Source organism: Oryctolagus cuniculus, chromosome 6, assembly GCF_051225735.1.
Source record: "Oryctolagus cuniculus isolate XC-2025 breed Fujian yellow rabbit chromosome 6, ASM5122573v1, whole genome shotgun sequence".
NCBI classification, from domain to species: Eukaryota; Metazoa; Chordata; class Mammalia; order Lagomorpha; family Leporidae; genus Oryctolagus; species Oryctolagus cuniculus.
Genome location: NC_142872.1, coordinates 115,359,355 through 115,647,712, shown reverse-complemented (window position 1 = coordinate 115,647,712; position 288,358 = coordinate 115,359,355). Strand labels below are relative to the sequence as shown.

Genomic DNA, 288,358 nt, shown 5'->3' with positions numbered 1-288,358 from the left:
CTTCCGGGTCTCCCACATGGGTGCAGGGGCCCAAAGACTTGAGCCATCTTCTGCTGCTTTCTCAGGCCACAGCTGAGAGCTGGATAGGAAGTGGAGCAGCCAGGTCTCAAACCGGCACCCATATGGGATGCCAGCACTTCAGGCTAGGGAGTTAACCCACTGTGCCACAGCGCCGGCCCTGGTTTGAAATATTTTGTAAGTTGCTAAAGAGCTTATTTTCTATGAGGTATTAACATGCCTAAAGAATGAGCTACTTAAAAAAAGGTCAGAGTAGTGACCCTTGAAGTATCCACTCAAGCATTTCTTGGGCAAGAGAGTGTCCAAGGTAAAGCCTCTCTCAGTTGGAGAGATGACCAGACATCTCCTATTCAGTGTTCTTTTGTTTACAGTTAAGGTTTGAGCAGAGATGTGATTACTCCAAGAGAATTTCCTCAAGAAATCATGGAGACTTGGTAGTGGATCTATTTCTTGTCCTTAAAAATATTGCCGGGGCTCGTGCATAGCGGTTAAAGCCACTGCCTGTAGTGCTGGTTTCTTAATGGGCTCTTGTTCGAGTCCCAGCTGCTCCACTTCTAATCCAGCTCTCTGCCATGGCCTAGGAAAGCAGATGGCCCAAGTCCTTGGGCCCTGCACCTGCATGAGAGACATGGAAGACGCTTCTGGCTCCTGGCTTTGAATTTGCCCAGCTCCGGCCTTTGCAGCCCTTTAGGGAGTGAACCAGAGGATGGAAGACCTCACTCTTTCTCTCTGCCTTTGCCTCTCTGTTACTCTGTTTTTCAAATAAATAAATAAGTAATAAATCTTTTTTTAAAAGTCATTGCATTCTAATTTTATTTGCCAGTTTTGGGATTATGGATCTACTCTCAGTTTACTACCAAAATCTATGTTTGAACACACAAAATAGAGAGCTAGAACCCTAAATTCCATTAGGTAATGTAAGAATGCCATCTTAGGACTCTTGGGAAACAATTAACTGGCCTTTTCTTGGCAATATTTGAATTCCAACCTCTTCCATCTTCCTTCTAAATCCCATATTGTATTTGATGAAGCTTTTACAGCTCACCTTTGCTTAATTGTTCTTTGGTAAACATTACATTTTGGTTGATGGTTTTGGTTTTAGTTGTCATTTTTAAAATTCTGAATCTGATCTCTTTGTGGGCAAGAATGTTTCTTTTTCATTTTTCCCTCTGAGAATCCACACATTTGTTTAAAAACTAATATTGTGAAAGTTCTTATTTATGGAGGTGTTTGAGCTTTGAGTGGCACTAATTTGCAGGTCTTACCTTTGAAATATTATAGTACTTGTTTCTAAATTTCTGATGGAATATAATTTTTACTTAAGGCATTAATTCATATCAGACTCAATAAAATACATGTGAGTTGATCAAGATTTTATGTCTTCACAGTTTATAGCATATAGAAAGCTTGTCATAGAATGGGGTTTTACAGAATAAGACTGTCAAACTTTAGATTTTTATTGTAGATTCATCACCTATTAATTATAAACTGTTAATGCATGATGGACTTAAAGTTTCCAATCATTTTCCACAAGATTCATGAGTAAAATCAACCTGAAGTAAATGAACATCACTTTAGGATGATAAAAGGCCCTAACTTTAAAAAAATGGGTATTACCAGAAATAGAAATGATTCTGTCTCAAAAATAGATTGACCTACAGCTAAATTTGAACTACTGGATTGATAGGGCTTTAAAAATAGCCCACAAAGTCCCCTTGATTAGAATCTGAAGGACAAAGTACTCACATATGCAGGCAGCAGCGATCAACTTTGTTGCCTCATATTGGGGCTCACAGTTTGGGTGTTATACCATGTTTTGCAAATTGTGGATCCTGTTGCCTTAATGAGGAGTCAAGATTATCAAAGTTGGATGAAGGCAGAGAATCCACCAAAAGCTTTTAGGATGCATGCATAGCTTGTTCCTGACTTCTGTATGGGAGTTCCTAGCTTTGCATAACATAACACCTCAATCAGTGAAAAACCTCCATCAATGGTCCAAATAACCAGAGAGAGCTTCCAGATGATGCTATGCATTCAGACTCCCTCTTGGGAGAAACAAGTCCACTTGAGCCAATCATACACCTCACTATCAAACACAGGCCATTCGGTAAAGTGATGTTCAGCTATATTCAGACTTTTTATTTCCTTCTTGATTGTTGTCTTGCTTTCATCTTCTGGGTCTCCATTCCTGGTGTAGCATGTTTATCACAGCATATAGAAAAAGGGCCAGCCATCTCATGGTGGGATCACAACCGTGGGGTTGATGAGAGGAAAGGGAAATGCTGTCACTAAAATGTCACAAGAGGATACAAAAACAATTCTTGGCAATTCTCAAACCAACAATACATGTGAAGAGTGGTTAAAGAATACTCAGAAGTTTCTGATTGCTGCCCCTAAATGAATTCAGCAAAAGACTTTGTTTTTACCATGATTCACACTTTCATTTAATCATTTCCACAAACAGTTAGTGAACTCAGAAGAAATGGGTTCTAGTAATACAAATACCAGAGCAGAATACTAGCCCTCAGGGATCTCAGCCAACTCAGAAAATTAGATTTCAATGCAAAGATCATTTGGGCCACAATGAACTCATGGAGAGAACAGCAACTAACTTGTCTCTGGAATTATGAGAGTCTCTTTTAGGCTGGGAAAAATAACCTGGAGTTCCTCAGTACATGAAGGAAGAGAAAATGACAGAGCAGGTAAAGTTCACAGCACATGTAAGGCAATGATGCAATAAAGACTTGGTAGTCTGGTGCAGGCAAGGTTTAGGCACAGGAAAGGTGGCTCCAGGAGCGGAACCTGAAAAGGTATATAAAACTGCTAACTATAAAGGGTTTCATGCAATAAAAAGATTAGCCTCTAGCCTATTATGGACCGCTGAAGATTAAACAGATATGGCATAATAAGCTCTATTTTAGAAAGATCAGGGAAGCCTGACATTTAATAACTGAACATTTCTTTATAGCAGTTTAAGAAATTTACTGTTACCAGCTTTGCTTTTGAAATCTGATCATTCCTCATCCACTACCGTAGTAAACAACTCTCCCAGCTCTTGCAAGTCATCAGTCATCCACTATACAGCAGCCTCAGTAGTCTTCAGCACATAGATCACCTGATACATTATCATGTCTGTGTTTAAATTTATCCTGTGGCATCCACTACATATAACAAGAAATTCAGAGAGACTCTTTTTTTTTTTTGATTCCAGAGCTATTGTACATAGCTATTGCTCCTTTGTCCTCATTCACTACCCTCCAATAACATGGGCCTCACTTTGGCCCTAAAACATGAGATGCTCATTTCATCTTAGAGTATTGGTCCTTGCTGTACTTTAAGAGCTCTTCCTCCAAATCTTCACTTGGTGTGCTCTGAACTTGCTTTTTAGAAAAGCACACTAACCAATTTTTTTTTTAAGTTCAAAAAAAAATTTTTTTTTTTGAGAGGCAGAGGGAGAGAGCAAGCACGCCCATCCACTGGTATATTCACCAAATGCCTGCATTGGCTGGGGCTGGGCCAGAACCAGAGAGTTAGGAGCTGAGAACTCAATCCAGGCCTTCCATGTGGATGGCAGCAATGCAATTATTTGAGCCAACATCTGCTGCTTCCCAGGATTTGTATAGTGGTAAGTTGGAGTCAGGTGCTATTAGGAGTTGGAGCCACAAATCCAATCCAGGCATTCCATCTGCTTTTAAAACTTTCAGTACCCCTAGCCATTAAAAAATAATTTGAATGTTGACTTGATCCTCCTAATCCTTCTGAAGCGCATTATTCTGCCTTGGTTTCTTCATAGGACTTCTCACTGATAGGATCTTGTTCACTTAAGTACATTCCTGCATTCCTTCCTTGTCTGGATGTCTTCTTCTCCCACTAGGGTATAAATCCTTTTAAGAGAGGAATTTTATTGTTTTCACTGAATTCCTACTCCCTTGTTTACTAGCAACTTTTAAAAGGAATGAATGGTAAATTTTACCATTAAAATTCCTCTAAAGAATCAATTGATTAACTTTTATTTATTTGAAAGGCAGAGAGAGAGGCAAAGAGAAAGAAGTCTTGCAGCCATTGGCCTACTCCTTAAATGCTCTCAACAGCCAGGGCTGGGCCAAATGGAAGATAGGATCACAGAACTCAATCCAATTCTCCCAAGTACTTGAATCATCACCTGTTTCCACCCAGCGTGCACATTATCAGGAGGCTGGAATTGGAAATGGAGCTAGTACTAGAACGCAAGTACTCCAGTATGGGACATGGGTGTCCTAACAGGTGTTTTAACCTCTGTGCCAAATGCTTACCCCTCATTGCGTTCTTTGTTGGGGAGGGGGGGGGGTGCAAGAAGTTAAGAGATCTAACAATGTGGGTAATGCTGGCAGAGGCACTTGTGTGTGTGTTTATGTGTGCGATTTTTCTTAGTGAAATGTGCCAATATGTCAGGGAAGCTACTACTTTATATATTTCTCCCTCTAGTACCACCTCTACCCTGGAGATTTCTGAAGTTTTTTTAGTAGAAAACTCACAAGCTCAAATGATAAGTTAGGTTTTGGTAGAGTTATAGGACATCCCATAGCTACTGAATGACAATTTTCCCATAAAAGATATTCAATTACTGTAATTCATTAATGGAATTGCATTTCTTCCATGTTAGCACATTAAATGCTTTATTATATTTAAAGCTCGGAATATTTAAAGAAATATTTTTTCTATACATGTCATTTAATTGAAGCATAATTATGCCAAAATGTGACTTTGCCTGGTTGCAGACATACAAAAGATTTTCCTTAAGTCCCTGAAAACATCCTGTATTTATTAGACTCAAAGATGCTTTGCCATGCCATATATGAAGACTCATTGAATGGGAAGGTATTGGGAAACAAATTGCTGCAATAAAAAGAACTTTTAAAATAGTGATAGAAGTGGTAAAGAAATAGTGAAGATAGTGGTATAGTTCTCATTTCATTTTATTAAGACAGACATTAAGGACTGAGAGCCTCTGCAAAGCATAGGTTCTTTCTGTGAAAATATAGAGTATGAGGTTACACAGTTTCATCCTAAAGAATTACATGGAAGTACAGTTCCACAGGATGCAATGTTATATCTGATTGGTAAAGTGCACGGAAATATATTTGTATTGCACCCAATATATTTATGTCCTTTCTGAATAATCAAAACACCTGATTATTTAAACTTCACCCTTGCTCTCTAAACACATGGTAAATCAATAAAGAACTATACATTTGAAAGCTAACCAAAGGCTTTATAGAATAAATACATAAAATTTGCTACTTTTTAAATTTTTTGCTTGTTTGTGTGTGTGTGTGTTTTAAGAAACGCTATTCCAGAAGGAAAATTATACTCATACTTTTCTTTCTCTTCAAACAATTGAAGAATTATGTTACTGGGTCTGGTATCTGATAGAAAAGTACCAACTTCCTTCTCTTGGGGAAAATCCAGGGATGCCCCCTCTACTTTGAGTATGCCATAAGCTGAGTCAGACAGCATTTTGGGGCCAACAGGGGAGTTCTTTGGTTAGTGGAAGTGAAGTTGCCTTCTCAGTCTTGGCCTGAGAAAAGCACTGGTTCTGCCCATGATGTGACTGGAAAGCCCAGGGCATGGCATCTAGTTGGTCCATATTATTTCAGTTACAGAAGACAGAGAGCATCTTGCATCCTACTTAGGGAAAACAGATAAGGTTGTGGTTTGGAGTGGGAAATAAGAGAGATAACCTTTTTGGGGGGCAGCAAGCACTCTTCACCCCAAATCCCACTGGGACCACCCTGACTGCTTATTAATCCATCTTACTCCTCACTTTCCCACCTCAAGAATAATGGACCCTAACATCCGTTAGGGGGACTGGGTGATGTTTGCTCTGGCTGCTTCATGCTGAAAAGGGGCATCTTTAGGAAGGGCAGTCAAGACAGGGTTCCAGCAGGATGTGGCTTCTCCAGGGGGATGCAGTGCCAGCTTGCAGAAACTGCTTCCATATGGGATTTCATGTGCATGCCACCTAAAATTTCACTGTTTAATCTGGAGAAAATAAGCAGTTTAAATTCATAGGATCTGGCCAGCGCTGTGGCTCACATGGCTAATATTCCACCTGTGGCACCAGCACACCGGGTTCTAGTCCCAGTTGGGGCGCTGGATTCTGTCCCGGTTGCTCCTCTTCCAGTCCAGCTCTCTGCTGTGGCCTGGGAGTGCAGTGGAGGATGGTCTAAGTGCTTGGGCCCTGTACCCACATGGGAGACCAGGAGGAAGCACCTGGCTCCTGGCTTTGGATTGGCACAGCGCGCCGGCCATAGTGGCCATTTGCGGGGTGAACCAATGGAAGGAAGACCTTTCTCTCCGTCTCTCTCTCTCACTGTCTAACTCTGCCTGTCAAAAAAAAAAAAAAAAATAAAATCATAGGATCTAAAACAAAAGACAGAGTCATTAGAGGACCAAAGAGAGGTGCTTTCTAAACCACGAGCCAGTTTTTCCATTGAGAGGCAAATAGAAACTGACAGAAGCAGCTTGATAATAATCAGGTGGACTTTAAGGCCTTGCCAGTTATGAGGCCCAGACCTATCTATACCTTCACGTGGGGTACATCCTAAAGGAGGTCTGAGCCTCGCTAGGGAGGGCCTCCTGTTGACTTCCAATACCTTCCTGGCCTGGGAGGAGAGCTGGCCAGGTGAAGGCAGGTTGCATCTCCAACAGGAAGTTTACAGCTCTGTCTGCACGTTACTGATCCTACTTGGCTGCCTCCTCAGCAGCAGTGGTCACTTTTGAAGATGGGCTGAGTGAAGGAATTTTCAGTTCACAGCCAACAAGGTCTGCAGCTCTGAACTGGGAGTCCTTTGACTCCAGGGCAGTTCCATTTCCAGTGACCCGGCTCTTGGCTGGCAGAGCTGCCAGGGCTCTTCATCTGCTGAAGCCCTTGCTTTCCACATCAAAAGCCAGTGCAATGGACTGGCCTGTTGGGTCTTCTTGATGGCAGACCACATTGTAAAGCAGCCATGTATCTTTCTTCTTTTTTTTTTTTTAATTAATTTATTTATTTGAAAGTTAGAGTTACACACAGAGAGAAGGAGAGGCAGAGAAAGAGAGGTCTTCCATCTGCTGGTTCACTCCCCAGTTGCCACAATGACTGGAGCTGTGCTGATCCGGAGCCAGAAACCAGCAACCTTTTCCAGGTCTCCCATGTGGGTTCAGGGACACAAGGACTTGGACCATCTTCTACTGCTTTCCCAGGCCATGCCAGAGAGCTGGATTGGAAGTGGAGCAGCTGGGACTTGAACCAGTGTCCATATGGGATGCTGGCATTGCAGGTGGCGGCTTTACCCGCTATGCCACAGTGCCAGCCCCTCCGCCTATCTTTACATTGCTTCTGCTGCCTGGCTTTCTTTTCCTCCTGGTTTTCATTAAAGCAGATCAGAAGAAACCTTTAAGAGGATGCAAGTCAAGGTGATGCTCCATCCCTAATATTTGGTGGCCTGAACTGGAAATCTATAGTCACTGGCACGTTCTGATAGTTGTTGTTCTATGAGGTAAACAATGCCCACGAGAAACGCTATGTCCTTGCTGTAACATCAAAATGATGACCACTGGGGCCGGGGCTGTGGCGCAGCAGGTTAATGCCTTGGCCTAAAGTGCCGGCATCCCATGTGGGTGCTGGTTTGAGTCCCAGCTGCTCCGCTTCCAATCTAGCTCTCTGCTATAGCCTGGGAAAGCAGTAGACGATGGCCCAATTCCTTGGGTTCCTGAACCCATGTGGGAGACCCAGAAGAAGCTCTTGGCTCCTAGCTTCAGATCGGTGTAGCTCTGGCCGTTGCAGCCAATTGGCGAGTGAACCATCGGATGGAAGACCTCTCTCTTTCTCTCTCTGTCTCTCTCTCTCTGCCTCTCCTCTCTCTGTGTAACTCTTTCAAATAAATAAATAAAAATCTTTAAAAAATGATGACCACCTTATTATAAAGTTTTAAACTCCCTCCCTTCATTTGGTTTCCAAAAGGAGGTTTTGCCTGTTCACTGTTCCCATGGCAAGGTAAATCTAGCTGTGAAATCATAATTTAAGTTCTCATTTTGGCTATGCTATTATTATAGAAAAATGTTAGCCATTCCTTTTATAAGGTCTAAATATCAAACTGTACATCCTGGAGAGTTCTTAGTTTCCCATCCTGGAGAGAACAGAGAAATGAGGGAACAAGTCAGCCATTGCAGATTGCTTACTTCAATAACTTAATATCCATTGACTTTTTTTAAAAAAAGACACTTATTTATTTGAAAGGCAAAGTTACAAAGGCAGAGAGAGAGAGAGAGAGGTCTTCCATCTGCTGGTTCACTCTCCAAATGGCCACAATGGTGGGAAATGTGCCGATCCGAACCAGGAGTCAGGAGATTCTTCCAGGTCTTCCAACAAGTACAGGGGCCCAAGGGTTTGGGCCACTTTCTACTGCTTTTCCAGGCCACAGCAGAGAGCTGGATTGAAAGTGGAGCAGCTTGGCCAGTGCCATGGCTCACTAGGCTAATCCTCCACCTTGTGGCGCTGGCACACCGGGTTCTAGTCCCAGTCGGGGCACCGGATTCTTTTCCAGAGGCCCCTCTTCCAGGCCAGCCCTCTGCTGTGGCCAGGGAGTGCAGTGGAGGATGGCCCAAGTCCTTGGGCCCTGCACCCCATGGGAGACCAGGATAAGTACCTGGCTCCTGCCATTGGATCAGCGCGGTGCGCTGGCCATAGTGCGCCGGCCGCGGCAGCCATTGGAGGGTGAACCAACGGCAAAGGAAGACCTTTCTCTCTGTCTCTCTCTCTCACTGTCCACTCTGCCTGTCAAAAAAAAAAAAAAAAAAAAAAAAAAAAGAAAGAAAGTGGAGCAGCCAAGACTAGAACTGGCATCCATATGGGATGCCAGCACTGCAGGCGGCAGCTTTACCTGCTACGACATAGGCCCAGCCCCTCTATTGACTTTTTTTATAGAAAGATTTTATTTAATAAATATAACTTTCATAAGTACAACTTTTGGATTATAGTGGTTCTTCCCCCCATACCCGCCCTCCCACCCATCCCACCTCCTACACCCTCTCTCATCCCATTGTTCATTAATATTCATTTTTAATTATCTTATATACAGAAGATCAACTCTATACTAAGTAAGGATTTCAACAGTTTGCACCCACACAGGCACACAAAATATGAAATACTGTTTGAAGACTAGTTTTACCATTAATTCTTGTAGTACAACAGATTAAGGACAGAGGTGCTACAAGCGGAGCAAGTGCACAGTGACTCCCGTTATTGATTTAACAATTGACTCTTATTTATGATGTCGGCGATCACCCAAGGCTCTTGTCATGAGCTGCCAAGGCTATGGAAGCTTCTTGAGTTCACAAACTCCGAACTTATTTAGACAAAGCCATAATCAAAGTGAAAGTTCTCTCCTCCCTTCAGAGAAAGTTGCCTCCTTCTTTGATGGCCCATTCTTTCTGCTAGGATCTTACTCACAGAGATCTTTCATATAGATCATTTTTTTGCCACAGTGTCTTGGCTTTCCATGCCTGAAATGCTCTTATGGATTTTTTTTAGCCAGATCCGAATGCCTTAAGGACTGATTCTGAGGCCAGAGTTCTATTTAGGGCATTTTTTTTTTGTCATTCTATGAGTCTGCTCTGTGTCCTACTTCCCATGTTGGATCATTCTCTCCTTTTTAATTCTATCAATTATTATTAGCAGACACTTGGTCTTATTTATATGATGCCTTTAACACTTAATCCTATTTTCATGATCAGTTATGAATTTAAGATCAACTAGTAAAATGGAATTGGTACCTTCTAGCTCAATGGGATTTGGAGTCCCATGGCAAGTTTTTAACTTTACCCTTAGGGGTAAGCTCTCCATTGTTGCAGTTGATTTCTCAACAATGTTGCAGTGGATTAGTTTCTGAGAGGAGGAGCGTGGTGAGGGCAAGAGGCGCGGAGTCACCACACAGACCCTGGGAGTCGAGTGAAAGCAGACCTGAGGTGAGCAGCCCGCAGACTCGTTTATTTGAGTTAGTACAATAGCTTATATAGCCAAGACCAGCCAATCTGGCCAAGGGGTGGTCTATGCCCCAATCAATCACAGCCTGTTGCCAGGCAGTTTCCAAAGCCATCCATCCAATCACAGCCTATTGCCAGTCAGGCTCTTGTCGCCAGGCAGTTTCTGAAACCATCCAATCACGGCCTGCTGTCAGTCAGGATCTGTTGTCATGTTTCCTCTGTTGTCATGTGGTTTCCGAAGCCATCCAATCATGGCCTGTTGCCAGGCAGTTTCTGTTGTCAGTGGCCATCTTGGCATGACCTTTTCACCTCAGCGGCCATCTTGATATGACCTTTTCACCTCATTCCACCACATTTCCCCCTTTTCGTTTATTTTAGAGCAATAGGAGGCATGATTCTTGGCCATACCATTGTTGACCCCGTTTCCATGTGGTCTCCGTACACAGCTATGCCTGTCTTAGGTTGTCCCCCAGGGGATCTTACCCATCATTGACTAACCAGTGCTCAAATCGAGAGACCACAGGATTGCTTGCTCAGATAGGGGTAGGAATGAGGAATAATGGTAATCGGGAATGACCACACACAGGCTGTGGGCTGTTTGAGTGGCTGACCAGAGTTAGTGGGGTACAAAACAGTAACAGATATGGCTATGGGCAGTTTCTCAGGGTAGGATAATAGGGCAAGTGCATCTGCTAACAAGGCGGATTCTCAGTCTTATTCAGCTGGTTCTGGTTGGCTGTCGGTTGCAGGCTTGATGTTTCTGGCTGGTACCCAAATGGGCTGTTCCACATTCTCTGGAAAGGCATAAGCATATCCTTGACCTTTGGTTAGCAGAGGATGTGGTCCTTTTCATTATCCTGTCAGGGGGTCTTTCCATCTAACCATAGGGGCTGGGGTCTGGGATGAAAAGGATCTCCAGTGTTTATAAGCTGGGCTTATCCCTTGGGAATCAAAAGTAAGAAAATTGATAGTGAAAAAGACCTCATTCAAAGCAAGCTGTGGATCTGAGGGCATATGATTTTTTTTTTTGTCTTTGTAATAGATCTTTAATCGTCCTATGAGTTCTTTCAATGATTGCCTGTCCCTGTGGGTTGTATGGGATACCTGTGGCAGACTGCATGTTCCAAGATTTCAGGAAGGAATTAAATTCCTGTGATGTATACGCTGGCCTGTTATCAGTCTTTATGGTCCAGGGGACACCAAGGACCAGCATGGCTGATTTAACTGCCTTTATCACATTACTAGCCTTTTCTCCGGATTGGGCTGTTGCAAATACAGCCTTTGAATAAGTATCTGCCACCACATGGACAAACTTAAGTTTACCAAAGGAGTTAATGTGGGTGATGTCCACTTGCCATAGATTATTAGGAGCAAGGCCTCACGGGTTCACTCCTGCTTGTTGCAGTGGGCCTAACGGGACGAGGGGTGCACAATTCTTGCAAGAGTGCACTAGATGTTTGCATTGTTAGCTCTGGGAAAAGCAATTTTATGTTGCTTGCTGACATATGAAATTTTTGGTGTAAAATACGAGCTTGTTCTAAGTATCCAATGGAAGCCATGTTACAGGAGATAAGACGATCAACCTTTCTGTTGCCTTGGAAAATAAAGCCAAGTAACCCAGTATGTGATCTTACGTGTGAGATATACCATGGGTATTTTCTGTTCTCAGTTAGCTCTTTAAGTGTTGTGAACGTCTGGTTAATTGGCTTATTGGTTGGGTTAAAGACTGCAAAAGGGATCGTCTTTGCTACCTGTACTGAGTATTTGCTGTCCGAAAATATATTTACCAGTCCATCTTGGCTAAGGAGTAGAACCTTGACTATTTCTCTCATTTCTCCCAACTGTACTGATCCCCCATGGGGTTCTACATGGATCTTATCTTTTTCTGTTAAAGATTTGACCACTATTCCAAACAGTGACCACACTCCGTTGACTTTTTTTTAATTTAATAAATGTAAATTTACAAAGTGCAACTTTTGCATTGTTGTGGCTTCCCCCCCCAACCTCCCTCCCACCCACAGCCATCCATCTCCCACTCCCTCTCCCATCCCACTCTTCATCACGTTTCATTTTCAATTATCTTTATATAAAGAAGATCAACTTAGTATATACTAAGCAAAGATTTCAACAGACTGCACCCACATAACCACACAAGATATAGAGTACTGTTCGACTAGTAGTTTTATTGTTAACTCTTATAGTAAAACACATTAAGGACAGAGATCCTGCGTGGGGAGCATGTGCACAATTGACACTCTTATTTATGATGTCAGTAATCACCCGAGGCTTTTGCTATGAGCTGTCGAGGCAATGGAAGCCCCTTGAGTTCAACAACTCTGAACTTATTTAGTCAAGGCCATATCACAGTGGAGGTTCCTTCCTCCCTTCAGCAAAAGGTGCCTCCTTCTTTGATGGCCGTTCTTTTTTTTTTTTTTTTTTTTTTTTTTTTTTTTTTTGACAGGCAGAGTGGATAGTGAGAGAGAAAGACAGAGAGAAAGGTCTTCCTTTTGCCATTGGTTCACCCTCCAATGGCCACCACGGTTGGTGCGCTGTGGCCAGTGCACCACGCTGATCTGAAGGCAGGAGCCAGGTGCTTCTCCTGGTCTCCCATGGGGTGCAGGGCCCAAGAACTTAGGCCATCCTCCACTGCATTCCCTGGCCACAGCAGAGAGCTGGCCTGGAAGAGGGGCAACCGGGAAAGAATCCGGTGCCCCAACTAGGACTAGAACCTGGTGTGCCAGCGCCACAAGGTGGAGGATTAGCCTAGTGAGACGCGGCACCAGCCTGATAGCTGTTCTTTCTGCTGGGATCTTGTTCATTGAGATCTTTCATTCAGGTCGTTTTTGCCACAGTGTCTTGGCTTTCCATGCCTGTGAGACTCTCATGGGCCTTTTAGCCAGATCCGAATGCCCCAAGGATTGATTCTGAGACCAGAGTGCTGTTTAGGGCATTTGCTATTCTATGAGTCTGCTGTGTGTCCTGCTTCCCCCTCAGGATCATTCTCTCCCTTTTAATTCTATCCTTCATTATTTGCAGACACTGGTCTTATTTGTGAAATCTCTTGACACTTACCCTATCTTTTTGATCAATTATGTACTTAAACTTATCACTTTAACAAGTGAGATGGCATTGGTACATGCCTCCTTGATAAGATTGAGTTGCAATCCCCTGGCACATTTCTAGCTGTACCATTGGAGATAAGTCTGAGTGAGCATGTGCTGGCCTGTATATCTCCTCCCTCTGTTATTCTCACTCTTATATTTAACAGAAATCATTTTTCTGTTAGTTTTAAATGCCTAAGAATAGTTGTGTATAAATTACAGAGTTCAACCTATGGTATTAAGTAGAATAAAAAAAATACTAAAATGAATAAAATAGTAAGTTGTTCATCGGCAGTCAGGGCAAGGGCTGATCAAGTCACTGTTTCTCATAGTGTCCATTTCACTTCAACAGGTTTCCTTTTAGGTGCTCAGTTAGTTGTCATCAATCAGGGAGAACATATGATATTTGTCCCTTTGGGACTGGCTTATTTCACTCAGCATGATTTGCAGATTCCTCCATTTTGTTGTAAATGACTGGATTTCATTGTTTTTTTTTTTTTTCACTGCTGTATAGTATTCTTTAGAGTACATATCCCATAATTTCTTTATCCAGTCTACTGTTGATGGGCATTTAGGTTGATTTCATGTCTTAGCTATTGTGAATTGAGCTGCAATAAACATTGAGGTGCAAACAGCTCTTTTTTCCCCATTTAATTCCCTTTGGGTAAATTCCAAGGAGTGGGATGGCTGGGTCATGTGGTAGGGTTATATTCAGGTTTCTGAGGACTCTCCAAACTGTATTCCATAGTGGTTTTACCAGTTTGCATTCCACCAACAGTGGATTAGTGTCCCTTTTTCCCCACATCCTCGCCAGCATCTGTTGTTGGTAGATTTCTATATGTAAGCCATTATAACCAGGGTGAGGTTAAACCTCATTGTGGTTTTGATTTGCATTTCCCTGATGGCTAGGGATCCTAAGCATTTTTCATGTGCCTGTTGGCCATTTGGATTTCCTCTTTTTAAAAATGTCTGTTAAGGTCCTTGGCCCATCTTTTTATTGGGTGGTTTGTTTTGTTGCTGTGGAGTTTCTTGATCATTTTATAGATTCTAGTTGTTAATCCTTTATCTGTTGTGTAGTTTGCGAATAACATCTCCCATTTTGTTGGTTGCCTCTTCACTTTCCTGTTTCTTTTGCTGTAAAGAAACTTTTCAATTTGAGGTAATCCCGTTTGTTTATTTTATCTTTGATTACCTGTGCCTCTGGGGCCTTCTCCAGGAATTCTTTGCCTGTTCCAATGTCTTGAAGGGTTTCCCATATGCTCTCAATTAGTTTCATGGTGTTGCGGCATATCTCTAGTTCTTTGATCCATGTTGAGTGGATTTTTGTATAAGGTGTAAGGTAGGGGTCTTGCTTCATACTTCAACATGTGGACATCCAGTTTTCCCAGCACCATTTGTTGAAGAGGCTGTCCTTGTTCCAGGAGTTGGTTTTAGGTCCTTTGTCGAATATGAGTTGGTTATAGATGTTTGGATTGATTTCTCGTGTTTCTATTCTGTTCCATTAGTCTATCCGTCTGTTTTTGTACCAGTACCAGGCTGCTTTGATTATAACTGCCCTATAGTATGTCTTGAAGTCTGGAATTGTGATGCCTGTGGCTTTGTTTTTATTGTAAAGGATTGCTTTAGCTATTCCTGGTCTCCTGTTTTCCATATGAATTTTAGCATCATTTTTTCTAGGTTTTTGAAGATTAACTTTGGTATATTGATTGGTATTGCATTGAACTTGTAAATTGCTTTTGGGAGAATGGATATTTTGATGATATTGATTCTTCCAATCCCTGAGCATGGCAGATTTTTCCATTTTTTGTGTCTTCTTCTATTTCTTTCTTTAATATTTTGCAATTTTCATCATAGAGATCTTTGACATCCTTGGTTAAATTTATCCAAGGTACTTGATTGTTTTTGTGGCTATTGTGAATGGGATTGATCTTAGAAGTTCTTCCTCAGCCATGGCATTGTCTGTGTATACAAAGGTTGTTGATTTCTGAGCATTGACTTTGTATCCTGCTACTTTACCAAACTCTTTTATGAGTTCCAATAGTCTCATAGGAATTTATTGAATCTCCTATATATAGGGTCATGTCATCTGCAAATAGGGATAGTTTAACTTCCTTCTTTGCCATTTGTATCCCTTTAATTTCTTTTTCTTGCCTGATGGCTCTGGCTAAAACTTCTAGAACTATATTGAATAGCAATGGTGAGAGTAGGCATCCCTGTCTGGTGCCAGTTTTCAATGGAAATGCCTCCAACTTTTCCCCATTCAATATGATGCTGGCCATTGTTTTATCATAAATTGCCTTAATTGTGTTGAGGAATGTTCCTTCTAACCCTAATTTGCTTAGAGTTTTCGTCGTGAAAGGGTGTTGTATTTTGTCAAATGCTCTCTCTGCATCTGTTGAGATAATCATATGATTTTTGTTTCTCAATTTGTTAATGTGATGTATCACATTCATTGACTTTCAAATATTGAACCATTCCTGCATACCAGGGATAAATCCCACTTGGTCCGGTTGAATGATCTTTCTGATATGCAGTAGGATTCAGTTTGCCAGAATTTTGTTGAGTATTTTTGCATCTCTGTTCATCAGGGAGATAGGTCTGTAGTTTTCTTTCTATGTTGTGTCTTTTCCGGGCTTAGGAATTAAGGTGATATTGGCTTCATAGAAAGAGCTTGGGAAGATTCCCTCCCTTTCAATTGTTTTGAATAATTTGAGAAGAACTGGAGTTAGTTGTTCTTTAAATGTCTGGTAGAATTCAGTGGTGAAGCCATCTGGTCCTGGGCTCTTCTTTTTTGGTAGAGTGTTTATTACTGATTCAATTTTTTTCATGGTTATGGGACTGTTTAGGTTTTCTATATCTTCACGGCTCAGTTTAGGAAGGCTGTATGTGTCCAGGAATCTATCCATTTCTTCCAGTTTCCCCAGTTTGTTAGCATACATCTCTTTGTAGTGGTTTCTGATGATTCTTTTTATTTCTGTTGTGTCTGTTGTTACATTTCCATTACTATCTTTGATTTTAAGGATTTGGGTCTTCTCTCTCCTTTTTTTGGTTAGTTAGGCCAATGGTGTGTCTATTTTGTTTATTTTTTCAAAGAACCATCTCTTGGTTTTGTTGATCTTTTGTATTTTTTTTTTTTGGTTTCAATTCTGTTTATTTCTTCTCTAATCTTTAGTATTTCTTCCCTTCTGCTGGGTTTGGGCTTGATTTGCTGCTGTTTTTCTAGATCCTTGAGGTGCATGGAGAGGTCATTTGTTTGTTTCCTTTCCAGTTTCTTGATATAGGCACCAACTGCTATAAACTTTCCTCTTAGCACTGCTTTTGTTGTATCCCACAGGTTTTGATAGGTTGTGTTGTCATTTTCATTTGTTTCTAGAAATCTTTTGATTTCTTCGATGACCCACTGTTCATTCAGAATCATGTTGTCCATTCTTCATGTGTTTGCATATGGTGTAGAGATTCTTGGGTTGTTGATTTTGAGTTTCACTGCGCTATGGTCTAAGAAGATGCATGGTATAGTTTCAATTTTTTTGAATTTGTTGAGGCTTTCTTTATGGCCTAGCATGTGGTCAATCCTAGAGTACAATCCATGTACTGCAGAGAAATATGTGAACTCTGTGGCTGTGGGGTGAAATGCTCTGAAGATATCTACTAGGTCTATTTGGTCTATAGCGTCAATTAGCTCTGTTGTTTCCTTGTTGATTTTCTGTCTGGTTGATCTGTCCATTGGTGAGAGTGGGGTGTTGAAGTCTCCTGTTACTATTGCATTTCTTTATCTCCCTTTATGTCCTTTAGTAATTCTTCCTAGTAGCCAGGCGCCCTGTAATTAGGTGCATATACATTTATAATAGTAATGTCTTCATGTTGAATTTAATCATTATATAATTCCCTTCCTTGTCTATTCTAATAGTTTTTATGTTAAAATCTATTTTGTCTGATATTAAGATGGCCACACCAGCTCTTTTTTGAGTTCTGTTAGCATGTAATATCTTTTTCTATCCTTTCACTTTCAGTCTGTGTGCATCTTTGTTGATAAGGTGTGTTTCCTGAAGGCAGCATATAGATGGATTCTCTTTTTTGATCCAATCAGCTAGTCTGTGCCTCTTGGTAGTAGAGTTAAGGCCATTCACATTCAGTGTGACTACTGTTAAGTACTGTCTTTTCCCAGTCATGTTTCCTGAAGGGAGCTGTTTATGTATTTTGAGATTAGTTTGTAGCTTATTCTACATTCACTTTTTTTTTTGTAGTGAAGTTCTTGTTTTGTATTTCTGTGTGCAGCATGTCTTTGAGCCACTGTTGTAGGGTTGGACGTGAGGATACAAATTCTTTCAGTTTCTGTTTGTCTTGGAAGATCTTTATTTCCCCTTCATTCATAAATGATAGCTTTGCAGGGTATAGTATTCTAGGTTGGCATTGTTTGTCTTTTAAAACTTGAAATATATATCATGCCATTGTCTCCTTGCCTGTAGTGTTCGCGATGAGAAGTCTGGGGTCAGTCTGATTAACTTACCCTTGAATGTGATTTGTTGTTTCTCTCTGGCACATTTTAGGATTTGTTCTTTGTTTTTCACTGAGCTGAGTGTTGCCACAATGTGTCCCGGTGAATTTCTCTTCTGTTCTAACTTGTTGGGGCTCCTGACTATTTGTTGAATTTGTTTGTTATTATCAATTTGCCTCTGTTGGAAGTTTTCTGATATTATTTCATTGAAAATGCCTTCTAATCCATTCTCTCTTTCCACACCCTCAGGGACCCCTATTATCTGAACATTACCATGCTTGACTGAATCTTGTAGGTATCCAACCGTATCTTTTAATTTTCTAATTTCTTCTTCCTGCATTTGAACTGACTGTATTATTTTTGAAAGTTTGTCTTCGAATTCTGATATTTGCTCTTCTATTTCATCTGTTCAATTTCTGAGAGATTCCATGGTGTTTTTTTTTTTTTCCACAAATAGGACATTTTATTTGTAACTATTAAAGTCTAAATTTTAAACAGATTCTTGGACGGGTGCTTCATAGCCATCAGCTCGTTCGACTTTTGCACCCGTCTCATCCCCAGTGGCTTTTCCAGAACTGCTACCTTCTCCGTGAAGCTCCATGAGTTTTCCCAATTCAAACTTGGGCTTCTTCAGCATCTTCACTTTTCTAACGAAGACATCATGGAGAGGATAAATAGATTGGCAAGCCTTCTCTATTTCTTTCCCAATGCTGTCTGGGATCAATTTATTGACTACTTCTTTCAAGTCGTTTGTTTGCACTTCCTGTGTCACGATTTCCATCACCTTCTTCCGGATCTGGCGGACCTGCTGGTGCTGAGCATAGGAAGTCTTCCGTATCTGATTGTTGCATTTTTTGGTAAAACCAACACAGAACAGACAAAGCAAATAGCCATCGGTAGTCTTGACATCAACATGAGCTTCAATCACAGTCTGCCATTTTTTGACCATGGAGCACATTTTGTCACAGGTAAGATCCATGCTGTGGAAGTTAGTCAGGCAGTTTTTGCCCTGAACATCCTCCGTAAGCAGTTTGAATTTTCTAAATGCAACTTCATCGTTCTGCAGGTCAGCAAGACTCACTTCAAAAACACGACCCTTGAGTCCATCAGACGCAATTTTGGTTCCTTGGGTCCTCGTGACCAGTGTTTTCCCAATATTTCGTATATTGAACATAGCAGGTGCCTTCACATCATACCAATCTTTCTTAGAAAATGGGTCCACCACTTTCTTCTTGGCTCCCTTTTTGCCGCCTTTTGTAAGGCGCTTGTTCTTGCCGACCACCATGGTGGTGCTGAGAGCCAAAAGGGCCATGGTGTTTTTCATATGTTTAATTGAGTTTTTAATTTCCAGTATTTCATTCTGGCCTTTCTTTAGGATCTCTAATCCTTGGGCGTACTTTTCGTTCAGATCTGTTTCTCCTATTTCTAAGTAATCTGATTATTAATTTTCTAAATTCCTTTTCTGGCATGGTTTCAAATTCTTCTTCAGTCTCTATTATGGATGGTTTAGCCTGCTCCATTGGCGAGTTCATAGGTTCTTCTATATTCTTATTCTGGATTTTTTCTTTGTTCTCCGGCATTTCTGTTTGGCTTAATTTTCAGGTTGATTTCCCTCTACTATGGGCTGCTGTGGGTTTGTATCAATATCCAGTGTAAGCAGGCAGCTCTACTTTCTAGAGTTTGTTTGTTTATTTATTTTTTATTTTTATTTTTTGGTAACTTGAGTGGGCTGGTGTCAGGGCTTTGAGGTGCCAAGCTTTGCCCCTTGGGGCTGGCTTCCCTGTTCCTTTGTTCGCCCTAATGTGCCTGGGCCTCATTGGTCAGCCACCCCACTCACTGCGCCCCCTATGTGAGGAGTGATGAGTAGCTCCAAACTACCTTTGGTCTCCGCCACTGAAGTTTCCTCCTTCAGAGTGCAAAAGCAGAGTCCACCCTCCTTTATGCCTGAATGTAAACAAACAAGATGGCTGCTTTCCGCCCACTGCAGTTCTGATTTGGGGGGGGGAGGCACCAAAGGATCCTGGTGTGTTCAATCCCTCATTTCATCCCCCTGGATCGTGCCCTCTTCCTGTGGGCACTATTCACTTTGTTTTGATATCGATTTCCTCCCCCACTCAGTCGTGCATGTCTCACCTGTCTGTCCCAGGGTGGGTCAGGGGTGGTGGCTGCAGTGGTGGCTGCAGCAGTGGCGGCTCCCTTGTCTCACCTCCCTTTCCAGCGCTGGTGCGTAGACTCAGTGGCTGGGGTCCTGAGCCGTGGGCGCCTGTGCCCTCCTCGTAGGCCACCATGTCCCACTAGTTCTGGAAGAGTTTCCTCTGCAGTTTTTTTCCCTAACTTTTCCCTGAAACTACAGAATGTCCACTTTTATTAAACTGTCTTTTCCTGGACAATCAGTGTGCTCCCTCCCTATTCCACCATCTTGGAGCCCCTCCTCCATTGACTTTTAAAAGCCAAACTCTATTAGAGGCTGCTGAGTATGGCTGTTATTGCCCAAGGTCATTCTACTGGGGTGAAGTGCATTTGTTCTGTCCTATAATAACTATGTTACATATGCATAAGACAAAAGAGTTAACGGCAAGGTGGAGCTTTTTTTTTTTTTGAGTAATCTTTTTTTTTTTTACTTTTATTTAATGAAATTTATTTTATTTCTTTGAAAGGCAAAGTGACAAAGTGATCTTCCATCCCTGGTTCACTCCCTAAATGACCACAATGGTGATGGCTGGACCAGGCCGAAGGAGCATCCAGGCCTCCTACATGGGTGGCAAGGGCACAAATGCTTGGGCCATCCTCTGCTGCTTTCCCAGGCGCATTATTAGGGAGCTGAATCAGAAGTAAAGCAGCCAGGATTCACACTGGTGCCCAATCCACTATTCTACCATGCCAGTCCCAAGCATTTCTCATTGTGATGGAGGTACTGTGTTTATTCGACCTTCTGTTTGCAGACTTGTATGTTCAGTCATCATTTATCACCCATGATCATGCAAATATTCAAAAGAGAACTGGAAAAAAAAACCACAGGAAAGCAAAGTTCTTCAAAGTTCATTATCTTTTCCACTGGACATCAGTGTCTACTCCTTATATAGATTCTTTTTCCATATTGAAAATATGTTACAAATAATATCATTCTGCTTTTCAAATTCTGTTATATGGTTCTGGAATCATGAGTAACTTAAAATTTTTTGAATAGTTTAACAGTGTATCAAAAGTATGTATTGACATTGGACAAGGAGTACTCTTCTGCTTCTTCCTGTGGATAGTCACAAGTCAGTCTATTTCAGTGAACTTATTTATTGAGTCTTTTCCATTCCTGATGATTTTGTCTGTTTACATAATATTAAATACTGTCAGTTGCCTATATATTGATATTTTTTATCTGGTTCAGACTTGTGCTTGGTATTTGGACTTCTCAGTGCAATTTCAAACTTAATGTATCCCAAGGTGAATGGTAGATATTTCTCATCTCAAACCTGATTGTTCCCATTGTTTTTTCTATCTCCAGTAATAATATTCAACCATATTTTGAAGCTATAACCATGAAAGTTATGTTGACCCCTCTTTCCTTCTCTCCTGTTATCTGTTCATAGTCATTATGTGTGCAAATCTTAATTGTTCTGTCTCCAAAGTCTATTTGGACTCTGCCATTTCTGTCTGCTCCCATTGCCGACTCCGTCATTCAAATTATCATCGAATCTTACCTGGACCATTGAAATGGACTTCTAACTGGTCCTCTTTCCTCTACTTCATATATACACATAGCAGCCTGAGTGATATTTTAAAAATTCAAATCATCACATCATTTCTCTTCTAAAAACCCTCCAAAATTTCCCTTGCATTTGGGATTATACACAGATTCTTCCCACAGTCTGGTAGCCCTTTATGATCTTTCTCTTTCCTACCTCCTCCTATTTACTGTTCCACTGGCCTCCTTTCCATTTCTCAGAAAAAAGCCATGCTTTTTCCATTTCAGAGATTTTGCATTTCTTGGTCTCTTATACTGAGTGGTCATGTCCCAGGGATGCTGACTTCTGCTTGTTTTTCAGGATTTAATTCCAATGACACCTCTTTAGAGAGGCTTTCCTGAATTATGCTACTTAATGTTAAGTCTTCCCTATTAGTCACTGCTACTACTTCTTCTTGATTGCCAAAGATCTAATAACCATTTGTAATTACTTCTTATGTTGAATGCATTTATTTTCTGTTTGTTCTATTTTAATGTAAGCTCCCTGAAGGCATAGCTTATTATTATTATTTCCTTATTACCACTGAAACCAAAACTGAGTAATAAATATTGGGTATTCAATAAATATTAATTAATAAATAATACTAGTATCCTCAACTCATGCCACAATCTTATATCACCTGGCTTGATTTTTTTCATCTTAGTAATTTTAGTGTGAATATAACAACATCTGCATATTTTCACCATGCTGTGTTTATATAGGCAATTCATATCCATCTTGTAGCTATGAAACTGAGGGGTTTGTAAAATTGCTAAAAACAATTTGATGATAATTGAAAACATAGACATTTTAATTAGCATTATTATTTGATGAGTAATATTATTTTGGTTTTGAACATATTGTATGCTTCTGGTTTCTTATTCTGTATATCAGTACTGTTACTCATGGCCAGCTTAAATTATTTTAGAGAGCATTTTTAAAATAGCATCCTTTTTCTCTTTTTTTTTTTATTTTAACAGGCAGAGTGGACAGTGAGAGAGAGACAGAGAGAAAGGTCTTCCTTTGCCGTTGGTTCACCCTCTAATGGCTGCTGTACTGCAGCCAGCGCACCACACTGATCCGAAGCCAGGAGCCAGGTGCTTCTCCTGGTCTCCCATGGGGTGCAGGGCCCAAGGACTTGGGCCATCCTCCACTGCACTCCCGGGCCACAGCAGAGAGCTGGCCTGGAAGAGGAGCAACCGGGACAGAATCCGGCGCCCCGACCGGGACTTGAACCCAGTGTGGTGGCGCCCCAACGCGGAGGATTAGCCTAGTGAGCCGCGGCGCCAGCCTGCATTCTTTTTCTATTATGAAACAAATATCGGTTCATAGTAGAAGCAAACTTAAATGCATATCATTTAAAAGGTTAAAATAAAATGATTATAATCCCAATACCTAGAGCTAACTGTTTTTCAGTTTTCTATATAGTCTCCACATAGTAGATACAAATTTATAACTTTTTTTTTTTTTAATTTGAGAGGCAGAGAGACAGAAAGACAGATAGTGCTTCCATCCAGGGGTTCACTCTTCAAATGTCTGAGGTTGGGCCAGGCTGAAGCTGGGAATCTGTAAGTCAATTCTGATCCCGTATGTGAGGAACAGAATGCAACTATTTGAGCCATCATGCTGCCTTTCAGAGTGCACATTAGCAGGGAAGTGGAATCAGGAGTGAAGCTGAGATTCAAACCCAGTCACTCCAATTTTGAATGCGGGCATCTCTACCAGTGATGTATCTACTAGGCCAAACTCTTGCCCCACACATTTTGAATTATATATTTTGTTTTGAAATTCACAGTTTTCACTAAATATATTTTATTAATTATTTCTTGTCATTAAATATTTTTCTATAATTCCATGTGAATGATTATACATATTCTATTATGGAGATATGTCATAATTTATTTAACAGTATTCAAGAAATATCAGTTGAACATAGCTGTGACAGGTCCTCTGCTAGGCTTATTGAAAGTCACTCTATATGAGACAGATTATTTGTCCTCAAAAAATTTGTATTCTAGTGGAAGATATAGCAATTGCAATACAGCATTACAAGTGTGATAGTGATGGATATATTAGTTTTCTTTTGAAGCAGCACAAGTGTATTCTTTTCTGCTTCTGGAAGCCAGAAGTCTATGATTGGATTCACTGAGCTATCTACAGTCAGGGTGCTGTCAGGGTTGATTCCCTCCAGAGGTTCTGAGGGGGAAAATCAGTTTCTTTGCCTGGTCTAGTTCTAGTGCTGCATTCTTGCATTCTCTGGCTCCTGCATAACATTATCAAATCTCTTTTTGCTTCCTTGGTCACAGGCTTGCTATCATTTGTTATAAAATCTCCTTCTCCCTCCTTCTTTAGGGAAAATTGTAATCACAATTGTAATCACAATTATATTTAGGTCCCATTCCACAAGTCTAAGGTAATCTCTCTATCCCAAAATCCTCAATTTAGTCACAGCTTCAAAATCCCTTTTGTCACATAAGATACATTCTCAGGCTTAAGTAATTTGGGATCTGGATAACTTTGGTGGCAATTATTTAGCAGTGGCTAAGGAGAGCTAGGGCAACAAACTGTAGACCCCTGTAGGGCCAGGGGAGATTGGGTTCAGTGGTAGATGTCAATGTTGCAACTTCTCAGGTAAGTCTAGGCTAGCATGAAAGGGAAAGAGAAGAATAATCTTATTAAAGTACTAGACACCAGCAAAGGCTGAGGCCCAGAGGATAGCTGGGTTTATGGAAACTACTGATAGCTTCAGTGAATCACATTCAAAAAGAAGAATTTGTGGAAAAGAAAGGAAGAAAAGGAAAGCAAAAGCTAGAATTTGAAGGCCTTTGTGTCCTGGAGCAATAGAAAACTACCAAAAGATTCTTAAAGAGGGAGGGATAGGTCCAGCTTGACCTCTGGAAAACTATCTCTGATTTCTATGTGGAAAACAGATTGGAGAAGGGAACAATGATCCTTCATTCAAATTCAACAAATAATTTTGCAAACTGCAAGGAAATGCAAACTTCTCCAAGTACTTAGACATGGTATTGTCTTACCTGATAACATTTATTTCAGTGGTGGTGAAACAAATAGACAAGAAATAATCAAACCCAGTATTTACACTTTGAGTAATGGTTACAAAAGTTTTTTTGGTATGTAGGTTGTTGGAAAAGTGAGTACCTAGTAACCCTAGTTTATTTATGGTGCTCAGGAAGGCCCTTTTGAGGAAAGCAAATTTGGGCTGAGACTTGAAGAGTAGGAAGAAGCCAGGAGAAGATTCCTGTCAAGGAAGACACTCCTGTGAAAGGAATAGGGAGGGAGCCAGTAAGCCCAAGGGGAGCGAACCAGGAGTAGATGTGACAGGTGTGACACAAGAGACAGGAGATCAAGATCAGCAGACCCTGATCTTGCAGGTTGTTTTCCTAAAGTATAATGGAGAAGCAGATGAAGTCTTTTAAGCCAGAGTATGGATAGTTTTGCTTTTTAAATATCAGAGGAAGGTTTAAGATAATACAGATTTTGATCTGAAGTATGGTAATGCAATGGGAATGAAAAATTTTTGTTTGGTTAAAAATGCATTTTAGAAGTAGGAATGACAAGATTTCTGATTAACTGAATGTGAATGGTGGGGAATCTGAGGGTAGAGGGGGGAGGACAAGAGGGACCAAAGAATTAAGTTTGTTGATAGATTGTGATATTACTTCTGAGATTGTGATACATAAGAAGGAAGGCAGATTTTGTGGGTATGGTGCAGTGAGGATTGAAGAGGTTAGCTTTGAAATGTGAGATTTCCTGGAAAGTGTTCAAGTGGGCAGGTCTTTTGGGAAGTGAATTTTGAGTTCAGGAGAAAGGCTGACTTTGGGATTCATTGATGACTAGATGACAGTGTGAAGGGGATGAGATAGATAGATTAGGGAAAGAGTATAGAATGAGAAGACTTGATAAGGAGAGAACAAAGAAGTAGGAGAAAAAAATAGGGATATGCGATCCCTAGGGAAGAGATTCATTAGATAGGGTGTCAGTCACATCAAGCAGAAGGGCTGAAAAGCCTCCCAGGGATTTAGAGACTAAGAAGATGTGTAAATCATTTTTGTTTAGAGCAATTTTAGGGGAGTGGTTCATACAGAAGCCAGACTAAGTAACTGAGAAGTGAATAGAGTGACTAAAGTATCATAGTGAGAATTGCTGCAGACAAGTCTTTCAAACAATCTGGCTATAATTCACGTAAGGCATTGGGGGAGAGTAAATTGATGCAAAATCTTAGGAGGAAATTTGCCAATATTTTAAAATGTTGAATGCTCAAGATCACTAGCAGACAGGGAAATGCAATTCAAAGCCATAATGAGGTTTCATCTCTCACTCCCCCCATTTGAATGGCTTACATACAGAAATCAACAAACATCAAATGCTCAGTCACAGAAACTACTACATAATTATTCGTTTTGTTTCTGATGGAAGAATGTTGGAAAAATTAAAACGTCCTTCAACAGGAAATAGATTAAATATTGGTAAATCTATATAGTGGAATACCATATCTTTGTTTAAAATAATGATACAAATCTTATTTCCTGACATGTAAATGGTTAGTAAACAGGTTTCAGAACAGTATGTGTACTTAGTTTTTGCAAAAGTAAAATCTGGAAGCCCAATCACTAGACTGTGAATTGTGCTTATTTTGGTGAGTGTTAGAGATTATGTGTGATCTTCTTGTAAATGATCTGGGAAGGTGAGCTGGCTATCAGGGAGTGAAAGGACAAACAATAGCGAAGAGGCTTCTTCCTGTAACTTTCTTCTCTCCTGATGTACCTATATACCAAGGCCTCGGACTATGCCAGAGGATATTCAGTAAATACTGTTCTGTGAATGAATGGTTTGTCTCTGCCACTCTTTTTTTTGTCATGGATGTTGCAGTAATTGTATATCTATATGTCTATCATTCCAGCTATTTTGTATGTATGTATTTTCCCCTATGAATAGAATATAAGCCACTTGAGGACAGAAGCCCATTTGGTGATTCTTCTTTCTAGGCAGTATAGCCTCAATCACAGAAACTTTTACATAAGGAGGCCTTAATAAACCAAATTCTCATATGACTCATGCTTGCTTTACCTTTAAGTCTTGTTCAGTCTTGTTTAGTCTTAGTGTAAAAGAACAAAATATTGGATTTCATTATAGCAGCTGCTTAAAATGCACCATTTGAGATTCAGCAAAGGAAAGAAGATGGCTGAATTTGGTAAGAGGAAGGGTGTAAGAGCTGATGAAGGAGGTCATGGTGGTTAACGGGACCAAAGGTGTACTCAGCAAAGTTCTTCCTAGATGGGGAAAACTGCTAGCAGTCACCTAGAGCGATCTCAATCCTCAATAACCACTCCTGCCCCAGTTTCCTCCAGTTAATAATAGTACCACCCTCATAGTATCATTTTCAGGATTAGATGATATATACAAAAGTACTTGGCAAAGGTTAATTGCACAGAGTAAGCATTCCCAAAATGTTAGCTTCTATATTATTAAACAACTCCAGTTTTTTTTTTTTTTCTTTTTAAGAAAAGTCTTTCTGCCAGTGACTCTTATATTTAAATCTCTGGGATCTCCAGACAACACTTACTATCTGATGCCCAAAAAGCTACTCAAATTTATTAAACCCAAAACAGATCTCTTCTTTCTGTTTCCTCACCAAATACAATAAAAACTAAACTCCTTCCTAGTCTTTTTCCCAGATACTAAGTTACCAACTGGTAGTAGTAATTCCCTAGTCCTTCCCCTCTCTCATAACTAATCTGTTTGCAAATTGTGCTGGTTATTACTCTAAAATACATATATGAATCTGTTCCTCTCTCTGTCTAAACTGCACCACTCCAGTCCAAACCTTCTAAATGGGGTCTCAGAGTCTACTGTCACCACTCTACTTCCAGACAATCCCTTTTATAGATCTGTCAAGTATTTTTTGTCGTGTTTTAAACAAAGTCTTCACCAGGGCCTGCATGCACCACGTGTTCCAGGATGTATTCTGTCTGCAACCGTCTCACACCTCCATTGACTTCCAGACGCGCCTCCCCCCATCACTTTTTCTTTTGCCTGGAAAGTTTCCCCCTCACCTCTTAGCTGGTGGCTCATTCTCCTTCCTGAAATTGAACTGGAAGCAGTCTGTTTTGAGCGAGTGTTTCCTACCACCTTGTGCAAATCAATTCTTACAAGCAAATCCATTTAATTGGCACTTTTTCCATAATCTGTAATTATCTTCTTTGTTTACTACAGCATTGTTTTGTGCAGTCATGAGTAGGTAATTGACAGTCTATGAAAAAAAGTTGTTTATATATTATGAAGCAAGCATCCCAGTTTCTATGCTTTCAGAAATGCCTAACTTTCTGTAATCCAGGTAAGAACAAATACAAATGAAAAATGAGGACTAATTCTCCTTGTTGAAAATATTTCCCTTCCTTATTTTTCTATTTTATTTTTGACACAGAACATTTATTTTAGAAAACTTTGTATTGCAAGTATTTTCTCATCTCTGTATGAATCCTTTAAGAGATTAGACATTCCTGCCCAGAAATGTCTTTCCTATAATCTGGGGACCACCTCTTTGAAATGCATTTATCAAGCAAGATTGGTCCCTCTTTCCTTGTTTCTGAGTAGGAGCCTTACTTCAGGGTACTGCCTGGTTCCAAGTTGCAATCTTACTTCCTATCATAAAGATATGAAATATTTATTTTTCTGTTGCACAAAATCAATTAGCTAACACAAATAATGGATCATCCTGTGAAATAAGCCAGTCCCAAAGGGACAAATTATCATATGTTCTCCCTGATCTGTGACAACTACTGAGCACCTAAAAGGAAACCTCTTGAAGTGAAATGGGCACTATAGGAAACAATGACTTGATCAGCCCTTGTCCTGACTGTTGAGGAACAACTTACTTTATTCCTTGTAGTATTTTTTTTTTGTTCTACTTAATACCATTGGTTGAACTCTTTAATTAACACACAATTATTCTTAGGTGTTTAAATTTAACTGAAATGTGATCCCCGTTAAATATAAGAGTGGGAATAAGAGAGGGAGGAGATGTACACTTTGGCACATGCTCAATCAGACTTATCCCTAATGATAGAGTTAGAACCGTGCCAGGGGATTCCAATTCAGTCTCATCAAGGAGGCATGTACCAATGCCATCTCACTAGTCAAAGTGATCAGTTTCAGTTCATAATTGATTATAAAGATAGGATTAAGTGTCAAAGGGATCACATAAACAAGACTAGTGTCTGCTAATAATAACTGATAGAATTAAAAAGGAAAGAATGATCCAACATGGGAAGCGGGATACATAGCAGACTCATAGAATGGCAGATGTCCTAAACAGCACTCTGGTCTCACAATCAGCCCTTAAGGCATTCAGATCTGGCTATAAAGCCCATGAGAGCATTTCAATAATGGAAAGCCAAGACACTGTGGCAAAAAACAAACAAAAACAAAAAAAACAAACATGACCTACATGAAAGATCTCTGTGAGTGAGATCCCAGCAGAAAGAATGGGTCATCAAAGAAGGAGGTACCTTTCCCTGAAGGGAGGAGAGAACTTTCACTTTGATTATGGCTTTGTCTAAATAAGGTCGGAGTTTGTGAACTCAAGAGGCTTCCATAGCCTTGGCAGCTCATGACAAGAGCCTGGGGTGATTACTGATGTCATAAATAAGAGTGTCAATCGTTAAATCAACAATGGGAGTCACTGTTCTCTTACTCCCCATGTAGGATCTCTGTCCTTAATGTGTTGCACTATGAGAATTAATGGTAAAACTAGTCTTCAAACAGTATTTTATACTTTGTGTGTCTGTGTGGGTGCAAACTGTTGAGATCCTTACTTAGTATAGAGTTGATCTTCTGTATATAAAGATAATTGCAAATGAATCTTGATGAAGAATTGATGGGAGAGGGCGTGGGAGATGGGATGGTTGCAGGTGGGAGGGAGGTTATGGGGGGAAAAGCCACTATAATCCAAAAGTTGTACTTCAGAAATTTATATTTATTAAATAAAAGTTTTAAAAAAATGGATCATCCAAATACCAGGTGAAGTTAAGATGAACTGTGTATGACAATGGGACTTAAAGTCAACACCTTTTACTGGAGGACTATTTACTGTTTGTCTTCTTTTAATTTTTTTTAAAGTTATTTGAAAGGCAGAATTAGAGAGAGATAGACAGACAGACAAGGAGATCTTCCATCTGTTGGTTCACTTCCCAAGTGGCTAGCACTTTGTCAGGCCCAAAGCCAGGAGCCAAAAACTTCTTCCTTCCCTCTCATATGGGTGACTGGGGCCCAAGCCTTTGGGCCATCTTCTGCTGCTTTCCCAGAAACAGCAGGGAGCTGGATCGGAAGTGGAGCAGCTAGGACAAGAATAGGCACTGATAAGGGATGCCAGCATCAGAGGTGGTGGCTTAACCTGCTGCGCCAGAATCCCAGCCTCTATTGTTTATCTTTAAAACATTTGCGAAATGGATTGTATCTGCTTGGTTAATATAACAATAGAAATTTTCTTCTAGCTTTGCAGTGTTCTAGCAGATTGCCTGTGATGGGCATCAATGTTCTGATAATGCTTCTTTAGCAAGTAAACTGTTTCCTTCTCTACTAACTTTATGGAGAGAATTTCTGAGTTGGGGCAAAATTTCGTCTTCATTCATATTTCCCCAACATCAATAGTAAATATACTTTATTTAAAAAATTTAATTAAGTGCTTAGTGTGGTAATGCCACTGTTATCAAATATAATATCTAGTTGATTGATTTTTTGAAAATTCTAATTGCCTCTAGTGGTCACTCTTTTTTTTCCTTTCACATTTTCTGATGGGAAACACTAATGCCAGTCTAGCTCCTTGATTTAAAGGTAATCATTCAAATAGCCAAAAAAAAAAAAAAATCTTCATGATATCATTCACAAATTTTTTTGAGTTATCTATAGAATAAACTTTTAAAGCAGCTTGCTTTAAACAGGGAATTTACTAGTAAACAAATTAGTAAAGAAGTATCTGGCATTCTCTACTTTTTTAATTTACAGAAATGTTAGACAGCTGGATTTATTTATTTTTGTTGAGCATAATAGACAATGTGGCAAGAATGACAATATGACATTTAATGAAGAAAGAGCAAAATAATCTAAAAGCTTTTATGTTGATCAATGCTTAAGAATACAGCATATTTTAGATAGACATTAATTCATTAATAAAACAACTAGATTATCTTATAAAATCTTGAAATCAATGCCTAAAATCAGAGAGCTTAGATGTCTTCAGTTTTCCTCCATGTTCAGAATTAGAAAACTACTTTTTTCCTCCATGCCAAGTACAATACTACTCTAGAGCAAGCCACTTGGGATTATGGTATCTAATGGAAGATATTTATTCTCTGCAATTCAATTTACTTCTAAAACTGTCTACTTCTTTATTTTTAAGGATTTATTTATTAATTTGAAAGTCAGAGTTACAAAGAAGAGGGCGAGATAGAGATAGAGAAAGAGAGAGAGAGAGAGAGAGAGAGAGAGATGTTCCATCTGCTGGTTCACTCCCCAGATGGCCACAGTAGTAGTGTGGAGACTCAGCTGGGTCGAATCTGAGATGTACATGAGAAGTCCTTCACACTTCAGGAGATGGGGACAAAAGTCACTGTGCATTATGTACTAGTCTGAGGTTGTGGTCGGATACCACAACCTCCCTTTCTCATGCAGCTGCAGGATATATCTGTCCTTGAAGGCAAATATTTTGGCCACCTTTTTAACACAAATTGCTCCTTCAGATTATATGAAACACTGATATTATCTCATTTGATAGAAAATATATTTCCTTGTACTAATATTGTTCTGCTAGTACTAAACCTCTGAGAAAAGAAGCATGCTGCAATTGTGCAAGTATAAAAGCCCTTGTAAAACTAATAAAATTTGACTATTGCTTTGACAATAATCCTTGCCCATCCTTTGACTCACGGTTCCAAACCTTGCTGGAAAACAGCACAGGCCAGAGCTGGGCCAGTGCAAAACCAGGAACCAGGACCTTCACTGGGTCTCCCAACTGGGTGGCAAGGACCCAAATACTTGGGCCATCTTCTGCTGCTTTTCCCAGGTTATTAGTAGGGAGCTGGATCAGAAACGGAGTGGCCAGGACATGAACCAGCGCCAATAAGGGATGCTGAATCGCAGCAGTAGCTTTACCCACTGTGCCACAATGCTACCCCTCCATTAAACTGTCTCTTACTGATAAAAAGATGCATTCATTTTTGTGTCTAAAGTTAAATCAGTATTAGGCTCTTACTAGATAGTGTTGGGTCATGGCGTTTGTATTTAAGCTGGCAGGTGGAATAAGGATTCTGCTCCTGCTCTAAAGACCCACCTTGGACCTGTACCCCTTGGTGTCATTTCAATAGCTCTTTCCTCAACTTGCTGGTGCTGTTGGGCACTAGTCCTTTCTGATGTAGACAGCCCCACTTTGCTGCCATTCAAATGCCCACCTGACCCAGACTCTTTCCAGACATCTGGAATGCTGTATGGTCCAAGCAGATTTTCCAAACCAACATCAGAGAAGCTGCATTAGGATGTTTGTAGGCCCTATGCACTTAGGCCTTCATGGGCTCCTTCCTCCATTAAAAAAAATAAAATATTATGTTTCACAACTTCATTCTAATGAAGACAAATATAATCAAAGCTGAATTCATTGTTATTATATTAATTGTTTTTGTTCCAATTTTAAAAGAAATTAAAGTTAAAATATTTTCATTTTGAGAGCCTGTATTGTGGCACAGCTTTGTAAGCTGCCATTACTTGGGACACCTGCATCCTTTATCAGAGTGCTTGGTTTAAGTCCTGGCTACTCCACTTTTTATCCTGCTTCCTGCTAATTTCACCCTGGGAGGTAGCAGATGATGGCTCAAGTGCTGGAATCCCTGCCACTCATATAGGAAACTTAGATGGATTTCCTGACTGCTGGCTTTGGCCTGGCCCAGCCCAGGCAGTGGCAGGCATATAGAAAGTGGATGAGAGGATGAAAGATTTTCTCTCTCTCCCTCTCTTTTTTTTAAAGATAGAGGTACAGAGAGAGGTAGAGACAGAGAGAGAGAGGTCTTCCATCTGTTGGTTTACTCCCCAGATGACTGCAACGCCTGGAGCTGCACTGATCCGAAGCTAGGAGCCAGGAGCTTCTTCTGGGTCTCCCACGTGGGTGCAGGGGGCCAAGGACTTGGGCCATCTTCTTCTGCTTTCCCAGGCCATAGCAGAGAGCTGGATCAGAAGTGGAGCATCTGGGACTAGAACCGGAGCCCATATGGGATGCTGGCGCTTCAGGCCAGGGCTTTAACCTGCTGTGCCACAGCGCTGGCCCCAGATTTTCTCTCTCTCTCTTTCTCTTCTTTCTCTCTCTCTCTTCTGTGCCTCTCCTGCTGTCTGTTGTAATGCCTTAAAAATTTATTTGAGTTAAACAAGTTTCATGTAGCTCATATATACAGATTTAGGAACATAATGACACTTCCTCCACAACCCTCCCTCCTGCCCATGCTCCAACCCTATTCCTTCTCCCTCTCACATTCCCACTCTTAATTTTACAAAGATCTAGTTTCACTTTACTTAATGATTGGATAATTAATCCTACACTAAGAAAAATAGTTCAACAAATAGTATGAAAAGAGAAAAAAATAACACTGTTCCTCAATGGACAAGACAAATTGTTTATTTCTCTCCAATATATTATATTTCAGGTACTATATTAGTTACTTCAGATCAGAAGGAACACATGATATCTGTCTTTCTGGGACTGGTGTATTTCACTAAGTATAATGATTTCCAGTTGTGTCCACCTTATTGCAAAACACAGCATTTCTTTTTTTTTACTATTTTTATTTTTTTCTCAAACAAGCCTTTAATTTAAGGAATACAAATTTTATAAATAAAATTTTAAGAATATAGTGATTCTCCCCACCATATCCGGCCCTCCACACACACTTCCACCCTCCTCCTCTCCCTCTCCCATTCCCAGTCCCATTCTCCATTAAGATTCATTTAATTAACTTAATACACAGAAGAACAACTCTTAAATAAAAAGTAAAGATTTCAACAACTTACATACACACACACACACACACACACACAACTGGGAAGAAGTTTTACAGTTAACTCTCATAGTACAATGCATTGAAGACAGAGATCCTGCATGGGAAGTTAGTGCACAGTGACTCCTGTTGCTAATGTAACAATTAACACTCTTATGCATGACATCAGGCTCTTGACATGAGCTGCCTAGGCTATGGAAGCCTTTTGAATCTACAAACTCCGTCAGTATTTGGACAAGGCCATAAGCAAAGTGGAAGTTCTTCTCCTGCCTTTAGAAAAAAGTACAACCTTCTTTGATGGCCACTTCTTTCTGCTGGGATTTCACTCACAGAGATCCTTCATGTAGAACATTTTTTCTCACAGAGTCTTGGCTTTCCATGCCTGAAATGCTCTCAAAGGCCTTTCAGCCAGACCAGGGTGCCTTAAGGGCTGATTATGAGGTCAGAGTGCTACTTAAAGCGATTGTCATTCTATGAGTCTGCTGTGTGTACTACTTCCCATGTTGGGACATTCTCTCCTTTATAATTCTATCATCTGTTATTATTACCAGACACTTGATCCTATTTATATGATCACTTTAACACTTAATGCTATCTATATGTTCACTTTAACACTGAATATGACCACTTTAACACTTAAGATGACATTTTTTACCACTCTGCTTAATGGGATTTTGGGTCCCATGGCACGTTTTTAAACTTAAACCTCAGAAGTAGGTCTATAGGGATGTATGCAGAACTAAACAGCTTTATAGTTACAGGCTGCCTCCTCCCTCTCTTATTCACACTCTTATTTTTTACTGAGATCTATTTTCAATTGACTTTATACACATATGATTAACTCTATGATATAAAGAGAGTTCAACAAATAGTATAAAGAAAAAAAAAACTGTTTCTGAACAGTCAAGACAAGTGCTGTTCAAGTTATCGTTTATTGAAGTGTTAATTTCACTTTACAGATTTCCTTTTAGGTGCTCTATCAGTTTTCACAGATCAGGGGAACATATGGTATTTGTCCCTTGGGACTGGCTTATTTCACAAAGTATAATGTTTTTCTAGATTCATCTATTTTGTTGTAAATGACCAGATTTCATGTTTTGTTTTTTTTTTACCACTGTGTAATATTCCATAGTGTACATATCCCATACTTTCATAATCCCATTTGTTAATTTTGGCTTTGATTGCCTGTGCCTCTGGGATCTTCTCCAAGAACTCTTTTCCTGTGCCAATGTCTTGTAGGATTTCCCCAATGTTCTCTAACAATTTGATGGTGTTTTATCATAGATTTAGGTCTTTAATCCATATTGAGTGAATTTTTGTGTAAGGAGTAAGGTAAGGATCTTCCTTCAAACTTCGTCATGTGGAAATTCAATTTTTTCAGCACCATTTGTTGAAGAGACTGCTATTGTACCAGGGATTGGTTTTAGCTCCTTTGTAAAATATAAGTTGGTTGTAGATGTTTGGATTGATTTCTGACATTTGTATTCTGTTCCATTGGTCTATCAATCTGTTTTTCTACGAGTACAAGGCTGTTTTAATTATAATATCCATGTAGTATGTCTTGAAATCTGGTATTCTGATGCCTCCAACTTTGATTTTGTTGTATAAAATTGCTTTAGCTAGTCAAGTTCTCCTGTGTTTCCATATGAATTTCAGCATAATTTTTTTGAGATCTGAGAAGAATATCTTTGGTATTTTGATTGATATTGCATTGAATCTGTAAATTGCTTTTGAAAAATGGACATTTTGATGATATTGATTCTTCCAATCCACGAACTGGGAAGATTTTTCCATTTTTTTGGTATCTTCCTCTAATTCTTTCTTTAATGTTTTGTAATTCTCATTGTAGAGATCTTTGACATACTTGGTTCAATTTATTCCTAGGTATTTGATCTTTTTATAGCTATTGTGAATGGGATTGAGTTTAGAAGTTCATTAACAGCCTTGGCATTGTCTGTGTCTACAGAGGCTATTGATTTTTGTATATTGATTTTATATCCTGCCACTTTACCAAATTCTTCTATGAGTTACAATAGTCTCTTTTTTTATTTTTTTTTATTTTTTTTTATTTATTTTTTATTTTTTTAGAAAGCCCATATATATAGCTATATATATATATATATATATATATATATGGGCTTTCTTTTTTTTTTTTTTTGTATTTTTTTTTTTTTTTTGACAGGCAGAGCGGATAGTGAGAGAGAGAGACAGACAGAAAGGTCTTCCTTTGCCGTTGGTTCACCCTCCAATGGCCGCCGCGGCCAGCGCGCTGCGGCCGGCGCACCGCGCTGATCCGATGGCAGGAGCCAGGAGCCAGGTGCTTTTCCTGGTCTCCCATGGGGTGCAGGGCCCAAGCACCTGGGCCATCCTCCACTGCACTCCCTGGCCACAGCAGAGGGCTGGCCTGGAAGAGGGGCAACCGGAACAGAATCCGGCGCCCCAACCGGGACTAGAACCCGGTGTGCCGGCGCCGCAAGGCGGAGGATTAGCCTAGTGAGCCTCGGTGCCGGCGAGTTACAATAGTCTCTTGGTGGAGTCTTTTGGATTCTCTCTATATAGAATCATGTCATCTGGAAATACGGATGGCTTAACTTCCTCATTCCCAATTTATATCCCTTTGATTTCTTTTCTTGCCTAGTGGCTCTGGCAAAAACTTCCAGGACTATACTGATTAGCATTGGTGAGAGTGGGCATCATTGTCTGATACCGAATCTCAGTGGGAATGCTTTCTGCTTTTCTCCATTCAATAGGATGCTGGCTGTGGGTTTGTCATAAATTGCCTTGATTGTTTTGAGGAATGTTCCTCCAATTTGCTTGGAGTTTTTATCATGAATGGGTGTTGTATTTTATCAAGTGCTTCTTGCATCTATTGAGAAAATCATTTAGTTTTGGTTCTTCAGTTTGTTAATGTGATGTATCACATTGATTGATTTGCAAATGTTGAACTATCCCTGCATACCAGGGATAAAACCCACTTGGTCCAGGTGAACAATATTTCTCATGTGTTGTTTGATGCAATTGGCTAGAATTTTGTTGAGGATTTTTTTGTCTATGTTCATCAGGGAAATTGGTCTGTAGTTCTCTTTCATTGTTGCATATTTTTTAGATTTAGGAATTAAGGTGATGCTGGCTTCATAGAAGGAATTTGGGAAGATTCCCTCTCTTTCAATTGTTTTGAGTAACTTGAGAAGAATTGAGTTAGTACTTCTTTACCTGTTTGGTAGAATTCAGCAGTGCAGCTATCCGATACTGGGCTTTTCTTTGTTGGGATAATGGTATTCATTACTGATTCAATTTCTGTGTTGGAAATAGGTCTGTTTAGATTTTCTTTGTCTTCATGGCTCAGTTTAGGTAGTTTGTATGTGTCCAGGAATCAGTCCATTTCCTCTAGGTTTCCTGGTTAGTGGGCATACAGATCTTTGTAGTAGTTTCTGATGATTCTTTTTATTTCTGTGGTGTCTTTTGTTACATTTCTTTTTTCATCTCTAATTTTATTGATTTGGATCTTCTTTCTTCTTTTTTTGGTTAGTTGGGCCAGTGGTGTGTCAATTTTGTTTATTTTTCCCAAAAACCAGCTGTTTGCTGATCTTTTGTATACTTTTTTATTTTCAACTTTATTTATTTATTCTTTGATTTTTATTATTTCTTTTACCAGCTAGATTTGGGTTTGGTTTGCTGTTATTTTTCTAGGTCACAAAATGCATTGATAGCTCATTTATTTGATGCCTTTACAATTTCTTGATTTACTCACTGATTGCTATATGCTTCTCTCTTAATACTACTTTTGCTGTATCCCATAAGTTTTGATATGTTGTGTTGTCATCTTCATTTGTTTTCAGCAATTTCTTGATTTCTCTTTTGATTTCTTCTATGACCCACTATTCATCAGGAGCATATTGTTCAGTCTCCATGTGTTTGCGTATATTCTGGAGATTCCTGAGTTGCTGATTTCCAGCTTCATTCCATTATGATCTGAGAAAATGCATTATGTGATTTTGATTTTTTTAATTTACTCAGACTTGCTTTATGGCCTCATATGTGGTTAATCCTTGAGAAAGTTCCATGAACTGCTGAGAAGAATGTGTATTCTGCATTTGTAGGATGAAAAGTTCTGTAGATATCTATGAGGTCCATTTGGTCTATGGTGGTGATTAACTCTGATGTTTCCTTGCTGATTTTCTGTCTGGTTGAGCTGTCCATTGCTGAAAGTGGGATATTGATGTCCCTCATTAATATTGTATTTGAGTCTGTGTCTCCCTTTAGATCCCTTACCATTTTTTAAAAATATCCAGGTGCCCTGTAGTTAGGTGCATATATGTTTATAATAGTTACATCTTCTTGTTGAGTTGATCCCTTAATCATTAAATAGTGCCCTTCTTTGCATTTTTTAACAGTTTTTTTTGTTAACATCTATTTTTTTTGTCTGATATTAAGACAGCTACACTGGCTCTTTTTTGTTTCTGTTAGCATGGAATATCCTTTTCCATCCTTTCACTTTCAGTCTGCATGCATCTTTGTTGGTGAGATGTGTTTCTTATAGACAGCAAATGGATGAGTTTTGTTTTTGAATCCATTCAGCCAGTCTGTGTCTTTCAACTGCAGAGTTGAGACCATTTACATTCAAGGTGACTATTGATGATTAACAATTTTGCACTGTCTTTTTAAATAAATATTCCTATTTTTTACTTTGGATTTCTTTTGTACTTTTACTGGGAATGTTTTTCTATGTGCAACTCATCCTTAAGCATCTTTTGCAGGGCTGGATGTGTGGTGAAATTCTTTCAATTTCTGTTTGTTATGGAAGATCTTTAATTCACCTTTTTAAATGAGAGCTTTGAAGGTAGAGTATTCTGAATTAACATTTTTTTCTCTTAAGATTTGAAATTTTTCTCACCATTCTCTCCTATTTTTTAGGGTTTCTGATGAGAAGTCAGTTGTGAGTCTAATTGGAGATCCTCTGAATGTAATCTGGCATTTCTCTTATGCACATTTTGGAATATTTTCTTTATGTTTTACTGTGGTGTGTTTGATCACAATGTGTTGTGGTGAATATCTTTTCTGTTCATGTCTATTTGTGTTCTGTGTGCTTCCTGTAATTAGATATCTCTTTCTTTCTCCAAGTTAAGGACATTTTCTGTCATTATTTCACTAAAAAGGCCTTCTAATTCTTTCTCTCTTTCCCTGTCTTCAGGAACTCCTAGGACCCACGATTCAATTGTTTGATAGTATCCTGCAGATTACCAACAGTGTTATTAACTTTTTTATTTCTTCTTGTTTTTTTTTGTCTCACTGAATAAAGTCAGATATTCTTCTTCTGCTTCACTGATTCTGTTTTCTGCTGCGTTTTTATTTGTTCTCTTGAATTCTTTCCCCAGATTTCATTTTGATTTCTCTTTATGATCTCAATTTTGTGGGAGAAATTTTCTTTCATGTAATGTAGATTTCATTTGTTCATGCATTTGATTCTGATTCCTTCCAAGTAATCTTATGATCAATTTTTTGAATTCCATTTCTAGCATTTCTTCAGTCTCATCATTTTACTGTCTAGTATTGAAGTGTGTCTTCTTTTGGAGTGTCATGTCATCTTCCTTATTCTTTTTTCTTAAATTGGTGCATTTTTTATTTGGCATTTGTGTAGATACTTGTTGGTTTCTTGTTTGTTTTATTTGTTCTGGTAGCTTTTATCTTTGGACTGTGTCTGTGTGGATTATTAGAGTGTCTGTTTTCAGGGAGTACCTAGAGGCATGTGGTATTTGTGGCCCAGGGTCTCTGTTCCATGCTCCAATGTTAAGTGTGTGTCTGAGGTGATACACCTAAGTTTGGTGTGACAAATCTCTCTCTCTTTTTTTAAATCAGGGGTGATGTTTGTTCTTGTCTGTTGGCATAGGCTCATCTGAGCTCCTCTCCTCAAAGGAGACTAGTGCTTGCATGCTAGCCCCAGTGGGTCTATTATTCATCTGCTCTGCCACAAGGACCACACAAAGCATCTGTGCAGTCCTCAGTGTATGCTCAGATTCCCTAGCAATGTCCTTCACCAGGTAACCAGAGAACCCTGATCATGTGGAGCTTCCCAAAGTGATTGCTTGAATTCCCAGCCATAGCCTGAGTCCTTCCCTATGGCCTCAGTGTTTTCATAGTCCCGGCACACAAACCTCCTACAGTAACTAACACCCAGCCCTGTGTGTTCTTCAGACTCAGGAGTCTCCACTTCGCTGGTTTCTGGGTGGGGATACGAGCTTGCTTAGCTATTATGTATGTCAAAAAAAGTCAGCTACTATCAACTTGTTATAGGATGCTGTTGCAGGGTTATCGGGGTGAGAGAAAACGTGCCCCACCCCCATGTTTTTTTCTCCTCTAGTTTGGCAGGTACACTATCCCCTAGAGGGCTCCAAGCTGGATTCCTTTTATACTCTTCTTGCAGCTTTTTCACCAGTGGTTTGGGCTGCTGCAATCTGGTCTCACCTTACTCTCCAGAGTTTCTCGGCTGCTAGGGTCCTGAGTTGTGCATGTCCTCCACGTAGGTCCACTGTGTCCCTCCAATTTGCATAGAGTTTCCTCTGCTGTTTTCTTCCTAACTCTTCCCTGAGATGGCACTCTTTCCACTTTTTTAAAACTATCTTCTCCTAGACTAGAGCAGCAAGCTCCATCCCTACTCCACCATCTTGAGTAATCCCTCTTCCTTATTCTTGTTTCTTGAATTTCTGTATTTGTTTTTAGGCATTTGTGGAGTTGATTTTTTTTTCCTCTGGTTGAGTTTATCTTTGAGCTAAGTCTCTGTGGCTTAGTGGAATGTCTGTACTTCCAGTTAATTCCAAGAGCTGTGTGATGAGTGTGGCCAGGTGGCTCTGGTCAGTGTTCCAGGGTGGTGTGAGTATCCAGGGTAATACCCAAGTTGGGTGTGGTGGTTTATCAATGCCTGACTGTTAACCCTCAGTGTGTTGTGTGCATCCGTGTGAACCACACAGATGATCTGTGCAGTCCTCACTATGAGCACAGTTCCCGACCTCAATGCCCTGCTCTAGGCAACCAAGGAACTCCAAGCATGTGAAGCTGCACCCAGTCATTGCCCAGAGACCTAGCTACATCCCACACCTCCTCATGTAGCCACTGAGTCCCCGTGGTCTCAGTGCACAAGCCTCCCACAGTCACAGTGTACAGACATTTCTCTTTGCCCTGCCAGCCTGTCTAGTCAATAGAGAGGCAGATGTTCTCCGAGACAGCTCCTCCAAAGCAGCTTGATCCTGAGAACTGAGAACATCCTTCTTTTCGTGTCTTTCACTGAGGGTTGAAAACCACTGGCAGAGTATACCAGACACAAGTGAGAAGGAAGGAGTGAGATGGGGAAAGCTCAGCAGTGTAAGACCTGAGTGAAGGGAAGCTGCTCCAAGCTAGCAGTGAACAATTTGGGAGCTCTGTTGTTGGTGGTTTCCATCTTTTCTCAGAGTCTCTAAATATCCACAAAAAGGAATCAAGTACAGAATACATAAGCTAAAGGTTTAAACTGTTTATCTACTATAACAAACATCCTGGTTAGTAGGACTGTGAAATTTTTTTCAAGAACATAAAGGTTCTGGGGAAACCATACTTATGTTTTTCTATCTTTCTGGTTGTTTCTTTTTTTTAAGATTTACTTATAAATTTATTTAAAGATTTAGTTATTTATTTGAAAGGCAGAATTACAGAGGAGCAGAGAGAAAGAGAGAGAGAGAGAGAGAGAGAGAATCTTCCACCCACTGCTTCACTCCCCAAATGGCTGCAATGGCCAGACCTCAGCCTATCTGAAGCCAGGAGCCAGGAGCTTCTTCTGGGCCTCTCACATGGGTGCAGGGGCCTGAGGACTTGGGTCATCTTCTGCTGCTTTCCCAGGCCATAGCAGAGAGCTGGATTGGAGGTGGAGCACGAATGACTTGAACTGGAGCCTATATGGGAGGCATCTTTACCAGCTATGCCACAGCGCCAGCCCCAAAACTGGGATTCTTCATGAATTTGGTGTCCCTGAGTCATGGAATTTTGACATGTAAATGCCTTGCACTGGATTTCATAAGCAGAGCCTCAGCAATATCATGTTGTTTTATATAAGGAGAGGAGGCAGCAATTCCTGTTTTAATATTTTAATGTACCCAGCAGAAAAAGGATACAGACATTGAAATATACATATTAGATGAAAAAACAAGCCAGTGTTTTAAAACTGATGAAAGAAGAGCTTATTCAGGTTAAACTTATGGGTTCTATATTCTTTGGCATTACAAAATTTAAGCAGCCTATAAATATTTCAATTATATTAATTAGTGATTAGGTGAATGATTATACTTAAACACTAAATAGTGATAATTAATTGAACTTTGTCAAGTTGCAAGGAAGCCTTATGACATTTTGTAGACTTTCACTTTAGATTTAACATTTTATTTAGAAACTTGGATGAAAATGATAGGCAAGCTGATTTTATTTGTGGATGACAAACTGGGGGATTCCAGATATAGAAAGAAAAAACATTGAATTATTAGAACTAAGGATTCATTTAGAAAAAAATAATTTAAGAAAAATAAAGGCAAAGAATTGCATACTCACCTAAAAACCCAATGGAAATCCTCAAGTGCAAAAAAGGAGAAATAAGGAGAAATAATGCAGCTGTAAAAGACAAAGGATTTTTTAGCTGGTAAATATTAATTCAACCTAATCACTGAAAAATGCACATTCAGTATATTATTTAAGTGCAAAGGACTCCTCAGCTGTTCTTGTCAGACCTAATTAGGAGCATCATGTTGAGTTATAGATACAGTATATTAAGAGGAATTTGGACCCTGTCTATTAACCTTAAAAAGGGTAGAGACTTTTCTGGAACCATTAGCACAAGAGTTGCCTGTAAATACATAAAGAGCTATGTTATGCTTGAGGGATTAGATTTGCCCTATGTACTCTTCGAAGATTTGGAACCAGGACCAAATACATATTCCAGAGAAATAGATTTTTAAATCAGTGTAAGAAAGTAAAAATGCCACAGTGTCTTGGCTTTCCATGCCTGAAATACTCTCATAGGCTTTATTGCCAGATCTGAATGCCTTAAGGGCTGATTGTGAGACCAGAGTGCTGTTTAGGACATCTGCCATTCTATGAGTCTGCTGTGTATCCTGCTTCCCATGTTGGATCATTCTCTCCTTTTTAATTCTATCAGTTATTATTAGCAGACACTAGTCTTGTTTATGTGATCCCTTTGACACTTAATCCTATCATTATGATCGATTGTGAACTGAAACTGATCACTTTGACTAGTGAGATGGCATTGGTACATGCCACCTTGAATTGGATTGAATTGGAATCCCCTGGCATGTTTCTAACTCTACCATTAGGGATAAGTCCGATTGAGCATGTGCCAAACTGTACATCTCCTCCCTCTCTTATTCCCACTGTTATATTTAACAGGGATCACTTTTCAGTTAAATTTAAACACCTAAGAATAATTGTGTGTTAATTAAAGAGTTCAACCAATGGTATTAAGTAAAACAAAAAAATACTAAAAGGAGTAAAGTATTAGGTTGTTCCTCAACAGTCAGGACAAGGGCTGATCAAGTCATTGTTTCTCATAGTGCCCATTTCACTTCAAGAGGTTTCTTTTTTGGTGCTCAGTTAGTTGTCACCGATCAAGAACATACGATATTTGTCCCTTTGGGACTGGCTTATTTCACTCAGCATGATGTTTTCCAGATTCCTCCAATTGTTGCAAATGACCGGATTTCTCCCAGCGGAATGAACGGGCCATCAAAGAAGGAGGTACCTTTCTCTGAAAGGAGGAGAGAACTTCCACTTTGACTATGGCCTTGTCTAAATAAGATCGGAGTTGACGAACTCAAGAGGCTTCCATGGCCTTGGCAGCTCATGACAAGAGCCTCGGGTGATTATTGACGCCATAAACAAGAGTGTCAATTGTTAAATCAACAAAAGGAGTCACTGTACACTTACTCCCCATGTAGGATCTCTGTCCTTAATGTATCGTACTATGTGAATTAATGTATAACTAGTACTCAAACAGTACTTTATATTTTGTGTTTCTGTGTGGGTTCAAATGTTGAAATCTTTACTTAGTATATACTAAATTGATCTTCTGTATATAAAGATAATTGAAAATGAATCTTGATGTGAATGGGATGGGAGAGAGAGTGGGAGATGGGAGCATTGCTGGTGGGAGGGAGGTCATGGGGGGAAAAAGCCGCTATAATCCAAGAATTGTACTTTGGAAATTTATATTTATTAAATAAAAGTTAAAAAAAAAGAAAGTAAAAATGCTGCTGTCTGAAAATGAAATAAGTTGCCTGAAGAGGTAAAGTTTTCCCTTCAGTGTTCCACCAGGAGATAGGTGTCTATTACGTCTTTTTTTTTTTTTTTTTTTTTTTTTTGACAGGCAGAGTGGACAGTGAGAGAGAGATACAGAGAGAAAGGTCTTCCTTTTTCGTTGGTTCACCCTCCAATGGCTGCCAAGGCCCTTGCGCTGCGGCCCGCGCACCGCGCTGATCCGATGGCAGGAGCCAGGTACTTATCCTGGTCTCCCATGGGGTGTAGGGCCCAAGGACTTGGGCCATCCTCCACTGCACTCCCTGGCCATAGCAGAGAGATGGCCTGGAAGAGGGGCAACCGGGACAGAATCTGGCGCCCCAACCGGGACTAGAACCCGGTGTGCCGGCGCTGCAAGGTGGGGAGGATTAGCCTAGTGAGCCGCGGCGCCGGCCTATTAACGTCTTTATCATAGAGGAAATTGAGGCATCAGACACATAAATTGCTTCTTTTAACTTATTTATTAATTCTATGGCATAGAAAGAAAGTGCTAGTAACAAATAGAAGCAATGTAGAATAATTTTCAAGAAAGAGACTGGACAGGATAAACAGGTCAAGCAAAGCAATTTTACTCTTTAATGGAAACCTGGATGTGTGACATGGAAGATAAGTGACATAGTAGAGATGAAGCAGGAGGCAATTTGAGAACTGGTCTTTGGGGAGATGAGAGGTGTGATTTTAGAGAAGAAACAAATTTCTGAAACCAAGGTGTTTGTGAATATGGCTCTTCGTGAAAGTTCACTGACTTTCCTTCTATCCCAACTGGCCATACTTTTTCTTCACAAATTAGGGTGGGCAAATTAGGTGGGCTTAGGACTAGAGGGAAACAAAAACCAGCTCCACTGCATGAAATTGCTGCTGCCTACACCATGTGTTCATAGCTTTGCCAATTCTTTCGTGTAACTTTCAGCACAATTGGGTCTTCTTTTATTCTTCTTACATTATTCCTCCTACATCAGCTCAACCCTCTTGCTATCATAATTCAAGTGTTTGTCTCTTCTGAGACAACTTAAACAACTTAGCTTAGGAACATAGTGACACTTCTATTAGTTTGATTATTATTATTAGTTTGATTATTGCAACCTTTCCAAAATGCAAAACATAACTAAAGTTGTTTGGGGCAATTTTAAACAAAAGTAAAATTTTCTAAATCAAACCATAATTGAGACTGTACATTCTAAAGACAAGTATGGTACCCAAACATAAGGAAAATAGATTATGAACCTCAAGAAAAATTATTTTATGCAGAATTCTATAGTATTTTTAAAAACAAAGGCTCTTGAACTTTACATGGTTAAAAATTTCTTGAAAGATTGAAAGAGATTCCTGGACCTCACCCTCCATGATCGATCCAGTAGGTTGAGATAGGGGCCATAAAAGTGCCTTTCCAATTAGTTGTAGGTGATGCTAATGCAGCTGATCTGTGGACTACATTTCCGGGTAGCACTGTCTTAAATTACACTATAAAGAAGGCCATATTGAGTGAAATAGACATTTTGAGATTCAATGATTGTTTACAGCCCTTGTCTCTTCAATTGAGGAAGTGTTTTTTCTTTCTTCATACTACTTGTTGAACTCTTTTACTTCATGTAGGGTTAACTGTACAATAATTAAGTAAACTGAAAATAGATCTTAGTAAAAATTAAGAGTGGGAATGTGAGAGGGAAGAGGAGGAAGGGTTGGAGCATGGGCAGGAGGGAGGGTACGGGGTGAAGTGTCGCTATGTTCCTAAATCTGTATATACGAAATATATGAAACCTGTATAACTTAAATAAAATTAAAAAGGCCATACCTAGCATTTTCTAGTGCTATATAGTTAAAAAATTATTAGATCCTTTCCTAGAATGATTTAATCTTAGTCTGTATTTCTCCCATGAATATTGACATACTCATGAACTACTTATTTACTAAACAGTACTTCAGATTCTCCAACTTGAATGTTATAAAACCTATGCGTTATAAATAGAAACAGTACCATTTATCATATAAAGGCATTTTTCAAAATAAATTTTAGATTTTAATTTTAAATTCTGCTATTGTTTGTGAAGGTCTGAGTCTGAGCCTAGTTTTTGCTAACAAGAATTTAAAAAGCACCTTTACTCAATTAGAAGGCTTGAAAAAACAGCTGACAAGAATGTCTTTCCTACGTGACTCAAATATTTACTCAGTGCCATCTGCACATTCCCTAAAATACAAGTACTTCAAAAAGTTCATAGAAAAATGAAATTAAAAGTTTGCTGCAAAATTTGTTTTTGAAATCCATGCAGTTTCTTCATAATAAGCATTTTTTTCATAACAAGCATTTTAAATAAATTCTTGAAGACCTTTCATGTGCATGGATGTCACGATCTTATTTTTTAATTCCATTTTACACACTTTCTGAGGTACACTCATAATCACATTAACAGTAGCTGTTCCTGCACTACACTTAGGGAAATGTGATTTAAAGGAAATTTCTTCTCATGCTTTCCTCCTACTGAACTATTCATTAAAGAAATATGAAGAAAGTGCAAGGCTCTGTTCAATACCAGCTGGTCCGATGTAGCACATTTTGTCTCAGCTTCTTCTAAACATCATTGTTGTTGCATGTATGTCATAATGAAAATACACGACTGAGACTGTGACATCTCTGAAGGGATGAAGGCTCATTGTATATTCATCTTGGTCCTTTACACTCTCTTCTTACTCATCAGTACGTTGTCATTCTTGTAGAAAAGTTTGCAGGGGCCGGTGCTGTGGCATAGCAGGTAGAACCGCTGCCTGCAGCGCTGGCATCTCATATAGGCACCAGTTCGAATCTTGGCTGCTCCATATCCAATTCAGCTCTCTGCTATGGCCTAGATAAGCAGTAGAAGATGGCTCAAGTCCTTGGGCCCGGGCACCTGCATGGGAGACCTGGAAGAAGCTCCTGGCTCCTGGCTTCGGATCGGGCATCTCCGGCCGTTGCGGCCAATTGGGGAGTGAACCAGCAGATGGGAGACTTCTTTCTGCCTTTCCTTCTCTCTCTGTGTAACTCTTTTAAGTAAAAATAAAAAAAAAAAAAGAGAGAAAAGTTTGCAGAGCTGTGGCGATAGGTAACCACGCATCTGTCTTAAATTATGAAAATGGCTGGAAGCATGTGGCCAGAAGCATACAGACTATGAGTTTTTTCTTTGTAGAAAATACAAAAAGCAGGGTAAAGTTCTCGATTTTATTAAGTCAAATATACATTGTCAATATAAAATTAAATTTGAAGCCATTAATATTCAAAAGAATTTTTAAAGAATATGTGTAGTGAAAAGGGAAAACCTAGAAAATATTTTTTCTACTTACATCCCAAGTTAAATCTTTATCTCAAAATATTCTAAAGCTTATTAGGAAACCCCTGTGTGTAGTTTTGATTTTTCCTTATAAACTTCTGCATTTCCCAAACAAAAAGAGGTACCGGGGCTAATGTCAAACTCCAAATTGAAGATTCAAATGCTTTATAATTTTAATAAAATGTCTAATTGCTTCAGTTCCATCAAATCTCCTCAACATGTTATTCTTGAAAGTTTTATACTTTCAAATTATTATATATCTCTTTTTGCTGATTGCTAAACATTTCTCTGAAAAAGGCTATTCCTTGTAGATTTTTATTAAGTAATAGAACCTATAAACAAAAAAGAAAAAAAAGAAAAGAGCTCCCATTGTACCTTTATTGTTTGAGGTAACCTTGGTATGATCAAGAAAATAAAATAAAAAATGCAGCATGGAAATTATGTAACAACGAAAAAGAATGCCTTAGATCGCTATCTGATCTGGAGGGCTGTACAAGCTACGCTATTAACTGCAAAAAGCAGGTTGCATTATGATATAACAATAGTGATAATGTTAAGGAATGGTCTTCTCCCAGATGAGTATATATTTTAAATATCAGCAGGAAGAAGGGTGCCAGAGGATACACTCGTACACATAGGCTAGTAATTTTGATTAGCTTTGTTGATGACAGTGGGAAGACTGAGATTAAAAATGGGGGCAGATAGCTGGTGTTAAAAGGCTAATTTTTTCTTTATGTACTTCATAGTCTCTGAAACAACTGTTAAACAATAATCCATAAACAAAATTTTAAAGTGTAATCTAAATACAGGAATTTAAAATAAATGAGCTCTTAGAGGACTTAATCCTGGCGTTATAAAATATGAACACTGTATTATCTCTGGAAAGGGCACATAATTCATAAAGTCAAACTGCATCTTAGACAAGTAATAAATAATCTGCAAAGAAAGTGAATGTGAAAATGCCTTCCAGTAGAAGCATGTGATATCTTAAGGCATGGTTATGTACTAGAATACAATTATTCCACTTAAAAAATTATAATTAATGAAAGACATAAAAAGTGAACTGTGTAGCAAAATGCAAACTTTTTACTTATATTAATTTAAAAAATACTGCAATGTCATGGAAGGAGACTAATATTTACTTAAGGAAGAATCTTCAGTAAAGCACTAATACTCTACTGGATTTAATAAAAAAACAGTATCAAGGCAACAGAGATAAATATCCTTTTATAAACTGACTTTTCTTCTTGAAAAAGACTCATTTATAAGCTTTTATTTGGAAGTAAATTTAAAGATGATTTAGAAACCACAGGTGTTTCTGGGTATGGCTGAAGACCCATTTGTTTGTTGTCTTTCAACTTTTGAACTATAACTTTGGCAAATTCTTCTCCTTGGATGTCAGAAGTGTCCAGTAATTGTCTGACTTTTGAGGTCCTTGTGGGTTTGGTACTAATAAGTTCATAGTCCTCCTTCATGATCAAGTCCCTGGATAGAAGGGCATCTAGTGACTGATTAAGGCACGCTTCAGTCATTTGGTTTACAATTTCTTCCCTTTTGCTCTGGATCCACTGTTGGGCTATACCAGGTTGCACACGTTCTGTAGACAAGGAATGGATGAACAGTTAACATGGTGATGACAGATTACAGCAATGAGTAAAATCACATGAAAAATAAATATGGCATAAACCAAATTTTCCCATGATTGTGCCAACATGGAACATTAGTGGTTTGGGTGCTGCTATTATTTTTCAGGAAACATTCAGAGGTTCAGGATATCACCTTCATCTTCCAGAAAAAGCATTGCATTTTTTATTATTATTAAAGATTTATTTATTTGAGAGACACAAAGAGACAGCGACAGACAGGCAGAGATCTTCCACCCATTGATTCACTCCCCATATGGTTCCAAGGGCTGGGGCTAGGCTAGACCGAAGCCTGGAGTCAGGGGCTTTTTCCAGGTCATCTTCCACATGAGTAGCAGGGGCTCAAGCACTTGAGCCATCTTCTGCTGCTTTCCCCAGGCCATTTAGTGGGGAGCTGGATCAGAAGTGGAACATCTAGATGTAAGCCGGCACACATAAAGGGTGCAAGCATACCAGGTGGCAGTTTTACCCAATATGCCACAATACCAGCCCCAAGTACTGCCTTTTTATATACTGTAAGCAATGGAGCAAAAACTATTTTACTTTTCAGGTTTTGGTTTGTTTGTTTCAAATATAATGCATACTTGTATAGTTGTTGTCAGCAAAAAGAACTTCAGTGATATATTAAATCTCTCCTAAGTTAAATGTTCATGGAATGCCACTTTAGTCTATTATATTTTGCATATTAATATTCCTATCTTCTGGGATTGGACTGGTGAGAGAGAGAGAGAGACAGAGAGAAAGGCCTTCCTTTGCCGTTGGTTCACCCTCCAATGGCTGCTGTGGCTGGCGTACCACGCTGATCCGAAGGCAGGAGCCAGGTGCTTCTCCTGGTCTCCCATGGGGTGTAGGGCCCAAGGCCTTGGGCCATCCTCCACTACACTCCTGGGCCATAGCAGAGAGCTGGCCTGGAAGAGGGGCAACCGGGACAGAATCCGGCGCCCCAACCGGGACTAGAACCCGGTGTGCCAGCACCGCTAGGCGGAGGATTAGCCTACTGAGCTGCGGCGCCGGCCCAGGTATACTATCTTACTGAAGAAATAAAGACAAATCTTGTTGTACGGCAAATCTACTAAATATGTCTTTGTGAAGTAAATGGCACCATTTACAATGTTTTCTTACAGTAAATACTTACCTGAATTTCCCTCAGTCAAGAGTGAATTTATTATTACTAAAGAACATGGGGAGGTTTTGTGATCACAGAAGGTTGCCTTTTGAGATGCAGAAACAGTACTATCCCAACTGTGATTTACTGGGCAGTGATGCAGCTTCACAGAATAGTCTTGTGTTTTTCCTGTAAAACATAACATCTTCATTCAGGGCAGAATATTCCTTAGGTATCTCTATCAGCTAAAATATCAACATTTGGGTCATATGGAAGGCTGTAATGCCTTTACTTTTTCACTATCAAAGCTGCTTCAGAAACTAATTCTCCAAGTAAATATTTTTTTAGAGCAAGGAAAGATTTATGTCGAATATTTTCACTGTACTTTTGTCTGTGCTTGTCTGTCCTATGTGTATAAATCATGGAAGTTCACTTCTTAACAAAGTCCTGTATTTTTCTGTGTCTTCCTCCTCCTGCACTTTAAATGTATCCTCTTAATCTGTTTATGATGTGTGTCTTCTATTTCCTTCACTGGCATTGTTTCCAATTTCAGAGTCTCAATTGTCACTTCTATTTGCAAATCCGTGTAAGTTTTCTGCCTTCATGAAAATTCTGCCCTGCATTTTCAACAGCCCGCTGGGTATCACCTCTATTGCACTAGTAGAAGCTCAAATTAAAAAAAAAAAAATAAAAACTTAAGTCATTATTCATCTTAATGGTAAAACCTGTTTTCACTCTTTTAACTCCTTCAGCGAAAAGTGACAAAGTCTTATCAGTGAGTCCCCTATAATCTCCTCATGCCACCCCTCCCTGCTTTTACTCTGCATCAGTTCTTACAATTTCTTACTCTTACTACCTGGTCTCCTCACCTAGAGTCTGCTTTTCCTTTCAAAACACCCTACCTCTTCCAGCCAGAATGTACTGTCCTAAAGCTAACAATTTTATCATATCACAGAATGTTTCAAGAGTCATTTCCCGATGAAGTGAAAACAAAGCTCAAATACTTGGCTGAGTATTAGAATTCATGACAACTCTACCCTACTTATTTTTTATTGTCTTTCATTCATTCACCCCCTTCATTGTTCTCTATGGCTTCTTGCTTTTTTCTTTCCCATGTACTGTTCTATTTGCCTAGAATTCTTACCCTTTATAACTACAGGTCCAGCCTTCAGCCAGAAGGCTTGATGCCAACACGGTGTAGTATAGTGACATGAGAGTATTTAGCAAAACTCCTGGCTTCAGGTCTTGGATTTGCCAGCGACTAGCTCTGTTATCCTGAGGGTTCTGAATCTGTAAAACAAGCTGTTGTGCCAGTACTTTGTGAAGAATAATTCTCCTACACTGTATGACCAAAGCTCCAAACCACATCTCTCTTAAAATACTTTTATATCTCATACTACACTTATTTAGAAATATTTTTCCTTTCTCATAGCATTTTACCTTTGTCTTTCCATAGTGTCTAATACTTAAATGTGTTTGTTGAATGTCCCACTCCTATTTTCACATCTTTCAAAAAGAGTCACAAATGCTAATCAAAGACACGTTCAACACAAACCATCAATGGTTGCCAAGAATACGATCTTGAAAGAAAACAGAAACCTTGGAGATCAATAATGATTGGAAAACTAACTTACTAGATACAAAGTCACTGTCCTGGGGAGCTGACAGGGACCTTGAGGTTCCAGGAGAAGCACCACTTCTATAGAGCTGAGAGGATCCACATGACTCCTAAGTAAATACAGATAAAATAAATAGACTTAGGAAACATACAGGTTAAAAAAAATCATTTCAGAAGCAACACAGCTTTAGTTTTTAAGTACTTGCTTTTGACTTATTACAAATGACTCAAAACTCTCACAAATTAAAGAACTACCTACATACACATGACAACCAACAAAAATAAACTCATCAACTCAAATAGGGAGATAAGACAATAACTGTTAGAAATATCATTTTTCAGATAAGATTGGGCATGTTCAGGGTGGTATGGCTATAGACAGAAATATCATTTTTCAGTTTTTTTTTCTACATGATCTTAAAAGTTCTGTCCAGTGGCTTGAATAGTCAATGAGAAATTTAAAACCACAGATTTAGAGCAAATGCCTGTTCTCAGAGCCCTAAGGATGGGAGGCCATGGAAAAAGCAATGGAGAACTTGAATTATCTTCCAGTTTTGTCACAGAATTACTAACTTTCAACAAAGGTTTATTATTGTAATATTTGTACTATCTATTTTAAATGCACATGTGTGGACCACAGGATCAAATGAGACAGTGTATATAAAAATGATTCAAACACTACGTATTATGCTTTGTGGTTCTTCTGAAGGAATTATTACTTTTCTGAATCTGTAAAGTGAAAATACATATTCTTAAAAGAAATGACTAATATGAAACAAGTTTGAATGAATGCTACTTAAGAAATTTCTTGGAAAGCAACAGAAATGGCTTTTTCCTCATTAATTATTAGAAAGGTAAGAACCACATGGCATAAATATATTACTAGAACTGTAATCAATGGTATTTCAGGAACATCATTCAGCCACAGCACTTAATGCCAAACTAAGAATCAATTATTGTTATTTGATGTGATGAACAATGAACTGAAAATTATGAGAGCTGGATTTAAAGTTGTAGATTACATGGACTACCTAACAAATACTACATACTACCCAGGCTTTAGTTTTCCACCTATAAAGAAGGTGTTAGACTGAATTTTTTGTCATATTCTTCCCAAATTTTGAGTTTGGTGTGTGTGCATGTGTGTGTGTATTTATTAAATTTACCTCTTGTGGACCATGATTTACAGATATGTTCAGGGATAATTCCATTTTCTTCTCATCACATAGGTGAACAGTACTTGAAGCACTCTGTAAGTTGAAAGAATACATTATATGTACTTTAATAGGAGGGGATTAGAAATACAGAGGTAAAAATACAATCTACTTGATTTTATATATTTATGCAAAAATCAATTAATCAATTGGTGGAGGATAAGAAACCAAGAAGCAGAGACAGTGTAGAGCAGCAGAAAAAGACTGGATCCTGTGTAATAGTAATTGGTTACCTGGAGCAAATTACTACCTCTCAGAGCTTCATCTTTTAAAATGTAATTAATACCTAAATATAAGATTGTCCTAAAGACTGAGAATTTAATGTATCTCATACAAACTGGGTACTTAATAAACTCTGGTGTGCATCTGTCTATTTCCATTATTGGAAATACAGGCATAAAAATTAACAGTTTTGGGACTGACACTGTGGTATAGTGGGTAAAACTGCTGCCTGCAATGCCAGCATCTCATATGTATGCCAGTTTGAATCCAGCTGTCCCATTTCCCATTCAGCTTCCTGCTAATGTGCCTGGGAAAGCAGTGGAAGGTGGTCCAAGTACTTGTGACCCTGCACAAGGGAGTTCGCAAAGAAGCTCCTGGCTTCGGATCAGCCCAACTCTGGTCATTGCAGCCATTTGGAGTGAACCAGTGAATGGAAGATATCTCTCTCTCTCCCTCTCTCTCTCTCTCTCTCTCTCTCCTCTATCTCTGTAACTTTGCCTTTCAAATAAATAAATAAACCTTCAAAAATTTAACAGTCTTAAATATAGGATCTAGTGTTAAAATTGTTTGGAGATTCCCTTTATAACCAAGAAAACAGGATCTTCCATCTACTTTTATTTGGTAGAATAAAAAGAAAAAAATGGTAGGAGAAAACATGAAACTGAAGAGGTTAAGTCAAAAGGAAATATTATCAGGCATTTGTATCTAACAGGAATTGGAGAAACAAATTAGTATGCTCTAGAAAAGACTGTACCTATTTAGAAGGGGGGGAGGAGTTAGTAAAAAGTTATCAAAAGAACTGGGTCGGCGCCGCGGCTCACTAGGCTAATCCTCCGCCTTGCGGCGCCGGCACACCGGGTTCTAGTCCCGGTTGGGGCACCGAATTCTGTCCCGGTTGCCCCTCTTCCAGGCCAGCTCTCTGCTGTGGCCAGGGAGTGCAGTGGAGGATGGCCCAGGTGCTTGGGCCCTGCACCCCATGGGAGACCAGGAAAAGCACCTGGCTCCTGGCTCCTGCCATCGGATCAGCGCGGTGCGCCAGCCGCAGCACGCTGGCAGCGGCGGCCATTGGAGGGTGAACCAACGGCAAAGGAAGACCTTTCTCTCTGTCTCTCTCTCTCACTGTCCACTCTGCCTGTCAAAAAATAAAAATAAAAAAATAAAAAAAAAAAAAAAAAAAAAAGAACTAAAATAAAGTTCCTGAGTTCATTACAAAACTCAGGCACTAAAATTGCTAACATAAATTTTTAGTTTGGTTATGGTTAGTGATTTCCTTTATGTACTTTCCTTAAAACTGAAGGTTAAGTCAATAGTTCCAGTAAACAGCAAGGGGCAAGCAAAGTCAGTTAGTGATAAGTAAACTGTAAATTGTGCAATTTACCTTTGTTTTTTTCAGCTGCATAACAGCTTCAAGAAAAGTTATCTCTTCAAATGTTCTCAGAACTGGTTCAAGTTCTATTAAACATTCTAGATCAGAAAAAAATTACATTTTGGGTTCAGATTGCTTTTAATCATTAAAACTTAAATGCTAAGTATTAACTGACAAAAATTAGTCAGTTTTCCCCCAAAGTAATGACATTCAACTATCTTCAGACTTCTTATTTCTGGTATAAAGACAGACATAGGATCAGTGGAAAAGAATTGAGAGTTTAAAAATAAATTCTTACAATTATGGTCAGTTGATTTTCAACAGATGGTGCTAAGACTGTTGGATATCCACAGAAGATAAATTCAGACTCTTATCTCACACCATATATAAAAACTTATTTGGAATGGATCACATATTTGGATGTAAGCATAGGAGAAAATTTTCTTGTCCTTGGGTTAGATTGAGTTCTTAGATATGACAATAAAAAAATAGGGTCCATAAAAAATTAGGGTGTTTTGTCTGGTGGTTAAGATGGTGGTTGGGATGCCTATATACTACACTGGAATGCCTAGGTTTGATGCCCAACTTTGCTCATGGCTCCAAGTTCCACCTAATGCAGACTCTGGAAGGCTGCAATGATGGCTGAAGTAATTGGGTTTCTGCCACTCTTGTGGGAAACCTGGATTGAGTTCTTGGCCAAGGCTTTGGTCTTAGCTGGGGACCACTGTGGGCACTGGGGCATGAACTAGTGGATGGGAGTGCACTCTCTCTCTCTCTCTGCCTCTCAAATAAATAAAAAGTTTTCTTCAAAAAAAATTTGTAACCGGACTTGAAATAAATTGAAAACTTTTGCATATCAAGACACTATTAACTAAAAATAAGATAAGCCAGACTCGGAGAATATCTGCATATCTCTGCTAACGCACTTGTATCTGGTATATATAAATTACTCTGAAAATTGAACAGGATAAATAATGTAACTACAAAGTGAATAAAGGATTCACAGTAATTACTCATACTTATTTCATTCCTTCTAATTAATATTTTAACATGTATCAATCTTCTGTTTTTATATCTCTACTAAAATTAGATTTTTTTTTTTGGTTTCCAATGATGACAATACTGAAAAATCTTGCTTATTTTACTCAGCTTCTTGGCAGATTAGATATAGCTGACTGCTCCTTCTCTGAAAATTTCCCTTTGGTGGCTTCCAAGACCCAAGAAATTGCATTCTTTATTGTCATCTGTTTCACAATCTCTTTTCCTCTTTCTCTACTCAATTTTTTTTCAAGATTTTTATTTTTTATAATTTTTAGTCTTTAACAGATTCAGTATATATGAATTCTAATATAATGATAGTCTCTCCTTTCTCTACTTAATTTTTAAAAAAATATTTTTATTTATTTGAAAGGTAGGGTTACAGACAGAGAAAGGGAAATACACAGAGAAAGGTCTTCCATCTGCTGGTTCACTCCCCAAATGGCTGCAACAGCTAGGGCTAATACAGGCTGAAACCAAGAGCCAGGAGCTTCTTCTGGGTCTCCCACACAGGTGCAGGGGCCCAAGCACTCAGGTCATCTTCCACTGCTTTCCCAGGTGATTAGCAGAAAGCTGGCTTAGAAGAAGGACAGCCGGGACACAAACTGGCAGCTATATGGGATGCTGGTGTACACAGGCTAGGCTTAGCCTACTGTGCCACAGTGCCAGCCCCTCTACTCAATTTCTAAGTGCTGGAATGCCTCAGAACTCTAATATGGTGCTCTATTCGTTGCTATCTATATTCTCTCTTTGGGTGATCCAGTCTATACCATCTCTGTGTTAATAATGCTCAATTTTGATTCAGGAAATCTGGCACCTCCTTTAAGTAACAAATCCATCTATTATCCTAGTAGTAGCAGTGATTATCACTGTTTCCACTTGCTGATTATCTGAATAATGCTCCAATGATGATTTACATACAAGTCACTGTGCAGGTGTATGTTTTCATTTAAGTAACTACCTGTAGGTACAATTTTGATTTGTATGGTAAATTTACCTTTCAAACTTTTTAAAATAAGTGCATCATTTTACAATCACATTAACTATGTTTCATTACTCCACATTATTGTTAAAACTTGTTATTTTGATACTTGCCTTTGTCTCAATAGCAATTCTAGTGGTTATACATAGGTATCTCATTATAGTTTTAAAATGCATTTCCTAATGGTATTAAGACACATTTAATGTCTTTTTTAGTCATTTGTATATTTCCTGCAGTGAAATTCAGACCTTTTACTATTTTTTATTGGGTTATTTGTCCTGAGTTGTCAGAGTTCTTACATTTCTAGATACAAATCTTTTAGCAGATATATGATACACAAATGTTTTCCCAGACTGTGGAGTGCTTTTTATTTTTTCTCAATAGTGTACTTTGAAGTGCAAAAGTTTCCAATTGTTTTGAAACTAATTAACCAATTATTTTGTTATGGGTCCTGATTTTATTATTTTTTCATGTATCCAAGAGCTCTGTTTAAACCAAGAATATGAAGATTTTCTCTTATGTTTACATCTAGATGTCTGATCATTCTACTTCTGAAACACATCTTAATTCTGTGCAATTGTTCTACCTCCAGAATTACTACCTTAATTAGAAAATTCCTGCAGCTCTTACCCAATTTCCACACAGCAGTGAATGATTTCATCTAAAATTAGATCATGTCAGTTCCCTTCAAAGCAAACTTTAATGGCCTTCCATTGCACTTGGACTGACTTTTTATGATGTCCAGCATCTCTTCTGTACCTCCCCAATCTCCTGACATTATGTCCTTCTTTGCAAGGTTTCCTCCCGCTATAAAGGCCTCTTTGTTCTTCACAAATAACATTTCCTGCTGTTCTAGTGAAGGCCCTTTAGCCTTGCTCTTTTCTCTGCCTGAAAAACTTGTTCTTCCGCTTTTGAATGATTAGCTCCTTTTCAGGCTTCAAATCTCAGCTCAAATGTTTGCTCCTTAAAACAAGCCTTTCCTCTCTCTCCCTTATTACCCTGCTTTCTTCCGGACCTCAGTGATCTCTTTCTTCTACATTTATGTTTTGCCTGAGTCTTCTCTATGAGGCTATGGGCTCCTGAAAGTTACTGCCTTATACTATCTTATTTACTAATCTTTCTCAGTGCTCACTCTGTACTCATGTGCTGTAGCACATGGTAGGTGTTCAATAAAGAGTTGTTGAATATATGAAAGCAATGAACACTCCTAGCTGATTTCTCTCTTCTGTTAGGAATTCTCAATTCTGCTCTCAAAACAGTTATTCAAAGGTAAATGTTATGAATAACAAGAATTAGAAGAATTTAAACAACACTTGCAACTAGTTATCCAATTTGTATAATTTTTCCAGGGATATTTTATTCACAGTGCATTAGGTACTTTACATAACTCAAATGGTCCAGATCAAAGCTGTATACTCACTTAAGAAAGATGGTCTTTCATCCGGATTTTGTGCCCATCCACTTTCTATCAGAGATATCATAAGTGCTCGATGAGGTATATCAAAAGGTAAACTTTCTTCATTAGTGTCAGGTCGATGTCCCTGTGACACACTATACATAATCTGCAATGGATTGGTGACTTCTGTCCAAAGAACGTATTTAATTTATTAGAAATACATTAAAATCTAGCACATTAAATACTAAAACTAGGCAGATGAAAATGAGTAATCTTAAAATTTTAGGAGTAATAAAATATATTACCCCTCCTTGGTTAAAGGAATACATATATATGAATCCAAGTCATTACCAGACTTGTCAGCCTTCCAGGAAAGGAGTTTACATCATCATTAATTCTGGACTTGATAATGTTATTTCACTTTGTTAATGGTATATGAGTAGAACAGAGTCAGGCAGAGCTCTGTATAGCTGAGTAAAATGTGACAGAGCCATGAAAGGCTACAGCAACCAATATCTAACTAACCTGAAGGAGAAATAAAAATATTGGCAAACTATGCAACCTAAAGGTTTAATAACCAGAATCTACAAAGAGATAAAGAAACTCCACGACATCAAAACAAACAACCCACTAAAGAGATGGGCCAAGGACCTCAATAGACATTTTTCAAAAGAGGAAATACAAACAGCTAACAGACACATGAAAAAATGTTCAGGATCACTAGCAATCAGGGAAATGCAAATCAAAACCACAATGAGGTTTCACCTCACCCCAGTTAGAATTCTGGCTCACATACAGAAATCTACCAACAACAGATGCTGGCGAGGATGTGGGGAAAAAGGGACACTAACCCACTGTTGGTGGGAATGCAAACTGGTAAAACCACTATGGAAGTCAGTTTGGAGATTCCTCAGAAGCCTAAATATAACCCTACCATACAACCCAGCCATCCCACTCCTTGGAATTTACCCAAAGGAAATTAAATTGGCAAATAAAAGAGCTGGCTGCATTTTAATGTTTATTGCAGCTCAATTCATAATAGCTAAGACATGGAATCAACCTAAATGCCCATCAACAGATGACTGGATAAAGAAATTATGGGATATGTACTGTATAGAATATATACAGCAGGAAAAAAATGAAATCTGGTCATTTGCAACAAAATGGAAGAATCAGGAAACCATCATGCTGAGTGAAATAAGCCAGTCCCAAAGGGACAAATATCATATGTTCTCCCTGATCGGTGACAACTACTGAGCACCTAAAAGGAAACCTCTTGAAGTGAAGGAACAATGACTTGATCAGCCCTTGTCCTGACTGTTGAGGAACAACTTAATACTTTATTCCCTTTAGTATTTTTTTGTTCTACTTAATACCATTGGTTGAACTCTTTAATTAACACACAATTATTCTTAGCTGTTTAAATTTAACTGAAAAGTGATCCCTGTTAAATATAACAGTGGGAATAAGAGAGGGAGGAAATGTACAGTTTGGCACATGCTCAATCGGACTTATCCCTAATGGTAGAGTTAAAACGGTGCCAGGGGATTCCAATTCAGTCTCATCAAGGTGGCATGTACCAATGCCATCCTACTAGTCCAAGTGATCAGTTTCAGTTCATAATTAATCATAATGATAGGATTAAGTGCTAAAGGGATCACATAAACAAGACTAGTGTCTGCTAATACTAACTGATAGAATTAAAAAGGAGAGAATGATCCAACATGGGAAGCGGGATACACAGCAGACTCACAGAATGGCAGATGTCCTAAACAGCACTCTGGCCTCATAATCAGCCCTTAAGGCATGTGGATCTGGTTAAAAAGCCTATGAGAGTATTTCAGGCATGGAAAGCCAAGACACTGTGGCAAAAAACAAACAAAAACAAAAAAAGAAAAACCTAAATGAAAGATCTCTGTGAGTGAGATCCCAGTGGAAAGAAGGGGCCATCAAAGAAGGAGGTACCTTTCTCTGAAGGGAGGAGAGAACTTCCACTTTCACTATGGCCTTGTCTAAATAAGATCAGAGTTGGCAAACTCAAGAGGCTTCCATAGCCTTGGCAGCTCATGACTAGAGCCTCAAGTGATTACATCATAAGTAAGAGTGTCAATTGTTAAATCAACGAAAGGAGTCACTGTGCATTTACTCCCCATTTAGGATCTCTGTCCTTAATGTGTTGTACTATGTGAATTAACGGTATAACTGGTACTCAAACAGTACTTTATACTTTGTGTTTCGGTGTGGGTGCAAACTGTTGAAATCTTTACTTTTATGGCCAGCGCCGTGGCTCACTAGGCTAATCCTCTGCCTGTGGTGCTGGCACACCGGGTTCTAGTCCTGGCTGGGGCGCTGGGTACTAGTCCCAGTTGCCCCTCTTCCAGTACAGCTCTCTGCTGTGGCCCAGGAAGGCAGTGGAGGATAGCCCAAGTGCTTGGGCCCTGCACCCACATGGGAGACCAGGAGGAAAGCACCTGGCTCCTGGCTTTGGATCCGTGCAGCACGCCGGCCATAGCAGCCATTGGGTGGTGAACCAATGGAAGGAAGACCTTTCTCTCTGTCTCTCTCTCATTGTCTAACTCTGCCTGTGAAAAAAAAAAAAAAAAAAAAAAAAAAAAAAGAAATTTTTACTAAATTGATCTTCTCTATATAAAGATAATTGAAAATGAATCTTGAAGTGAATGGGGTGGGAGATGGGATGGTTGTGCGTCGGAGGGAGTTTATGGGGGGAAAAAGCCGCTATAATCCAAAAGTTGTACTTTGAAAATATATTTATTAAATAAAAGTTAAAAAAAGAGTTTACTTTGTAAGCTACTGAGATTTTGAGGTTGTTACATTTGAGCAATATGACCTTATACAAATCTCAAAATAAAGAAATAAACAATATTATTAGGGAATGAAAAAGACAGATTATTCTTCATTGTTTACTGTTCTGTATAAAATAGTTAAGTACTGGAATGGGTGCCGGGGCACACTAAGTTAATCCTCTGCCTTTGTTGCCGGCATCCAATATGGGCGCTGGTTCTAGTCCCAGCTGCTCCTCTTCCAATCCAGCTCTCTGCTGTGGCCTGGGAAAGCAGCAGAGGATGGCCTGGGTCCTTGGGCCCCTGTACCCGTATGACAGACCAGGAAGAAGCACCTGGCTCCTGGCTTCGGATTGGCACAGCTCCGGCCGTTGCGGCCATTTGGGGAGTGAACCAACGGAAAGAAGGCTTTTATCTCTGTTTCTCTATCTCACTGTCTGTAACTCTACCTGTCAAATAAATAAATAAATAAAATCTTTAAAAAAAAGTTAAGTATTAAGTATTCATATAGTTTTAAAGCTGGAATGGATCTTGCAAATAGTAATTCAATACTTGTTTTGTCGATGAGGAAAATGAGGATTCTAGAAATTCAGTGACTTTATCATAGACTTAATTACTGTCAGAACAAGAATAAGGAAACTATATTTTTGGGACTGGCATGGTGATATAGTGGATAAAGCTGCTACCTGCAATGCTCACATCCAATGTGGGTGCTGGTTTGAGTCCCAGCTGCTCTACTTCGGATCCAGTTCCCTGCTAATGGCCTGGGAAAAATAGAGAAAGATGGCTCAAGTGTTTGGGGCCCTGCCACTAATGTGAGAGACCTAAATGAAGATCCTGGCTCTGGCCTGGCCCAGCCAGGAGGTAAAACCAGCAAATGGAAGACCTTTCTCTGTCTGCCTCTCCCACTCTGTTATTCCCAACTTTCAAGTAAATAAATGAATCTTTAAAAAAATAAAAAAAGATTCTAGATTCTTCCTGACCCTTAATCTGGTACACTTTGCTGTAAATGATAGATTCGTCATTGAAAAATGTTTGTTTTCATGCTGTTAGTTTGCACAAATGAATGACAGATACATTTAAAATAAGATGAATGTTGGATAGTTCTGAGTGCAGCCTGCCAAAATGTTGTTATTAAAAATAAGGAAGTCAAAGTATTCTTACCTTCAAAAGGCTGTTTTCTGGATAACACCTCCCATGTGATAATTGCATAGCTGTTTAAGATAAAAACAAAAATTACATACATTATGAATTTTATACATTATATATGAACTCTGCATAATAACCTAAAATAGTAACTAATTTTAAAAGCTAACTGTCAAGATACCATTTTTGAAAATGACAAGGTAGTCAAATGCTGCTTAAAGAATTACCACATAAAACCAAGATGATGAATGGTCAAGACAGTTTTGTTTGGAAAGGAAATTAATATTAATTTGAAAAATTAGGGGAGGGCATCTGGCCTCAGAGTTAAAATCATGGTTGAGGTACTGGTACCCAGGTCTGGTTTCTATCTTCAGCTTCCTGCCAATGCAGACCCTAGGCACAGTGGCAATGGATCTGATAGATAGAGTTCCTCTCACCCATGTGTGAAACCTGGATTGATTTCCCAGCTCCTGGCCTTGGCCTGGTCACGTCCTGGCTAATGCAGGCATCTGGAGATGGAGCTAGTGAATGGGATCACTGTCTTTCAAAAACATTTTTTTTAGAAAATCACGGTAATAAAACTGTGAAATTACATGCAAGGATATCCTTAGAAGGGTAACTCATTCTTGAATACTCAGATAAGCTATGCTCTTTAATTATGTGATCCTATTTTTCGCACAAAATAAAGAGCAATAAAAACACTGTCTCATGTGGTCCCATTCTAACGACTTTTTTTCCTGGTTTGAGTACTCTCTGCCTTCAGGTAGTAACATTCTGCCTACAATTAACATCAGTTTTAAATCACCTGGTTTAGTCACACAAAGTTTGTATTTGGGATAAATGATTAAATAGGATATAGAAATTTTTCTGCATCCCCAAATTAACAATGCATTCAATAGGGACACTTGGAATTGACTAGTTACCAACCAACACATAATCCTAGAGGGAGAGTAAGGGTTACACAGGGAATTCTCAACCAAATCAAGGAGTAATATTTCCTCATTTTCCCTGCTGTGGAATACAGGAGTAGAGTATAAAGGCATACTTCACAAAATCAATGATAAGCAGATTTAAATAGATCTTTGTTTATAGAATCAACCCCGCTTTCAAAAATTATTGGTTACAGTATGATTTTTACCTTAGAAGATATAAATTACCCTCCTATATCGTCACAGTACATCATTCAAAATGAACTAAAGATATCAGAGAATAGAAAATACAAAAGAACTTTTATTCATACAGTAATGTGAATGTAAAAGACACTTGCTCTAAGTGCCTTAGCATAGCTACTAAAACTAGTTAGTTGGTACTGGATTTAATGAGAAGTAATAAAAATTAAATCATTTGGAGAAAGGGATACACAATTTAAATATGTAATTCTCTGGTAGAGAAATAGCATTTATTGTTAAATGCACCTTAATTTTTATCGATTATTTATTAAATATAGCAAAAATACTTTAAAAGGTTATAAAATGTGTTCATAGTATATGCTATTAATTCTGGTTTACATTAATTATGCATGTTAAAAGAAACAAGTACAGTTTTACATGAAATGAATGATTGGTGCCACTCCCTAATTCTGTGAATTATAAATTATCACCTTCCTTTCCTCTGGTCAAATATCCAATATCAAGAATAATGTATTATACTCATTACTGTTTTATACTTATTATAAGGTTGTAAGTAATCTGTATGTTAAACATGAAAACATGATCTTAATAAACACATATGACATATGCAAACATTAGGGATTTTTAAAACAAAAATCTCAGTTGGTTTAAGGATTTGTTTATTTTTGTAAAAAAAAAAGTCTAGATATCAGACAATAAATGGTAGAACAGGATGGGAAACTTAAAAGTAAAATGTTAAGAACAACTATTTCTCCCAAGTTACATACAACAAATAGGACAAAAAGATGTACTTTAAAATCTTTTAAAGAATATAAAAGTTGCTTAAGCAAGGCATTTTTAAATTGAGTAATACTAAACACTGTGGCCTCTGTTATTTTTTCAGCAGAGTTATGAGAGCTGCAAAATCCTGGTTGACTAATCTTGTATTTTAAATTAACTCTGAACAAAGGAATACACTGTACCTATATATGTCGTGCTTGACACTGGCCCTTGATTTCTGTCCAGGTTCATAGTTTTCAGGTGGCATATAGATAATTGTGCCTCCTTCTGGTGCAGATTTACTATTTCGTGACTGTGAAAGGGACATCATTCGCCATTTGGATAAACCAAAATCTGCAATCTGTATGGGAAAAATAGTAAATAATTGAATTTAAAATTTTTCTCTTTAAAAAGTCAATGAATTGAATGTCTTTGTGTATATCCATTGCATTCAGGTGTTAGATCAAAGGAAACGTTATATAAATATTTTATTTCTATATTTTCTAACCTGTTTTTTTTTTTTTAATTTTTTTTTTTGACAGGCAGAGTGGACAGTGAGAGAGAGGGAGACAGAGACAAAGGTCTTCCTTTGCCGTTGGTTCACCCTTCAATGGCCGCCGCAGCCGGCATCACACTGATCAGAAGCCAGGAGCTAGGTGCTTCTCCTGGTCTCCCATGTGGGTACAGGGCCCAAGCACTTGGGCCATCCTCCACTGCACTCCTGGGTCATAGCAGAGAGCTGGCCTGGCAGAGGGGCAACTGGGACAGAATCCGGCGCCCCGACCAGGACTAGAACCCGATGTGCCGATGCCGCAGAGGATTAGCCTATGGAGCTGCGGTGCCGGACTCTAACCTGTTTTTTTAAAAATAAAATTAAGTTCCACAGCAGTGAACTCAAGAACTCCAGAAGGAATACATACTGACTTGAGGTTTAACAGAATATTACAAGTGTCAAAAGACTAGTGATTTTTCCCTTCAGTTTGGTGCAAGTGTATACATTGAACACTTTATTTTTATGGTAAATAGCTTGATAGCATGTGCTTTTGAAATTCACTCACTGCACAGAACTGCTAAATCTACTAATTGTCACTGAGTATTCCTTACAACTCAGGTTTATATATGGTTTTATTTATAATGCCTTGGAAGGAGCATTTTTAAGTTTTGAAATAAGCAAAATTTCAGTAATAATAAATGTCATTATTATACGATTTATGCTTACCACTAAAAGAATGGTATATTATAGTCAGCATATAAAGCATATTATGTCCAAAACAACAGACAGCTAAAGAATTGTCATAACAATCTTCTGATGTCTTTTAGTTTTACTTTACTTGTAAATCTTGCTCTGCTTTATACAATCCGTAAATATTTAAAAGCTGCCTATTTTTAAAACTGAAAAGATGAAAGAATACAAATGATATTTAATGGATACAGGAATATGGGAAATCTTGAAAGCTACTTTAGTTGCTTAGACTTTTGTAATGCATACTTTAGAAGTCAACATAGTGTAAAGAGCTCCATCCAGCACACTGTATTTCTATTATTTACATCCTATATTTTTACTGTCATATAGTCAAAAAAGCCTTAAGCTGAACTATGGTTAAGTCGGACCATCTGTATTCTGTTTTCACATAAGACCTACAGAAGAGCAGAGAAAGCAGATAGGGTACACATAAATATTCCCTTCTCAAGAAGCCTGTCACTGGTTCATCTGTATCTAAGGTGGACCAACAGACATTTGATTGACAAAAAATAAAGAAGTTAACTGCATTTTTAAAAAAGATTTATTTGAAAGGCAGAGTTACAGAGGGATTGAGGGATAAAGGGAGAGGGTTCTGAGAAAGAGAGAGGGACAGGGAGAGAATGAGAGAGAATATTCCATGCGCTGGTTTACTCCCTAAATGGTTGCCAAAGCCAGGAGTCAAGAACTCCATCTAGGAATCTCATATAGGTGGCAGGGGCCCAAGCATTTGTGCTGTCTTCCACTGCTTTCCTAGGAATGTTAGCAGGGAGCTGGATTGGAAGCAGAGCAGCTGAGGCTCTAGCAGGTGCTCTGATATAGGATGCCAGCATTGTAAGCTGTGGCTTAACACCCTGCACTACAATTCCAGCTCTAAGTTCATTTTTTTTTTCTCACTAAACTTTGTTTTCATGGGTCAAAATTTTGTAACATATTTTTGGTCAAGTTTCCATTAAAAAAATACTGATTTTAAAAACAACTTAAAACCATCATGCGCACACACACACACACACACACACAAATGGTCCATGGGGCTGACACTGTGGGGTAGTGGGTAAAGCCACTGCCTGAGGTACTGGCATCCATTATGGGGCACTGCCTCAAGTCCCGGCTGCTCGTCTTTCAATCCAGCTCTCTGCTTATGGCCTGGGAAAGCAGTAGAAGATGGCCCACGTGCTTGGAACCCTGCACCTGCATGGGAAACCTAGAAGAATCTCCTGGCTCCTGGCTTCAGATGGGCCCAGCTGGGGAAGATGCAGCCATTTGGGGGAATGACCCAGCTGATGGAAGACCTCTCTTTCTCTGCCTCTCTCTAACTCTGCCTTTCAAGTAAATAAATAAATCTTAAAAAAAAAAAAAATGGTCCACAAAACATTCTCCTTTCTTTATGAAGGTTTTATGATGCACTGTTATCATTAAACAGTCTTTTAATATTAAACTTAAATGGCCACCTAAGTGTATTTTTAAAAGGTTTAGAAATGTCTCAATTGATCTTAATAGGCAGTACATATTTTTCTTATAGATACTAAGCTTCTGGTTAGCTTTCCAGTAAGAAAACTTACTTCAAAAAACTGCAGTATGATGTGAATTTCAAGTTATTTCTATTTTATTTTTATAGATTTGTGTGAACTTCAGAAGTAAAATGTCCTACACCAAGCTGATACGTAGATCAAGTAAGTATTACTTTTTCATGAGTTGCTGATGAACTTTGACTTTCAAAGGACACTAGAAAGTATACAGCAAAGTCATGAAATATGCCTACAAAAGGATGATACTAATTTAAAAGAATAGCATCAGAAAAGTCACAGTTCTGTATGTGCTAAATGAAAATTACAAAAAATACACAAAATCAAGACCATTTTATATCTTACTCATAGCGAAGAAAGACCAAGGGTCCCCTACTGATCAATGAAGAAGAAAGTAGAGGGTCATGGACTATTATTATTATACTTCTGTTTACTCTACCAAGAATAGTTTCTCTGTTGAGATGAAGGAAATAAAGTTCAGGGAGTCTGAAAGGCACACAGAGTACAAGTACCTTACATCTGAAATTATTGAGAGAATGTGCAAATACCTACACTATGTTAGTAGTTTTCTCTTATGGGACAGAATGGAGAGGTACTACTGGATATCAAAAAAGTTAATGTCAGTCTAATTGTTTTTTTAAGTATCTGAAATTTCTGTTTTTTTGAAGAATGATTAATTTTATTTATTTGAAAATCAGAATTACAGAGAGAGAGAGAGGGAGCAAGAGAAAGAGAAAGAGATCTTCCATCTGCTGGTTTACTCCTCAAATGGCCTCCACGGCCAGAGCTGGTCCAGACTGAAGCCAGGAGCCAGGAACTCCATCAGGGTTTCCCATATGGGTGACAGGGGTCCAAGTACTTGGGCCATCTTTCACTGCTTTTCCCAGGCACATTAGCAGGGAAGTGGGTCAGACAGCGGAGTAGCCAGGACTTGAAGCAGTGCTCAAATGGGATGCTGGCATTGCAGGTGGTAGCTTAATTCACTGCACCACAAGGGTCACCAGTCTAATCTTTAAAAAGGGAAAAACAACATTGGTTTTGCAAATCTATAAACTAGTAGGAGACTATCCTTAAACCCTGTCTGAAAATAATTAGGGGCTGACATTGTGACACAGTGGGTGAAGCTGTCACTTAAGATGCTGGCATTCCATATCAGAGTGCTGGATAGAGACTTGGTTGCTCCACTTCCGATACAGCTCCCTGCTAACGCACCTGGGAAAGCAGTGCAGCATGGCCCAAATTACTTGGCCCTCTGTCACCCTGCCACATATGTAAGATACCAGGATGGAGTTCTTCACTTCTGGTTTCAGCCTAGCCTACAGCTGTTTGTTATAGCCATTTGGGGAGTGATCCAGCAGTTGGGAGTTCTCTGTCTCGCACTCTCTCTGTCACTCTGTGAAATCATTTGGTCTGGCCTTCCGAAGGCAACCATAGGTAGTACACAAAATTCAATAAATTTATAGCAGGATATTTTTTAAGCTGATAATTTTTTTTGACAGGCAGAGTTAGACAGTGAGAGTGAGAGAGAGAGAGAGAGAGACAAGAGACAGAGAGAAAGGTCTTCCTTTTTCCGTTGGTTCACCCCCCAAGTGGCCATTACGGCTGGTGCGCTGGGACTGGCACACTGTGCCAATCCAAAGCCAGGAGCCAGGTGCCTCCTCCGGGTCTCCCATGCGGGTGCAGGGCTCAAGGACCTGGGCCATCCTCCACTGCACTCCCGGGCCACAGCAGAGAGCTGGACTGGAAGAGGAGCAACCAGGACAGAATCCGGCGCCCCGACCGGGACTAGAATCTGGTGTGCCAGCGCCGCAGGTGGAGGATCAGCCCCCCCCCAGTGAGCCATGGTGCCGGCCAAGCTGATAATTTTTTTTAAAGATTTATTTTATTTATTTGAAAGACAGAGTTACAGAGAGAGGACTTCCATCTGCTGGTTCACTCCCCAGATGGACGCAATGGCCGGGGCTGTGCTGATCCGAAACCAGGAGCCAGGAGCTTCTTCTGGGTCTCCCACATGAGTGCAGGGCCCCAAGGACTGGGCCATCTTCTACTGCTTTCTCAGGCCATAGCAGGAAGCTGGATTGGAAGAGGAGCATCCAGGACTAGAACCAGTGCCCATATGGGATGCCGGTGCTTCAGGCCAGGGCTTTAAACTGCTGTGCCAGAGCACCGGCCCCAAAGCTGATAATTTTTTAAGGAAAGCCTACAAATGATGTTATAAATACCCAAATGGCCTTTGGCATAAAAAAGGTTCCCCATCCCTGCTTTAGAAGGTAACACAGAAGAAAATCGCAAATACCTACAGCTTGGTGAAGATTGCTTAGACATGATAACGAAAGCATAAAAGAAAAATATAAATAAATTTGATTTTATCAAAATTAAAACTTTTGTTCTGTTAAAGGTCATGTTAAAAGAAATGAAATAAAAGATGAACTATAGATTGGGAGGAAACATTTGCAAACCACTTATCTCATGTACAACTGATGTTTAGATTCTAAGTGGAAAGTGAAAAAAAAAAACCCCAAAGAATCCAATTAGAAAGCCTTCAGAAATGAACAGATTTTTCACTGAGAAGGATATAAAGATGGCAAATAAGCACATGAAAAGGTGTTTAATATTATTAGCCATTAGGAAAACTGAAATTAAGATCATTGTGAGATATTACTGTATACATATTAGAAAAGCTAATTAAGAACAGTGGTAAATACCAAATGCTGGTGAAGCTGTGAAAAAGCTAGATCTCACATACATTGCTGGTGGAGCATAAAATGATATAGACATTCTGGAAAGTACTTGATAGTTTCTTTTAAAAACCTAAACCTACCATCTCCATATGACTCAGTAGTTATATTCTTGGGGAATTTATCCCTGAGAAATATTTATATTCACTCATCAATCTGTACAGGACTGTTCATAGAAGTTTTACTGAATTGCTGAAAACTGGAAAGAACCAAAATGTCCCTCAATAGGTAAATGGTTAAATAACTGCAGTTTATCAATACCATAGAACCAGTTAGCAACAACAACAAACAACAACTACTGATAGATATAAAAACTTGGATGGATATTAAGGGTATTATGCTGTGGAAACAGAACCTAAAAAAAAAAAAAAATCACATGATTCCACTTAAATGGCATACTCAAAATTACTAAACCAGAGAGACAGAAAACAGTGTTTATCAGGGATAGTGGAATGGAAGAGATGGGTGTAACACGAGCAGTATCTTTGCAGTGACAGCATAGTGCTATCTTGACTGCTGGAGTGGATACACAAAATGTTCACGGGATAAAGTGACAGAAAACTATATAAATGCACTGCACTAATATAAATTTCTTGGTCTTGAAATTATATTAAAATGATATATGATATAATCAGGAGAAACTGAGTGAAGGGGACATGGGATCTCTGTATTACCTGAAATTTCTTGTAAATCCATAATACATTCAAAAGAAAAAAAATTAAAAAAAGAAACAAAATGTCTTTGTATTTTATACCATAAATCTATCTATCTCTGTATTTTAGGAATAACTAAGGGCTAGGAAGAAGGGGGACTGAAGTTAGGAATAAGGGGATGTAGAAAAGGAATGATATTAAATTGGCTAAGTGGAAGAAATAACTAAAAAAGTCTTTTTAAAACTATTAAGTACAAGGATACGGATAAACTTTTTTTTTTTTTTTTTTACAAAAAGCAATTACCTTAACATGAAATTCATTATCCAACAAGATATTTTGAGTCTTCAAGTCGTGATGAAGTAGAGGAGGATTCATATTGTGCAGGTAATTGACACCAAGCGCAATTTCGTGCAGGATGCGAAACCTCAATGGCCAAGCAACATCAGGATATTCAGTTTTCTTTATATAATGAAAAGAAAAAAATAAAAATTAGTGTCACGGGATTATATATTTAGAAAATTAAACATTCCATGAAACAAAATAGTATAAAATGAGGTCAAAACAGACACTAATTTTTATAACATAGCATCAATTTGATATTAAAATTCTTGCATCTTACTCTCCTCGCATTTTAGAGAAAATAATAATAACTGTTCTGTCGATATTTCCTTGTATTTTGTCATGCAAGTATGTGGTAGAGGGTCTTCTTTGTTCAGCTGAAATAACTCTGACTTATAGCCAGAAATGTGCCTAGATTCACAGCCATCTCCCCATTCTAGGGCTTAATCAACTAAGGGTGTGCACCCCCCACTCACACAATTTATACAAAATAGTTATAGTATATACCATAGCATTCATTCAAAACTTATACTTTAATTTTTCTAAAAATTAAGTATAAACACTTTGTTATTATAATTACTGTATATTACCGACATACTGACATTTCATCTTTTAATCATACATTTAATTTACCTGAATTCTAGCTTGAAAAGTTACCTTTTAAGTTTTATTTTTATGGAGACAAAAATAATTTTTGTTTGTAAGACAATATAATACAGACACATTTAAAACATAATGTCTTATATTTCCTCCTACTTATAACTGATTTCCAGCTGAGCTTTCCGAAAATAAATGTTCTTTAACACTAAAATTAACGTAGCTTCCCAGGAGAATGACAACATCCCAAAAAGTTGGACAATTTCTGAAAAGCGATAATGAGTCATAAAACACCATGCTCCTGGGCACATTTTTCTAAATGCTATGAAAAAGCATGCTGCTATTGAAAAGAAAACTTTTCTTCAAATTGGTCTGCTGACAGTTCAGTGACCAACCTGGCAAGGGGAGTGACTCAAAATTATTTATATTGTACTTTGCCTTGTTTTCAGTGATCTTTTGTGATGTTGAAGAGGGAGCTTCAAGATAATCCCACCCTAAATAGTGTAATGCAACAAACCAACAGAATCTCAAAACACTAATGTGAAACATAACTTCCTTTGGTGTACACAAAACCCAGTCCCCTAGAATAACTGAATCTTCTAATTTGCAGAAAAGGTTTTCTGAAGATTATGCTGTTTAAAGGAAGACCCAGGCATCTCTGCAGCATAGTATTACATGGAGGCTTCTGATCATAGAGACAAGTTGGAGGAATGCTCACTCTATATATTATGATTCCTTCTAGGAGTTTATATCCTCTTGGAGAAGGGTAAAGAATTTCCAGTGGGATCCAATTTTGAATCCCAGAGTATATACTGGGGTGTGGGAATAAAACATTAGAATTTCTAATTATATCCAGTTCTCAAAGATTTTTTAAAAAGCTTGCTTTATTAATATTTGCATCTTGACTACTGTGGTTACACAAACCTTACAGATCGACACCAGTTACTTCACTCCATCTTTGTTTCAGATGGTCACAAGTCATGAATAGAATGCGATGTATTCTGAAACAAAGAGGAAGTTGACTCCATGAGTGGCTGACAGTGGCACCACTTTCCCTTGGTCACTTACAGAGCACTGTGATTATTATAATTGGGGAGTGTCCAGTACTTGGAGTTTTACAGATTTTATTACTCAATTTTACCTAAACTAACCCTCAGAACATGGGCCAAGCATTTTAAAAAGATTTCTCAACAGAAACAATTGATTGCAGATATTAATTATGTAATGTCAAGCAAACAGTAAAAAATACATATATTTTGAGAATGAGTAACTGGTACCTTGAGAAAAACAGCAAAAATCGCTGATACTGCTGCCCTTTAGAAGAAAAGCTAATGTATCTGGAACCCAGATTACTGATTGCCTTGTTAATTCAGAACTTTATGAACTTGTATTAGTAACATCTGAATCCTAAATTTCCATTAACACAAAATGTAATATGGCATAACCAACAGATTATATAGTATACAGAGTTTATCTTTTCTAGTTCCCATTCTTACCTGTATATATATGCATAGGGACACTGGAATTCAGTATAAATGTCAGGAACAATAACCTAAGAAATCTAAGTCCTTTAGAATAAGGCTTGACTCCACAGTTTTAAAGAAACAAAAGAAGCCACAAAAGGTGGAATTTTACTACTGCAGCTGTTTTTTATTCTTTCTTTGATTCATTTATATACCCCCAAATAATCTGATTGAATATAAGACCAAAGTACTATATAGTTTGCATAATGAAAATGGTCATAACAGCAATTATAGAGTACTTACCCTATGTAGGAGCTCATTTAATGATCCATTTGGCATGTATTCAGTAACTATTCCCAAAAACTCGGGCTCATTGCAAATTCCCAAAATTGGAAGAATGTAACTAAATCTAGCTTTGTGTAAAATTTCAGCTTCTCTTAAGACATCATTTCTTTCACTATGGAAATAAAATGCATATAATTATTTCAAGTAATGAAAAATATACAATTTTCATGCCATAAGATAGATTAAGCCTACATCTAAAAATTTAATTGATTGTATGACTCCATGTAAATTATATAACTCCTTTGTCCTTTAGTCTCAACAAATTTAAAACAGAGATAGTACCTATCCTATATATTCCACAGGTCTGCTTAGAGACTAAAATAACTTCTATAAACCATTGACAGGTGAAAGTGCTATACACAGGTTATTATTATTGTACTTTTCCTAGGAAAGGGAAAGAACACAGTGTTAAAGTAAACCTGTCCATGTTAGAATAATTAGTGTTGGATCTAAACTAAATGAACAGATTCCCTTGGATCATATTAAATTTTATGATTACATAGCATGTAAAATTTTCCCAAATATACAATTACAACATGTAAATGTTACAGAATTTTCAATGATTAGATGACAATAGTTGCATCAAGGTCAATAATGCCTAAACATTACACACTGGAACTCAGGAAAAGAATACTAAGAACAGGTAAATGCTTATCACAGACCCTTAACTTTTGATCCAAGGTTTATTTGCTTATTCACACATAAAACAAATATTTTATTGTGAATCAAGAACTGTGCTCAGAATTATGGATACTTTTAAAAGATGCAGACTTGTTTTTAAATTGCTCATAAAATCTTTTTTTTTTTTAAAGATTTATTTATTTATTTGAAAGTCAGTGATACATAGAAAGAGTAGGAGAGGCAGAGAGAGAGGGAGAGGTCTTCCATCCGCGGGTTCACTCCTCAATTGGCCGCAATGGCCTAAGCTATGCCGATCCGAAGCCAGGAGCCAGGAGCTTCTTCTGGGTCTCCCATGCAAGTGTTGGGACCCAAGGACTTGTTTCATCTTCTGCTTTTCCAGGCCATAGCAGAGAGCTGGATCGGAAGTGGAGCAGCGGGGACTTGAACTGATGCCCATAAGGGATGCCGGCACTGCAGGGGGCGGCTTTACCCGCTAAGCCACAGTGCTGACCCTTCACAAATCTTTTTTAATTTATTTATTTGTATTACTATAAAGAGAACAGATTTCATGCATTCCATAGGTGCAGTTCCAAGATGACAACCTTGCTTCTAAGGGAGAATGTGCTAAGTGTCATTAAAAAAAAAGAGAGAGAGAGAGAGAGGGAAAGAAAGAAACTATGGGGAGTTAAGAAAAAAGAGTATATTGGGCCAGGGGAGTCACTACAGTCTTCACAGAAATAGGATTTCTGCTGTATCTTAAGGATGGATAATATTTCAATATTGGGGAAGAGGACATTTAAGATGGGTGAAGGCTCCTTAACAGGAGAGTCCTTTTCTTTTTTCTTTTTTCAACTGCATATACGAGGACTTTGGAACAGTGCATATGTCGCTCCCCCTCTTTGTGGAGGAACGACACAGGACCCTGCGCTGTTCTTTCGTCTGCTCGGCCCTCCCCGGGTTTGCTGCTGGTTCTTCCCGGGTTGGCTACCGACCCTTCCACCTCCGTGGAAGGGTGGTTCCCCCTGCCACATCCCCCACTTCCGCGGGGGAGCGGCACACCGCCGGCCGGCTCTCTCGGGGGCTGCACAGGTGTTCCCCTTAGATGTTCCCCTTAGATGTTCCTGGTGCATGCCGTCTCTCTCCTCCTTTATAGTCCTCTTCTGCCAATCCTAACTCGGCTGCCCACACGCCGAGTACGCTGCCCTCCTCCAATCAGGAGCAGGTCCTGCAGCTTGTCAAGTTGGTGAGAGGCAGCTGGGTAGAAGCTGTTGCCTCCTCTCCCAGCGCCATATTGTGGGAGAGCAGATGCATAGAATAAGTCTTAATTCCAGTAACTCAGTCCAGTCCGGGTTGCTCCCCACAGATCCCCCTTTCTTTTTATTTTTTTGGCGTTGATACGCGCCTGTCTTCGGTGTCCCACGGCACACACTCTGCTCTGCTTGCTAGAGTTGCCCACAGGTGCTTACAAGTCCTATCAATCAGGCAAACCGAATCCGGGTCCTCTCTTCGCCATGTTGTGAGGAGGTTTTTAGGCGCTGATGCGTGCCTGAGTTCGGTGCCCTGCAGCGCATGCTCTGCTCTGCCTGCAGGTGCTTACAAGCCCTATCAGGCAAACCGAATCCAAGCCTTCTCATTGCCATATTGTGGGGAGGCTTATTGGTGTTGATTCGTGCCTATCTTCGGTGACCTGCAGCTCATACTCTGGTCGAGCTGCCTGCTGGTGCTTATCGCCCTAATCAGGCAGACCGAATCCAAGGTATTGTGGGGAGACTTATTGATGTTAATTCGTGCCTGTCTTCGGTGACCTGCAGCTCATACTCTGGTCGAGCCGCCTGTTGGTGCTTACCGCCTTACTAATCAGGCAGACCGAATCCAAGCCTTCTCATTGCGGTGTTGTGGGGAGGCCTTATTGATGTTAATTTGTGCCTGTCTTCGGTGACCTGCGGCGCATAAGCTGCTAGCCGCCTGCAGGTGCTCATCGCCTCACTAATCAGGCAGACCGAATCCAAGCTCTCTCATTGCTGTGTTGTGGGGAGGCCTTTCCCTATTTCTCTATCCGGGCATTCCTATTTCTCCCATTTTACTTCTATCTGCCAGCATTCCTATTTCTCTCATTTTACTTCTAAACTTCTGTTTCTCTTATCCCTGCGGCTTCCCGGCGCCTGCCCTGGGGCTGCTTCTCGGCACCTCGCCCTGCGGCAGCTTCACGGCTCTGAGCCGCTTCAGCCCGCGCCTCTCTCATCTGCGCGGCTTCCCGGCTCTGCGCGGCTCGGCTTCGCGTGCACACTCCGCGGTCTCGCACTAGCCCAGCATTCCCTATCTACTTGTGCCCCGCACGCTCTCTCTGCGCGCGGCAGCCTCCGCGAGTCACACAGCCCCAGCTCACGTCTCCGCCACTAGTATTCAATCTAAGTTCCCCGGGCTAACCTGGTGAATTCAACCCAGCTCACGTTTCCGCCCCACGATTTGGCTTCCCGTCCTTTGCTCCCCGGGCTAATCAGACGGATTCCAACCTGGCTTACGTTTCCACTTCTGGTTTTAACTTTTCGCCCCTTATTCCCGGGCTAACTCGACGAATCCCAAAGTGGCTTTCGTCTCCGCCTCGGCCTGCCCCCCGCGGCTTCAATTTCCCTAACATTTTTCTCTACCCGGTATGTTTCCCCAAGCTTTCCTCCAACAATACTCCTCCCTCATTTCTCCTGGCCTCTCCCCACAGTCCGCATCCGAGTCTGTTTGTTCTAGCTTTCACTTTCGCTTTCGACCTTAGAGATTTCTCCCAGCTTCCCCCCGTAGTCCGTATCTGAGTCTATGCCTAGGCTTTCAATAGCTTCTTCCGGCACCTTTTTCGTCCGGCTTTTCCCTAGGCTGTTTGCTAGTCTCTCTCTCCGATATTTTCCACTTCTTCCCGTTTCTTCCCTCTTAGGTTTCCTATCCGAGTCACGGCACCATTATGTCACTCCCCGTCTTCATGGGGGAACGACACTAAGCCCTGCCTAGGCTTCATATCCGAGTCACGGCACCATTATGTCGCTCCCCCTCTTCGTGGAGGAACGACACAGGACCCTGCGCTGTTCTTTCGTCTGCTCGGCCCTCCCCGGGTTTGCTGCTGGTTCTTCCCGGGTTGGCTACCGACCCTTCCACCTCCGTGGAAGGGCGGTTCCCCCTGCCACATCCCCCACTTCCGCGGGGGAGCGGCACACCGCCGGCCGGCTCTCTCGGGGGCTGCACAGGTGTTCCCCTTAGATGTTCCCCTTAGATGTTCCTGGTGCATGCCGTCTCTCTCCTCCTTTATAGTCCTCTTCCGCCAATCCTAACTCGGCTGCCCACACGCCGAGTACGCTGCTCTCCTCCAATCAGGAGCAGGTCCTGCAGCTTGTCAAGTTGGTGAGAGGCAGCTGGGTAGAAGCTGTTGCCTCCTCTCCCAGCGCCATATTGTGGGAGAGCAGATGCATAGAATAAGTCTTAATTCCAGTAACTCAGTCCAGTCCAGGTTGCTCCCCACATGCATAACTCATGTTAACAAAGTAGATGTCCAATGGACAGTATAAGATGCATTTAAGGACATTAAAATGAACACTAATTTGTGAAACTGTGAATTATTTAATATGGAGCAGGATATGTAACAGTGTATACAAAAGGAGTGAAGGGAAACAGGATAGGCTAGGACACATTTCTGAGAATTAAAGCCAGATTAGGGTAGTATCAATTTGTTTGGTAGTCACTGAGTTGTGAATAGAGATTTCTGAGCAGGAGAATAACGTATGTAAAAGAAAATTTTAGCATGATTCACCTGGAAGCAGGATGCCAGATCAGCAAAAAGATGTAGAGTCTGAAAGTTAGTCGTTAGCAGATTTCAATATAGTTAAGATGTTAAGCAATGGGAGCCTAAAACTAGAACAACAACAATGGAAATAGAAAGAAAAGCACTTGAGTAGAACATGCAGGTCATGATGACTGATTGATCATGGGGAATAAACAAAAATGGAATTGAAGATGTCATCAGGTTTTACCCTGGATGACTGGGTGTTGTTGGTAGCAGTAACAGAAATAGAAGGGTTTCCAGGACATGCCTATTAGGCAACTGAAAGTTGACTCTTAAACAACCCAGGGTCTAGATGAATGGCTGTTGAAATACAAACAGCACCAAACAAATCAGACTTTGAGGCCTGCTTTAAAAACAGAGAAAAGTGAAACCAAGCAAAAAACAATATATCTTGGTCAAGTATGTTTGAATAGATATTACATGTTTCAAAATTCAAGAGTTATAGGGCACAAAGTGAAAAGCTTCTCTCCTTCTACCTGTCCTCCAACTCCAACTGTGAGGAAATTAAATATACCAGTTTGTGAGATCTATTTATTTGAGAGGCAGAGAGACAGATAAGAGACAGAGAGAGCTCTAGCGTTCTTCCCATCCACAAGTTCATTCCCCAAATGACAACAACAGCCAGGATCAGTAACTCAACCCAGGTCTCCCACAAGGAGGGCAGAAATGTAATCACTTGAGCCATCACTACTACCTCCCAATGTGTGCAATAGCAGGTATAAGAAATCATAAGCTGGAGGCCACTATCAAACGCATTCATAATTAAACTTACACTCATTAAATTGGAACAATTCTGCATTTGCCTCAGTGGGGGTGGGCAGGAATTACAGTTTTACAGGGAGATGCAGAGTATGAAACTGAAGATTCCCAGATATTGGAAAGAAGTATAAAGAGGACATGCTGGTCGGTGCCGCAGCTCACTAGGCTAATCCTCCGCCTTGCGGCACCGGCACACCGGGTTCTAGTCCTGGTCGGGGCGCCGGATTCTGTCCCGGTTGCCCCTCTTCCAGGCCAGCTCTCTGCTGTGGCCGGGGAGTACAGTGGAGGATGGCCCAAGTGCTTGGGCCCTGCACCCCATGGGAGACCAGGAGAAGCACCTGGCTCCTGTCATCGGATCAGCGCGGTGCGCTGGCCATAGCATGCCGGCTGCGGCAGCCATTGGAGGGTGAACCAACGGCAAAGGACGACCTTTCTCTGTCTTTCTCTCTCACTGTCCACTCTGCCTGTCAAAAAAAAAAAAAAAAAAAAGGACATGCTAAGGAAGTCTCAGTGAAACTTAGTGTGCACCTTCCTCCTCCCATTAAGGGCATGAGACATTCTTTCTTCTATTATGACCCTGTCGTGTGTCAGACACTTTACATGCACTATCATCCTATGATCAACCCTCTAAGGGGTATCATTATCTTTGCTGTGAGGGCACTGAGGCTCAGAAAAATAATTTTAAAGAAAAAATATATATTTATTTATTTTGAAAGAGAGAGAGGGAGTGACAGAGTTGGGGGGGGGTGGTATTCCATCCGCTGTTTCACTCCCCAAATGGCATCAACAGCCAGCACTGGGCCAAGCCCAGGTCAGGAGCCAGGAGCTTTATCTGGGTCTCCCACATGGGTTTCAGGGGCCCAAACACTTGGGCCATCTTCTGCTGCTTTTCCCAGGCCATTAGCACAGAGCTGGATCAGAAGTAGAGCAGCCAGGACACAAACTGGCACCCATATAGGAAGCCAACCTCACAAGGGGCAGCTTTATCCACTACACCACACTGCTAGTCCCCCGAAAAACAATTTCTAATGACCACACCAGAAAGTGGCAGAATTTTGGTCAGATTTGAATTGCAACCATGGGACAATAAAGGCCTAAGTTCTTTCTAATCAGAGAAGTAGGAAGGTTCTTAGATTCTGACATGATTAAGTGGGAAAACAGAGCCAAAAGATTGTAAAGATAGGCTTTTACATTAAAAAAAACCTAAAGTATGAAATACATCTTCTATGAACATATCAACAAACTCACTCAACACATAATTTCAATCAAAAAAGTTATGACATAGGGTATTTGAACAATCAATCTCGTAAGAGGAAGGGGGAGGTACACGAAGAGAAGTCACGTTATGGATGGTGACTCACCATTCACAAAAATAAGGGCATGTAACATCATCACATGAATTTATTTTTCTTTCAGGTGATCCCAAAGAACAATGCAAACACTGTCTATACCAGAGCCCAAGAAGGACATGCACAGACACACTGTGAGTCAAGTGCACGGCCTAGCCCTATACCCAGACTACATAAATCTACATAACACTTTTAGTTTACAGGTGGGTAAAAAGAATGAGATGGTAATGCATAATGTTCCACTGGTAGGATGGTTCCTTGAGGCTCATTTTCTACCCAATTTAGACAATGAAAAGTGTAAAGGAGTATGGAAAAGTGTAAAGGAGTATGGGAAGGGAACTCCTTCTTCACTCATTGGCCCCTAAATGTCATAAGGCTGAAATAAATTAAAATCTTGAGAAAGTAGCATCCAAAATCGGAGGATCATCTAGCTTTAAGGTGTGCAGTGAGTCTATCAGTGCTATAGTTACACAGTTAGTTCTAAAATATATTCATCTACTTTAACCAACAACCATCCTTTAAACTTCACACACACTAGTTCAGCACTTGCTGCATAGAATAAAAGGTGCAGGGTAAAGACACCACATCCTGTATTTTACTGAACCTTGAATGCAAAAGTGGCAGGCATCTCTAGAGAAATCCGGAATCTCCTCTGGGATCTAGCTAACTTCAGCTTGATTGTGAGAGACAGCAAAGAAAAGCCAGAGGCAGACCAAAGTCCAATAATTTGACAGGATTGAAGCTGAGAAATTATCTGATAGGGACACTCCAAAATGTATTAGATGATGTATTTTCAAATTAGAGATGGGGGGACAGAGAAAGTTGCACTCCTGGGTGTTAACTAAGTAAATAGGAGGCCTAGTTATATCCTTGCTGAAAGGAAAATGCACAGAATAGTAACTGGACTCACTAACCAATACATCAGTTACAAGTCTGCAGTATATGGTTGTAATGTTTTTCTGGAAACAAAACAGAAATTAATGCTGCCTTCCTTTAAAACTCGAACACTGCACTAAAAATGTTCCACGATGTGAGAGATTCATAATTTTTGGCCACTTACAAGTCTTCTAGTTCAATTTATTGTTAGCAAAAATAATACACATTTCCTCTGGGGGCAGTCTTTCCTATGAGAGAGGAAGAAACTGAATTGGTTGTTGAGTTTGATATTCGAACTTTCATTACTACACTTAATAAACCACAAACAAAACAAAACCAGCAAAACCAAAACTCAAGCATCACAAACTCTAGAGCAGCACTGTCAAATGAAAATATAATGTGAACCACGCATACAATTAAAAATTTTCTAGTAGCCACATTACAAAACAAGTAAAAAGGAACATGTGAAATGAACTTTAACAATAGATTATATTTAGCCCAATGTGTCAAAATTTTATCATCATTCAACCAATATGGAAATATGAATGGTACATAAATCATAAGGTTTTTGTTCTTGATTTTCTAAGTGTTCGAATTCCAGTGTGTATCTTACAGCACACTTCAATTCACAGGGGGTCACACTTAAAAGTGTTTAACAGCCACCTGTGGATGGATGAGAATTACTTATTAGACAGCCCCGTAGCCCAATTTCGGGCAGAAAAACAAAGGAAACAAAACCCACATCCACTACAGGAAACAGGGCTTTTACAGTTGGGCTGAAAATGCTGATTTTGGGAGTATGGGGAGAGGAAACCCTGGGGAGAGTAAGAGGAGAGGAGAGAGACGAAACCATGGAGGAACGCATTAGCACCTCCGGAGAAGCCGGTTCTCCCCACGCAGACTGCCTAGAGGTGACGAGGGCAGGGACGGACCCCAGGCGCTCACTGCCCTTCTGGATCTAGAACCCTCTTGCGCCGCGTCGGGGGCGGGCACGCAGCAGGGCTGCGGGCTTTGCGTGGAGGCGCCGGCGCCCTACCTGTCGAGCAGCGGGGTGTGGATGTGCAGATGCTTCACCGCCACCTGAACGCGCCAGTCGGCGTGGCGGGCCGACGACACCGTGCCGGAGGCGCCGCGGCTCAGGTAGCGCAGGTCGGCGAGTTTGTGGTAGGGGATGGTGGGCAGGGCGCTGCAGATGGCGTCCTCGTTCATGGTCACGGGCGGCGCGGGCGCTCAGGCCGCCGGCCGGTTTCGGGTGTGCCAGCGGTTCTCAGGGAGCCTCAGTCGTCCAGATGCAAGCGTGAAGGCGGGAAGCCGGCGAGGCCCTCCCTGTCGCGGGCGCTAGGTATCGAGGCCGGCCATTCCCAGGGCGGCCAAGGCCAGACGCTGGCTTTGCTCGAGCCGGAGCGGCCTCGTCTCCTGTGCAGAGTGGGTCGAGTCAGCGGCGCCGCGTCGCGCCGAGGAGGAGCTTCCTCTGGCGGACCTGGCCGTGGCCCGCGCGCGCCGCCGCCGCCCCAGCCTGGCCGTCGGGGCTCCTCCCTCAGCAGCTTCTCAGACGACGTCAGTGGCAGCGCTGAGGAAAGAGACGGGCGGCTCGCTGGCGACCCTGCCTCCTGCGGCCGGGGTGCTGCACCCGCGTCGCGCGGTCCCCGACGATCTGTGCGACACCCAGGGGCTGAGGCTACCGGTCAAGGGACTGGACAGGCAGCCAGGGCGCCCCTTTTATCTTCAGTCCTCCTCCCCATCCCCCATCCGGCTTTGGGAAAGTTTTCCTTTTGGGAAAGTTTTCCTTTTGGGAAAGTCCCTCTCAGCGGCCGGCTGACCAGGATAGGCTTGGGCAGCGGGCCCGCGCACCGAGGATTCTGCGAGTCGTCGAACACCAGAAGCACTGTGCGGGGTTGGGGGCTGGGAGGGTGGGCTTATTTTGGCTCGGGGGAGGGGCGCTCCAGACTCTGCGCCTGCGCGGGAAGGGCCCTGTTGTGGGTGGAGGGGGCGTGTTGTCTTCCAGTGCTTCTGGCTGTATGGGGCTGTGAGTTCATCTGTGTACCGGGACTTCAATCCTCTCTAGTTTACAGCCACATTAGGAGTGTGGAGTGGATGATAGACCCTTTTATAGTGGAACAAGTGCAGGTGCTTAGCTGCCACTTGTTCCAATACTGGAGATCTGGTTTCTCCCGCTCTTCTTAGTTCCCTAAATACATACAGAGATTGAAAATAACCCCGAGAGTCCATCTCTCTAACTCCAGGGACTGTTGCAAAGATTTCTTCCTTATAGATCTTAGCGGAATGCCCTCAGTGTTTAATAAAAAAGACTGCAAACATCTTCCAGCCTTTCTACCCTCAACAAACACCTTTCCCCCTAAATGACTGTTCTGTAGGGTGAGTGCAATATCATATATACTGGTAACCCAGACTAGTTCTTTAACGAATTCTAGGGCAGCAGTAATAAGGAATGCCTAACTTGAGTAAAGGATTTCTGCTTACAGAGAACTAATGATTCTTGTATTTATGAATTGCCTGAAATGAGAGTAGTAGCGTTACATTTTACAATAGGGGGAAGTTCTCAACAAATAATGTGTTTAAAATTTTGATAATTTATAATAGTTTTTAAAGATGTGGTTTGACAGTCTGTGCTTTATTGCTTAATAAGCTTTATGCTACAAAAAATGCTCAGGAAAGTTTTCCATTTATTCATCCAGTCAGTCAAGAAACTAAGAATTCCAGAACGACAAACATGACAAAACAAACAAAAAGGGGAGGAAATGATCGAAGTAGTACTTCAAAAAACTTTTCTAGGAGTGAAGGACGGGAGTATCCACATTTAAAGAAATCACAAACTAAAAAAGGCCTGTGTTAAAGCACATCCTGAAAAGAGGTGAGAGCACTAACATACTAAAAGTCTTCCGAGGGGTTACATAAAAATAAAGGATGGGGATTAGAATGACACTGTTTGGTCTTAGAACTTTTTTCTTTTCTCTCTCTCTGGAAAACCAGAGCTACAGAAAGAGAGGGAGACAGAGAAAGAGAGATTTTCCACCTACTGGTTCATTCCCCAGATGGCTGCAATGGCCAGTGCTGATCTAGGCTGAAGTCAGAGCTTCATCCGCATCTCCCATGTGGGTGAAGGGGCCCGAATGCCTGGGTCATCTTATGCTTTTCATTAGCATTAGCAGGGAACTGGATCAGAAGTGGAACAGCGGGATATGATGCCTTCGTCGCTGGTGGCAGCTTTATTTGCCATGCTACGTCACTGGCCGCTTATAACTTTCTTTGATAACCTGTGCTTACTCGCATTAACTAGATTTTTGAAAGCAGTGACAGGTACATAGGTAATCAAAGATAGAGCTTGTTTAGTCAGTCTTCATCCTCATTTTGTTTTCTGGGCAATCTCACATGGACACAGTATGGGACAATCTTTATTTCTCTGGCCCTAATATCTTTGTTAAGCCTGGTTTCAAGGCTCACATCTGCAGTTTGTATTTCCTTCATGGCAAGTTCCCAAATTTCTTTGCCCTTGAGCAATCTCTTGAAGCCTGTACCATGGATGCATATTAAATAAATAAATAAATAAATTTATTTATTTATTTTTGACAGGCAGAGTGGACAGTGAGAGAGAGAGAGAGAGACAGAGAGAAAGGTCTTCCTTTGCCGTTGGTTCACCCTCCAATGGCCTCTGTGGCTGGCGCGCTGCAGCCGGCGCACTGTGCTGATCTGAAGGCAGGAGCCAGGTGCTTCTCCTGGTCTCCCATGGGGTGCAGGGCCCAAACACTTGGGCCATCCTCCACTGCACTCCCAGAGAGCTGGCCGGGACAAAATCCGGTGCCCTAACCGGGACTAGAACCTTGTGTGCTGGCGCCGCTAGGCAGAGGATTAGCCTATTGAGCCACGGCGCCGGCATGGATGCATTTTTGAGTTTTGATAGTGTATTATCAGGTCAACACTTGCTGAGTGGCAAAAGAGCCCATCTTGAGCTATCCACTGAGGAACCATCCTACAGGACTCAGTTGAAAAGGAAGAGCACAAAGGACTGTGGAAAAGGAAAAGCAGTGGTGTGGCACTGGATTTCTTAACAATAAAACTCATCTTCTAAAACAATGAAGTGAAGTTTCTTCACAGTTCTGAAGAATGGTAACTTCCAAACTAGAATTCTGTAGTCCATCAAATTATCTATCAACTCTAAGAGCAGACTAAAAGCATTTTTACAAATATGGGTACAAAGAAGCAAACACTTTTCATTCACTTTATTTGAATTTTTTTATTTGAGAGGCAAGAAATGAAAAGATTGAGAAAGCACATGCTATCTGCTAGTTCACTTCCCGAATACCCACATCTTGCCCTGGCCAGGCTAGCGACTGATTCAGGAGCCCAGAATTCAAGTCAGGTCTTCCACATGGGTGGCAAGGACCCAGTCATTTGAGCCATCATCATTGCCTCCCAGGGACTGAATTAGCAGAAACCTGGAGTCAGGAGCCAGAGCTGGAAATCTAACCCAGGTATTCCCATGTGGGACACAGGTATCAACCACTAGCCTAAATGGTAACCTCCACATTTTATTTTTATTTTTAAGAAAACTACTGGCAGGCAGAGGATTAGCCTATTGAGCCACGGCGCCGGCACACTGGGTTCTAGTCCTGGTCGGGGCGCCAGATTCTGTCCTAGTTGCCCCTCTTCCAGGCCAGCTCTCTGCTGTGGCCGGGGAGTGCAGTGGAGGATGGCCCACGTGCTTGGGCCCTGCACCTGCATGGGAGACCAGGAGAAGCACCTGGCTCCTGCCTTCGGATCAGTGCGGTGCGCCGGCCGCAGTGGCATTGGAGGGTGAACCAACGGTAAAAGGAAGACCTTTCTCTCTGTCTCTCTCTCACTGTCCACTCTGCCTGTCAAAAAAAAAAAAAAAAAAAAAAGAAAGAAAGAAAACTACTAGTGCTTCAACAGAACACATGAGTAAGCCAAGAAAGAGAAGGGCAAGGAATAAAGACCAGAAAAATGTGAAGGGAAACCCAGGACAAGAGACATGTAGCAGATGTTTTCATTGCAGCAGAGAGATGGCAGGCTTCAAGAGAAAAAACTTTAATTAAAATAATTGCATATGGACTCTGGTTCAAGTCTCGGTTGCTGCACTTCCGATCCAGCTCTCTGCTGTGGCCTGGGAGGGCAGTGGAAGATGGCTCAGGACCTTGGACCCCTGCGTGGGAGACCTGGAAGAAGCTCCTGACTCCTGGCTTCAGATCGTTGCAGCTATCAGGGGAGTGAACCAGCGGATGGAAGACCTCTCTCTGCCTCTCCTTCTCTGTGTAACTCTGACTTTCAAATAAATGGATAAATCTTTTAAAAATAATAAGATTATATAATTTTAATAACCCTAAAAGATATATAACTTGCATAATTCAGAAATTATATTTATAGATATTTGATAGATCTAATGAAATGCATGAAAAATTAGAGTTGTTTTAAAAATCTGTTATGATAATTGTTATTAATTTCTTGAAAAAATATTTCCTATATACAAGAAAGAAAATAGAATTCCTCTAATCATGTATGGTGTTAAAATGTGTAGAATTTTTCAGGGCATCTAAAATACTAATATAAATCTCTAGGGAAAAGCACAGAACTGTATAGTTTATTTGTCTTTTCAGTTAGATTGCTTTTAAGTTTACTTTAAAAAATATATACACCAAGTTTGAAATTTAAAACTATAAATTCATATAATCCAATGCAATACTGGGCAGAGGACTTAGATACTTCACAAAGGAGAGGATCTAAAAGGCAAAGGAGAAAAGGTGACATTAATTCTCAAGGATTTACACATTAAATCCACCAGGCAACACGATTGTCCAAATACTAATGACAGAATATTCCCAGTATGGGTGAGGATTTGGAGCAGGTAGAACTCTCATACATTACTAATGGGCAATGCCAATGGGTCCGACTGATTTTGCAAACTGTGTGGCAGTATCTGTTAAAATTGCAGACACACAGACTGTGTGACCCAGCAGTTCCTCAATTAGGTATGTGGACATGTTGTGCACATTCTAGAATGTTTATAGCAGTGCTAGTTTTAATAGTCTTAAAGTAGAAATTACGCAAGTGTCTACAAATAATGGATTCAGTTGTGGCACATTTATGCAACAGAATACTAAATAACAATGCAACTGAACCATGTACAAGATTGATGAAGTACACAAATACAATGTTGGATGCAGAAGGCCAAATACAGAAGATTGTGTACTGTTTGAGTTCATTTACATTAAGTACAAAAATAGACTTTCGGAAATTAGGATTGTGGCTTTTGTAGGGAGGAAGTGGTGACTAGGAGGAATTTGGAGAGGTTTCTGGGTTGAAATAATGTTCTGCTTCTCATTCTAGGTTCTAAACTCCAGCTGCTAGTTGCATGATTGTGTTCGGTTCATGAAAATTCTTGGAAGTTACACACCAAGGTGTACTTTGCTGTACATTTATTATATTCAATAAAAATATAAATATATTTTATACCTCAGTAAAATGTTAATAAGTTTAAGTATAAAATAAACATGTTTGTATAAAATGCCTCTCACTTTTATATAATTAGTTATAATTGGTGTAACACTGTTCATTTTGCTTGTTCTTTTTGCTTAACAATATATTTTGAATATCTTTCCATGGGAATGCATTTAAAAACCTCCTCATCCTTTTTCATTTTAAAAAATATTTATTTATTTAAAAGTCAGAGTTATAGAGAGGGTGAGGTAGAGGCAGAGAGAGAGAGAAAGAGAGGGGGGGGGGAGAGAAAGAGAGAGAGAGAGGCTTCCATCTACTGGTTAGATGCCTGCAAGGGCCAGGGCTGGGCTCTGACTGAAGCCAGGAACCAGGAGTTTCATCCCGGTGCCTCACGTGGTTGCAGGAGCAAACTGTGTGGCAGTATCTTGGGCCAAATACTGCTGCTTTCCCAGGTGCATTAGCAGGGAGCTGGATCAGATATGGAGCAGCCAGGTCTCGAAACAGTGCCTATATGGGATGCCAGTGCTGCAAGTGGCGGTTGTACCCACTATACCACAATGCTGTCCCCCCTTTTTCATTTTATAAAGGATGATAGATGGGGCCAGCGCTATGGCACAGTAGGTTAAAACCCCGGCCTGCAGCGCTGACATCCCATATAGGTGCTGGTTCAAGTCCCAACTACTGCACTTCCCATCCAGCACCCTGCTAATGTGCCTGGGAAGAGGATGGCCCAAGTTCTCGGGTCCCTGCACCCATGTGGGGGACCTGGAAGAAGTTCCTGGCTTCAGATGGGCTCAGTTCCAGCTGTTGAGGCCATTTGGAGAGTGAAGCAGCAGATGGAAGACCTCTCTCTCTCTGTCTCTACCTCTCTCTATAACTCAGTCTTTCAAATAAATACAATAAATCTTTTTTAAAAAAAAAAGGTTTTTCTAAAGGATGGTAGAGACTTCACAATTTATCCCAAATTGATGAACACTGGAATTGTTTTCACACACTTGCTATTGCAAATAATGCTGCAATAAATAATCTTAGCTTATGTTATTTCATGCATGTGAAATTATGTTTACATATTTCTAAAGGTGATTTTCTACATTTTTAAAAAAAGATTTATTTGTTTGTTTGAAGGAGTCACTGAGAAAGATCCTGCATCTGCTAGGTCACTCCCCAGGTAGCCACATTGTTCAGGGCTGGGCCAGAAGGGAGCCAAGAGCCAGGAGCCTCATCGGAGCCTCATCTGGGGCTCCCGTGTGGGTCACAGTGGCTCAAGCATTTAGGCCATGTTCTGATGCTCTTCTCTTCTCTTCTCTTCTCTTCTCTTCTCTTCTCTTCTCTTCTCTTCTCTTCTCTTCTCTTCTTTTCAAGATTTATTTACTTATTTGAAAGTCAGAGTCATACAGAGAGAGAAAGAGAGGCAGAGAGAGAGAGAGAGGTCTTCCATCTGCTGGCTCACTCACCAAATGACCACAATGGCTGGAGCTGGGCTAATCTGAAGCCTGGAGCCAGGAGCTTCTTTCAGGTCTCCCATGTAGGTGCAGGGGTCCAAGGCCTTGGGCCGTCTTCTGCTGCTTTCCCAGGACATTGCAGAGAACTGGATCTGAAGTGGAGCAGCAGGGACTCAAACCGGTGTCCAGAACTGCAGGCAGCGGCTTTACCCGCTGTGCCACAGCTCTGACCCCTCTGATGCTTTTCTACGTCATTGGCAAGGAGCCGAATTGGGAGAGGAGCAGGGACTCAATCCAGAGCCCATATGGGATGCCAGCATCAATGGCAGAGGCTTTGCCTGCTACACACCGTGCGAATTTCTACGTATTAAAGACTATGTTGGGGACTGGCTTTGTGGTGCAGTGGGGTAAGCAGCAGCTTATGATGCCTTTTTCCCATACGAATGCCATTTCGAGTCTTGCTGCTCTACTTCTGATCCATGTTACTGCTAATGTGCCTGGGGAAGCAGCAGCAGATTGCCCGAGTGCTTGGGCACTTGCCATCCACATGCTAGACCCAGATGGAGTTCCAGGCTCCTGGCTTCACACTGGTGCAGCCCTGGCCATTGTAGCTATTTGGGGAATGTACCAATGGATAGAGGATCTCTTTCTCTGTTTGTCTGTCTGTCACTCTACATTTCAAATAAATAAATAAATCAACAAATACTTTTTTAAAGAGTATGTTTGTATTTTTCATTGAATTGTTCTTCGCTGAGGTACCAGTTTTTCCTTCAGATATTTGGAGTAGCTATTTCTCCACAGGTTTACTTTCCTTTCTTTTTGAAATAGCATAATGTTATCTGCTGATTTCTGAAGAGTTTGGTGCTTCTAAATTCATTTAAATTTTAAGATTTGTTTCATCACAATCTTTCTAAGTATCTGGCATCAATTTATTTAAAACAACCTCAAAATTTTAGATTTCATGATAGTTTTCACCAGTATACAGTTTAAGAAATATGTAACCTTAGTCATATATATGGGAATTAAACTATTCAAGAGTACTTCAAAACATTCATGGAAAATAGAATTCAAAGATAATGCATATTTTTACAAATTCTTGAGGTGCCCTCATATGTATATTTATATGGATATGTATATATACATATATGCATTTATATATACACATATTTATTTAAATTAATTTTAATAATGAATTGCACACAGACAGGAAGCTTAGGTAGCACCAATGCTGAAGTACATCTACAAAATTAGAAATTAAAAATTAGAATAATGTGAAAATTAAGCTTAAAAAACAAACTTCACATCTGTATGTTGAATTCATCTGTTTGAAATTCTGTAAAGTTATATTAAGGTTTGTTTTTCATTTACCGAGAATAAAAGTTATTTGTAAATACCTTTACGTGTTAATTTATGGAAAAGCAGCAGCTTGAAATATCTCATATGTTTTCAGTTAGAAACAAGACAGTGATTTAAGTAAATCACTAAAATATGAATTTAAGAATTTCAAACATCTCATTTCTTCTTTTTCCTGTTTGTATAAGCTAAAAGCACCTAATAAGTTATAAAAGCTTGAATGCTAGGGAAGCCTCTATAATTGCATAATAGTGTTCTATGTGGGAAAACTTAATATTTGCAATATATTTGCTACCTCCCCTAAAAAATAAATCTCAAAATTACCTGGATATATCTGACAACATAGAATCTGTTATAAAATTATGAAAGGTTAGGAACATACATATTTTTGGAGTTAATGAGTACACTCATGTTTCTCATTTAGGCCCTCTATATTCTATCTTAAAATGGAACATGATGTCATTTTTAAATTGACTGAAAAAATGATATTTCTTCTAATCATTTAAAGAATTTAAACAACTCAGACAAAATTCTTCATATGTCAGTTGGAAAACACTAAACATTTCTCATATTAGAATTATTAGTAAAGATTATATTGAAATCAGCCTCTTCATGTAGTATTTACTAATAACATTCTCAACATTTTTCTATCTAAAATCACATATTTATCATCTAGGCTTTGGGAAAAAAGTGAAGTTATTTTTAGAAAATTTCTTAAAAGGTTAAATTAGCATATCTTTTTATGAAAATGCTGGAAAGTAAAAATAAAGCTGGGAACACTGAGTTAGTGCAATCTCCCACCTAATGTTAGCATGCTTAATGAAGGCTTTCCCAGCTTCTGCGTATTTACTGGCAGAACAGAATTCATTACATTTGGGTAGGCTGTTTCCAATGGTCAGAAATTTCTATTGTTTATTGTTAAAATTCTCTAAATTCTAAATTTTACAAAGTTCTTCTGGTCTTAACGTTACCTGCTTTTATCGTGTTTTTAGTCTAATTCTTGTACCTAGACAATTTAAGCTTTGTAATTCATTCAAAAACACACCCATACCATTTTAAGAGTAGTATGAAGGATTTAAAAGATAAATACTTTGAAGACAGTTCTGTCATCATTAGTCTTTGGCATCTCCATTTACTTTAGCTTGGTTTTCAGGCTCACCATGGTGCTACTATGAATTCATTTTACTTCATCAGTACCTCCTACATCTGAACAGATTAAGAAGTGCCACATGAAATCTGACAGGTGAGAGACATGTGGCTATGCCCTTTTTTGAACTGACTCTATTAAGGCAATGGAAGACAGCATTCATTTTTTCCCCAAAGCAGTCTTCTTAAATTATTAATTTATGTTAAGACTGTGACAAAATTAGGGCTTTTGTTTTGTCAGCTAGTTCCCCCTCCCCCCCTTTTTCTTGTATGAACTGCCTTTAAGCCAAGTTTTCTCACCTGTACTCGTGAAATTGATTCTTTTAGATCCAGCATTATGGGTTAAATTGTGTACCTGTAAAAAATGTGGAAGTCCTAACCCCAAGTACCTAAAATGTGAGCATATTTTGAAACAGCATTTTTGCAGTTAGGATCATGTCCTTTTGAGAATGGAAAATTTGAACACAATAACAGGCATACACAGAGGGAGATATCGTGAAGATGCAGAGAAAATGCTATCTACAAGTCAAGGAAGGCTTGAGGCTACCACAAAGTAGGAGCGAAGAATGGAGATTTTTTTTCAGAACCCTCAGAGGGAACCAACCCTGTGACTCTTTTTTTTTTTTTTTTTTTTTTTTAAGATTTATTTTATTTAGTTGAAAGAGAGTTACAGAGAGAGGTAGAGACAGAGAGGTCTTCCATCTGCTGGCTCACTCCCCAGATTGCCGCAATGAACGGAGCTGTGCCGATCCAAAACCAGGATCCAGGAGTTTCTTCCAGGTCTCCAACATGGGTGCAGGGGCCCAAGGACTCGGGCCATCTGCCACTACTTTCCAGGCTATAGCAGAGAGCTAGATCGGAAGAGGAGCATCTGGGGACTAGAACTGGCACCCATATGGGATGCCTGCACTTCAGACCAGGGCTTTAACCCGCTGTGCTACAGCATCCACCCCTCCCACCCCTCCCGCGGTAACTATTTGATTTTGGACTTTGAGTCTCCAGAACTGTCAGGCAAGAGGTTGATTTGTTTAAGCTGCCTGGATTGTGGTTCTTTGTTATAACTGCCCCAGGAAATTAATATGTTCAGCTATAATTCATAAAACACTTTTATGTTGAGATAGTTAGAAATTCATAGGAAATTGCAAAGATAGTACAGAAATGTCGCATACATGTTTCTCCCCAGTTCCTCCCTATACTATATATTTTAAAATACTGACACATTCATCATCACAAAGATATCCTTTACATGATCCCTCTATAGTTACACTCAACTCTTACCTTCCACTATTCCTAACCTCTGGAAACCACTAATCTGTTTTCCATTTTGTCCTTTATGAAGATTATTATTGTTAATGGAATCATAAAGTTTGTAGTATTTTGAGATTGTCCATAAAATCCATTTAAGTTCTTATTGTATCAACAGTTGGTTCTTTTTTACTGCTGGTATCGGTATGGATGTATTATAGTTACTTAATCTTACTCATTGAGGGATACTTCAGTTATTTCTAACTTTTGGCTGTTACAAATAAAGCTGCTATGAATGATTGTGTACGAGTGTTTTTGTGGACAAATTTTTTTTCCTTGAGTTAAGTACACATGTGTGTAATTGATGCATCATATGGTAAGGGCACATATAGTTTTAAAAAAACTTCCATATTATTTTCAGAGTGGCTGTACCGCTTTAAGGTCCCACCAGCAATGTATGAGAAATTCCATTTATCTGCATATATTTGTAGTTTAGTTGTCTGATAAATGTGCAGTAATATATCATTTGTAGACACACATTCAGTCTTTGCATTTGATCATATTAAGTGTTTTATATATACATATATGTATACATACATACACACATATATACATATATATGTCATCTTATTAGTTTTTTGTGATTAATTTGTGTTTTGTTGTTTTGACTGTTTATAGTTTGAATAACATATGGCTTCTGAACTTTTGTGGACAGTTAAGTCCCAAAGTCATAGATTGATGGTATCAACTGGATGGTGGCTTCATTCAATTATGCTGTCTAGGAGGAAAGCCCAGTGGGATGTCATTGGGGGCATGCCATTGGAAGGTAGTTCTCTTAAAAGGTTTGTTATAAATGAGTGAAGTTTAGATGCTCTTTCTGCTTCCTGGTTCACCACGTGATCAGTCCACTGCACAAACTCTGCCTATTGCCTCACCAAACCACCAAACCAGTGGGGCCTGCCTGAAAGTGAACTGTGAACTTTCAAAACCATGAGTCTAAATAAACCTCCTTCCTTCATAAGTAGCTCATTTTAGGTATTTCATTGTAGTAATGAAAATTTGACTAATACAGCTGTCTTCTCCAGAAAGAAAGACATGTGGAACTGTACATACCTGAATTCAGTTTTTTGATTAGTTGTTTATGAAATATGTGACTTTGAACAACCTGCTTACTCAGTTTGAGACTCAGTTTCTCCCTCTGTGGAATCACTACTCTGATATTATTTTTAGGGACTACTCTGTCTAGAGTGTTGAATGTATGGTATACTCCAGGTCAGTGCCTTCTTTTCCTTCTATGTTTTTAATTCAATAAAAATATGACCAGGACAAAACAAGTTCAGAATCTAGAGATAACTTCTAGAGACCTCTCCTCCTTAATTAACCAAGTCAATTAATATTTGTAAAATAGTTTTAATTTAGACTGTAAAACTTCAGGAAATGTTTCCTCTATTTTTCACATTATAGCTTGGGCAAATTGATCATTCTTCTTGCTCACTGAAATAGATCTTAGGCTGGTGCCGCAGCTCAATAGGCTAATCCTCTGCCTGCGGCGCCGGCACACCAGGTTCTAGTCCCGGTCGGGGCACCGGATTCTGTCCCGGTTGCCCCTCTTCCAGGTCAGCTCTCTGCTGTGGCCCGGGAGTGCAGTGGAGGATGGCCCAAGTGCTTGGGCCCTGCACCCACATGGGAGACCAGGAGAAGCACCTGGCTCCTGCCATCGGATCAGCGCAGTGCACCGGCTGCAGCAGCCATTGGAGGGTGAACCAACGGCAAAGGAAGGCCTTTCTCTCTGTCTCTCTCTCTCTCACTGTCCTCTCTGCCTGTCAAAAAAAAAAAATCTTAAAATTGTATATATAGCCTTTAATATTGTATATTGGATATATAGAAAGTAATTTGATTGAAACCATGCAATTGATATATAATTTCTTATTCAAACCTTTCTATGTCAAAATGATCTGGATTATATGGCTAAAAAAATTGAAACTCTTTGGAAAGACTAAACAATTTGCTATGGTCATTCAGAATGAGATAATCAGCAACAAAACTCCTTTAAAGTGTTCCATGCAGGGACTCATGCTTGCTAAAAGAGTATATTGTTGGGGATGGTGTAGGTGAACTTTGGCATGCTTTGTTTTTAGGCCAAGAGATTTAAGTGTGGCAATATTATGGCTCAAGACCTAGCCACCCTGCGCCATGAGGTGCCCCTAAAGAACTCTACATACAAAGAATAATTGCAAAAGAAGAATAAAATCATTATTTCTAAAGCTTTGATTGACTGATTAGAGCCCTAGGCGAATAGGAACCTTCCCCTTGCTTCCCTTCTTCATCTACTCTCAAACTGGAAAGTCTTGGGTTTGCGATCGAGTCCACTGGACTAGCTCTCCTTAATCACTTTTTTAGAATAAGAGAAAAATTACATTCAAATGAAATTACACTTTATTGCTGAAATTATAAATATGGTTTATTAATATAGAAGAAGATGAAGAAAATAATTTGCTCTAAAATGTATTACTTTGATCCCATGCTTGAAGGAGAAAGGGAGTAGAATTGTATTGAGCACTTATTATTCTATTACAACATATTTATTTGCTTATTTATGATAAAGCAACATTTTTTCCTTTTCTTCTTTTCATGTAAATGTGATTTTTAATGAGAAAGAAGTACATGGGCCAGATGGGCATAGTAAAACATTCAAACATTACGAAAGTTGTGTAAATGAAAAATCAGCCTTCCTGAGACTTCAGATCTCCAGTTCACTTCTTCCAAGGCAACAAATAAATTAAACAGGTATTTTATGTGTTATTATGCTGAGTTCTGAGAAACAAGGATAACAAAATACACAGACCCCGTGCTCTCAAAATGCTTTGAGTTTTCTAAAGGAAATAGACTCCAGAATATATAATTACAGTGTGATAAATGTACTGATAGGAGAGTCTAGGACTAATGGCAAAGTCTCTGGCCCCTTAGATAAAGGGAGAGAGAGGCATGCAAGAGAATTGAATGAAAGTGAATTTTAAAGAGGGTAGGTAAATTCCAGAAGTCACAGTTTGTAAATTACAGATATAGGAGCCCTGGACAAACCTGTTGGAATCGAACTCCATAGTCTTTCCGGAAACTGCTTCAATCCAATAATAATGAGTGGGGTTGTTCCAGTTTCAGTTTCACTTTATATATAAAGTGTGAGAAGTTTAGTAACAAGGGAATTTCCCAACTACCAGAAAAAAAAGCCAAAGTAAGACAAAGGTTTATTAGCAGTAGGCATTTCATGGGAAATTCCATTTTCCTTTTATATTTAACTTGGCAAGTTTCCGAGAGTGTGGAAAGACATGACTAGTAGCTTGGTCTGCATTTTAAAATTTCAGTCCCTGAATTTAGCAGGATATTTTGCTTTTTAAATTTCTTTTCAGAAATCACAATCATTTTATCTACCAGTCTCTCCTACGTAGTAAGCAAAATACTCCATTATATTAGATTTTAGGTTACAAATGCACATACTTTTTTGAATTTTGTTAATTTGTTTTGCCTTAGGAAGTTGCTATGTGAAAAAGATTATAAGCAGTACAATTTTTAGCATCCTGTCTTGGGTATGTGCAAATATAGTTGTGGAAGAAGGTGGAGCTTTTCTGATTGTAGTAACCCACGTAGCTTAGGTCATAACAGGACAGGCTAGTGCAATTGTCTGGAAGGGGAAACTATGACTGAATCCGGAATCCAACGTCAGCAGCTGAACAGATTGCCAGGGAGAACTCCAGGATTCATTGGGCAATAAGGAGTACTTGTAAGCTGCTATGACTCAATTTTCACAATTGTCAAAAGGAACAGCAATTACCCTGCTAGGGCGGCCTGACTATACAACTCCGGGGGCATTACAGACCTTGAGGAGGTTTGATACCCTTGGGATACATCATGAATGTGGCCCGTGGACTTGTGCCAGGTGGCTGCCCTATGCCCTACTTGTCTTCCAGGATTGCTCTGAGGGGCTCAAGTTACCCAGCAAATATAAAAGAACTGTATAAACTGAAGTTGTGAAAATACATGTACCAGTTGTTATATTTCTGGCTAGCTCTGCCCTTTGAGCAAAACTTCCATTTTAAAAAATTATTTTTTTAGATTTAGCAATTTGGAACATACTATCAAATTCACTTCATATTTAAATATTATATACATACACATACATAGTATTTTTCTTGAAAGTGGGATTATTTTTAATATCAGATGATATGGAATTCATGACAAGGATCATAAGATGAGGAAAGAAGGATATATGATGTAGAAGATATAACTCAGTGAAGACAATATTTATAACTTATATACCAAAAATATGATATCCACACTTCTTCAAAAAAGATTTATTTATTTGAAAGACAGAGTGATAGGGCAGGAAAGACAGACAAGAGATCTTTCATCTACTGGTTCACTCCCCAGATGGCCACAACAGCCAGGTCTGGGCCAGGCCCAAGTCAGAAGCCAAGGTCTCCATCTGGATCTCACACATAGATGACTAGGACTCAGGTACTGAGATCTTCTACAGTTTTCAAGATGCATTTGCAGAAATTTTCCTGCTGGATCAGAAGTGGGGCAGCTTGAACTTGAATTGTATTCTGATATGGGATGCTGGTGTCAGTAGCAGTGCCTCAGCCTGTTGTGCCATGACATCAGCTGTACACTCTCATATGATACTCTATATGAGAGAAAATACATGAAAGTTGTCTTTCTGTGTCTGGGTTATTTTACTTAGCATTATGATCTATAGTTTCATCCATTTTATTTTTTTTCAAATGTCATAATTTTGTTCCTTTCATGACTGAATAATATTCCATCATATATATATATATCAGATTTTCTTTATCTAATCATTGATTTATGGACATTAGGTTGATTCCATTTCTTTGTTATTGTGAATGGGCTTGCAGTTAACATGAGTGCAGGTGTCTCTTTCATAAGCTGACTTCATTTCCTTTGGATATATTCCCAGAAGTGTGATTGTAGTTCATATGGTTTATTCATTTTTAGTTTTTTGAAGAATCTCCATACTGTTTTCCAAAATGGTTGCACTGATTTACATTCCCACTAACAGTGTATTAGGGTCCCCTTTACTCTAAAACTTCACCAGCATTTGCTATTTTCTGACATTTGAAAAAATAGCCACTTTGACTGGAGTGACATGATACCTCATTGTAGTTTTATTGCATTTCCATCATGGCTAGTGATTCTGAGTGTTTTCTCATGAGTTTAGTGGCCATTAGTATTTCTTCTTTGAAAATGTCATTCATATCCTCTGCACATGTCTTAACTGGATTGTTAATTTTGTTGTTGAATTTCCTGAGCTCCATATATATTCCGGATATTAATCCTTTATCAGATGCATTGTTTGAAAATATTTTCTTCTATTCTGTTGGTTGTCTCTTCACTTTGTTGTTTCCTTTGTTGTGCAAAAGTTTCTTACCTTGATATAATCCCATTTCTTCTATTTTTGCTTTTATTACCTTTGCTTTTGGAGTCTTATTTAAAAGTCATTGTACCAATATAGTCTTTCCCTTATGTTTTCCTGTAGTCATTTGATAGGTTTTCCTATCTAGTTTGAGAAACAGAAAAGCAGCCCCTGCTAGCCGAGAGCGTATCTATCATTCATTGATGCTATGGAGTTCTCCTGTTGAATATGAGCATTTCCTTAGAGCACCAGCCTCAGACAAAACCACTTTATGACTTGTGGAGCAAGACAGAGATAATATCTTTGAGGTTATGTTTAAAAGAAAAGAAGAACATATTCCAAATCATTAAAATGAGTAAGCACACCCTCCCCCCCTTTGGCTTATAATTAATGATTATGGCTTAGTTCCCAATTATAGCCTTAGCCCTACTTCATTAGTTTCAATGTTTAGATAAGAATTATTAAGATAAGTAATCTGGGGCCAGAGCTGTGGCATAGTAGGTAAAGCCACTTCCTGCCATGCTAGCATCTCATATGGGCACCAGTTTGAGTCCTTGCCTCTCCACTTCCAATCCAGCTCTCTGCTATGGCCTGGGAAAGCAATAGAGGGTGGCATAAGTGCTTGGGTCCCTACACCTGTGTGGGAGACCTGGAGGAAGCTCCTGGCTCCTGGTTTAGGATTGGCCCCACCTCCAGCTGTTGCAGCCATTTAGGGAGTGAATCAACGGATGGAAGACTGCTCCATCTTTCTCTGCCTTTGCCTCTCCGTAACTTTGCCTTTCAAATAAATAAATCAATCTTTTTTAAAGAGATAACTAATCAGAGAATTAACCTTGTGTCTGGACAGCATCCAATTCAGGAAATATCTTTGTTTCCTTCAGTACTCCTCAGACTCACCTGCCACAAGTCCAAACTCTAGCATCAGTTCTCTGTAACACTATCCTATTGAGATGCCCCAGGATTCACAGTGGTTTTCTTTTCTCTTCTTTACAATGAGTCACTAGTCTTAGCTTTGCAGAACTGTAGATGCATTCCTGGTGATTTTTGGCTAGGTAGGGATATTGACAAATTCATAAAGTAATTATTCCTAGCCAGGAGTCTTCACTGTCTGTGTCTTCGAGAAATCACTCCCATGACTTTGCTAGGGACTTTTTTCTTTCTTTTGTTTTCAGAGATTTATTTTGTTTATTTGAAAGGCAGAGAGAGGGAGGGAGAGACAGAGAGATCTTCCATCTGGTGGCTCACTCTCCAAATGTCTGCAATGGCCAGAATTGGGCCAGACCTAAGGCAGGAACCAGCAGTTTCTTCCAGGTCTTTCACATGGGTACAGGGACCCAAGTACTTGGATCATTCTCTGCTGCTTTCCCAGGCTCCTTAGCAGGGAGTTGGATTGAGAGTGGAGCAGCCAGGGATTGACTGGCGCACATATGAGATACTGGCATTGCAGGTGGCAGCTTTACCCACTATGCCACAACACGGGACCCTGTTAGGGACTTTTTTTTTTGGCATGGTGTCATTTCTGACCAGCTATAAAGTCATATATCATGTTCTTTGTGAACTTTGGAGAGCATGAAATCAATGACAACAATAGTAATAACAGCTAACACATAATATTGTGTGTCAGCTAATCTTCTTAGCATGTTACATCTAATAACTCATTTGATACATGAAGTTATTATCATTCTAATTTTACAGATGAAGAAACTGAGGCAAAGAGATGTTAATTACTTGTGCAAGTTCCCATAACTATGAAGCAGTATTAGAACTAAGGAAATCGCCGGCGCCGCGGCTCACTAGGCTAATCCTCCGCCTTGCGGTGCCTGCTAACTGGGTTCTAGTCCCGGTTGGGGAGCCGAATTCTGTCCCGGTTGCCCCTCTTCCAGGCCAGCTCTCTGCTGTGGCCAGGGAGTGCTTGGGCCCTGCACCCCATGGGAGACCAGGAGAAGTACCTGGCTCCTGCCATCGGATCAGCGCGGTGCACCGGCCGCAGCGCGCCGGCCACGGCGCCCATTGGAGGGTGAACCAATGGCAAAAGGAAGACCTTTCTCTCTGTCTCTCTCTTTCACTGTCCACTCTGCCTGGCAAAAAAAAAAAAAAAAAAAAAAAAAAAAAGAAAGAAAAAAAGAACTAAGGAAATCATATTGCTGTTGCATCCTAAATTTGTTCAACCATTCTCATAAAATGATTTAAGATTGTTGAGAGACTGAGTGTGGATGATTTGATACAGATAAACACATTATTTTAAGAAGTAGTTTGTATGTGAGCAAGAATATTTTATGTTTTAGAAAAGTGAAGACTAGCAATTTAATATGTCAATGAATCTCTTTAATAATAATTTACTGTCAGAAGTGACTTAAACTTTAATAGGAGCTAATTCCATGACTGCAATTTGCTCTCTTCAACATATTGACAATTTAAGTTAACATTTATTGAGTGTCCAAAGTGCAAAAGGCTCTTTGGTGTATGATACAGGACACCAACACATAAATAAGCTCTCTATATTGCTATATACAAAAGTAATAAAATCTTATATATATCATTATTATTTAAAAATCTTTATCATTACAATATTGACTTCGTATTTGGATATCACTGATATTAATTGATTCGTTTTTGCATAAAAGATATGGGCATTGGAACTAGATGGAAGTGAGTTGAAGTCTCCTTCTTGATCCAATGTTTATAACTGTTGATTTATGTAATCTCAACAAGCCCAGTGTTTCCATTATAGTGATAATAAAATTTATCTTAAGAGAGTTATAAAAATTAAACAAGATTATGTACATAATATTATATTGAATAAATATGAGCTTCCCTTCCCCAAATAAAATATTTGGGGCCTTGTCAGTTTTAAGATGATTATCAAAGCTGACTTGTGAGATTTGAAAACAATATTTCCAAATATCCCCTTGTTTTGAATGTGAGCTTCATGAAGACAAGGGCCATATTTGTTTTGTTCACAAGTACCTAGGACAAAATTAATATGCCAATAATTTGCTTTAGGCAATGGAAGGATGTTGTTGTTAATATCTGAAAATAAAACTTCTTGAATTAAAAGTTTATTTCAAGTTCTTGTTTTCCTAGTGTTACTAAATTCATCTTAAAAATCATAGTTCACAGAGGTAAAGCCATGAATAAAATACCAGATTAAAAAAATTACAGTCAATATTTGTATAATTCTCTAAAACTGAGACAACTTCCAATATAATGCTTTTTCCTACTATTTATCTAGAAAATTAAAATTCACGAAATATTAAAAAAATGCACAAAAACTTTGGATGGAAGATTTTTTTCAAATATAGATATTACACACGTATTTTTCCCAGTAGATTTAGTCAATGTTAGTTGTCTGAATGAATGACTAAATGAATCTGCTTTAAAATTTACTATTAAATAAATATACCTGAAAGAAATAGTAAAATTAAAATGTGAACTTATGCATTAAAGATATTTTATACTGGGGCCGGCGCTGTGGCTCATTTGGTTAATCCTCCACCTGTGGTGCCGGCATCCCATATGGGCGCCGGGTTCTAGTCTCGGTTGCTCCTCTTCCAGTCTAGCTCTCTGCAGTGGCCTGAGGAGGCAGTGGAGGATGGCCCAAGTGCTTGGGCCCCTGTACCTGCATGGGAGACTGGGAGGAAGCACCTGGTTCCTGGCTTCAGATCGGCGCAGCCCCAGCCGTACCGGACATTTTGGGGGTGAACCAAATGGAAGGAAGACCTCTCTGTCTCTCTCTCTCACTGTGTAACTCTATCTGTCAAATAAAAAAAAGATATTTGATACTTTATCAAATACAGTATTTTAAAGATAATCATGTACCTTCAGTGTTATAACTATTACTGTAACTATTACTAACAAGAAATGATGTAGGTAATAAATGAAATTCTTTATCCAAAGTACAGAATCAACAGAGAGATAAGCAAAAGGGTAGTGCAGGGAGTGGATATGTAGCCTAGCAGTTAAGATGCCTGTGTCCCACATCAGAGTTCCTGGGTTTGATTCCCAGCTCTAGCTCCTGACTTCAGATTCCTACCATTGCATATTATCAGAGATAGTAGTAGTGATGGTTCAAGTAATTGGGTTCCTGCCACCTACATGGGAGACCTGGTTTGAATTTCTAGATCTTGGTTTTGGGGAGTGAACTAGCAGACAGGAGCACTATCTGTCTGTCTTTGTCTATGTTTCTGTTTCTCTCTCTGCCTTTCAAAAAATAATAAAACATAAAAAAACCCAAATAGGATAAAGACAAAATGTCAAATCTGTTACTGAAATTCAGAGAACATGATTTAGATATATTGGATTTGATAATCCTGTACTCATCTAATCACAGCAATAATAAACCCAGGCCTGTCCTGTGGAGGCCAGCCCCATCTAGTGTGTTACATGGAGGAGAACAGCAGAATGTATTCTCCCTGATGATAAGATTCCAAAGAGAACGAGGATGAGCTACTATGTTCCTCCAATCACAAGTCGGGCAAGATACTCCTTCCCTGAGAAAGGGTCCTGGGGCTATGGAAAGGAGAAGAATGTATGGTGCAGGGACCAGGAACGTTACTGCAATAAAAGAACAATATTCATGGGAGGAAATGTCCAGAAAGGAGGGATGGTGGTGAGTGTTCTCTCCAACAATTCCCAACTGAAAGAAAGAAAAGCAGTCAAAAATTAGAGTGACTGCTCTCAAGTACTATATGTTAGTAGGTGGTTAGTGGGTCTGTCTTTTGGGGTGTCACCAAATAATTTGCCTCAAAGGTGAGTTGTCAGAGGAAATATTTTATTTACTTGTCACAAATAAAGAAGACAGTAGGGGAGATAACAGTTCCTTAAAAGAAACTGCCTCCCAAGAAGCACATGCTAGGGCTTTTATAACAAAGTTCAGGGGAGTGTCCAAGTTGTAGCAAACTGGGAATGGAAGAGTCCCATCTACTAGTATAATGTAAGCAATGCAAGCAGCATACTTCCTCATATTTTGTACAAAAAATGGTGGCAGTGTCCTCTCCTGAGTGAAAAATTTAGTATTATAATGATGAAACTTCAGTTAGATTGCAAAGATCTGACTCAAGTTGGTTTCCTGAAGCTTTAACTCCTCCTAGTTTGTAGTGGTTTGGCCTGGCTATTTCTAAGTATAATGTTGCAAGACAAGCTTTCACCGTACGTTTTCTGAAAAACAAGCTTGAGAGAGCATAAATTGTTTCATATCCTCTTCCTTTGTTCCACTGCACTCTTTTTAACCCAAATCCTACAATATGGTTTACAGTGATAGAACTGGAAGTAAACCAGGTAGTTTAGTTCAGATTCATTGAACATAGGGTTCTTGTTAATTTAGTTCATGATATAATTTCCTAGATACAATAAGACTAGGAACTAGATGTGATAGCGTCAAAGCCAAATAAATATAAATTTGCTTTTTAATATGTGCTTTGTAATGTGGTGGTGAATTCATTAGAATAAACGTATTGTGTATATTTCTACTTCATACTCAAATGACACAGCTGAATTAAATGTTGGAGATATCTCAGTCATTGGGCAGCTTGCATTTGAGACAGTGTATACTTACATACACTTACATACACTTATTTGTATGCACATAAATGTGTAACAGAAACTGTAAAGAGATTCAGTGATATTCACGCTAAAGTGAGGGGGTTCCTATGGAAGTAATGAATAATGAATTGGATAGATAGCATCTATAAGGTGTAAAAGTTTGGAGAAGTGATCTAAAGCTGTATTGACGTACAGGATCATTTTTGTTATCAGACATGTTACTGAAACAAGGTAAATTAAGCTGCAATAAACATGCGGATACAGATAACACTTTCATATGCTGATTTCATTTCCCTTGAGTAAATTCCCAGGAGTAGGATGGCTGGATCATACCGTAGGTCTATACTCAGATTTCTGAGGTATCTCCCAACTGTCTTCCATAGTGGCTTTACATTCCCACCAACAGTGGGTTAGGGTACCTTTTTCCTCATATCCTCACCAACATTTATTTGTTGATTTCTGTATGAAAGCCATTCTAACTGGGGTGAGGTGAAACCTCGTTTTGTGGTTTTGATTAGCATTTTCTTGAAGGCTTGTGATATTGAGAATTTTTTCATGGGTCTTTTGGCCACTGGATTTCCTCTTTTGAAAAATGTCTGTTTAAGTCCTTTGCCCATTTCTTTACTGGGTTGTTTGTTTTGCTGTTGTTGAATTTCTTAATCACTTTATAGATTCTGTTTATTAATTCTTTATCAGTTGCATGGTTTGCAAATAATTTCTCCCATTCTGTTGGTTGCCTCTTCAGTTTGCTGAGTTTTTATTTGCAATAAAGAAATGTCTCAATTTGATGTAATCCCATTTGTCAATTTTGGCTTTAATTGTGCCTCTGGGTTCTTTTCCAAGAACTGTTTGCCTATGCCAATGTCTTTCAGGGTTTCCCCAATGTTCTCTTATAATTTGATAGTATTAGGTTGTAGATTCAGGTCTTTAATCCATTTTGAGTGGATTCTTGTGTAAAGTGTATGGTAAGGGTCTTGCTTCATACTTCTGCATGTGGAGATCCAGTTTTCCCAGCATCATTTTTTGAAGAGACTGTACTTGTTCCAGGGATTGCTTTTGGATCCTTTGTCATGGATAAGTTGGTTGTAGATGTGTGGATTGATTTCTGGAATTTCTGTTCTGTTCCATTGGTCTATCAATCTGTTTTTGTATCAGTACCTGGCTGTTTTGATTAAAACTGCTCCATAGTATGTCTTAAAATATGGTATTGTGATGCCTCCAACTTTGTTTTTGTGGTATAAAATTGCTTTGGCTATTTGGGGTCTCCTGTGTCTACATTTGAATTTCAGCGTCATTTTTCTTTATCTGAAAAGAATTTCCTTTTGCTTGGTGTTGCACTGAATCTGTAAACTGCTTTCATTAGTATGGACATTCTGATGATATTGCTTCTCTCAATCCATGAACATGGAAGATTTTTCCATTTTTTTGTATCTTCTATTTGTGTCTTTAATGATTTTAATTCTCATCATAGAGATCGTTATCTTTGGTCAAATTTATTCCTAGGTGTTTGATTTTTTTGTAGCTATTGTGAATGGGATTGATCTTAAAAGTTCTTTCTCAGCTGTGGCATTGTCTGTGTATACAAAGGCTGTTGATTTTTGTGTGTTGATTTGTATATCTTATCACTTTACCAAACTCTTCTGTGAGTTCCAATAGTCTTTTAGTGGAGTCTTTTGGATTCCTTATATATAGAATCATGTCATCTGCAAACAGGGATAGTTTGACTTCCTCCTTCCCAATTTGTATCCCTTGATTTCTTTTTCTTTTTCTGCCCAATGACCCAAGCTAAAACTTCCAGGACTATATTGAATAGCAATGGTGAGAGTGTGCATCTTTGTCTGCTTCTGTATCTCAGTAGGAATGATTCCAACTTTCCCCCATTCAATAGGATGCTGGCCATGGGTTTGTCATAAATTGCCTTGATTGTGTTCAGGAATGTTCCTTCTATACCCGGTTTGTTTAGAGTTTTCATCATGAAATGGTGTTGTATTTTATCAAATGCTTTCTCTGCATGTATTGAGGACATCATATGGTTTTTTTCTTTAGTTGGTTAATGTGATGTATCACATTGATTGATTTGCAAATGTTGAACTATCCCTGCATACCAGGGATAAATCCCATTTAGTCTGAGTGAATAGTCTTTCTGATGTATTGTTGGATTCGATTGGCTAGGATTTTGTTGAGGATTTTTGCATCTGGGTTCATCAGGGAAATTGGTCTATAGTTCTCTTTCTCTGCTGTATTTTCAGGTCTAGGAATTAAGGTGATGCTGGCTTCATAGAAACATTGAAAGGGAGGATTCTCTCCCTTTCAATTGTTTTGAATAGCTTGGGAAGAATTGGAGTTAGTTCTTCTTTAATTGTCTGGTAGAATTAATCAGTGAAACCATCTGTTCCTGGGCTTTTCTTTGTTGGGAGTGTCTTTATTACTGATTCAATTTCTGTCTTGGTTATTGATATGTTTAGGTTTTCTGTGTTTTCATGGCTCAATTTAGGAAGGTTGTGTGTGTCCATTTCTTCTAAGTTTCCCAGTTTGTGGACATAGAGCTCTTTGTGTTAATTTCTGATGATTCTTTTTATTTCTCTGTTGTCTATTATTACATTTCCTTTTCCATCTCTAATTTTATTGATTTGGGTCTTCTTTTTTTGGTTAGTTGGGCCAATGGTGTGCCAATTTTATTTTTTGAAAAGCCAGCTATTTGTTTTGCTGATCTTTTGTATAGTTTTTTGTTTTCTTTTTTTAAAGGATTTATTTATTTATTTGAAAGACAGAGTTACAGAGAGAGGTAGAGAAAGAGACACAGGTCTTCTATCTGCTGGTTCACTAACCAGATGGCTGCAACAGTCAGAGTTGCTCTGATCCAAAGCCAGGAGCCAGGAACTTCTTTTGGGTCTCCCACGTGGGTGCAGGGGTCCAAGGAATTGGGCCATCTTCCACTGCTTTCCCAGGCCATAGCAGAGAGCCGGATCAGAAGAGGAGCAGTTGGGACTAGAACCAGCACCCATATGGGATGCTGGCACCTCAGGCTAGGGCTTTAACCAACTGCGCAACAGCGCTGGCCCTTTGTTTTCTATCTTATTTATTTCTTCTCTAATTTTAATTATTTCTTTTTGCCTACTAGATTTGGGTTTGGTTTACTATTGTTTATCTAGGTCCTTGAAATGCATTGATAGCTCATTTATTTGGTGGCTTTCCAATTTCTTAATATAGGCACTGATTGCTATAAACTTCCTTCTTAACACTACTTTGGCTATATCCCATAAAAATTTTATATGCTGCATTGTCATCTTCATTTGTTTCCATAATTTTTTTGATTTCTTTAATGACCCACTGTTCATTAGGGGCATGCACTTCAGTCTCCATGTGTTTGCATATGTTCTAGAGATTGCTGAGTTGTTGATTCCAGATTCTTTCCCCTGTGGTCAGATAAAATGCATGAATTGATTTTGATTTTTTTGAATTTTCTCAGACTTGCTTTATGACCTAGCATGTGGTCAATTCTAGAGAAAGTTCCATGCACTGGTGGGAAGAATGTGTATTCTGCAACTGTAGGATGAAGAGTTCTGTAGATATCTGTTAGGTCCATTGGTCTATAGTATTGATGACCTCTGCTGTTTCTTTGCTGATTTTCTGTTTGGTTGATCTGTCCAGTGCTGGAAGTGGGATATTGATGTCCCCCATTACTATTGTATTTGAGTCTGTGTCTCCCTTTAGATATATTAACAATTCTTTTAAATATCCAGGTGCCCTGTAATTAGGTGCATATATGTTTGTATTAGTCACATCTTCCTGTTGAATTGATCCCTTAATCATTATGTAGTGTCCTTCTTTGTCTCTTTTAACAGTTATTATGTTAAAATCTATTGTTTCTTATATAAGGATGGCTACACCAGCAGATGGTTTTCTCAAGGTGAGTTTTGGGAATTCTCAAGAAAGCATTATTTATCTGTTAACGTAAAACTGAATGTGTTGCGAAGTTAACAGTTGGCTTTTGTTAATGGAGTCATCTGAACTATGGCTACACAGACAAAAAGAAAGTTGCAGTATTGTCTGCATGGTGCATTTCAGAAGAGACTACCAAGTCCAAGAATGAGAGCCATGCCGTTCAGGACCATACGTGGGTGTGCATGTTGCAAGGCAGCAACAGTCACAGTCAATCAAATCTGTACTACACTTTGGAGAAGTGAAATGTTTTGAGTTGATTACAAATATGAGTATTTTCTTATCTAGAATTTTGGGTAGATGGACCAGGGCCATCAAATGTGCATAATATGTGCTTATTCTTGATCACCTCCATAAAGACATGTTAATGGCTTATGCTTAGTTTCAAGCCCAGTGTCTATCACATTACCCATCCTTGCTGAAAACTGCTCTCCTCTTGAAAACAAGAGTTAGTGGAGGAATGAATGAGAGATTGCACATCAAAATTCTTCATGAACTTGACATATTGATAAATTTTACTTTTGAATCCCAGCTGTGCTCTCAGGTTTTCTTTACTCTAGTTTTGTGTTGTTTTGAGAAGGAATACTGTATTGGACGTACATTGAAAAATCCTGCCTTTCAGGATTCCTAAGCAGAGAATGAACAGTTTTTAGAGACTTGGCAGTGAGTTTACCAGAGATGTTTTCCTTTTAACATAGTTTCTAAGGTTATTTATCTGCTCGATAAGTATTTCTCTACTGATTAAAATATGTTAGATCAGGTTATTGAATGTAACACTTTCATTCATATGAGGTAGTATGTGATCTTACACGTGGAAATTGGCAAAATGTCCAAATAGCAGCCAAACTGGTTGTCAGAATCCAGCTGTGCCAGTTTTGTCTTGTTTTGTTTTTTATCTCTCCTATGCCTGCTATAGCTTGTACTTGTTTATACAATCTAATCTATAACATTTAATCTCTTAGCAAGAGTTTAACACTCTGCCTCTGAATGCGGTTAATTCACAACCTGATTAAGGAATAAGGCATTTCTTTCTGTAAACCTCAAAACACTTAAAGAATTCTTAAGCCTTCCATTTGCCCCAGTTACTGTTTAAAACATGAACTGCAGCGGCATTAGGAGTGCTTGCTTTGACTGTTGAATTTTCTAGTATTACAAAGACAGAGAAATGATAATGAAGCACTGATTATTCAGGAAGTGTAAAGGTTCAACATATTCCTATAAAACAATGATTGAATTATTTCATTAGTTAGCTCATAATGACAAAAAAAAAAAAACACCACTGGATAACATGGTATGCCTCTTGATCTATGTGGCAAAAAAATTCCTTTGAATTGCATACTCACTCTAAAAGATAAATATTGATGCCAGTCTGCTGGTGATGAAGTGAGAGCATGGGTGTGGAGATGAGACCAATGAGCAGGCATTTTCTGAGTCAGGGCCCTGGGCTGGGTTGTGTTGTTCTTGCCTTGTGACTGTGTTTGACCATGGTCCTTAGGGTAAATGTCAGAATCCTATGAAGTTAATGAGTCATCTCTAAAGTAGTTACCCATCCAGACTGGACAAATATGAAAAAAATAATATAAAATCTGGACACCAGCCCAACCTGGAGCTGGTGCTCTGGATGAAACAGGAAGGTAGAAATTGAGGAACAGTTTTTTTTAAACCAATGAGAAAACAGCTTTTGTTGACCTGTCTGAAATAAAATCAAGTGGGCAGTAGCAAGAAGGAGTTTATTAAAAGAATTACAAATTGAAAACCCAAATATAGCCAGAAAAGTCTGAATGTGTGCCAAAAAAATTTAGGTTGTACAAGGCTTTTACAGGGGAGGAGAAATGAAGACAAAGGAAATTCCAGGCAGCTTGTACGCTTTTTTTTTTTTTTTTTTTTTGCCAAGGAAGGTGATTGATGCCATCAAGCTACCAAACACTAGGCTTATACGTGATTGGTTGCTACAGCTATCTCTATATGGAAAGTTTATATGTGGCACTTGTAGCTGTTATTTTGTTTATGGCTTTTGCAAAGTTGACCCAGTTAAAAGTTTGTGCTTTATTCTGGGTACAGATGGTGTCACAATTCCCTCTTAGAATGATTCCCCAGGTCTGATTCTGTGGAACAGTGGGTAAAGCCACCATCTACAGTGCCCGCATCCCATATAGATACCAGTTTAAGTTCTGGCTGCTCTACTTCCAATCCAACTCCCTGCAAATGCACCTGGGAAAGCAGTGAAAGATGGCCCAAGTGCTTGGGCCCCTGTACCCATGTGGGAGACAGGGACAAGCTCCTAGCTCCTGGCTTCAACCTGGCCTAGCCTTGACCATTGTGGCCATTTTGGGATTGAACTGGGGGATGGGAGATCCCTCTCTCTCTCTCTCTGTACTCTGTAATTCTGATTTTCAAATAAGTAAATGTTCTTTTTTTTTTTAAAAAAATTTTTATTTATTTGAAAAGTAGAATTACAGACAATGAGAGGGAGAGACAGAGAAAGGTCTTCCTTCTGTTGGTTCACTCCCTGGATGGCCGCAATGGCTGGAGCTGTGCTGATCCGAAGCCAGGAGCCAGGTGCTTATCCTGGTCTCCCATGCAGGTGCAGGGGCCCAAGCACTTGGGCCATCTTCTACTGCTTCCCAGGCCATAGCAGAGAGCTGGATTGGAAGAGGGGCAGCCGGGACTAGAACTGGCATTCATATGGGATGCCAATGCTGCAGGTGTAGGATTAACATACTGCGCCATGGGGCTGGCCCACTGCTGCACTTCTGGTCCAGCTCTCTGCTGATAGCCTGGAAAAGCAGTGGAAGATGGCCCAAGTGCTTGGGCCCCTGCACCCACTTGGGAGACCCAGAAGTAGCTCCTGGATCCTGGTTTCGCATTGGCCCAGCTGTAGTCATTATGGCCATTTGAGGAGTGAACCAATGGATGGAAGACTTCTCTCTCTGTTTCTCTCTCCCTCTACAACTCTGCCTCTCAAGTAAATAAATAAATCTTTAAAGCAAAATTCCAGCAGTGACCCAGTTTGACTGTATACATGGCCTTTTGCAAGTTTCTTAACCTATGTAGGTACCAGTTTTTCTTCTCTATAAAATGTGGAGTTACACAGAAGGAGAAGGAGAGGGAGAGAGAGAGAGAGAGAGAGAGAGAGAGAGAGAGAAGTCTTCCGTCTGCTAGTTCACTCCCCAGTTGGCTGCAATGGCCAGAGCTGTGCCAATCTGAAGCCAGGAGCCAGGAGCTTCTTATGGGTCTCCCACTCAGGTGTAGGGGCCCAAGGACTTGGACCATCTTCTACTGCTTTCACAGGCCACAGCAGAGAGCTGTATTGGAAGAGAAGAGCCGGGAATAGAATCAGTGCCCATATGGGATGCTGGCGCCACAGGCAGAGGATTAACCTACTATGCCATGGCGCCGGCCCCATAAATATTCTTTTTTTTTTTTTTTTAAAGAATGGCTCCCCAATACCATTTTTTGTGCTCTTGACCACAGTGACTGCATTTTTTTTTTCAAACTGGTTTGGTGTTTTTCAGGAAGGGATTGGAGAGCACAGAACGAGCAATAGTTTATTCTGAGCTCTGAGGCATGATAAAACTAGATGTCTAGTTTCACAATATGGCACCATGGGTCAGTCTAATGTGCTTCCATGTATTATATATTACTAGTTCATACATGTGTATTGTATGACATTTGGAATTTGGTCTCCTCCCTTCTCGTATCTCTCAGGTCCCCATTGTAGTTGTAGGCAGGTGACTGCAGTTGTAGGTTTCTCAATTTCTCCTTTCTTCTTCTTTTTTTTTTTTGTTTGTTTGTTTGTTTTTTGTTTTGTTCTGGTGCTAATTAATCACCTCAACCCCAAGCACCCCTGCCCAGAAACTTTCCAGATCCTATATTTTACTGCTTGATTAAGTTGAATTTTATTTACTCTCCTTCAAAGTCTCAGTGCTTTACTTCTTATTTAATTAATCTCTATCTCCAGTTCTCTCTAACAAGTTTCCTATGTCTTATCTTTACATATACTTTTTCCCACTTCTTGGACACCATTTGTGTTCTTTGTTCTCCTATGGTCTATCTGAAATTTCTTCTTCTTTGAGACTGAGGTTGGATCCCATCTCTTCTGACTACTCCATGGCCATTTGATTTCCTTCTCTGATCTGCAAGGTAATTGTTTCATTATGGGATAATCTATCTGGCATCTGCAAAGATGATTATTCAAGTTTCTGTTTTCATATTCCAACATGAGGCTAGAATGTATTAAATTGAAATTTTGTTTCCTTTTTGAGTGGGCTGAGACTATCTAAGGCTAGCAAAAGCTATCAGGTGTTATAAGTTTGTCATTAGTTCATGAAAAAATTTAATCTAAAAATCTTTGAAAATAGGGTCATTGGGAGAAATTAGTAAAAGTAGTCTGTAGGGGGGGAAAGTTTTAAACCATTAAATAAGCATATATTTGGTTCCTTAGTTTTTATGTAATCAGGTGGCTGAGAGCATGATCTTTGAAGTCAGGCAGGCCTGGGATTGCCACTTTCAGTCTGCCTGATTTTAGGCAATTTGCATTATCTTTTGGAGTTTTGGTTTCTCACTAGGAAGGTGAGTCAAGCCAAGTATACACAATGCCTGCATCATATTAAATGGGCATTGCTATTTTTAATATTTAAAATTTTAAATATATTTGAATTTTTTTTTTTTACTATTTTAAAAATTATTCTGAGAAAGAGAGAGAGAGAGAGGAATCTTTCATCCACTGAATGACTTCCCAAATATCCACAGTGGCCAAGACTGGGCCAGGCCAAGGCTGTGAGCTGGAAACTCAATCCATGTTTCCCACATGGATGGTGGGGACATACTCCTTGAATTACCACCTGCTGCCTTCCAGGGTGTACGCTAGTTGGAATTGGAAGCCTGAGCTGGGACTTGAGCCCAGGCACTCTGATGCAGGATGAAGACATCTTAACCAGTAGGCCAAATGTCCACCCCTGTTTTATGATTGTTGTTATATCTCATTTGCTATTTTCTGTAAATTTTTCCTCTGTTAGGCAGAATAGTTGCCAACCTCCCCCCTGCCCCCAACCCTGTCTAATGTTCATATCCAATTCCCAGAATCTCTCATGGCAAAAGGTGGTCTCTAGAAAGAAGTTGGAAAACATATGACAATGGATTTTCCTGTATAACTTCTAGAAAGGAAGGCAAGCCTGCTGGCACTTTGATGTTAGCCCAGTGAATCTCATTTTGTATTCCTGGCCTCTAGAACTCTAAGTTAATAAATTTGTATTGGTTTTTGTTTTTGTTTTTAAATATTTATTCATTTATTTGAAAGGCAGAGTTACAGAGAGAGGGAAGGAGAGAGAGAGAGAGAGAGACAGAGAGAGAGAGAGAGATCCATCTTACATCTGCTTGTTCACTCACCAAATGGCCACAAGGGCCAGGGCTAGACCAGACCGAAGCCAGGAACCAGGAGTTTTATCAGGGTCTTCCAAGTGGGTTCGGGGGCCCAGGGACTTGGGCCATCTTCTGCTGCTTTCCCAAGCACATTATCAAGGAGCTGGATTGAAAGTGGAACAGATAGGACTCAAACCTGGGCCCAAATGGGATGCCGGCACGGCAGGTGGAGGTTTAACCCATTGCAACACATTGCTGATGCCAATTTGTATTGTTTTTAATCACTATTGTAGCAATTTGATAAACTATCAGTATAAAATAAATCCTTCTCCCCAGCAGGACTCCTTTTGAGGGCCAATTCTGTATAGGTTATCATAGGCAGCCAAAGTGTCGGCTATAATAATAGATTAATAAATTGAAACTACTGAGGGTTTCAGTTGAAAGACATACTCAATTGTAATTTGCCCATTTTCAGTGAAGAAGAGGAAATTAGAGTTAATATAAGCCTGCCCTCTTTCTGAAGGTGGATTCCCATTGCTATACATGTTAAAAATAGTAGGGAAATTCCCCATTTCACTGCCAAGGACAGATCCTCACTGGCGATGCAGTCATCCATAACCAAATTAGGGTTTTCCCCCTCAGTATCCTTGCCTTCTATAATTAAGGACAGTTTTCAAGGTCAATAACAATAACTACCATGAATTAGGTATACAGTTTGTGGCAGGCATTATGCTAATTCTCGTAGTAAGAAGAAATGTAGTCTTTTGTTTTTTAAACTTAAGGTCATGAATCTCAGTGGATTGCAAAATCATTTTTATGGGGACTAAGTATAAGTTTTTAAATAAGAGAATAGAAAATAGCAATGTATTGCATGAAGTAAGACTAGGAACAGTTTCATCAAATTTTGCTTTTGATTATCTATATGATATAGTTTTTAAGGGGTTCATGGGAAATATAAAAGATGAAATTCTTTTGGTGCAACAATTTTTGAAATTGGTATGTAGTGTTTTCATAACACATTTCCTTGAATTTTTTTGAACATCTTTTGTACATATTATATAGGATATATATATAATACAATGTATATAATACATGTATGTGCGCACTGGCTTATGTTAGAGAAAAATCTCTTACAATGTGTTGTAGTAAAAAATATTTCTTCAAGGGGCTGGTGCTGTGGTGTAGTGGGCTAAGCCTCTGCTTGCGGTGCTGGCATCCCTTATGGACACCTATTCTAGTCTTGACTACTCCACTTCCAATCCAGCTCCCTGCTGATGGTCTGGGAAAGCTAGTGGAAGATGCTCAAGTGCTTTGGCCCCTGCACCCACGTGTGAGACCCAGAAGAGCTCCTAGCTCCTGGCTTCTGATTGGCTCACCTCTGGTCATTGCTGCCATTTGGGGAATAAACCAGCAGATGGAAGACCTTTCTCTCTGTCCCTCTCTGTCTGTAACTCTACCTTTCAAATAAATAAATAAAATTAAAAAAAAATTTCTGAGAGTAGGTCATATTTAAAAGTTTTTAGAACTGCCAGTTAGGTGGTTAAGAATATAGGCTTGGGGCTAGCATTGTGGCACAGAGGGTTAAGCCGTCATCCCATATGGGCACCTCTGATCCATCTTCCTGATAAAGTGCCTGGGAAAGCCACAGAAGTTGGCTCAAGAACTTGGGCTCCTGCTACCCATGTGGGAGACCGGATGGAGTTCCAGGCTTCTGGCTTCAGCCTGGCACAAACTCAGCTGTTTCGGCCATTTGGGAAGTGAAACAGCAGATGGAAGACTCTCTCTCTCTCTTTCTCTCTCCCTTTCTCTCTGTAACTCTGCCTTTCAAATACATAAATAATTTCTTTGAATTAGATTCCTCAACTTAGTCATGGGCACATAGGACAACTGCCAGCCTCATTCAAGGGGGAAGGCCCCTCACCACATTGTAGAGAACAAAAGACATTTATTGACTCATTCAGAAAGTATTTATCTACTGAGCATTCAATGTGTGCCGGGAGTTGTTCTAAATAAATCATAGCAATTTCCACACATTTTGATAACACTTTGCCATTTAAAATATTTGCTAGTATAAACATGCGGATATAAAGTAGGAAAGAAAAAAATACATTAATGTACAGACCCTCTAGGTATTCTTATTAAAGACAGCTACTAGGAAATAATATTTTCCTTAACTTTCATTTCTTTCTCCCAAGTCTCAGGAAGTTAAAAACCCCAATATTTTAAGTGTTTCTCATCTCCTGTGATCCTAGGCCTTGAAAATCTTGTCTTTACCTAATTAAAATTTTTATTTATTTTTATTAATTTCAAAGGCAGAGAGAGCAGGGAAAAGAGAGAGGAGAGAGAGAGAGAGTGAGAAAGTGAAAGAGGAACAGAGAGAAAGAGAGAGAGAGAGAGAGGTATTTTCCATCCACTGGTTCACACTACCCAAATTCCCATAGCAGCCAACAGCCAGGGCTGAGCCAAGGCTGAAGCCAGGAGCCAAGATCTTGCTCCATGTCTCCCATGTGGGTAACAGTGACCCAGGTACTTGAGTACCTGCTGCCTACTGGGGTACACATTAGCAGAAATCTGGAATCAGGAGCAGAGCTTGGAACTGTGAACATAGGCACTCTAATATGGCATGCAGGGATCTTAACTGCTGTGTCAAGTGACCACTCCAAGTCTATGGCTATTTTATTGATTTTGCACTCACTGTTCACAAAGACCAAAAAGGGAAAGAAAAATAAGTACTAGAAAAATAAATACTTTTAAGCTTCATGTTGATGTTGATATTGTCTTTGTTTCCAGGAGAGCTGCTCTCAGCAGGCCTCTGGGAATCCTTCAGAGTCCTTTGTTTCCCCCACAGCGGACACTGGCTGGGAGTCTTCCCCGTGTGGTGTCCTCACATCCCTGTTGGTCAGTCCCACTAGTTACCTGTTTAAGACCTTGTGCTCTGCTGCCTGCACCTCATACTCTGCACCTAGACAGAAGCATGTTGAAAAGTCACCATTTCCTTTCTTTAAATTTGGAAAGACTTACAGAGTGCAATTATGGTGATACCCTACCTCCTACAATTGAACTTAAAAAATTGGGTAAAAGGTTATTTTGTAAAGGCTGGTTGTAGTGACTTCCTGCATAATAGATGACTGGAATATGATACACCCAGATCTTGCCCTTTTCCTTATGTTATCAAATATGGGTTTTGTTTTGAAAGGAAAACTCAATTTCCCTCTCAAATTAAGAAATTACTGTAAAATTACTGTAAAGAACTGAAGTTCCATGAACTTTTTGAAGTGTTTATATATATATATATATATTTTTTTTTTTGACAGGCAGAGTGGACAGTGAGAGAGAGACAGAGAAAAAGGTCTTCCTTTGCTGTTGGTTCACTCTCCAATGGCCGCTGCGGCCGGCGCACCACACTGATCTGATGGCAGGAGCCAGGTACTTCTCCTGGTCTCCCATGGGGTGTGGGGCCCAAGCACTTGGGCCATCCTCCACTGCACTCCCTGGCCACAGCAGAGAGCTGGCCTGGCAGAGGGGCAACCAGGACAGAATCAGGTGCCCCGACCAGGACTAGAATCCGGTGTGCTGGTGCCACAAGGTGGAGGATTAGCCTAGTGAGCCGCGGCGCCGGCCTTATATATATTGTTTACAAGAACAAGATGCTTAATTAGTTCTCTTTTGGTTAGATATGTCAAGTGCTAATGTAATAGATATTCACGAGATAATCAAGGGGACCAATTTTATTTAGACCAAAATATCTACTGAGCATCTCAGATCTTCTATTTTATGCACCTGAAAATGTGGTGCATGAGTTAGCAGCATAGACAGGACCTAGGAGAGCTTGTTAGACTTGTAGGATCTCAGGCCCCATCTGTTCTAATTGAATCGGAATCATATATACCATAAAATTTGAGAGGTGGAGTACTAGAAGACATACAATAATAGCATTTCTACCAGAGGATTGTCAATGTACAGAATTTCATAACTAACTGACACTAGCATATGACAGCATAGAACTAAAAGCCACCTTGGTGACTTTAAAGAGTAAATGTCATATGGTATTAACTATCGTATAATAGGTTAATTAGACACAGACTAGAACTTGTTTTCGAGGGGGGGTGTCATGAATATTTCTATATTGTTCTCAATAAATACTTGCTATATTTATGGGTAATTGTTATGTCCCTGTACAGGCTATAATTTTTATAGCTCTGCATAAACACATAGTGTATTTACAGTCTTTATTTGAATGTCTGACCAGTTGGAGAAGCTAGACATGTGTAACCAGTTTAAGCTTACCAATCAAGTTTAGAAAACAAAACGTGGACTTCCGCCTAGTTTCTTTCCTCCACATGGCCTCCTGTGATTTGTGTAATGCTGCAGACTTAAGGAAACTGGTAGGAGGCCAAAATTCTCTGGGTAGCTGTGACTCATTCACCTCATTTGTATATGTACCATCATAGGCTTTTAACACTGAGCAATATTTGGAGATGAAAAGATTAGAATAATTTTGAGCCCATTAAATTGTAGGTTGTCATCTTTTATGAGAATTTGCTTTCCTGGCACAGCATGTTGTCATCACTGTTTATATTTTATTTTTGGCTTAGATTCTGAGCCCCTCTCTATTCATGAGAAATCAAATGTACTTCTTCAGATAAGCTGCTTTGTAATTAGGAAGCCCAAGGTCAATGCCAGTTATTTTTCTCCAGCCACGTCCTTACTAGTGAGTAGGTACAGAATTTAGGTCATGATTCATGAAATTCAGGCTTTATTTTGAAGGAACTTATGATTGTGAACAGTTGTGGAAATGTTGTGCTTTTTTTCAAAGGGAAATTGTTGAAAGATAGGCTCTTGTGAAAACCACAAAGGACGCTGCCCATGCAGAGAAAGCACCAACCTTTAACTCTGATGCCCCTTTCGAGGAAATCTGCAAGCCTCCTGATTCGTGAATACTTTGGTCCTCTGTAGTTGACAGAAGGGTGAGGATCTGTAGAGGAGAGGACAGCTGGGATCTCTGTCCTATGCCCTGTGGCATCTCACTAATCACTGTTTCCTCCCCCACCCCAGCTGACCTCAGGAAAGATATCAGAATCTGTATCTTTCACACTCATGGCTGGCCAGAGCAAACATCCCTTCCTAAATTTCCCACAGCGCTGGTGAGGTCACACTGTGATATCCACTAGCAAGTGTTTACCAGCAGTTCAGAGATGACAACAGAAAATTACAATGTCATGAGCAACCATGACCGCTCTCTCAACGAGGCCTGTTTTTCACAGCAAATACAGAACCCATCGTCAACTCACAGGAGTATCTGGAGAGGAGGAGCACAGGAGGAACTAGAGAGTGATTTGGGGAGGTGTCTTCAAGCCAGTCTTCCCAAGCCGCTGAGTCTTCTGTCTTTGGCTTGTTGCCTCCTCTCCCCAAGGAGGAAGTGTTTGCGGATGACTGGCCACTCCTCTCATCACATCCTGAACTCAGAGGCTTATCTGATAGGAGGAGAGAAGCATAGTAAAGATGACATCATGGCCTGGAAATAAAATGCCTTGAGACTTTAGAGAAGTTCCTATTCCTGTCAGTCTCAGAGGGGAAGCTCAGTAGGCTGGAGAGATTTAAACAGCAAGAGACAACTACTAAACAGCAAGCATCTGAAAACAGCTCCAGAATAATCCACAATTAATGCTTTCACAGACTAGCATTTCATGATGAAACAGTTTCTCAGATCCTGTTATCTCGTGTGCTATTAGTAGTCTGAGTGGTGATAACATTTGTGGTGTTTATTTGGGAAACATTTATTTGGGAAAAATTGTGCCATTCTCCATTGCATACTAAAGATGCATATGCTGGGTAATAGAACTATGATTCATGTGAGTATACTGTCTCCTGCAGTATCCATGGGTATAAAATCCATGAATTCTCAAGTCTCTTGTATAAAATGATATATTTTCATATTGCCCAAGTATACCCTCCTGAATACTTTAAATGATTTCTAAATTACCTATGATATATAATACAATGTAAATGGTTTGTCATTGTTAATACTGTAATGTTTTGGCAATAATGCAAAAAAAGTCTGTGTGTGTTCATTACAGCTGCAATTTTGTTTCTACCTTTTTCTATCCAAAGTTGCTGGAACCTGCAGACTTGGGACACACTATTACAGAGGCCAACTGTGGTTATGTGTTTGTTTGTTCGTTTGTTTGTTTTTAAAGATTTCTTTTATTTATTTGGAAAACAGAGTTACAGAGAGTGGTAGAGACAGACACAGAGAAAGAGGTCTTCCATCCGCTGGTTCACTCCCTAAATGGCCGCAACTGCTCGAGCTGAGCCAATCTGAAGACAGGAACATCTTCCAGGTCTCCCATGTGGGTTCAGAGGCCCAAGCACTTGGGCCATGCTCCACTGCTTTCTCAGGCACATTAGCAGGGAGGTGGATCGGAAGTGGAGCAGCTGGGACTCATATGGTGGCGCCCATATAGGATGCCAGAGCTGTAGTCTGGGGCTTTAACTCATTGTGCCACAATGCAGGACCTGGTTGTTTTTAGAGTTAGATGTTATGCCTGCCACCCTCTGGCCATGGCTGAGAAGGCATCTAAAATGCAGCTCAGAGAAGTGAGAGTAATTTGAGCTCTATTTGAAACCTAATTTTAACAACCATACACTTAGGACTACCTGTGGTGCTTATTAAATGCAGATTGCTGGATCCTAGCCCACATTTACACAACTGGAGTCTCTGGAGGTGGGGAGGGAATCTGAGTTTGTAACAATAATTAGGTAATTCCTTTGCCTACTAAAGTTGGAGATGTTTTGCCTTAGAGATGCTGTGTGAACTTGAAGGTCAGAACTTTCTTGTCTGATTAATTGGGTTACTTAGCTCTCTTTTATGCATCATGTATACCATGTTTTCCTCTCTACCAATACCCTCGATTTCAGAGGACTCTGTGTTCTCTCTGAGTGACACCAACCTTTTGTTGTCCTGAAAACACAGGTGCTATGGGAGCTTAGTTCCCTGACCAGTTGTACTGACAAACTTTCAGCAGTGCCTCTTTTGTGATCATGTTTGTATTTTACATTTATTTTTTGAATTAATTTCCTTTAAACTTCACAAACCATTTTCACATATCTTATTTCATTGGTCCTCACATTTTATCTTCTACAGACTTTCCTGAGAGACCAGGGGACACAATTTCCTTCAATTTTGATAATGTTTCATATATATACATATATACTCATATATATCATATACTCTTATCTATATCTATCTCCTGTATGTTCCATATATTTACATGCCCTAATAAATGCAGTTTCTAACTCTAGAGTTTCTAGGTTTTATAATTATGTTGGACTATGTTTTTATATTTGCAGTAGATTCTTCCTTACCAGTTATAAGAAAAATGAAAAGGTTTCCCCAGTGTTCCCTTGGGATTCCTGAACTTCTTCATCAATCTAGATGTGAACTTTGGATTCAAAGGATAGATGCAAACAGAATACCAGGCTTGTCTTGGTGGGATGCTTGGCTGTCCCTGGTGAAGCAATTAAAACAATGGAGCAGCCTGGTTTGTGTTACTTTATTGTTAATACATTCAGTAAATATTTATTGAATTGACTGCCAACCCATGCTATTTCAGAGTATACAGTAATGAATAAAGAATATAAAAACTACCTACTCTTCTGAAGGTCACATTTTAGAGGATTCTATTAAGACAAATTAAAATATATTAAATACTGTGGAGAAAAATCATATAGAAATGATGGCTAGTGAGTATAAATGGGTTTGAAATTATAAATAGGGTATTCCTGAAAGTCCTCTCTAAGAAAGGTATATTTAAGCAAAGATCCAAAAAAAGCAGCAGAAATCTAGGGGAATAAAAATTTTCATACAGAGGCCATAATGTATGCAAAGACCTGAGACAGGAATTTGCATGTCCTGCTTCAGGTTAGCAAGGAGGCTTGAGTTTCTGGAACTGAGAGGATGAAGGGACAATAATAGAAAATGAATCCAGAGAAGCAACTGGATGCTGGATCACTTAAGACTTTGTAGGTCACTGTATATCCTCTAAGTGAAATGGGTGACCATTGATGGGTTTTTAGCCAGGGAAGGCCCTGGCCTTCCTAAAAAAGGATCATTCTTGGGGCCACCCTTTTGGCATAGCAGGTAAAGCCACTTCCTGTAATGCTGGCATCCCATATGCCAGTCTCAACTGTTCCACTTCCAATCCAGCTCCCTACTAATGCACCTGGCTTTGGATTGGCTCAGCTCTGATCATTGCAGCCATTTGGAGAGTGAACCAGCAGATGGAAGACCTCTCTCTCTCTCTTCCCCTCCCTTCCTCCCTCCCTCCATCCCTTCTTCTCTCCCTCTCCCTCTCTCTCTCCCTCTCTCTGTAACTCTGCCTTTCAAATAAATAAATAAATCTTTAAAAAAAGTCATTCTGGATTCTATGTTAAGAATGCTGGAAAAGAATAAGGGAAAGAAAAGAAAGACCAAGTAGGAAGCTGTGATAGATCATTGTTAAACAAATATTCACCTTACTGTCATCCATTTCATTGAATGAAGTAAACTTCCCTAGCTTACTAACAACAAATTTGGCCAAATGACTTGCTTGAACCAACAGAATGTGAATGAAAAGTCCAGAGGTGAGCCTTTCCAAAACATAGCAAGTTTATTCCTGCCTTTTACTCCAGGTAGCCCATGCTCTTAGCTTGGGCCCCAGGATGAGTGACATGGAACAGACCTGAACCTGGTCTGTAGCCTGGAGCCAAGCCAAGATGACACAGTAAAACTCAAGGAAACATAGCAGGAAAGCCACAGTTGACTTATAGCCTACGAATAAAAATAGATTGTGTCTAAAGCCACTGAAGTTTGAGGGGAGGGAGTATTTTTTAATGCAGCATTGTTGCAATAAATGTGATTAACACAGGTGTTATTGCAATGACTCAGGGAAAGAGTGATACTGAAATGCAGCAAAATAAGATAGTTGTGATAACATTAGATTCAGGGCATTGTTTTAAAGCTAAGAGTTGGAAGAATTTGCTGATGATTTAGATATTTCTTTTGAAAGAGAAATTTCAAAATTTTGGTCCAAGTAAGCAGAAGGATTGAGTTGCCGTTGACATTGATTTGACATAGAAAAGACTGAAAGAGGGGCAGGTTTACTTCTTTTGAGGAATGCAGGGGAGATCAGAATTCAACTTGACCCATCTTATATTTTTTTAAGATTTATTTATTTATTTATTTGAAAGACATACAGAGAGAGAGAGAGAGAGAGAGAGAGAATCTACCATCTACTGGTTCACTCCCCAAATGGCCACAATGGCTGGAGATGGGTCAGGCCAAAGCCAGGAGTCAGGAGCTTCTTCCAGGCCTCCCACGTGTGTGCAGGGCTAGAGAGCTGGATCAGAAGTGGAACTGTCGGGTCTCAAACCGGTGCCCATAAAGGATTGCTGGCATTGCAGGTGGCGACTTTACCCACTACACCACAATGCTGGCCACAGTACATCTTATGTTTGATGTGCTTATTATATTTGCAAGTGGAGATATCTTTTTATGCTTCATGAAGAGGTGTCCAGCAAGCAGCTTGATCTTTAAATAAAGATTTTTAGGAAAACACTTCAGCTTTGGTCCTGATGAGTTGCTAAGGACTGGATTTACTCCTCCACTTCAGACAACTATAAAACTGGACAATGCCTTTTCAGCGCTGGATCGAAGGCAGTGGGAATCCTGGGAGAAGGAAAACAAACAAGTTAGACTTTATTATTTTCTTAGCTTGGCTTGCCATCTAGAGGCAGTTTTCAGGTTTTAAGGGTGCAGAAAAAACTCAGAGGTTGGTTGTCTAGCTGAATGGAGGGAAAGAAATTGAAGTACAGAGAGGCTAAGGGGGCCTGAAATTTTTCTCAAGGCGTGGAGGAAGAGACTGAAAATATAGAAATCTAAAAGGGATCCCTTAGGCCTTAGTCTGGTATTGACATGTACATATGAGAGAGGAAACTACTTGAGGCAGAGAAAAGAACTGTTAGAAAACAGTGAGCTAAACAATTCCTGAAATTTACTTGAGACTGACAGAGTTTGTGTTAAGATCTGTCAGAGGGGAAAGAACTTGTGTTTTTTGACATGTTGATAAGGATACTCAGAAGAGCGTTCAGTAGTAAAATTAGTAGTGAGGCTAAATTAGACTTAGACTGAAAGAGTCTCTGGATTTCCCTAAGAAAGTTTAAAAGAAAATCTCAAAATGATTAGAATTAGACTGGTTATAAGCAATTTAACTGTGTCCCAGAACAAAGTCCAAAATTATTATTATTTTTTTTTTGAAATAACTTTTTCTTTTATTATTATTTTATCTAAGACTTCAATAATGGAATAATTTTCTATTATGAAACTAATCTTTTTTCTTTTTTTTTTTTTAACTTTTATTTAATGCATATAATTTTCCAAAGTACGACTTATGGATTACAATGGCTTCCCCCCCATAACGTCCCTCCCACCCGCAACCCTCCCCTTTCCCACTCCCTCTCCCCTTCCATTCACATCAAGATTCATTTTCGATTATCTTAATATACAGAAGATCAGCTTAGTATACATTAAGTATGGATTTCAACAGTTTGCTCCCACACAGAAACATAAAGTGAAAAATAATAGATGATTTTTTTTAAATGATGATGAAATCAGAGCAGACCTATTGTCATGTTTAATCCCAGTGAGAGTCAAGTTGGGAATTGATAATTTCTTTTTTTTTTTTTTTTTACAGAGGATCAGTTTAGTATGCATTAAGTAAGGATTTCAACAGTTTGCACCCCCATAGAAACACAAAGTGAAATATATTGTTTGAGTACTCGTTATAGCATTAAATCTCAATGCACAGCACATTAAGGATAGAGATCCTACATGAGGAGTAAGTGCACAGTGACTCCTGTTGTTGACTTTACAAATTGACACTCCTGTCTATGGCATCAGTAATCTCCCTATGCTCCAGTCATGAGTTTCCAAGGCTATGGAAGCCCTCTGAGTTCTCTGACTCTTATCTTGTTTAGACAAGGTCATAGTCAAAGTGGAGGTTCTCTCCTCCCTTCAGAGAAAGGTACCTCCTTCTTTGATGACCTGTTCTTTCCACTGGGATCTCACTCACAGAGATCTTTTGCCAGAGTGTCTTGGCTTTCCATGCCTGAAATACTCTCATGAGCTCTTCAGCCAGCTCCGAATGCCTTTAGGGCTGATTCTGAGGCCAGAGTGCTATTTAGGACATCTGCCATTCTATGAGTCTGCTGAGTATCTCACTTCCCATGTTGGATCACTCTCCCCTTTATTTACTCCATCAGTTAGCGTTAGCAGGTACTAGACTTGTCTATGTGCTCCCTTTGACTCCCAGTCCCTTCACCATGACCAACTGTGAACTGAAACTGATCACCTGGAACAGTGAGATGGCATTGGTACATGCCACCTCGATGGGATTGAATTGGAATCCCCTGGTATGCTTCCAACTCCACCACTTGGGGCAAGTCAGCCTGAGCATGTCCCAAATTATACATCTCTTCCCTCTCCCATTCCCACCACCATGTTCAACAGGGATCACATTTCAGTTAATTTTCAACACTTAAGAATAACTGTGCATCAATTACAGATCTAAACCAGTCATATTAAGTAGAACAGATAAAAAAACTACTAAGAGGGATAATGTATTAAGTTGTTCATTAACAGTCAGGGCTATGCTGATCAAGCCACCATTTCCCATAGTGTCCACCTCACTCCAACAGGTTTCCCTCTTGGTGTTCAGTCAGTCGTCACCGATCAGGGAGAACATATGGTATTTGTCCCTTTGGGACTGGCTTATTTCACTCAGCATGATGTGTTCCAGATTCCTCCATTTTGTTGCAAATGACTGGATTTCGTTGTTTCTTACTGCGGTATAGTATTCTAAAGAGTACATATCCCATAATTTCTTTATCCAGTCTATCGTTGATGGGCATTTAGGTTGGTTCCAGGTCTTAGCTATTGTGAATTGAGCTGCAATAAACATTAGGGTGCAGACCTCTTTTTTATTTGCCAATTTAAATTCCTTTGGGTAAATTCCAAGGAGTGGGATGGCTGGGTCGAACGGTAGGGTTATCTTCAGGTTTCTGAGGAATCTCCAGACTGACTTCCATAGTGGCTTGACCAGTTTGCATTCCCACCAACAGTGGGTTAGTGTCCCTTTTTCCCCACATCCTCGCCAGCATCTGTTGTTGGTAGATTTCTGCATGTGAGCCATTCTAACCGGGGTGAGGTGAAACCTCATTGTGGTTTTGATTTGCATTTCCCTGATTGCTAATGACCTTGAACATTTTTTCATGTGTCTGTTGGCCATTTGGATGTCCTCTTTTGAAAAATGTCTATTGAGGTCCTTGGCCCATCTCTTAAGTGGGTTGTTGGTTTTGTTTTTGTGGAGTTTCTTGATCTCTTTGTAGATTCTGGTTATTAACCCTTTATCTGTTGCATAGTTTGCAAATATTTTTTCCCATTCTGTCGGTTGTCTCTTCACTCTCCTGACTGTTTCTTTTGCAGTACAGAAACTTCTCAATTTGATGCAATCCCAATAGTTGATTTTGGCTTTGACTGCCTGTGCCTCCCGGGTCTTTTCCAGAAATTCTTTGCCTGTGCCAATATCTTGAAGGGTTTCTCCAATGTTCTCTAGTAACTTGATGGTGTCAGGTCGTAGATTTAGGTCTTTAATCCATGTTGAGTGGATTTTTGTGTAAGGTGTAAGGTAGGGGTCTTGCTTCATGATTCTGCACGTGGAAATCCAGTTTTCCCAGCACCATTTATTGAATAGACTGTCCTTGCTCCAGGAATTAGTTTTTGATCCTTGATCAAATATAAGTTGGCTGTAGATGTTTGGGTTGATTTCTGGTGTTTCAATTCTGTTCCATTGGTCTATCCATCTGTTTCTGTACCAGTACCATGCTGTTTTGATTACAACTGCCCTGTAGTATGTCCTGAAATCTGGTATTAAAAGGAAAACAACAGGATCTACCACCTAATTAGGCAAGGTGTCAATGTCTAATATGCAGTAACTAATGACAAATCATTAGAAAGAATAAGAAACATGCACCACCATGAGAAGAAAAATGTCAATTAATAGAATCAAAACTAAGAATAAGAGAGGTGATGGAATAATTAAAGTTGGCTATTATAGGGGCAGGCATTTAGCTCAGAGATTGTGATGCCTCATAGAATGCACACATCCCATATCAGAGTGCCTGGATCTGGGTGCCAGATGTATCCTGGGAGGTTGTAGGTGATGGCTTGGATACCTGGGTCTCTGATACCCACATGGAAGACCTGGATTGAGCTCCACCCTCCTGAATTTGGACTTGCCCAGTCCTGGCTATTGTGGGCAGTGGGAAGTTGATGGAAGCGTGCTCTCTCTCTCTCTCTCAAATAAAATAAAAATAAAGATAAAAAGTTGACTGTTATCAAGAAGGTAGAGAGAGGAGCTGGTGCTGTGGCATAGTAGGTTAAACCTCTGCCTAAGGAGCCAGCATCCCATATGGTTGCTGGTTAGAGTCCCGGCTGCTCCACTTCTGATCCAGCTCCCTGCTGATGGCCTGGGAAAGTAATAGAAGATGGTGAAGGTGCTTGGGACCCGGCACCCATGTGGGAGATCTGAAAGAAGATCTTGGTTTCAGATTGGTCAAGTTCAGGATGTTGTGTCATTTGGGGAGTAAACCAGTGAATGGAAGATCTTTCTGTGTCTCTGCCTCTCCCTCTATCTGTAGCTCTGCCTCTTGAATAAATAAATAAATCTTTTTTTTTAAGAAAAAAGAAGTTAAAGGGAAACGAGTGATGTGTGAGTATTTATAATGATTTTATCTTTAATAGGTAAAACCAGAAAGAATCCAAATGTTCATCAATTGGGAGTGAATAAGCAAATTGCACAACTATATGTAGAATTCTACTCACTAATAAGAAGGCAAGAACTACTGGTAGATGCAATAATGTGGGTAAGTCTCAAAAGAACTATGCTTAGAGAAAGAAACCATTCTGAAAATATCACATAGTATATACTGCATTTATCAGAGCTTCTAGATAAGACAAAATTATAATGAAAGGAAGAAGGTTGGTGATTAGCAGGGGCTCAGGGAGGGGGAAGAGGGATTGACTGCAGAAGGACAGGAGAGAACCTTTTATATGATGGAAATATTCTAAATCTTGATTTTGATAATGATTACATGGCTGCCTCTGCCTCTTTGAAAGTCAGAGTTACACACACACACACAGAGAGGGGTCTTCCATCTGCTGGTTCACTCCCCAATTGGCCTCAACGGCCGGAGCTGAGCTGATCCGAAGCCAGGAGTCAGGAGCTTCCTCCAGGTCTCCCACGTGGGTGCAGGGCCCCAAGGACTTGGGCTGTCCTCTACTGCTTTCACAGGCCATAGCAGAGAGCAGGATTTTGGAAGTGAAGCAGCCGGGTTTCGAACCGGTGGCCATATGGGATGCTGGTGCTTTAGGCCAGGACGTTAATCCACTGTGCCATAGCGCTGGCCCCAATAAATCTTAAAAAAAAAAAAAAAAAAAAAAAAAAAAAGATTGTGTCTTAGGACACTCCAAAGCTTTGAGAGCAGGGAAATGAGAAAGAAGTAGCAAATATGATTTAGTACAGGTAGGCATTGAGGAAAACCAACTTTATGTACTGTCCCGGAAGCTAAGTGAAAAACATATTTCCATAAGGAATGAAAATGAAAATGTTTAATGCTTTGCTGCCTCAAAGTTATGATAACTGAATACTTTTTGTTGAACTTGGCAATCTAGTAAGAAGAGAATTTTTATTTTCTGTTGACAAATACAGTCTGGCTGAGGATGCTCGGAGTTACTTCAAAAGAGAATGAGAGCAGGTAAATTAGAGTCACTGAATGTAGGCATCTGTATCCTAGGACTTTTGTTGTAAGGTGAAAAAGTGTAATGGAGTGTAGGTAGGCCAGAGGGCAGTAATGTAATAAGAGAGTTTATTATTGTCGTGCTTATTTTAAGCTGGTAGCAATGTTGGTATGTTTTTACATTTTTACACTAATGGGAAAGATACAGCAGAGGAAGAAACATTTATAATATAAGAAAAAATGAGGGAATATTTTTCCTTAAGCAGGAAGAAGTTGATGGAGCTAGTAAACGAGTTGATGCATTGAGCTTACATGGAGTATGGAGAGTTCATCCATATTAACAGAAAATCAATGTTAGAGGTTCTGGACACAGATATATGAGGTGAGTAGATGCTGCGGTGGGAGCTTCCGGGAATTCTACTTTCTCAGAGATACAGCAAGCAAGCTTGCTAGCTGAAACTTGGGATTAAGGAGAAGTTCTTGGAAGTTTGTGGTAAGAACAGAGGATAGAGAGCAGATACATATGGTGGGAGTGTGAATGAACTGGTTTGATTTTTGGGCAGCATTAAGAGCTCACTTGTGCAGATGGACCACCAATTTATAGTGAGACCAGTCAGCTGGGCAGTGTGTTTTTATTTTTCCACAAGAACACAGATACAGGGTGGATGGAGAGATGAACTTCCCCAGTAGGAGATGATGAGAAGGTGAGAGAGGGGCAAGGGAGTTGAGAATATGTGCAAGAGGATGATGACCAATTTCAGCTGTGAACTGAATGGAAGCCATGATGAGAATGATGGACAATAGGAAAGTGGTGAGAATAATGAATGGTAGGATCGATGGGGTGCAACATTTTAAAAAGTAGAGTATGTTTGAAAGCTGCAAGGTGGTGATTGGTAAAGGGATTTCTTAAAATTGTGAGCTGGGAAAGGGTAATGACAAGACTAGGATTCACTGAGTATGAATCCTGAGGTGGGTGGAGACCAAGGTTCCTGGAAGACATGAGGTTGCAGCTGGCAGTTTCCATATCTCCTGCAAATACATATTTTCTCTTTTTTCCTGTACCATAAATGCTTCTTGATGAGTCTTCCTCATATGCAGAAAACTCACATCCCTTGATTCACCTCTGCTTTCACAGCAGCTGTGGGGAACACTTCCTGTGCTTGCTGAAGCCCTCCCATGATGAGAAGCTGCCCTGTCCCTGCTTTCCTGCCTCAGGGCTTCCTCTGAAGCCTGAAGAGCTCCATCAGCGCAGGCCAGGTGACATTCAAGTAAGGAGGAACTTACATTTCTGCTAAAAAGTTTAAACCAGCTGGGAAGAGATGTTCCTGGGTAAATGCCCGAGCCACCTTTTCTTTGGGAGGGTGATTCAGGTCAACAGGATTCCTGAGAGGATCCTTAAAGGGAATGAGTCACTGTTGTGTATTCTGCAAATGATTCAGCAGCATGTATCTTAATCTCACTCACTGTTACTTCCCGTAATCACCTTTCAAATAAGTTCTTGCCTCTGGATCTGCTTTCGGGAAGTCAGAGAGAAGCTGGTTGTTTGAATCAGTCACATGACTATTCAGAAATTAATACTAATGTTGGAATGAATGAAGTAGTCTAGGGATCACAATCTGCAAAGATAAGAGGAGCACTTCTTAGCACACAGTGTAGTGCCTGACACTTAGTTATGATTTGGTATATGATTGATGAGTAAACCGTACATGGAGCACACTGGCCCCTCACAATCCAGTTTCATTTTCCTACTCTAGGAATTCCTGGAAGACTGTTCTGGAACACCTACACCACACTGATGCACAAAGAGAAATGGTGAGCCAGGTCTATTGGCTGGTTTAGTCTAGAAACTCCTGTTACGGAGGAAATGCAATCATGCTGCTTCACATCTTCTATGGAACAAAAGGCCCAGATATTTACCCAAAATTATCAAATTGCAACCATTCTGTGTGGCTTGGGGAGCTGCATCAAAATACACCAAACCTGCTCAAGGTGACCTTTCTCGTCTTTCCTTTCAGAGAAACTCTTTTGGGTGCAGTCACCTTCCCAGGATGCTTCATGGACTGCAGGGATTCTTCCTGGATATATTTATTTCATATCAAAGGGCTGCAAATTAATGAAATGTTACTGTAAATCTATTAAGAAATATGTATACAACTTTAATATTTCTGTTCCTTAATGGATATCCAAATGGCTCCTGAAAATAAACAATGATTAAGGCCATTGATTAACTTAAAACATCATTTCTTTTTTTTTTTTTTTAAGATTTATTTATTTGAAAGTCAGAGTTACACAGAGAGAGAAGGAGAGGCAGAGAGAGAGAGACAGGTCTGGTGGTTCATGCCCCAACTGGTTGCAACAGCTGGAGCTGGGCCGATCTGAAGCCAGGAGCCAGGAGCTTTTTCTGGGTTTCCCATGCAGGTGCAGGAGCCCAAGCACTTGGGCCATCTTCCACTGCCTTCCCAGGCCATAGTAGAGAGCTGGATTGGAAGTGGAACAGCGGGACTTGAACCGGTGTCCATATAGGGTGCTGGCACTGCAGGTAGCAGCTTTATCTGCTATGCCACGGAGCCGGCCCCTTAAAAATTATTTTTAAATGAAACATAGCAGATTTATAGATAAAGATTTAATTAATATTGAAGAGAAAAATGAGAGGAACTATTGGAAATACTCACCAAGCAGTTATACCCGAGTTGTTTTTTTTTTTTTTTTTTTTTTTTTTTGACAGGCAGAGTGGACAGTGAGAGAGAGACAGAGAGAAAGGTCTTCCTTTTGCCGTTGGTTCACCCTCCAATGGCTGCCGCGGCCGACGCACCGCGCTGATCCGATGGCAGGAGCCAGGTACTTCTCCTGGTCTCCCATGGGGTGCAGGGCCCAAGGTCTTGGGCCATCCTCCACTGCACTCCTTGGCCACAGCAGAGAGCTGGCCTAGAAGAGGGGCTACTGGGACAGAATCTAGCGCCCCGACCAGGACTAGAACCCGGTGTACCGGCACCGCAAGGCGGAGGATTAGCCTATTGAGCCATGGCGCCGGCTACACCCGAGTTTCTAAATGCAATGTTTTTTCTTATTCCTGTAATGAAAATTGTCATTAAGACAATGGAAGAAGTAGATAGTTACTGCTGATAATGAAATATGACATGAAACACTTAAGAATATGTTTATTTAATTATATTTATTGGTAGAACGAAAAACATCTCATTTATATTTTAAGAGAAAGAAACCAATATACATGTTAAAGATGACATATTCTGCTATTTTATTCCAATACTTACAAGTATATATGGCACATGCTGAATACTTTAAAAGAGAATAATTGGCGGAGCCAAGATGGCGGAATAGTGAGGGTGCGCACCGATAGTCCGGGAAAATTTAGTTTAATAAAAGGGGAATTACGGTAGCCTCAGAAAAAAGAACCAGGAAAATATTGCAGAGGAAACTCTTCTGGATCGAGTGGCTGTGAATCGGAGGACCTACTGGGAGAACAAGGTCGCCCACCGCGTGGAAGCCGAGCCGCGGGACCAAGCCGCGGAAGCCGCAGGGTCTGCACACCAGTGCTCCAAGGGGAGTGCGTGCCACACAGACAACAGCGGGGAGACTTGGGACGTCCAGGGCTCCGAGTCCACACATCGGCACTGGAAGGGGAGGTGAGCTCAATATCCTGAGACATTGGTGGGGAAACGGGGGTCAGAATCTAGAGGGGGGCCGGAAAGTGCAGCAAACTCACTACTGGAAAGAAGGAAAAAAAAAAGCTTCAGGGTTTCTCTTCCCCCTAACCTTGCAAAGGTCGCAAGGCTGCAAGGCTTGAAGAATTCCCAAGAGACAAAGAGCAGGCCCCTTCTCTGGATTTACATATCAAAAGCGGAGAGCTAAGGAACTGAGTCACTACAATTCAGTAGCCTAGGCAACCCAGTGGGAGTCCAGAGGAGCCTAAACGGATTCTGGGGGTAGAAGCCAGAGACTGGATGCTAAATACCATCAATTCTGCACAGCCGTGCCGTGCGGTGTTACTTACCCCCTGAATAAATAAAATAAATAAATAAATAAAAAGAGAGAGATTTACCACGCATAACCTGAGGGTGTCACCTTTGCACACCCTTAACCAGGAAGAACCAAGCAGAGCTCTCAGCCCGCACCCATCTCAAGCCTCCAAGGCTCCTCCAACAGCAGGCAGTCCACTTAACACGGACATAGTATTAAAAAAAAAAAAAACACGCACAGTGACGCAAGAAGAATTAACTATGCCGAGTAACAAACACAGAAATAGAGGGAGCAAGATCAACGATGACACTATGATGCCTCCAAATAAGCAAAACACCCCAAGCCAAGAGTATGAAGATGATGAGATAGAAGAAATGCAAGATACGGATTTCAAAAAATTTATGATAAGAACATTTAGAAGTTTTCAAAAGCAAATCCTTGAACTACAGAAATCCTTATTGGACAAGATTGAAAATCTCTCTCGTGAAAATGAAATTTTAAGGAAGAATCAAAATGAAACTCAGAAACTAGTAGAACAGGAAAGTGTGATAGTGAAGAGAAATCAAAATGAAATGAAGAGCTCAATAGATCAAATGACAAACACATTAGAAAGCCTTAAAAACAGAATGGGTGAAGCAGAAGAGAGAATATCGGACTTAGAAGATAGAGCACGGGAAAACATACAGTCAAACCAAAGAAAAGAAGAGGAAATTAGAAATCTAAAAAATATTGTTGGGAATCTACAGGATACTATTAAAAAAACCAACATTCGAGTTCTAGGAGTTCCTGAAGGCATGGAGAGAGAGAAAGGATTAGAAGGCCTTTTTAGTGAGATACTAGCAGAGAACTTTCCAGGTTTGGAGAAGGACAGAGACATCCTAGTACAGGAAGCTCAGAGAACCCCCAATAAACATGACCAAAAGAGATCCTCACCACGACACGTGGTAATTAAACTTACCACAGTGAAACATAAAGAAAAAATCCTAAAATGTGCAAGAGAGAAACGTCAGATTACTCTCAGAGGATCTCCAATCAGACTCACAGCAGACTTCTCATCAGAAACACTACAGGCTAGGAGGGAATGGCAAGACATAGCACAGGTGCTAAAGAGAAAAATTGCCAGCCCAGAATATGATATCCTGCCAAGCTCTCATTTGTGAATGAAGGTGAAATAAAGACCTTTCATAGCAAACAGAAATTGAAAGACTTTGTGGCCACGCGTCCGGCCCTGCAAAAGATACTTAAAGATGTGCTACACTCAGAAACACAGAAACATGGCCATCAATATGAAAGAAGGGAAAGGAAGAACACCTACCAATAAAAGAGCATGGGAAGCTCAAAGCATATACTAGAAAATATTTCCGGGAAAATGGCAGGGCAAAGTCACTACGTATCAATAGTCACATTGAACATTAATGGTCTGAATTCTTCAGTTAAAAGACACCATTTGGCTGACTGGCTCACAGAACACAGCCCAACTATTTGCTGCCTACAAGAAACACATCTCTCTAACAAAGATGCATGCAGACTGAAAGTGAAAGGTTGGAAAAAGATATTCCATGCCAACAGAAACCAAAAAAAAAAGCAGGTGTAGCCATATTAATATCAGACAAAATAAACTTTAATACAAAAACTGTTAAGAGAGACAAAGAGGGGCACTATATAATGATTAAGGGTTCAATTCAACAGGAAGATGTAACTATTATAAATGTATATGCACCTAATTACAGGGCACCGGTCTATTTAAAAGATATGTTAAGGGACTTAAAGGGAGATTTAGATTCCAATACAATAGTGCTGGGGGACTTCAATACTCCACTCTCAGAAATAGACAGATCATCCGGACAGAACATCAACAAGGAAACAGCAGATTTAATTGACACTATTGCCCAAATGGATCTAACAGATATCTACAGAACTTTCAACCCTACATCTACAGACTTCACATTCTTCTCAGCAGTGCATGGAACCTTCTCTAGGATTGATCACATACTAGGCCATAAAGCAAGTCTCAGCAAATTTAAAAGAATTAGAATCATACCATACAGCTTCTCAGACCACAGCGGAATGAAGCTGGAAATTAGCAACTCAGGAAACCCTAGAAAGTATGCAAACACATGGAGACTGAACAACATGCTCCTGAATGAACACTGGGTCATTCAAGAAATCAAAAGAGAAGTCAAAAACTTTCTGGAAGTAAATGAAGACAACAACTCAACATATCAAAATTTATGGGATACAGCAAAAGCAGTATTGAGAGGCAAATTTATAGCAATAGGTGCCTATATCAAGAAATTGGAAAGGTACCAAATAAATGAGCTTTCAGCACATCTCAAGGACCTAGAAAAACTGCAGCAAACCAAACCCAAATCTAGTAGGAGAAGAGAAATAATTAAAACCAGAGAAGAAATTAACAGGATTGAATCCAAAAAAAACACTACAAAAAATCAGCCAAGCGAGAAGCTGGTTTTTTGACGAAATAAACAAAATTGACACCCCATTGGCCCAACTAACTAAAAAAAGAAGAGAAAAGACCCAAATCAATAAAATCAGAGATGAAAAAGGAAACGTAACAACAGACACCACAGAAATAAAAAGAATCATCAGAAATTACTACAAGGACCTGTATGCCAGCAAACAGGAAAACCTATCAGAAATGGATAGATTCCTGGACACATGCAATCTACCAAAATTGAACCATGAAGATATAGAAAACCTAAATAGACCCATAACTGAAACAGAAATTGAAACAGTAATTAAGGCCCTCCCAACAAAGAAAAGCCCAGGACCAGATGGATTCACTGCTGAATTCTACCAGACATTTAAAGAAGAACTAATCGCATTTCTTCTCAAACTATTCAGAACAATCGAAAAAGAGGGAATCCTCCCAAATTCTTTCTATGAAGCCAGCATCACCTTAATCCCTAAGCCAGAGAAAGATGCAGCACTGAAAGAAAATTACAGACCAATATCCCTGATGAACATAGACGCAAAAATCCTCAATAAAATTCTGGCCAATAGAGTACAACAACACATCAGGAAAATCATCCACCCAGACCAAGTGGGATTCATCCCTGGTATGCAGGGATGGTTCAACATTCGCAAATCAATCAATGTGATTCACCACATTAACAGACTGCAAAAGAAAAACCATATGATTATCTCAATTGATGCAGAGAAAGCATTTGATAAAATTCAACACCCTTTCATGATGAAAACTCTAAGCAAATTGGGTATAGAAGGAACATTCCTCAATATAATCAAAGCAATTTATAAAAAACCCACAGCCAGCATCCTATTGAATGGGGAAAATTTGGAAGCATTTCCACTGAAATCTGGCACCAGGCAGGGATGCCCACTCTCACCACTGCTGTTTAACATAGTTCTGTAAGTTTTAGCCAGAGCCATCAGACAAGAAAAAGAAATCAAAGGAATACAAATCGAGAAGGAAGAAGTCAAACTATCCCTCTTTGCAGACGATATTATTCTGTACTTAGAGGATCCAAAGAACTCTACTAAGAGACTATTGGAACTCATAGAAGAGTTTGGCAAAGTGGCAGGATATAAAATCAATGCACAAAAATCAACAGCCTTTGTATACACAAGCAACGCCATGACTGAGAAAGAACTGCTAAGATCAATCCCATTCACAATAGCTACAAAAACAATCAAATACCTTGGAATAAACTTAACCAAGGACGTTCAAGATCTCTACGATGAGAATTACAAAATCTTAAAGAAAGAAATAGAAGAGGATACCAAAAAATGGAAAAATCTTCCATGCTCATGGATTGGAAGAATCAATATCATCAAAATGTCCATTCTCCCAAAAGCAATTTATACATTCAATGCAATCCCAATCAAGATACCAAAGACATTCTTCTCAGATCTAGAAAAAATGATGCTGAAATTCATATGGAGGCACAACAGACCTCGAATAGCTAAAGCAATCTTGTACAACAAAAACAAAACTGGAGGCATCACAATACCAGATTTCAGGACATACTACAGGGCAGTTGTAATCAAAACAGAATGGTACTGGAACAGAAACAGATGGATAGACCAATGGAACAGAATTGAAACACCAGAAATCAACCCAAACATCTACAGCCAACTTATATTTGACCAAGGATCTAAAACCAATTCCTGGAGCAAGGACAGTCTATTCAATAAATGGTGCTGGGAAAACTGGATTTCCACATGCAGAAGCATGAAGCAAGACCCCTACCTTACACCTTACACAAAAATCCACTCAACATGGATCAAAGACCTAAATCTACGTCCTGACTCCATTAAGTTATTAGAGAACATTGGAGAAACCCTTCAAGATATTGGCACAGGCAAAGAATTTCTGGAAAAGACCCGGGAGGCACAGGCAGTCAAAGCCAAAATCAACTATTGGGATTGCATCAAATTGAGAAGTTTCTGTACTGCAAAAGAAACAGTCAGGAGAGTGAAGAGACAACCGACAGAATGGGAAAAAATATTTGCAAACTATGCAACAGATAAAGGGTTAATAACCAGAATCTACAAAGAGATCAAAAAACTCCACAAAAACAAAACCAACAACCCACTTAAGAGATGGGCCAAGGACCTCAATAGACATTTTTCAAAAGAGGAAATCCAAATGGCCAACAGGCACATGAAAAAATGTTCAAGGTTGCTAGCAATCAGGGAAATGCAAATCAAAACCACAATGAGGTTCCACCTCACCCCGGTTCGAATGGCTCACATTCAGAAATCTACCAACAACAGATGCTGGCGAGGATGTGGGGAAAAAGGGACACTAACCCACTGTTGGTGGGAATGCAAACTTGTCAAGCCACTATGGAAGTCAGTCTGGAGATTCCTCAGAAACCTGAATATAACCCTACCGTTTGACCCAGCCATCTCACTCCTTGGAATTTACCCAAAGGAGTTTAAATTGACAAACAAAAAAGCGGTCTGCACCCTAATGTTTATTGCAGCACAATTCACAATAGCCAAGACCTGGAACCAACATAAATGCCCATCAACGGTAGACTGGATAAAGAAATTATGGGATATATATTCTTTAGAATACTATACCGCAGTAAGAAACAACGAAATCCAGTCATTTGCAACAAAATTGAGGAATCTGGAACACATCATGCTGAGTGAAGTAAACCAGTCCCAAAGGGACAAATACCATATGTTCTCCCTGATCGGTGACAACTGACTGAACACCAAAAAGGAAACCTCCTGAAGTGAAATGGACACTATGAGAAATGGTGACTTGATCAGCATAGCCCTGACTGTTAATGAACAACTTAATACATTATCCCTCTTAGTAGTTTTTTTGTCTGTTCTACTTAATATGACTGGTTTAATTCTGTAATTATCACACAGTTATTCTTAAGTGTTAAAAATTAACTGAAATGTGATCCCTGTTAAACATAAGAGTGGGAATAAGAGAGGGAAGAGATGTATAATTTGGGACATGCTCAAGCTGACTTGCCCCAAATGGTAGAGTTAGAAACATACCAGGGGATTCCAATTCAATCCCATCAAGGTGGCATGTACCAATGCCATCTCACTAGTCCAAGTGATCAATTTCAGTTCACAATTGATCATAATGAAAGGACTAAGAGTCAAAGGGAGCACATAAACAAGTCTAGTACCTGCTAACACTAACCGATGGAATAAATAAAGGGGAGAGTGATCCAACATGGGAAGTGAGATACTCAGCAGACTCATAGAATGGCAGATGTCCTAAAAAGCACTCTGGCCTCAGAATCAGCCCTAAAGTCACTCGGATCTGGCTGAAAAGCCCATGAGAGTATTTCAGGCATGGAAAGCCAAGACACTCTGGCAAAAAGATCTCTGTGAGTGAGATCCCAGTGGAAAGAACAGGTCTTCAAAGAAGGAGGTACCTTTCTCTGAAGGGAGGAGAGAACCTCCACTTTGACTATGACCTTGTCTAAACAAGATAAGAGTCGGAGAACTCAAGGGGCTTCCATAGCCTTGGAAACTCATGACTGGAGCATAGGGAGATTACTGATGCCATAAACAGGAGTGTCAATTTGTAAAGTCAACAACAGGAGTCACGGTGCACTTACTCCTCATGTAGGATCTCTGTCCTTAATGTGCTGTACATTGAGGCTTAATGCTATAACGAGTACTCAAACAGTATATTTCACTTTGTGTTTCTGTGTGGGTGCAAACGGTTGAAATCTTTACTTAATGCATACTAAACTGATCTTCTGTAAAAAAAAATAAAAATAAAAAAAGAAATTATCAATTCCCAACTTGACTCTCACTGGGATTAAACATGACAATAGGTCTGATCTGATTTCATCATCATTTAAAAAAACTCATCTATTATTTTTCACTTTATGTTTCTGTGTGGGAGCAAACTGTTGAAATCCTTACTTAATGTATACTAAGCTGATCTTCTGTATATTAAGATAATCGAAAATGAATCTTGATGTGAATGGAAGGGGAGAGAGAGTGGGAAAGGGGAGGGTTGTGGGTGGGAGGGACGGTATAGGGGGGAAGCCATTGTAATCCATAAGTCGTACTTTGGAAATTTATATTCATTAAATAAAAGATAAAAAAAGAATAATTTACAGTTAAAAATTATGTTGTATAACTAAGAAAATGGTATTGATCCCTGAGTATGCAATTTGATGTATCTGTATATTTATTTATTTATTTATTTTTATTTATTTTTTTTTGACAGGCAGAGTGGACAGTGAGAGAGAGACAAACAGAAAGGTCTTCCTTTTGCCGTTGGTTCACCCTCCAATGGCCGCTGCGGCCAGCGCATAGCGCTGATCCGAAGGCAGGAGCCAGGTGCTTATCCTGGTCTCCCATGGGGTGCAGGGCCCAAGTACTTGGGCCATCCTCCACTGCACTCCCGGGCCAGAGAAGAGAGCTGGCCTGGAAGAGGGGCAACCAGGACAGAATCTGGCGCCCCGACCGGGACTAGAACCCGGTGTGCCGGCGCCGCAAGGCAGAGGATTAGCCTATTGAGCCACGGCGCCGGCTTCTGTATCTGTATATTTAATCTATCTATCGGGAGGGGTGGAAGTGAGAGGTACATCTAAAAAGTCACAGTGTCTTATTCAGAAAAAATGGGAAGATGGATTAATTAAATGAAATTTAAATATCATATTTTGGGCAAATTGATAATCTGTATCAAAAGATATACCTAGTCCTTGACTCAGAAGGGGATTTACCTCGACAGAACAGTTATCAGATGGGTGCTTTCTCAGTCTATTCAAGCTTTACAGCAGAATGCCACAGGGCGGGCAGGACAGCTTGTGAGCAACAGAAACTTATTTCTCATTGTTCCAAATGTTGGAGAAGTCCAAGATCAAGGTGCTGCAAACTTGGTGCCTGGTGAGGGCCTGCTTTGTGCTTCCTAGTGCTTTCTGGTGGTGTCCCGTGGTGGAAGTGGGATCTCTCATGAGTTTCTTTTATAAGCACACTGATCCCAAAAGATCACCTCCCTAAAAGATCCTACCTCCTAATACCATCATTCTGGGGTTAGGGTTTCAACATATGCATTTGGGACATATCTCAATCAGATTGTAACAGATGTCTAGGGTTTTTTACTGCAGTGCTGTGAATAAGCTTTTTTTTTTTTACACAATTTTTTAAAGACTTATTTATTTGAAAGGCAGAATTATAGAAAGGAAGAGGCAGACTCACTCTCCAGATGGCCGAAATGGCCAGAACTACACCGATCTGAGGCCAGGAGTCGGGAGCTTCTTCCAGGTCTCCCATACGGGTACAGGGGTCCAAGGATTTGGGTCATTTTTTACTGCTTACCCAGGCCATAGCAGAGAGCTGGATTGGAAGTAGAGCAGCCGGAACTTGAACTGGCGCCCATATGCCATATGGGCAGGCGGAGGCTTTATCTGCTATGCCACAGCACTGACCCCACAAATAAGTTTCAAACCTGAAATCACATCTATAATGCTGTCATATTCATCTTGGTCTAACTGTATAATACAATATTAAATCATCAAAGAGAATGATATAAAATGTTTAATGGCCTTGAAAATTCTTTGTTGTCCATTGTAACAAGCTACAAATAAGTAAAAATAATATTGTAAAAAGTAATAAATACATTATGACTTATACATGTATTTATGTATGCATACGTGTGTATATACACCTTTGTAAGTATGTCAGTTTTGACTTAAATACTGTTCAAATACTGTTCGAGGCACTGGGCATGGACTGAGGGAATGGGACTGTGCCAAGGGGCTCCTGCTGTTACGTAGCTTAGTTTAAGATTAGCTGGAATGATAGTGAAGAAGAGCTGCAGGTGCAGCATATGATAGCCAAAGATGAATGAGATAAATTGAAGCCATACAAGGATCATCTGGAGCTAGGAATACAGGCAGCAGTGCATTTCTTTACCAATGTCACATGAAATGAATTTGTTAGCAAAAAATGCTCATTTCAGAAGACCAGAGAGCATGGAGACAGTTGATCAGGGATCATGCACAATAATCCAAAACAGCCTTTTTTTTTTTTTTTTTTTTTTTTTGTGGTCTTGCTCTTTACACACAAAATGGCTAAGATCTTGCTTTAATTAATGTTGGAAAGATGCCACGAGGGATGATTATGTTACATGTGGGTACGGCTGAAATAAGACACTCTTGCCTGGGTCCATGCTTAACTGATTTAGTGTAACTTTTGTCCTAATGCTTTAGCAATGGGATATAACACTGACACAGGCTTCCACAGTATCACACACACATCTACATTTTGCAGTTGAGCCAACACATAAAGGTGTTCCTTACAGGTTTGAACTTCAGCTCTTCACATTTACGAAACACTGTGTAGTAACATTTCTTCTGGAAGTGAATGTTTACACTAGCTTACTTAAAATCTACACCATTCAAGAAACAATGGGATAGGTTCTTTGAGTGCTGTATGTTGTGACCATTTGTAGCTAATTCCTAGCAAACTACTAAAGGTCTATACTAAACATTTTTGTTTCTTCTCCTTAAAGAAAAACAGAATGCTAATGTGTGGAATCTGAAGTTTAGAACCACATATATGAGGGTACTTCAAAAAGTTCATGGAGGGGCCAGCGCTGTGGCCTATAGGGTAAAGCTGCCGCCTGTGGTGCTGGCATCCCATGTGGGTGCTGGTTTGTGTCCTGGCCGCTCCACCTCTGATCTAACTCCCTGCTAATGGCCTAGGAAAAGCTGTGGAAGATGACCCAGCTGCAAACACTGCTACCCAGGTGGGAGACCTGGTTGAAGCTCCTGGCTGGTCCAGCTGTGGCTGTTGTGGTCTTTTGGGGAGAGAACTAGTGGATGGAAGATTCTCTCTCTCTCTCTCTCTCTGTAACTTTGACTTTCAAATAAATAAGTAATTCTTTTTTAAAAAGTTCATGGAAACTGTAGTTGAATGATGTTTATTTTGGTATCAAATAATTGAAATTCATGTATAGGTTTTTCATAATACTCATATTCCATTAACTTTTTGAAGACCCTCAGACATTAGTAGAAAGTCTAGGTTGAAATAGGAAATTAAATGATTGGTCAAGCACTTTACTTTGCTTCAAATGTTGAACAATATAAAAATGAGTTACTGGGGGGCTGGTGCTCTGGCATAGCTGGTAAAACCGCCGCCTGCAGTGCTGGCATTCCGTGTGGGTGCCGGTTCAAGTCCCGCCTGCTCCACTTCTGATCCAGCTCTCTGCTATGGCCTGGGAAAACAGTAGAAGATGGCCCAAGTCCTTGGGCCCCTGCACCCTCGTGGGAAGACCCGGAGGAAGCTTCTGGCTCCTGGCTTTGAATCAGTGCAGCTCCGATCATTGTGGCCATAAGGTGAGTGAACCAGTGGATGGAAGACCTCTCTCTCTGCCTCTCCTTCTTACTCTGTGTAACTTTGCCTTTCAAATAAATAAAATAAATCTTTTTAAAAAAGTGAGTTATTGGCAAGACTAAATGTTTCAACTTATATAGTAACTTTAGTAACTGCCTACCAAAGATAGCTTCACTTCCAGGTTAAATTTACTTTTCTTAAAGCATTTATTTATTTGAAAGGTAGAGAGACAGAGAGATAGGGAGACACACACAGAGACGGAAATAAAGGCAAACAGAGATCTTCCATATATCGGTTCACTCTTCAAATGCTTGCAGCAGCTTGGGCTGGGCTAGGCTGAAACCAGGAGCCTGGAACTCAATCCAGGTCTCTCAGATAGGACACAGAACTTGAGTTATCATCTGTTGCTTCCCAGGGTTCGCATCAGTGCAAAGCTGGAATCAGGATCACAGCTGGGGCTCAAACCCAGGCTCTTTGATATGGGGTATGAAGTAGCATCTTAACTGCTGCTCCAGATGCCTGCCTCCAGATTAAATTTGTGTGCTGGATTTCTCTAGCTTCATACACGTATTTATCATAAAAATAATGCAATTTGAATTTTTCTAACAGTACAGCTGTTTTCTTTGCTGCACCTTTTTCATTCTTTTGTGACAGGTCATAATAGAGATGATTTTGGAGATAGTGACAGCAGAAACCTTTGTTTTGTACTGTTGGGACTGGAGCTATGGTGCAGCGGGTTGAAGCCCTGGCTTGAAGCACTAGTATCCCATATGGTTGCTGGTTCGAGTTCTGGCTGCTCCACTTCCCATCCAGCTCTCTGTTAATTCACCTGTGAATGCAGCGAAGGATGGCCCAAGTCCTTGGGCCCCTGCACCCATGTAGAAGGCCTGGAAGAAGCTCCTGGCTCAGCTCCGGCTGTTGTAGTTATTTGGGGAGTGAACTAGCAGATGGAAGACCTCTCTCTCTGTCTCTGCCTCTCTCTGTAACTCTGTCTTTCAAATAAATACAATAAATCTTAAAAAAAAAAAAAAGGTACTATTTTTCCATAAAAGTGCTCTTCCACAAACTAGCCACTCGGTGTCACTATTGCATCAGACAGATGGAAACAAGTCAGCCTTCAGAGGCGCTATGTGAAGCTTGAACATGAAGGCTTTATGTTTGTAGCAATACATTTGTTTGAAAAGTAATGCAGTTCAGTTACTTAGAATCATGCAATTATGTTTTGGGGGTTTTAGTTTGGTTATTTTTAGTATATTATTATGAATCTATCTTCCTAAGAATTTAAATTAGAAAATCTAAATGCGATTTTTTTGGGTATTTGTTTTTTATTTATTTGGGTAAATGTATTTTATTTACTTGTTTATTTAAGAGGCAGAGTATTCCTATCTACTAGCTGACTCTTGAAATGTCTTACATGGCTGGATCTGAAATCTGGAATGCGATGCAGGTCTCTCATGTGTGTAGCAGGAATTAATTACTTGAGCCATTGCTACTGCTTCCTAGAGTCCACATTAGTAGGAAGCTGGAATCAGGAGCTGGAGCCAGACCCAGGAATTGAACCCAGGTATTCCTATATGGGATGCCAACCTCTCAACCACCAGGCTATACATCCACCCCTCTATATTTCAGACCTAGGAAAGGTATGTTTTTTCAAACTCTCCTGTCTCTGTGCCTCTGTGGCTTTGTTGAATCTGTTAAAGATCACCCAGAAATTGATTCCCTGACTTTTCCCCTGTTGTTATGTTTTGAGAGTCTTATATTTTTCAAAAAATTACCTTCACAATAAGTTAGTCTAACCAAAGCAATGTAGGGTACCCTGGGAGCGTGATATCATTTATCTTTTTCTGCCATCTACAGGCTAGAGTCTTGGCAGCCATGTACCATTAGAGGAAGATTTCTTTGCAGCCTGATGCAGAAAGAAGAAATGTGGCATTTCATTGTCTCTGAGCACCTCACCCTCAGTTGCTCTTTTAGTCACATTGATTTCCCCTCATGGCTGTGCACTTTCCCGAGGGTATCATGCAGCCTCGGCTCCTCATTCCTTTAAATTGCACATTCAAAAGAATGTCTCAGGAAGTACTCCACAGACTTTGAGAGCTGAACTCTGGAATAAGAATCCTGAGTACTACCCAGGATATGCCACTTGGCGTAGCCTTTAGTCATTTGCTAAATCCCCCTGACCTTTGATTTTCCCATTTTTAAAATAGGTGTAATCATTCCCATCTGTCAGGTTTCTTGTGAAGAGTAAATGAGGTAAGATGTAAAAAGTGCTCAGCACGGAATCTTTAGATTCTTAATATAAAAATATATTGGTAAATATTCCCTGATACATGTAGAGATGGCAGTTTCTTTCAATAGGCATATTTCCCTTCTCTCTGCAAATACAAAGCAGGTGCAACAGGAATAATTATACTTTTTTTGGTAAATATTTTAAAATTTCTAATAATTATCATTAAGAAGCCTGTTTTTTACCATCTATTCTGGATTTGGCATTTAAAAGGTAAATATATGCAACTCATGACTCATGGGCTTTTATGATTTATTGTACCTGAAACATTTTGAATAACATGAAGAACTTATAGTCAGTTGACAGCACTGGTAGCAATTTGCATAAATTTTTGTATCACCTAGCAGCATCTAGCTGCTAAATTTTGTAGATGTAGTTAAAACAATAAATGAAGTAAATACATGGAATATATTTTATATAAGTCTAAATACATATATGTACACATATATAGAGAGACTGAGAGGGGGAGAGAGAGAAAGGAGAGAGAGAGAGAGAGAGAAAGAGAGAAAGAAAGAGAAGATACTATATTAATCTTCATCTCTTCAGGGTAAACTACTTATGTTATTTCACATGGAACCAATTGTGAAGTGGAATTACTGACTAGTATAGGTAACTTCTATTTTCTCATACCAGAATACCATGCTAATTTGAGTTCAAGATTTCAAAGGGAAGTTATTTTAACAGCTTATCAACAAAATGTTGGTGTTGATCAGATTTAATATTGAATATAAAAACTAAGTTGTTATCCCACTCTTGTAAAAATGATAGATTTTTACAAATATAGAATCTTAAATGCAATTCTTTTTTTTTTTTTTCGACCGGCAGAGTTAGACAGTGAGAGACAGAGAAATAGAAAGAAAGGTCTTCCTTTTCCGTTGGTTCACTCCCCAGATTGCCGCTGCTGCTGGCGTGGTGCGCCGATCCGAAGCCAGGAGCCAGGTGCTTCCTCCCGGTCTCCCATGCTGGTGCGCTGGTGCAGGGCACAAACACTTGGGCCATCCTCCACTGCCTTCTCGGGCCACAGCAGAGAGCTGAACTGGAAGAGGAGCAACCGGGAAAGAACCCGGCGCTCTGACCGGGATTAGAACCTGGGGTGCCGGTGCCGCAGGCAGAGGATTGGCCAAGTGAGCTGCGGCACCGGCCAAATGCAATTCTTTTCAATACCCATTTATTAAAATCATTGAGGTAACACATAAAAGGTTTTATTATTCTCAGGCTACTGCTTTCAACTATATTTTGTCCAATCTCCATTTCCTATCATTTAATGATATCTCAGGCAATTCCCATAAATTTTGGGTCATTAATGGTTATTAAAACCCATTTCGGTACAGTTTAACATTTCCAAATTTCTGCATTGCTGGATCTTAAACTTTAGCAAGCAGGAAAATCACCTGGAGGGAGGGTGCTTATTAAAAATAGAAATGATTGTGTCCTAGCCCCAGAGTTTCTGATTCAGATCTATGAAAGGGCAGGAGAGTACAGGTTTCGTCTGAGTTTCTGGAAGATACTGTTTCTGCTCTCAGGGGAACTGCACTTAAGAATCCCTGCTGCAGAGCTCCTCTCCCTTTTCTAGGCTCTGGTGCTCTAACACTCAGTCTGATAAGAGTGGGGAGGAAGGATGGGGCCAGGGTGAATTTCTCTTGACTCAGCTGCCTGTGCCTGTGGTCCTTCCTCAGATGATTGCTGCTCTCCAGGACCAGTACTGGCTGATGGCGTCCTCTCACCTTCGTGTTTCCAAATGCCAGTTCTCTTGGGATGTTCCACATGGGGGTTCTTTGAGGGGCCCTGAGGAGTGTGTCCCCCCTCCCCCACAACTGCACAATTTCCTGATATGTCAGGATTTGCTCTGGCTTCATGCATTTCCACTTCCTCTTTGCTTTCAACATTGGTTGTGCACTCGTCTAAGCCCATCTCCACAAGCCTGCCAGAATTTTTAAAAAAATGTTTTTTGAGAGAGAGAGAGAGAAGGAAGGAGGGGGAGGGAGGAGCTGGAGATAGACATCTTCCATTTGCTGGTTTACCCTCCAAATGGCCAGAACAGCCAGGGCTGGATCAGGTTGAAGCCAGCAGTCAGGGACTCCATCAGGGTCTTCTGCATGTATAGCAGGGGTCCAGGAAATTGGGCCATCATCTGTTGCCTTCTGAGGTATATTGACAGAAATGTTGGATTTGGAAGCAGAGCAGCCAGTACTTGAACTAGCGCTCTGTTGTGGGAAGCTGGCCTCACAAGTAGTTATTTAACCCACTGTACTGCAATGCCAGCTCCAGAGAGGTAGCTCCTCCTTAAGTGTTTTGTAGAATTCAGGTGTAAAGCAATCAAGTACTGTTTCAATGTCATTACTTGTTATTAGTCTGTTTGCATTTTTAAATATTTTCTTGGTTTAATTTTGGTACTTTGTATCTTAGAATTTATCCATTTGTTTGAGGTTTTATGATTTGTTAGCATCTAGTGATTCATAGTGGTTTCTTTGGATTCTTTTTACAGGTTTATATATTTGAAAGGCTGAATGAGAGAGAGAGAGAGAGAGAGAGAGAGAGAGAGGGATATCTTCCATTCACTGGCTCACCCCCAAATGACTGCAACAGCCAGATCTAGACCAGGCTGATCCAGGAGGTAGAAACTCCATCTGGTTTTCCCATGTGGGTAGCAGGGCCCCAAATACTTGGGCCATGTCCATGTTTTGCTGCATTCCCAGAAGCATGAGCTGGAAGCTGGACCAGAAGCAGAGTAGCCAGGACTGAAACTGGCACTGCAATACAAAATGCTGGTGTTGTAATTGGTGACTTAAACTGCAGCACTGCACTGCTGGCCCCAAGTCTTTGTATTCCTGTGGTATCGGTTGTAATATCTCCACTTTAATTTCTGATTTCATTTATTTTAGTGATTTCTTTTTATTTCTTTGTTGATCTAGCTAAAGGTTAGTTTATTTTGCTTATCTTTTTAAAAAATCTAGCTTTTATTTATTTATTTATTTTTGTTTTTAGTTACAACTTATTTCTACTCTTATCCTTTTAATTTCTTGCCTTCTACTAATTTTGGGTTTGGTTTGTTCTTGCTTTTCTAAGTTCTTGAGATGCAATCTTAGATTGTTTATATGAAATATTTCTATTTTTTAAATGCATGCACTTATTCCTATAAAATTACCTCTTCATTACTACTTTTGCTGTGTTCCACAAATTTTGATATGTTGTGCTTTATTTTCATATGCATCAAGACATTTTAAAATTTTCTCTTTAATTTCTTCAATAATTTACTGGTCATTCTGTTTGTTTAATTTACATGTATTTATAAATTTTCTGTTGTTTTTATAGATGGTTTTTAGTTTCATTCATTTTTGTCTGAAAAAATATATAGTATGATTTCAATTTTTTAAGAAATTACTGAGACTTAATTTGTGGCCTGATATGTGGCTATTCTGGAAAATGGTGCATGTACTGATGAAAAGAATGTAATTATACTGCAAGATGGTGGAATAGGACGAGAGCTCACTGAAAGTCCAGGAAAAGATAGTTAAATAAAAGCAGAGATAGTGTAGTCTCAGGGAAGAGTTAGGGAAAAAATGGCAGAGGAAATTCTTCCAGAATTAGAGGGACACGGTGGATCTATGTGGAAGGCATGGGAGCCCACAGCTCGGGACCCCAGCTGCAGAGAATTTCCGCACCAGTGCTGGAAAGAGAGGTGAGGCGAAACCACAGTAACCCAAGACACTGGCAGAAAAGCGGCAGGAAGAGTCCAGGGGAAACGAGGCTTGAAGCCCCTGGGGGAAAGTACACCAGCCTAACTAGAAGAGACAAAAAAATAAAAGGGACAGTATGGACACGATTCTCTCTCCACTCACCTAACAAAGGCATGTGAGACAATAGAGCAGGCGCCGTTTTGGACATATGTAACAGCTGCACCAGCTTGGGGCTGTGCCCACCCTCAACCAAACAGAAAAACCTGACTGTGGTGGGGAGTAATAACAGGAGACTAAGACCTAGTGAATGTGTGGAGTTTATGAACCAGTATTGTGGAAAAAAAAATAACTGAGGGTGTGAAGGAGAACTCAGAGTGTGGCTGAGATGTGAGTAGTCTCGGTGGGAGATGCCATAAGCTTGGTTGGCCTTGGCTACCCAGTGAGAGATATTGCAGGGGAATCTGAGCTTGTACTGAAGACTGCACAGATCCTTTGTGTGGTCCTTGGGACAGAGCAGATGAATATTATACCCACTGGGGATAGCACTCAGGCACTGATTGCCATCAAAGAGAAGAGCTCAGCTGAGCAAATTATTTCTCTTCTGAATAAAAAAAGAGAGAGGGAAGATTTACCATGCTAAAATAAACCTGGGTGTGTCATCTTTGGCACAACCTTAACCCTAAGGAACTGGCCACACCCACCACAAGCCTCTAGAGATTCACCAAAAGTAGACAGTCCATTTAATCTAGAATCGTAGTATAATGAGAAAAGCCACCACAGCAGAAAAAAAAAAAAAAAGAAACCAAAGAATATCTCCACAATGCCAAACAATAAATGCAAAAACCGAGGAAACAAGAACAAGGAAGACAACATGATGCTCCAAAAGAACGTGACACTCCAATACAAGATTATGAAGATGATGACACAGAAGAAATGCAAGAAATGGAACTCAGAAAATTTATGATAAGAATGTTTAGAAGTGGCTGGTGCCGTGGCTCACGAGGCTAATCCTCCACCTGCGGCACCAGCACCCTGGGTTCTAGTCCAGGTTGGGGTGCCAGATTCTGTCCCGGTTGCTCCTCTTCTAGTCCAGCTCTCTGCTGTGGCCCGAGAATGCAGTGGAAGTCTCGTATGGGAGACCAGGAGGAATCACCTGGCTCCTGGCTTCAGATCGGTGCAGCGCGCCAGCCGTGGCAGCCATTTGGGGGGTGAACCAACAGAAGGAAGACCTTTCTCTCTGTCTCTCTCTCTCTCTCTCAGTGTCTAACTCTGCCTGTCAAAAAAGGAAAAAGAATATTTAGAAGTATCAAAAACAAATGCATGAACTACTGAAATCCATGCAGGACATGACAGAAAATCTTTCTCATGAAAATGAAATCTTAAGGAGAAATCAAAAGGAAATGAGGAATTTAGTAAAACATGAAATTGAGATATTGACAAGAAATTAAAATGAAATGAAGAATTCAATAGAACAAATGAAAAACACATTTGAGAGCCTTAAAAACAGAATCAGTGAGGCAGAAGAGAGAATATCGAACTTAGAAGACAGAGCACAGGAAGGTATACAGTCAAACCAAAGAAAAGAAGAAGAAATTAGAAATCTAAAAAATATTGTTGGGAATCTACAGGATACTATTAAAAAACCCAACATTTGGGTTCTAGAGTTCCTGAAGGCATGGAGAGAGAGAAAGGATTAGAAGGCCTTTTTATTAGAAAACTTACTAGGTTTGGAGAAGGAAAGAGGCATCCAAGTGCAGGAAGCACATAGAACCCCGAAAAAACATGACCAAAAGAGATCTTCACCACGACACATTGAAATCAAACTCACCACAGTGAAACATAAAGAAAAGATTCTAAAATGTGCAAGAGAGAAATGTCAGATTACTCTCAGAGGATCTCCAATCAGGCTCACAAGTAGACTTCTCATTAGAAACCCTACATGCTAGGAGGGAATGGCGAGATATAGCCCAAGTACTAAGAGAAAAAAACTGCCATCCCAGAATATTATATCCTACAAAGCTCTCATTTGTGAATGAAGGTGAAATAAAGACCTTTCATAGCAAACAGAAATTGAAGGAATTTGTCACCACTCGTCCAGCCCTGCCAAAGATGCTTAAAGATGTTACACAGAGAAACACAGAAACACAGCCATCAATATGAAAGAAGGTAAAGGAAGACAATCTCTAAGTAAAAGATCACAGGAAGTTCAAAGCATATCTTAGAAATATCTTTGGAAAAATGTCAGGGCAAAGTTACTACTTACCATTAGTCACATTGAATGTAAATAGCTTCAACTCTCAAGTTAAAAGACACAGACTGGCTGAATGCATTAAAAAATAAAACCCATCTATTTGCTGCTTACAAGAAACACATCTTTCCAACAAAGGTGCATTCAGACTGAAAGTGGAAGGTTGGAAAAAGATATTCCATGCCAATAGAAACCAAAAAAGAGCTGGCATAGCCATCTTAATATCAGACAAAATAAACTTTAACACAAAAACTGATAAGAGAGACAAAGAAGGGTACTATATAATGATTAAGGGTTCAATTCAACAGGAAGATGTAACTATTATAAACATACATGCACCTAATTATAGGGCACTGGTTTATTTAAAAGATTTGTTAAGGGACTTAAAGGGAGACTTAGACTCCAATACAATAGTATTGGGGGACTTCAATACTCCAGTTTCAGCAATAGACAGATCAACCAGACAGAAGATCAACAAGGAAACATCAGATTTAATTGACATTATAGCCCAAATGGATCTAACAGATATCTACAGAACTTTTCCTCCTACACTTGAAGAATACACATTCTTCTTAGCAGTGCATGGAACTTACTCAAGGATTGACCACATACTAGGCCATAAAGCAAGTCTCAGCAAATTCAAAATAATCGTAATCATACCATGCATCTTCTCAGACCACAATGGAATGAAGCTGGAAATTAGCAACTCAGGAATCCCTAGAGCATATGCAAACACATGGAGACTGGAACAAAATGTTCCTGAATGAACAGTGGGTCATAGAAGAAATCAAAAGAGAAATCAAAAACTTTCTGGAAGCAAATGACAATAACAATAAAACATATCAAATCTTATGGGAAACACCAAAAGCAGTGTTAAGAGGAAAGTTTATAACAATAGGTGCCTACATTAAGAAATTGGAAAGGTACCAAACAAATGAGCTATCAATGCATTTCAAGGATCTAGAAAAACTGGAGCAAACCAGACCCAAAATTAGTAGGAGAAAAGAAATAATTAAAATCAGAGAAGAAATCATCATAATTGAATAAAAAACATTACAAAAGATTAACAAAATGAAGAGTTGGTTTTTTGAAAGAATAAACAAAATTGACACCCCATTGGCCCAACTAACTAAAGAAAGAAAAGACCCAAATCAATCAAATCAGAGATGAAAAAGGGAATGTAATGACACCACAGAAATAAAAAGAGTCAAAAGAAATTACTACAAGGACTTGTATGCCAGAAAACAGGGACATCTATCAGAAATGGATAGATTCCTGGACACATATAACCTACCTAAATAGAACCATGAAGACATAGAAAACCGAAACAGACCCATAACTGTGACAGAAATTGCATCAGTAAAAAAAGGCCCTCCCAACAAAGAAAAAAACCCAGGACTGGATGGATTCACTGCTGAATTCTACCAGACATTTAAAGAAGAGCTAACTCCAATTCTTATCAAACTATTCAGAACAGTTGAAAGGAGCTAGCATCACCTTAATTCCTAAACCTGAAAAGGATGCGGCATTGAAAGAAAATTACAGACCAATTTCCTTGATGAACATAGATGCAAAAATCCTCAATAAAATTCTGGCCAATAGAATGCAACAACACATCAGAAAGATAATCCACCCAGACCAAGTGGAATTTATCCCTGGTATGCAGGGATGGTTCATTGATATGATTCTTTATTTAGGGGATCCAAAGAACTCTACTAAGAGACTATTGGAACTCATAGAAGAGTTTGGCAAAGTAGCAGAATATAAAATCAATGCACAAAAATCAACAGCCTTTGTATACACAGGCAATGCTATGGCTGAGAAAGAACTGCTAAGATCAATCCCATTCACAATAGCTACAAAAGCATTCAAATACCTTAGAATAAACTTAACCAAGGATGTCAAAGATCTCTACAATGAAAATATCAAAATCTTAAAGGAAGAAATAAAAGAGGATACCAAAAAAAAGTGGAAAAATCTTCCATGCTCATGGATTGGAAGAATCAATATCATCAAAATGTCCATTTTCCCAAAAGCAATTTCGAGATTCAATACGATACCAATCAAAATACCAAAGACATTCTTCTCAGAACTGGAAAAAATGATGCTGAAATCCATATGGAGGCACAGGAGACCTTGAATAGCTAAAGCAATCTTGTACAACAAAAACAAAGCCAGAAACATCACAATACCAGATTTCAGGACATACTATAGGGCAGTTGTAATCAAAACAGCATGGTACTGGTACAGAAACAGATGGATAGACCAATGAAACAGAATAGAAACATCAGATCAATCCAAACATCTACAGCCAACTTATATTTGATCAAGGATTTAAAACCAATTCCTGGAGCAAGAACACTCTATTCAACAAATGGTGCTGGGGAAACTGGATTGCCACATGCAGAAGCACGAAGCAAAACCCCTACCTTTCACCTTATAGAAACATCGACACAACATGGATTAAAGATCTAAATCTACGACCCAACACCATCAAATTATTAGAGAACATTGGAGAACCCTACAAGATATAGGCACAGGCAAAGACTTCTTGGAAAAGACCCCGGAAACACAGGCAGTCAAAGCCAGAATTAACAATTGAGATTGTATCAAATTGAGAAGTTTCTGTACTGCAAAAGAAACAGTCAGGAAAATGAAGAGGCAACTGAAAGAATGGGAAAAATATTTGTAAATTATGCAACCAATAAAGGTTTAATAACCAGAATCTACAAAGAAATCAAGAAACTCCACAACAACAAAACAAACAACCCACTTAAGAGATGGGCCAAGGACCTCAATAGACATTTTTCAAAAGAGGAAATCAAAACAGCCAACAGACACATGAAAAAATATTCAGGATCACTAGCCATAAAGGAAATGCAAATCAAAACCACAATGAGCTTTCACCTCACCCCGGTTAGAATGGCTCTCATGCAGAAATCTACCAACAACAGATGCTGGCGAGGATGTGGGGAAAAAGGGACACTAACCCACTGTTGGTGGGAATGCAAACTGGTAAAGCCACTATGGAAGTCAGTTTGGAGATTCCTCAGAAGCCTGAATATAATCCTACCATAGAACCCAGCCATCTCACTCCTTGGAATTTACCCAAAGGAAATTAAATTGGCAAATAAAAGAGCTGTCTGCACTTCAATGTTTATTGCAGCTCAATTCACAATAGCTAAGACATGGAATCAACCTAAATGCCCATCAACAGATGACTGGATAAAGAAATTATGGGACATGTACTCTATACAATACTATACAGCAGTCAAAAACAATGAATCCCAGTCATCTGCAACAAAATGGAGGAATGTGGAAAACATCATGCTGAGTGAAATAAACCAGTCCCAAAGGGACAAATATCATATGTTCTCCCTGATTGGCGACAACTAACTGAGCACCAAAAAGGAAACCTGTTGAAGTGAAATGGACACTAAGAGAAACAATGACTTGATCAGCCCTTGTCCTGACTGTCAAGGAACAACTTACTACTTAATTCCTTTTAGTATTTTTTTTTGTTCTACTTAATACTATTGGTTGACCTCTGTAATGAACACACAATTATTCTTAGGCCTTTAAAATTAATTTAAAAGTGATCTCTGTTAAATGTGAGTGGGAATAAGAGAGGGAGGAGATGTACAGTTTGCCACATGCTCAATCGGACTTATCCCTAATGGGAGGGTTAGAAACGTGCCAGGGGATTCCAATTCAATCCCATCAAGGTGGCATGCACCAATCCATCTTACTAGTCAAAGTGATCATTTTAAATTCATAATTGATCATAGTGATAGGATTAAGTATCAAAGGGATCGTATAAACAAGACTAGTGTCTGCTAATACTAACTGATAGAATTAAAAAGGAGAGAAGATCCAACATGGGAAGTGGGATACACAGCAGACTCATAGAATGGCATATGTCCTAAACAGCACTCTGGCCTCAAATCAGCCCTTAGGTCTTTTGGATCTAGCTAAAAAGTCCATGAGAGTATTTTAGGCATGGAAATCCAAGACACTGTGGCAACAACAACAAAAAGATGGCCTAAATGAAACATCTCTGTGAGTGATATCCCAGCGGGCAGAATAGGCCATAAAAGAAGGCAGTGCCTTTCTCTGTATTGATGAGAGAACTTACACTTTGACTACGGCCTTGTCTAAATAATATTGGAGTTTGCAAACTCAAGAGTTTCCATAGCCTTGGCAGCTCATGACAAGAGTCTCAGGTGATTACTGACGTCATAAATAAATAATGTCAATTGTTAAATCAACAATGAGTCACCGTGGACCTACTCCTCATGTAGGATCTCTGTCCTTCATGTGTTGTACTATGCGAATTAACGGTAAAACTACTACTCAAACAGTACTCTATACTTTGTGTGTCTGTGTGGGTGCAAACTGTTTAAATCTTTACTTAGTATCAACAAATTGATCTTCTATATATAAAGATAATTAAAAATGAATCTTGATGAAGAATGGGATGGGAGAGGGAGTGGGAGATGGGATGGTTGCGGATGGGAGGGAGGTTATGGGGGGGAAAAGCTGCTATAGTCCAAAAGTTGTACTTTCAAAATTTTTATTTATTAAAGTTGAAAAAAAAGAATGTGTATTCTATAGCTGTTGGATCAAATATTTTGTAAATGTTAAGTACATTTGCTTTATTGTATGTTCAGTTCTCATGCATCTTTATTGATTTGCATCTGGATATTCTGTCCACTGATGCTTGTAGTGTTCTGAAGGCCCCTATGGTTATTGTATTGGAGTCTATCTCTCCCTTTAGGTCCAATCAAATTTGTTTTATATATTCAGATAGTCATACATCATATATATATTTATGATTCTCATACCTTCTTGATGAAATGATCTTTTCATCCATATATAATATCTTCTTTGTCCATTTTTTATAGTTTTTGATTTAAAGTCTTATTAATATAACTATTCCTGCTCATTTTTGGTTTCCATTTGCACATTTTATCTTTTTCTGACCCTGCACTTTATTTTAAAGATTTATTTTATTTATTTGAAAGACAGAGTTACAGAGAGAGGTAGAGCCAGAAAGAGAGAAACATCTTCCTTCTGCTGGTTCACTCTGCAAATGACTGCAGCAGCCAGAGCCAGGAGCTCCTTCTGGGTCTCCCACGCAGGTACAGGGGCCCAAGCACTTGAGCCTTCCTCTACTGCTTTTCCAGGCCATAGCAGAGAGCTGGTTTGGAAGTAAAGCAGCTGTGATTCGAACCAGTGCCCATATGGGATGCTGGCCCTGCAGGCTGGGGCTTTAACCCACTGTGCAACAGCACCTGCCCCAACCCTTCACTTTCAATCTATGAGTATCTTAACCTGTGAAATGAGCTTGTTGTAGGCAGCATCTAGTTGAGTTTGCTTTTTTAAATCCATTTGGAGATCCCATGGTTTTTGGGAAATTTAATCCATTTACATTCAAGGTTAATATTGATAGAGAAGAGCTAACTCCTGTCATTTTGTTGTCTGTTTATTGATTGTTTTATATATATATCTATGTTTTTCTGCCTTATTATATCTTTATATCTTGGTAGCTTTCTGTCATAAAAAGATTGGATTGTCTTTCTGTCTTCTGTATCTGCCCTGTTTGTGCATTTTGTGATGTCATTTGTTTTCCTGATGTTTATTATGATCGTTTCAATTCTAATGCAAGACTCCTTTCAGGATTTTTTGAATTATCTTGGTTTTTGCTTGTCTTCAACATACTTTATTTCTCCTTCACTTCTAAGGGATTAGCTTCATTGAATGTCTTTGGTATTTTTGTTTTTAAAGATTTTTTTTATTTGAAAGACAGAGAGTTGGAGGGAGGGAGAGAGGGATGGAAAGAGAGAGAGGGAGAGCGAGGGGGAGAGAGGGAGGGAGGGAGGGAGAGAGAGATATTGAGAATGAATCTTTCATCTTCTGGTTTGCTCTCCAGGTAGACGTAACAGCCAGGGCTGAGCCAGGTTGGAGTCAGGAAACAGGAACTCCATCTGGGTCTTTCATATGGGTGGCAGGGTTCAAGAATTTGGACCATCTTCAGCTTCTTTCAGAGGAACATTATCAGGGAATTGGACTGGAAGTTGAGCAGGCAGAACTTGAACTGATGCTGTGATATGGGATGGTGGTGTTGCAGGTGGCAGCTTAGCCCAAGGCACTAGAATGCTGGCCCCATATTTGGTATTTTTAGCTGGAATTTTTTTTAAATTTCAAGGCCTTGAATATATCATCTCAATTTCTTCTGGCCTGTAGGGTTTATACTGAGAAGACTGCTATTAGTCTAATGGGTTTTCCCTTATATGTAACTGGATGTTTTTCTCTCACTGTCTTTAGGATTCTTTCCTTTGTCCTTAATTTATGACAATTTGACTATAGTATGCCTTGGAGAAAGTAATTTTTGGTTGATTCTGGTTGGGATTCTTTGAACTTCCTGTATCTGTATATAAATTTATCTTTTAAAACTTGAGAAGTTTTTAACAATTTATATCGTTCATGGTTCTTTTTTCCCCTCAATGCGTTCTTTAATGCTGTTTTCCTTCTCTTTGCCTTCACATATCTCTATTATACTAATATTTGTTTGCTTATTGTTATCTCATATATTTTATAGGCTTTCTTCATTATTTTAAATTATTTTCTTGTTATTTTTGTGTGACTGGGTTTTTAAAAATCTTGTTCTTTTTTAAACTTTCATTTAATAATTATAAATTTCCAAAGTACAACTTTTGGATTATAGAAAATCTTGTTCTTAAGATCAGATGTTTTATCTTCTATTTAGTCTTTTCTGCTGTTGAAGCCTTCAACTGTATTCTAATTTCATTGATTAAATCAGCTCAAAGATTTTGATTCATTGAAATTTTTTATCACAGTATTAATATAAGCAGAAAAGATTTAATTTAGTTCACAGATACAATTCTAAGAATATAATGATACTTCCCTTCCTCTCATACTTCCTCCCTCCCCTTTTTTATTTTTTATAATTTTTAGGTAACTTTTTTTTTAAAAAAAACTTTTATTTAATGAATATAAATTTCCAAAGTACAGCTTATGGATTACAATGGCTTCCCCCCCATAACGTCCCTCCTACCCGCAACCCTCCCCTTTCCCACTCCCTCTCCCCTTCCATTCACATCAAGATTCATTTTCAATTCTCTTTATATACAGAAGATCAGTTTAGCATACATTAAGTAAAGATTTCAACAGTTTGCTCCCACACAGAAACATAAAGTGAAAAATACTGTTTGAGTACTAGTTATAGCATTAAATCTCAATGTACAGCACACTAAGGACAGAGATCCTACATGAGGAGTAAGTGCACAGTGACTCCTGTTGTTGACTTAACAAATTGACACTCTTGTTTATGGCCTCAGTAATCACCCTAGGCTCTTGTCATGAGCTGCCAAGGCTATGGAAGCCCCCTGAGTTCACTGACTCTGATCATATTTAGACAAGTCCATGGTCAAAGTGGAAGTTCTCTCCTCCCTTCAGAGAAAGGTACCTCCTTCTTTGATGGCCCCTTCTTTCCACTGGGATCTCACTCGCGGAGATCTTTCATTTAGGTGTTTTTTTTGTTTTTTTCCCAGAGTGTCTTGGCTTTCCATGCCTGAAATACTCTCATGGGCTTTTCAGCCGGATCTACATGCTTTAAGGGCTGATTCTGAGGCCAGAGTGCTGTTTAGGACATCTGCCATTCTATGGGTCTGCTGTGTATCTCACTTCCCATGTTGGATCATTCTCTCCCTTTTTGATTCTATCAGCTAGTATTTGCAGACACTAGTCTTCTTTATGTGATCCCTTTGGTTCTTAGTCCTATCATTATGATCAATTATGAACAGAAATTGATCACTGGGACTAGTGAGATGGCATTGGTACATGCCACCTTGATGGGATTGAATTGGAATCCCCTGGTATGTTTCTAACTCTACTGTTTGATGTAAGTCAGCTTGAGCATGTCCCAAATTGCACATCTCTTCCCTCTCTTATTCCCATAGACAGACTTAATCTTCCACCAAGCATAATTCAACAAGTAAAAAGTAAAAAGACCATAGCTCATAGGCAAGGATTCTAAATTATAATTGAACCAAAAAACATCAATTTCACTCATTTACAGTAAATTTGAAAATAATCACAAATTATTAAAACTATAATAGTATATCATTCTTAATAATTTGACAAAGATTTAAAGTTTGATAAAACTATATTTGCAGCAATACTGATAAGCACAGGCATTTCTTTCTTTTTTTGCTTTTGTTTTATGATTTTTAAAAACATTTTAGTTTCCTTGCCAGAATTTTGGCATAGTGGGTTAAGACACTGCCTGTGATGCTGGCATCCTATATGGGCACTGGTTCATATACCAGCTGCTCTGCTTCCAGTCTGTTTCCTGCTAATGGTCTAGGATAAGGAGCAGAAGATCACTCAAGTGTTTGGGCCTCTGCGATCCGTGTGGAAGAACCAGATGAAGCTCCCAGTTCCTGGATTTGGCCTGGCCCAGCCCTCGCTGTTGGCAGCCATCTAGGGAGCAAACTTGTGACTGGAATATCTCTCTCTCTCTCTTTCTCTCTCTCTCTCTCTGTAACTCTTTCAAATGAAAGTAAAATGTTCAAAAAAAATTTAGCTCCCATATATAAAGGAGAACATGTATTATTTGTCTTTCTGTGTCCTGGTTATTTCACTCAATATCATGTCCTTGAGTTGCAAACATTTTGATCTAAATGATAAAATTTCATTCTTTCGGAGAGCTGAATATTATTCCATTGTATGGGTATATATGTGTATGTGTTATATATATATATGTATATATATATACATAAACACCCCATTTGTCTGATGATGGACACCTTGTTTGATTCCATATATGTTTTTACTATTGTGAACAGTGCTTCTATAAACATGGTGGTGCAGGTATCTCTTTGATACAACATGTTCATGTCTTTTGGATATATACCCATTAGTGGGATTGCTGGATCATAGGGCAAGTATATTTCTAGTTTTTTAAAAATATCTATACTGTTTTCCACAGCGGTTGCTCTAATTTACATTTCCACCAACAGTGTATAATAGTTCCCCTTTCTCCTCATCTTCACCAGCATTTGTTATTCTCTATTGAGTAATAGTCATTCTGACAGGGGTGAAGTGATACCCTGTTGTGGTTTTTATTTGCATTTCCTTGATGGCTAGTGATGTTGAGTGTTCTTCTATATATTTGTTAGCCATTTGTCTGAAAGACAGAGTTACAGAGAGGTAGAGAGAAAGAGAGAAGTCTTCCATATGCTGGTTCACTTCCCAGATGGTCACAACAGCCAGAGCTGTACCAATCAGAAGCTAGGAGCCATGAGCTTCTTCCAGGTCTCTCATGTGGGTGCAGGGGCCCAAGAACTTGGGGCATCTTCTACTGCTTTCCAAAGCTGTAGCAGAGATCTGGATCAGAAGTGGAGCAGCTGGGACTAGAACCTGCCCTTCTATGGGTTGCTGGCACTGCAGGTGGTGGCTTTACCCTCTATGACACAGTACCGGCCCTTGTATTTCTTCTTTTGAGAGCTGTCTTTTGGGATTCTTTGCCCATTTCTTAATCAAATTGTTTTTGTTGTTGTGGGGTTATTTTCAATTCCTTATGTATTCTGGATATTAATCCTTTGTTGGATAAGTAGCCTGCAAATATTTTTTCCCATTGTTAGCTGTTTCTTCACTCTATGTATGCTTCCTTTGATGTGCAGAAGCTTCTGAGTTTGATATAGTCCCATGTATCTAGTTTTGATTTTGTTGCCTGTGTTCTGTGGAGTCTTATCCAAGAAGTCATTACCTACATCAATGTCTTGAAGTGTTTCCCCTAAATTTTCTTCCAGCAATTTCATAATCTCAAATCTTACATTTAGGTCTTTGATACATCTTGAGTTGAATTTGTATATGGTGAGAAGTAGGGATCTAATTTCATATTTCTACATATGTACACCCAGGTTCACCAACACCATTTAAGAGATTATTTTTCCTACAATGTATGGTGTGGGAATTTTGTCAAAAATCAGTTGGCTGCATGTATCATGTATGTGAATTAAGTTCTTGATTCTATATTCTGTCCCATTGGTCTATGTGTCAGTTTTTATGCTGGTACCATGTTGTTTTAATTATTTTGTAGTATGCCTTGAAGTCAGTTATTGTGATGCCTCCAGCTTGATTTCGTTTGCTCAGGAATGCTTGGCTCTTCTGGGACTTTTGTAATTCCATATGAAATTTAGAATAGCTTTTTTTTTCTAATTCTGTAAAGAGTGTCAATGGTTTTTTATAAGGATTGCATTGAATCTGTAGGTTGCTTTAGGTAGTATAGCCATGTTAATGATATTAATTCTTCAGTCCATGAGCAAGGAATATATTTCCATTTTTTGTGTCCTTGATAATTTCTTTCATCAGTGTTTTATAATTTCCATTGTAGAAATCTTTCACTTCTTTGGTTAAATTTATTCCTAAATATTTGATTTTTTGTGGCTATTGTGAATGAGATTTCTTTTTTTATTTATCTTTTAATGAATTTATTATTTGCACATAGCAAAGCTATTGTTTTTATATGTTTATTTTATAATGTAAGTTTACTGGGTTTGTTTATCCATTCTGACAGCTTTTGGGTGGAGTGCTTAGGTTTTTTCGTGTACAAGATCATGTCATCTGCCAACATGTGTCTTCTCTGGGCCCAATGGACAAGCCCAGGTGTCCCTGGGACTTATTGAGCAAGCAGTCACACTCCCAAAGCTGCAGGATGCAGGTCCTTTGGAGGCTGTGAACTCAGAGGATTCTGTAAAATATAGCTCTAGCAGTCATATTCCCAGGGCTACAGAATCCAGAGAGTACCTTCTACAGATCCCACACAGTGATAACACATTTCTGGGGATTGTACACTTGCAGGTGCAGGCCTGGAGCAGAAGAATGCAATAGGACCAATAGCCACTGTGTCAGAGCTGCATGATGCAGTGGGGTTCTTACTCTCACAGGACAAGTGCAGGAGACTGTGGACTGGCAGCCAGCAGCCACTAGCCTGAAGCAAAGGGATGCAGATAGGGCCCTCCAGGTCCTGCTGGTGAGTGAGTACAAATTACTCCAGGGATTGTAGCCCCAATAGCACAGTCACAGAACTGCAGGACACAGAAGGGACTGCCTCCAGTTCTTACAGGGCATGCAGGTGTGATGCTGGGGCTTATGCCCTGGTCACCCAGAAGCCTGTACTGACAGATGCAAAAGGGGACTTCTTCAGGTCTGGTTTTCTGAGCTTGTGTGCTGTCTGCTGCTGGCCTGCAGCCTTAAGAAGCAGAGCAGAACTCCACTAGATTACACAGAGCAAGTAATTGTGGCTCTGTGGGTTGCACCTGCCTAGCAATCCTGCAGCTGGGGGACTCCCAGGGCCTTTCTCTCTGCCCTGTGAAGTGCTCTGGCTTATGAAGGAAAGGAAGCCTCTAGTACAGGATGGAGTTCAGCAGTGGCTGTGTTTCAGTTGCTCAGGTCTGGGGCTGTGAGTTCCTGCTTTGGAGCAAAGCAGTCATTTGAACCTCAGTTAACTTTCTAGGCTGGATTTAAAGCCAGCAAAGACTGAATTCTCTCATAATTAGGGCTGCTGATCTCCCATGTTAGTGGGGGTTGTGGAGTTTTCTGCTTATCTTTGCATGGCAAGATGGTGGTGTCCTCCCATCTGTGGAGCGGAGGTATGAGCTGCTGTGTTTTTTGTTTACCTCTCTCGGCCAGCTTTCCATGTCTATGCACTGTTTTGAATTCCCATCTCTTCTCTGTTGAGGTCTTCTGTCAGCCAGTCTCCTGGAAACACGGTCCTTCCTATGCTGTCCCAGTTCTTCCTTGTGGTGGAGGCAACTATGGGGCCTCTCTTTGCAGCCATATTGGATCTATTTTCTTTTCCATCTTAAATTATATATTTGTATTTAGTTGTGTTTTTTTTTAAAAAATATTTATTTGGGCCGGCGCCACGGCTGACTAGGCTAATCCTCCGCCTAGCAGCACTGGCACACCGGGTTCTAGTCCCGGTCGGGGCGCCGGATCCTGTCCCAGTTGCCCCTCTTCCAGGACAGCTCTCTGCTGTGGCCCGGGAGTGCAGTGGAGGATGGCCCAAGTCCTTGGGCCCTGCACCCCATGGGAGACCAGGAGAAGCACCTGGCTCCTGCCTTCGGATCAGCGCGGTGCGCCGGCCACAGCACGCCAGCCGCGGTGGCCATTGGGAGGTGAACCAACGGCAAAAGGAAGACCTTTCTCTCTGTCTCTCTCTCTCACTGTCCACTCTGCCTGTAAAAAAATAAATAAATAAATAAATAAATAAATAAATAAAATTATTTGAAAGGCAGAATTACAGAGGGAAAGAGAGAGAGAGAGAGAGAGAGAGAGATTTTTGTCCACTGGTTTGCTCCCCAGATGGCCAAAACAGGGTTGAGCCAGGATAAACCTAATAACTAGGAGCTTCATTAGCAGGGAGCGGGATTGGAGGTGGAGCAGCGGGGACTTGAACTGGCACTCATATAGGATGCCAGCATTGCAGGTGGTGGTTTTACCTGATATGCCATAATACAGGCCCCTGTATTTTTTTGTTTAATGCCTGCTTTCATCTCCAGGTTAGAGGTTTTATTAAAGCAGAAACCTTGCCTGCTCTGCTTACCCATGGCTTATAACAGTAATTTTCCCATCACATTTTGATTGATTGAATTAATAAATGGAGGAATGAAGGGAGGGTATCTTGACATTCTGAACAATCTTCATTCAGGTCAGGTGTCAGTGTTCATATAGGAGTTCATGGGCTGGTTTGGGGTCAGCAGTCATTGGAAGAGCTTTCTCTTGGGAGGCTTATATCTGTGCTTAACAATAGAGTATTGGATCTCTGTCCTTAATGTGTTGTACTATGCGAATTAGTGGTAAAACTAGTACTCATACAGTACTTTATACTTTGTGTGTCTGTGTGGGTGCAAACTGTTGAAATCTTTACTTAGTATATACTAAGTTGATCATCTGTATATAAAGACAATTAAAAAAGAATCTTCATGAAGAATGGGATGGGAGAGGGAGTAGGAGATAGGATGGTTTGCAGGTGGGAGGGTGGTTATGGGGGAAAAACTTCTATAATCCAAAAGTTGTATTTTTGAAATTTATATTTATTAAATAAAAGTTGTAAAAAATGATTACAATTTTAATCTGCAGTAGTACAATACATTTACTAAGAGTTCGGGCATAGGCTTTTGACTCAGCTTGTATGTTAATTTGGATCCTTTAGAAAAGCAGATGCTTAGAAGATTAGACCTGCAAGGAGGGAAACACCTGTGAGCAAAACTAGGTAAAGAGCCTGTGAAGACGAGAGAGCTCTCAGACCATAATTCAAGTCTGACTCTTGTGCTGAAAAGATTGAGGAAGTTTGGGTAAGAAGAGTCCTAGATGGCAATGCAGTTCTAACAATGTTTTGGCAAGGTTTTTAGCCATTCCTTGAGACCATATGGCCCATGCAATGTCACATCCTGCAGAAATCGGCCCCCTTTAGTGTCTCAGCTGAACTGGGTCATTGGTTAGGAACAATTCCTAGGAGGTGTGGCCTCAGTGCAGACATGGTGGTGGATACAGAGCACAGGTGTTGGCGCTATCAGTAAATAAGTGCTGGTAATAGGAGATCTGACAGATGCATTTTGAACATAAGAAGAGCTTCATGTGCATTTGTTATTAGCAATAGTCCTTGATTTGGAATTTGTCCTGTTATTTACTATGACATGATACTAATCCTCTATGTTTACAATGGCCTATAATTGTATTACAGGTTTCATTGTCATGTGAATTTCTTTCTTCCTTCTAAGAAAATTATTAAGTTGATACAGGAATACATGCTCATTTTAAATCAGTTTAATTAGAAAGAATTACAGTGATTAAAAAATAAAATTTTGTCTCCCTTTCAACACCACCGAAGTTAACTATTAACTTAAGCGATAACCACTACTAACATTTGATATTTTGGTTTCTGGACTGCTTCATATTATTTATTGATGTTAATACATACACTTAAAACACACACATATACATACATTTATAGTTTTGTTTTTCATAAACACAGGCTTGTGTTAAACATATTTGGAATCTTGCTTTCTCTTCTGACAATTTTATATAGGAGCACTTTCTCTGTTAGAACATAGAATTGTGATTTTGAAACTGTTATGGGTAAGAATGAACTGTGGTTTTAATTAGAAATGTATGCCCAATAATTCAATATGCCTGGATTGAAGCTCAGGGATTTGCTTAACAAAAATCCTAGTGATTCTGATGCAGGTGATCATTGTAGCACAATTTGAGAGATACTAACAAATTTATCTAATTCTGTTCATTACTGTATATTCAATATGTAATTTTTAATCATTTTTGTTTTATTGATGATTAAGTTTTAATTCTTACAAATCAAGACAGCAGTGAATATTGACATCTGTAGTAGTATCAAGTGAACAATTTGTTTATACATAAAGATTGTTATGTCAGGATGCATAGTTGTTTTTCTTGCAGTTGAAACTTAAGATTGAATAGGTCAGTTGGTTACTATTTAGCACAAATTAATATGTGATTGTCATGATGTGGATTTGGAGCCACATGACATTAGGACTGCATATACTGGTATTTAAAAATCTGATTATCTGGGGCTGGCGCTGTGGTACAGTGGGTTAAGCCTCTGCCTGCAGCGCTGGCATCCCATGTGGGTGCCAGTTCAATCCTGGCTGCTGCTCTTCATATCCAGCTCTCTGCTGTGACCTGGAAAGATAGTGGAGGATGACCCAAGTACTTGGGCCCCTGTACCTACATAGGAGACTTGGAAGAGGCTCCTGGCTCCTGGCTTCGGATTGGCTCAGCTCTGGCCATTTCAGCCAGTTTGGGGAGTGGACCAGCGGATGCAGGACCTCTGTCTCTCTCAGCCTCTCCTTCTCTCTCTGTGTAGTTCTGACTTTCAAATAAATAAACAAATCTTTTAAAAAATACGATTCTAAGATACATGCCTTGGCCGGTGCCCTGGCTTAATAGGCTAATCCTCCGCCTGTGGCGCCGGCACACTGGGTTCTAGTCCCGGTCGGGGCACCGGATTCTGTCCCGGTTGCCCCTATTCCAGTCCAGCTCTCTGCTGTGGCCTGGGAGTGCAGTGGAGGATGGCCCAGGTGCTTGGGCCCTGCACCTGCATGGGAGACCAGGAGAAGCACCTGGCTCCTGGCTTCAGATCAGTGCAGTGCACCAGCCACAGTGGCCATTGTGGGGTGAACCAATGGCAAAAGGAAGACCTTTCTCTCTGTCTCTGTCTCTCTCACTGTCCATTCTGCCTGTCCAAAAAAAAAAATGCATTGCCTAGGATTGTTTAACTTTGCCACAGCTATTCTCATAATTAATGGTAAAAGTTTCCCTAAAATGGGGCCTTGGAATAAAGGAAACACTTAAGGAAACATTTATTATAATTCCAGCTTGGGTTCTAGGCAATCTGGTTCTTGGAAGTGACTGCTGACACAGATTCAAACCAGAAGTGAAGGTTAAATCAGAGCCATAGGTCACTAGACCTCATGAATGTATAGAAATCACCAATTTTTCTCCTAATTGGTTATTTGCTTTCTTGCTTTAATAAAAAAATTCAAGTTTTGCAGCAGTTGGCAAAATACTAATGGTTTCCTGCCTTTCCATTACCAAAAATAAATCCTCATGCTCTGGAGTCTACTTCTAATGGAGCATTGTACAATACAAATGTGGCTTTTCCCCCAGGGTCTGATGTCTGAACTGCAGGCTGTCTTCTATCCCATCACATCTCATATCACTGGGCCTGTAGGTAGAGGTGAGAGTGAGTTTCTTGGTTATCATTTCTGCTTTTTCCATCCCTTCCTTTCTTCCCTACCCACCTCCCCCCCAGCTTTGAATTTCATTCACCAGAATTTTATGCTAATTATTTCCCTCTGTTGCAGCTGTCTACCGACTTCTGGGTTGTAGTTCCTCATCCCTCAAGGATGTTGGTTGGTACCTTGCCCATTGTCATCCTCCTTGTACTTTCACTGTCCTAATTCTTGGTTATTTCAGTATGCTCAGAGATGACCATTCATATTCTCAGATATACTCCATGATTGCTTTCAATCTGCATTATCCACTCATTGCTTAGTCATATGCCAGGCTTTGTCAACAACATTTTTGTTTTTAACCGTAGCACTGTTCCATGTAAACATCTCTTTCTTAATTCCAACTCTATCTTTCAAGTTCACTCTCTTTAGTAATGTAAATCCAGCCATCTTCAAATTCATGTGGGTCAGGAAGGAAGGGATCTTATCTGGGGCCTCTACAAGGCTGTAATAAAGCTATCATTTGATGATGTGGTCCTATCTGAGAACTGACTGGGAAAGGACTCAATTCCTTACTCAGGTGGTTGTTGACAGAACTTGGTTCTGTGTAGGATATTGGACTAAGGGCCTCAGTTTCTTGCCAATTGTCTATTGAATGATGCCATTAACCCTTTGCCATGTGGTCATCTCCATATACAGCTCATACTATGTTGAGTCTCTTTCTTGCAGCAAAAAGTCTCTTTCAAAGATATATATTATGATACTATGCAAACTAATCACATATATTCTATTACCTTTGCCTACTTTGTTGACCAGGAGAAAGTCACAGATTCTATCCACATTCAAAAGGTGGGTTTTACACGAGGGAATGAGTACCAGGATGCTACTCTATGTGTCCATTGTAGACCAGTTGTTCACCTGTCTTTGTCATTCTTATTACTATTTTTTTTTTTTGACAGGCAGAGTGGACAGTGAGAGAGAGAGACAGAGAGAAAGGTCTTCCTTTACCGTTGGTTCACCCTCCAATGGCCACTGTGGCCGGTGCTCTGTGGCCAGTGTACTGCACTGATCAGAAGCCAGGAGCCAGGTGCCTCTGCTGGTTCCCTATGCGGTGCAGGGCCCAAGGATTTGGGCCATCCTCCACTGCACTCCTGGGTCACAGCAGAGAGCTGGACTGGAAGAGGAGCAGCCGGGACAGAATCCAGCGCCCTGACCGGGACTAGAACCCGGGGTGCCGGCGCTGCAGGCGGAGGATTAGCCTAGTGAGCCGTGGCGCGGGCCCTCATTCTATTACTATAGAATGACACTGGTCAGTATATTATAGTCTGTGGTGGAATGAGAAGGTGAGAAGGTCATGCCAAGATGGCTGCTGACAACAGAAACTGCCTGGCAACAGGCTGTGATTGGATGGCTTCAGAAACCACATGACAACAGAGCCTGGCTGACAACAGGCTGTGATTGGATGGTTTCAGAAACTGCCTGGCAACAGAGCCTGACTGGCAACAGGCTGTGATTGGATAGCTTTGGAAACTGCCTGGCAACTATCTGTGATTGGTTAGGGCATAGACCACCCCTTGACAGGATTGGCTGCCTTGCCTATATAAGCAGCTGTAGCAACTGGAATAAATGAGACTGCAGGCTGCTTGCCTCAGGCCTGCTTTCACCCAGCTCCCGGGGTCTGTGTGGTGACTCTGCGCCTCTTGCACCCACCACGCTCCTCCTCTCAGAAACGAATCCACTGCAACAATGGTCAAACTAAAATAATAGTCTTCTGAAGTTATAGACTATGTAGTTATAAGTATCTTAAATCAATCACAATACTTCCAAATTGTTTTTTTAAAATATTGTTTCTTTTATGGGTAAGTCAATATGTTTTTTAAAATTAAAAAATTCCATAACGTGCATGCAAAGATATGTGAATGCACACAAAGTTTAATAATTATAATAAATGAATATTCATACATCCACCATCAAGGAAGGAAACATCACCTGGCTAGTGCCTGTGAAGTCCTGTGTGCATCCATTTATGACTATTTTCTTTCCAGTTTAAGAGCTTATCTTTCTCCTGAAATTTCTGTTAATCATCTCTTTCTGGTTCTTTATTGTTTTCAGGGGACATATTTCTATTCCTAACCTAAATATCATTTTTGAGGTGGTTTGTTGGGCTGCAGATTAAGCTGTGTTTTGAGATGCCAACATCCTATATTTTAATTCTGGTTCAAGTTTTCAATACTCTGCACTTCTGGTCCGGGTTCCTGTTAATATACCTGGGAGGCAGCAGATGATGGCTTGAGTACTTGGGTTCCTACCATTCACGGAGGAGATACAAATGGAGTTCCTGGTTCCTGGTTTTAGCCTGGCCCAGCTTTAGCTGTTGTGGGCATTTGGGAGGTAAACCAGGGATGGAGGATCTTTCTCTCTGCCCCTATCTTGGTCACTCTGTCTTTATAAATGATTTTTTTTTATGTAAAAGAGCAAGAGTGAGAGCAGGAGAGAGAGAGAGAGAGAGAGAGAGAGAGAGAGAATGAGAATGGCATCAAAGGCAGGGGTGGGCCAGACTGAAGCCACGAGCCCAGAACTCCACTGGAGTGTCCCACGTTGGTGACCAGGGCCCAAGCACTTGGACCATCTTCCATTGGTTTTGCAGGCGCATTAGCAGGGAGCTGGATTTAAAGCAGAGCAGCTGGACCTTGAACTAGTGCTCAAATATGGAATGCTGACATCGCAAACAGTGGCTTAACCTGCTGAGCCACAGTGCCAGCTTCCAAGCCCTCTATCTTTCAAACAAATAAATAGATACATCTTTAAAATATATTGTTTGCTTTGCATCTAATTTGATTTTATATGTAGTGTGATCGTCTTATTTTACTCCATGATTTGAATTTAATATTCTTACATATTTATGTATACCTCTGGCTATTTTTTCTGTATACTATATAGTATCCACTATTGGAATAAATTGTGATTTTTGTATCTATTCTACTGTTGATAAATTTTTGAGTTTTCCCATTTTTTGTTACCAAGAGCAGTGAGCTTTCTAGTAGATGTTTTCAGTAGTACATGCTCAGGAGTTTCTCTCTGCCATTTAGGAGTGGAATTACTGGATTATAGGGTATGTGCATGTTCAACTTTCTCAATAATGCCTGGCTGATATATAAATAGTTACACCGATTTACTCTCACACCTGTAGTGGAAGAGTCTTTTTTCTTTTTATAGAAGTTTCCCAAGAGTCAGCTTAAAAAGACTTTAACTCATCAGAAGGATGATGATTGGAATCAGTCACTTCAAAATTAAATGCCTGAGAGTAGTAAACTGACAGCTAGAGTAAATCTTTCTGGCAAGTGGGTAAATTTAAAATAAAGTTTAAGATTATAAACCTTGAGAAAGTTTAATTAAAGTTTAGAAGAGATTACAGAAGAAATGTTGAGGAACTAAAATTCCCCTTTCATGTCCAATACCAATTAATTCTTCTCCTCTTCCATTTTCTAATTTATTAGCCTACTTCTGTTTCATTGATGGTGCTGCTACAATTTTCTGTGTGGAAGATATTTTAAACCACAAGGGGATAAATTTGCTAAGCAGTGAACTTGTGAAAATGAAGCCTAGTTCACTCTTTGCAGTAATTGGTGGGATTTCTAAGCCCCTGATGAGGATGGAATTGGGAGATTAAGCAGAGTTTCAATCTGTTGGAAAAGAATAACCTTGAATTTTAAAAAGCATATAGTATATTAAAACAGGGTCATATTATATCTCTTTATTCTCTTCACAAAAACCACATCATGCTCTAAAATTAAGTTTTAAGTTTAGTGGCAATATCATGTATTTGGGAATTTTTCCTCCAAATTGTGCTCTTCACACTTTTGAGACTAATGGACATATTGACATGAATTACATTGGAAATCATCTGATATTTAAAGATTTTAATATTCTTCACTAGATAGCTATAAAGTGATTTCGTTGCATTTTATCTATTTGACTCTTCACTCTAACATTTATGTGCATTGAGTAAATTTTAAAGTTTCTACTCCTCATCTCTTATCTGATTCTATCTTTTCTTGAGTTGACTGAGGTCTTTTTATTTTGGGGGTTGGTGAAAGAGGGAAGATCAAGAAAAGAGGTATAGATAGGAGAGAGGTAGGGAGAAAATGAGAAAGGTGTGTGTATGTATGTGTACAAGGGGTAGGGTGAGAGAGAAGGAGAGAGAGAGAAACATATAGGGTAGGGGGAGGGCAGAAGAGTGGCCATTGATGGCATTGAACTACCATTATCCCTACCAGAGAAATTTCTAATAGCAAGGTGAGAAATTTTACCTAAGCACCTGAAAAACAAAAAACAATGTAAAGCAAAATTTGTAGCCTAATGTTGTTTGTGGGCCTGCAATCCCAGGGCAGCAAGAGCGAAAGAAAATTGTGGTGGGGTGGGAGAATGAGAGCAAATACAAGGTAGTTTGTTGCCCACCAGTTATGTCCTTGTAGTAAACCTTGGCCACATAGGACATGGAAAGGTCATTTGGAATTAGTTTATCTTAGAAAAATCCATGGGATTGAAGGAGAGACAGGGGAAGGAATTGATACCTGTCTGTTTTCTCCTGTTTCTCACTGGTTAATGTTTTTCCTCCTAGGCATTAATCAGACCAACCCTTTGTGAGCAGCTACTGGAGAAGTCAGATCCCACGCTCCATGGTGAGTACTTCATTTGAACTTCGGCATTGTGGGAAAAGCCAGTGTCTGTGGGTTACATAGGCTTATGCTTGGATTTGGAACCTCAGGTCACACCAGGAAGTGGTTGGAAACAACCAGTAGTGTTAAGAGAGAGGTAGAGATTAAGGGATTGTGTAGTCTGGGGCCAGATGCTTGAGTTGATTGCCTAGTGCACTGGCCTGGTTCAGCTATGATACCTATAGGTTACTTTTTGGAGAGACTGGAGTGGCTCCTCAAGTGGCCTTGAAATTGTTTTATTTAACTCACTGCCCTGATCATCTCAAGAAAATTAGTATCAGGATTCAGAATACATCCCTTCTGTACAACCATCACTTATGAGGGTGTCTATGCAATTTTTTTTTATTTGACAGGTAGAGTTATAGACAGTGAGAGAGAGAGAAAGAGAGAAAGGTCTTCCTTCCGTTGGTTCACTCCCCAAATGGCTGCTACGGCCAGCGCTGCGCGGATCCAAAGCCAGGAGCTAGGTGCTTCCTCCTTGTCTCCCATGTGGGTGCAGGGGCCCAAGGACTTGGGCTATCCTCCACTGCCCTTCTGTGCCACAGCAAAGAGCTGGACTGGAAGAGGAGCAACCGGGACTAGAACCTGGTGCCCATATGGGATCCCGGCACAGCAAGTGAAGGATTAACCAAGTGAGCCATAGTGCCAGCTCCTATGCAATTTTTAAAAAAAAATTTAAATTTTAATTAGTTTTTAAAAAATTCAAAGTGATTTGTAGATACAATTCTAAGAATATGACATTCCCTTCCTCCCACCCTCTCTCCTTTTCACCCTCCTTCCTTCTTTTTTGTTTCTTTTCCTTTTTTTTTAGTTTTTGAGATAATATATTTTAAATTTACATTACAGTAAAAAGGTTTATACATCATTGAATAAGAAGTTTAGCGGGGCTAGCATTGTGGCATGGTGGGTAAAGTGGCCGACTGCAGTGCTGCCATCCCATGTGGGTGCCAGTTGGAGTCTTAGCTGCTCCTCTTCTGATCCAGCTCTCTCTGTGGCCCGGGAGAGCAGTGGAAGATGGCCCAAGTGCTTGGCCCCCTGTACCCACGTGGAAGATCTGGAAGAGGCTCCTGGCTCCTGGCTTTGGGTCGGCAATTGGCTGTTGTGGCCATTTGAGCAGTGAACCAGAGGATGGAAGACCGATCTCTCTCTCTCTGCCTCTGCCTTGCTGTAACTCTGCCTTTCAAATAAATAAATAAATCTTTTTAAAAAAAAGTTTAGCAAGTAAAAAACATAAAGACCCTAGTGTAGAGGGAATAAAGACAATGGCTATAAACAATAACTTAATGGAAAAATGACCATTTCACCCAAATACAGTAAATTTTAAAGTAATCATTGATTATTAAACCTATAGTAGTATAAAAATTCTTAATAATCAGTTTGACAAAGGTATAAAACAAAGTTTTACAAAACTATATTTACAACAGTACTGATACAGACATTTCTTTCTTTTTTACTTTTTAAATTAGAACTCCCACATACAAGGGAGAACATGTGGTATTTTTCTTTCTGAGTCTTGCTAATTTCACTCAACATTATGTCCTACAGTTGTCTTCATTTTGCTGCAAATAGTAGAATTTCATTCTTTCTTACAACTGAATAATATTTCATTAAGTATGTATATCACATTTTCTTTATCCATCTGATGATGGACATCTTGGGTGATTACAAATTTTGGCTATGCTGAACAGTGCTACTGTTAGAATTGATAAACCAACTCAGTAAAGTTGTAGGTTACAAAATAAATACACAAAAAAGTAGCTTTTTTGTGTACTAATGATGAACTCACAGAAAGAGAAGTCAAGAAAGAAATCCCATTCATAATAGCCACAAAAAATCAAATATTTAGGAATAAATTTAACCAAATAAGTGAAAGATCTCTACAATGGAAATTTTCAAACATTGATGAAAGAAATCATCAAGGACACAAAACAATGGAAAGATATTTCTTGCTCATGAATCAGAAGAATCAATATCATTAAATGTCTTTACTATATAAATCAGTCTACAGATTCAGTGTAATCTCTAGCAAAATATCAAGGACATTCTTTACAAAATTGGGAAAATCAATCCTAAAATTCATATGGAATGACAGAAGATCTAGAACAGCCAAAGAAATCCTGAACAAGAAAAATCAAGCTGGAGACATCACAATACCTGACTTTAAAGCATGCTACAAAGCTATGGTAACTAAAACAGCATAATACCGGCATAAAAACTGATACACAGATTGTTGAAACAGAATAGAGAGCCCAGAAGTTTAATACATGCAGCCAACTGATTTTTGACAAAAGTGCATAGATCATATGGTAGAGTAAGGATAGTTTCTTCAACAACTGGTGCTGAAAAACTAGATGTATGTATGTAGAAGAATATACAAAAATCAACTCAAGATGGATCAGAGCCCTAAATTTAGGACCTGAGACTATGAAGCTGCTGGAAGAAAACATAAGACAAACACTCCAAGACATTGATGTAGGGGATGACTTCTTGGACAAGACCCTCAAAGCACAGGCAACAAAAGCAAAGCTAAACAAATGGGATTATGCCAAACTCAGAAGGTTTTGCACAGTAAAGGAAATAATCAGTAGAGTGCAGAGAAAAATATTCGCAAACCACCTATCTGACAAGGGCTTAATATTCCAAATGTATCAGCAACTTAACAACAACAAAAAAACCAGTCCCATTGAAAATTGGGCAAAGGAGTTCAATTGACAGTTCTTTTTTTTTTTTTTTTTTTAAGATTTATTTATTTAATTGAAAGTCAGTGTTGCACAGAGAGAGGAGAGTCAGAGAGAGAGGTCTTCTATCTGTTGGTTTACTCCCCAGATGGCCGCAAATGCTGGAGCTGTGCTGATCAGGAGCCAGGAGCCAGGAGCCAGGAGCCAGGAGCTTCTTCCCGGTCTCCCACACAGGTTCAGGGGCCCAAGGACTTGAGCCATCTTCTGCTTTCCCAGGCCATAGCAGAGAGCTGGACAGGAAGTGGAGCAGCTGGGTCTCAAACTGGTGCCCATATGGGATACTGGTGCTTCAGGCCAGGGCGTTAACCAACTGCACCACAGCGCCAGCCCTGACAGTTCTTTTTTTTCTTAAAGATTTATTTATTTATTTGAAAGAGTTACAGAGAGAGAGAAGGAGAGGCAGAGAGAAAGGGAGAGAGAGAGGTCTTCCATCCCCTGGCTCACTCCCCACTGGCTGCAATGGCTGGAGCTGCGCTGATCCAAAGCCAGGAGCCAGGAGCTTCTTCCAGGTCTCCCACGTGGGTGAAGGGAAGGGGCCCAAGAACTTGGGCCATCTTCTACTGCTTTCCCAGGCCATAGCAGAGAGCTGGATTAGAAGTGGAGCAGCCGGGACTTGAACTGGGGCCCATATGGGATGCCAGTACTGCAGATGGAGGCTTTACCCGCTACGCCAAATTGCCGGCCCCAGTAGACAGTTCTTAAAAGAAGAAATACAAATGGTCAAAAAATATATGAAAAAATGCACAATAGCCATCAGGGAAATGCAAATCAAAACTACAATGAGATATCACCTCACCTCTGTCAGAATGGCTAAAATCTGGGCCGGTGCTGTGGCTCACTTGGTTAATCCTCTGCCTGCAGCACCGGCATCCCATATGGGCACGTGCATGGGAGACCAGGAAGAAGCGCCTGGCTCCTGGCTTTGAATCGGCGCAGTGCCAGCCACAGTGGCCATCTGGGGAGTGAACCAACGGAAGGAAGACCTTTCTCTCTGTCTCCTTCTCTCTCACTGTCTATAACTCTGTCAAATAAAAAAAAAAAAGAATGGCTAAAATTCAAAACACAGAGGATAACAAATGCTCGTTAGGATGTGGACAAAGTGAATGCTTATATATTGGTGGGAATGTCTGTACAAACTTTTATGAGATGACTTCTTCAGTGGAGAGAGCTGGAATAATGGAACCAATAGAAAGGTAAGTAACAGATTGGTCCTTGAGAGTATAAATTTAATTTTAATTAATGTGCTTATGTCTCATGTTGCAGCTATTCTTGGTTAGGAGAAATAGGTCATGGACCAAGGGTCAGGTAGTGCTGGGGGAGAGACTGAACTAAGATTGGATATGCTTCAGCAAGGGACTTACTATGAAAGTATAAACCAGTAAGGCCAAGGCAAACAAGACTCAAATTGCCAGTGCAGCCAAGGATTTCACTGGGTGGGGGCTTTTGTGTGGTGGCATTTGTAGGATGACATTCCAGAGATGATGCTGGAGTGAAGTCTGACAGGACTATTAAGGATTCTTTCATTGTAGCACCATGGACTCAGGATCCAGCCCTCAGAAAAGTAGGCAAGTGGGATAGAACTCCAGGTCAGGTTCCAGTCTTTAGCTGAGTACTTGAGTGGGTAGCAGAAATGTAGCAGAATGAAAGTTTCCAGGGACTGAGTTAAATATTAGGCTACAGACTGAAGGAAATAGGGAAAGCAAGACTCCCTCAGGAGTCCTATGGACATGCTGGCGTACTCTGACATATTGCATACTAAGGATTCTTAGAAAATGAATTTTTCTAACCAAGTGAAGCTAGGAAATAACGAGAAAATGACTTAGGAACAAATGATTGGAAATATGCATATTATCTTCTGCTACTTGAAACATTCTCACAAATATGTTATAGGAAGCTGACATTCCTTTGGGGGAAGGTGATATCTGAAGATTTTTAAAAATTCAATATTGCAATTTTAAAAATTCAATATTGCATATCTCAAAAACACATGGAATTCTTATTGCAAGTCTGTGCTACTATGATTTGCTTTCGAAAAGTACCCACCCTTCTCTTTTCCAATTTTGCTTATAGTGTCAAAGATTTTTTGCTGGTATGCTTGGATGCTCTGACAATATTTTGTATGAGAAACTTCATCATGTCTTCAATCAGTGTTTTCACTTTATTCTATATTATTATTCCATGTAAAGATAAGAATTTTGTTTGCATAGAGACCATTTGAAAGCAGATGGAATCAATTTAACAAAACCCTTTTAGCCAATTGTAAAGCATATTATTTATAACCTCTTTTTGTTTTCAATTTAATTTAATTTATTGAAGATATTAAAGATTAAAAGACAGAAAGCTTCCTTTAAAAAGCATGGTTGTAACTTTTAATGCTTTCAAGCAATCTTTTCCCTTCTGATTAAAACAGAATGGAATTACCCTGTTAAAGGTTTATCCAAATACAGAATTCGTGACAACAGACGTTCAGATTTGTGCCCAATCCCCAGTGCCCCACTTCTGTGAGTTCGCAATCTTCATTCCAGCAGAAGTCCCTTTGAAAAGTTTTCTGTCTCTGGTGTCTGCTTTCACGTACTTTGCAACTCCACATCTTCCTCTGGCAGCTGTTTTGCTCTGCTCCAGTGCCTTCTTCATCTTTTATCTATTCTCCCTCTTCTCATATCACAGCCAGTCACAGGCAGAGCAGCTTAGAAACCAACAGAGTGGCAAAACAGAGCAGCTGTCAGGAGAACAGAGCATGACGTTTGAGAGTCAAAGTGGGGAAACTCAAAACAAACAAACTGATATGCTCTTGCGAGTTAGAACATTTGACCTATGAATATCTAGATGTGCAACCATTCCTGAGATAGATGTCTGTCCAGCTTCACAAGTGGCCTCTGCTAGTCTTCTTTCCCATACTCACCTTATAAATCAGTGAAGACAAGACCCAGTCTGAAAAAAATAAAAGTCTGTTACTTTAAGAAACATTGTGTAATCGAATATTTTGTAATTATCCATTTCGTTGAACAGGAAGGGACTGGGGAAAGATTGTGAGTTGTTCAAACTTTTCCTCTAAACCATTCAGTGTTTTGCCTTTCCCTGTCTTTTGATTGAGTTCTGTAAGATTCACCTTCCCTAAAACATTATAAAGCTTCCACAATCTCATTGTGTCTTTTCTGCTATGCATGCTTCAAACAGTTGTATTTATTTGTTGATTATTTCAGCCAGAATCCCTTGGCATAATTCAAATTTTCTCTCTCCAATCTTCTTCCTTCTGCATGTTTGCTGTAGATAAGGATGTCCTTTTGGTGAGTTGCTCCTCTCTGTAGTTTTTATAGTTATTTTTATGGATGGATTGCATTTTTGATAATTCCAGAGTTGATTGTCACAGTGGAAGGGGCCAGGGCTTATCCTGGTCAATGTACAGGTTATGTATCTGAGTCTGAGAGAGGAAAAATATCATGTCCAGGGTTTCCTGCTTGCTAGGGATGGGTAGAATTAAGGAAGGCCAACATGGATTTCACTCTACCACTGGCATTTATTATTTTGAAAAACGCTTTTGATCTTCTTTCTGCAATTTATTGTGTTATGGTGCATTGTGCAAAAATTATTAATTTATTATTTCAGTGATAAAATAAGACTCATCAAAAACATTCAACAAATTGTTAATGGTCAGTTTTGCCACTGATTTCGGACAAAAATAGAAACTACCGGGGCTGGCACTGTGGCACACTAGGTTAATCCTCCGTCTGTGGTGCCGGCATCCCATATCGGTGCCAGGTTCTAGTCGTGGTTGCTTCTCTTCCAGTCCAACTCTCTGCTGTGGCCCAGGAGGGCAGTGGAGGATGGCCCAAGTGCTTGGGCCCCTGCACCCACATGGGAGACCAGGAGGAACCACCTGGCTCCTGACTTCAGATCAGCATAGCTCCAGTCATTGCAACCATTTGTGGGGGTGAACCATCGGATGGAAGACCTTTCTGTCTTTCTCACTGTCTGTAACTCTACCTGTCAAATAGATAAATAAAAAAATCTTAAAAAAAAAGAAACTACCAGTGAAACAAAAAAATACAATATTTATACCTTATTTTTTTTGCCTTAGAGTTAAGAATAAGAAGGATTAATACTTACTGTTATCTCTTATTTATTTATTTATGTATCACCATTGACTATGTAGCAGTATACCAGAGTATGTACACACATTAGGATAATTGAGTCTACTCTGGAAGTGTTTGCTAATCAATGAGCAAAGACAGACATGTATTCACCCATGATCACAGGACAGCATTGCCAATACTGTAATACAAGCAGATCTAGAGCCCTATGACAACGTAAAAGAAGAGAGATTAATTACCAGGAAATTTCACAGAAGAGGTTGTGGGGAGCAACTCGGACTAGACTAAGTTACTGGAATTAAGACTTATTCTATGCATCTGCTCTCCCACAATATGGCGCTGAGAGAAAGAGACCAAACAACCTCTACACAGCTGCCTCATCAGTTTGACAAGCTGCAGGAGCTGATCCTGCTCCTGATTGGAGGAGAGCAGTGTGCTCAGCGTGTGGGTAGCAGAGTTGGGATTGGTGGAAGAGGACTATAAAGGAAGAGAGAGACAACATGCACGGGGAACATCCGGATAACACCTGAGCAGCCCCCGAGAGAGCCGGCCGGTGGTGTGCCGCTCTTCCGCAGAAGCAGGGAAAGTGGCAGGGGGAGCCGCCCCTCCACGGAGGTGGAGGGGTCGGCAGCCAACCCGGGAAGGACCAGCAGCAAACCCGGGAAGGGCCGAGCAGACGAAAGAACAACGCAGGGTCTAGTGTCATTCCTCCGTGAATGGGGGAGCGACAGAGGTGATATTTAAAGAATGTGTGAACAGACATTTATTGAGCGTTAAAACAGAATGGATATAAATGAATGTTGAGGCAGAGAGAACAGTGTCTACAAAGGCACAACATTTTGAGAGAGAATAAAGTACATAAATGAGTGTATGCTTAGAAGAATATGAGCAGAAGATAGTGGACTGAAATAGTGAGGAGAGACAAACATAGAAGAGAGATAGCTTCATATGAGGAAGGGCTTTGCGTATGATTCTGAAAGCTTAGTCCTTACTATAACCACTTGGAGGAAAGGGCTTTGTCCAATTCACTACTATCTTCCTAGTCCTAGAATGATATGCATATAGGTGTGTGTCATTATGACTAAAAGGGTCTATACAGTTGTTTGATGAGAGTTAAGGAAAATATCTAGGATGCTTGAAGAAGATCCCCTGCAAATGATTGAGAATCTGAACTAAAAGATTCATGGTTGATTTCTTAATCTGTTGGGCTATAACAAAACACCATAGACTAGGTTACAAATTTATTTTGTGGGGCCGCTGTTGTGGAACAGTGGGATAAGCTGTGTCCTGCAATGCCTGCATTTGATATTGGAGTGCTGGTTCCAGTACTGGCTGCTGTGGTTCTGATCCAGCTCCCTGCTAATGTGCCTAGGAAGACACTGGAAGATGATCCAAGTCCTTGGACCTCTGCTAACCATGTGGGAAACCCTGATGGAATTCCTGGCTCCTAGCTTCAGGCTGGAGCAGCCCTGGCTGTGTTACCATTTGGGGAGTGAACCAGTGGATGGAAGATCCCCCTCTGTCCCTGTTCCCCTCTCTCAACGCCCCATCTTTCTCTTCACTCTGCCCTTCAAATAAATAAATAAATCTTAAAAATGATTTCCCATAGTAATGGAGGCTAGGAAGCCTAAGATCAAGGTACCAGCAGGTTTGTTGTCTGGTGAGGGCCTGTTTCTCACAGATGGCAACTTCCGTCTCTGTCATCACATGGTGGAAGGGGCAAACAAGCTCCTTTAGGTCTCTTTTATAAAGGCACTAATTCCATTTATGAGGGCTCTGCCCTCATGAATTAGTCATCTCACAAAACATCCCGCCTCCTAATACCAGCACTTCTGGAGTTAGGATTTCAGCAAATGAATATTGTGAGACACAAATATTTGGATGACAGCAGTTGAGATAAATAGAATTTTAGAGATTAAAAATATAAAATTGGCCAAATTGGGTATCTCATTAGTTGAGGGTTGTGCTGGACAGAGGGATGTCAAGGTTGTTTATAAGAGTTCTAACTTTTAGGCATGGATGAATATCGACACTGTCAACTAGAGTAGAAGGAAGGTAATGATGATTATAGAATAAGAATCCACTGTTCAGGAGCAGTTGAAAATGCACATCTGGGGTTCAGATAAAAGATGGTAATATACATAGGTTGAGAAATCATCAACAATCAGTCACAAAGGTGACCACTGAAACCATGGGAGTGGTGGATCAGGTTACCTAGAGAGAGTGAAAAGACAAGAGGTCCAGGAATGAAATGCTTAGCATCACTGGCATCATTTTTATGGTTATATAGTATCTGATGAATGAAAACTAGTGTCTTAAACTACACTTGCTTTAACAGTCATTATTCAGCCATTCAACAAATATGGAGGCAACGACTAAAGTCCATTCACTCAATTAGCACTAGAGATACAAAGATGAAAATGATATGGCCTCTGCTGTCAATGGGCTTGGTTCTAATGGGGAGACAGAGAAGAAAAATGGACAGAATTTGTTTTGGCAGAGGCTACTGTGTGCTGAGACAGAGATGGGCTAAGAGGTAGCTGAAACATCACATCTAAAAGTTTAAAGATGAGAACTGGAGTGGGACTAAATTTAAGGACAGGCAGCTTTCTAGGAGTGATAAGATAGCTGAGGTGAGTCCTGAGGAACGATTAAGTGTTATCCAGGTGGAAGGGTGTGTGTGTGTGTGTGTGTGTGTGTGTATGTGTGTGTATAAGGGGTGGAGAGGCCAATTCTGAGATACTTCCTCTTCTTTTTTCAAGACTCAACTTCTCTAGCATTGGGAATAAGAAGGAGAGGAAATATACGTGTACCTCCTTCATTGTTGATGATTTTGATCCCTTCCTCTGTTTGGCTCCCCAGTAAGAGAAGTCTGTACTTTTCCAGCTGATACTTGCTGGCTGTAGAGGGCTTCTGCACAGCAGGCAAGTGAATGTTGACTCATGGGCCATGTGGTTTGGTTTTCTTTTTTTTAAATTTATATAAAGGGGATAAATTTCATGTATTTCATATATATAGTTTTTTAAAAAATATTTTTAAATATTTATTTATTTGAAAGTCAGAGTTACACAGAGAGAGAGGAGAGGCAGAGAGAGAGAGATGGAGAGAGGGAGAGAGAGAGAAAGGTCTTCCATCTGCTGGTTCACTCTCCAATTGGCCGCAACGGCTGGAGTTATGCCAATTCAAGTCCAGGAGCCAGGAGTCTCCTCTGGGTCTCCCACACAGGTTCAGGCACCAAAGGACTTGGGCCATCCCCTACCACTTTCCCAGGCCATAGCAGAGAGCTGGATGGGAAATGGAGCAGCCTGGACTCGAACTGGAACCTGCCCTATGGAATGCCGGTGCTTCAGGTCAGGGTGTTAACCTGCTGCGCCACAGCACTGGCCCCTAAAGATTTTTTTTTTTCATTTGAAAGAGTTACAGAGAGAGAGGTAGAGCCAGAGAGAGAAGGGGGGGTGGTCTTCCATTCTGCTGGTTCTCTCCCCTAAAATAACCACAACGACCAGAGCTGATCTGATCTGAAGCCAGGAGCCAGGAGCTTCTTCTGGGTCTCCCAAATGGGTGCAGGGGCCCAGGACTCGAGCCATCTTCTACTGCTTTCCCAGGCCATAGCAGAGAACTGGATTGGAAGAGGAGTAGCTGGGACTTGAACCAGCGCCCATATGGGATGCCAGTGCTGCAGGCTGGGACTTTAACCTGCTGTGCCACAGCACCGTTCCCCATATACATAGTTTTACTAGCATAGTGATACTTCCCACCCTACCTTCCCTCCCTCTCTCTCTTTCTCTCACTCTCACTTTTCTTATTTTTCTTTTAATTTTTGGTATGATATACTTTTTTTTTAAAGATTTATTTTATTTGAATTTCAAAGTTACACAGAGAGAGAAAGAGAGGCAGAGAGGGAGAGAGAGAGGTCTTGGATCTGCTGGTTCACTCCCCAATTGGCTGCAATGGCCAGAGCTGTGCCGATCGGAAGCCAGGAGCCAGGAGCTTCTTCCAAGTCTCTCACATGGATGTAGGGGCCCAAGGGCTTGGACCATCTTCTCCTGCTTTCCCAGGGCACAGCAGAGAGCTGGATTGGAAGTAAAGCAGCCAGGACTCAAACCAGCGCCCATATGGGATGCCAGCACTGCAGGCAGTGACTTTACCTGCTATGCTACAGCGCCGGCCCCATGATATTTCAGTGTTCCTTATAATCACAAGCTTAACCTTACATGAAATAAAAAATGCAACAAGTAGTAGGTAGAAAAACCACTGTTCCTTAGGTGTATAGACAAAACCTATAAACAGTAATCAAATCTCAAAATGTCAGTTTTGTTCATAAGCATTATATTTTTTTGCTACTCTGTATATTAACTATCACAAACCAGGGAAAACGTATATTTGTCTTTTTGGGAATGGCTTATTTTACAAAACCTAATGATCTCCATTTGTATCCATTTAGTTGTAAGTGATAGGTTTTCATTCTTATTTACAGCTGAGTACTATTCCATTGTATATATACCACAATTTATTTACCCAGTCATCAGTTGATTCCGTATCTCAGCTTTTGTGAGTTGAGTAGCTATAAACATGGAGATACAGATAACTTTCATAACATGATTTCATTGCATTGGGACAAATTCCCTGGAATGAAATGCCTGATTCATAATGTTGATTTATTTTCAGACTTCTGAGGAATCCCCATTCTGTCTTCCATAATGGTTGTACTAATTTACATTCCCACCAGCAGTGTATTAGATTACCTTTTCCCCCACATCCTCGTCAGCATTTGTTATTTAAATTTTTTATTTATATAATATGAACGAATTTCATGTGTTCTATATATACAAATTTAAATACATAATAATACTTCCCACCCTACCCTCTCTTCTGCACTTGCACTACCTCTCTCTCCTCCTTCCTTTCTTATTTTTTCTTTTAATTGTTTACAATGACATACTTTCAGTATCTTTTATAATCACAAGTTTAACCCTTCATTAAATAAAGAATTCAACAAGTAGTAAAGAGAAAAACCACTGTTCCTCGAGAGTATAAAGGGCTATAAACAATAATCAAATTTCAAAATGTCAATTTCATTCACATACATTACATATTTTTATACTCTATTACCACAAATCAGGGAAAATATATGATTTTTGTCTTTCTGGGATTGGCTTATTTCACTAAGCATAGTGGTTTACAGTTGCCCCCATTTTATTGCAAAAGAGAGGATTTCATTCCTTTTTTATGGCTCATTAGTATTACACAATGTATGTATACCACATTTTCTTTATTCAGTCATCAGTTGGTGGACATCTGGGTTGATTCTGTATCTTAGCTATTGTGAATTGAGCTGCAATAAATATGCGGGGTACAGATAATTATTTCATATACTGATTTCTTGCATTGACGTAAATTCCCAGGAGTGGAATGACTGGTTCATATGGTAGATCTATTTTCAGATTTCTGAGGAATCTCCATACTGTCTTCCATGATGGTTTTACTAGTTTACATTCCCACTGACAATATAAGTTCCCTTTTCCTCACATTTTTGCCATCATTTATTGTTTTTTGGATTGTGGATGATAGCCATTCTAACCGAGGTGAGTTGAAACCTCATTGTGGTTTTTATTTACATTTCTCTGATGAGTAGTGATCCTGAACATTTTTTAATGTGTCTGTTGCCCATTTGTATTCGTATTTTATCCTTTGAAAAATGCCTGTTCATGTCCTTTGCCCACATCTTAGCTAGATAGCTTGTTTTGTTGTTGTTGAGTTTCTTGAGCTCTTTATGGATTCTGGACATTAATCCTTTATTTTCAGTTGCCTAGTTTGCAAATAGTGTTTCCCCTTCTGTCAGTTGCCTCTTTGTTGAGCATTTCATTGGCAGTGCAAAAGCTTCTTAGCTTGATGTAAACACATTTGTGGGTTTTTGCTTTTATTGCCTGTGCTTCTGGGGTCATATCCAAGTAGTATCTGCCTATGCCAATGTTTTGCAGAGTTTCCCTGATATTTCCTCTAGTAATTTGATGGTATCAGGTGCCGCTCCTCCGCGGAGGCGGGGGAGCAGCAGCAAATCAGGGAAGGGTCGGGGAAAGAGAACAGCGTCCAGTCCGGGGACGTTCCTCCACGAGTGGGGGAGCGACAAGTGGTTCCGTGACTCGGATATGGACTGCTGGGAGAAAGCCAGGAAGGAGAAGGGAGAGAAAGACGAAAAGCCACGGGGAAGCTAGGCCGTAGCGGAGGCGAAAGCTAGGCTGTAGCGGAGACAAAAGCTAGGCCGTGATTCGGAAAATCGCGGGGAAGTTAGGCTGTAGTGGAGACAAAAGCTAGGCTGTAGAGGAGATGAAAGCTAGGCCATGATTCGGAAAAGCCGTGGGGGAGAGAGAGACAGAGACAGAAATAAGAGAGCCTCCCCACAACATGGCAATGAGAGGACTCGGATTCAGACTTCTTAGGGCGATAAGCACCTGCGGGCAACTCTAGCAGAGCAGAGTATGCGCCGCGGGGCACCAAAGAGAAGCGCGTATCAACGCCACAAAGAATAAAAAGAAGGGGGATCTGTGGGGAGCAACAATCAGGTTGTAGATTTAGATCCTTGATCCATTAAGAGTTTATTTTTGTATAAGGTTTAAGGTAAAGGTCTTGTTTCATACTTCTTGCATGTCTAGATCCAATTTTCTCAGTACAATTTGCTGAACAGAATACCATTTCTCTAGGGATTGATTTTAGCTATGTTGTCAAAGATTAGTTGGTTTTAGATGTCTGGATTAATTTCTGTGGTTTCTGTTCTGTTTCTTTTGTTTACATGTCTAATTTTGTCCAGTCCCAGGTTGTTTTGATTATAGCTGCCCTGTAATTTATTCTGAAATCTGGTATTGTGAAATCTGCTTTGTTTTTGTTGTTTAAGATTACTGTACTTATTCAGGGCCTCTTGTGTTTCCATGTGAATTTTAGCATAATTTTATCTAGATCATGAAGAGTGTTGTTATTATTTTGATGGGAATCACATTGTATCTGTAAATTGCTTTTGGTACTATTGACATTTTGATATTATTACTTCTTCTAATCCATGAACATGGGAGATTTTCCATTTTTGTGTCTTCTATTTCTTTAATTTTTATAATTTTCATTGTAGACATCTTTCAAATTCTTGATTAACTTTATTCTAAAGTACTTAACTGTTTTTTTGTAGCTATTATAACTGATACTGATTTTACAAATTCTTTTTTTTTTTTTTTTTTTTTTTTTTTTTTTTTTTGACAGGCAGAGTGGACAGTGAGAGAGAGAGACAGAGAGAAAGGTCTTCCTTTGCCGTTGGTTCACCCTCCAATGGCCGCCGCGGCCGGCGCGCTGCGGCCGGCGCACCGCGCTGATCCGATGGCAGGAGCCAGGAGCCAGGTGCTTTTCCTGGTCTCCCATGGGGTGCAGGGCCCAAGCACCTGGGCCATCCTCCACTGCACTCCCTGGCCACAGCAGAGAGCTGGCCTGGAAGAGGGGCAACCGGGACAGAATCCGGCGCCCTGACCGGGACTAGAACCCGGTGTGCCGGTGCCGCTAGGCGGAGGATTAGCCTAGTGAGCCGCGGCGCCGGCCTGATTTTACAAATTCTTTATCAGCCACAGCATTTTCTGTGTATACAAAGGCTATTCATTTTTGTGTGTTGATTTTATATCCTGCAACTTTACCAAACTCTCTTATGAATTCCAGTGCTCTTAGTGGAGTGTTTTGGATTCCCTATGTATAGAATAATGTCATCTGCAAACAGGGATAACTTGACTTCTTCCTTTCCAATTTGTATTTCTTTGCTTTGGTTTTCTCCTCTGAGGGCTTTTACCTTTGTAATATGCCTCTATGGCTTTGTGGAGTGTCTCCTCCTACAGCAGGTATCCAGAAGTGTGTGCTGGGTTGGGCCAGAGATCTCCAGCCAGTGCTCAGCATGTGCCAAGAGACCAGACACCAAATTGGGAATGATAGATCTCCTCCATCATCAGTAGGGTTGAACACATTGGCTAGCCTGTTCACAGCCTTTCCTCCTCTCTGCCAAGGTGAACCAATTGCCCATGGTGAGCCCTCAGTGGTTATACACCCCACTCATGCAGGCCCATGCACGGCACAAAGGATCTTTGTGCTTCTCAGTGTGAGCATGGAACCCTCTGCAATGACCCACCACAGTTGTTTAGGGAACTCCGAGCTTCTGAAGTCAGACACAGTGATTGCCCAAAGACCCAGCCATATGCCATGCCTTGTTGTATAGTGACAGAATTCCGACAGTCATAGCTTGCAGTGTTCCCACAGTCACAGAAGCAGGAGATCTACTCTCAGTGCTATGGGCTTCCTCTGTCCAGGGAGAGAGCTGCAGCATTCCCAGAGTCAGCTGCCTGTCCAATAAAAATTGGTCAGTATTCCATCTTGACAAATCAAGTCCACACCCCTTGATAGAGTGAGGGGGGAGGAGTGCTTCACAGGCTTAAGTGGGTGCCCTGCCTGCGGCCCACCCTCTAGGCCAGACTCAAAGTCAGTGGGGACCACAGATGTTTTCCTCTGATAAAACCCACCAGTTGTACATGGGCCACAGCAGCCTCTAGTCACTTTATCAAGAAGGCAATTCCTTCCTGTTGGTCACTGGGCACTCCTGTCGGGGCATGGTAGGGAAACAGTGTGCTCCCCCTTCACAAAGAGATCAACACCCTGTCCCCCTAGCACTCCTGGCTTGACTCAAAGTTAGTGGAATCTGTGAAGTTCTCTCTCAGGCAATATCAATAGACACATGGACTGCTGCAGATTCCTGTCACCTCACTCCAAGAGGATAGTGTCTCTCCAACTTCTGGCTGCTGGAGTCACTCACGGTGTCCCACTTGCTGCTTTGTAATTATACCAGCCCCACTGCTCCATGATGTCTCTTTTCTTTCTGTAGAATTTTCACTACAATCTTCTCTCCAACTGTCCCCTGAGAATACTGTTCCTCCCCTTTTCTTCTGGTATCTTCCTATGGTCAAAATCAGCTTGACGTTTTCAGTTTGGGGTTTTTGAACAGTTCTATTGGACTTCTTCATTATTTAGAACTCTCTCTCCCTGATGGGGTCTCTCACCTAAAAGCTGAGGCGTTCATGGCAATGTATCAGGCAAGAAAAATGGTCATCAGACGTGAATTGTGCCTGAACAATCAAGATACAAGCATTGTTCAAGGGGCTGACATTGTGGTGGTGGGTTAAGCATCCACCTGTGGTGCTGGCATCCCATACGGGCACTGGTTTGAGTCCTGGCAGTTCCTCTTATAATCCAGCTCCCTGCTGATGGCCTGAGAAAGCAGTAGAAGATGGCCAAGTGCTTAGGCCCCTGCACCTACGTGGGAGACCTTGAAAAAGCTCCTAGCTCCTACTTCCGGATTGGTTCAGCTCTGGGTGTTGTAGCCATTTGGTGAGTGAATCAGCGGATGGAAGACCTCTTTGTCCATCTTTCCCTCTCTGTCTGTAACTCTGCCATTAAAGTAAAATAAATAAATATTTTAAAAAATGGATTGTTCATGTGGCTTATGATGCACTATTATTATGCAAAGCTATTAATTTTGCTCCATAATGCAACAGATATTTGGCACAGTGCACAAGTTAAACATAGTATTCATAACATCTGTTTAAAAGGTAGAAAATGTTGGTTGGTTAAAATTACTCACAAAACATTCAGACATTTTAGCATATGTGGCTGCAGCATAAATGTATATTCTCTTAAGCAAAAACCATTTATAAAACTTTTGGAAAATATAAAAAAGAAACCTAATGAAGACCTAGTTTCAGTACTTGCAGCCTGATGTTTATATAAATAAATTGTTAGAGAAAAGGAAGTTGTAGTTCTAGAAAAATTCATGTTGTGAAATGTTTGTATTTATAAAACCTGCAATGAAAATTTTAAAAAAACATGCAGTGAAAGTCACAAATTGATGTTTTTATAAGATATCAAGCCACCATAAGTAAAACTCATTTAGCTGGTGGAAGTTGTAAATTTTGATGTTTCTTATCACTGGTAAGCACTGACAGTTATCAGATGGACGGGGGATCAGGCAGCTTTGGTCTGAGTGCAGATCTGCATTCTACTAATGGAGTCATTTTAGTCAGGTTCTTTACTCATTCTTGAGCTGAATTTTTTTAATATTTAAAATAAGAGTAATACTACCTGTCTCAGAGTTGTTATGGGGAATGAAATTAGGTAATCCATAATAGTGTTTAACGGTGAGCATGGCTTGTGATGAGTATTCACGCAAAGTTACTATTACTAATATAGCCTGAACTCATTGTTACCACAAAACATTAGCATTATGGGCCAGATTTTTATCTTACATAGTTTTTTTAATTAATTAACTAGTTAATTAATTAATTTTTTGACACGCAGAGTGGACAGTGAGAGAGACAGAGACAGAGAGAAAGGTCTTCCTTTTGCCATTGATTCACCCTCCACTGGCCGCCGTGGCCGGTGCGCTGTGGCTGGTCCACCGCATTGATCCGAAGGCAGGAGCCAGGTGCTTATCCTGGTCTCCCATAAGGTGCAGGGCCCAAGGACTTGGGCCATCCTCCACTGCACTCCCGGGCCATAGCAGAGAGCTGGACTGGAAGGGGGGCAACCGGGACATAATCCAGCGCCCCAACTGGGACTAGAAGCCGGAGTGCTAGTGCTGCAGGCGGAGGATTAGCCTATTGAGCAGGGGCACCGGCCTTTCTTATATAGTTTTATATAATAGAAAGTAAACTCCTTTGAGAAGTTATTTTTTAAAATCTATAAAGATTGGTTCAAATATAAATGAACAGATGACCTACTAATTTGCAACTAAATTAATTTGCAACTAAATAATATAAACACTTTTTAAGGCACATAAATGCAGGTAGTGGAGATTTCTGTTTTGGGCTGAATGGACATTGGATGCTAAGTTGACTTTAGATGAAGGTATGACTCATCACTGGTTTGGGTATAATACATGAAAGGAGACATTAGATGAAAGGGTTGGATTGTTTACATCTTGCAGTTTCCAAAGGGGTCACCTATATAACTTATCAAAGAAAATAACTGTTCTGGTTAACTTTCTAGTGGCACTTACGCATATAAATACATGTGTATGTTATTGTATTAAGCTTTTTACTACAAAGGTCTTATATGAAGTGGTGTGTATTGTCTCCAGGGAACAAATCAGTAAAAATGCTTAGAGATTATGAGGTAATACATTTAAGGCCATATGTCCAATGCTGTTCTAGGTGTTAAAGATCAGCAGTGGGTCTGATAGGATTTAAAATTTAAAGGATGAAGTCAGAGGATGAAACAACCAGTTACAAGAAAGGTTGATGATATTTGGAAAGGAGTGGTAGAAATAATGACTAGAATATGTATAGCAGAGGCCTTTCATTTTCTTATTGGGGCAGGAAGGCCTTCTGGAGGAAGTGTGGTTACACTGAAACCTGAAGGGTGAGTTGGTGTTGACTAACTAATTTGAAAGGACAGGGAAATGATAGGGAAAGTTGGGCATGATAGACTGAGGGGAAAGTGTGTGCAAGGAGCTGCAAACAAAGGAGAGAGCATGATTTAAGAGCAAAAGATTGAGTTTCCTATCACTGGCCTGAAGTCACAACATGAGTGTGAGGTAAAGCCTTGTGATCAGATGGAGAGAAGAGAACTAGTATAAAATGAGCCCATGATAAACAGAATAGCTTATGTCCAGTGAGCAGCCTAGAGAACCCGCTACCCCAGTGCTTTACCTCATCAGCCTGTGAAATCTTCAAGTCATGTGAAATCATCCTTTGGTGACAGGCTCTGCTATTCCTTAGTGCCCCATGTATTGGTGGTGTTATAAAGAACAACATGGCATACAGTTACTGTGTATATTTGAGCAAGAATTATCCCTTATTTTAGGATGCTATTTTAGGATTGCTAGAACCAGCTGAACGGGTGTAAATTTCAGGAAATATAATTCTTAGAAGGTAAAGGAAATTTGGGTCTTATTTCTCAGTCATACATGAATACATCTTTTATTTAAGACACATAAAACCAAGGCAGAGGACTTGGCATTCCCAAATTCAGACTTACTCCTTTGAGTAGACCAAAATTTGCTAGGTTAAGTAGTCTACCATTTGTTACCTGAGAATGATTCAAATGTGACTGAGATTAATCAGAGAACAGTGAAGCTCAAATACTGTTTTTATTTTCTTTAAAGTAAAAGAAAAATTTGTAGAGAAAGAGAAGGGAAATATCTCTTTGTATTGTAGATACATGTTTTCACAGAGTACCCACTAAATGTTGGAGAAAGAACCTTCAAATTGAAGAAAAGTGATTGGGAAGCCCTATGATAGGGAACAAATGTTAAACTCCTGGCATACTTCAAGCACTCTTCACCCTCATTTTGTTTAAAAAATACTATTAAATTATTAAAAAACATATTAGAATAAGAGACACAATAGAGGGTGAAAAGGTGAGGGAGAGAGCAAGAGAGCAAGAGCATCAAGTGCTTCTATACACTGGTTCACTCCTCAAGTGCCTACACATGCTGGGACTAGGCCTGGACCAACCCAGGAGCAGAGAACCAACTCAGGGTAGAAGAAACCCAGTACCTGCACCATCATTTCTGCTTCCTAAGGTCTTATTAGCAGGAAACTCGAGTGAGGAATTAGTGCCAGAAATTGAGCCCAAGTACTCCCATGTAGAACATGGGCATCCCAACTGGGATTTTAACAGCTAGATTACACACTTATCCCCTTCACTTTCTTAAAAGTGACAAAATCCATTGTTTTTATGATCCTTGCTATAGTTGATTAAAACATACTGTAGGGTATATAACTGTAGGGTGTAGGGTGATATAATTGTGATATAGGATGATGTAATTGAAAGGACTCATGAGACTGTACCAAGTATACTTCTGTCAGATTTTAATAAAGAGAGAGCATACAAAATAGTAGAAAGAGAAAGAAAGCATTCATAGACATCAGGGAGATACATGAAGTGAAGGTGGAGGTTTATTGAAGGTTCTTTCATATCTCGTTGGGTGATAGCCAAAATAGGCTTTGTAGCTAGATCAACCAAGTATGTGTAAGTCTAAGAATTTTCAGTAAGCAATGTAAGCAAACTGATATCAAGAGCTTACATAGGATTTTCATACTTTAAAAAAGCACATTATAAGTTACCATCTAGTATATTTCACTCCTGTCTTGACCAGGAGTCAAATCCATGCTTCCAGAAGGCCTTGAAGGTGGACATAAAGCTGTCATACACCAGTTGCAAGTTATGAAAAAGAGAAATCCAAAAGAAAAATAAAATATATTAAAATTTGTCTAATCCAGCCAGTCCCATCAATGAATGAATCTGTTTGCTAGTAAGTTTTTATTCCTCTTTTGAAGTTTAACTATAAACCAGAATAAGGAACTCTCCTTCTAATTAAATGTCTGGCAAGTGAATGTGGGTAGAGAAATCTGTAATCTATGACACTTTGGAGTGAAACTCTGAAACTCTAGGCAGAAGTCCAATTTCATTTTGTTCTATATAGGTACTACAGAAACAGAGCACATGTGAAGTCAGTCCCCAGGCAACCAATGATATTGTAGGAAGCAGGACAAAGCAATTTTTCCTTATTGCTCTCAGCTTGAATTGCAGGAACCCTCACGATCCCATAGTCAAATTATTACCAACAAAACTGATCTCCAGCCATGGCTTCTCCAACTTAGACATGTGTTTGACCTTGGGCAATTTACTTAATTCCTCTGAACTACAGTTCACTCGTATAAAAACCTGGCATAGTGATACTAACCTCATAGGGATGTTGCAAGAATTAAATGAGCCAATGTAAAAATACAAACAAACAAACAAACAAACAAAAACTCAGCATGTACTATACCACATGGAAGCCTTATTTTAATACCAAAATTCTTTGTCAGAGAGGTGGGGATTAATACTTGTCCTTGCTGTAATCTTCTAAAATATTAAAGGCCTATGAACTCAATCCTTTAAAAATTGTATAGTTAAGTAGCTGTCACCCTAATCTTTGAATATAGGGATCCCATCATTCTGTTCCCAAAGCCTTAAAACCCTACTATATTATTTTTTAATACTGCTTCACAGCTAAACCAACTCGATACAGTGCATTGGCTTCTTATTGCTGATATTACCATAAATCTATTGACTTAACACAAATTTAGTCTCTTACAATAGTGGAGGTCAGAAAGCTAGAGTCAGTTTCACTGGGTTAATGTCCAAGTAAAAGAAGGGTGTTTTCTGGGGTGAGCACTTGGCTAAGCCACCACTTGGGCTGCTTGCATTCCACATTGGAGTGCCTGGGATTGAGTTCTGGCTCCACTATCCCTTCAACTTCCTTCTACTGCAGTCTCTGGGAGGCAGCAATTGATGGCTCAAGTACTTGGGCCTCTACCACCCACAGGGGAGACCTGAATTGAGTTCTTCTCCTGGATTTGCCTGATACAACTCTGGTTATTGTTGGTATTTGGAAAGTGAGCCAATGAATAGGATATATCTGTCTCTGTCCCTCCTTCTGTCTCTCTGCATTTTACTGGTTAAAAATGATATCACTTTTTATAATACTTTACAGTTTGCTAAAGAGCCAACACCAAACTTCTCTTTTAGTTCTTAAAACAATCCTATGAATTAGGCTTTATTTTTTAGGTTTAAATCATTTTTAAAAATACTTTTATTCAGGCTTTACACTGTGCCAGGCCTTCCTTCTGCAAGGTGATGGTGAGGTTATAGAGACTGATGCAGGCATGGTATTCACCATTGTTTGGCTTATATTCTACTAATGGAGATGCACAAAACACTATAAATTAAATAGCTGAAAGGTATGACTAAATGAAGTAGGATATTGGAAGAGAAACGGAAGCTCAGAGTGGGGCAATGACTCTTACAATGTCATACAACAGGAAGAGGAAGAACCAGGTCTTGCATTTACCCGTTAAGCTTTTATTTCATGATGTTAAGTATTTGCATACAGAAGATATAGTGCACACATAGCATTTTTTGGCTTGATTTTTCCTAAGACATAATAAGTCTGTTCAGTGGGAACCATTATTCTCATGGCTCATGATTTAGACAATTTATATTAATAGGCATCAGTGTAGTTGGTTCCCTTGTGATACCTGTGCTGCTTGTGCATCTCACCATTCTGTTTTATGCTGAGCAGACTTGGTTAGTATCAAAGTAAGTCGTTATTTTTCCTCTTACAGTCATGCTCTCAGTAGAATGTACCTGTCAAGGAGAAGATCAACAGCTAAATTACTGACATAATGCTCCTGTAAGCAAATTCTTATGAATTGTGCTTTCAGAATGATTTATTGCAGCCTTACAGCTTTTGCTGTGACATTTTATCCACATTTAAAATTTAGTTTAAAATCAAAACAAGCTGGAATGCAATTGTGGTAGGAGCTACAGATCATTTGGCTAAGAAGCCAGTTTTGTGGAAGTTCTCAATAGGCATTCGCCTGGTTTTTTAAACAGATTTTAGGATGAGCATGGTTTAGTGTGTTTATTTTGCTATAACAAAATACCTGAGACTAGATATTAAGCAGAAGTTCAACCCTTGTCTCGACTGTTGAGGAACATTTTTTTAATACTATTTGTTGAACTGTTTACTTAGAGTAGAGTTAATATTATGTATATAAAGTTAATTGAAAATAGATCTTAGTAAAAAAAAAAAAAAGAAAGGGAATAGGAGAGGGAGGAGAAGAAGGGTAGAAGTGTGGGTGGGAGCATGGGTAGGGCGGGAAGAATCACTGGTTTCCTAAAGTTGTATTTATGAATCCATGAAGTTTGTAAAATTTAAATGGAAGAAAAAAATTTTAAAAAAAGCAGAAGTTCATTTAACTCCCAGGCTAGAGATTCTTTTTTGGACAGGCAGAGTTAGACAGTGAGAGAGAGAGACAGAGAGAAAGGTCTTCCTTTTCCGTTGGTTCACCCCTCAAATGGCTGCTACGGCTGGCGCGCTGCGCTGATCCGAAGCCAGGAGACAGATTCTTTCTCCTGGTCTCCCATGTGGTGCAGGGCCCAAGCACCTGGGCCATCCTCCACTGCCTTCCTGGGCCACAGCAGAGAGCTGGACTGGAAGAGGAGCAACCGGGACAGAATGGGCACCCCAACCGGGACTAGAACCCCTGGGTGCTGGCTCTGCAGGCGGAGGATTAGCCAAGTGAGCTGTGGTGCCAGCAGGCTAGAGATTCAAAAGCATGGTTTCAGTTTCTGCTTGGCTCTGGAAGGGGCCTCCTGCTAGACTGCATCACAATGGCAGGAGTGCCTGCAGAATAATGATTCAGGGTGTTGCACATTTCCTTAGAATTGATATTATAATTGGGCCCCCTAAAATATGTATTGAAATGTGGCCCCTCAAAGTTCACCCAAAGTCCCATATGGGGTGCCACATATGTTATCGATATTTGGGGTGCCATACAATATCACCATATGCTTATTAATAAATCCTCAAAATTAATAAGCCTGAGTGGGTTCTTGCCTAATATTCAGAGAAGAATTCTGAATATCAGCATAAATGAATGAGGCAGCATGGTACATTTTAAGCTTTTATTCAGAATGAAAGATGCATAGGAGAGTGAGGGCCCTGTCTAAAGGAGAGAGGTAAATCTGGGTTCATATCAGGAACCAGCCAAGTAGAGGAGCATCTAGGCCAGGAAGCATGGGGTGGGTGGTCTGAAGGCCATGGCTCTGGAGGCGCAGGGCAGCCAGCCCCCCTACTGGCAAGAGGCCAGGGAAAGGAAGGAAAAAAGGAAAGGGCCGAACATACCCTGTCCCAGGCTTTTAATCCACTTCCAAAGGGGAGTGGTTAATTAACCTGATTGGCTGGTGGGCATTCAGGTGTGGCCAGGTATGGGCATGAGGTCACACAACGGCATGGTGAAGGCATGGTCTTTCAGTTCACAAACCTAATCAATTTTAACCTGTATGCCTGTCTACTTCAGAATGACCTATTCTCATGGGAACTAATCCAGTTTCTTCAGAAAGTGCTACTCCTGAAATAGAATCACCTGTTTCTAGGCCCTACCTTTTAAAGGATCCACTACCTCAACAATACCTCCAAGGGTAACAAGCTCCTAGCACATACACATTTGGGGGATACCCTCAAACCATTTCCAAAATCTAGCACAGGTGGGTATTTTGTGCTTTGAAATATGGCTATTGGAGGTGGTTCACTACATTTGTTTTAATGAGGTTGAACATGGTTAAATACAAGTGATGGTCTCTCCAACATTGTGTGCACAGCTCTGGTGTTCTTAGATCTGTGGTCAAACTTATTGTTTGTAGAACTTTGCTTTATTTCTTACTGTCTTTTTCACATTTTTGTTTGCAAAGAGCTAGCCCTTTTCTGAGCCTTCCCTTTCCTTCCCTTCCCTTTCTTTTTCTTTTCTTCCTTTTTGTTTGTTTAAAATCCAGGCTCAATAAATATAAGCTGAGAACAGGCAGCTGCAATAGTAACATACATGGCCCTGAGAGAAGTCATGAAATACAATTGCCTTGTAAGAAGTCTTCAGGCCCCAGTGAAAGTCTCCAGCCCTTCAAAGTAATCTATTTCATGCTCCTTAAAACCTGAAATTATTTAATAAATGTTAAGATTTTTTTTTTCACATTGCAAAGAGCCATAGAAGTTAGAACTGCTTAAGGCTTTTGGAACTGCTTTACTAATCCTGAGCTAAATGACAGGATTCTCTTTTCCTCACATATTAAGAAGTAGGGCCATTTGTGGCACTGATTTGCTGCCTTAATAATGTCCACATCCTGAATCAATGTCTCTGTGATTTATTTGGTCTTCTCTTCATGATGCAAGATAGCTACAGCAACTGTCCAGAAATGATGGTGAAGGCAAGCAAGTCCTCCATGCTTGTCTCAAATGAGAGGGAAAATATTACTCAAAGCCTTTCTCATATCTCGTTAGTCATCTCTCCTTTAGAGTATGTACAAATGCACCTTCTCTCAAGGAGCCTTGATTCTGGATAAAACACTGATTTTGGTGGTAAGTAAGAAAGGAAGGAAGGAGAGAAGGAAGGAGATGCCTTTCATGAGATAACAAACTGCTTCCATGGAAGTATGTGTAGATGCACGTATTCATGGAAATACATATACAATAGAAGATACACAATAAATGTTTTAGTTAAATGAGTGATTGAGTAAACTAAAATGCAGATTGTAAAAATTCCAAGGGCAGGTAAGAGGAAGTTGCTCCCTCATATAATATAAAATAAAATTTATGTATGAATGTGCGTGTAGTGGAGGCAGAGAACAGACACAGTCGACAGGGCAACAGAAAATGAAGGGAAAGAAGAAAATTGAAAGCAAGATTTTTTTTTTGACAGGCAGAGTTAGACAGTGAGAGAGAGAGAGAAAGGTCTTCCTTCCGTTGGTTCACCCCCTAAATGGCCGGTGCTGCGCCGATCCAAAGCCAGGAGTCAGGTGCTTCCTCCTGGTCTCCCATGCGGGTGCAGGGCCCAAGCACTTGGGCCATTCTCCACTGCCTTCCTGGGCCACAACAGAGAGCTGGACTGGAAGAGGAGCAACCGCGACAGAATCTGGAACCCCAACCAGGACTAGAACCCGGGGTGCTGGCGCCGCAGGTGGAGGATTAGCCAAGTGAGCTGTGGCACCGGCCAAAAAGCAAGATTTTTAGAACAACTTGGTAATTTTGCTCTTGATGATAGCAAGAAATGAGGAGCAGTAGGTGTGGGAGCATGAATTCTGATATGATGTTAGAGTCAGCACCCTGTTGCGTGATGCCCTGTAGCATCACTTGTGTATGCGCTATGTAAATATGACCCCCAGAGTTGTCCTGTATGACTGTGTGCTGCCAGAACAAGATGGGGGGAGTGGTGTGTGTGCAACGTCCAGCATAGGGCTAAATTTGCCCTCCCAAGATGGTTTTATAATGGAATCTACTAATTCTTTATTATATGCCTTGAAAACTGAAAAGAAAGATTAAAGTGTCCACTTAAGTTTTATTTATATCAAAATGTGATATAGTGATACTGTTCTCTGACAAAACCACCTGGAATTATGGTCTCACCTCAGAACATTTTTCCTTGCATTGTCTCTAATTCTTTTCTAAAGCTTCTAAGTATTCCTTTTTCAAGTAGATAATAAGCTTTTGGGGGGCAGGTGATCTTTTCTATGTCGTTTGTATGTTCCATTTTGCTGAGCAAAATATTTGCCTTATTAGAAAGTTTCTTTTGAATTTATTAACTGCTCATCCTAAGATATTAAGAAATAGTATTAATTTCTTAGTTCTAGAATTTTTGGATGATTAATATAATTGAGGTTTCCTGAACAAAATTTGGAAGCAAAAAGAAGAGTCCCTTGAAAAACCTTTATATATTAAGCCATTTTAGTCATACAAAGACTTAACACTAAATAAACTAGATTTATGTACACTGAAATAAACTAATTAGGAGAAAGCCATGTTTCAAAGGTGAACTAATGATCTTCAATATATGAAGGTAATTGAAAATGAAACGTGATGAAGGGCGGGATGGGAGAGGGAGTGGGTGAGGGGAGGGCCAGGGGAGGGAGGGAGGTTGGGGTGGGGGAAGCCACAACAATACAAAAGTTGCATTTTATATTCTACTTAAAACTATTGATTGAACTCTGTAATTAATACACAATTACTCTTAGGTGTTTAATTAATGCTATAACTAGTACTCAAATAGTATTTTACACTTTGTGTTTCTGTGTGGGAGCAAAATGTGGAAATCTTTACTTAATATACGCTAAATTGATCTTCTGTATATAAAAATTATTGAAAATTAATCTTGATGTGAAGGGGAAGGGGAGAGGGAGTGGGAGAGGGGAGCGTTCTGGGTGGGAGGGAAATTACGGGGGTGGGAGAAAGCTATTGTAATCCATAAGCTGTACTTTGGAAATTTATGCTCATTAAATAAAAAAAAAAAAGGTGAACTAAACATTCTAGAGTAATTGGGTGCCATTTATTATATTACTAAATATAATATTAAACACTAAGAATGAATACTTCTTCCTTGAATATTCTACTTCAAGGGCTGGCTTGCTTATTGTGTAATTTTATTCAATAAAATCTTGACCAAAAAAGACTGGACTACACCATTAATGTATATGAAGGAGTCCAAAATATTGCTGGAAAAGTGTTTATATTCCAAAAGGGAATTATAAATTATTTACTGTGTTCTTATTTTGCTAAAGAAATTTAAGATTAATATTAAGGCATTTCTTTTTTTTTTTCTATTAGAGTAATTAGGAGAGGCATTACATGATATGGAGGGATGATTGGAAAAGGCGATTTGCATAAATTATAAAAGAGCACACAAAGTATATTGAGCACCCTTGATGCACACACTGAACCATCAGAATTTTTTCCCTAGTGTTGTGAAGAGGTACAGAGCATATGGGAAGTCATTTTTACCTATTTCTATGCATTGGGGGAGCATTAGGAATATTATTTCCCTAACACAACTGAGAAGCAAATATGGACCAACATGTACTAAAATTTGAACTTCATTATTTCTTGGGGAATACTTCCTAGTAGACATGCAATATTCTTCCTGTTTTTGTAACATACATCACAGCATCTCAGAAAGGCAGTTCCATCAGCCTGCCAAGAGGACATGATATGTATATCATATTTATTTAAAAATAATGTCAGTAGCCACATGAGTCATAAAACAAATCCCAGTGAGTCACCTGGAAAGCTTTTAAAGAAGATTGAGACAGAACCTCTTAGAAGTCCGCAACACTTTTAGTCAGCAGCTTGAATGTCAAGAAAATGCTGAAAGATTTCAAATATGACAGCATCTACAGCATCCCTAGAAAGTTATATGAAAGCAAATGCTTCCGGGCATTTTCTCATCCTTGTCAACAGAGACCTCTGATTACGATGCTGCCATAGTGAGCTCTTGAAAAAAGCAATAGGTCTTTCAGATAAAATGGAAGAAATTGCAACTGCCACCTGTTTACTTTAGAAAAAGTAATCAGTTTTTCTATCATAGAATTTCCCCCAAAGTGTTCCCTAAACTATTTCTCAAAAAACAATATTATATGTCATCATTCAGGTTTGTGTTGTGCTGTCTGTCATATCACAATGCAAGTTAAAGACACTGAGAAAAACTTTGATTTGACAAAATGTGAAGTCTTCCAGACCTCAAAAGCCCCAGTGAAAGTCTCCCACCCACAAAACTAGTGTCCTCAGTTTGGAAACATTTTTGAGAAATCCTGCGCTACTCCATTCTATATTATTTTTTTTAGCACCCTCAGTAGATCTAGCCCGTAGAACTTCCGAAGCAAACTGAGTGCTAAAGTCTTGAGAAACTACTGAAAACTCCCAAGTTCTCTGCCATATATGTTGGTGTTCATTTGACATTGATAATCCTAATCGTGATTAATATGTTTCCTTCTATTTATAGATTGCCAAGATATCTTGAATGGAAGTAGTTGTTTTACCAAAGTTTTTTTCTGTTGAACTGATTGATTGGATTTGTAAAAGTTTTAAAAATTTGTTTTTATTTATTTGAAAGACAGAGATACTGATATTTTCAGAGACTGACAGACAAAAAGAGATCTCTCTACTGCTTCACTTCCTAAAAGGCCACAACAGCTGGGGCTGGTCCAGGTCTAAACCAAGAGTCCAGAAGTCAATCCAGGTTGCCCATGTAGATTTCAGAGACTAAACCACTTGAGCCTTTACCTGCTGCCTTCCAGGGTATACGTTAGCAGCAAGCTGGAATCAGGAGCAGAGCCTGTACCCTGATAATGAGATGTGGGCATTCCAAGTGGCATTTTAACTACTGTGCCAAATACCTGTTCCAAATTTACTTATGTTTATAGCTTTTATATAATTAAAGTATTCTTGCTTTTTGTATTGGTGTCCCACCACTGATAAGGTAAGTAAGGAGAATGAAGTTACATGTCCACATATAAATGGTTGAATAACTGCACTGTTACAATTTTGCTTTTTGTTTTTGTTGTTTAAGGCTTTGCATTCAGGGTTATACTAGCTTTCAAATGAAATAAGCCCTTTTTAATATTTTCTAATGTTCAAAAGTGCCATGACACGGGAATTATCTGTTTCTTAATACTTTTTAAAAATTCAACAGGAAATTATCCCTAGCATAAGAAGCATTTAAGACAGTAAGTCTACAAAAACTTTTTAATTTGGGGTTAGGGTTCACCTCTTGAGTCATTTAGTCAGATTTGCCAGGAATATCTCCACATTACCTAACTCCTCAGTGGTTCTCAAAGTATAGTTTTTATACCAGCTTCTGAGAACTTGTTAGAAAGATTGTTCTGTGTATATGTATACCTCAGACCTACTGAGTCAGATAATCTTGTTTTTTTTTTTTTCTTGTAAAGATTTTTTTGTTGTTGTGTTGTTTTGTTTCTTTTTTTTTTAACTTTTATTTAATGAGTATAAATTTCCAAAGTACAGCTTATGGATTGCAATGGCTTCCCCCCATAACGTCCCTCCCACCCGCAACCCTCCCCTTTCCCACTCCCTCTCCCCTTCCATTCACATCAAGATTCATTTTCGTTTCTCTTTATATACAGAAGATCAGTTTAGCATACATTAAGTAAAGATTTCAACAGTTTGCTCCCACACAGAAACATAAAGTGAAAAATACTGTTTGAGTACTAGTTATAGCATTAAATCTCAATGTACAGCACACTAAGGACAGAGATCCTACATGAGGAGTAAGTGCACAGTGACTCCTGTTGTTGACTTAACAAATTGACACTCTTGTTTATGGCATCAGTAATCACTCTAGGCTCTTGTCATGAGTTGCCAAGGCTATGGAAGCCCCCTGAGTTCACCGACTCTGATAATTTTTAGACAAGGCCATGGTCAAAGTGGAGGTTCTCTCCTCCCTTCAGAGAAAGGTACCTCCTTCTTTGATGACTCATTCTTTCCACTGGGATCTCACTCGTGGAGATCTTTCATTTAGTTTTTTTTTTGTTTTTTGTTTTTTTTTTTTGTTTTTTGTTTTGTTTTGTTTTGTTTTGTTTTTCCCCAGAGTGTCTTGGCTTTCCATGCCTGAAATACTCTCATGGGCTTTTCAGCTGGATCCGCATTCCTTAAGGGCTGATTCTGAGGCCAGAGTGCTATTTAGGACATCTGCCATTCTATGGGTCTGCTGTGTATCTCACTTCCCATGTTGGATCATTCTCTCCCTTTTTGATTCTATCAGCTAGTATTTGCAGACACTATTCTTGTGTATGTGATCCCTTTGGTTCTTAGTCCTATCATTATGATCAATTGTGAACAGAAATTGATCACTGGGACTAGTGAGATGGCATTGGTACATGCCACCTGGATGGGATTGAATTGGAATCCCCTGGTATGTTTCTAACTCTACCGTTTGGGGTAAGTCAGCTTGATAACGTCCCGAATTGCACATCTCTTCCCTCTCTTATTCCCACTCTTCTATTTAACAGTGTTTAAGAAACACTGTAGGTGGCCAGCACCACGGCTCACTAGGCTAATGCTCAGCCTGCAGCGCCTGCACTTCGGCTTCTAGTCCCGGTCAGGGCGCCGGATTCTGTCCCGGTTGCCCCTCTTCCAGGCCAGCTCTCTGCTGTGGCCAGGGAGTGCAGTGGAGGATGGCCCAAGTGCTTGGGCCCTGCACCCATGTGGGAGACCAGGAGAAGTGCCTGGCTCCTGGCTTTGGATCAGCATAGTGCACCGGCCACAGCGCGAAGGCCATAGCTGCCAAATTGGGGGGTGAACCAACACAAAAGGAAGACTTTTCTCTCTCTCCCTCTCACTGTCTAACTTTGCCTGTCAAAAAAAAAAAAAAAAAAAGAAGTGGAGCAGCCGGGACTCAAACCAGTGCCCCCCCGTCCCCCCAAAAAAGAAGCACTGTAGGTGACTGGATACATGTGAATGTCTAATTGTTCAAGATTATTAGGTTAAATTTTACATCTTCTGGCTGGTTCCTTGGCTCACTTGGCTAATCCTCCGCCTGTGGCGCCAGCACCCCAGATTCTAGTCCCAGTCACGGCACCAGATTCTGTCCTGATTGCTCCTCTTCCAGTCCAGCTTTCTGCTGAGGCCCGGGAAGGCAGTGGAGGATGGCCCAAATGCTTGGGCCCTGCACCTGCATGGGAAACCAGGAGGAAGCACCTGGCTCCTGGCTTCAGATCGGCACAGTGCAGTGGCCACAGCACACCTGCCATAGTGGCTATTTGGGGGGTGAACCAATGGAAAGGAAGACCTTTCTCTCTGTCTGTCTCTCTCTCTCACTGTCTAACTCTGCCTGTCAAAAAAAATTTACAACCTCATTATGCTTTAAAATTATGTAAATCTCTTTCACAATTTTAGTTAAATCCTCTTTCAAATTCTAATTTTTTATCTTTTTAATGATTGCATGTGTGAGTTTGATCTATTTTTCTTGGATTTTCAAATTGACAGCTCTTGGACTTACCACTTGGTCTTATTATCCACTCTACATGTGACAATAATTAGTGTTATTAAATAAAGTTCAGTTAAAGAATACCATGGATGTTGCAATATTTTTCTATAATTATAATAATTCAAATCTAGAAAATATCTGACTTTAAAACAAAGCTTTTGTGTGCTATTAGCTCTAATGCCTGAACTGGGTGAATACATCCTAATGCTCTGAAGTGTACTACTAGAATTGCTCATATGAGGAACAACTTAATTTCAAATTGCTACCTACTATTGGAAAGTCTACTGTAACTATTTTACATTTGGGTTTATATTTTTGGAACCATTCTTTTTTTTTTTTTCTTTCAGTGTGTGCTATATCTTAAATAACGTTCAACAAGCTTGTCATAATTTCTCATTTCTGTTACTGTTAAGAATGCCAACATGTGTTTTTGTGGAGTCTCTGTTCCACTCATCACTAAGAGAATATATGCTAGGTGATAATACTCTGTTTTTTTTTTAACATTTATTTATTTATTTATTTAAAAGAGAGAGGTCTTTCATCCACTGGTTCACTCCTCATATGGCCGCAATAACCATGCCTGTGCCAGACCAAAGTCAGGAGCCAGGAGCTTCATCTGAGTCTCCTCAAAGGATTTGGGCCATCTTCTTCTGCTTTCCCAGGCACATTATCAGGGAGCTGGATTGGAAATGGAGCAGCTGGGACTTGAACCAGTGTCCTATGGATGCCGATGCTACAGGTGGCGGCTTCACCCACTGTGGCACAATGCTGGCCCCCATATTCTGTATTTTAAGTCAGACCACTCCAAAACATCTTATCAAATTTGGAGAACATGGATTTAACCTTTTTTTGTGTGATATTGTAAGAGAGAAAATGATAAAATATCAGAAGATTAACAACTTCATTAACAGACTTTTGTATCTGATTTATTTTTTAAATTTTATTTAAGGTATATAAGTTTCATGTATTTCATATATACATATTTAGGAACATATTTCACTGTCCCCCAACCCTCTCTCCCACCCATGCTCCAACCCTTTCTCATCCTCCCTCTCACATTCCCATTCTTAATTTTACAAAGATATAGCTTTATTTTACTTAATGATCATATAGTTAACCATAAACTAAGTAAAAGAATTCAATAAATAGTATGAAGAGGAGAAAAAAAAACATTGTTCCTCTACAGTCCAAGCAGGGGCTGTAAACAATCATTGAATCTTAAAATGTTCATTTCACTCTAATACATTGCATTTCATGTACTCCATTAGTTACTTCAGATCAGGGAAAACATATGATACCTGTCTTTTTGGAACTGGCTTGTCTCACTAAGTATAATGATTTCCAGTTATGTCAATCTTATTGCAAAAGACAGGATTTCATTTTTTGTTTTTCAGATGAATGTTACTACACAGGATATATATATATATATACACACACACACACACACACTATATATTTTTAATCCAGTCAATACTTAATGGGCATCAAGGTGGACTCTGTATCTTAGCTATTGTGAACTATGCTACAATGAAAATGGGGGTACAGATAACACCTTCATATGCTGATTTCTTTTGGTTCAGGTCCCAGGAATGGGAGGGCTGGATCATATGGTAGATCTATATTCAGATTTCTGATGTATCCCCATATTATTTTTCACAGTGCCTGCATCAGTTCACTTTCCAACAAATAGTGCACCAGAGTACCTTTATCCACACATTCTTGCCAGCACTTGTCATTTGTTTATTTCTGTATGAGAGCCATTCTAACTGGGGTGAGATGAAACCTCACCATGGTTTTGATTTGATTTGCCATGATGGCTAGTGATCCTGAGCATTTTCTCAAGTGTCTGCTGCCCATTTGAATTTCCTCTCTTGAAAAATGACTGTTCAAATCTTTTGCCCATTTCTTAATTTGATTGTTTGCTTTGTTGTTATTGAATTTCTTAAGCTCTTTATAGATTCTGTATGTTCACCCTTTATCAGTTGTGTAGTTTGCAAATATTTTCTCTCCTTCTGTCAGTTACCTATTCACTGTGTTGAGTGTTTCTTTGCAATGCCGAAGCTTCTCAGCTTGATGTAATCCCATTTGTCAATTTTGTCTTTGATTACCTGTGCTTCTGGGGACTTTTCCTAAAAGTCTTTGCATATGCCAATTTCCCAATGTTCTCTAGTAATTTGAAGGTATCAGGTTATAGATTTATTTGTTTGATACATTTTGAGTGGATTTTTGTGTAAGGTGTAAGATATGGGTCTAGTTTCATACTTCTGCTTGTGGAAAATCCAGTTTCTCAGCACCATTTGTTAAAATGACTGTCCTTGCTCCAGAGATTGATTTTAGTTCCTTTGTCAAAGATAAGTTGGTTGTAGATGCATGGATTGATTTCTGGAGTTTCTATTCTGTTCCATTCATCTAGAAGTCTGTTTTTGTGCCAGTACCACCCTGTTTTGATTATAACTGCCCTGTAGCCCTGTAGTTATGTCCTGAAATCAGGTAATGTGATTCCTCTGGCTTTGTTTTTATTGTATAAGATTTCACTAGCTGTTTGGGGTCTCTTGTATTTCCATATGAATTTTAGCATCTTTTTTTCTAGATCTGTGAAGAATGTTATTGGTACTTTGGGGTTTCATTGAATCTGTAAATTGCTTTTAGCAGTATGGATATTTTGATGATATTGATTCTTCCAATCCATGAGCATGGAAGATTTTTCCATTTTTTGGTATCCTCTTCTATTTCGTCCTTTAAGATTTTGATATTTTCATCGTAGAGATCTTTGACATCCTTGGTTAAGTTTATTCCAATGTATTTGATTGTTTTTGTAGCTATTGTGAATGGGATTGATCTTAGCAGTTCTTTCTCAGCCATGGCATTGCCTGTGTATACAAAAGCTATTGATTTTTGTGCATTGATTTTATATCCTGCTACTATACCAAACTCTTATATGAGTTTCAATAGTCTCTTAGTAGAGTTCTTTGGATCCCCTATAAAAAGAATCATGTCCTCTGTAAATAGAGATAGTTTGACTTCTTCCTTCCTAATTTGTATCCCTTTGATTTCTTTTTCTTGTCTAATGACTCTGGTTAAAACATCCAGTACTATATTGAATAACGATGGTGAGAGTGGGCATCCCTGTCTAGTACTGGATCTCAGTGGGAATGCTTCCAACTTTTCTCCCATTGAATATGAGGCTGGCTGTGGGTTTGTCATAAATTGCCTTGATTGTGTTTAGGAATATTCCTTCTATACTCAATTTGCTTAGAGTTTTCATCCTGAATGGATGCTGCATTTTAACAAATGCTTTCTCTATCTTTGAGACAATCATACGGTTTTTGTTCTTCAGTTTGTTGATGTGGTGTATCACATTGATTGATTTGTGAATGTTGAACCATCCCTGCATACCAGGGATAAATCCCACTTGGTCTGGGTGGATGATCTTTCTGATGTGTTGTTGGATTTCAATTGGCTAGGATTTTTTTGAGGATTTTTGCAGCTCTCCATTTCATTCATCTTTTCTATTGCTTTTTTTGGTTTCAAATATTTTTATTCTCAAATTTTAATTATTTCTTTTCCCCTACTAATTTTGGGTTTGGTTAGTAGCTGTTTTTCTAGGTCCTTGAGATGCATTGATAGCTTATTTATTTGGTCCCTTTCCAATTTCTGGATATAGGCACCAATTGCTATAAACTTCCCTCTTAACACTGCTTTGCTGTATCCTTCAAATTTTAGTATAATGTATTGTCATTTTGTTTGTTTCCAGTAATTTTTTGATATCTCTTTTGATTTCTTCTATGACCCACTGTTCATTCAGGAACATGTTGTCTACTTTCTGTGTGTTTGAATATGATAAAGAAATTCTTGAGTTGTTGATTTCCAGCTTCATTCTTTTGTGGTCAGTAAAGATGCATGGTATGATTTCATTTTTTTTTTAATTTACTGTGATTTGCTTTATGGCCTAGCATATGGTCTATCCTAGAGAACGTTCCATGCACTATTTTTTTATTTTTTATTTATTTATTTATTTTTTGACAAGCGGAGTGGAGAGAGAGAGAGAGAGAGAGAGAGAGAAAGGTCTTCCTTTGCTGTTGGTTCACCCTTCAATGGCCGCTGCGGCTGGCACGCTGTGGCTGGCACACCATGCTGATCTGAAGCCGGGAGCCAGGTGCTTTTACTGGTCTCCCATGGGGTGCAAGGCCCAAGCACTTGGACCATCCTCCACTGCACTCCCAGGCCACAGCAGAGAGCTGGACTGGAAGAGGAGCAACCAGGACAGAATCCGACACCCCGACCAGGACTAGAAGCCAGAGTGCCGGCGCCGCAGGTGGAGGATTAGCCTAATGAGCTGTGGCTCCAGCCTCCATGCACTATTGAAAACAAATATGTGTTCTGCCTTTGGGTGGGGGAATTCTGTAGATATCAGTTTTATCCATTTGGTCAACAGTGTCGATTAGCTCTATTGTTTCTTTGTTGATTATCTATGTAGTTGATCTGTTCACTGATGAAAGTTGCATATTAATGTCCCCTGTTACCATTGTATTGATGTCTATGTCTCCTTTTAGATTCAAATTGGGCATGGTAGATCTCTACGCCCTTACGTTAGCCCCCAGTGTGTTCTGCTGCACCACATGAACTGCACAGATGATCTGCACAGTAATCACAGTTCCCACTGCAATGACCTACTCTAGGCAACCAAGGATCTATGTGGAGCCGCATCCAGTGATTGCCCAGAGACCCACCTACATCCTGCCTCTTCTCATGTAACTACCAAATCCCCATAGTCTCAGCACACAAGGCTACCACAGTCGCTGGATGCAGATGTTTCTCTGCCCTACCAGCCTGTCCAGTTAATAGAGAGGCAGATGTTTCCTGAGATAGCTCTGCCCAGGCATCTTGATCCTGGGAGGCTGTGAGTACCTCACTGTCTTACGTGATTGCCCAGCCACCTCCCAGTCAGTGGAGAGTGCGGGTTGTTCCCTCCACTAGAATCCTTGAATCACACACACATACATAAGAACCACTGGCTGAATGTTGCTCTCTCCCTGCCACTGCTGCCAGTACTGCCAAGAAGATGGCATCCTGTCTCAGCCAGTTGCTGTGAATGAACGTAAAGTCTTTAGCAGCTCCTTCCAAACCCAAAATGGCTCCTGCTCTTTCTTAGCTGGGCAGCGGGAACTGTTGTGATGAAGTTGGGGTGAGATAAACACACCTCCTGCACTTCCACTGGGTCCTCTAGCAACTGCCAGCAACCAGGGCTCCAGTCTAGACTCACACCATGCTTTCCCTGGTTCACTCTCCAAATGGCCTCAATGGAAGGGGTGAGCCAGGCTGAAGCCAGCAACCTGGACCACCATGGGTTGCCACAGTCTGGTCTCACTTCCATCTTCAAGTTGCTGCCTGCTCCGGCTCTTGGCTGTTGCAGTTGTGTTTGTGTTTATGCTGCGTTTCCACACTCTCCACACAGGTCCACGAAGTTCCTTTTCCTCTTGAAGGATTTCCAGTGCAGTTTTCTCTCAATTCTCCCCTGAGAATGTATTTCCTACACTTACTTTATTTACTTACTTACTTACTTACTGTTTATCCCTAGCCTAGTGCAATATTTTGTTCCCTAATCTGCCACCTTGGAATCCCCCCTGTATCTACTTTCTAATGACTTGATTGTACCTTTTACCTTTTTATTTCCACACTTTGTTTTTCTTAAGATTCTTTATTCATTTTTAACTTTATGAGATGAACGATTTATCAATTTTTCTTTCTCTTCTTATATTCTTTGGTATCATTTTCTTATCCTTCTATTTGTCATTGAATTTTAGTTTTCTTTACCCTTTCTTAAAATTATTTATTTGAAAGTGAGGGAGAGAGAAAGACCATTCCCATCTGCTGGTTCACGCCCCCCCCCCCCCCAGCCAGGGTTAGGCCAGATTGGAGTCAGAGGCATAGAACTTAATGCATCTCCTGCGAGGGTGACAGTAACACAAGTGCTTGAGCCATCACTTGCTGCCTCCCAGGGCACATATTATCAGCAAGGTAGATCAGAAGCTGAAGAATTTGGACTTGAACCAGGCACTGTGATATGGGACACAAGTGACCAAAGCAATGTCCTGAATGCTGAGGCGAACTCCTGCCACATCATTTTTACTCTTTAAAATGCTTTTGATTTTTAAGACAAGTTTCTTTGCATCTTCAGATTCCTTTATTATTATTAAAAAATAGTGCTGTAGTGAAGCATGTTGGGCTGCCACCTGTAATACCAGTATCTGATATTAGAGTGCAGGTTCAAGTCCCAGCTGCTCTGCTTCTCATTCAGCTTCCTGCAGATATGCCATGGAGGGCAATGGAAGATGGCCCACATACTTGGGCTCCTGCCACCCATGTAAGATTTTAGGATTGAGTTCCAGGTTCCTGGCTTCAGCTTGGCTCACCCCTGCCATTGAGGCCATTTGGGGAGTGAAGCAGTGGATGGAAATCTCTTTCTTTGTGTCTCTCCCTCCCTCTGTAACTCCACCTTTCAGATAAATATTAAAACAATAGTTTTGTTGAGATATAATCTATGTATTCTATACTTTACTCATTTGGAATGTGTAATTCACTTCTTTTTTTCAAAATATTCAGCGTTATTACTTTCTAAGTTTTCTTAATTCTTAGTTTTGCAGCATTTTTACCAAACTTTTTTCTTATAGTCTCTGATTATTGTAATGTGGAGGCATTTATTTACATGCAGTGTTTTCAGTAGGTAGGATAACTAATTTGTCCTTAAATCCTGTTCCTATGTGTATACTGGACACATTCCTTTCCCAGATAAACACTGGAAAGTCAGGATTATGAGTACATCACCAGCCCTGCCTCATTATTTGGAAGACATTCCACTAATATGACCTTCCTAGGCCCTGGAATGTTCTCTACCAAGCACTTCCTGGTTCTTAGAGACTTGAATCCACAGACTATGTGAAAATAATTTCCCCAGTCTTACTGCTAGTGGATATTTTCTGCGTGGTTTCATTTGGGTGAATTGGGTCTGATATCTTATCCTGTGAGTTGACATGAATCATAAAAGAAATCCTTCTCTAAGATTTGTTTACTTTTCCTTAAGCCTCATCCTGATTTCCAGGAAGGAGGCAAATGTGTCTTTTGCCACAATGATTTCATAAAATTTAAAGTGGCTGACTATCTCTGTTTGTCCAGGACTTTCAGTGCTAAAACTGAATTGTTATACCAAGGTTAGTCACCATAAGGAAATGATCCAGTAAGAGGGTCAGATTCCCACCCAACACCTCCTGCCCCTTGGCCAGCATTTGGTGCAAAAACAGAGCTTTTGTTTTTTGCTATCTGTTCCTAGAGATGGCCATCTTCTAGAGCCCTGGCTCACCAGGGGCCCTTTACCAGAACTCACTTCATCTGGGAATAGGGAAAGGAGAGGGGAGCTGTGCATCACTTATGCAGACTATCTTCTGTCCTACAGAGGCTCTCAAATCACTTTCATCTTCTTGCAAAGTAGAAACGTGTAGATGCAGGAACCCAAGTTCCCAGGTTTTTTTCTAAGACTTCTGCAGATTGTGGAGCCACATAATCTGGACTGCTACAATTATTTATTTATTTATTTACATTTTATTTGAAAGGCAAGGAGAGGGAGAGAGAGACACAGAAGAAGATTTGAACCACTGCTTTGCTTTCCAAATGCCTGCAATTGGGAGAACTGAGTCAGGCTAACGCCAGGAACCCATAACTCAATCACTATCTCCCATGTTGGTGGCAGGGACCAAGTACTTGCTGTTTCCTGGGGTGCTCATTAGCAGGAAGCTGAACCAGAAATGGAAAAACCAAGACTCAAACCAGAGGACAATTTCCTTAACCTATCCGTGCATTGTTTTCCTCATCTGCAAATGACAATAGGAATAGCTCCTACCAGTAATGTGATTAGAATAGTGCCTTGCACATAGTAGATACTTAACATATGTACACTATTAGTGTTTGTTATAATTTTTCTGCCTACATCGTATAGTAGAATCATTTGATTTGGTTTTCCATTCATATTTTGATCTTGTATTTCTGGTTCTTTGATTCTGAACTATACTAGGACTTATTACTGCTTATTGTTTTGTTTGGATGAGCACAGCATCTCATGGTTTTAACTGACCTTGAATTTTGTCTGTATTTTTAAAGCTCTTTTATGATCTCAGAGCTTTCTGCTTTGCTGTGGATGCTGACAGGGGTTCACAGAAATCCTTTCTGTCAGGGACTGTCCTCTGAAATCTTGCCTTTTCAAAGTGTCTGCTTTCCATGGGTCTTGGGTAATCTATGATACTTTGATGTCAGTATCTTTCCCCAGATCCTTTGTCTAAGATTCCATTTTGTTTAAATTTCGTGTGCTGGTCTCTCAGCTTTGACTGCAGCAGAACAAATAAGAAAGACAAAAACGAGGGCTAAGCGAAGAAGCCTATACATCTGGAAAAACAAAACACAAAACAAACCTGCAATGAACTAAGCTAAAACCTTCACACACACACACTCCTACTACTCCCAAGCTAGCCTGCTCTGGCCACAGAAGTGAAGTATTACTAGGACCAATTTGGGTCTCCTCCATGCAAGGTGTTTCCTATAAGATCTGGAACTTCCCTCCTAGCTTTAGAGTCCTGAGTGAACCTATGCTTTCAGAATGACTTTCCTTAAAATTCTAGATGACTGTTGCAGCAGACAACAAAGTCCTCTCCAGTTCAGGAGCATTGGCCTCTCCTTGGAGTCCTGCTCACAAGAAAGGCATTTTCTATCTGAGGAACCAATTTTGTATCTGCCACTTCTTAATGCACACTCTCACTTTGTTCTGTTGATCTATACCAGATGTTAGTTGTCACCCAAGAGAGACAGAGTCTCTGAGTCTCTACTTATCAAATCCTATCCTGCCACCTTCTTCATCACTTGGACCTGAAAACTATGTTAGTCAGGACTGTAATCTCCTGGCTTGGCAATATGGCTGAAGACATCCCCATTGTGTTTCTGAGAATCACTCAAGTAAAGAGAAGTTTAGGTAAAGTTACTTTTTCTTATTGTAAAAGCTTTATCCTCACATCCCTAGCCCTCATCTCCCCTGAAGAAACACGATGTTCAGATGGCCCTTTTGCTAGATTAGAGGTAGATCATGGCCTCTGTAACTCCTCCTTGATGCAAGAACATTTAATTAAGTATTTCTGCTATAGACAACTCCCTTTTCTTTTCTTTTTTTTTTAACTTATTTAATGAATATAAATTTCCAAAGTACAGCTTATGGATTACAATGGCTTCCCCCCCATAATGTCCCTCCCACCTGCAACCCTCCCCTTTCCCACACCCTCTCCCCTTCCATTCACATCAAGATTCATTTTTGATTCTCTTTATATACAGAAGATCAGTTTAGCATACATTGAGTAAAGATTTCAACAGTTTGCTCCCACACAGAAACATAAAGTGAAAAATAATAGATGATTTTTTAAATGATGATGAAATCAGATCAGACCTATTGTCATGTTTAATCCCAGTGAGAGTCAAGTTGGGAATTGATAATTTCATTTTTTTTTAAAGAAGATCAGTCTAGTATACATTAAGTAAAGATTTCAACAGTTTGCACCCCCATAGAAACACAAAGTGAAATATACTGTTTGAGTACTCATTATAGCATTAAATCTCAATGTACAGCACATTAAGGACAGAGATCCTTAAGGACATGAGGAGTAAGTGCACCGTGACTCCTGTTGTTGACTTTACAAATTGACACTCCTGTTTATGGCATCAGTAATCTCCCTATGCTCCAGTCATGAGTTTCCAAGGCTATGGAAGCCCCTTGAGTTCTCCGACTCTTATCTGGTTTAGACAAGGTCATAGTCAAAGTGGAGGTTCTCTCCTCCCTTCAGAGAAAGGTACCTCCTTCTTTGAAGACCTGTTCTTTCCACTGGGATCTCACTCACAGAGATCTTTCATTTAGGTGGTGGTTTGTTTTTTTTTTTTTTTTTTTTTTTTTTTTTTTGCCAGAGTGTCTTGGCTTTCCATGCTTGAAATACTCTCATGGGCTTTTCAGCCAGATCTGAATGCCTTTAGGGCTGATTCTGAGGCCAGAGTGCTATTTAGGACATCTGCCATTCTATGAGTCTTCTGAGTATCTCGCTTCCCATGTTGGATCACTCTCCCCTTTATTTATTCTATCGGTTAGTATTAGCAGGTACTAGACTTGTTTATGTGCTCCTTTGACTCTTAGTCCTTTCATTATAATCAATTGTGAACTGAAATTGATCACTTGGAATAGTGAGATGGCATTGGTACATGCCACCTTGATGGGATTGAATTGGAGTCCCCTGGTATGTTTCTAACTCTACCATTTGGAGCAAGTCAGCTTGAGCATGTCCCAACTTGTACATCTTTTCCCTCTCTTATTCCCACTCTTATGTTTAACAGGGATCACATTTCAGTTAAATTTCAACACTTAAGAATAACTGTGTATTAATTACAGAATTAAACCATTCATATTAAGTAGAACAGACAAAAAAAAACTACTAAGAGGGATAATGTATTAAGTTGTTCATTAACAGTCAGGGCTATGCTGATCAAGTCACCGTTTCCCATAGTGTCCATTTCACTTCAACAGGTTTCCTTTTTGGTGTTCAGTCAGTTGTCACCGATCAGGGAGAACATATGGTATTTGTCCCTTTGGGACTGGCTTATTTCACTCAGCATGATGTGTTCCAGATTCTTCCATTTTGTTGCAAATGACTGGATTTCGTTGTTTCTTACTGTGGTATAGTATTCTAAAGAGTACATTTCCCATAATTTCTTTATCCAGTCTACCATTGATGGGCGTTTAGGTTGGTTCCAGGTCTTGGCTATTGTGAATTGTGCTGCGATAAACATTAGGGTGCAGACCGCTTTTTTGTTTGCCAATTTCATTTCCTTTGGGTAAATTCCAAGGAGTGGGATGGCTGGGTCGAACGGTAGGGTTATATTCAGGTTTCTGAGGAATCTCCAGACTGACTTCCATAGTGGTTTGACCAGTTTGCATTCCCTCCAAAAGTGGGTTAGTGTCCCTTTTTTCCCACATCCTCACCAGCATCTGTTGTTGGTAGATTTCTGCGTGTGAGCCATTCTAACCGGGGTGAGGTTAAACCTCATTGTGGTTTTGATTTGCATTTCCCTGATTGCTAGTGATCTTGAACATTTTTTCATGTGCCTGTTGGCCATTTGGATTTCCTCTTTTGAAAAATGTCTATTGAGGTCCTTGGCCCATCTCTTAAGTGGGTTGTTTGTTTTGATGTCGTGGAGTTTCTTGATCTCTTTGTAGATTCTGGTTATTAACCCTTTATCTGTTGCATAGTTTGAAAATATTTTTTCCCATTCTGTCGGTTGTCTCTTCACTCTCCTGTTTCTTTTGCAGTACAGAAACTTCTCAATTTGATGCAATCCCAATAGTTGATTTTGGCTTTGACTGCCTGTGCCTCCCGGGTCTTTTCCAGAAACTCTTTGCCTGTGCCAATATCTTGAAGTGTTTCTCCAATGTTCTCTAATAAGTTGATGGTGTCATGTCGTAGATTTAGGTCTTTAATCCATGTTGAGTCGATTTTTGTGTAAGGTGTAAGGTAGGGGTCTTGCTTCATGCTTCTGCATGTGGAAATCCAGTTTTCCCAGCACCATTTATTGAATAGACTGTCCTTGCTCCAGGAATTGGTTTTAGATCCTTGGTCAAATATAAGTTGGCTGTAGATGTTTGGGTTGATTTCTGGTGTTTCAATTCTGTTCCATTGGTCTATATATCTGTTTCTGTACCAGTACCATGCTGTTCTGATTATAATGGCTCAGTACTATGTCCTGAAATCTGGTATTGTGATGCCTCCAGCTATGTTTTTGTTGTACAAGATTGCTTTAGCTATTCGAGGTCTCTTGTGCCTCCATATGAATTTCAGCATCATTTTTTCTAGATCTGAGAAGAATGTCTTTGGTATCTTGATTGGGGTTGCATTGAATCTATAAATTGCTTTTGGGAGAATGGACATTTTGATGATGTGGATTCTTCCAATCCATGAGCAAGGAAGATTTTTCCATTTTTTGGTATCCTCTTCTATTTCTTTCTTTAAGATTTTGTAATTCTCATCGTAGAGATCTTGAACGTCCTTGGTTAAGTTTATTCCAAGGTATTTGATTGTTTTTGTAGCTATTGTGAATGGGATTGATCTTAGCAGTTCTTTCTCAGCCATGGCATTGCTTGTGTATACAAAGGCTGTTGATTTTTGTGCATTGATTTTATATCCTGCCACTTTGCCAAACTCCTCTATGAGTTCCAATAGTCTCTTAGTAGAGTTCTTTGGATCCTATAAGTAAAGAATCATATCGTCTGCAAAGAGGGATAGTTTGACTTCTTCCTTCTCAATTTGTATTCCTTTAATTTCTTTTTCTTGTCTGATGGCTCTGGCTAAAACTTCCAGAACTATGTTAAATAGCAGTGGTGAGAGTGGGCATCCCTGCCTGGTGCCAGATCTCAGTGGAAATGCTTCCAACTTTTCCCCATTCAATAGGATGCTGGCTGTGGGTTTTTCATAAATTGCTTTGATTATATTGAGGAATTTTCCTTCTATACCCAATTTGCTTAGAGTTTTCATCATGAAAGGGTGTTGAATTTTATCGAATGCTTTCTCTACATTTATTGAGATAATCATATGGTTTTTCTTTTGCAGTCTGTTAATGTGGTGAATCACACTGATTAATTTGCGAATGTTGAACTATCCCTGCATACCAGGGAAAAATCCCACTTGGTCTGGGTGGATGATTTTCCTGATGTGTTGTTGTATTCTATTGGTGAGAATTTTATTGAGGATTTTTGCGACTATATTCATCAGGGATATTGGTCTATAATTTTCTTTCAGTGCTGATCTTTCTCTGGTTTAGGGATTAAGGTGATGCTGGCTTCACAGAAAGAATTTGGGAGGATTCCCTCTTTTTTGATTGTTCTGAATAGTTTGAGAAGAAATGGGATTAGTTCTTCTTTAAATGTCTGGTAGAATTCAGCAGTGAATCCATCTGGTCCTGGGCTTTTCTTTGTTGGGAGGGCCTTTATTACTGTTTCAATTTCTGTTTCAGTTATGGGTCTATTTAGGTTTTTTATGTCTTCGTGGTTCAATTTAGGTAGGTTATGTGTGTCCAGGAATCTATCCATTTCTGATAGATGTCCCTGTTTGCTGGCATACAAGTCCTTGTAGTAATTTCTTTTCACGCTTTTTATTTCTGTGGTGTCTGTTGTTATGTTTCCTTTTTCATCTCTGATTTTATTGATTTGGGTCTTTTCTCTTCTTTTTTTAGTTAGTTGGGCCAATGGGGTGTCAATTTTGTTTATTTTTTCAAAAAACCTGCTCTTCACTTGGCTGATTTTTAGTAATTTTTTTTGATTCAATCCTGTTAATTTCTTCTCTGATTTTAATTATTTCTCTTCTCCTACTAGATTTGGGTCTGGTTTGCTGCAGTTTTTCTAGGTCCTTGAGATGTGCTGAAAGCTCATCTATTTGGTGCCTTTCCAATTTCTTGATATAGGCCCCTATTGGTATAAACTTGCCTCTCAATACTGCTTTTGCCGTATCCCATAAGTTTTGACATGTTGTGTTGTTATCCTCATTTACTTCCAGAAAGTTTCTGATTTCTCTTTTGATTTCTTGAATGACCCAGTGTTCATTCAGGAGCATGTTGTTCAGTCTCCATGTGTTTGCATACTTTCTGGGGTTTCCTGAGTTGCTAATTTCCAGCTTCATTCCACTGTGGTCTGAGAAGCTGCATGGTATGATTCTAATTCTTTTAAATTTGCTGAGACTTGCTTTATGGCCTAGTATGTGATCAATCCTAGAGAAGGTTCCATGGACTGCTGAGAAGAATGTGAAGTGTGTAGGTGTAGGGTTGAAAGTTCTGTAGATATCTGTTAGATCCATTTGGGCAATAGTGTCAATTAAATCTGCTGTTTCCTTGTTGATCTTCTGTCTGGATGATCTGTCTATTTCTGAGAGTGGAGTATTGAAGTCCCCCAGTACTATTGTATTGGAATCTAAATCTCCCTTTAAGTCCCTTGACATATCTTTTAAATAGACCGGTGCCCTGTAATTAGGTGCGTATACATTTATAATAGTTACATCTTCCTGTTGAATTGAACCCTTAGTCATTTTATAGTGCCCCTCTTTGTCTCTCTTAACAGTTTTTGTATTAAAGTTTATTTTGTCTGATATTAATATGGCTACACCTGCTTTTTTTTTTTTGGTTTCTGTTGGCATGGAATATCTTTTTCCAACCTTTCACTTTCAGTCTGCATGCCTCTTTGTTAGAGAGATGTGTTTCTTGTAGGCAACAAATAGTTGGGTATTGTTCCTTAAGCCAGTCAGCCAAACGGTGTCTTTTAACTGAAGAGCTAAGTCCATTAACGTTTAATGTGACTTAGATACATAGTGACTGCCCTGCCATTTTCCCGGAGATATTTTCTAGTATATGCTTTGAAGCTTCCCATGCTCTTTTACTGGTATGTGTTCTTCCTTTCCCTTCTTTCATATTGATGGCCGTATTTCTGTGTTTCTGAGTGTAGCACATCTTTAAGTATCTTTTGCAGGGCCGGACGAGTGGCCACAAAGTCTTTCAATTTCTGTTTGCTATGAAAGGTCTTTATTTCACCTTCATTCACAAATGAGAGCTTGGCAGGATATAATATTCTGGGCTGGCAATTTTTCTCTCTTAGCACCTGTGCTATGTCTCGCCATTCCCTCCTAGCCTGTAGTGTTTCTGATGAGAAGTCTGCTGTGAGTCTGATTGGAGATCCTCTGAGAGTAATCTGACGTTTCTCTCTTGCACATTTTAGGATCTTTTCTTTATGTTTCACTGTGGTGAGTTTAATTACAACGTGTCGTGGTGAGGATCTCTTTTGGTCATGTTTACTGGGGGTTCTATGAGCTTCCTGTACTAGGATGTCTCTGTCCTTCTCCAAACCTGGAAAGTTCTCTGCTAGTATCTCACTAAAAAGGCCTTCTAATCCTTTCTCTCTCTCCTTGCCTTCAGGAACTCCTAGAACCTGAATGTTGGTTTTTTAACAGTATCCTGTAGATTCCCAACAATATTTTTTAGATTTCTAATTTCCTCTTCTTTTCTTTGGTTTGACTGTATGTTTTCCTGTTCTCTGTCTTCTAAGTCTGATATTCTCTCTTCTACTTCACCCATTCTGTTTTTAAGGCTCTCTAATGTGTTTGTCATTTGATCTATTGAGCTCTTCATTTCATTTTGATTTCTCTTCACTATCACACTTTCCTGTTCTACTAGTTTCTGCGTTTCATTTTGATTCTTCCTTAAAATTTCATTTTCACGAGAGAGATTTTCAATCCTGTCCAATAAGGATTTCTGTAGTTCAAGGATTTGCTTTTGAAAACTTCTAAATGTTCTTATCATAAATTTTTTTTTCTATCAAACTTTTATTTAATGAATATAAATTTCCAAAGTACAGCTTATGGATTACAATGGCTTCCCCCCCATAACGTCCCTCCCACCCCCCAACCCTCCCCTTTCCCACTCCCTCTCCCCTTCCATTCACATCAAGATTCATTTTCAATTCTCTTTATATACAGAAGATCAGTTTAGCATACATTAAGTAAAGATTTCAACAGTTTGCTCCCACACAGAAACATAAAGTGAAAAATACTGTTTGAGTACTAGTTATAGCATTAGATCTCAATGTACAGCACACTAAGGACAAAGATCCTACATGAGGAGTAAGTGTGCAGTGACTCCTGTTGTTGACTTAACAAATTGACACTCTTGTTTATGGCATCAGTAATCACCCTAGGCTCTTGTCATGAGCTGCCAAGGCTAGGGACCCCCCTGAGTTCACTGACTCTGATCATATTTAGACAAAGCCATGGTCAAAGTGGAAGTTCTCTCCTCCCTTCAGAGAAGGGTACCTCCTTCTTTGATGACCCATTCTTTCCACTGGGATCTCACTCACAGAGATCTTTCATTTAGGTTTTTTTTTTTTCCCCAGAGTGTCTTGGCTTTCCATGCCTGAAATACTCTCATGGGCTTTTCAGCTGGATCTGCATGCCTTAAGGGCTGATTATGAGGCCAGAGTGCTGTTAGGACATTTGCCATTCTATGGGTCTGCTGTGTATCTCACTTCCCATGTTGGATCATTCTCTCCCTTTTTGATTCTATCAGCTAGTATTTGCAGACACTATTCTTGTTTCTGTGATCATTACGATCATTATGATCAATTGTGAACAGAAATTGATCACTGGGACTAGTGAGATGGCATTGGTACATGCCACCTTGATGGGATTGAATTGGAATCCCCTGGTATGTTTCTAACTCTACCGTTTGAGGTAAGTCAGCTTGAGCATGTCCTAAATTGCACATCTCTTCCCTCTCTCATTCTCTCATTGTTGATCTTGTTCTTTGATTTCTGTGTTTATTGCTTGGCATGGTTAATTCTTTTCCCCTCACTGTGAGTTTTTTTTTATTTTTTTATTTTTTTAATTTTTTTATAATACTATGTCTGTGTTAAGTGGACTGCCTGCTGTTGGAGGAGCCTTTATGGCTTGAGATGGGTATGGCCTGAGAGCTCTGCTTGCTTCTTCAGGGTTACGGGTGTGCAAAGGTGACACCCTCAGGTTATGCGTGGTAAATCTCTCTTTATTTATTGATTGATTCATTTATTTTATTTTATTTTATTTTTTATTCAGGCGGTAAGTAATACTGCAAGGCTGAGCAGAATTGATGGTATTTACCTTCCGATCTCTGGCTTCTACCCAAAGAGTCTGTGCAGGCTTGGTTTCTCCTGTGGACTCCCACTGGGTTGCCTAGGCTACTGAATTGTAGCCTTAACTCTCCCCTTTTATTATGTATATCCCAAGTGGGGCTTGCTCTTTGTCTCTGGCTCGCCTTTGCAAGATTGGTGGAGAGAGAAACTTGTCTGTACCAGTACCCCCCCCACCTTTTTTTTTTTCCTTCTCTCCTGTACTCAGTCTGGTGAACTTTCCCGCTTCAAAGCCCACTTCCCTCTAAAATTCTGTCAGCCGTTTCCCCGCCAATGTCTCCAGTTACTGAGCTCACCTCCCTGTCAAGCGCCAATGTGTGGACTTGGAGCCCCGGGCATCCCTCCTCTCCCTGCTGGTGTCTGTGTCACATCCACTCCCCTTCCCGCACTGGCGCGCAGACTCTGCCGCTCCCGCGGTTTGGCTTCCACGCGGTGGGCAACCCTGCTCTCCCAGTAGGTCCTCTGAGTCACAGCCACTAGATCCGGAAGAGTTTCCTCTGCAATTTTTTCCTGATCCTTTTTCTGAGGCTACCGTAACTCCGCTTTTATTAAACTAAATTTTCCCAGACTATTGGTGCGTGCCCTCACTATTCCACCATCTTGGCTCCGCCCGACAACTCCCTTTTCTAATAACATATCAACATTTATAGCTTGACTCAAATCAGTGCTTGAATTCACCCCAGAGGACATTTACCAAAGTGTGTTCTGAGAAATCCCTAAAATAAACCAAGAATTTTATGATGGCATGTTTAGCATGATATAGTCTTCTTAGTTCACTTAAACTATATCTTATACAATTAATGTTTCGTATATGATATTTTAAAGCAAATTATAAAAGCAAACATTTTTATACTATAAAACCTTGTGAAAAAGGAGCTACCTGAATATTTATTGATATGATCAAGTGTTCACTGTGAAGACAGAGACATTATAAAACAGTATGTATTATTTAATCATATTTTCTTAAAATTTTCTTTTAAAATGAGTTTCAAGATTTACTTAAAAGGACTGAAATATTATATATATGTTATTGAAAAACAGTATACATACCAAAAATGCACATAATTTTACAGACAAATGAGTATGTTGCCCTCTGAGACACACCCATAAGCAGCACTCAAATTAAGAACAAAACATAACCAGTACTCCGAGAGTACTCACTATTTCCCCCCTCTTCACTTTTTCTAACATGAGAAAAAAGAGTATATAGTTATTTACATGGTATGATTTGGTGAAGTAATATGTATTTTTTTATTTTTTTAACTTTTATTTAATGAATATAAATTTCCAAAGTACAGCTTATGGATTACAATGGCTTCCTCCCCATAACTTCCCTCCCACCCGCAACCCTCCCCTTTCCCTCTCCCTCCCCCCTTCCATTCACATCAAGATTCATTTTCAATTCTCTTCATATATAGAAGATCAGTTTAGCATACATTAAGATTTCAACATAACTAAGTACCAAATGATATTATACCTACACAATGTTTATCCCCTCTTTATATATTAACTTCCACAAATCATAGAAAACATGCAATATTTGATTTTCTGATTATTATTTCACTTAGCATCAGGTGCAAACATCAGGATTTCATTCTTTTTTAATGACTGACTAATAAAATTATATTTTTTTTATCTAATCCTCAGTTGAAGGATAACTAGGTTGATTTCAAATCTTAGCTACTGTGAATTAAGATGCTATAAACATGGGAGTTCAGGTATCTCTTTCATGTGCTTATTTCATTTCCTTTGGATAAATTTCCAGCTGTGGAATAGGTAGGTAAAATGGCAGATCTGATCTATTCTCAGTTTTCTGAGGGATCTTCATACTGTTTTCCATAATGCTTGTACCAATTTGCATTCTCATCAACAGTGATTTGGGCACCTTTTTCACCACAACTTGAACATTTCTTAGGTTTTGATTTTTGGATATAGCCATTTTATCAGTGAGATGATACCTCATTGTGGTTTTTATTTGCATTTCCCTCATGGCTAGTGATCCTGAGCATTTTTTTCATGTGTCTGTTGGTCATTTGTATCTCTTCCTTTGAAAAAATGCTGGTTCATATCATTTGCTCATTTCTTAACTGGGTTTTTGTTTTGTTTTTGTTGAGTTTCTTGAGCTTCTTTTATATTCTGGATATTAATAATTTTTTGGATGCATAGTTTGCAAATATTTTCTTCCATCTTGTTGATTGCCTCTTCACTTTGTTAATGGTTTCCTTTGCTTTACAGAAAGTTCTAAGCTTGAAGTAATCCTATTTGTCTATTTTTGCATTAGTGCCTGTGCTTCTGGGGTGTTATTCAAGAAATCTTTGCCTTGCCCAGTGTATCTCAGGGATGCAGGGGTGTTTCAACATATGCAAGTCAACAAACATGATACAGTATATCAACACCATGAAGGATACAAGCACATGTTTATCTTCATAGATTGGGAGAAAGCATTTGATAAAATACAACATCCTTTCAGGATAAAAACCTTAACAATTTTATATAGAAAGAACACACCTGAACACAATTAAGGCAGTATAGGACAAACCCACAGCCAACATTGTATTGAATGGGAAAAAGCTGGCAGCATTTTTCACTAAGATTGGGAACCAGAAAAGAAAACCCACTCTCACTACTGTTATTCTAGATAGCTCTGGCAGTTTTAGACAGAACAATTAGGCAACAAAAAGACATCAAAGGAGTACAAATTGGAATGGAAGATGTCAAATTATCCAGGTTCACAGCTGACATGATCCTTTATATAGAGGAATCGAAAGGCACCACTAGAAGACTACTAGAACTCAAGAAAATTTGGCAGATTTGTAGGATATAAAATAACACGAAAATAAATGGCATGGGGCTGGTGCTGTGGTATAGTGGGTAAAGCCACTGCTTGCAGTGCCAGCATCCCAGATGGGTACTGGTTTGAGTCCTGGCTGCTCTACTCTCAATCCAGCTCTCTGCTATGGCCTGGGAAAACAGTGGAGGATGGCCCAAGTCTTTGGGCCCCTGCACCCATGTGGGTTACCCGGAAGAAGCTCCTGGATCTTGGTTTCAGATTGGTGCAGCTCCAGCCATTGTGACCATCTGAGGAATGAACCAGGGATTGAAGACCTGTCTCTCTCTCATTCTCTGTAACTCTGTAGTAGTGATAGTGGGCTCTGCCTCTGCTTCTCTGTAACTCTGCCTTTCAAATAAACACATAAATCTCAATTAATGACATTCTTATACACCATCAATGCTGTGACTCAGAATAAACGTATATGATTAGTCCCATTCACAATGGCTACAAAAAATTTAAATACCTTGGGATAAATTTAACCAAGGATGTGAAAGATCATTACAATGAAAATTACAAAACATTAATGAGAGAAATAGAAGAAGCAATGGGAAAACCTGCCATGTTCATGTATTACAAGAATCAATATCAGAATATCCATACCACTCAAAGCAATTTATGGCGTCAATGAAATCTCAGTCAAAATGCTAAGGACATTCTTCACAAACTACAAAAAAATCCTAAAATTCATATGAAAACACAGACAGCCCTACATAACCAAAGAAATCTTAAACAATAAAAACAACACCAGAGGCATCACAGTTCCATCTTTCAGGACATGCTACAGGCTTGATATAATCAAAACAGCCTGGTACTCACACAAAAATAGATATGTAGATCGGTGGAACAGAATAGAAACCCCAGAAATTAATGCATGCATCTACAATTAAGTGATCTTTGATAAATATGCTGAAATCATTCCCTGGAGAAATGACAGTCTCTCCAACAAATGGTGGTGGGAAAATTGGATTTCCACATACTTAACATTAAAACAAGACCCCTATCATACACCCTATACACAAATCAACTCATAGTGGATCAAAGATCTAAACTCAAAACCTGAAACTATACAGTTACTGTAGGAAAGCAAGGGAAATGCTGCAGGACATTGGCCTAAGCAAATATTATATATTAACTTGCTACTAGTGCTCAGTTCTTTATGATGAGTATATGAGTCATTTTTTGTATTTTTTTCTTTTACTAAGCCACATTTCAAAGTTAATTCATACTACCTAGCAATGAAATATTACATACTTCAAAAGAATGCTTTGTTTAGCAGTGATATCTTTGTTTCTGTATCATTTTTTGGTTCTACTTAAATTATTATCTTTCATCCAGATTCTGCTCAACCTTGAGAATTTCAAATTGCTGAAGATAAGTAGTAGTTTTCTCTAAATATACCTTTCTGTGCATCTTTTGGGCATTAGCTCTAGCAGATTTCTCTGCTTCTCCCCATCCATACCAGAGTATTGGGAATTATGCACTGGCTTTTGCTATACTCTAAGGAGGACATCTAATAGGAGTTGGAGTCTCCAAGTTCAGCACTTTTGGCCCTAACTTCATTCCATTTAGCCTACAGCCCTCGAAGGTGAGGAAATTCACTTAAATCTGTAACAGAGGGCAAACCTCCTTTCTTACACACAGGGACAGTCAAGAGAAAGCTCTTTTCTGCAGACTAATCTGGTACCACAGTCAGGACTAAAATTGAGCTCCCATGCCAAAATCTTTGTTTTGCATAAGGAATGGATTGCTTAGTAGCAAAAAAAAAAAAAAAAAAAAAAAAAAAAAGATGCGATTTTGTGTCTCATGTCAATAAAACGTGTGTGTGTGAGTGTGTGTAGTGTGTTTTCAGGTAGAATTGCTTCTCAATACCCAGTGAGTAAAACAACTTATGATGATTTTTTTGCTGCCTGCATCATGCTAATGAGCAGGAACAGGGGTACATGTGTTTTAGACTCACTTAGGAAGGTCACTGACAGCAGAGTTGCCAAGTGTTTCTGTGTGGTGGGGATGCTTCTTTCCAAGGGAGAAGAGGGTCCAATAGTATTTATTCTATGTGAGGTCCTGAAATTTGTTCATCCTTATCAGGACTGGCCTTACTACAGTTTCATGTTTGTTTTTTTTTTTTTTTTTTTTTTTTTTTTTTTACGGGCAGAGTGGACAGCGAGAAGAGAGACAGAAAAAGGTCTTGCTTTGCCATTGGTTTACCCTCCAATGGCCGCCGTGGCCAGCGCGCTACGGCCGGCTTACCGCGCTGATCCGATGGCAGGAGCCAGGTACTTATCCTGGTCTTCCATGGGGTGCAAGGCCCAAGCACTTGGGCTATCCTGCACTGCACTCCCTGGCCACAGCAGAGAGCTGGCCTGGAAGAGGGGCAACCAGGACAGAATCCGGCGCCCCGACCGGGACTAGAACCCAGTGTGCCAGCGCCGCAAGGCAGAGGATTAGCCTAGTGAGCCGCGGCACCAGCCAGTTTCATGGGTTTTAATTAGTTTTTGTCTTAGCAAATATTTTATATTTTCCAATCTAGTGATTAACCTCATTGATCATCTTTTTGCCTTTTCAAACACAGCAACTTGTTAGAGATTTTTATTATTTCCCTATAAATTTCTCAGACTTGCCTTCTGTGGCACTAGTAGTGTCGTCCACACTTTGTGAACATTTTTAATTGCTGCTCTGAAGTGAGGACTTGTTTTGAGAGAAGGTCACAGAAGTTTTCATTAATCCAATGTTACTTTTAGAATCTCCTGGCTTTCATTTACATCCAAAATTCTGTTAGGTTTTCCTTAATTATTTCATCAAATGAGTCTGTTTTCCATTTTGCAAGGAGTCTTTCCTTTATAAAAGGTCAGTCTCATTGACATATTTTCAGTTACATTGTTCTTTTTGTGGGTCCTAATTAGACAATTTCATTGTCAACTATGGAGGGTGTGTGGAGGGGGCTATAGGGAGGGGAGAGGTTTGACTGTGAAGCCGGCGAAGCATCCAGTCCATTGACTTCTTTCTTATTCCTTAACTTCTGCACATTTTATGACTCCTTCTTTTCTTTTTGAAATGTGATGAGGTCTTGGAGAATGAGCATAATTTCATATCAGACATGCAACATATAACAATATTTCTGTCAATGCAGACCACATATATGATTATGTTCCTATAAGAAGATATTGCCTGGTGATGTTATAACCATTTGGTTTGTGTAAGTATGCTCTATGTGTTCATACAATGATAATATCACTTGATAATGAATTTCTTTGTTTTAAAGATTTATTTTATTTATTTGAAAGAGTTAGAGAGAGTGGTAGAGACCAAAAGAGAGGTCTTCCACCCACTGGTTCACTCCCCAGATGGCCTCAACTGCTGCAGTTGTGCCTATCTGAAGCCAGGAGCCAGGAGCTTCTTCCAGGTCTCCCACGCGGGTACAGGGGCCGAGAGGCTTGGGCCATCTTCTACTGCTTTCCCAGGCCATAGCAGAGAGCTGGATGGAAAGAGGAGCAGCCGGAACTAGAACTGGTGCCCATATGGGATGCTGGCACTTCAGGCCAGGGCTTTAACTGGTTGTGCCACAGCACCAGCCCCAATAATGAATTTCTCAGAAAATCTCCTTAAGTGATACTTTTTAATTTTTTAAAGTTTATTTAAGGTATACCAGTTTCATGTATTTCATTTTATGTACAATGTGATTCATTCAGGAATATAGTGACACTTCTGACCCTAACCTCCCTCCCACCCATGCTCTAATCCTTCTTCTTTTTCCCTTTCCTATTCTCACTCTTAATTTTTACAAAGATCTATTTTCAGCATATTTTATACTTATAAGGTTAACCCTACACTAAGTAAAGAGTTCAACAAATAGTATGAAGAAAAAAACACTGGCCGGCACTGCAGCTCACAAGGCTAATCCTTTGCCTGTGGTGCTGGCACCCCGGGTTCTAGTCCTGTTTGGGGCGCTGGATTCTGTCCCGGTTGCTCCTCTTCCAGTCCAACTCTCTGCTGTGGCCCGGGAAGGCAGTAGAGGATGGCCCAAGTGCTTGGGCCCTGCATCCGCATGAGAGACCAGGAGGAAGCACCTGGCTCCTGGCTTCGGATGGGCGCAGCACACTGGCCGTGGCAGCCATTTGTGGGGTGAACCAATGGCAGGAAGACATTTCTTTTCTCTTTCTGTCTCTCACTGTCTAACTCTGCCTGTCAAAAAACAAACCAACAAAAGAACACCGTTCCTCAACAGTAGAGAAAAGAGCTGTAAACAATCATCAAATCTCAAAATGTTCATTTCACTCCAATACATTACATTTCAGGTACTTTATTAGTTACCTCAGATCAGGAAAAACATATGATATCTGTCTTTTTGAGACTGCCTTATTTCACCAAGTGTAATGGTTTCCAGTTGCATTCATTTTGTTGCAAAAGTAAGCATTTCATTTTTTTTTTACAGATGAGTGGTAATCCATAACGTATATATGCTATAATTTCTTTATCCAGTCATGATACATGATTGTAATGAACTTTTCTATTGATTGAGTTGACATTTTTGATAATATGAATACTTTGGATATACTTGCTATGTTAGCTTCAAAATAATATAATAGGGGCCATTGCTGTGGCATAGCGGGTAAAGCCGCCGCCTGCAGTGCTGGCTTCCCATGTGGCCCCTGGTTTGAGTCCTGGCTGCTCCTCTTCCTGATCCCTCTCTCTCCTGTAGCCTGGGAAAGCAGTAAAAGATGGCTCTTGATTGATTCGGTTCTTCTGCACGCTCGTGGGAGACCCGGAAGATTCTCCTGGCTCCTGGCTCTGAATCAACCCAGCTCCAGCCATTGCGGCCATCTGGGGAGTGAACCAGCAGATGGAAGACATCTTTCTCTGTCTCTCCTCTCTGTGTTTAACTCTGATTTTCAAATAAATAAGTAAATCTTTTTTTAAAAAAAGGAAAAAATCAAAATAATATAATGAATTCAAATTGGACTTGATAAAATGTACTGAGACTCTGCTATGCATTGGAGGTAAAAAATGCATGGCTTTTTTTGGGATTTATAACTTAGTAGGGAATTGGCTTTCTCCAAAAAATTCTAATTTGAATATTTGAGAATAAGAGGATATGAACACTTACTGTTGTGGTGGTAAGTGATCTCAATTATTTATTTAGGACTCTGACTGTATAGCTTTTCTCTAGTTCTCTGAACATTACTTTAGCTTAAACAAAAACCAGAACCCTGTGCATTTGGAAAATCTTGGCTATGGTAGCTGCCACTTTAAAAAGACATACTGGTTCAAGAAATGGTCAGAGAAGAACCAAATCAATCAAGGTTTGAGTGATTTCTACAAGTGGACTAATAAAAAAGTGATAACTCAAGAAATACGATGGCAGTCTATATGCTCACTGAATACATTCCAAATTGGATGCAAACTGACATACTAAGTATCTGTAATTTGCATACAAATGAGCATACAAAATTTTAGAATACTGATACTTGCAAATCTTAATGCTTATAGGAGGTCACTCTGGGACAAATAACAGCAAATGCTACTCTTCACAATAGTTGCAGGAATCCTTCAGGCTGAGACCATAAATGGTCCCTTTGAGACTAATATGTAGGGCAACTGCCACATTCACCATAAAACATCTCTTGTTCCTATTGTTAGTACCAGAATGCGGTACTGAATGAATATTTTTAGTTATATAATTGCTATCTTTAAATTTGTTAAAAGTCATCTTTGAAAAATTATTTTTAATGTTTCAGTGTATATTCACACATTTAAGTACAAAATGCATAACAACCTCATTAATTTGTCCTGTGTGTGACACACACTCATAGCTGGCTAAGGAAAGAACTATTTTGACAAACATGAAATAGTCAATAATGGTTATGTTTTGCAACATATGATACTACTTAATTGTCTAGTAGATGAAATACTTTTTTCTCTATGCATTTCAAGGTAATTCAAAAGATTATGCTTGATCAATGGTTAATTATGTTTCCCCATAAGCTTGTAATAATGACAAAGTGAGACATGCTCCTCTTGTTTTTAATAGTACAGTCCTGGTAACATTAGAGAATAAATAAAGCGAATGAATGAACGAAAGAACATGATTTGGAAGTCTCTTTGCTCTTTTCTGCTCTGAGCTCATTGAGAATAGACTAATGCCCAAGTGTCTAACTGTGTATTAATGGGCCATTCAAGAAGTCTAGTTCTATATGACATACGTGTGATTCTTTACGTGCTAAATTCCAACTAGGGATGGATAAATAACAAATATCCATAAGAACTATATATTTTGTAAGTAGTACTAAGTCAGTGTTGCAGCTAATTCCAAGGGATGTTGGGATGTATGCTAAAAGACTTTTGAGATTTTCCTAGGAATTACAAATAATGTCTAGATGATGCAATTTCATTAATACAAATCTACCTTGCCATGTGCTTTTGTGCAATACTATTCTAGAGATGCATTTTGATTATTAAATATGAGAATAAATAAAGGTTTTATAGTAGTTCATGAAATAGATTATTCAACTCACATTAACCATTATAATTATTATGTTCTTAATATTTCATAAGCAGTAGCTTCAATCTAGCTACCTCTTATGCATTAAGAGAGTCAATCTCCAACAAATCTACAAATCTGAGAATGCTACATAAGATCTTCAGCTCCTTATCTGTAAGGATGTTTATCCTTAATTTTTCAAAATGATTGGAATACAGTTATTTACATTTGCCAACAGTTTTGAAGATGCAGTTTCCCAAAAGTTACATATTTGGCTAGAAAATTTCCTAGTTAAATAAATTCAGAGCCTGTTTTATAGGGTGGAAAGTAGTGTCACAAGATTTAGCCAGATCTGTACGGGTAAGAGTATTCCACTGTGGCCTGTATGTAATGTTGCTGCAAAGGAGCCCGGTCTAAGGGTTTCAAGAGCTTAGTTCTTATATGTGCACACAGTCACAGATCTAACCCATTCAACTTCTTAACCTTTAACCCTTTTGCCTGTTAGCCAGCTGTTGTAGAGGTTGGCTTCCAACACGAGTTATGATTTTTGGTCAGATAGCCAAGAACTCCCTGCTTATGGTTGATAATAGAGGCACATTCCAGCTATACTCCAGACTGTGTATGGCTTTGGACAGCTGTTTATAGTACATTCTGAAGTGGGAATGGGAACGGCCTTTTAACATTTTTATTGTACAATGATGTGCTAATGTAATAGCTTTCATTTTAAAACTGCTCTTATTTTCATACTTTCAAATCCAACAAATTAGGTAATTTGCAGTTGGTTTCTTATTCACTGATGCATGTTATTAAGGTCTTATGGTTTTCTTTTTTAGTTAAATGAATAAAGTCTACCAAGATTTATAAATCTGTTCTAAATATTTAATCATTTAAAATTATGCAACATGACACTTTTCTTTGCCTTTCATTATGCTTCTCCTCAGGTGGTAAAAATATATTTTTGAAGGGATCAACACACATTTAAAAAAAAAAAAACTAAAGTGTGTTATACATGTGTTTTTTAGCTTTGTTGCAAATTTTCTTTGAATTCTTTTACATCAGTCATTAAATGGATTCACAGCTTGTGGAAAGCAAGGATGAAAGACCATGGTTAGTTGTTTACAAATTTCAAAAATTTGTTTTCTTTAGGATTTTTGTTTCTACTAATTCCACTTTAGGATAAATATTCTGCACGTTCAGTTAGTATGTGTAAGTTTTATATGATTTACGGATACCTGATTTAATGACTCATCTAGCACAGATAGTTTATTTAAATATTACACTGATTTAATGAACAACAATATCAGTGATTGGTGGCCACTTCTAAACTTTGGTCATCCCTCCCAGATTTCAGGAGCATGCACTAGATAGTTACAGTTCATAACAGATATTAGGAATACTGCCACCCAAACTTTGTCATGTCTGTGTTCCAACCTCTTCATACCATTCTTAGATCAGTATCCAGATCCCTTCATATGGAGTTGAACAACCTGGCAGAAACTACTGTGATCACCTCATCTCCTTTTGTTCCCCTCATTCTCTGTGCCTCTGCCACATAGCATTCTCATTTTTGCCAAATTCATTCATTTCAATGTCTTAATGCTTGCTCTTCCCTCTGCCTGGAATGCTCTTTCCTCAGATCTAACAGGGTTTTCTCCTTTTCATAATCTAAGATCTAGCTCAAATATCACCTCCTCAGAGAAGCCTTCTTCCACCATCCCATACCCATGATTCCTCCTCTCCCCTGTTTCTTTCTCTATACACTTACTTTGCTTTTTTTCAAATCACTTGTCATGATTAGAAATTATATTATGCATTTGCTTATTTATTGTCTGTCTACCAACTAGAATGTAAAGTCCATGAATAGGAACCTTTCTTCCAAATTGTTCACTGTATTTTCCCTAGGGCTCATCGTCAGTCTCAGGAAACACAGACTGCATGAATGAATGCACACATGAATTTCTACACTGAATAATGTAAGTCAGACACTGTAGTAGGCAGTTTTATTTCCTCTATTAGTCTGGACCCTAATATGACTAAGATAACTCACCACTTTCATTTTATTAAAGAGGATCCTGAGGCTAGGAGAGGGTTAAAGTCTAGAGTCACATAGCTTGCAAGTGGGAGAGCTGGGATTCTAGTCTAGATTTGTTTGATTTACTTTGATTTTTTAATAAAATATATTCACTTATATGTTATTTCTGTTCAGGATGACAAAAGAGGGCTTTATTTTCTGTAAGGACATTTTTGCAGGGGAAGAATAAAAATTTTTTCAACATTCTTAGGCTCTTAGTTTCAATGGGCCCTATAACAAAAGACTGATTGCCAAGTAAAAAACAAATAGATGTTCATTAATCTTATTTCTCCCATGTGGATGCAGAGGCTGAAGCACATGGACCATCTTCCACTGCATTCCAGGCATATTAGCAGGGGGCTGGATCTGAAGGATCAGCAGTGGAACAGCTGGGACATGAATTGGTGCCCATATAGGATGCCTGCATCCCAGGTGGTAACTTAACCTGCCTCTCCACAAACTTTTGAAGTACTCTTATATACATGGAGACATCCAGAGAATGAGCAGGTCTCAAAGAGATGGATTTGAATTCTGGTTTATATAATATATTCAGCAAAGAACAGTAAATTTTTAAAGAAGTGGCAAGACAAAGGAAAAGGACTTTTTAGGGCTAACTGCTTAAATAAAGGCAAATAAATAATAGAAAAAAGGCTCATTAGCAAAGTTTGTTAACCCAGATTCCTCTGGATTATCTTCAGATGATAAGTGTCCAAAATTATTTTCAGTGGTGATCTTTGTTCTCCCTGAAAGGGGGGAGGGTGATACCTTTGTCTTTGTAAATCTATGTACTCCCTTTAGGCAAATAGAGTAAACAGAGCTATCCTTTATCTGCCTCTTCTTAATTTTCTTCAGTTCAGCATCTTCCATATATTATATTATATGAGAGTATTATATTCTGCACACCCACATTTGCTTTTTAAACTTGTCTCATGGGGTTGGCATTGTGGTGTAGCAGGTAAAGTCACTGCATGGGACACTGGAAACCCATTTGGACACTGGTTTTTGTCCACTTCTGATCCAGCTCCCTGGTTACAGGCCTGGGAAAAGCAGAGGAAGATAGCCCAGATGTTTGGGCTCCTGCATCCACGTGGAAGACCTGGAAGAAGCTACTGGTTTCTGGCTTCAGCCAATCAAGCCCTAGCTATTTTAGCCACCTGGAGAGTAAACCCATGGATGGGCGATCTCTCTCTCTCTCTCTCTCTGTCTCCCTCTCTCTAACTCACACACACACACACACACACACACATACAGACACACACACACATTTTCCCCCTCTATATCACTTTCAATAGTAAATGCATCTTAAAAAAAAAAAAAAAACAAGCAAACAAAAAACAAAAAACCTCTCAACCTCCCTCTTGGGACTTTGATGGAGTAGTTAAAATACTCCTTGGAATGCCTGCATACCATATCACCATGCCTTGGTTCAAGTGCTAGCTGTATTCCCAATTCCAACTTCCTATTAATGCCTACCCAGGGAGGCAGCAGATGATGGCTCAAGTACTTATAAATCCCTTTTTGCTGTTTTTCTTATTGAAAAGTATAGGGGCAGAAAGGTGTGGTATCTTTCTACAGCCGTTGTAAAGGTCATGGTTGACACACCTATAACAAAAGTCAGGTTAATGAGAAAAAAAAATCATATTTACTCAAAATTGTATGTGACATGGGAGATTTCAGAATTCAAGACCCAAAGACCTAGGGAAAGCTGTACAATTTTGCTTAGGTTGTCCATTTTGCTTAGGTTAGAAGAGAGTGAACAGCCATGTAGAAATGTGATTGGAAAAAAAATTGTTTGATCTAATGATAATAGACCGAGGACGAAAACTCAGCAAAGCCTGTCTGTTCAGATCCTTCTTGGACTCCCTGTGGCATTCCTTCCTCCAGGATATGGGAAGGACCCTGTGGAATGAAGTTGTTCAAGGGAAAAGGGAGAGAGTGACCTTTGTGAGTCTTATTGCTTGCTTTAGGGGAGACAGATACAGTTTTATTTTCTTGTCACAAGAACAGGGGACAAGAGTACAAAAGATTGTTACTGTGAGAGACAGACTTTGTTTCAGAAGCCATCCAATATTCTTTAATTCAAGGTACCCAGTCCGCCAAGGTGCCTTTCCACAATGAGGATACCAGCAGCCTTTAATCAGGACACACCAGGACCTCTGTTGACTTCTATTATTATGAAAAACAGCAGCATTTATGAAGATATCATATAAAATGAACATACTGGTCAAGTCTACAATCAGCTAATACTTCATCAAATTTGAAGTATTAATATTTTGGCATTAAAAGGCAGCTGTTAAAAGGCAGCTATTTCTAAATTTTACAGGCTGCATATTACTGCCAGTTTATGGAATATTTTTGTAAAATATCTTCCACTAGCAACATGTTAGTGAAAATATTTTCTATTCAAAATGAAAAATTCTGTAGCAAATTTTACTGATTTTTTTCCTTAGCTATGTGCTCTGATATTATAAGAGTGAACATGATAATTGATAATATTTTCATTGTGGTTATATGTGTTCTTAATTTTTAATAATAATTTTATCTATTTGACATTGAAATTCTGTGACCTCTTCTTAGGATTGTTTCAGCTTTTTATTGATATTCTTAGAACATATGAAACTTTTATTACAAAGCATGGCACACAGCAAGTACTTAATAAATGGTAGTTGCTTTTCCAGTGACCTCATCTGTTTCCTCCCATTTGCAGAAGCTCTTTTCTAGTAATTGAGAATATGCTGAAATGCTTATATCATTGTACTTGTTTTCAAATAATGATTTGTTCTTGCTTTTTAGTTAACTTTCATTCTATGTAATTTTATTTATTTATTTTTAAAGACTTTAAAATTTATTTTGAAAGTCAGTTACAGAGAGAGAGAGGAAGAAACAGCGAGTGGGAGAGAGGTATCTTCCATCTGCTGGTTCACTCCCCCAGAGGGCCACAACAACCAGCTAGAACAGGAGTCAGGAGCTTCATCTGAATCTTCCACATGGACTGCTGGGGCCCAGGCACAATGGCCATCTTCTGTTGCTTTCTCATGCTACTAGTAGGAAGCTGGATAGAAGGTAGAGAAGCCAGGAAATGAACCCGCTCCCATATGGGATGCTAACACTGCAAGTGGCAGCTTTACCTGTTAACACTACAATGACAGCCCCTGTAATTTTATTTTTTAATGTTGTTGGTTACCAATGAATTTTCTATTAATTAAACTATTGCAGTACTTTTAAATCATACTTTTAATCTTTTCTAATTTTCTTTTTCCTTAGAAGATTTCACACTTTGATTTTCATACTTGTTTTATTTCCACTGATCAGTTAGTATTTCTAAATTTCATTTTATTTATTTATTTAAAAACATAAAATAACATAACATCATAAGCCAGCTAGCCCTGTGGTAACTTTTCTGACACCTCTGCTTAAATTCCCAAAGGTCAGAAGGATGCTCAGACCCTGCTTTCACAGTGTGTATTCGTACTGAAAATCATGATCAAGGGAGCATAGTCACTATTTATACAGAGTAACAAATGGTCCAGAAATCCTCAAAGGCCTACGGCTAGAGATGAGAGTTTTGCCCACATTGTCTGTGGTTTGAACCTGGTCACTAGATGTGTTTGGCTTGATTGCTACTGTGTCAAAAAATGTTGAATCTGCAAGTCTTTAAAAAGATCCATATTTTCCAGTTCTGTAACAGACTCTACCATTTCCTGTCATTTTACTGAAAATCATGCACTTATATATTGTCTGGTCCCTGAAGGCATTTTAGATTTGAACCTTGCTTTGAAAATTGAGGATGAAGTGGCTGTCTATATGGCATGATGTCTATATTATTAAAACTTGGCATTTAATATGACTTCCCTACTGGATGTGAAAACTTACTACTTACCTTATGTAAGTCTCAGTTTTCTTATTTGTGGGATGGAAATAACAGTAAGCCCTAACACTGGGGTTATTATAAGGATTACATTAAAGGAGTTCCCATATATAATATTATATGTTCAATAATGGAAGTTATTATTACTGTTGTTCTAATTTCTTTAGGCTGTCAAGTAGGCTTTCAAATATCCATAGTTGAAATTGAAAGCAAATGGAAGTAACTTCATAAAAAATAATGAACATTTATAGCATAGTATATATGGTTGTTACACTTATTAACATCAATAAGTAATGACAGCAACATATTTCAGGTTAGTTCCATTTTGAGAGAACCACTTACTAAGAAGTGTTTCTGGAAATGACTTCACAGGAAAGAATATGGTGTGTGATTTCTGGCTGTGAAATCCATCCTGAAGGCATTGTCTGTCATTGGTGACAATTGCCTAGAACCCAGACACATGGGATTCCCTTAAGCATTTGAAAGGACTAAAGGAAGGTTATATTTTGGCAGCTGAGCCATGTAACCATATCATTATTACATGCTATGATTGATATACTCTTTGGCCTGGATTTCTGTGGAGGCATGACTTACCAAACAACTATACCTCTGTATCCCTTTGTATGCACAGATGAGGATGCAAATAGTGACCTGAGACTGCAAATTGCTGTCATGCATCTGAATGTATTGACTTCATAAGATCACATCAACAAAAATATGGGCAGCAACCGGTCTAACTTCTTTTTAAATGAAATATGATTCTCTTTTATTGAATAATATTTTTGTGAATAGACCACAATTACATGTATATTAATATAAAAATAGGAGACTAAGAAAATTTTAAACACAAATATCTCCATGGGTCAATGATACACAGTACGGGACATTTTTCCATGGACTTGCAATGAGTACTTCAATAATCGTATCAAAAAGTCCATCTGAGTAAATAATAGCCACATAATTTTAGAAGCTCAATAGGAATTTTCCATTCCCTCATTTTTCCACGAAAGAAAGCAGAAGATAGTAAGATATAAAATGAAACTTAAGAAAACCTAGCTTTGAGGACATAGCAACAATAAGTACTATCTCAATATTTGCTTTATGACTCTGCTTATAGGCATGGCCTCATTTTTCAGATGCAGAAACTGAGGATCAGGAAGGTCAAGTAAATTTGCCAAGATCTTGTATCTAATTAGGGCCTGACTCAGCTTTTTGAACTCTTCATTGACTGCAAAACCTCATAGTACAGTGCATCATTAAGCTCCTTTTCATTATGAACCATTATTGTTAGGGATTTGAGAACAGGTGTTCCCCCATTCCTCTGGGAACAGGAGGGTGAGACCCAGGAAATGACAGGAAACTCTTCCCAGGGCTGCCTCTCAGAACAGCTCACAAGACAGGGCCCTGAGGCTAAGTCAGAGGAGTAGCTACCAGTAATTAATCAGTTTGATAAATGACTGCACATGAAAAATACCAGCTGTGAATTGGGAAGCCAGAAAGAAAAGCAGGGGACCTATGATGCCAGTGTAGATTTTGGCCAGAGCAGGAAGAAAGTTGGAAAAGAATGTGATGGCAGAGGTAGCATGGGATGGGCTATGGGATTCTGGTCTTTCTTACCTTTTTACATGTCCTTGGAAACATTCCTGCTGGGAGAGTAGAGGTGGGCTGGCGGAGATGGAGGGGACTAGAGTTCTCTGCTCTACAAGCACTCTTAGGAATAATTAAGCTAGAGGAGGGATTTGTGAAGAGAATAAGCCAAAACTGCACTGGAGAGAGGAAAACCATTAGAAAATGAACTGGAATCTCATTTTTTAGATACACAATACTACAGTGACATTCCTCGTTATGGATGGATGTTGCGAAGAAGTAGATGGAGGGAATGAGCCAAGATATTGGTTGTCTGTCTCAGCTTTGCAAGAACCTCACCCTAATAGACCGCGTAGAATAATCTCATAATCTCTTCTGTGAATGTGAATGCGACAATCTTGGGTTTTAACAGAAGTCCAGGTTTGGGGTAGAGCAAGAAGTAGAAAAATGCACTGGGGATCTGGGGCAGGTCTGGCAAAACCCTGCCTCATTCCTCTCCACTCCCAATCTATGCTCTGCAATAAGCTTTTCAGCATTCATGTGGGGAAGAGCCAAATTTTGCAGCTGCAGTATCCTGGAAATGTCATAACAGTTTGAGAAATGATAATTTCCCATAGGAAATTAGGTTTCATGGGCTTGAAGCTTGCATACACTTTCGCATTCTTTTTTTTTTTAACGTGACATTTTCTCATCTTTGTACTTCGTTAGCATTACGGAACCAACCATTGGTGTGAAACAGAGCTGTCAAACATAATACAGAATTCTATAAAACTCAGAAAATTGAAACTCTTAGTCACTACACGGAGCCCAATTTCAGGTGCATTACATGCTCTGTCATATCGAGTAAGACTGTACTTTAAGCTCTGTCATTATTACAGCTCTGTGCCCCACATATCATTCAGTTGCTGCAATATTTTCACTTTTCTAAAAAAAACTACTTTATCCAATGGCATTAGTGCTAAACAGTGATGAGAATGACGGCACTCAGCAATGCCAAAATCATTCAGAGAATTTAATCTCAATTCCAAATGCATACGCTCAACTTCTGCACAGACACATAGAATATTAAAGGGCTGGGGAAAATGATTGTGAAAGATTCAAGTCATACAATAGCAGGGGCACAAAGGAGCTTAGATATAGATAAGAGAATTATTTTTAAAAGCTTCATCCAAAGATATGAAAGCAGCAATAGACTTTAAGGGACTTTTCTGTAACAACTGCCAATTTTTCAGTGCCATTTGAACCTAGAGTCTATTGCCATTTATTTTGGGAAAAGAATTAATCTGAAAACCTGATTATAGCTTTGTTTTTAATTATTGTATAAAATGCATTTATTGAGCACTTTACTGTGTCTCAGAAAGCTAGAAATAATGTTTGAGAATCTCTATGCCACCTTTTTTACCTGAAGAGGCTATGGTCGCTATGCTCCTAACTCTTTATAATCTTTTCTTGAGAAGTCTCATTTAATGCTGTTTTTCCCCCTGAGTTTATCTTCCCTTTTACCACTGTTTCTAGTGCAGGGCTAACCATGTAAGTTTGATGCCAAATACCCCCACCTTCTAGGATACCAACTTGCAGTGTATGCATGGGGCATACTTATACTGAAAAAAGATTTGAAACTATCAGAAGTTCAAAATTATTTGTATGTCTTGTATATTTATTTGATAAATCTGACAATCCTATCTGGAAGTCCTATATTTGTACAATTCACATTTATTTTATGAAAAATAACAAAGTATTAAACATATAATCAATCATGTATACATACACACACTCATATTTTTATTAGTTAATCTTTTAGCAAAGCAGGTTCCAGGCAAAGTCTGAAGTGGGTGTTATGTTCTAAATTTTTAAGCTGAAGAGCCTTCTGCCAAGAACTTTACAGAAAAATCTTCCTTATCCTCTTCAGTGTTGATGCCAGTGTCCTTTTATCTGATAACATTATGTAACTCCATATTATCTAATTTTTTTTCAAACACGGGAACCATATATCTACTTCATTAATCTGGAATTTATTTGTTTATTTGTTCATTATTTGTTTATTTTCATTTTACTTGATAGGCAGAGAGACAGAAAGAAAGAAAGAGACAGCCCATTCTCTACTTCACTCTGCAAATGCCTGCCACAGCCAGGGCTGGGCCAGGCCAAGGCCAGGAGCCTGGACCTCAATCCTGGTCTTCCATGTGAGTGACAGCACCTCACATACCTGAGTTTTCACCTGCTTCTTCCCCGAATGTGCATCAGCAAGAAGCTAGATTGGAAGCTGGGACCTGAATCAGACACTTTGAAGAGGGAGGTGGGCATCCTAAGCACTGACTTAACTGCTGTGCTACAAGCCCATCCTACGCTGAAGATTCTTGGTGAAGTGAGATTAAATTTTGTTATTTCAGTATCTATGTCGGCATGCTTTGGGAAGACTCAAACCTCACTCTAAGAATGATTTATAATCATAGTTATAAATTATCTATTAATTTAATATCCACTAATTACTATTAATAACAGTCTTAGCATTAAAATAGCATTGACTGGAAATATGCTGTACTTTTTAGCATGTACTATTTAATTTAAGTATGAGATAGGTGTTATTGTTATCCTCATTTTTCAGATAATCAACTGTTTTAGAAAGAGAAAATCAAGTTACATCCTACAAGTGGTGGGCATATTCAAGCTTGGGCACTCCACTTATGTTCTTATCTGTTTATCATTCTACATCAACACTTTTGCAACTGTGGTCTCAGGTCACATTCTCCTCCAAGTTTTCCATGGCTTGTGAGTTTAAATAGAATTCGAGGTATAAGCAGTATCACAGAAATTACGTCTTCAATATTATAATGAGTTTAGATCTCTTCTGTCATTCCTTCTGATTAATCAAGTTCCCACAGAACTCAGCTTAATAACATTTCATATTTTGAGAAACAGACCGGTCCATTAGTTGAATCAATGAGGTAACAACAGAGAGAGAAACATGCTAAAAATATTTGTAGAAAGTAACCCTGCTTCCTCAGGGTGAGTTCTTCAATATTACAGTAGCAACATAACTTTGCTGTCTTCAGCTAAGCATATAGTTCTGAAATTAACTTTCACTAAACATATGAAAAGAAGACAGAAACAGAAAAATAGTTTTCATCCACCCATGAATTACCTTTTGTAAGTAACCAATAGAAAGTGTCTTTGGAAGCTCAAAGATGATATTATTTTTTAAATTATAAGAACTTCAAGATAAAGAAATGCTGCAATTATTGATTCACTTTTCTTCTTTTAATGTAGGTGAACTGGATTCACTGGCAGCTGTCAGGAAAATGGTAACATTTACCAAAATAGATTCATTTGAGGAGCAATGTAGAACACTTCAAATGGACATTCATTCAGTTATCATTCTGTCGTTGCTTCCTGCACAGCTGTAGGCTTTGTCTTCGGTTCTAAGGTTACAGGCATGTGCTTTTAGGAAGGTCACAGTTTGGGTAATAGAGGTAGATGAAAAAGCTGAAATAAACAGATAATTACTGTATAGTGGAGAATGCTGTAATAGAATTAAGGGCCACACATGATTGAGAGAAAGATCCACTCTTCTGGAGGAGTGTGCTGAAAAAGCCTCCTGTAAGAAATGATATTTGGGCTGGATTGTAGAGAATTAATGTGGTTTTGGCTTCAATCTGGGTCTGCTGGAAATATCTATGGTTCTTTAGTTTCAAAGTTTTCTGACTCTCTTATTTTTAAAGATTCATTTTTATTTATTTGAAAGGCAGAGTTACAGAGAGGCAGAGGCAGTGAGAGAGAGTGAGAGAGAGAAAGAGAGAGAGAGCTTCCATCCACACGTTCACTCCCCAAATGGCTGAAAGGGTGCTGGGGCCCAAGCACTTGGGCCATCTTCTACTACTTTCCCAGGCCATAGCAGAGAGCTAGATAGGAAGTGAAGCAGCTAGGACTCGAACCAGCACCCATATGGTTGGTGGCAGCTTTACCCACTATGCCACAGTGCTGCCCCCTGACTCTTTCAAGCTGCTGTTGTTTATCTTCTTCTCTGATGTGTCTTATTTCAAAACATTAAATTATTTCTGTACTTTGGAAATTTATATTCATTAAATAAAAGTTAACCAAAAAAAACATTAAATTACTCATTGAACAATATTTGTTTATAAATTAATTGTATTTGTTCATATCTACATTTATATTTCTGTTAATTTTGAATACATAATGGGAAAATACATTCATATTCTCACTGAGAACTGCTCATGTAATTGTTACTGTGATGTTCAACAATATTTAGTTGATTATGTAATAACAAATAACATGAGCAGCTGTCCTTTTGATGTCAAAAAATGGGGTGAACATTGTAATAATCCATTAGCCATTTCTAGGGCTGGTCCTTCTCAAATCATGTATAAATCATCGTCTTCTCTTTCAGAGTATAACTTTTTTTAAAACAAGATTTTATTTATTTGAGAGGCAGAGCTACAGAGAGAGAGAGACAGGAAGAAAAGTCTTCCATCTGCTGGTTCACTCCCCAAATGGATGCAATGGCCAGAGGTGGGCCGATCTGAAGCCAAGAACAAGAAGCCTCCTCCAGGTCTTCCACGTGGGTGCTGGGACTCAAGCACCTGGGGCAAACTTCCACTTCTCTCCCAGGCCACAGCAGAGAGCTGGATCAGAAAAGCACCCAGGACATGAACCAGTGTCCACATGGGATGCTGGCACCATAGACTGAGGCCCAGCCTACCATGCCACTTTTTGAACTGTTACATTTTGCTCTTAATTTGAGAAAGTAGGAATTCATATTTTAAGAGGGTGCCTATACCTCATTGTGTTTGTTAATTGAGAAAATTAATTCAGTATAAAAGACATCAGACAAAGTTTCTGATGTCTCAAAGATGGCATTAGCCCTGTGCATCAGGCTAGCATCTCCATATGATCTTTGTGTTCTCCTTCCCCAGATTCATATATTGAAATCCTAACCCCCAGGGATTTGGTATTAGGAGATACTAGGGATGTTTGAGATTGATTAGGATGTGATGATGAGCCCCCGAGATTGTTAGTAGTGCTCTGAGCACTACTTTGCTCCTTTTACCATGTGAGGATGCATAGAGATGGTGCCACTTCTGGTGGAAGATGTCTTTGGAGGGAAGCCAGCCCTCACCAGACACCAAATCAACCTTGATCTTGGAATTCCCAGCCTTTAGATTGTGAGAAGTAGATCTATGCTGTTTATAAGCTATCCAGTTGATATTGTTATGTTATAGCATCTTGAATAGACTAAGACAAAGTTATAATATTATGTCCTTAATTTTCTCTCACTCGGCCATATATCTCAATTTGTTTTTCTGTCTCTACTGTTTCAAATCTGACTTCTGTATAATTTACCATCAGTTCAGAGTCTCTAGTTTACTGAACTGAAGCATAGTTTTGACAACTCTTATTTCTTTCATTCAGTCCATTTCTCTGTGACATGTCTTCTCCCGTCTGGTGTGAGGCTTGTTTTAGATTTCTCATGCTCTGATCACCAAATTTAGCTCATAGCAGCCCTCTATCTTGTGGGCAGGCCTGACATCAAAATGTTTTTCCATTGCTTATTTTGAATGCAAGTGATTATGCCTTAAAATTGTGAGCTGTATTGCTGCCTCTATTCTTGTCAATGTATCTTTGCTATGGTTTAAAGGTGTCTGTCCCCTCCCAAAACACATGTTGAAATTTAATCTCTATATTAGATTTTTGTTACTACAACTAAAACACCTGAGATGAGATACCAGTGACGGTGGGAGGTTTATTCATACTCCTAGTTTTGGGTGTTCACAGTCCAAGATTGGATGACCCCATTAGTTTAGTGTCTGTTTGGGGTTGAGTTGGCAATCATGGAAAATTTGCAGTTTCCATTATATGTTGAGCCAGGAAGCAGAGAAAGAAGCTTGGCTAATCTGCTTATACAACCAACCCCCTCACAAGAACTACCTTTCCAAAGGCATGCTCCCAATGACCTAAGGACCTTTCACTAGGCCAACCCTGTACATACCATAACTGGATCAAGCCTCCATCTTTAATCCACTAACAAGACGTTAGGGATCATGCTGTTAACCCACGAGCCTTACTCTTACCTAAATCATACTATCATTAAATCACAGCTTTGTGAGATATTAAGAGTGGAAACTTAATTAGTGGTATTTAGAAGTACAATCTTTAGAGGCGAATAAGATTTTTCATTATTATTGATTGATTTTGAAAGAGTGAGAGAGAGGTAGAGAGAGAGAGAAAAAAGAGAGAGAGATATATTTCATCTGCTGGTTCACTCCCCTGATGGTCACAATTGCCAAAGCTGGAACAAGCTAAAACCAGGAGCCAGGATTTTCATCACAGTCTCCCATGTGGGAATCAGGGGCCCAAACATTCAGGTCATCTTCTGCTGCTTTTCCAGGGCCATAAGCAGGGAGCTGGATGGGAAGTGGAGCAGCCAGGAGATGAACTGGCACCCACATGGGATGCCAGTGTCACAGTTGGTGTCATCTGTTGTGCCACAGTGCCAGCTCCTGAATAGGATTATATAACATCATCAGGCTAGAGCCCACATGATTGAATATTAGTGATTTTCTGAACAAGATGGAGAGACACGAGGATACATACACACATGCTTTCTGTCTTGTGTGCTACTGTCACTGGGATGCCATTACTGTACTGTAACTCAGCCAAGGGTACTCACCAGAGGCTCTCACTAGGGTTGATATAGGACTTTCAGGCTCCAACACTGTGAGCTCAAGAAAACTCCTTTATGTTACCCTACCTTAGGGATTTCATTATGGTAATGGAAAATGGCCTAATACATTATTTTTAAAAAAAGATTTATTTTATTTGTTTGAAAGAGTTACAGAAAGAGAGGGAGGGAGGAAGGGAGAGAGAGTGAGAAAGTGAGAGTGAGAGCGAGAATGAGAGTGAGAGTGAGAGAGAGAAAGAATATCTTCCATCTGCTGGTTCATTCTCCAAATGCCACAAAGGGTCCAGGGCTGAGCCAGACCAAAGCCAGGAGCCAGGATCTTCTGGGTCTTTCATGTGGGTGTGGGGGCCCAAGCACTTGGATTATCTTCCATTGCTTTTCTAGGCACATTATCAGGGAACTAGATCAAAAGTGGAACAGCCAGGACTCCAACCTGTGCCCATATGGGAAGCCGGCATTGCAGGTGGCAGCTTTACCTGCTATGCCACAATGCTGGCTCCTAATACATTCTTCTATAAGCAATGTCATAGGCCACTTTTACCATTTATTGAGTACCATGTGTGAGGTACTTTATTATTTTTGCTACTTAATTTTATAACTTAAACAGCTGCTAATTTTTTTCTATACCTAGTAGGTGTCAGTACCACTGGTTTATAGGTAACTGAAATAAGACTTGCCTAATCTCATAATTTTTACTAGTCAGGACTTTTTATGTGGTGAAAGAAATCTAATCCAAACTAGTTTAAACATGAATTTGAACTTTCTCATGTTCCTGGAAATTTGCAAAGGTTAAATTTTTAGCTCTTTAGATCCAGGGATTCAAATCATGTCATCAGAAATTTGTCTGTTTTTTCACATCTCTCACTTTCCTTCCTTGTTGGATTTATTTTCCGGCAGCTGCTTCCTATGCAGTAGCAAAAATAGTTGCTGGCCGCTCTAAGCCTACATTCTACTTATGGAGATCCCAGAGAATGTACTGATTGGATGGGTCCAGAAAAGACCTGGGAATGAGTCTGAATTGAATTGATTTAATTTGCACTCCATGCCAATCCATTGTGGCAGACCAGAATATGCTTCCCTAAAATATGGAAGATGTTGAGCTGAAAGCAATTAAGACATGGATACAAGAGAGCTTTCTGTTCTCCCTCTATTTGCCTAAAAGCAGGTCCTGGATTCACAAAGAAAAAAGATACGCTGCCCGCTTCTCTATTAGAGGGAATAAAAGTTAGTTTCAGATAGCTTTAAATACTCAGCAACCTGGAGATGGTAACAAGAAATATTTATAAGAGCAAGTTTTACAAACTTGCCTTTTTCTCCCATTTACTTGCCTTGCCCCATTGTGCTGTCTATAGAGACTGAAAGTCCTTTTACTTTGTCTTGTCACTTCAGGAAAAATTTATTTTTGTTTTTTAAAGACAGTATATAGCTGGAATTTAAACCCACCTCTTTAGGAATTCATCATTTTTGAGGGTCCCCCCTGTGTATATATGTTAATAAACTCATTTTTCTTCTGTTAATATGTCTTTTGTAACAGTGGCAATTTTAAAAAAGATTTATTTACTTATTTGAAATTCAGAATTACAAAGAGAGAAGGAGAGATGAAAAGAGAGAGAGATATTCCATCTGTTGATTCAGTCCCCAAGTGGCCACAATGGCTGGTGCTGAGCCAGGTGGAAGCCAGGAGCCAGGAGCTTCTTTCAGATCTTCCATTGACTACAGGGACCCTAGCACTTGGACCATCTTCCACTACTTTCCCAGGTATATTAGCAGGGAGCTGGATCAGAAATGGAACAGCTGGACTTTATGTGGTACCTGTATGGGATGCTAGCATTGCAGACAGTGGCTTAACCCACTGCACCACAGAACTGACCCCAACAGTGGCACTTCCTAAGAACCTACTGGTGATTATTATTACTCACTCACACTATGGACCAACAATTGCCCTTGTCACCCTTGTCACCCTTGGAGCTGGGAGGTGTATTGAGATTCTTGAGGCACTTGACCCGAGACCAGGGATGGGAAATTTTCCAAAATATGCTGGAGGGGCCGGCACTGTGGTGTAGTGGGTAAAGCCACTGCCTGCAGTGCTGGCATCCCATATGGACGCCCATTTGAGTCCTGACTGCTCCACTTCTGATCCAGCTCCCTGCTAATGGACCTGGGGAAATAGCAGAAAATGGCCCAGTCATGCTAGACTTGAGAGCTGTTCAGGCATCTCTCTCTCCATGGCTAACTCATTTCTTCTCTTGTGTAAAGGTGACTGCTGTTTGTCTTTTCCAGTGCTCTATTCTCCCTGCCACTTCTGTTGCTTGTCATCTTAGCTGTTTGCCATTTGCTTATCTTATTTCTTTTCTCTTCTTCCTATATATCTTTTTTCTATTTCTTGGACCAGATGGTTTGGATTTTGTACACATTGGCTTGGCTTTTACAGTCATTAATGTTTAGAGAGAATCCTTTTATTCTATATAACACATTGACAAATCATAACAGAGTGTTTAATTTTTAGCTCTTCTATACTTAACAATTTTTGCTTTATTCTCTTCTGGTGATACTTAATTCCATCCTCCCTATCCTCCCAAGATTTGGTGTCATTCTGAAGGCTTGAGGTTGCAGGATAGCTGATTTATCAAACTCATTATTTGATTTATTTTCTTAATCTTTTTAGCCTGTATCTGCACTAAAGCCAAACACCTGTATTCTTGCATTTTACCAAATCCTTTAATCTTTTAAAAATATTTATGCCGGCGCCACGGCTCACTAGGCTAATCCTCCGCCTGGCGGCGCCGGCACACCCGGTTCTAGTCCCGGTCGAGGTGCTGGATTCTTTCCCGGTTGCCCCTCTTCCAGGCCAGCTCTCTGCTGTGGCCTGGGAAGGCAGTGGAGGATGGCCCAATTGCTTGGGCCCTGCACCCCATGGGAGACCAGGAGAAGCACCTGGCTCCTGCCTTCAGATCAGCGCGGTGCGCCTGCTGCAGCGTGCTGGCCGCAGCGGCCATTAGAGGGTGAACCAACGGCAAAAGGAAGACCTTTCTCTCTGTCTCTCTCTCTCACTATCCACTCTGCCTGTCAAAAAAAAATTTATTTATTTATTTGAAAGGCGGAGTTAGAGGGAGAGAGGGAGAGAGAGAGAATCCTTCATCTGCTGGTTCACTCCTCAAATAGCCACAGTGGTTAGGGCTGAGCCAGTCTGAAGCCAGGAGGCAGGAGCTTCATATGGGTCAAACATTTGGACGGCAGGGTCCCAAGTACTTGGGCCATCCTCTGCTGTGTAATGCATCTTCCAGGTGCATTAGCAGGGAGCTGAAGCAGCTGAGATATTAACTGGTGCCCATATGGAATGCTGGCATCACTGGTAGTGCCTTAGTCCATTATACCACAATGCCAGCCCTTAAATTTAATCTTACCAAAATCTCTCATATTCATGTTTTTTTTTCTTACTGCTTTTAGCTCAATCAACCTACTTCTATCAATGTTATTCCTAAAATGCAACTTTCAGAGCATCACTTCATGATCAAAATCTTTCAAAATCTTATTACTAAATGCACAGTAATTGATGCATCTGCCATTTTCTTTTTCTTTTTCTTTTCTTTTTTTTCTTTTTTTGGACAGGCAGAGTTAGAAAGAGAAACAAAGAGAAAGGTCTTCCTTCTGTTGGTTCACCCCCCAAATGGCCATTAGTGGTCTCCCATGCAGGTGCAGGGCCCAAGCACTTGGGCCATCCTCCACTGTCTTCCCAGGCCACAGCAGAGAGCTGGATTGGAAAAGGAGCAACCAGGACAGAACCGGCGCCCCAACTGGGACTACAACCCGGGGTGCCGGCGTCGCAGGCATAGGATTAGCCTAATGAGCTGAGGCACTGGCCGAGTCTGCCTTTTTCAAATGTCAGCCAATACATGGAAAGCCAAGACACTGTGGCAAAAAGTGACCTAAATGAAATATCTCTGTGAGTGAGATCCCAGTAGAAAGAACAGGCCATCAAAGGAGGTACCTTTCTCTGAAGGGAGGAGAGAACTTCCACTTTGATTATAGCCTTGTCTAAATAAGGTCAGAGTTTGTGAATTCAAGAGGCTTCCATATCTTTGGCAGCTCATGACAAGAGCCTCAGTAGATTACTGACGTCATAAATAAGAGTGTCAATTGTTAAATCAACAGCAGGAATCACTGTGCACTTACTCCCCATGTAGGATCTCTGTCCTTAATGTGTTGTACTATGTAAATTAATAGTAAAACTAGTATTCAAACAATACTTTATACTTTGTGTGTCTGTGTGAGTGCAATCTGTTGAAATCTTTACTTAGTGTATACTATGTTGACCTTCTGTATATAAAGATAATTAAAAATGAATCTTAATGAAGAATGGGATGGGAAAGGGTATAGGAGATGGGATGGTTTGCGTGTGGGAGGGTGGTTATGGGGGGAAAACTGCTATAATCTAAAAGTTGTACTTTCAAAATTTGTATTTATTTAATGAAAGTTTTCTAAAAAAGAAAGTACTAGCAGAGATGTTTTACAACATTGAAAATGTAGAGGATAAAACATTGGAAGCTGATCCAGACCTTGAAAGGATTATGACTATTTTTGAAGGCATATATAAGATGCTTATTTTTTTTTTATTTGACAGGTAGAGTCATAGACAGTGAGAGAGAGAGCCAGAGAGAAAGGTCTTCCGTTGGTTCACTCCCCAAATGGCCGCCATGGCCAGCGCTGTGCCAATCCGAAGCCAGGAGCCAGGTGCCTCCTCCTGGTCTTCTATGCGGGTGCAAGGGCCCAAGCACTTGGGCCATCCTCCACTGCCCTCCTGGGCCCCAGCAGAGAGCTGGACTGGAAGAGGAGCAATTGGGACTAGAACCTGGCGCTCATATGGGATGCCGGCATCTCAGGCGGAGGATTAACCAAGTGAGCATGGCGCCGGCTGCAAGATGCTTATTTTGTCAAAATTTATATGATAATCAGAGGGCAAGTGCTATTAAAATTGTGCTTGATAGGTTATTTACAAAGAAATAAAACCCTTAAATTACCCTCCCCCCCAAAAAAAAGTCAGCCAATAGAATCTCTAAGATCTATTGTCTGGGAAAATTAAGCACATTTCTATATGATTTCATGCTTTCATTTCTAAACTTCATGTCTCCCATCTACCCAGAATGTTCTTCTTTGTTTCTATAAATACAACCAATGGAAAAAGATCCAGTTTGTATTCTTTATCTACTTTGGAGTCCTCTGTAATGAGACAATTTAGAAATTGTCATTCCTTCTTCCAAGTCACTGTAGAACTGAATATATAAAACTCTTATTTTCTGACTGAAATTGTTATTTACTTTTATATATGTTTAGACTATCTTTGCCAAATTGATTGCATTTCTCTGAGTCCTGGCATTTCTTTCTTTCCTTCTCAGTGGCTGTTTAATGGTCTCTTCAGAATATAAATATTGAGTTTCTTTCTTACTAGTCATGTAGTTTTGTGATAATTTGGAAAACCAGGTAGGAAAACTAAGTTCTGATACTCATATCTATATAGATATCATCTCGTGTGTGTTTGTGTCTGTGTATATTTTAATTTTAAATTAGATTTTATTCATTGTGATTTGTAGATAAAAATTTTAAGAACATAATGATATTCCTTTCCTCCCTCTGTCCTTCCCCTTTTTCCCTCCCATCTTCCTTTCTTCTCCTTTTCTGTTGTTAGTTTTTCAGATAACATTTTAATGTACATTACATTAAAAAGGCTTAGTACTTCACCGAGTAAGAAGTTTACCATGTAAAAGTGAAAAGACCTTAGTTTAGTAGAAATATGGGTAATGGCTGTAAACAATAATTTAGTGGAAAATAACCATTTCACCCATGTACAGTAAAATTTAAAATAATCACAGATTATTTAAACTATAGTAGTATAACATTCAAACCATTGACCTGACAGAGTTATAAAACAAAGTTTTACAAAACTCTATTTGCAGCAATACTGATACACATAGACATTTCTTTGTTGTTAAAATTTCAGCTCCTCATATCAGGGAGAGTATGTGGTATTTGTCTTTCTGGGTTCAGATTATTCCACACATTCTGATGTCCTCCAGCTGTACCCATTTTGCTGCAAATGGTAGAATTTCACTTTTTAATAGCTGAATAATATTCCATTGTGGTATCCCACATCTTCTTTATCCTTTCATCTGTTGATGGACACCTTGGTTGATTCCAAATTTGGCTATTGTGAACAATGCTGCTATAAACACTGTGGTGCATGTATCTCTTTGATACATTGTGTTCAAGTCTTTAGGGTATATACCTAGTAGTGAGATTTATGGATCATATGGCAAGTATATTTCTAGTTTTTTAGGAAATCTCCATATTGTTCACTCCAATGACTGTACTAATTTACATTCCCACCAACAGTGTATAAGTGTTCCCCTTTATCTACATCCTTGCCAGTATTTGTTACTCTCAGTATTTTGGATTTTAGCCATTCTGACAGGGGTAAGGTGATATATCATTGTGATTTTGATTTGCATTTCCCTGATGGTTGGAGATATTGTGCATTTTTTTTTGTATATTTGTTGGCCATTTGTATTTATTCTTTTGAGAACTGTCTATTGATGTCCTTTGCCTATTTCTCAACTGGATTGGTTGTTTTTTGTTAAGTTGTAGATATATTCAGGCTATTAACCCTTTTTCAGATATGTGGTTTGCAAGTTTTTTTCACATTCTGTTGGATATATTTTTGTTCTATTGATTTTGTGTCATTTGCTGTACCAAAGCGTCTGACTTTGATGTAGTCCCATTTGTTTAGTTTTGTTTTTGATGCCTGTGCTTTGGGGGTCTTGTCTAAGAAGTCATTCCTTATACCATTGTCTTAGAGTGTTTCCCTATGTTTTCTTCAGCAGCTTCATAGTTCCAGGTCTTAAATTTAGGGCTTTGATCCATCTTGAGTTGACTTTTGTATATGGTAAGAGGTATGGATCTAATTTCATTCTTCTACACATATACATCCAGTTTTGCCAGCAGCGTTTGTTGAAGAAACTATCCTTACTCCACTTTATGGACTGAGCACTTTTGTCAAAAATCAGTTTGCAGTATGTAGGTGTATTAATTTCTGGGCTCTCTATTCTGTTCCATTGACCTATGTATCAGTTTTTATGTGAGTACCATATGTTTTAATTACTAAAGCTTTGTAGTATGCTTTGAATTCAGGTATTGTGGTGCCTTCAGTGTAGTTTTTGTTGTTCAGGATTGCTCTGGCTATTCTGGGTCTTTTGTGATTCCATATGAATTTTTGATTTTTTTTTCTAATTATGTAAAATTGTCCTTGGTATTTTGCTAAGGATTACATTGAATCTGTAGATTGCTTTAGGTTGTAAACAATTTAATTATATTGTTTCTTCTGATCCATGAGCAAGGAATATCTCTCCATTGTTTTGTGGCATTGATGATTTCTTTTTTTTTTTTTTTTTAAGATTTTATTTATTTATTTGGGAGGTAGAGTTATAGACCGTGAGAGGGAACGACAGAGAGAAAGGTCTTCCATTCACTGTTTCACTCCCCAAATGGTTGCAATGGCCCGAGCTGTACCTATCTGAAGCCAGGAGCCAGGAGCTTCTTCTGGGTCTCCCACTTGGGTGCAGAGGCCCAGATACTTGGACCATCTTCTGCTTTCCCAGGCCATAGCAGAGAGCTGGATCAGAGAGGAGCAGCCAAGACTAGAACCGGCTGCCCATATGCAATGCTGGTGCCCCAAGTGGAGGATTAACCTACTGTGCCACAGCCAGCCCTGTCATTGATGATTTCTTTCATCAATGTTTGATAATTTTCATGGTAGTGATCTTTCACTTCTTTGTTTAAATTTATTCCTAAATATTCGGGCTTTTTGTGGCTATTGTGGTGGGGATTTCTTTCTTGAATTCTGTTCTGTGAGTTCATTATTAGCAGGTAAATAACCTACTGTTTTTTATATGTTTATTTTGTAACCTGCAAGTTTACTGAATTGTTTTATCAGTACTAACAGCTTTTGGTTGGATGACATCATGTCATCTGCCAACATGGATAATTTGAGTTTCTCTTTGTCAGTTTTGTTGCCCTTTATTACTTTCTCCTTCCTAACTCTCTAAACTTCCTGTACTATATTGAATAAGAATGGCAAAAGTGGACATCCTTGTTTTGTTACAGATCTAAAGGGAAATGCTTTCAGTTTTTCCTCATTCAGTATGATATTGGCTGTTGGTTTGTGATATATAGCCTTCACAATTTGAGGATTGTTCCTTCTATTCCTAATTTCTGGAGTTTTTTTTTTTTTTTTTTTTTTTTATCATGAAGGGGTGTTAAATCTTATCAGATTCTTTCTCTTCATCTATTGAGATGACCATATGTTTTTTGTTCTTAATTCTATTGATATGATTTATGATGTTTATTGATTTGCTAATGTTGAACCACCCTTGTATTTCTTGGATAAATCCCAACTGATCATGATGTTTTTTTTTTATGTGTTTGTGGATTTTATTTGGTAGTATTTTTTTGAGAATCATTGCAGCTATGTTCATTAAGGATATAGGTTTGTAGTTTTGTTTTCATGTCCTGTTTTTAGTTTTGGTATCAAAGTAATGCTGGTCTCATAAAAAGAGTATGGCAGAGTTCTATCCTGTTTAACTTTTTGGAATAGTTTGAAGAGTATTGGAGTTAATTCCTTTTTGAACGTTTTGTAGAATTAAGTAATAAAGCCATCAGGTCCCAGACTTTCCCTTGATGGAAGACTTTTGATTATTGCTCCAATCTCATTGCTTGTTATGGGTCTGTTTAGGTTGTCTATATCAACTTGATTTAATCTTTCTAGGTTATAATAATCCAGGAGTTTATCCATTTCTTTGAGGCTTTCCAATTTATTAGCATTTAATTCTTCATAGTAGTTTCTTACGATCCTTTGTATCTCAATGGTGTCAGTTATAATGTCTCCTTTTGGATTTCTAATTTTATTTATTTGAGTTTTTCTCTTTTCTTTGTTGTGTAGATGTTTATCTTCTCAAAAAACCAACTTTTGTTTTGTTAATTTTTTTTAAGTTTCAATTTCTTTTTTTTTTCCTGCGCTGATCCTTATTATTTCTTTCCTCTTGCTGATTTTTTTTTCTTATTTTTCTAAGTCTTTAAGGTGCATTGCTGGTTATTTATTTTGAGACATTTCTCTCTTTTTTAATATAAGCACTTAATGATATAAACATCCCTCTTAATACAGCTTTTCCTGTATCACGATTTTTCATATGTTGCATTTTCATTTTTATTTATTTAAAGAAAGTTTTTCATTTCTTCAATGACTCAATCATTCAGTAACATGTTGTTTAATTTCTAAGTATTTATGAGTATTCTATTTTTTTGTTGATTTCTAGTTTTATTCCTTTATGGTTTGAGAAGATACATGGTATGATTTCAGTCTTTTTTAAATATCCTGAGATTTGATTTTTGCCTAATACGTGGTCTATGCTAGAAAATGGTCCATGTGCTCAGGTCCTGCTAGGAGAGTCCTTCTGGTGCTGTGGCTTATAATACCAATAGCCCTAGTCCTTGGACTAGTGGATGTGAACTGAACCCTGTTCCAGTCCTACAGAGTGACTATAGGCATACAGGAGATTTTACTCTGAAGGTTATGAGTCCAGAGAGGTGGAATGCAGGTAGGTTTTTTGTTATGTCCACTGGGAAGATTCCAATGGCACCAAGAAATTTAGAATGGTTACAGGTCTGGTGTTGCAGGGTAAAGTGGGTCATTACCTAGATCTCCAAGCGTGAGAGCAGATTTGTTTATGAGCTTCTGTTGTTAACCCCCAGAAGCTAAGTTGAAGTCCCCTTGCTCACACAGAGTGTGTGAGCATAGCTCAGGAGATACTGCCCAAACACATCCACAGTGGCAGTACACGGGGCAGCTGTCCTTTGCTCCACACATTGCCCTGCCTCTGACTACAGTGCTGGTAGAGAACAGAGGTGCATTGTGTGACTTTTGCTCTGCGGTAGCAGGAGAGGGCAAGGAATCAAGATGGCTTCCCTGCTGCAAGCCCGGCAGTTGCTCCGACCCTAGTCTCCTCTCCAGGCTGATGTAAAAGTCAGTGAATGACTGTAAAATTCCCTCTCAGCTAAAACCGTCAGTGGCAGGGTGTGTGGCAATTTCTTCCTACCTTGATGTAGTAAGAGGGTGGCTGATAAGCCACAGCTAATTGTACTGTGTGGCTGGCTGCAGTGGTGTGTCTGACTTCTCTCCTCTTGTCTCCTTTGCCCCAAGGAGTCTTTATTTTTTTTCCCTCACCACTTCATTGAACTCTCTGTCATCCAGACCCCTGGAAATGAAGTCCTTCCATTGTTCTTTTCATGTCCCAGAGCAGCTTAAGTTAGTGTTGTTATACCCTACTCAGTCATCTGAGATTTCCTCTTATTTTAAAATATTCCAAATAACACAGAAAAGTATAAAGATGAGTTCAATGAGCTGGTTCACTCCCCAAATGGCTGCAAAAGTTTGTGCTGAGCCAGCTGAATCAAGGAGCCTGGAACGGGGGTTCTGGGGTCCAAAGACTTTCCCAAGCACATTAGCAGGGCAATTGATCAGAAGTAGAGACATTTTGAGATTCAATAATTTTTTACGGCCTTTGTCTTTCTGTTAGCAAAAGTGGTTAAAAACTTCATGCTATTTGTTGAACTCTTTACTTAGTGTAGTGTTAACTATACAATCATTCAGTAAAATGAAAATTGATCTGTAAAAATTACGTGTGGGAATAGGAGAGGTAGGAGAAAGAAGGGTTGGAGCATTGGGCTGGAGGGAAGGTAGAATGGGAAGTATCACTATTTCTAAATTTATATATATGAAAAAAATGAAATCTATATGACTTCAATAAAATTTAAAGAAAGTAGAGAAGTCAGGATTTGAACCAACATCCATATAGGAGGACAGCTTTATTGTTGGAAGCTTAACCTACCAGCCCCTACATACTATTTTTTGAAAGCAGGAGTGGATCTATCAATGTCATATAATGCCAGATTTATGACAAATCATAAAATAGGGAAATATTATATATTGTAAAAATATAATTCAGTAAAGATAATGTTTTTCAATATCTCTATACCAAATAATATGGCATTTTTTACTATATATATTAACTTTCACGTGTGATATTGTCTTTCTGTGTCTGATTTATTTAACTTGGTACCATAATGATCTCCAGTTCTATCCATTTCTTTTAATTGTAAGAATTTTATTCTTTTTCATGTCTGAGCATTATTCCATTGCTGGTATGTAGCACGTTTTCTTTATCTGCTCATCCATTGATGTGTATTGAAGTTGATCTCACACCTTTACTACTATGAATAAGGCTGCAATAAGCATGGAATTGCAGGTGTCTCAGGAGATAATGCCCAAACACTTCCGCAGTTGCAGTTCTCAGGGCAGCTGTCCTTGGCTCCACACATTGCCCTGCCTCTGATACAATGCTGGTAGGTAGGAGAATAGAGGTGCACTGTGCGACTTTCTCATATGCTGACTTTGTTTTCTTTTGATATGTTCTCAGAAGTGAGATAGCTGTATCAAATGATAGATCCACTTTAAATTTTTTTGAGGAATCTCCATACTGTTTTCCATAGTGGCTGTACTAATTTGCATCCCCACCAATGGTGAATTAGGACTTCTATTTCTCCAAATACGTGCTAGCATTTCTTATTTTTGAGTTTTTTATACTAACCATTCTAATTGGAGAGAGATAATACCTCATTGTGATTTTGATTTGCATTTTCCTGATGGTTGGTGATCTGGGCAAGAAAATTTTTCTTAAGTTTTTTAGCCATTTTTATTTTATGTTAAGATATTTTTAATTGAGTGGTATCCTCTATGATTATCATACTTCATATGGTTTCTAAAGGAAGCTTTATGTCCATATGTCCATATTGTTTAATTATTGTACCTATATAGTTTTAAACCACTCAAGTATAAAATTGTGCTCTGAGGTTGCCCATTTTATGGTGAGTTTTTCTCCCCTTGATTACCTCTTGCTAGGAGATTGCAGCAGGGACAGCAGGAGAATTATGGGTATGTTTGCTGAGGGAGTGTATAGATATACTGAGCTCTTTCCCCTTACATATATGACTTTGCCCTTCCTCAAAATTTCCCTTTGCCCCTTTGAATTGTAGTCTATTTTTCATGTGTCCAAATATATTTAGGTGATCCTAGATTGAGCTCTAGCCTCTGGAATCTGACTTCCTTGACTTTTTTATTTATTTATATTTATTTATTTTTGACAGGCAGAGTGGACAGTGAGAGAGAGAGAGAGACAGACAGGGAGAAAGGTCTTCCTTTTGCCATTGGTTCACCCTCCAATGGCCGCCGTGGCCGGCGCACCGCGCTGATCTGAAGCCAGGAGCCAGGTGCTTTTCCTGGTCTCCCATGGGTTGCAGGGCCCAAGCACTTGGGCCATCCTCCACTGCACTCCCGGGCCACAGCAGAGAGCTGGCCTGGAAGAGGGGCAACTGGGACAGAATCCGGTGCCCTGACCGGGACTAGAACCCGGTGTGCCAGCGCTGCAGGCGGAGGATTAGCCTATTGAGCCACAGCGCCGGCCTGCCCTGACTTTAATAACTCCATCTGCCACTTACTAGCTGTCCCACCTTGGGTTAGTAAATTGATACAGTATGGAGATGCAAGGCTTTCTAGTTCTCTGAGTATTAAGAAAAGTAATGTTCTCAAAACATTTAACATGGCCTGGTTACATGATACCTAAGTACTCAGCATACTTTAACTGATATATTGGCTCACTGTTAACCCCTATGATAGTACATGGATGATTGTATTTATTGCAAAAAAATTAAAACACAAGGACCAGCATTTGCACAGTTGTTAAGATACCAATTGGAGTATCTATATCCCATATTCGAGTGCCTAGGTTTGAGTATTGGCTCTGCTTCCATTTCTAGCATCCTAATAATGTTTATAGCATTATCTAGAAGGCAGCAAGTGATGGCTCAGTTACTTGTCACTCATGTCACTCATGTGGGAAACTTGGATTGAGTTCCAGGTTTCTGGCTTCAGCCTGGCCCAACCCTGGCTATCATAGGAATTCAGGGAATAAATCAGCAGATGGGAGACTTCTCTGTCTCTCCCTTTCAAATTAGTAAATAAAAATGAGAAGAATGTTTTAAAAAATAATGATATTTACAGTATGTAACAGATGTCAACTTTCCATTCCTAGACTTTATAAAATGAGCACAGAGTTCTCTCAGGACCCTATGTATTCCTTGAAAAATAGAAAAAAAAATAAAATTAGAATTTCTTACAATGAAAGTAAATGAGTACAAATACTATCTTTACTATTCAAAATGGATTTTTAAAATCATTTTGAACAGCCTAAGTACTTCACTAGTTTACTATTGCACTTGGAGTGTACAAAGCTTACTATTTTGAGAAATTATCTAAAGTTGTCTGAGTTTAGTATTAAAGTCTTTAGAAAAATTATTTTTAATATTTCATATATGTTTATGTTTTGCTTATATTTGTGTACTTGTGTGTATAGACCCAGTAAAGAAAATTTTATTAAGCCAATTCTTTTTTTTTAAACTCTTTTACTTAAGGTATACAAACTTCTTGAATTTCATAAATACAAATTTAGGAACATAATGACTTTTCCCACCCTACCCTCCCTTCCACCTGCACTCCCACCCTTCTTCCTCCTCCCTCTCCTATTCCCATTCTTATTTTTTTTACTAAGATCTATTTTCAGTTAACTTTATACAAATAAGATTAACCCTAAACTAAGTAAAGAGTTCAATAAATAGCATGAAAAAAGAAAAAACATTCCTCAACATTCGAGACAAGGGCTGTTCAAATTCATTGCATCTCAAAGTGTCAATTTCAGTTCTATGGATTACCTTTTAGGTACTTTATTAGTTACCACAGATCAGGGAGAACATATAGTATTTGTCCTTTTGGGACTGGCTTATTTCACTAAGCATAATGTTTTCCAGTTGTATCTATTTTGTTGCAAATGAGAGGGTTTCATTTTTCTTTTTTTTACTACTGTGTAGTATTACATAGTGTATATATCCAATCTTCAATTGATGGACATCTTGGTTGATTTCATATTTTAGCTATTGTGAATTGAACTGCAATAAACATGGAGGTACAAATCACTCTTTCATATACTGATTTCATTTCCTTTGGGAAGATTCCCTGGAGTGGGATGACTAGGTCATATGGTAGCTCTATATTCAGATTTTTTTTAAATATTTTATCTGTTTACTGGAGAGGTAGAGTTACAGAAAGTGAGCGGCAGAGACAGAGGAAAAGGTCTTCCATACACTGGTTCACTCCCCAAATGGCCACAACTGCTGGAGCTGTATTGATCAGAAGCCAGGAGCCAGGAGCTTCTTTCTGGTCTCCCACAAAGGTACAGGGGCCCAAGTACTTGTACCATCTTCTACTGCTTTCCAGGCTATAGCAGAGAGCTGGAGCTGAAGAGGAGAAGCTGAGACTAGAACCGGCAACCATATGGGATGGCAATGCCACAGGTGCAGGATTAACCTATTGTGCCACAGCACCAGTGCCATATGTTCAGATTTCTGAGGTATCTCTATTTACTGTCTTCCACAGTTAAACCAATTCTTTAAATGGAAATTCTCTTGATATTACTTCATCAACACATATTTCAAAAGTGTGTAAGTTATATGCATTTTGTTTTACCTTTACTACACATTATAATTCATAAGTTAAAACACTAATATAAAAATTCATAGGCCCGCTTTTTATTAGGTTCTTAATCATATTGTTGTTTTCCAAAAATTTCATTCTTAAAAATAAATTATTGACAACAACACTAGATGTCACTATAGCAAAAGAAACCAGACATTAAAAATGACTTTTTTTTTCATTTTCTAGGAAACGTTATAGCATTACAAGAGAAATTATAGACTAATTTTTGGAAGCTCAATATGTCCATCTCCCTGCTTTGAGGGAAGCAGGCTTCATTTAAAGAAACATTTTATTCAGCTTATAACTTCTTTGCAGTGGGAGATTTATGGTCTTTCTGGGAAAGTATTCTAATTTTTATGAATCTTAAAGTCTAGAACTTCTTTTAAGAATACAATTAAAATTCACTTTATAGAATTGGAGTCATTTATTCTCATTCAGAGAATAATTTATTACATGAAGAACTTAAAAAAGTTCATGAAAAAATACAATTTTAAGTTTTTTTTTTGTAAAAAATTTGAAATCCATGCATATGAAAGAACTTCAAAATATTCATGGAAAGGGGTATATTAAACTATGCATCAGTTTCAAAAATTCTTTACACCTAAATAAGCTTATCTTTAATTCTATTTTCCATGAATTTTTGAAGTATTCTACTATTTCCTATGAGAAACTTGATTAACTCTATAAATGATCTATTTATGAAATGGAAATAGACACATATACCTTACCAAATTGATAGTGAACATAAATTGAGATATTTTATACATTTATTTATCTATTTATTAAATAAATTTAGGTGAACCTCTACAATATACCATACACAGTGATGACAAGGCAAAAATCCCTGCTCTTATGATGCTTATGATCTGACAGCTTTACATAGGTTTCTGTACATCATGAAATTTAAAGTACAATTCAAGAGTAAGAGACTTAAATGCTTACTATTGAGTTCGCAGGCCTAAAAGATTGCTATGAAGCCATTTTAGTCACCTCTATAGGAGAAATAATAGCAGGTATTATCTGCTGTGTGTTTCTTACCTAGCATCTGCGCACTCTGGTGATAACTACTGGATTAGCCTCCAGGGTATCAACCATTACACTTATAGGTTATGTGGTTTGAGTGCTGCTGATTCATCTCCAGCCTCCAAAGGTTGGCATGAGATTCAAATATGATCAATTAGGGATTTGTATCCCAGTGCCTACAGTGTTACCACAAAGCAAATACTACTCGGTCGGTCTCCTGCTTCCCTCTGGACCTGGTCTTCTGCTACTGCCTGCATCCCATGTACACCGTGGAGGTTTTGCTTGTGTTATCTGTGCATGTTATGGCGCTTGCTTTGGTCACTCTTCCAAGCATTGTCTTCCCTTGTCACTTTTATTTGTTGTTGTTTGTTAATTTTATCTGTCTTTTAGAAGTAAGACTTTCTTGCTCTCTAGTTGGATAAGATATCCCTTCTGAAATCATCCTCAGTCTCTGGGCCATTCTTAACCAGTAATTATGCACTGTTTTCATAATATCTATGTATCTCTGTTCTCTATTTCCATGGTACACTTCTGATGTCTGAATTTTTCTGTTCCAAGTGTAACTAACCTCTTGCCTGATGTCTAGGACTCTATGGTCATTGGATATAGGTTTGCAGACTGAAAATATTGATGATCATTGTAGCAGAAATCTGTCTCTCTGTAACCTGCCTTTGTTAAACTGTATAGTCCTGAGGGAGAGTAGCTGAAATGACTGTGTGCAGAATCATTCCAACACCCCACCCTTTGTGTCCCTGAGAGGAGAGTTGCATTCATCACTATCCTCAGGTTTGAGTTATGCAATGATACCCAGGCTTCATCCAGTGGTATTTATTGAGCTCATGTTCCCTAGATTGCTCAAGCTTACTGTGTTGTTTTTCTCCTCTGATTTCCTCCAGCACTTAAAGCCTGGGCTATTAATTTGGCAATTAATCATATACTATTTTGTGGCACTTCTTCTGTGTGATGTGTTTTTATGTACTACTTAGTCTATTATTTAATATTTTATATCCTTACATATGAATAGGGACCATTTATTAGCATATTGATTATTTATTCATTAAATATTTTTGAGAATTCATTATAGATTCATATCATTTTTCTTTTTGCATATTATATCAGCTGGGGTTCTGTTTAAGCTAGCAACAGAAGCTAGCCAATTTAATGATAAAAACAAAGCATTGGCAGACTCTCAGAGATTCAGTGTATTGAAGAGAGGACTGGAGAACCAGGCTTGGAACTGAAAAGGCATCCCAGGAAGTTCTCAGTGACAGGGAACCTTAGGCCAGTGTTGCATAGGGACTATTGCTGGTGTGAATGAACTCTTTCCTTCTTCCACTCTCACCCAACTCCATTCCAAATCAAGATTCAGTGATTTGGAAGAACATGGCCAATTTCAGGCCCTGGCCTTCTCTTCAGATTTACTAGAATTTTGAGAGGGAGGAATTCCAGGAGAAAGCCTCCAGAGATTAACTGGGGTTTATGGTAAACACAACGGCTTATAAGAAGAGTTGGGCAACTCTCAAAAAGGAATGGCTCTCAGGGAGTTAAAATAAATGAGAAGTAAGTGTCAGCACTTAGACTTACACTGAACCAGTGGATGGAAGACTTCTCTCTCTGTCTCTCCCTCCCTCTGTAGCTCTGCCTTTCAAGTAAATAAATAAATCTTTAAAACAAAATTCCAGCACTGACCCAGTTTAACTGTATACATGGCCTTTTGCAAGTTTCTTAACCTATGCACATACCAGTTTTTCTTCTCTATAAAATGTAGATATTAACATAAATTCTTACATGGTGGTTTTAAGGACTAAATTATATAAGGTATCATATGAAAGATATCTATGACAGTATCTGTCAAGTAGTAGGTACTCAATAAACGATAGCCTTCATTTACTGATCTATGTGCTCGCAGTATGAGACTGTTCTATATACATGAGGCTAAGAAGCAGAATTATTATCTCTGTTTTGAGGACTTTGTAGTTTAAGCATAAAAAGTAATGACAAAGTTACTTATTTTACTTAAAGAGAGAGGCGGAGTGACAGAGGGACAGACTGAAAAGAGAGAGCTCGTATCTATTCAGCATGGGCCAAGCTGAAGCCACAAGTCAGGAATACAATCTAGATCTCCCATGTTGGTGGCTGGGACTCAAATTCTTGAGTCACTGTTGCCTCCTGGGGTCGTATTAACAGGAAACTGGAATCGGGGGGCAGAGCTACACTTGAATGCAGACACTTCAGTAGGGATGTGGCTGTCTCAAGTGGCATTTTAACCACTAGGCCAAACACTTATTTCAAAACAATTTTTTAAACTATTTATTTATTTATCTGAAAGGCAGAGTTACAGAGACAGAGAGACAGAGAGAGAGAAAGAGAAAGAGAGAGAGGTCCTCCATCCGCTGGTTAACTCCCAAATAGCCACAATAGCTGGTGCTAGGCCAATCCGAAGACAGGAATCGCAAATTTCCTCTGGGTCTCCTATGTGGTGTTGGGGCCCAAGGACTTGGGCCATCTTCCACTGCTTTCTGAGGCCATAGCAGAGAGCTGGATTGGAGGTGGAGCAGACAGGACTCGAGCCAGTGCCCATGTGGGAGGCTAGCACTGCAGGCGGTGGCTATACTACATATGCTACAGCACTGGCCCCCAAAACAATTTTTTTTAAATTTAATTTAGTCCTCCTGACTATCTTGGAATTAGGTAGAGACATTTTTATTATCTTTATTTCTTTGTATGAGTAATCAGTGATTCAGAGAAGTTAAGCAACTTGAGAATGATCTCACAGCTCTTAAGTGACAGAGCTAAAGCTGGGGCCAAGGGTTTTGGAATTCAGTGCTCTTTATACCTGGAGTGGTAAGTGTAGCTCAGTGAAGAATAGCATTACTGAACTCATTCCAATTAGGAAAGTATGTTGGATACTAACTATGACAACCTGATATCCTAGTTGCTGTGGGGGATATAAATGTATTTAACACATGGTCTCTCATCTCAAAAATGTTCTAGCAGTTAGGATGCCACTTGGGATGTCCACATCCCCTACCAGTGTCGGTCTGAGTTCTGGCCACTCTGCTTTCCATGCGGTTCTCTGCTGAAGTGCACTTTAGGAGGCAACAAGTGATGGCTCTAGTACTTTGGCTCCTTCCTTGTGGTAGACTGTCAGCTTGAGTTTTAAGCTTTTGACTACCACCCGTGTGGAAGACCCAGATTGAGATTCAGGCTCTTGGCTTTGGCCTGGCTCAACCCTGAGTGTTTTAAGTGCTTGTAGAATGAACCTGTCTTTCAAATAAAATGAAAATAAACAAATGAATTAATTTAAAATATTTAAAAAGAAGGAGGTTATGATGTAGGGAAAAAGGTGAATATGAATCAGCATCATGTGTTGATTTAGAATGGGGACTAGTTCTAAGAAGTGACTCATCACATGATTTCATCTCTACACAAGCATCATTGAGTGTACTTACACAGAATTGGATGGTTAGGTTACTTAACATGGTCTCTTGATGCAATCCAAGGGACTAGGTAGACATGAATGAAACCACTGCCAACCTAACACAGCACACTGTTTGTTCTTTCCTTTTATTTTTTTAATAGAATTACATTCTAAAATGTTGATAAATGTGTACTACAATAAATACATAAACCAATAACATACTTATTATCATTATCAAGTGTTAAGTACTTTATGTAATTCTATATCTGCTGTACTTTATATGACTGACAGCATAGTAGATTTTTTTAATACTAGCAACACCACAAATGAGGAATGCTTTGCACTACTATTTTATGCTGGTTATGATGTCAGTAGGCAATAGGATTTTTTTTTCAGTTTTTAATAATATTTTAAAAGTTTGAAGAAGTTTAATTGTACATGAAATTATACATATTTATGGGGTACAATATGATGTTTCAATACATATTTACACTCTACAATGTCCAGAGTATGCATATCTACCTCTCATTTATCATTTATTTATGAACACATTCAAAATCCTTTCTTCTGTTTTTTTTTTTTTTTGAGCAGTAATACAGTACATGGCCATTATCTATAGTGACCCTACTGTGCCTTACAGAACTTCTTACTCTTTTCTAATTGTAACTTAGTAATTTATTCAGTCTCTTGTTGGCTGAAATGTCATTATGCAATGCATGCCTATAAGATTACACATGATAAATACTATATTTCTCATTTTGTTCTTTTAATAAATAGTTATTAAAGGTGTCAGTTGTGTTAGCCATCACAAAACACACCAAACACTGGAGTAAGGGAAAGGATTTATTGGGAAAACCCAGCAGACTGGAGGGGAGGGACGAAGAAGGATAAGAGAAAAAGAGTATAAGAGAGAAACAGAGAGGAAAGGAGCTAGCGAGGAAAGAAGAGAGATGAAAGGGGGAGAGGAAAGTAGAGGAGAGGAGCCTAGAGAGCAGGAGAGAGGAGCCAAGAGAGCCACGTGTTCAGGAACAGGCCCTTTTAAAACTTTGCCAGAGGGTGGGCAAGGAACCAGGAGCAGCGAATCCCATTAGGATGGGGGAGGAGCTTGACAACAGAGGTTGGGCCATGTGGCCACCTGGCTTCCAGCAATGGCGGTGGGGGCTGGGGCCTAGGATGTAAATCAAGGTGCAGATCGCGCCACAGATAAAACCGAGCCAGTTTCCTAACAAGTTGTAAGGGGCTGCGATTCACCGGTAAACAAATTAAAGCAAGAGACCTGTGCTCAAGGTGCTCACAGGTTGTTGGAAGGAAACACACAAAAAATATAAAGCAAGAACATGTATAGGACAATTTCACATGGTATGCTGTGTTACCCTGACAGCTGCCTCATTCACATTTGCTTTGTCTCTTGGATTGCATCAAGTACCATTTTAAGTGACCTGTACCATCTAGATCTATGTAAGTACTCTTGATGTGTGTACAGTGATGAAATCACTCGGTGACTCATTTCTCAGAATCAGTAAACCTCCTTAATCAATACTTGACTATTCCAGTAAGGTATGTACATCTTCATCTTTCTCCCTAGACAGTGATCTTCTTCTTAGATATATGAAATTAATTAATTTATTTATTTTCACTTTATTATAATAGAATCAACAGAAAATGCAGAATTCAGTGACAGTGAGTTGGGGTTGGCTACTTTTGATGGAGCGTTCCTCTGAGGACCTGAAGTCAGCAGCATTAAGCAGTATGGGAAAAGTATTCTAGGAAGAGGAAGCAAATGCAAGGACCCTGCGGTGGGGATGAACTGGGTGAAGTGAAGAATCAAAACCAGACTGTATGGCAGATATAGAGCACAGGGAGAACAGTGGTGTCCATGCAATCTGGACACGTAGGCAGGAGCTACAAAATGCAGAGCCTTCTACACACTCTTAGAGGTGCCTGATCTATTATGCTGAGTTCAGTGGAGGCCCCTAAAGATTTAAACAGAGAGATGTTATTATTTTATTTGTTTTGTAAAAGAGATCACTCTGACTGCTATGAAGAAATGTTGTGCTCACTTGGGGTCCTACGGAGAGAAAGTGCAATATTACTTCGGAGAGGTTAGGGAAAGGCTTCAAGAAGTGGGAAGTGCTCTAGTGAGATGGGCGAGTTAGGTTTTCCAGGAAGAGGGGGCACCATAGTTAAAGCAAGACAGTTTAGGGAGTGTGAAGGGTGTTTGGGCAACAGAGTTTGCACTGCTGCTGGAGCATCTGATGCTGGGAAGGCAGTCATGAGTTGGAGTCAGGGAGGAAGGTGGGTCCCAGGCTCTGAACAACACCCTGTAGCACTGGAAAAGGCTCACGTTTTAGAAAGATTTGCTGGTGGATTGGTGAAGCCTATTAGAAGGGGTGAGACCATTGCAGTTTCCGTGAGGAAGCCACGTGTGCTGGGTGAGGGCCCAGCAGCAAGGATAGACAGGAAAAGAGACAAGTGCTGTGGACACAGGAGCTGACAGCACCGGCGATGAGTTGGGAATGAGTGGTGAGAAGAAGGGAGAAGCTGAAGACATCTGCAAGGCAAGGGAAGGATGCCCTTTTCTTAGAGAGGAAGACTGCAGGATAGGGGAGAGATTTCAGTTTTGAACAAGTTGAATGTGAGGTATTGGCAAGACTTCCACACGATGATGCCTCAGGACAGCTGGAACACAGGGCTGGAGCTTAGGAAGTCTGGCCTTTAAGAGCACACCTATTCCAACTAATTTCTTCTAATCTGTGAACATTTTTGTGAATTTTTAGATATTTGCTATTTTCAAGAAGACAGAAGTTTCACAAGTGTTTGTCAGAACCAACTGGCATTTATACCAAAGGAAAGGTTTTCTGCTTTAAAAAAACCAGAACATTCAGTGAAGAAAAAAGCTGGTTGATGATTTCTAATTCCTTTTCTTGCTTTGGAAGCTGAGTTACCAGACTTTCTTAGGCCTGAAGAATAACATTAGGTAGTATTAGGGCACAACTTTTGTGTTAGAAAGTAATGAGGCCATGTGCAAATATCTATAATTGATAACAAATACATACTCTTTTGTGTCACTGTGGTAGGTAACAAAATAATAGGAGAAAGTGAAATTTGTCTTAAAATTTATATTTGATGATTTTTTAAAAAAGTTTGAAAGGTACAGTGACAAAGAGGGAAGGAAAGATTTATATCTATATCTATCTATCTGTCTATCTATCTATATATATAGAGAGAGAAAATGAATCTTCCATCCACTGGCTCACTCCCCAAATGCCTGCAACCACCAGGGCTGGGCCAGGCTGAAGCCTGGAGCCATGAATTCCATCCCAAGTCTACCATGTAGGTGGTAAGGGCTCAAGTACTTGGGCCATTATATGCTGCATCCCAGGCACATTTGTAGGAAACTGGGTCAGAAGCCAAGGTGGGACATGATCCCAGGCACTCTGATATGGGATGAGGGTATCCAAATTGCCATTGAACCTGCTGCATCACAGCAGCCCTGTCCCCATATTTGACTGTTTTGATAGTTCTAGTAAAAAATACCAGAGATAAAGGATTGAGTCTGTATGTGTGTGTGTGTGTGTGTGTGTGTGTGTGTTTGTAAATTGCTAGATGAGAAAAAAAAGTATCACATGAGAGAAAGGGACTCTTTTGTGAGAACTTAGAAAGTTTGAGCTGAATAAACTACTCTCTGCAGTGACAGGTTGGACAAGCTTGAAAGCCAAATGGAAGGTTTGATCCAGCACCGGTCACTGCCCAGGCAAGAGCTTTATTCCCTGTCTCTTCTCTGCAGTTCTATAATCATATGCTTTCTCAACACTTAGGTTTTCTCCTCATGAAGCAGGCCTTGCCTTCTATGTTGATGCTAATTTGAAGGTATGGAGCCAGTGGAATAGAGATACCTAGTTCACCAACAAAGGTCATGTTTGATTTCTATCTCTAGAGTCTCTGGACTGCGTCATAGCTGAGCCAGCATGACTCAGTCTTGGCATTGGCACTGACTCACAGAGCTCCCACCAGTGTCACAGACTGACTGGCAGACCCACCCACATGAAGCCAGGGAAGAGAAATGAGGAAGCTGCTGTTCTGAATCCATCGCTGACCTTAATGAAACGGGTTATAGAAGGTGGCCTGTTCTGAAGAGGATCAGTTAATTATGCAGTGTTTGTTGTTGCTATTATCTTAGTGATAATTACCTTCCTGGTTTATATTAACATCCAAATTATTTTGGAAAGACTTAGAGGTATGGAGACATGCATAATTTTTGCAAAAAGCATATACTGTAGTGAATGTAGTCCAAACTATGGTTAACTTGTAAGTTGATTACTTGGACATGTTGCTTGATCTTTGATCATCATTCCCTCATCTATCCTTATCTCACGTCTGCATTTCAGATTCACTTTGTGTCAGACACTAATTGACTCTTTATAGCAAGCTAGGGAAATGCATGCCATTGTCCTTGTTTTTTAGGTGAAGGAAAAGAGGTTTTTCAAGGACATATTGCTAGTAAGTAATGAATTTGAAATTTTTACTATGCCAGTCTCTTTTTTCAGAACCAGTGCTCTTTAGCTACTCTTTAAAACTTCCTCTCATCAGTAAGATATGGATGACAATAACACCTGATTATAATAGAGAGTTTTTGTATACATTAAGAAATAGAGCTTGAAATATGTGTTACCTTAATACCATTAGGCAAATCAATAAATGGTTGATGTTGTTAATAATGAAGAAAAATCTTTACTAATGTATCCATAGCAGTGTAGTCCTTGCTTTAGCATAGACCTTTCACTCCTCAGGGTGAATTAATGTGCTGTTACTATCAATTAATGCAGATGATAAGGAACACAATTCAAATGAATATCTAGTAGTGAAATATCAGATACTGTAGCATCTGTATAAAAACACTTTTGTGCAATTTGAATAATTCTGATAGCTCTCTATCAATGCATATTGACCCCAACATACTTTTCTTTAAGTAAAACTATCAGATTCAAAAGCAAGTAGAATCTGTACTAATCTGTGGGAGGCTTGAGTTCCAGAATAAATGTGGAAGCACTAATTTGGGATAATCAAGTAAAGTACCTGATAGCTCTGGGATACGTTGTTCAAATAAATGTGCACAATAAAAGAAAAAAAAATATTAGGAAAAAGTGTCCAGATTTTTACCAGAGTAACAGCTAAAGTGAAGAATGGTTTCAGAAATTTCTTGACCAGATATCATAAACAGAGTAAAATGGTATGTGGTCTGAGCTTATGTATTATTTATGTTTAGACATTTATGAGGGCAACAAAATGGAAGTGAAGATACATTGCTTCTAATGAGAATGGACATCTTGGTAGGGCTTCATTAGATGAAAGCGAGGCATATTAGACTGTGACCTCCTTGGGACCAGGGAGAGTATGTTACTCACCATTTTATACCTAGAGCTTAGCTCAGTCCCTGCCAGAGAGAGCACCCATAAACTTTTATTGAAAGCATGAGTGAATAATAATGGACTTTGTCTATCAGGAACGGAGAATGAGCAAGGTCAGCTTATTAAAACAAATTCTCATCTGATTCTGTCTTGATGGATTGAACCCTTGGAAATTGCTAATGGAGAACGTGACCCAGCTGGCTGCCAAAGGACAACACATCAGGCTTCTGAGCACACCCCCTAGAGGCATTCCCTAGTGCAGAAGGCAAGAAAAATCAACCAGGACAGATGCCCTTTTTGTTTTGTGTCTAGTGAACAGTAGGGTAGATATAAGGGCAGATGAACATCTTGGATGGAAGGACTCACAAGACTGAATTCAGCATCTTATGAGAAAGGAGAGATAGGAGAAAGTTAAAGAAAGCATTTGTATTTTTCCAGGCTCACATAGCAAAGATTTGATTGCAGTGAAGTTCAAGAGCTATAGTTTAGGAAAGGTAGTTGTTGTACAGAGATTGTAGAATGTCAAGAGAAATAGCACCAAACTGGCTTAATTTTTCCAACAGCACTACAGATATGAATTTGTATTATTCTTATGTGTAGGTGTTGGGATTGATGGTTAAAGAAGCTGGAAAACATGTCTAGGGTCACAGAATTAAAAAAGGCTGGGCCCCCTCAATATTCCTAGTTACTTAATTGTAGGTGCCTCAAGGTTGTTATGAGGTTTAAGATATAAAAATAGATGGAAAAAGGGCAACAAGCATTCATTTTTAGCTCTTCACAGGAAACAATAGCCTGATGGTTATGAAGCTTAACTTTGTGTGTTTATTGGTATCTGCTCTATAAACCCCGCCCTTTGGGGGAGTTGTCCCTTGCTGTTCTCTGCATAGTACATAAAGGAACCCAGGAGTCAATGTTTGTAAACTGATAATTTTGTTGTGATATGTTTTTGCATTATTTAATCAGATTTATTGATAACCTATGTATCTGATAGGCACTCAGATTCATAGATTAATAATATTACTGTTTTTTAGTAAAACTATAAGATTACATGTGTAAACAGGAAAAGGGAAAATAAAAGTATTTCCTGAGTATCTAACATTCATTGAATGTGACTTGATTTAAATAACTTGATGTGGAGCTGAACCTGTAACATAGTGGGTGAAGTCGCCAGCTGTGGTGCCGGCATCCCATAAGGGTGCAGGGTCGGGTCCCGGCTGCTGTACTTCCGATCCAGCTCTCTGCTGTGGCCTGGGAAAGCGGTAGAGGGTGGCCTGAGTCGTTGGGCTCCTGTGCCCCTGTGGGAGACCTGGAAGAAGTTGCTGGTTTTGGATTGGCACAACTCTGGCCATTGCAACCGATTGGGGGGGTGGACCAGTGGATGGAAGACCTCTCTCTCTTTCTCTCTCTCTCCTTCTCCTTCTCTTTCTGTGTAACTCTGACTTTCAAGTAAATAAATAAATCTTTAAAAAATGACTTGATGTATGTGAAGGAGTAAGGAACTAACTTCTTGAGGACCAACTATATCTTTAATGCTGGGAGAGGAAATTTACTTGTAAGAATTAATATATGTAGCCCTGAGCATTATTATTATCCTTACTCTAGAAATAAGGAAACTGAGATTGGGTAAAATTAAAGTGATCTTGCAGGATTTGAATGCACTGTAAAGTTACTCACTCCATCATAAGCCTATTTTTAAATTGTATACAGCAACAAGGGTAGGTGTCAGTTAAGGATCCAGTACATGAAACAAAGTATTTTAAGCAGGCAGGGATTTAATTTATGAATATTGTAGAGTGTATAAATTTATTGGAAGGGCCCAAAGCAGCAAGTTCTCAGATTAACCTCCTAGATGAGTCTCAGAAACATGCAGAAGCAATACCTTTGGACCACTGTTAGAGCTATGTCAGAACAAGAGTTAAATCTACTGCTTCCTCAACTGCCTAAAGAATCTGGAGAATGGACAATTAGAATTGTCATTCAAGGAAATTAAATCAGGAACCACTGATGCTGTCATTGCTTCTGTGTACATAGGAAAGTGGTGCATGGATAAGTTTCTATAAGGAAGTCTCATGTTTCCATGACTCTGCTAGCCAGAAGCAATAGCTAAAAAAAGTCAGAGGAAAATGGCCTCTATTTCAATCATTTTCTACATGTTACCAGAGCACATTAACATAGTAGAATCTGATTCGCAACAAGAAGCCTTGTTACAAAAGAGTTTGGGAATACAAATTTTAGCCTTTGAGTTTCTCAGGAAGAATGGAAACTCAGTCATCCATTCCAGAAAATGTAATATTAATATTAGTTAAAAATGTAACTATTAGCATTTGGATCTTCTAACTGATGGGCTATAAAGTGGAAAGTGAACTTACTTTGCAATAGTTACCTGATTTTTCAGTCTCTTTGCTACTTTTGAGGTCCAGAGGACACTCCTGGCCAACTAGGACCTATGCTTTAGAAACAGCTCTTTCTTTTTATCAATCTGCAAAGCAATTCATGTCTAACAACATTTTTATGGTCCACTGACTGTACTGAAATGTAGTGCTTTGCCAACCATGAACTTTGACATGTTTACAACAGGGATTTAATCTGAAAATATGCAAGAGGGAGGTTTCTGACTGTAATTTATAATCATACTCTCATGTAGGTGTTGAGCAGCCTATAAAATTAATACTTGGGCCTTGGATTTTGTGGTTAATTTTGTTCTCCTTCAAAAGACATGCTGACATGAGTAGGTGAATTGAAGGTTGAAGTCCAATTTTTTTTTTGCAGGGACATCAAACCTTATGAATTTGCATTATTACTAAAACCAGCAGGGGTGTAGTATAATTAACATATATGAAATTCCATTTTTAAATATAAAGCAAAACCTAGAATGAACCTTACAAAGAATCTTTGGATATACACTTTGTTATGTTGTAGCTAACAATGTCAATACCCATTTATCTCTGCAAGTTAGTGGGCTTTTACTGAATTCCTAACATATACTTTATTATGTGTTGACCTTTTGCTCCTTAATTATATCAATCTTATACTGTATAACATGGCCAGATTTTATTTCTTCTCCAAGGTACTCATTTCCTAAAATTGAATAGCAACTTCATATGCCTACATTTAGTCTGAAGTGTTTGTATGCTTTAATTAGTGTAGAAATATTTCCTGGCTTTCAAAGCATTTTCATGCAGGCCATAATCCAAAGAAAAGGAGAATATGCCACTATTTAAATGACTACTCTGTTTTAAAAGCACTCAAGAAACTTCAACTTTCAGAAGAGTACTAGAGAAAGACTAAACGGTAACTTGGAAATTCTGTGGTAGTGAAAGATGATTCAATATTTTATACTCAGAAATTTGAAGTGTGCTTCAGTTTTTATTTTAATTTTTCTTGTGAATCTTTCATCAATAAGATTGTCAAAATAAAGTTCTATGGGAACTTAAATGTTAATCAGTGAAGAGACAAGATACTTAAGGAAAACACTGATCACATTACAAAATTACATTGCAGATAAGTGCATATGACAAAGAGTAGACTTTTCATCAGACTGAAGGATACTGAATGCCAGCAGCGGCACAGTTATAACATATTAGTGTGAGTGAATGTTGGGATAGTGTGTGCCTCCATGTGCACTGTCCCTGCATACGTCTCTCAAGAATAAGAGCATTCACATCCAGAAACAATGAAAAAATCTTACGTAAGAGAATTATCAACAAGTTTTACAATGTCATCTAAACTATTATGTGTATTCAGATTGCCACAATTGTTCCCAAAAAGTTTTTTTAAATAGCTCTGTGTCTTTTGCAATCCAGGGAACAGCCAATGTTCATGTTCATGTTCATGTTTTTCCCTTGGTTATGCATCTTCAGACATTCTTTTTTGTTTTGTTTTGTTTTGTTTTCAAGAAACCCTTTTAATTTAATTTCTTTTTTTATTTAAGTTATACAAGTTTCATATATTTCATATATACAGATTTAGAAAGTGGGCTTCCTTTCTCTTCTGACCACATTCCAACCTTTCCCCCCTCCTTCTCAGTTTCCCATTCTTAATTTTTATGGTGATATATTATCAGTTTACTTAGTGATCTTGTAGTTAGCCCAACTCTGACCAGAGGAGTTCAGCAAGAATATGAAGAGAAAGAAAACAAAACAAAATCAAGCAAAACGAAACAAAATATTGTTCCTCAATGGAAGAGACAAGGACTATAAGCAGTCATCCATTCTCCAAGTTACTATTTCGCTTGAATACATTACATTTCAGGTATTTTATTAGTTACATCCGATCAGGAAAAACATGATATTTGTCTTTTGGGGACTGGCTTATTTCACTAAGTATAAACGTTTCCAGTCGTGACCGTCTTGTTGCAAAATACAGGTTTTCTTTTTTTTAAGCTGAGTAGAACTCCATAGTGTATACATACATCATATCATAGTTGCTTTAACTAGTCACTAGTTGATGGCTATCTGTGTTGATTCCATGTCTTAGCTATTGTGTATTGTGCTGCAGTGAACATGGGGGTACAAATATCTTCAAATACGCCACAAATACACAACTAAATTACCTTTTAGTCCAATATACTGAAGACTAATTTGTTGTTCATCTGAAATTCAAATTTAAATGGCTATCCTATTTTCTTTTCTTCTGTTTTTAATTGACACTTAGTAATGATAATAATATGTGGCACAGTGTGAGGTTCTGCTCCATGTACTCACTGTGTAATGATGAAAGCAGGGTAATAGAATCTCTATCACTTCATATACATTGATCCTTTCTTTGTGGCTAAAAACATTCCAAACCTTGTGTTTTGGCTATTTTGAATCAGTCAGTACAATAAGTCAGTACACTCTTCTACTCTCTATTCCTATGTCATCAGGTTCTTTAGATTTCATAAATACTTGAGTGAAGTTATGTAGCATTTGCATTTTTGTTCCTGGTTTATTTTGTTTAACATAATGTTCTTGAGTTTCATCAATATTATGGCAAATGACAAGATTTTACTTTTTTATGCCTGAGTTGTATTCCATTATGTGTGCACACCATATTTATTTATTCCTTAATTTGTTGATTAGCACTGACATTGATTCTATATCAGCTATTGTGAATAAAATTGACTTTTTGCCTTTAAGAATTTCATAGTCTGTCAAGATAATTCTTAGGATTAAAGATTTCTGAGGATTTGAGGAATAAAAGTTATATCTGCTGTTAAAGCCAATGACAATTAGTCTATTAAGTAGTCACTTCCCATAAAACATAGGTTGCTGCTACACAATGTTTCAAAATAGGAAAATTCAGTGAAAGACAAGTTCTAAGCTTTAGCATGACTTCCTTAAACAATTTCTGTAAAATAAGACTAGCCAAGCAAGAACAGATTCTAATTTGATCTTGAACATTGTCCATGAAAGACTGATAACAACTGACAGTATTGTCCAGCATTCTTACTGTAACACTGATTTCCATTTGAAACAGAGAAAACAGTGACTTGCTACTTGTTGAAGTCAGGCACCTCTGAGAGATGCTTTATTTGTATTCCAAGGCATATCTTTCCAGGTAATGAGGTGTGAGAGTGACTGATAAGCACATCGAATGTGGAGGAGAACAAAATAATAAAACAAGCAGGTTCATTCTTAGTCAAGATTACATGTAGTAAATAAGCAAAATTCTTCTTCTAAAAATGTTGAGTGTGAAGAGTAGAAAATCTCTTAAGATTTTTTTTTAAATTGATGATATAGAATTACAAATGAATTTAGTTTTCTAGCCATTCTGTTCTATTTAGTGAAGAGCTTTTTAACATGTATCATGAAATATAAATGTATACATTTTAGAATTTAATGTGCAACTGCTGTTTTTTGTTGATGGAAAATATTTCAATATATTTTCCTTTTTATCTGGTGATGAGCCTAGTATGTGTATTTCAGGTAATGTCTTTTTTATTTTTCCCAAAGAAACCTCTTATTTAAGGAATACAAACTTCATGCATTTCATAAGTAGAACTTTAGGAATATAGTGATTCTTCCCACCACACCCGCCCTCCCACCCACATTCCCACCCCTCCTGCTCCCTCTTCCATTCCCAGTCCAATTCTCCAGTAAGATCCATTTTCAATTAACTTTATAAACAGAAGACCAACTCTATATTAAGAGTTCAACAATTGCACAAAACAAAAACACTGTTTGTCAACACTCCAGACAAAGGTTGTTCAAAGCTATTATGTTTCAAAGTTACTTTCACTTTTTTTTTAGAAACTTAATTACCTTTAAAGAAGCACCCAAGAATGATATATCTTTTGTGAGCACTTAGACATAACTATAACTTCTAAGACATAAGAATATCCTCCACTTAATACGTTTAAAAAAGTAAGTCCTTGAGAACAAATTTTATGAATAATTAAGAAAGCACCTAAGAAAACAAGCAATGGAGTTAGACACTTAAGAATAACTAAAACTAATGAGACATAAGAATATCCTCAACTTAATACTCTAAAATAAATCTTTGAGAACAAGTTTTAATGTTAACTTTCATAATACAACACTTTGAAGACAGAGGTCCTGCACAGGAAGTTAATGTACAGTGACTCCTGTTGTTAATTTAACAATTAACATTCTTATGTATGAAGTCAGTGATCACCTGAGGCTCTTGATATGAGCCGCCTAGGTTAAGGAAGCCTTTTGAATCCACAAATTCCATCAGTATTTAGACAAGGCCATAAGCAAAGTGTAATGGTTTATCATTATGTAAAGTTCTCTCCTCCCTTCAGAGAAAAATACCTTCTTCTTTGATGACAATTTATTTCCACTGGGATCTCATCCACTGAGGTTCTTCATGTAAGACATTTCTTGCCAGAGTGTTTTGGCTTTCCATGCCTAAAATGCTCTCGTGGGCTTTTCAGCCAGACCAGAATGCCTTAAGGGTTGATTCTGATGTCAGAGTGCTACTTAGAGCAATTGTCATTCTGTTAGTCTGTTGTATGGACTGCTTCCCACTTTGGAGCATTCACTCCTTTTCAATTCTATCAGTTATTATTATTAGACACTAACTCTATATGATCACTTTGGCTTAATCCTACTTATATGATCATTTTAACAGTTAATCCTATACATATGATCACTTTAACATTTAACATGGTATTTTTATCACCCAGCTTAAAGGGATTTGGGGTCCCATGGCAAGTTTTTATACCCTTAGAAGTAAGTCTATAGGAATGTATGCAGAACTATACAGCTTTACAGTTACAAACTTCATACACTTCATAATTACAACTTTAGGAACATAGTGATTCTTCCCACCATGCCCACCCTTTCACCCATACTCCCATTCCTCTTCCTCCTCCATTTTGTATTCCCACTCTTATCTTTTACTAATATTTATTTTTAAATGATTAACTTTATGTTAAGTAAAGAGTTCAACAAATAGTATGTAAAAAAAAACCTGTTCCTCAACAGACAAGACAAAGGCTGTTCAAGTCATTGCTTCTCAAACTGTCAATTTTCTCACATGTTTGTTAATCCCTTTAACTTTAGCAGTTTGGTGAGAATTTTAGACTATAGAATTCTAGTCTCTCTTAAATTTCGTATTGCATTTTTTTGGGGGACATTAAACACTCAGTTCTATTGGTAATGCTATATGTGTTAGTTAAAAATTTTTAATAAACTATTTTTAGCAAAGATTTTAGTTCACAGCAAGGAAGTTATCTTTTAAGTTGACTTGTATATTCATTCTTGCATTACTATAATGCAAATAAAGAATTTCATAAAAATGATTTGAGTGACAAATTTTAACAATGAAGTGTCAGGTATAGGCCTTCCTGAGGACACCAATATTGCTTTCTATTAAAATGATTTTACAATGATTAAAATTCAAGATCTTTAGCTCTTGCCTGGAATATATGTCGCTCCCCCTCTTCGTGGAGGAACGACACTAAGCCCTGCCTAGGCTTCATATCCGAGTCACGGCACCATTATGTCGCTCCCCCTCTTCGTGGAGGAACGACACAGGACCCTGCGCTGTTCTTTCTGTCTGCTCGGCCCTCCCCGGGTTTGCTGCTGGTTCTTCCCGGGTTGGCTACTATCCCTTCCACCTCCGTGGAAGGGCAGTTCCCCCTGGCCACATTCCCCACTTCCGCAGGGGAGCGGCACACCGCCGGCCGGTTCTCTGGGGGGCTGCACAGGTGTTCCTTCAGCTAGATGTTCCCCATAGATGTTCCTGGTGCATGCCGTCTCTCTCCTCCTTTATAGTCCTCCTCCGCCAATCCCAACTCGGCTGCCCACACGCCGAGTACGCTGCTCTCCTCCAATCAGGAGCAAGTCCTACAGTTTATCAGTTGAACTGGAGGCAGCTGTGCGGAAGCTGTTTACTTCTCTCCCAACGCCACATTGTGGGAGAGCAGATGCATAGAATAAGTCTTAATTCAAGTAACTTAGTCTAGTCCGGATTGCTCCCCACAATATATAATTTCAATTGTGATCTTTTTAAAAAATGTTGCATATATATATTTCTTTAAGATTGTCTTAATATGACCTATACAGGCCTTCTTTTACCCATGAATCATGGTTTATCATTAACCAAGTAAAAAGAGGGAGTTTGCTATCATGGGAAAGGCAGAAGGCCATGTTTAATTTTATACTCTTCTGTTGATGAATGGTACAAATTTACCATTCCTTCTTCCTGGAATCCTCTTACTAGATACATCTGTAGTTCTATTCATCACTCATGTTTTAGCTAAAATGTTACCTCTTCTAAGAAGACTTTCATGAAAACCACCCCTGTCCTATGTAAGTAGTACCATACTTATGTTTATGTCTCACATCACCTGGTTTTATTTTATTTATTGTTCTTATCATTATGTGAACCTATTTTGTTTCAATGTTTATTCACTTTTGCTCATCTATTCCCTCCCTTGGAAGGTAAATTCCATGAGAAAAATGTCCTGATCTGTTGTGTTGCCTGTGCCAAACAGAACGTGAGCCATAGTTGGTGTTTCATTACTATTTGCAAAATAAAAGGATAAATCAACAATTTTGGATAAGTTTTGGGATTTCAATAATTACCATTTGCAACTGGTTTGTTTGGGTTTATTTAAGGTTATATGTATTTTTTATGGAATTAAAAATGAAAGTGCCCATGTGCTTGATCTTTTTGTTGTTTGTTTGAGAGGCAGAGAGACAAACAGATGGCTCCCATCTGCTGGATCACTCCCCCAACTCCTGCAACTCAAGCCCCCGAGGTGAGCCAGAGCAAGGTGAGATGGGAATTCAATCCAGGTTTCCACCCACACAAAAGCCCAATTATTTGATCCATCACTACTACCTCCCAGAGTCTCTATCAGTAGGAAACTGGAATCAGGAGCCACAGGCAGGATTCAAACTGAGGTATTCCTTGTGGGTGTCTTAACCACTAGACTGAATGCCTGCCCCATGATACTTCAAAAAGTTGATTGTGGGGGTCGGTGCTGTGAAGTAGTGGGTAAAGCCACTGCCTGTGGTGCTAGCATCTGATGCGGATGCCCATTCAAGTCCTGGCTGCTCCATTTCTGATCCAGCTCTCTGCTGTGGCCTGGGAGGGCAACAGAAGATAGCCCAAGTCCTTAGGGACTGGCACCTACATGGGAGACCTGGAAGAAGCTCCTGGCTCCTGGCTTGAGATAGGCTCAGCTCTGGCTGTTGTGGCCATCTGGGGAGTGAACCAGCAGATGGAAACCTCTCTCTCTCTGCCTCTGCCTCTCAATAGCTTTGCCTTTCAAATAATTTTAAAAACAGTTAATTGTGAGTTCTTAGGCATTCTATTTGGGTCTGGAACAGTTTAAGGATGAAAGCCGGTGTGTCATACATTGTACTTGTGAATCCCAAAGGAATCATAGAATTTCTTGCTATGATCAGGGCTTATTTTGAGAGTGCTTGTAGATGGAGAACAATTGTTTTCACTTGTCTAGTTAAGATTTGTTTCTTAAGGCAAAATGGAGTAATGTGCAAGAGGAAAATGAATGTTGAAGTTTATTCACTGTTTAGAGATGCATTGTATCATTTTAACTAGGTGGATATCTTAAGTCCTCCAGGGTTATTTCCTGTCTTTAAAAGTGAACTGTAATATGACATCATGCACAGCCCATAGTGTCAGCAGCAACCTTGCTGATAATGCTTCTTCACTTGTGCTTGCAGAATTGTAGGTCAGCCTGACCTGTGTGTGTGTTGTATTTACTTTTCTCAGTAGGTAGGTAGGGGATAAATGTGTGATTTTTACTCCACTCCAAGAGAATACAGACTGATGCTGTGTCATATAATAAGGGACAAAAGGTCTCTTTCAGGATGTGGTTTTTTGATATCAAGCTGAAATGTACTTGCTGTGTTGCATGGAGATTTGAAGTATTCAACACAGTGCTTTCTGGAAAGAAAGGGAACAAAAGTACTTCAGACGTATAAAGTTGAGTATATTATTTCCTCCCGATGCAATGCAGAAACTGGGTAAAATTACACAGACTTTGTCCACTGAGTTTTTTTCTTAACATATTAATAGTTAATTTACCTTCAGGTCTTTTGGGAGTAACATGCTTGCAGAATAATTTTCACACATTTTTTTTTTTCATTTCTTTGCAAGCTCAGCATCCAAGCACTTGTAGGTTAAGCCTTGTTTCTTGAATTTGCCAAAGGAGTCTAGAAGTAGAATCAGCTGTAATCTCCGGAAGGAATTGTTTTTGGGGAACTTGACACCTAATGTTGCCATGGTGGCATTCACTCATTTCTATATGGCTCCTGTGACACCCATTTTCCTATCATACTCTCTGGACACAATAGGCCACATTTCCTTTCATACCTTTCCTGTCATTCCCGTTTACAGCTCCTCTGAGGACCAGGCATGGTCCCAAATAGAAGTTTGGGAAAACCAGATGTGAACCTTGTAAGATGGATGGGTGGTCCCTGGAGGGATCAATTTGCAGTTTCAAGCTCCTCTGAGTTGAAAGCCAAAGCAAATCTTATGAAACAGAGAAGAAAAATTACTTCATATTTTCCAGCTCAGCTTTAGTTCATTTTGTGAGCATCAGCAGGAACAATCTACTTCACAAAGATAAAGGCCACATTTCCCCAAATATTATGTTTATCAAAGAAAACAGAAAAAATAATGAGATACGCTTCATAGCAGAAATCACTAGAGCTAAAAAAATGATACACAAAGTATTATTGTTAAATAAAAACAGTTTTAGAACTTTAGATTTCAAGTGGATAGTAATGTTGTTTGTAATAAATGATATATAAAATAGAACTAAATACTTCGATTTGATGCCTGGTGAATCTCACCATTCATTACTTAACTCAGATGCTACATGTTATATGAAGGCTTCTACTGTACAAAGGCAGAATTAATTATTCTCTCATCTGTGTTTACATTATTACTACAGTGTTCTATTAATGCAGTCATCTTTGTAGTATAGATGGTTTCCAACTTTCCATAGCCCAAAATATACCCATTCTATCTTTTACTCTTAGTACAGTATTCAATAAATTACATGAGCTATGTAACACTATTTTAAGATGAGTTTTGTGTCAGACAATTTTGCTCAATTATAGACTGATATAAGTGTTCCAAGAACATTTTAGTAGGCTAAGCTAAGCTATAATGTTCAGTAGGTTGGGTGTATTAAACACATCTTCCACTTACAATATCTTTAACTTACGAATAGTTTATGGGGTTCATACCCCATCATAAGTCAAGGAACATATGTATTTTTATATTGTGGCCTTAATCACTCATGCATTTCTCTCATAGAGCAGATTAGTTAAGAACACAGGCTCTGGGAGCTGGTGCCGTGGCGCACTAGGACAATCCTCTGCCTGTGGTGCCAGCATCCCATATGGGCGCTGGTTCTAGTCCCAGTTGCTCCTCTTCCAGTCCAGCTCTCTGCTGTGGTCCTGGAGTGCAGGGAGGATGGCCCAAGTGCTTGGGCCCTGAACCCACATGGGAGACCAGGAGGAAGCACCAGCTCCTGGCTTCGGATCAGCACAGTGCCACCCTGCAGCGCGCCGGCCATAGTGGCCATTTGGGGAGTGAACCAATGGAAAGAAAACCTCTCTATGTCTCTCTTTCTCACTGTCTGTAGCTCTACCTGTCAAATAAATAAATAAATCTTTAAAAAAAAAAGAAAAAGAACACAGGCTCTGGAGCCAGACTGCCTAGGCTTCATACTAGCCCTGTCACTTTCCAGCTGTGTAACTTTGTTCAAGCTACTTGATGTGTCTATAGCTGAATTTCCTCATCCTTAAAGTAGAAAATAGTACCTATCTTCTAGAGTACTATGAAGAATAGTAAGTTAACATCCATGAAGGGCTTAGAGATGGTGTGAGTAAACATGATCTAACAACAACACACAGAACATTTGTTTATGTTGGAATCCTCACTAAGACCTGTGTCTAGAGATGTAAGATGACTTCTTGGGGCCAGCGTTTTGGTGTAGTGTGTTAAACTGCCGCCTGCAGGGTTAGCATCTTTTTTTTAAGATTTATTTTATTTATTTGAAAGACAGAGTTACAGAGAGAGGTAGAGACAGAGAGAGAGGTCTTCCATCCGCTGGTTCACTCCCCAGATAGCCGCAAGGTCCGTAGCTGTGCTGATCTGAAGCCAGGAGCCAGGAACTTCTTCTAGGTCTCCCACATGGGTTCAAGGACCAAGGAGTTGGGCCATCTTTTGCTGCCTTGCCAGGCCATAGCAGAAAGCTGCATAGGAAGTGGAGCAACCGAGACTAGAACCAGTGCCCATATGGGATGCTGGTGCTTCAGGCCAGGGCTTTAACCTGCTGTGCCACAGCGCCGGCCCCAGGTAAGCATCTTATATGGACATCAATTCATGTCCTGGCTGCTCCAATTCCAATCTAGCTCTCTTCTAATGCCCCTGGGAACTCAGCTGAAGATGTCTCAAGTGTTTGTCCAGTACACCCACATGGGAGTCCCTGAAAAAGTCCCAGGCTCCTCAGCCTGGTCTAGCCCTGCCATTGTGGCCATTTGGGGATTGAGCTGCAGATGGAAGATCTCTCTCTATCTCCCTTTCTCTTTCTGTAACTCTGCCTTTCAAACAAATAAATAAAATCTTGAAAAAAACCTAAAGAACAAACAAACAAAAAAAACAAGATAATGTCCTTTTAAAAATATTTATTTATTTGAAAGGCAAAGTTACAGAGAAGCAGAGGTAGGGGTAGGGGTAGGGGTAGGAGTAAAGGTAGAGGTAGAGGTAGAGGTAGAGAGAAATATAGAATATTCCATCCACTGGTTCTCTCCCTAAATGGCTGCAATGGCCGGAGCTGGGCCAATCCTAAGCCAAGTGCCAGGAGCTTCTTCATGGTCTCCCAGGTGTGCGCAGGGGCCCAAGGACTTGGACCATCTTCCACTGCTTCCCCAGGTGCAGTAACAGGAAGATGGATTGGAAATGGAGCAGCCAGGACTCAAACCACAGCCTATATGGGATGCTGGTGGTGGCTTTTCATGTTGCACCACAGCACTGGCCTCAAGATAGCTTCTTCTTATTTTTTTTTTTTTTTTGACAGGCAGAGTTAGACAGTGAGGGAGAGAGACAGAGAGAAAGGTCTTCCTTCCATTGGTTCACCCCCCAAATGGCCGCTACGGCCAGCACACTGCACTGATCTGAAGCCAGGAGCCAGGTGCTTCCTCCTGGTCTCCCATGTGGGAGCAGGGGCCCAAGCACTTGGGCCATCCTCCACTGCCTTCCTGGGCCACAGCAGAGAGCTGGACTGGAAGAGGAGCAACCGGGACAGAATCCGGAGCCCTGACTGGGACTAGAACCCGGGGTGCTGGCGCCGAAGGTGGAGGATTAGCCTAGTGAGCCGTGGTGCCGGCCCAGATAGCTTCTTAAGGAATGTGTACTGTTGACTTGGATATTAATTGTTCAAATGCAGTGAAAGATGCTACTTGTTCGATGTGCACAGTGTTTTGAAGCACCTTTTGGTACGTCTCTATAGGCTCTGGACACAATAGTTGACGAGACCAAAGTAACTCATTGTGCTCCTGGTTTTGGTACATGTAAGAGCTGTAATTGATGTGTAAAATGTGTTGTTGACAGACAGATTAAATTAGAAAGTCAGCCTGGGTTGAGGTTATGAATGAGTGAAATAATGCTCAACTGGAATTTTAAAATACACGTATATGTAGCATGACAGAGAAGAGGTTAGAGGGACTGGGTTATGTACAGAATCATCAAAATCATCAAGAAGGTCATTGATAATTATTTCCTAAAAGCCAAAACTGCTGTCCTGTGAAGTTTTTATTTCCTTGGTACAGATGGAATGACACTGCCTTTCTTCTTAGAGAAAGCCACAGACACTGTGTCAATAATTTCTTGTGGTGGAGCTTTTCCTTTGTTGATATGATTCCCATGCTGTGGATCAGCTTCTCAAGGAACTCGTGCTTTCTTCATGGAACGTCGCATGCTGTGGCCTCATTGCCAGAGTGGAGATTTAGTGGAAATATTATAGAAGTTAGGGTCAGAGTATTTGGATTCAATCCTCAGTGCTATCATTTACTGTCTGGTTCTTTTGAACAAATGCTTTTTCCTTCTTTGAGCCTCAGCTTGTCCGTATGCTGGAGATATTAATACCGAAGCATGCTTAACAGAGGTGTGATAAACCTCACATAAAAATTTATGCAAAGTGCTTTATACTGCTAAACAGTGCCAGTATTAATTATATTCCTCAGGAATACTTTATTCTCAGTAATTGACAAAAGGCTCTATGAGAAAATAGTGCAAGGGCATTTCTTTTATCAGCAATTGATTCTTCACAATTAAGATTAATATGTACTTCACAATGGCAATTTGAGAATACGCCCTGTGCAGAACTCTTTCTGTACAATGCAGCTTTCTTAGTATTATTACCAGAGGTTGATTATAACTGCTCAATGTTATGTACCATCATCCCTTGGTAGCCCCGTGATGTACTATTTGCATATAGCATAAGTGCCTCTTCCTAGTGTACTTTAAGTCATCTCTAGATTACTTGACAATACCTAATACAATGTAAATGACATAAGAATAGTTATTATGCATTATTTAGGGAATAATGACAAGAAAAGAAGTTTGTACATGTTCAGTGTAGATGTGGTCCCTCCTCTATACATGCACACACACACACATACACACACTTACATACACTAATTTCTGTGGTTGAATTTGAGGGTGCAGAATTTGTGCATGTGGAGGGTCAATAATAATAAGGGAGGGAAACTAGGTGTCAAACTTAAGTTTATTTGACCACATAACCTGCATTTTGTTATATATTACTGCCTCTTCCGGAGTCTTATAACATCTACTGAATCCCAAGGAATCTTGCTGGATCTTAAGTATATAAACCCTCCAGTCTTTCTTGTTGATTTGCAATCTTATTTTTTTTGTTTTTAAATGATTTGTGTATTATTTTTTATTTTATACATTTTTATTTTTTATTAAAAATTTTTTATCCATAAAGTGAACAAATTTCATGTATTTTTTAAAAAAATTCATTTATATTTATTTATTTGAGAGAGGTTGATTTTTTTTCCAGTGGTTCACTTCCCAAATGTCTGCAACAGCTGGGACTGGGCCAGACCACAGTTGGGAGCTGAGAATCCAGTCTGAGTTTTCACGTGGGCAGCAGGGATCCAAGTACTTGAGCCGTCACCTGATGCCTCCTAGAATACACGTTAGCAACACTCGCATTCTGTTATGGGACATAGGCATTCCAACCAGCAGCTTAGCAGCTATGCCCGAGGGCCTGCCCTAGCCTTATAATCTTTAAAAGCTGGATTTCGTAATATCAAAATTCTTACATGATTTTCAAAATAATGTGAATGGTCTGGGTGGAGAAAAATGAGTATATAATGGTGACACTTAAAAATAAGAACATTCTCAAAAGTATGAAAGCTCCCATATCTCACATCCCAAATTCTCTGGGAAATTCCACCCATTTTGTGCTGAGGTTCCTTCTGCCCCTTCTTGTTTCTACTCAGTTTTGTATTGCAATGTCAGAAAATGTTGATTTTGTGAGAAAAGGGGTGGGGAACAAAAAAGATTGAATGAGCCATTCCAGAAATCTTTTAGCTGGCTGAATAAAAGACAAAGCCTGGAAACATTCATATATTAACTTTTTTCTTATAAAAGTTAGTATTAGGTTAGAACTATTGTGATATTGGCTAGACTTCATTTTAATGGAATGAATTGAATACCATAACTGATAAAGTTTCAGCCACATCTTTGAACATGTGAGTAGTACACTGATCTCCTTTCCTGCAGTCTGAGAAGGACAGGCAGGTCTGAGTTCACCTGAAACCTTTATGTTCTAAATGCTGCTGACTCTCTGACAACATCCCAGTGACTTCCTGTCATGGCCAGCACTTACTTTTGAAGCTTTCCTTTCAAACTGTGATATGCAGTGACATAATCTCCACGAGTAGACTTTTACTGTGACAATGTAGATGTCCATGTTAGTGTATTTAAAAACACTAAAAAACACAGTGCAGTTATTATGATAACCCATAATGTGTCTTTTAAAGAAATCACTGAACAGCAGTGTGGAAATAGTGTTAGGCCATTGTCCTTTTCATACTACTAATTATATTCGTGAAATTTAAAATGTACCAACAATACAAAATGTTGGTAGGAATAATTATGCTTTCATTTTCCTTTAATTTGTCAAATTTAGCATTTTTGATGATACTGAAGCAATAGATATTCTCTGTGGCATATGTTTGCAGTACGGTGGTCCTCACAGTCATATACTTGCCTTCAGGTTGTTTCATCATATCTCTCAGTGTACGAATCTTATTCCATTTCACTCTACTTCATCCCATTTTCGTACACTAGTGCCTTCTCTATTTCAGACACTTTGTTAATTGTTATGAGTACAGGGATAAAAAAATTGTCCTTGTCCTTGATAACTTCAACCTTTTTGTGACTGACAGACTGTATATACAATGGACAGTAATTCAATATGACTAGTCTTAATATTCAACAGAAATAAACTGCATACATTAAAATGTGGGGGAAGGTGGTTTATCAACTTGAAAAAGATATCTAAGAAAGTCCCCAAATCCAGGCATCTGTGATGGTGACCACCAGCTTAATTTTCTTATTATGCATGGATTCGTTAGTGTTAGGTTTTTGGGAGGCATAACCTGGAAATTCAATTGTGTTTGGCAATCAGGGCATTTAAGATTAGAATATGTTACTATGTTGTTTTAGGCACTGTCTCAACTAAAGCAGAACACTCTACTTTATAAAGCACTGGAAAGTATTCAACAGAAACTTAATATTAACACATGTTTTCATTACACAGAACTCAGATTTCAAGAATACTGACCACCATAACTATTATAACAAATCTGTTAGAAAACTGAATAGTCTTCCAAATGCTTGCCCACTCCCTAATTGCTTAGTATTTTGCTTTCTGAAAATATCAACCCAAGAGATATAATAATAATATATTTTGTTATGTTTTCTAAATTCAAGCATCATGGCAACAGATGAATTCACTGGATAGCCAAAAGCAACATTACAAAGCAGAGGCATTGGATATTTTGGTAATCAGTTGAGATACAAGTGTCATTTAATTCAAGGAGAACTGATTCCACCTAAATTATGTTTGTAAAAATTAATTTCTTTGAAGAGATATTTAGAAGTTCTTCTTGATACATGGACAAGAAAAATTGTTATAAAGATTCAAAGTGTGTAAGGAAAACCAAAATAGGTATTGATGAACCAACAATTAATATATATTAAGAAATAAACCTATGTGATATAAAATTCCACAACTGATATGGAATCTAAAATCCTCAGATAATGATCTAACATGTTGGGCTTGGCAAAATTTGTATGCCTTCACAAACCTTTTAAATGCTCCTTTGAATATGGAAAAAGAAATTGTTGAAATAATTATTTTATAGTTAGCATAAATAAGCAAAGTTATCTTATATTTTTTACCAGTATCTAACCTATGCTCATATTTTTAAAAAATTTGTGCCATTTTATGGTTAGCACAAAGTAGAGAATCCCTGCTTTCATTTTATTTTATTTTTTTTTTTTTGGTACAAAGTTTGTGCATGTGGCTTCATAACTTGAGGACAGATACATCCAACCAAAGTACAGGGTGAATGGATTTTGACATTAATCTGAGCAGTTCAGGCATCAAAGAGGATGTGATTTGTCTGTGAATCACAGTAAATGTAACCCTCAGAAGGACATAAACAGATTGTTTTGAAGAATTGAGGAAAAGTTCATAATAGTTAACTTTGTTTCAAAGGAAAGATTTAAAAAGAAGCACTTGGCTGACTGTCAGTGAGTCTGTCTTCCATGACACTGTTTTCAACACCCCATCTATATCTGCATGGCTCCTTGGACCAACCATGCAGAACAAGATAATTATATACCAAAATACACAAAATCATTTGCATGCATCTTGTAGAAATGCTGCTGTTGCTACAAAAATAGAAAGCATAGGAACTCTTTCAGAGAAGAAGCTATTCAGATCATATGCCTTAACTTTTTAACAGGAAAAATGAAACTGGTTCAAACAATGAAATTTTATTTTCAGGGCTGGCATTTCGGCGTAAAGGATTGAATTGCTGCCTACAATGCTGGCTTCCCATATAGGCATCTGGAGTCCCAGATGCTCCACTTCCGATCTGGCTTCCTGCTAATGATCCTGGGAGAGCAGTAGATGACCCAAGTGCTTGGGTCCCTGCACCCACATGGGAGATCTGGAGGAAGGTTCTGGCTCCTGGCTTTGGCCTGGCCCAGTCCTGTCCATTGTGGCCATTGGGAAATAAAAATAAATCTTTAAAAAATGAAATTATGTTTTTAATGTGGCTCATTATGGTCTCTAGCTAAGTGGAATAAGCTAGGCCATAGTTCAAGCTTCATGATGTTGGCTCTACTTCATCAAGTTTGTGGTCCCAAATATCAAATAAAAGAAGTACATAGGGCAGCGCCGCGGCTCACTAGGCTAATCCTCTGCCTTGCGGCGCCTGTGCACTGGGTTCTAGTCCCGGTCGGGGCGCCGGATTCTGTCCCGGTTACCCCTCTTCCAGGCCAGCTCTCTGCTGTGGCCAGGGAGTGCAGTGGAGGATGGCCCAAGTGCTTGGGCCCTGCACCCCATGGGAGACCAGGATAAGCACCTGGCTCCTGCCATCAGATCAGTGCGGTGTACTGGCCGCAGCGTGCCGGCCGCAGCGGCCATTGGAGGGTGAACCAATGGCAAAGGAAGACCTTTCTCTCTGTCTCTCTCTCTCACTGTCCACTCTGCCTGTCAAAAAAAAAAAAAAAGTACATAAGAAGATATAGAAATAATGGCATTTCATTATCTGTACCTCCAATATATGTGTCAGAGACCTGAAGTAAACATGGTCATGATGACAGTGCTTCTGTTGTTTTTATAATGGGAGGAGCTAAGAGGAAGTAAGTATCAGTTGCCCTGGAAAGAGATACTGTTTACTAAAGTAAAAGTAGTTCCTGTATACTTTGAAAGTATAATGCTAACTGCTGATTTTAGATTCTCATTTCTGATGATTTGAACTCAATATCTTTACTGTTGTGAATTTTAGTATGGTTAGACATCCAATGGGGTTTCTGTGTATTCTACACTTAGGATGTTCAATAAATTTGTTTGACACAAAATTATGCATATTTATAGATTACTATGTGATGTTTCATGCATATATACATTGTTTAATGTTAAATCAAGGTATGCATGTCTATTTCCTCAAATATTTATCACTTCTTTGTGGTGAAAACCATTCAATATCTTTTCATCTAACTTTTTTTAAAGTACTCAACACATTATTTTTCATTATCTATAGTTATCCTACCATGCAGTAGAACGCCAGAATTTATTTCTACTATGATTGAAATTTAGTACTTATTGATCAGCCTTTCCCCATTCCTTCCTCCTTCTTACTCTCCCCAGTATCTAGTAACGGTTGTTCTACTCTTAGCATCTATCAGATTGATAGTTTCAGATCCTCCATTTGAGTGAGATCATGTAGTATTTATATTTCTTGCTTGCTTTACTTCACTTAACCTAATGTCCTCCACATCCATCCATGTTTAGCAAATGATAGGATTTCATCCTTTTTATGACTGACTGAATAGTATTCCATTTTCTCTGTGTGTGTCTATATTTTTTCTTTATCAATTTATTCATGGATGGACACTTAGGATCATTATGTATCTTGGCTATTGTCAATAGTGCTACAATAAATATGGGTGTGCAGATGTCTCTTAGATATACTGTTTTTGTTTATTTTGAATATATTCTAAATAGTGTTGCTATATCATATAGTAGTTCAATTTTTAATATTTTAAGAAATCTTTTTAATGTTTTCTGTAATGGCTACACTAGTTTATATCTCTACCACCAGTGTCCAAGGATTTTTCCTCTATCCAATACTAGCGCTTGTTATCTTTTTTTAATTCACACTTAGTTAAGTTCATAATGGGCATAATTTCTGTGGTTACTACGTATCATAATTTTCATTTTGAGAAACTTTTCACTGTTCACAGATTCCCAAGTATGGGGAAATAACTTTCCCCAATGTTGTGGCTAATATTTTTATAAAGGAAATAACCTGAAAATAAGCAGTTCAAAATAACCATTTTCTTTGGCTACCAAATTATGTGGATCAGAAACTTGGATAGATCACAATAGGGACAGTTTGTCTCTGCTTCATGATATCTGATCTGTACTGAAAAGACAAAAAAATTGCTTGGAGGTGAAGTCTTGTTCACTGTGATATTTGACTCATGGTAGGATAATTTGGGTAGAAGAATTTGAAGACCAAGATGCCCAAGACAAACTAACTTCTCAGTGTGGCCATCATAGCAGAATGGTGGCTGTTAAGCAGTTGGATTTCTTACCAGGTGCCTCAGAGTTCCAAGTACGAGTTTCCAGGCAAATGAAGTTGAGGCTACATTTTCATTCCTGGGCACAGCCTTTAATATCATAAGGAGTTGCTCACTGAATTCTGTTGATTGCAGGCACTTTATAAGCCTGATCAGATTCAAGATGGGGAGGAGGGACACAGACCTCTATGTGGGGTGAGTATCAAAAAGTTAACAATGATTTTTAAGAAATATATTTTCATTTAGCTTTTTTATTTATAAAAAGGGAACAAGTTTCATATATACAATTTTCAGAGTGTAGTGATACTTCCCACCTTATCATCCCTTCCACACTCTCACTCCCTCCTTCTTATTTTTCTTTTAATTTTTACAATGACATACTTCCAATTTTCTTTGTAATCACAAGCTTACCCCTCCACTGAATAAAGAATTCAACAAGTAATAAATTAAAAAATCACACTGTTTCTCAAGAGCGTAGACAAGAGCTATAATTTGTGTAGTATATAATATTAAAAACAACTCCAATAAACAATAAACTCCACAAAGCAGAATCCCCAATTTGTGTATATTCTAAAGTTTTTGTTTAATGTTTGTTTCTTCCCTTATTAAAATTTTATTTATGTGTCAAAAAAACCAAAGAATTTTATTGTAAATAAGTACATATTCCTGGAAGGAGAGAAGACACTTATTTGTTATTTGTGCTGAATAGTATCCCATTTGATTGTGCATAAAAGAAATATGAATGCAGTAGCTTAGGCAAATAATAGTTTTCCCTCGTTAATGTGGCCAGCAGTCCACAGGTAGACCTTGTAGCTATTTAATAAAGTCATCAGCTTTCTATGCTCCATTTCCTTCTTCCTCTGTCACCCCTGGCAAGTGGCTTTGTTCGTTTTGTTCAAGCTATGGCTGTTTTACCCCTAGGCGCAGCATCCAAATTCCAGGCAAAATGAGAAAGAGGAAAAGTAAAGGTGAAAAGATGCTTGAAGCACTTTGACAAAAACAAAAGTTTTTGTAAGACCCACTTAACTTCAGTTTATAATTCATGGACTGGAATTAAGTCATATGTTCATTACTAGATATAATGGTTGATAGTGAGTGGGTATTTTTTAATCTAGCACATGTCCATCCTACAAACTCATTGTTAGGAAAAATGGGGAGAATGAATGATGAGTCTGTCACATGGTGAAGGCAATGGAATATGGTAGAGGGACCAGATGAGTTAGAACATGAATAGGAAAATGTAATAAGGAAGTGTGGAAGATTTAAAAAGGGATGAATGAAAAGCCTGGAGTAAGATTAGCTGTTATTGGCATTGTTCACAGGTGGAAGTAAAAATGGGACCCACATGATACAGCTACAGTCTGAAAACATACTAACTACATGGGAGTTTCTGGGTTTTTTTTTTTAATTCACTCACTAGTTTCTCCTTTGTGGATGAGTATACAGTATTTTCAATAAAATACTATATTTAGAGGTACAATGATTTTTGTCATACTGATTTGAGTCATTATTGACCTTGAAAAATTTGAAATAATTTTTTAACAATAATTTTTCCCCATTAGGGCAGTCTGTATTTTCACATGATGTGATATGGTATGGTATAGTATGGGTTTTGTAATTAATAGACCATGTTTTTTTATTACTATGTTTTGGCTCATCATAGTTTTTAGTGGTTGAATGTAAGCCAAATCTAGTAAGAATATGCAAGAGATATGCAACAAAACAATGAGCACAGAACTGTCATAAAATTAATGTTCTGACTAAGAGTTTTATAAAACTATTGGATCTCTAATCCAACTTTCAGAAACCATGATTCTTCAGGCATTCAACATAGAATATTTCTATCATCCTTTAAAAAAAGAACAGATTTCATAGATACAGTCTAAGAGGATAACCATACTTCCCTCATTACCTCCCTCAATCCCCCTTCTTTCCTTTAATTTTTCCTTTAATTTTTATAACAACATAATTTTAACTTACTTTATCATCACAGACTTAATGCACCACTAACTATAATGTACAGCAGGTAAGAAGTAGAAAGACATAAAAACAATAATCAAATCATATGATATCAGTTTCATTCTTATACATTTTTATATACTATGTTAACTACCATATGTGGGGAGCAACTGAGACTAGGCTAAGTTACTGGAATTAAGATCTATTCTATGCATCTGCTCTCCCACGATATAGCACTGGGGAGGAGTAAACTTCTACGCAGCTGCCTCTCACCAACTTGACAAACTGCGGGAGCTGATCCTGCTCCTGATTGCAGGAGAGCAGCGTGCTCAGCGTGTGGGTAGCAGAGCACGGATTGGTGCAGAGGACTATATAGGAGGAGAGAGACGGCATGGTGGTGTGGGTTGGTTGGAGAGTGCGTTGGAGAGTTCGCGGGGAAGG

At 39.4% G+C, this 288,358-nt stretch overlaps 1 protein-coding gene, 1 long non-coding RNA gene and 1 pseudogene across 8 annotated transcripts; 1 reads left to right on the top strand and 2 right to left on the bottom strand.

Moving 5' to 3' along the window:
- Positions 1–18,053: 18,053 nt before the first annotated feature.
- On the bottom strand, positions 18,054–18,907 carry LOC100352147 (small ribosomal subunit protein eS1 pseudogene; annotated as a pseudogene).
- Positions 18,908–46,896: 27,989 nt separating this feature from the next.
- RIPK2 (receptor interacting serine/threonine kinase 2) lies at positions 46,897–81,657 on the bottom strand. Of its 3 annotated transcripts, XM_070075849.2 has the most exons (12): positions 80,805–81,657; positions 72,299–72,452; positions 71,457–71,533; positions 69,900–70,055; positions 63,643–63,800; positions 61,569–61,618; positions 57,628–57,789; positions 54,200–54,285; positions 52,552–52,635; positions 51,402–51,495; positions 49,798–49,956; positions 46,897–48,616 (listed from the first exon to the last, which is right to left on the bottom strand). In XM_070075849.2, exons 4-12 carry the CDS (start codon positions 69,969–69,971, stop codon positions 48,282–48,284), a joined length of 1,200 nt encoding a protein of 399 aa, XP_069931950.1. In that variant the 5' UTR covers positions 69,972–70,055; positions 71,457–71,533; positions 72,299–72,452; positions 80,805–81,657; the 3' UTR covers positions 46,897–48,281. The 3 variants fall into 3 exon arrangements, 2 of the variants coding, with proteins under 2 accessions (XP_069931950.1, XP_008253935.1); XM_008255713.5 differs by lacking the exon at positions 71,457–71,533 and having other exon boundaries at positions 80,805–81,538; XR_016235792.1 differs by lacking the exons at positions 54,200–54,285; positions 71,457–71,533 and having other exon boundaries at positions 80,805–81,311.
- On the top strand, positions 80,773–169,018 carry LOC138850077 (uncharacterized). 5 transcript variants are annotated; one of them, XR_011389496.2, is made up of 5 exons: positions 80,773–80,908; positions 125,538–125,659; positions 126,796–126,914; positions 127,671–127,800; positions 168,957–169,018. It is a non-coding gene; the product is annotated as an uncharacterized LOC138850077 (long non-coding RNA). The 5 variants fall into 5 exon arrangements; XR_011389495.2 differs by lacking the exon at positions 168,957–169,018 and adding an exon at positions 128,548–128,751 and having other exon boundaries at positions 127,668–127,800; XR_016235794.1 differs by lacking the exon at positions 168,957–169,018 and adding an exon at positions 128,548–128,747 and having other exon boundaries at positions 126,799–126,914.
- The last annotated feature ends 119,340 nt before the right edge of the window (positions 169,019–288,358 follow it).

What these genes read in the sequence shown, in the direction of transcription:
- RIPK2 (XM_008255713.5), bottom strand. Translation starts at nt 80,977, where the DNA reads ATGAACGAGGACGCCATCTGCAGCGCCCTGCCCACCATCCCCTACCAC. An exon ending in TGAAAGACCATCTTTCTTAA is followed by an intron (nt 54,286 to 57,627) that starts GTGAGTATACAG and finishes TTTCTGATCTAG; the next exon opens with AATGTTTAATAGAACTTGAA. An exon ending in CTTGACTGAGGGAAATTCAG is followed by an intron (nt 48,617 to 49,797) that starts GTAAGTATTTAC and finishes CCTTGTCTACAG; the next exon opens with AACGTGTGCAACCTGGTATA.